Source organism: Giraffa tippelskirchi, chromosome 9 (genome assembly GCF_054371585.1).
Source record: "Giraffa tippelskirchi isolate mGirTip1 chromosome 9, T2T-mGirTip1v1.2.pri, whole genome shotgun sequence".
Taxonomy (NCBI): domain Eukaryota; kingdom Metazoa; phylum Chordata; class Mammalia; order Artiodactyla; family Giraffidae; genus Giraffa; species Giraffa tippelskirchi.
Genome location: NC_137283.1, coordinates 58,382,686 through 58,657,957, shown reverse-complemented (window position 1 = coordinate 58,657,957; position 275,272 = coordinate 58,382,686). Strand labels below are relative to the sequence as shown.

The 275,272-nt window shown below is 56.6% G+C and overlaps 10 protein-coding genes and 3 long non-coding RNA genes across 62 annotated transcripts; 6 read left to right on the top strand and 7 right to left on the bottom strand.

The window, feature by feature from the left end:
* Nucleotides 1–31,840: 31,840 nt before the first annotated feature.
* CFAP100 (cilia and flagella associated protein 100) lies at nucleotides 31,841–55,460 on the bottom strand. Of its 5 annotated transcripts, none has more exons than XM_081526669.1 (17): nucleotides 55,367–55,460; nucleotides 54,418–54,526; nucleotides 50,628–50,702; nucleotides 46,144–46,244; nucleotides 43,923–44,109; nucleotides 41,898–41,962; nucleotides 41,663–41,826; nucleotides 41,397–41,477; nucleotides 40,923–41,104; nucleotides 40,596–40,628; nucleotides 40,388–40,514; nucleotides 38,182–38,233; nucleotides 37,956–38,107; nucleotides 34,976–35,111; nucleotides 33,803–34,008; nucleotides 32,908–33,001; nucleotides 31,841–32,149 (listed from the first exon to the last, which is right to left on the bottom strand). In XM_081526669.1, the coding sequence occupies exons 2-17, from the start codon at nucleotides 54,503–54,505 to the stop codon at nucleotides 32,036–32,038; spliced, it is 1,857 nt and encodes a 618-aa protein (XP_081382795.1). In that variant the 5' UTR covers nucleotides 54,506–54,526; nucleotides 55,367–55,460; the 3' UTR covers nucleotides 31,841–32,035. The 5 variants fall into 5 exon arrangements, with proteins under 5 accessions (XP_081382795.1, XP_081382796.1, XP_081382798.1 ...); XM_081526670.1 differs by lacking the exon at nucleotides 55,367–55,460 and adding an exon at nucleotides 54,617–54,838; XM_081526672.1 differs by lacking the exon at nucleotides 55,367–55,460 and adding an exon at nucleotides 54,617–54,836 and having other exon boundaries at nucleotides 50,634–50,702.
* Nucleotides 54,602–61,046, top strand: LOC145520374 (uncharacterized). Of its 7 annotated transcripts, none has more exons than XM_081526679.1 (6): nucleotides 55,535–55,876; nucleotides 57,653–57,824; nucleotides 58,116–58,313; nucleotides 58,897–59,079; nucleotides 59,174–59,493; nucleotides 60,028–61,046. In XM_081526679.1, exons 4-6 carry the CDS (start codon nucleotides 58,948–58,950, stop codon nucleotides 60,062–60,064), a joined length of 489 nt encoding a protein of 162 aa, XP_081382805.1. In that variant the 5' UTR covers nucleotides 55,535–55,876; nucleotides 57,653–57,824; nucleotides 58,116–58,313; nucleotides 58,897–58,947; the 3' UTR covers nucleotides 60,065–61,046. The 7 variants fall into 7 exon arrangements, with proteins under 7 accessions (XP_081382800.1, XP_081382801.1, XP_081382805.1 ...); XM_081526681.1 differs by having other exon boundaries at nucleotides 55,550–55,892; XM_081526680.1 differs by lacking the exon at nucleotides 55,535–55,876 and having other exon boundaries at nucleotides 56,628–57,824.
* A 4,758-nt stretch (nucleotides 61,047–65,804) lies between these two features.
* On the bottom strand, nucleotides 65,805–83,122 carry KLF15 (KLF transcription factor 15). The gene is made up of 5 exons (XM_081530869.1): nucleotides 82,963–83,122; nucleotides 78,217–79,278; nucleotides 71,654–71,800; nucleotides 68,736–68,755; nucleotides 65,805–66,001 (listed from the first exon to the last, which is right to left on the bottom strand). Exons 2-5 carry the CDS (start codon nucleotides 79,263–79,265, stop codon nucleotides 65,805–65,807), a joined length of 1,413 nt encoding a protein of 470 aa, XP_081386995.1. The 5' UTR covers nucleotides 79,266–79,278; nucleotides 82,963–83,122.
* Nucleotides 83,123–97,468: 14,346 nt separating this feature from the next.
* Nucleotides 97,469–107,479, top strand: LOC145520372 (uncharacterized). Its single transcript, XR_014064437.1, has 3 exons — nucleotides 97,469–97,536; nucleotides 103,309–104,879; nucleotides 106,716–107,479. It is a non-coding gene; the product is annotated as an uncharacterized LOC145520372 (long non-coding RNA).
* Nucleotides 107,480–114,964: 7,485 nt separating this feature from the next.
* Nucleotides 114,965–139,454, top strand: ALDH1L1 (aldehyde dehydrogenase 1 family member L1). 3 transcript variants are annotated; one of them, XM_081526642.1, is made up of 24 exons: nucleotides 114,965–115,002; nucleotides 117,255–117,385; nucleotides 117,890–118,039; nucleotides 119,287–119,521; nucleotides 120,033–120,198; nucleotides 121,361–121,462; nucleotides 121,962–122,051; nucleotides 123,594–123,731; nucleotides 125,595–125,720; nucleotides 126,061–126,152; nucleotides 126,731–126,878; nucleotides 128,080–128,199; nucleotides 128,990–129,117; nucleotides 129,691–129,841; nucleotides 129,994–130,064; nucleotides 131,666–131,771; nucleotides 133,850–133,937; nucleotides 134,307–134,400; nucleotides 135,298–135,397; nucleotides 135,467–135,565; nucleotides 136,563–136,728; nucleotides 137,714–137,819; nucleotides 138,247–138,446; nucleotides 139,242–139,454. In XM_081526642.1, exons 3-24 carry the CDS (start codon nucleotides 117,913–117,915, stop codon nucleotides 139,295–139,297), a joined length of 2,709 nt encoding a protein of 902 aa, XP_081382768.1. In that variant the 5' UTR covers nucleotides 114,965–115,002; nucleotides 117,255–117,385; nucleotides 117,890–117,912; the 3' UTR covers nucleotides 139,298–139,454. The 3 variants fall into 3 exon arrangements, with proteins under 3 accessions (XP_081382768.1, XP_081382769.1, XP_081382770.1); XM_081526643.1 differs by lacking the exon at nucleotides 114,965–115,002 and having other exon boundaries at nucleotides 115,390–118,039; XM_081526644.1 differs by lacking the exons at nucleotides 114,965–115,002; nucleotides 117,255–117,385; nucleotides 120,033–120,198; nucleotides 121,361–121,462 and having other exon boundaries at nucleotides 117,913–118,039; nucleotides 119,287–119,510; nucleotides 121,986–122,051.
* LOC145520371 (uncharacterized) lies at nucleotides 137,092–142,933 on the bottom strand. The gene is made up of 2 exons (XR_014064436.1): nucleotides 142,401–142,933; nucleotides 137,092–140,441 (listed from the first exon to the last, which is right to left on the bottom strand). It is a non-coding gene; the product is annotated as an uncharacterized LOC145520371 (long non-coding RNA).
* Nucleotides 141,759–163,273, top strand: SLC41A3 (solute carrier family 41 member 3). Of its 22 annotated transcripts, none has more exons than XM_081526659.1 (12): nucleotides 141,878–142,049; nucleotides 142,965–143,120; nucleotides 146,959–147,211; nucleotides 155,815–155,922; nucleotides 156,680–156,751; nucleotides 157,486–157,630; nucleotides 158,057–158,203; nucleotides 158,416–158,560; nucleotides 158,963–159,042; nucleotides 160,186–160,320; nucleotides 161,424–161,572; nucleotides 162,138–163,273. In XM_081526659.1, exons 3-12 carry the CDS (start codon nucleotides 146,999–147,001, stop codon nucleotides 162,345–162,347), a joined length of 1,404 nt encoding a protein of 467 aa, XP_081382785.1. In that variant the 5' UTR covers nucleotides 141,878–142,049; nucleotides 142,965–143,120; nucleotides 146,959–146,998; the 3' UTR covers nucleotides 162,348–163,273. The 22 variants fall into 22 exon arrangements, 18 of the variants coding, with proteins under 18 accessions (XP_081382775.1, XP_081382783.1, XP_081382785.1 ...); XM_081526666.1 differs by having other exon boundaries at nucleotides 146,959–147,245; nucleotides 155,755–155,922; XM_081526651.1 differs by having other exon boundaries at nucleotides 142,965–143,259; nucleotides 158,493–158,560.
* Nucleotides 162,680–185,341, bottom strand: ZXDC (ZXD family zinc finger C). 4 transcript variants are annotated; one of them, XM_081526646.1, is made up of 11 exons: nucleotides 184,446–185,341; nucleotides 182,066–182,218; nucleotides 181,898–181,976; nucleotides 180,984–181,114; nucleotides 174,308–174,478; nucleotides 170,774–171,420; nucleotides 169,867–169,929; nucleotides 169,098–169,182; nucleotides 165,345–165,469; nucleotides 164,404–164,505; nucleotides 162,680–163,609 (listed from the first exon to the last, which is right to left on the bottom strand). In XM_081526646.1, exons 1-11 carry the CDS (start codon nucleotides 185,299–185,301, stop codon nucleotides 163,523–163,525), a joined length of 2,499 nt encoding a protein of 832 aa, XP_081382772.1. In that variant the 5' UTR covers nucleotides 185,302–185,341; the 3' UTR covers nucleotides 162,680–163,522. The 4 variants fall into 4 exon arrangements, with proteins under 4 accessions (XP_081382772.1, XP_081382774.1, XP_081382771.1 ...); XM_081526648.1 differs by lacking the exon at nucleotides 169,867–169,929; XM_081526645.1 differs by lacking the exon at nucleotides 162,680–163,609 and having other exon boundaries at nucleotides 164,230–164,505.
* Nucleotides 185,342–189,740: 4,399 nt separating this feature from the next.
* On the bottom strand, nucleotides 189,741–217,543 carry UROC1 (urocanate hydratase 1). Its single transcript, XM_081526641.1, has 20 exons — nucleotides 217,418–217,543; nucleotides 212,804–212,934; nucleotides 212,472–212,565; nucleotides 211,379–211,438; nucleotides 210,992–211,120; nucleotides 210,824–210,885; nucleotides 209,373–209,439; nucleotides 209,151–209,294; nucleotides 208,316–208,404; nucleotides 206,906–206,968; nucleotides 206,481–206,660; nucleotides 205,585–205,682; nucleotides 205,363–205,435; nucleotides 204,151–204,272; nucleotides 201,114–201,184; nucleotides 199,918–200,016; nucleotides 198,476–198,575; nucleotides 195,753–195,834; nucleotides 191,923–192,022; nucleotides 189,741–190,823 (listed from the first exon to the last, which is right to left on the bottom strand). Exons 1-20 carry the CDS (start codon nucleotides 217,541–217,543, stop codon nucleotides 190,686–190,688), a joined length of 2,028 nt encoding a protein of 675 aa, XP_081382767.1. The 3' UTR covers nucleotides 189,741–190,685.
* A 3,340-nt stretch (nucleotides 217,544–220,883) lies between these two features.
* On the top strand, nucleotides 220,884–227,954 carry CHST13 (carbohydrate sulfotransferase 13). Of its 2 annotated transcripts, none has more exons than XM_081526640.1 (3): nucleotides 220,884–221,051; nucleotides 225,807–225,889; nucleotides 226,514–227,954. In XM_081526640.1, exons 1-3 carry the CDS (start codon nucleotides 220,955–220,957, stop codon nucleotides 227,354–227,356), a joined length of 1,023 nt encoding a protein of 340 aa, XP_081382766.1. In that variant the 5' UTR covers nucleotides 220,884–220,954; the 3' UTR covers nucleotides 227,357–227,954. The 2 variants fall into 2 exon arrangements, with proteins under 2 accessions (XP_081382766.1, XP_081382765.1); XM_081526639.1 differs by having other exon boundaries at nucleotides 225,600–225,889; nucleotides 226,514–227,952.
* Nucleotides 227,955–228,621: 667 nt separating this feature from the next.
* C9H3orf22 (chromosome 9 C3orf22 homolog) lies at nucleotides 228,622–233,198 on the bottom strand. Of its 4 annotated transcripts, none has more exons than XM_081526635.1 (4): nucleotides 233,124–233,198; nucleotides 230,679–230,820; nucleotides 229,776–229,907; nucleotides 228,622–228,964 (listed from the first exon to the last, which is right to left on the bottom strand). In XM_081526635.1, exons 2-4 carry the CDS (start codon nucleotides 230,765–230,767, stop codon nucleotides 228,778–228,780), a joined length of 408 nt encoding a protein of 135 aa, XP_081382761.1. In that variant the 5' UTR covers nucleotides 230,768–230,820; nucleotides 233,124–233,198; the 3' UTR covers nucleotides 228,622–228,777. The 4 variants fall into 4 exon arrangements, with proteins under 4 accessions (XP_081382761.1, XP_081382764.1, XP_081382762.1 ...); XM_081526638.1 differs by having other exon boundaries at nucleotides 230,679–230,808; XM_081526636.1 differs by having other exon boundaries at nucleotides 233,128–233,198.
* Nucleotides 233,199–239,489: 6,291 nt separating this feature from the next.
* Nucleotides 239,490–274,956, bottom strand: TXNRD3 (thioredoxin reductase 3). 10 transcript variants are annotated; one of them, XR_014064426.1, is made up of 17 exons: nucleotides 272,322–274,956; nucleotides 264,180–264,240; nucleotides 263,032–263,141; nucleotides 260,500–260,604; nucleotides 260,216–260,288; nucleotides 259,186–259,305; nucleotides 256,845–256,987; nucleotides 256,561–256,676; nucleotides 255,727–255,952; nucleotides 254,955–255,047; nucleotides 249,429–249,505; nucleotides 248,784–248,940; nucleotides 247,408–247,515; nucleotides 246,609–246,931; nucleotides 243,935–244,030; nucleotides 240,089–240,223; nucleotides 239,490–239,933 (listed from the first exon to the last, which is right to left on the bottom strand). XR_014064426.1 is itself a non-coding variant. In XM_081526626.1 (16 exons), exons 1-16 carry the CDS (start codon nucleotides 272,895–272,897, stop codon nucleotides 239,871–239,873), a joined length of 2,259 nt encoding a protein of 752 aa, XP_081382752.1. In that variant the 5' UTR covers nucleotides 272,898–274,956; the 3' UTR covers nucleotides 239,490–239,870. The 10 variants fall into 10 exon arrangements, 8 of the variants coding, with proteins under 8 accessions (XP_081382752.1, XP_081382759.1, XP_081382756.1 ...); XR_014064427.1 differs by lacking the exon at nucleotides 240,089–240,223; XM_081526626.1 differs by lacking the exon at nucleotides 246,609–246,931.
* LOC145520362 (uncharacterized) lies at nucleotides 242,934–253,988 on the top strand. The gene is made up of 2 exons (XR_014064429.1): nucleotides 242,934–245,915; nucleotides 253,052–253,988. It is a non-coding gene; the product is annotated as an uncharacterized LOC145520362 (long non-coding RNA).
* Nucleotides 274,957–275,272: the final 316 nt, after the last annotated feature.

Genomic DNA, 275,272 nt, shown 5'->3' with positions numbered 1-275,272 from the left:
TTTAGGGTTAGGGTTAGGATTAGTTTGTGGTTAGGGTTAGGGGTTATGGTTAGCGTTAGGGTTAGCGTTAGGGTAAGGGATAGATTTAGGGTTGGTTTGGGGCTGGGGTTAGGTTTGGGGTTCGGGTTTGGGTTAGGGATGGGGTTAGGGTTAAGGTAGGGGTTAGTTTTAGGGTTAGGGTTAGGGTTAACGGTAGGGGTAGGGGTAGGGATAGGTGCAGTGTTACAGTTAGAGCTAGGGTTAAGGGTAGAGGTTTAGGGTTAGGGTTAGGGGTAGGTTTAGGGTTGGTGTTGGGATTGGGGTTGGGGTTAGGGTTAGTGTTTGGGTTAGGGTAAGGATTAGGGTTAGGGCTGCGTTTGGTGTTGGGGTTAGGGTTAGGGTTAAGTTTGGGTTTGGGGTTATGGTTACGGTAGGGGTTAGGGTTACGTTTAGGGTTTGAGTAAGTGTTGGGTTAAGGTTAGGGGTAGGGTTAGGGTTAGGGTTAGTGGTATGTTTAGGGATAGGGTTAGGGATAGGGTTAGGTTTAGGGTTAGGGTTGGGGTTAGTGTAGGGATTAGGTTTGGGTTAGGGATAGGGTTAGAGTTAAGGTTAGGTATAGCCTTTGGGATATGGTAAGGAATAGGGCTAGGGTTAGGGTTGGGTTAGGGTTGCGTTAGGGTTAGGGTTGGGGTTGGGGTTAGGGTTGGGATTGTGGTTGGAGTTGGGATTCGGGTTGGGGTTAAGTTTAGGGTAGGGATTAGTGTTAGGTTTAGGGTTAGGTTTGGGTAAGGGTTAGGGTTAGGGTTGGGGTTGGGGTTAGGGTTAGTGTAGGGGTTAGGTTTGAGGTTAGGGTTATGGGTAGGGATAGAAGTATGGTTAGGGTGAGGGGTAGGGTTAGGTGTAGTGTTAGATTCAGGTTTCGGGATAGGGGTAGGTTTAGAGATAGGGTTGGGTTTAGGGTTAGTGTTAGGGATAGTGTTAGGGTTACGGTTAGGGATAGGGTTAGAGTTAGGATTAGGGATAGCGTTTGGGCTATGGTAAGGAATAGGGCTAGGGTTAGGGTTGGGTTAGGGTTAGGATTAGTGTTGTGTCTGGGGTTGGGTTTTGGTTTAGGGTTAGCGTTAGTGTTAGGTTTAGGGGTTAAGGTTAGGGTTGGGGTGGGGGTATGGTTAGGGGTAGATTTAGGGATAGGGTTAGGGTTAGGGTTGGGTTAGGTTTAAGTTTAGGGTTAGGGTTAGAGTTGGGGTTGGAGTTGCAGTTAGGATTAAGGTTAGGGCTAGGTTTATGGGTTAGTTTATGGTTAGGGTTAGTTTTAGGTTTAGGGTTGGGGTTGGGTTTGGGGTTGTGGTTAGGATTACTGCTGGGGTTAGGTTTAGTGTTAAGGTTAGGGGTAGAGTTAGGTTTAGAGTTGGTTTGGGGGTTGGAGTTGGGGTTAGGGTTAGTGTTGGGAGTTAGGTTTAGGGTTAGATTTAGGGTTGGGTTAGGGTCAGGATTAGCGTTGGGGATGGTGTTGGGTTTAGGGTTAGTGTTGGGGTTACGGTTAGGGTTAGGGTTTAGGGTAGGGTTAAGTTTAGGGTTAGTTGTTATATTTAGGGTTAGGTTTAGGGTTAGGGTTTAGGGTTAGTGTTAGGGTTAGGTTTAGTGTTAGGGGTTATGGTTCAGGGTTAGGGTCAGGTTAGGGGTTAGGGTAGGGGTTAGGGTTAGGATTAGGGTTAGGGTGAGTGGTAGGGTTAGGGGTAGGGTTAGGGTTAGGGTTAGTGTTACTGTTAGGGTTAAGATTAGGGTTAGGGTTAAGGTAAGGCTTAAGGTATGGGTTAGGAGTTAGGTTTATGGTTAGATTTAGGGTTAGGGGTTAGGGTTAGGCTTAGGGTTAGGTTGCAGTTAGTGTTACTTTTAGGGTTAGGGTTGGGGTTGGGGTTAGTGTTGGGGTTGGGTTTGGACTTGGGGTTGTGGTTAGTGTTAAGGTTAGGGTGGGGGTTGGAGTTGGGGTTAGGGTGAGGGTTGGGGTTGGGGTTAGAGTTGAGTTTAGCATTAGGTGTTAGTGTTAGGGTTAAGGTTAGGGTTAGATTTAGGTTTAGGTTTGGGTTTGGAGTTGGGGTTGGTGTTAGGGTTAAGGTTAGTGTTAGGGTTAGGGGTAGTGTTAGGGATAGGATTAGGGTTAAGTTTAGGTTTCGGTTCTAGTTAGGGTTAGGGTTGGGGTTCGGTTTGGGTTTGGGGTTGGGGTTGAGGTTAGGTTTAGGGTTAGGGGTTAGGGTTAGTTTTAGGTTTAGGGCTGGGTTTGGGTTTGGGGTTGGGGTTAGGGTTAGTGTTGTTTTTAGGGTTAGGTTTAGGGTTATGTTTAGGGTAGGGTTTAGCGTAAGGATTAGGTTAGGGTTAGGGTGAGGGGAAGGATTAGGGGTAGGGTTAGGGTAGGGTTAGGTTTAGGGTTCGGGTTGGAGTTAAGGCTAGGGCTAGGGATAGGTTTAGGATTAGGCTAGGGTTAGGGTTAGATTTAGGGATAGGGTTAGGCTTGGGGTTGGGTTGGGGTTGGGGTTGGGATTAGAGTTAGCGTTGGGGTTTGTGTTAGGGTTAGGATTAGTGTTGTCTTAGGGTTAGGGTTAGGGTTGGGGTTGGGGTTAGGGTTAGGGTTGGGGTTACAATTAGGTTTAGGGTTAAGGTTAGGATTAGGATTAGGGGTTAGGTTTAGGATTAGGGTTATGACTAGGGTTGGGTTTAGGTGTTGGTGGTAGGGGTTAGGGTTAAGTTTAGGTTTTGGGATAGGGTTTGTGTTTGGGTTAGGACTAGGTTTAGGGTGAGTTTTAGGGTTAGGGTTAGGGTTAGAGTTAAAGTCAGGGCTATGGTTAGGGCTAGGGTTAGGGTTGGGTTAGTTTTGAGTTAGGGTTACGGTAATGGTTAGGGTTAGTGTTGGGGTTGGGGTTAGGTTAGATATGGGGTTAAAGTTAGGGTTAAGGTTAGGGTTAGATTTAGGATTAGGTTTAGGTTTAGAGTTAGGGTTAGGGCTAGGATTAGGTTTAGGGTTTGTTAGGGTTAGCAGAAGGGTTAGTTTTAAGTTAGGGTTACAGTTAGGGTTAGGGCTATGTTTAATGTTGGGGTTAGGGTTAGGGTTAGGGGTAGGTTTAGGGCTGGTGTTGGCTTTGGGGTTAGGGTTAGGATTCGGTTTAGGATTAGTTTTAGGGTTAGGGTTAGGGTTAGGTTTATTGTTAAGGTCAGGGCCATGGTTAGGGTTAGGGTAAGGTTTGGGGTTAGGGTTGAGTTAGAGTTAGGGTTAGGGTTGGGGTTGGGGTTAGGGTTAGTGTTAGGGTTAAGTTTAAGTTTAGGGTTAAGGTTAGGCTTGGTTTAGGGTTAGGGTCAAGGTTGGGTTACGGTTAGAGCTAGGGCTAGTGTTAAGGTTAGGGTTAGGGTTAGGGTTGGGTTTATGGTTGGGTTAGGTTAGGGTTAGGGTTAAGCTTGGGTTCGTGTTAGGGTTAGCGTTAAGGTTAGGGTTAGGTTATGTGTAGGGGTAGAGGTAGGATTATAGTTAGGGTTTGGGTTCGGGTTAGGTTGTAGGGGTAGGGTTTGGTTAGGTTTAGGATTAGGGTTAGGTTTAGGGATAGTGTTAGGGATAGGGTTAGGTTTCTGGTTGGGTTTAGGTTTAGGGTTAGGGTTAGGTTTAGGGTTAGGGGTGGGTTACTGTTAGGCCTAGGGCTGGAGTTAGGGTTAGGGTTAGGGTTAGGGTTGGGTTACTGTTAGGGCTAGGCCTAGGGGTAGGGTTAGGGCTAGGGTTAGTTTTAGGGTTAGGGTTGGGGTTAGGTGTAGTCTTAGGTTTAGGGTTAGGTTTAGGCTTAGGTTTAAGTTTTGGAGTAGCTGTCCAGATTGGGTTAGGGTTAGGGCTGCGGTTGGGGTTGGGTAGGATTAGGGGTAGGATTAGGGTTAGGGTTAGGGTTAGATTTAGGGTTGGGTTAGGGTTAGGGCTAGGGTTAATTTTAAGGTTAGGGTTAGGGTTAGGGTTGGTGTCAGGGTTAGGGTTAGGGTTAGGGTCGGGTTAGGGTTAGGTTTGGGGTTGGGGTTGAGGTTAGGGTTAGGGTTAGAGTTTGTGTAGAGGTAGAGGTAGGGTTAGGGTTAGGGTTGGGCTACAGTTAGGGCTAGGGCTAGGGTTAGGGTTAGGGGTAGGGGTAGGCACAGGGTTAGGGTTAGGAATAGGGTTATGGTTAGGATTCAGTGTAGGGGCAGGGGCAGTGTTAGGGATAGCGTTAGGGTTGGGGTTAGTGGTAGGGTTAAGTGTAGGTTTAGGGTTAGGGTTAGGTTTAGGGTTAGGGATAGGTTCAGGGTTAGGGTTAGTGTTGGGTTAGGGTTGGGGTTGGGGTTAGGGTTAGGGTCAGGGGTAGTATTAGGGTTACGGTTAGGCTTCAGTTTAGGGTTCCAGTTAAGGGTAGGGTTAGGGGTAGGATTAGGGGTAGGGATAGGGATAGACTTAGGGTCAGGGTTAGGTTTGGATTAAGGTTACAGTTGGGGTGGGGGATACAGTTGGGATTAGGCTTGGGGTTAGCGTTAGTGTAGGGGTAGGGTTAGGATTAGGGTTAGGGTTAAGGTTGTTTTAGGGTTAGGGTAAGGGGTAGGGTTAGGTTTAGGGATAGGGTTAGCGTTAGGTTTAGTGTTGTGTTACGGTTGTGGTTATGGTTGTGGTTAGGGATGGTGTTAGAGTTAGGGTAGGGGTTAGGTTAGGGTAGGGTAGTGTTGCATTAGGGTTCGGGTTAGAGTTAGGGTTGGAGTTGCCATTGGTGTTAGTGTTAGGGTTAGGTTTAGGGTTGGTTTAGGGTTAGGGTTAGTGTTAGTGTTAAGTTTAGGGTTAGGGTTAGGGTTATGTTTACGGTTGGGACTGGGGTTAGGGTTAGGGTTAGGGATAGGGTAAGGGATAGGGTTAGGGTTAGGGCTAGGTTTAGGTTTAGGATTCGGTTAAGGATGAGGGTTGGGGTTGGGTTAGGGGTTGGGTTTCGGTTTGGGGTTAGGGTTATTGATAAGGTTAGTGTTAGGTTTGAGTTAGGGTTAGGGTTAGGGTTCGGGTTATTGTTAGGGTTAGTGTTAGAGTTAGGTTTGGGGATAGGGTTGAGTTTGGGTTAGGGTTAGTCTTAGGGTTAGTGTTAGGGCTAGGGTTAGGGTTAAGGTTAGGGTTAGGGTTAGAGTTAGGGTTGAGTTAGGGTTAGGGTCAGTTTTAGGGTTAGGGTTAGGGTTAAGTGAGAGTTAGTTTTCGGTTATGGTTAAGGTTAAGGTTAGGTCTAGGGTTGGTTTCGTGTTAGGGTTAGGGTTAGGATTATGGTTAGGGTTGGGGTTGCTGTTGGGGTTAGAATTAGGGTTAGGGTTAGGGTTATGATTAGGTTTAGGGTTTGTGTAAGGGTTAGTTTTAGGTTTTTTAGGGTTAAGGTTAGGGTTGGGGTTAGGGGTTATGGTTAGGGTAAGTTTTAAGGTTTGGGGATTGGGTTAGGTTTAGGGTTGGGTTAGGGTTATGGTTGGGGTTGGGGTTAGGGTTAGGGTTAGGGTAGGGGTTAGTATTAGATTTAGAGTTAGGTTAGAGTTTGATTTAGGGATGGGTTAGGGTTAGGGTTAGGGATAGGGTTGGGTTGTGTTTAGGGTTGGGGTTGGGGTTGGGGTTATGCTTGGGGTTATGGTTAGGGTAGGTTTTAGGGTTAGTTTTAGGGTTAGGGTTAGGGTTGGGTATAGAGGTAGGCGTAGGGGTAGTCGTAGGGGTAGGGTTAGGGTTCCTGGTAGAGGTATGTTTACGTTTAGGGTTAGGGTTAGGGTTAGGGTATGGTTAGGGGTATGGTTAGGGTTAGGGTTTAGTGTTAGTTTTAGGGTTAGGGTTAGCGGCAGGGGTAGTCATAGGTTTAGGGTTAGGGGTAGTGTTAGGGGTAGGGGTAGAGTACGTGTTAGGGTTAGGGTTGGGGTTAGGTTTAGGATTAGGCTTGGGTTGGTGATTGGGTTTGGTTTGGGGTTGGGGTTGGCATTGGGGTTAGGGTTACAGTGAGGGTTAAGGGTAGGGTTAGGATTATGGTTAAGGCAAGGGTTAGGGATAGGGTTAGTGTTACGGTTAGGGTTGGGTTAGGGTTGGGGTTGGGGTTGGGGTTGGGGTTTTGGTTGGGCTCGGGGTTAGGGTTAGGGTTAGGTGTTAGGTTTAGGGTTAAGGTTAGTTTTAGGATTAGGGTTGGGGTTGGGTTGGGGTTGGTCTTAGGGTTAGTGTTGGATTTGGGGTTAGGTTTAGGGTTAGGTTTAGGGTTAGGTTTGTGTTAGGGTTTTGGTTATGGTTAGGGTTTAGGGTTAGGGTTAGGATTGGGGTTAGGGGTAGGGTTAGGGTTAGAGGTAGGGTTAAGGGCTAGGGTTAGGGATAGGGTTTAGGGTTAGGGTTGGGTTGGGGTTAGGGTTAAGGTTGGGGTTGGGGATGGGGTTAGCATTAGGGCTAGGTCTTATGGTTACGGTTAGGATTAGTTTTAAGTTTAGGGCTGGGGTTCGATTTGAGGTTGGGATTAGGGTAAGTATTGGGGTTAGGGTTGGGATAGCTTTAGGTGTATGGTTAAGGTTAGGGTTGGGGCTGAGGTTTGCGTTGGGGTTAGGGTTAGTGTTGGATTTAGGGTTACGTCTAAGGTTAGCTTTGGGTTGGTGATTGGGTTATGGTTAGGGTTTGGGTTGAGGTTGGGGTTGGGGTTTGGGTTAGTGTTGAGATTAGGGCTAGGGTTAGGGTTAGGGTTGGGTGTTAGTTTTAGGGTTAGGTTTATGGTTAGGGGTTAGGGGCTGGGTTTGGAATTAGGGTTAGTGTAGGGGTTAGGGTTAGGTTTAAGGTTAGGGTGAGGGGTAGGGTTAAGGGTATGCTTAGATTTAGTGTTAGAGTTTGGGTTGGATTTGGGGTTAGGGTTTGAGATTGGCTTGGGTTGGGGTTTGGGTTAGGATTAGGATTAGGGTTAGCTGTAGGCATTGTAGTAGGAGTAGGGGTAGGGGTAGGGTTGGGGTAGGGTTAGGGGTAGGCATTAGGGCTAGGGGCATGGTTAGGGTTAGGGTTAGGTTTGGGGTTAGGGGTAGAGGTTAGGGTTAGGGTGAAGGTTGGGTTGGGGTTGGGTTTGGATTTGGGTTTGGGGTTAGGGTTAGGGGTAGTTGTAGGGTTATGTGTAGGGTAGGTCTAGGGTTAGGGATAGGTTTAGGGTTAGGTTTGGGTTAGGGTTAGGGTTTGGGTTGCGTTTGGGGTTGGGGTTGGGGTTAGGGTTAGGGATAGGGTTAGTGTTAGGGGTTAGGGTTAGGCTTAGGGTTAGGGTCAGTTTTAGGTTTAGGGTTAAGTTTGGAGTTGTGGTTGGGCTGTGGGTTGGGTTAGGGTTAGTTTTATGATTAGGGTTAGGGTTGGGGTTGGGGTTAGCTTTAATATTGTGGTTAAGGTTAGGGTTAGGGTTAAGGTTGGGGTTGGGATTAGGGTTGGGGATTGTGTTGGGGTGGGGTTAAGTTTAGTGTTGGGGTTAGGGTTAGGGTTAGCAGTAGGTGTTGGGATAGGTGTAGGGGTAGGGTTAGAGGTAGGGTTAGGGGTAGGGTTAGGGTTCCGGGTAGGGGTAGTGTTAGGGTTAGTGTTGGGTTGGGGTTGGGTTAGGTTTGGGGTTGGGGTTGGTGTTGGGGTTCGGGTTAGGATTAGGTTTAAGGTTAGTGTTAGGGGTTAGGTTTAGAGTTAGGATAAGGGTTAGGGGTAATGGATTAGGGTTAGGATTACGGTAGGGGTTAAGCTTAGGTTTAGATTTAGGGTAAGGGTTAGGGGTTTGGCTTAGGGTTAGAGTTAGGGTTAGTTTTAGGATTAGGGTTGGGGTTGACGTTAAGTTTAGTGTTTGTTTAAGGGTTAGGCTTAGGGTTAGGTTTGGGGTTAGGGGATAGGGGTAGAAGTTAGGGTTAGGATGAGGGTTGGGTTGGGGTTGGGTTTGGATTTGGGTTTGGGGTTAGGGGTAGGGGTAATGGTAGGACTAGGGTTAAGGATAGGGTTAGGGTTAGGGATAGATTTGAGTTAGAGTTAGGGTTAGGGTTCGGGTTGGGTTTGGGGTTGGGATTGGGGTTAGGGTTAGGGGTAGGGTTAGTGTTAGGAGTTAGGGTTAGGCTTAGGGTTAGGGTTGGGTACGGGTTAGGGTTAGGGTTGGGGTTGGCATTGGCGTTAGGGTTAGTGTTGGGGTTAGGTTTAGGGTAAGGGTTAAGGTTGGGTTTGGGATTAGGGTTGGGGGTTGGGGTGGGGTTAAGTTTAGTGTTAGGGTTAGGGATAGAGTTAGCGGTAGGTTTTGGGGTAGGGGTAGGGTTAGAGGTAGGGGTAGGGTTAGGGTTAGGGTTAGGGTAGTGTTTGGGTTTTGGGGTAGCGTTAGTGTTAAGGTTAGTGTTATTTTTAGAATTATGTTTAGGGTTAGGGTTAGTTGTAAGGTTAGGGTAAGGATTAGGTTTAGAGTTAGGGTTAGGCTTCTGAGGAGCCCCACACTAGCTGCATGAGGGAGGACAGAAAACCAACTCTCTGGGGCTGCCTTTCCTGCCTCCAAGGAAGAGAGCCTCCCCAGCCGCTTTCAGGCTGAGAGTCACCTCGGGCTGGGAAGCCCTGGCTGGGAGGTCATTTTTAAGGGGCCATGGCCCCTGGGGAGCTGTGCCCAGGGAGGGCTCCCACACTGCTCGGGAACGTCAAGGCAACCTCCACACGGCTGTTCCATCACGTTTGCTCTGCAGGAGAGAGCTCGTGAGACTAGGCCTGTCCTGACTCGGGAATTGAGGCCCTGGGAGCAGCCCCATTGTTCTGGCGTCTGAAGAGCCCCACACTTGCTGCTCGAGGGAGGACTGAAAACCCACTCTCTGGGGCTACCTTTCCTCCCTCCAAGGAAGAGAGACTGCCAGGCCGCCTTCGGTCTGAAAGTCACATGGGGCTAGGAAGTGCTAGCTGGGAAGTCAGTTTTTAGGGGCCATGGCCACTGGGCCCACGTGCCAGGAAAGGCTCCCACAATGCCCGGGAATGTGAGGGCACCCTCCACATGGCTCTTCCATCACGTTTGCTCTGCAGGAGAGAGCTCGCGAGGCTAGGCCTGGCGTGACTCGGGAATTGAGGCCCTAGGAGCCGTTCCAGAGTTCTGGCGTCGGAAGAGCCGCACACCTGCTGCACGAGGGAGGAGTGAAAACCCTCTCTCTGGGCCTGCCTTTCCTCCCTCCAAGGAAGAGAGCCTGCCAGGCCACCATCAAGCTGAAAGTCACATGGGGCTGAGAAGTACTAGCTGGGAAGTCAGTTTTTAGGGGCCCTAGCCGCTCGGCCCCCACAACCGGGTAGGGCTCCCACACTGCCCGGGAAGGTCAAGGCACCCTCCTCTCGGCTGTTCTGTCACGTTTGCTCTGCAAGAGAGAGCTCGGAGACTAGGCCTGGCCTGACTCAGGAGTTGAGGCCCTGGGAGCAGCCCCGGAGTTCTGGCGTCTGAAGAGCCCCACACTTCCTGCGCGAGCGAGGACTGAACACCCACTCTCTGGGACTGGTTTCCTCCCTCCAAGGAAGAGAGCCTGCCAGGCCGCCTTCAGGCTGGAAGTCACATGAGGCTGGGAAGTGCTAGCTGGGAAGTCATATTTAGGGGCCATGGACCCGGGTGCCCCGTGCCCACAGAGGGCTCCAACACTGCCTGGGTACAGCAAGGCATGCTTCACACGGTTCTTCTGTCACGTTTACTCTGTAGGTGAGAGCTTGCGAGACTAGGCCTGGCCTGCATCCCTGGAATTGAGGCCCTGGGAGCAGCCCCGGATTTCTGGCCTCTGAAGAGCCCCACATGTGCTGCGCGAGGGAGAACTGAAAACCCACTCTCTGGGGCTGCCTTTCCTCCCTCCAAGAAGAGAGCCTGCCAGGCCGCCTTCTGGCTGATAGTCACATGGGGCTGGGAAGTGTTAGCGAGGAAGTCCCTTTTTCCGGGCCATGGATCCTCGGGCCCTGTACATAAGGAGGGCTTCCAAAGTGCCGGGAACGTCAATGCCCCCTCCACATGGCTGTTCCGTCACGTTTGCTCTGCAGCAGAGAGCTCGCGAGACTAGGCCGGGCCTGACTGGGGAATTGAGGCCCTGGGAGCCACCACGTTGTTCTGGTGTCTGAATTACCCCACACTTGCTGCGCGAGGGAGGACTGAAAATCCACTCTCTGGGACTGCCTTTCTTGCCTCCAAGGAAGAGAGCCTCCCTAGCCGCCTTCGAGCTGAGAGTCACACTGGGATGGGAAGCGCTGCCTGGGAGGTCATTTTTCAGGGGCCATGGATCCTGGGGCCCTTCACCCAGGGGGGGCTTCCAAAGTGCCAAGAATGTCAAGGCACCCTCCACACTGCTGCTCTGTCACGTTTGCTCTGCTGGAGACAGCTCGGGAGACGAGGCCGGGCCTGACTCAGGAATTGAGGCTCTGGGAACAGCCCCGTAGTTCTGGCCTATGAAGAGCCCCACACCTACTGCACGAGCCAGGACTGAAAACCCACTCTCTGGGGCTGCGTTTCCTCCCTCCAAGGAAGAGAGCCTGCCAGGCCGCCTTCGGTCTGAAAGTCACCTGGGGCTTGAAAGTGCTAGCTGGAAGTCATTTTTTAGGGGCCATGGCCGCGGGTCCCCGCGCAAAGGGAGTTCTCCCACACTGCTCGGGAATGTCTCGGCACCCTCCACACGGCTGTTCCATCACGTTTGCTCTGCAGGAGAGATCTCGCAAGACTAGGCTGGTCCTGACTTGGGAATTGAGGCCCTGGGAGCAGCCCCGTTGTTCTGGCATCTGAAGAGCCCCACACTTGCTGCACGAGGGAGGACTGAAAACCCATTTTCTGGGGCTGCCTTTCCTGCCTCCAAGGCAGAGAGGCTTCCTAGCCGGCTTCGAGCTGAGAGTCATCCTGGGCTGGGAAGTGCTGGCTGGGAGGTCACTTTTCAGGGGCCATGACCCCTGGGGCCCCACCCCCAGGGAGGGCTCCCACAATACCCAGGAACCTCAAGGAACCCTCCGCACGGCTGTTCCGTCACATTTGCTCTGCAGGAGAGAGCTCGCAAGACTACGCCTGTCTGTACCGTGCTCAGCTCCTGAAGGGAGAACACCCTGGGCGCCCGCCTGGATCCCCGGCTGAGGGGCTCCAACCGGCATTTTTCTCCCGGGAAGGCCTCGCCCGGGGCGTCCCTGCAACTGCCTGTGGAGGCATCCTGTGCCTGTTTGCTTCCTTCTGCCAGAGCTAGCTCTGCTCCCCTTAGCAGTGTTCAGCAGAGCGGGGGTAGGCCCGCCACCCCTCGCTGGGCGCCCCTGGGAGGTGCTGGCTGCCCTCGGCTTTGGGACCAAAGCATGGCACACGGCCCTGTCCGCCACACTCGCCTGGCCTCCTGCCCCATGGGCAGGACCGTGCTTCCCTAGGAAGATCTTTGGAAATATCTCAGAGTGCGGGCTGACACCTGGGCCTGACTCGGGAATTGAGGCCCTGGGAGCAGGCCCAGAGGACTGGCATGTGTGGAACCCCACACTTGCTGTGTGAGGGAAGAATGAAATCCTACTCTCTGGGGCTGCCTTTCCTGCCTCCAAGGAAGAGAGCGTCCCCAGCTGCTTCGGACTGTCACCCCTGGCTGGGAAGCGCTGGCTGGGAGGTCATTTTTCAGGGGCCTTGGCCCCTGAGGCCCTGCACCCAGGGAGGGCTCCCATACTGCCCGGGAACGTCAAGGTATCCTCCACAGGCTGTTTTTTCACGTTTGCTCTGCAGGATAGAGCTCGCGAGACTAAGCCTGTCTGTACCATGCTTGGCTCCTACAGGGAGAACATCCACTGCGCCCGCCTGGATCCGGGGCCCAGGGGCCTCAACCGGCATTTTTCTCCTGGGATTGCCTCACACGGAGCGGCCCAGCAACTGCCTGTGGAGGCAACCCGTAGCTGTTTGCTTCTTTCTACCGGAGGTAGATTTGCTCCCCTTAGCGGCATTGGGCAGAGCCCGGGTAGGCCCGCCACCCCTCGCCAGGGGCCCCTAGGAGGAGCCAGCTGCCTTTGGCCGGGGGACCCCAGCATGGCACACGGCCTGCTCTACTGCAATCGCCTGGCCTCCTGCACCATGGGCAGGACCACGCTGCCCTTGAAAGTTCTTTGCAAGGCCCCCAGGGTGCGGGCAGACACCCAGGTCTGACTCGGTTATTGAGGCCCTGGGATAAGGCCCGGAGGTCTGGCGTCTGAGGAGCCCCACACTTGCTGCACGAGGGAGGACTGAAAACCCACTCTCTGGGGCTGCCTTTCCTGCCTCCAAGGAAAAGAATCTCCCCAGCCACCCTCGAGCTGAGAGTGACCCCTGGCTGGCAAGCACTGGCTGGGAGGTCATTTTTCAGGGGCCATGGCCCCTGGTGCCCCGCACCCAGGGAGGGCTCCCACACTGCCCGGGAACATCAAGGCACCGTCCATGCAGCTGTTCCGTCACGTTTACTCTAAAGGAGAGAGCACGCGAGACTAGGCCTTTCTGCACCGTGCTCGGCTCCTACGGGGAGAACACCATGGGCGCCCTCCTGGATCCCAGGCCCAGGAGCTCCGATCGGCAATTTTCTCCCTGGACGGCCTCACGCGGGGTGGCCCAGCAACTGACTGTGGAGGCATCCTGTGGCTGTTTTCTTCCTTCTTCCATAGCCAGCTCTGTTCCCCTGAGCAGTGTTGGGCAGAGCAGGCATAGACTCGCCACCCCTCGACAGGGACCCCTGGGAAGTGCCGGCTGCCCTCGGCTTTGGGACAAAAGCATGGCACACAGCCCCCTCTGCCGCACTCACCTGGCCTCCTGCCTCATGGGCAGGACTGCGCTGCCCTTGGAAGTTCTTTGCAAGTCTCCCAGAGTGCGGGCGGACACCCAGGTCTGACTTGGGCACTGAGGTCTTGAGAGCAGGCCCAGAGGTCTGGCATCTGAGGAGCCCCACACTTGCTGCGCAAGGGAGGGCTGAAAACCCACTCTCTGGGGCTGCCTTTTCTGCCTCCAAGGAAGAGAATGTCCCCTGCCACCTTCGGGCTGAGAGTCACCCCAGGTTTGGAAGCGCTGGCTGTAGGTCATTCTTCAGGGACCATGGCTCCTGGGGCCCCGCGCCCAGGGAGGGCTCCAACACTGCCCGGGAATGTCGAGGCACCCTCCACACAGCTGTTCCTTCATGTTTGCCCTGCAGGATAGAGCTTGCAAGACTAGGCCTATCTGCACCGTGCTTGGCTCCTACGGGGAGACCACCCTGGGCACCTGCCTGGATCCGGGGCCTAGGGGCCCCAACTGGCATTTTCCTCCCGGGAATGCCTCACGCAGGGTGGCCCAGCAACTGCCTGTGGTGCCATCCCTTAGCTGTTTGCTTCCTTCTGCCAGAGTTAACTTTGCTCCCCTTAGCAGCGTTGGGCAGTGCCGGGGTAGGCCCTTCACCCCTCGCCAGGGGCTCCTGGTATGTGCTGGCTGCCCTCGGCCAGGTGAGCCCAGTATGGCACCCAGCCACCTCTGCCGCACTCGCCTGGCCTCCTGCCCCATGGGCAGGACCGCACTGCCCTAGGAAGATCTTTGAAAAGCTCCCACAGTACGGGCAGACACCCGGGCCTGACTCAGGAATTGAGGCCCTGGGAGCAGGCCCAGAGGTCTGGCGTGTGAGGAACCCCACACTTGCCGCGCAAGGGAGGACTGAAATCCTACTCTCTGGGGCTGCCTTTCCTACCCCCAAGGAAGAGAATGTCCCCTGCCACCTTCGGGCTGAGAGTCACCCCAGGTTTGGAAGCGCTGGCTGTAGGTCATTTTTCAGGGGCCATGGCCCCTGGGGCCCTGTGCCCAGGGAGGGCTCCAACACTGCCCGGGAATGTCAAGGCACCCTCAACACGGCTGTTCCTTCATGTTTGTTCTGCAGGAGAGAGCTAGTGAGACTAGGCCTATCTGCACCATACTCGGCTCCTATGGGGAGAACACCCTGGGTGCCCGCCTGGATCCGGGGCCTAGGGGCCCCAACCAGCATTTTTCTCCTGGGAAGGCCTCACGCGGGGTGGCCCGGCAACTGCCTGTGGAGGCATCCTGTGGCTGTTTGCTTCCTTCTGCCAGAGCTAGCTCTGCTCCCCTTAGCAGTGTTCGGCAGGGTGGAGGTAGGCCCGCCACCCCTCGCCGGGGGCCCCTGGGAGGTGCTGGCTGCCCTCGGCTTTGGGACCAAAGCATGGCACACGGCCTCATCCGCCGCACTCGCCTGGCCTCCTGCCTCATGGACAGGACTGTGCTGCCCTAGGAAGGTCTTTGGAAAGCTCCCAGAGTACGGGTTGACACCCGGGCCTGACTCGGGAATTGAGGCCCTGGGATCAGGCCCAGAGGTCTGGCGTCTCAGGAGCCCCACACTTGCTGCACGAGGGAGGAGTGAAAACTCACTCTCTCGGGCTGCCTTTCCTGCCTCCAAGGAAGAGAGCCTCCCCAGCCGCCTTCGAGCTGAGAGTCACCCCCGGCTGGGAAGCGCTGGCTGGGAGGTCATTTTTCAGGGGCCTTGGCCCCTGAGGCCCCGCACCCAGGGAGGGCTCCCACACTGCCCGGGAATGTCAAGGCACCCTCCACAGGCTGTTTTTTCACGTTTGCTCTGCAGGATAGAGCTCGTGAGACTAGGCCTGCCTGCACCATGCTCAGCTCCTGCAGGGAGAACACCCTAGGTGTCCACCTGGATCCTGGTCCTAGGGGCTCCAACTGGCATTTTTCTCCGGGGAATGCCTCAAGTGGGGCAGCCCAGCAACTGCCTGTGGAGGCATCCTGGGGCTGTTTGTTTCCTTCGGTTGGAGTCAGCTTTGCTCCCCTTAGCAGCGTTGAGCAGGGCCGGGGTAGGCCTGCCACCCCTCGCTGGGGGCCCCTGGGTGGTGCCGTCTGCCCTTGGCCAGGGGACCCCAGCATGGCACCTGGCCCCCTCCGCCACACTCGCCTGGCTTCCTGCCCCATGGGCAGCACAGCACTGCCCTAGGAATGTCTTTGCAAGGCTCCCAGAGTGCGGGCAGACACCTGGGTCTCACTTGGTCATTGAGGCCCTGGGAGCAGGCCCAGAGGTCTGGCGTCTGAGGAGCCCCACACTTGCTGCACGAGGGAGGACTGAAAACCCACTCTCTGGGGCTGCCTTTCCTACCTCCAAGGAAGAGAGCGTACACAACCACCTTCGGGCTGAAAGTCACCCCTGTCTGGGAAGCTCTGGCTGGGAGGTCATTTTTCAGGTGCCATGGCCCCTGGGGCCCTGCACCCAGGGAGGGCTCCCACAATGCCCGGGAACTTTAAGGCACCCTCCACACGGCTGTTCAGTCAAGTTTGCTCTGCAGGAGAGAGCCCGCAAGACGGCCTGTCTGCACTGTGCTCGACTCCTGTGGGGAGAACACCCTGGGCGCCCGCCTGGATCCCGGGCCTAGCGGCCCCGACCGGCATTTTTCTCCCGAAAGGCCTCACGCAGGGCATCCCAGCAACTGCTGTGAAAGCATCCCGTGGCTGTTTGCTTCCTTCTGCCGGAGCTAGCTTTGCTCCGTTAACCCTAACCCTAACCGTAATCCCTAACCCTAACCCTAACCCTAAGCCCTAACCCTAACCCTACCCTAACCCTAACCCTAAACCCTAACCCTAAACCCTATCCCTAGCCTTCACCCTAACCCTAACCCAAAACCCTAAACCCTAACCCTAAACCCTAAACCCTAACCCTATTCCTAAACACTAAACCCTAACCCTAAACCTAAACCCTAACTCTAACCCTAACCCTAACAACCCTAACCCTAATCCTAACATTATCCCCTAACCCTATCCCCTAACCCTAACCCTAACCATAACCATAACATTAATACTAATCCTAACCCTAACCCCAACCCTAACCCTAACCCCTATCCCTAACCCTAACCCCTAACCCTAACTCTAACCCTAATCCCTAACCCTATCCCTCACCCTAACCCTAACCCTAACGCTAACCCTAAACCCTCACCCTAAACCCTTACCCTAAACCCTAACCCTAACCCCAACCCTAACCCTTACCCTAACCCTAACCCCTAACCCCAACCCTAACCCTAACTTTAACCCTACCCCTACCCCTATCTCTGAAGGGACTCGTCTGGAAGGGCTGTTTGTGAGATGCTGTAGGGGGAAAGGAGTAAGACTCAGGCCCTGTCTTCTTTGCTCAGGCACTTCGCACTCATTCATTGCACAGCCCAGGAAGCCAGCTGGCCCTAAGGCTCCGCTTGCCCCCAGGATCCCAAGGTGGGCATGGGAAAGTGCTGCCACCTTGTGGCAATTTTCTGTAACTACAACATGACCACCGGCACCTCAGCTCAATCCACAAGGCCTGGGCTTCCCTTCCAGCCAGCTGCCCCCAGGGAATGGCAGCTGATGTTCAGGAAGCCACCTGCCAGAGAAAAATCGCCCTCACACCCTTAAAGGAGAAGGAATAAAGAAAAAAACAGAAAGCACAGACGCACCCAACCTCCCCCACCAAATAAGGCGCTCAGCATCCCTGATTACCACAGGAATGCCAATCGAAAGGACAATGGGAAGTCACATTGCAACACTCACAAATGCCAACATGGCAAGGCTATAGGCAATCAACGTGGCAGAGAGTCTGGAGGAAGAAGAACCGCCCTGGACTGTGGGTGGGAGCGCCCATTGACAGCAGCCGCTAAGACAGATGGCGGACTCTGAACTCCTGAAAGAAACACTCTCAAATCAGGCCTTATGTCATTCCCGCACCTTGGCCTGTATCCTGAGAGCTCCATCGATCAAAAGGCACATGCAACCCAACAGACCGCCAGCACTGCTTCCTTCAGCAGCCTAGATGCACAACCTGCAAAATCCCCAACGAGAGACTGAAGCTTAAAGAAAATGTTGTACACAGATCCGGTAGACGGTTTCTCCCTCATAGAAAAAAAGATACGGAAAGTAGCGAACCCTAACTCTGGGAGACACGGATGGATGGCCCATGAAGGATCAGAGGTCAAGAGTAGTCAGGCAGGCAGGGGAAGAACTGGGTATAAGAGGTCTAGTCTAGGCCAAGTGAGGACAGGCATGGAAGGCAACAAATTGACATCCCAGAAAGAGACGCTGAGAATTCAAAGTCAAAAAAGGAGTTTCGGAAAGAAAGAGCATGGCCTGGAACAAATTAGTGGGTAAGTACCCAAAGCGAAAGCAGATCTGTACCTATAATGAATCACCCATGTGGACTGTACCCTTTCCTCCTCCCTTCCATCCACACAGACATACAACTCTGTAGCTCTAAGAGATGATCCGTACCAGTTATCTGTTATCTTCCTGTTTTCCATTGGCAAAAAAAAGGGTACCTGAGGTAGAAAAGGCATGAAGACCTGATGCTCACCACTCTGCTCGACCTCCTAAGGCAGATAGTCCCCCCAACACCATAGAGAAAACCCATACATGACTTCATACCTAAATCAGGTGACTGTGCAGTGACAATCATCACAGCAGGTCAATTGGACTATGCTGTGGGTAGTATTGGTAAGACGTTAAAGAAAAGGGAAGGAAAGCAGTGTCTACTGTATAACGTTTGACCTCCCTAACTTGGGACACTACTGCATCCCTGGAGGCCGAGCAGGCTTGAGTCCCACTGCTGAACTGGGGTAGGGTCAAAACAGTCTGGCAGTGAACAATTTTTAAAGGTTTAGTGTGTGCTGTGTCAGGCTGAGACAAGATTACATTGTGGGATTGAGGCCACTAGAAATTTCAAGGCAAAATTAAGCCAGTCTTCACCTCTGCTGGTCCTGGGGATCTTAGCTCAAGCCTCCTTCCTGACAACTCTGCCTCCTGGCATATAAACATCCTCAATAGTGTACTGTGGATCCTAAAAAGATTAGTCTGGATTGGATGTTTGTGTGATGCTTTATGGGAAAATAGTAGTGAGACTCAAGGCCTTTTCTGTTTGTTCAGGTAGAATCCAGATGGATAGTTCAGGTAGAATCCAAAACACAGAAAACTAATTAAACTGATCACAACAACCACAGCCTTGTCTAACTCAAAGAAACTATGAGCCATGCCATGTAGGGCCACCCGAGACAGATGGGTCATGGTGGAGTGTTCTGACAAAATGTGGTCCACTGGAGAAGGGAATGGCAAGCCACTTCAGTATTCTTGCCTTGAGAATCCCATGAACAGTATGAAAAGGCAAAAATATATGACACTGACAGATAAACTCCCCAGGTCAGTAGGTGCCCAACATGCTACTGGAGAAAAGGAGAGAAATAGCTCCAGGAAGAATGAAGAGATGGGGCCAAAGTGAAAACAATGCTCAGTTGTGGATGTGACTGGTGATGGAAGTAAAGTCCCATGCTATAAAGAGCAATATTGCATAGGAACCTGGAATGTTAGGTCCATGAATCAAGGTAAATTAGAAGTGGTCAAACAGGGGATGGCAAGACTGAACATTAACATTTTAGGAATCAGTGAACTAAAATGGACTGGAATGGGTGAATTTAACTCAGATGACCATTGTATCTACTACTGTGGGCAAGAATCCCTTAGAAGAATGGAGTAGCCCTCATAGTCAATGGAAGTCGGAAATGCAGGACTTGGGTGCAGTCTCAAAAATGACAGAATGATTTCTGTTCGTTTCCAAGACAAACCATTCAATATCACAGTTCTAAGTCTAGGGCCTGACCAGTATTGCTGAAGAAGCTGAAATTGAATTATTCCATGAAGACCTACAAGATGTTCTAGAACTAACACTCAAAAAATATGTCCTTTTCATCATAGGGGACTGGAATGCAAAAGTAGGAAGTCAAGAGATACCTGGAGGAACAGGCAAAATTGGCCTTGGAGTACAAAATGAAACAGGGCAAAGGCTAACAGAGTTTTGCCAAGAGAACGCACTGGTCATAGCAAACACCTTCTTCCAACAACACAAGAGAAGACTCTACACATGGACATCACCAGATGGTCAATACTGAAATCAGATTGATTATATTCTTTGCAGCCAAAGATGGAGAAGCTCTATACAGTCAGCAAAAAACAAGACCGGGAGCTGACTGTGGCTCCGATCATGAACTCCTTATTGCCAAATTCAGACTTAAATGGAAGAAAGTAGGGAAAACCATTAGATCATTCAGGTATGACCTAAATCAAATCCTTTAATGATTCTACAGTGAAAGTGAGAAACAGATTCAAGGGATTAGATCTGATAGAGTGCCTGAATAACTATGGATGGAGGTTCGTGACACTGTACAGGAGACAGGGATCAAGACCTTCCCCAAGAAAAAGAAATGCAAAAAGGTAAAATGGTTGTCTGAGGAGGCCTTACAAATAGCTGTGAAAAGAAGAGAAGCGAAAGAAAAAGGAGAAAAGGAAAGATATACCCATTTGAATGCAGAGTTCCAAAGAAGAGCAAGCAGAGATAAGAAAGCCTTCTTCAGGGATCAATGCAAAGAAATAGAAGAAAACAATAGAACGGGAAAGACTAGAGATTTCTTCTAGAAAATTAGAGATACCAAGGGAACATGTCATGCAAAGATGGGCACAATAAAGGACAGAAATGGTATGGACCTCACTGAAGCAGAAGATATTAAGAGGTGGCAAGAATACACGGAAGAACTATACAAAAAAGATCTTCATGACCCAGATAACCACGATGGTGTGATCACTCACCTAGAGCCAGACATCCTGGAATGTGAAGTCAAGTGGGCCTTAGGAAGAATTGCTACAAAAAGCTAGTGGAGGTGATAGAATTCCAGCTGAGCTACTTCAAATCCTAAAAGATGACACTTTGAAAGTGTTGCACTCGATATGCCAGCAAATTTGGAAAACTCAGCAGTGGCCACAAGACTGGAAAAGGTCAATTTTCATTCCAATCCCAAATAAGGGCAATGCCAAAGAATGTTCAAACTACCACACAATTGCACTCATCTCACATGCTAGCAAAGTAATGCTCAAAATTCTCCAAGCCAGGCTTCAACAGTAGATGAACCATGAACTTCCAGGTGTTCAAGCTCGATTTAGAAAAGGCAGAGGAATCAGAGATGAAATTGCCAACATCCATTGGATCATAGAAAAAACAAGAGAATTCCAGAAAAACATCTTTATTGATTACGCCAAAGCCTTTGACTGTGCGGATCACAACAAAATGTGGAAAATTCTTCAAGAGATGGGAACCCCAGACCACCTGAACTGCCTCCTGAGAAATCTGTATGCAGGTCAAGAAGCAACAGTTAGAACCAGACATGGAACAATGGACTGGCTCCAAATGGGGAAAGGAGTACGTCAAGGCTGTACATTATCACCCTTCTTATTTAACTATATACAGAGTACATCATGTGAAATGCTGGGCTGGATGAAGCACAAGCTGGAATCAACACTGCTGAGAGAAATATCAATAACCTCAGATACACAGATGACACCACCCTTTTGGCAGACAGTGAAGAGGAACTAAAGAGCCTCTTGATGAAAGTGAAAGAGGAGAGTGAAAAAGCTGTCCTAAAACTCTACATTCAAAAAACAAAGATCATGGCATCTGGTCCCATCACTTCATGGCAAATAGATGGGGAAACAATGGAAAAATAACAGACTTTATTTTTCAGGGCTCCAAAATCACTGCAGATGGTGACTGCAGCCATGAAATTATAAGATGCTTGATCCTTGAGAGAAAACTTATGACCAATCTAGACAGCATATTAAAAAGCAGAGACAATATTTTGCTGACAAAGGTCCGTCTAGTCAAAGCTATGGTTTTTCCAGTAGTCACGTATGGATGTGAGAGTTGGACCATAAAGAAAACTGAACGCCAAAGAATTGATGCTTTTGAACTGTGGTGTTGGAGAAGACTCTTGAGAGTCCCTTGGAATGCAAGGAGACCAAACCAGTCAATCCTAAAGGACATCAGTCCTGAATATTCTTTAGAAGGACTGATACTGAAGCTGAAACTCCAATCCTTTGGTAACATGATGCGAAGAACTGACTCATTGGGAAAGACCCTGATGCTGGGAGAGATTGAAGGCAGGAGGAGAAGGGGATGACAGAGGATGAGATGGTTGGATGGCATCACCAACTCAATGGACATGAGTTTGAGCAAGCTCTGGGCATTGGTGATGGACAGGGAAGCCTGGCATTCTGCGGCCCATGGGGTCACAAAGAGTCAGACACGACTGAGCAACTGAAAAACAAGATGTGCTACACGTATATGGTAGACTATTTCTCACTCATGTAAAACTGCCACTGAATTTAGGGAATTATGACCCTGGTAGTCACAGGGATGGAGTTTGAAGAATCATACACTAAGGCAGAGGTAGAACATGGTGTATGAGGTATTGTCCAGGTAAACTAAAAAAAAGATGTACAACTCAACCAATTTCCAATTCTGAAAGAGACTCTGAGAATTCAAATCAAACAAATGGTTCCAGAAAAAAATTGAAGTGAAGGGATAGGATGCATTAGGAGGTCCATACCTAAATTGACAAGAAATCAATATATGTAACAAGTAATCCACAAGGAAAATCCTCTGCCTCCCTTCCTTCATTCCTTCCTTTGACATATGCACAGAAATCTTTGTCTCTAAGAGATAATTTGTAAAATTTATCTCCTATCTTCCTGTTTATATTCACAGAAAAGTGTATCTGATATAAATAACTCACAAGGACCTGATGCTCACCACTCTGCTCAACCTTCTAAGGCAAAAAATTGGGGGGGGAAAGTAGAGATTTCATAGATAACTTGCATTCCAGTCCCTATGATGAAAAGGACATCTTTTTTTTGTCTTAGTTCTGGGAGGTCTTGTAGGTCTTCATAGAATCAGTATTTCAGCTTCTTCAGCATTAGAGGTTGGGGCATCAACTTGGATTACTTTGATATTGAATGAATTGCCTTGGAAATGAATAGAGATCATTCTGTTGAGACTGCAGCCAAGTACTGCATTTCACACTCTTTTGTTGACTATCAAGGCTACTCCATTTCTTCTAAGGGATTCTTGTCCACGGTAGTGGATATAATGGTCATCTGAATTAAATTCACTCATTCCCATCCATCTTAGTTCACTTATTCCTCAAGTGTCAATGCTCACTCTTGCCATCTCCTTCTAGACCACATCTAATTTACCTGGATTCATAGACCTAACATTCCAGGTTCCTATGCAATATTGCTCTTTACAACATCGGACTTTACTTCCACCCCCAGACACACCCACAACTGTTTCCGTTTTGACTTAGCCTTTTCATTCCTTCCGGATTTATTTCTTTACTCTTCTCCAGTAGCACATGGGGCACCTACCAACTAGAGGAGTTCATTTTTCAGTGTCATATCTTTTTGTCTTTTCATACTGTGCAGCTGAATATTAAATGCCAGCTGAATTGCTAGGCAGTTAATATTCAGGAAGATCCAGGTTTTTGTAGTTGTTCAGTTGCTAATTCATGTCAGACTCTTTGTGACCCCATGGACTGCAACACGCTAGGCTTTCCTGTCCCTCACTATCTCTGGGAGTTTTCTCAAACTCATGTCTGTTGAGTGGGTAAAGCCATCCAATCATCTCATCCTCCGCTCCCCCCTTCTCCTCCCATCCTCCATCTTTTCTAGCATCAGGGTCTTTTCCAATGAGTCGACTCTTTGCATCAGGTGGCCAAAAGATTGGAGCTTCAGCTTCAGCCCTTCCACTTCCAATGAATATTCAGGGTTGATTCCACAAGAACTTTCTCTCCAACACATACAAATTATTAGTACACCTCAGCTAAAGAAAAAAAAAAAAACTCAACAAAAAAATCAGCCAAAGGTCTAAATGCATGTTTCTTAGATAAGTCATAGAGATGGTCATAAAGCACATGAAAACATGCTCAGCATCACTAGTTCTTTGAGAAAGGCAAATCAAATGTACAATGAGGCATCACCTCACATTGGTCAGAATGGCCACATCAAAGACCTACAACAATAAATTCTGCAGAGGGTGTGGAGAGAAAGAAACCCTCCTACACTGTTGGTGGGAATGTAAATTGGTACACCAATTAGGGAGAACTTTATGGCGGTTCTTTTAAAAACTAAACATGGAAGTACCCGGTGACCCAGAAATCCAATATCTAGAAGTAGATCCAGGAAAAAAAAGCAAAATTTTAACAGACAGCTGCACTCCACAGATCACGGCAGCGTCGGGTACAACAGTCAAGACAGGGGAGCAACTTCAGTGAGCAAGGACAGAGAGACAGACACAGAAAATGAGGCACATACACAGCCAAGACAGGAGAGCAATGTAAGTGAACAAGGACAGACAGACGGACACAGAGAGACAGCCGAGACAGGGGGGCAACTTAAGTGAACAAGGACAGACAGACGGATCCAGAAAATGAGGCATGTATACACAATGCAATATTGCTCAGACATAAAGAAAGATGAAATAATGTCATTTCCAGTTACAGGGAAGAAACTAGAGGTGATCAAACCAAGTGAAATCACTGAGGAAGGGAAAGACAGATAATAGAGAGTATCACTTCTGTGGAATCTAAAAATGGATACAAATGAACGTCATTACAAAAGGCAAAGAGATTCACAGACTCAGAAACTTATGGAAAGGTGGCAAAATGGAAAGGTGGCAGGGGGTGGAGTAATTAGCTGGTACAGATCAAGATTTACATGTCAAAACGGGTGCAATTGTTGTTCAGTTGCTCAGTTGTGTCCGACTCTTTGCAATCCCATGGACTGTAGCTGGCCAGGCTCCTCTGTCCATGGGAGTCTCTAGGCAAGCATACTGGAGTGGTTTGCCGTTTCCTTCTCCAGGGGATCTTTCCGACCCAGGGATTGAGCCCAGGTCTCCTGAAAATCTCCTGCATTGCAGGTGGATTTTTTTACCACTGAGCGAGCAGGGAAGCCATAAAACAGGTGCTGAAGGGCTCTAAATAGTCACAAGTTTGACAGGGCTTTAAATGACATCTGCCCTCAAAAAATGTCCCGGGGTATTTCATTAGAAAAGAATTCCAAACAGGGCTGAGATTCAAGAAGCCATTTTCAAGAGGTAAATTGTACTCACAAAGTATAAAATAATAAAAGCACATGGAAAGATACTCCACACCAATCATTATTAAATCAATGCCAATCAAAACTGCCATAAGGTATCACCTCACGCTGGTCAAATGGCCATCATCAAAATGATCTACAAAGAATAAAGATAAAATAAATAAATAAAATAAAAGATCTGCAAAGAATATGCAGAAAAATGAAATTCTCCTACAATCTTTTTGAGAATGTAAATGGTGAAGCCACTGTGGAAAACAGCATGGAGCTTCCAAGAAACACAAGACGTAGAGGTATCATATGATCCTGCAATTCCACTCATGGGCTTAGGTCCAGAGAAAGTGAAGGGAAATTAGCTCAGTCGTGTCTGACCCTTTGCAACCCCGTGGACTATAGAGTCCATGGAATTCACTAGGCCAGAACACTGGAGTGGGTAGCCTTTCCCTTCTCCGGGGGATCTTCCCAACCCAGGGATCAAACCTAACTATCCCTCATTGCAGGAGGACTCTTTACCAGCTGAGCCATAAGGGAAGCACAGGTCCACAGAAAATCATCATTCAAAATGACACATGCCCCTTGATTTTCGGGGCAGCACTATTTCAATAGACAAGACATGGAATCCACCAAAAGGTCCACTAACAGAATAGTGAAGACTAGGGGGTACATCTACACACTGGAATTCTACTCAACCATAAAATAGAATGAAATAAGGATGCTGTCAGCAGCATGGATGGACTAAGAAATCATCAGAGCAAGGGAGGGAACTCAGAGAGAAAGATAAATATAATGAGATATCACTTACAGGTGCAATCTATAAATTCATACCAATGACTTAATGTACAAAACAGCCTTCACAGCCTGAGAAAATCAAACTATGATTATCAAAAGAAAGTTAGAAAGAAGGGATGTTTAAGAGTTTAGGATTAACTATACACACTAATATCTAACAAATTAATAATCAAATAGGACTTGCTGAATAGAACAGGGAACTCTACTGAACAGACTGTAATCATCCATACGAGGAAAAAAATGGAAAAAGAATAGATACGCTTCTGTGTAAAATCAAATTAAGTTCCTGTACCGCTAAAACTAACAAAACAATGGAAATCAACTTGACTCCAAGAAAAAATAAAAATTAAATTACCTGAAATCCATCTAGGGAACCCCAGACAGTGGTGACCCTATGGATTAGATATGTGATATGCTGTGACATTAATATGACACCACCAAAGGTTTTCACTCAGCAGAACACAGAGCAGCAACCCATTCAAAGGTGCCTGATGTCATGTGAATGTCCCAAGATGAAGAGAAGAAAAAGGACCACAGGTTAATCAGGGCTACACCCTCAATTCAGATGTTGGGAATCTCCGAGGGGCAAAAGCGGGCACAGGGTCTCCAGGTACGGGATCTGGACCCACGTGGATGGCGTGAGACCCACACAATCCCCAGCCCCTGCATCTGGGGTCGCATGATTCTTGGTTAGGACACCAGGTCTCTGCTGGTTGGGCCCCTAGGGTGGAAACGAGTGGGTTCCTGGAACCTCCTGGGATGGTAGAAAGAAGCATAGGGTCTCCTCTCCCCACACTTGTCCCAGGGAAGTCCTCCTCTCCCGCCCTTCAGTTCTGTCCGATACTGTTTTTACAGCTGTCACGATAACGTTGAACACACTACCTTGGTTCCAGCAGGCTCGGTCCTTCGTTTTCCCACTGAGGTGTTGAGAAAACACACCAGGCGTGGGGCTAGGAGAGGAGGGGCAGGTCTGGTCTCTGCTGAAGTGCAGGGACGGCCGACCAGAAGGCGATCACAGGAGCAACCTCACCTGCTGCCCGTTGGGTTTTTGCCTCATCCCGGTACCCTGGACAGAGAAGGCAATGGCACCCCACTCCAGTACTCTTGCCTGGAAAATCCCATGGACGAGGGAGCCTGATAGGCTGCAGTCCATGGGGTCGCTGAGAGTTGGACACGCCTGAGCGACTTCACTTCCACTTCACTTTTCACTTTCATGCATTGGAGAAAATAATGGCAACCCACTCCAGTATTCTTGCCTGGAGAATCCCAAGGATGGAGGAGCCTGGTAGGCTGCCATCTATGGGGTCACACAGAGTCGGACACGACTAAAGCGACTTAGCAGCAGCAGTAGCAGTACCCTGGAATCAATTTACCAGGTGAACCTGCCTTCCTACTCAAACTGAATGCGCTGGAAAAATGGGACTAATTACCAGGTAGCCCACCTGAGGTGTCTCCATGAGCCCCAGGGCAGGTGAACCTGGCAGGAGGAAAGGCTAAGAGCCCTACTGCAGCCCTGACCCCTGGGAGGGCCATGGAACCGCACTCAGAGGAGGGCACGTTACCCAGAGAAGCCCACCTCAGCTCCAGACCCCAGGCCTCTGAGCACTGATATTCAGACAGAGGCACAGAGTTTTCCAGGACGAAGGACAGGCCCAGTCTGCACCCAGGTCTGATTTGCCCTCATCTCCTGACTCGCCTGTGCACTTGGTTTATTGCCACCAGATTAAAACTAGTTACATGAATAGTGGTTAGCTTTGTTCTCTTTGTTTGAAATTGTTTCTCTCTCCTAGGATGCTCTTATAAATGCCACTATCTGTATCACTTATTTTGTCTATAAGGTTGTCTCTTGCATTTTCCACTGTGTAACCATCTTCCATGTATACAGATATTTATATGTCTATGTATATAAATATCTATGCCTATATGTATCTATAATAGATATTTATGTCTATATGTGCATAGATATTCATATGTCTATGTATATAGATATTTATGTTTCTGTGTATCTAGGTATTTATATATCTATATATCTATGCATATAGACATTTATATATCTATGTACCTAGACATTTATATCACTATCAATCTGGACATTTATATATCTATGTACCTAAACATTTATAATTATGTACACTTATGTATACACAAATAGATGTTTTACCAGTGTAACAGGGCCTGGCGAAAAGGAAACACTCCTACAAAAAGAGTCAGACATGACTTGGCGACTGAACAACAACAACAAAATAGAAAATAAACTTGGTTCACCTGCCACCAACAACACATAGTATGTCAGTGTTACTACAATATAAAATAAAGGTTCATTTTAAAAAAGAATGCTCAGGGGGACTTCCCTGCAGTTCAGTGGTTAAGATTCTGTGCTTCCAATGCAGAGGGCGAAGTTTCCATCCTTGGGCAGGGAACTAAAGATCCCACAAGCCGCGTGGCATGGCCAATAAATAAATAAAATTATTAAAATAAATAAATAAGAATGTTCAGGAAGAACACACCAGCTTTTGGGTGTTTCTTCAGGTACAGTTCAGTTCAGTTCAGTCGCTCAGTCGTGTCTGACTCTTTGCAACCCCATGAATCGCAGCACACCAGGCCTCCCTGTCCATCAACAACTCCCGGAGTTTACCCAAACCCATGTCCATCGAGTCGGTGATGCCATCCAACCATCTCATCCTCTGTCGACCCCTTCTCCTCCTGCCCTCAATCCTTCCCAGCATTAGGGTCTTTTCCAATGAGTCAACTTTTTGCATGAGGTGGCCAAAGTATTGGAGTTTCAGCTTCAACATCAATCCTTTCGATGAATACCCAGGACTGATATCCTTTAGGATGGACTGGTTGGGTCTCCTTGCAGTCCAAGGGACTCTCAAGAGTCTTCTCCAACACCACAGTTCAAAGGCATCAATTCTTCGGCGCTCAGCTTTCTTCACCGTCCAACTCTCACATCCATACATGACCACTGGAAAAACCATAGCCTTGACTAGATGGACGCTTGTTGGCAGAGTAATGTCTCTGCTTTTAAATATGCTATCTAGGTTGGTCATAACCTTCCTTCCAAAGAGTAAGCATCTTTTAATTTCATGGCTGCAATCACCATCAGCAGTGATTCTGGAGCCCAAAAAAATAAAGTCTGACACTGTTTCCACTGTTTCCCCATCTATTTCCCATGAAGTGATGGGACCAGATGCCATGATCTTAGTTTTCTGAATGTCGAGATTTAAGGCAACTCTTTCACTCTCCTCTTTCACTTCCATCAAGAGGCTCTTTAGTTCTTCTTCACTTTCTGCCATAAGGGTGGTGTCATCTGCATGTCTGAGGTTATTGATATTTCTCCCGGCAATCTTGATTCCAGCTTGTGTTTCTTCCAGCCCAGCGTTTCTCATTATGTACTCTGCATATAAGTTAAATAAGCAGGGTGACAATATACAGCCTTGACGTGACCAGTTCTAACTGTTGCTTCCTGACCTGCATACAGGTTTCTCAAGAGACAGGTCAGATGGTCTGGTATTCCCATCTCTTTCAGAATTTTCCACAGTTGATACCCCTTGTCCAAGAAAAGGAGCAATGGCTGCACTTCTCTTCGTGAAGAGATATCCCACGTCCAAGGTAATAGAAACCCAAGTAAGATGGTAGGTGTTGTGAGAGGGCATCAGAGGGCAGACACACTGAAACTATAATCACAGAAAACTAGCTAATCTGTTCACACAGACCACAGCCTTGTCTATCTCAATGAAACTAAGCCATGCCGTGTGGGGCCACCCAAGACAGATGGGTCATGGCGGAGAGTTCTGACAGAATGTGGTCCACTGGAGAAGGGCATGGCAAACCACTTCAGTATTCTTGCCTTGAGAATCCCATGAACAGTATGAAAAGGCAAAAAGATAGGACACTGAAAGATGAACTCCCCAGGTCGGTAGGTGCCCAATATGCTACTGGAGATCAATGGAGAAATAACTCCAGAAAGAATGATGGGATGGAGCCAAAGCAAAAACAATACCCAGCTGTGGATGTGACTGGTGATAGAAGCAAAGTCCGATGCTGTAAAGAGCAATATTGCATAGGAACCTGGAATGTCAGGTCCATGAATCAAGGCAAATTGGAAGTGGTCAAACAGGGGATGGCAAGAGTGAACGTCGACATTCTAGGAATCAGCGAACGAAGATGGACTGAATGGGTGAACTTAACTCAGATGACCATTATATCTACTACTGTGGGCAGGACTCCCTCAGAAGAAATGGAGTAGCCATCATGATCAACAAAAGAGTCCGAAATGCAGTACTTGGATGCAATCTCAAAAATGACAGAATGATCTCTGTTTGTTTTCAAGGCAAACCATTCAATATCACGGTAATCCAAGTCTATGCCCCGACCAGTAACGCTGAAGAAGCTGAACTTAAACAGTTCTATGAAGACCTACAAGACCTTTTAGAACTAACACCCAAAAAAGATGTCCTTTTCATTATGGGGGACTGGAATGCAAAAGTAGGAAGTCAGGAAACACCTGGCATAACAGGCAAATTTGGCCTTGGAGTACAGAATGAAGCAGGGCAAAGGCTAATAGAGTTTTGCCAAGAGAACGCACTGGTCATAGCAAACACCCTCTTCCAACAACACAAGAGAAGACTCTACACATGGACATCACCAGATGGTCAACACCGAAATCAGATTGATTATATTCTTTGCAGCCAAAGATGGAGAAGCTCTATACAGTCAGCAAAAAACAAGACCGGGAGCTGACTGTGGCTCCGATCATGAACTGCTTATTGCCAAATTCAGACTTAAGTTGAAGAAAGTAGGGAAAACCACTAGACCATTCAGGTATGACCTAAATCAAATCCCTTATGATTATACAGTGGAAGTGACAAATAGATTTAAGGGATTAGATCTGATAGACAGAGTGCCTGATGAACTATGGACAGAGGTTCATGACACTGTACAGGAGACAGGAATCAAGACCATCCCCATGGAAAAGAAATGCAAAAAAGCAAAATGGCTGTCTGAGGAGGCCTTACAAATAGCTAGGAAAAGAAGAGAAGCAAAAAGCAAAGAAGAAAAGGAAAGATATTCCCATCTGAATGCAGAGTCCCGAAGAATAGCAAGGAGAGATAAGAAAGCCTTCCTCAGTGGTCAATGAAAAGAAATAGAGGAAAACAACAGAATGGGGAAGACTAGAGATCTCTTCAAGAAAATTAGAGATGCCAAGGGGACATTTCAGGCAAAGATGGGCTCAATAAAGGACAGAAATGGTATGGACCTAACAGAAGCAGAAGATATTAAGAAGAGGTGGCAAGAATACACAGAAGAACTACACAAAAAAGATCTTCACGACCCAGATATTCACGATGGTGTGATCACTCACCTAGAGCCAGACATCCTGGAATGTGAAGTCAAGTGGGCCTTAGAAAGCATCACTACGAACAAAGCTAGTGGAGGTGATGGAATTCCAGTTGAGCTATTTCAAATCCTCAAAGATGATGCTGTGAAAGTGCTGCACTCGATATGCCAGCAAATTTGGAAAACTCAGCAGTGGCTACAGGACTGGAAAAGGTCAGTTTTCATTTCAATCCCAAAGAAAGGCAATGCCAAAGAATGCTCAAACTACCACACAATTGCACTCATCTCACACGCTAGTAAAGAAATGGTCAAAATTCTCCAAGCCAGGCTTCAGCAATATGTGAACCGTGAACTTCCAGATGTTCAAGCTGGTTTTATAGAAGGCAGAGGAACCAGAGATCAAATTGCCAATATCCGCTGGATCATCGAAAAAGCAAGAGAGTTCCAGAAAAACATCTATTTCTGCTTTATTGACTATGCCAAAGACTTTAACTGTGTGGATCAGAATAAACTGTGGAAAATTCTTCAGGTACATTCCGTATTAAATTACAGTTCCGAGTTAAAACTCGAAAGCTTTCATTTCCAGGATAATCACAACTGGGCACGACAGAACCCTGCCACCTTGTGGCCATTCCCTGCAATAGCAACCTTAAGAGTTGTGCTTATGAGTACCTCTTTGTTGTTCAGTGCCCAAGTCGTGACCCACACTCTGTGACCCCATGGACTGCAGCACACCAGGCCTCACCATCCCTCACGATCTCCCGGAGTTTGCTCAAACTCATGTCCATTGAGTCGGTGATGCCATCCACACAATCTCGTCCTCTGTCGCTCCCTTCTCCTCTTCCCTTTACCACACCTCACCCCACGGTGGACACAGGGCTGACCCATCACATCACCCCATGGTTGAATGGGGGCTGACCCCACACCTCACCCCTGGTGGGGCTGACCTAACACCTCACACCACAGTGGACCAGGGGCTGACCCCACACTTCACCCCACAGTGGAGCTTGGGCTGACCCCACACCTCACCCCTGGTGGGGCTGACCTAACACCTCACACCACAGTGGACCAGAGGCTGACCCCACACCTCACCCCACAGTGGATTTGGGGCTGACAACACACCTCACCCCATGGTGGAGTTGGAGTGGCCCCAAACCTCAGCCCATGGTGGAGTTGGGCAGACCCCACGCTTCACGCTCTGGTGGATTTGGGCTGACCCCACACCTCACCCTGCATGTTGAGCTGACCTCACACCTCCACTCAGTTCCACCTAGATGATCCTCTATATCCCTCAGGTAGAAAAATGGATGAACATCACAATTAGTCTCAGAGAGCCTGAGTCTGAGCCTACATCTCACCTCAAGTGTAACACTGCTTGTTCCCACACTTGAGTTCCTTGGCGGCTAGGAGTCATCCTACAACCCATCAGTGTTGGGTGGAGCTGAAGAAGATCCCAGGGTGGATCTAGGCAGGATCACACACATCACCTCGGTTTACACTGGAGTTTTTACCTATCACCTCAGGTTAACATGCAGTTAATCTCCCATCTCACTTTGTGCAGACCTGTAATTGATCCCACCCCAGTCACCGCAGGATGTCTGTCTCAGCAGCTGACTGACAGGAAATCCAAATGGGCTCATCCCTTATCATTGTTGTTCAGTCACTAAGTCGTGTCTGACTCTCTGCGACCCCATGGACTGCAGCGCACCAGGCTTCCCTGTCCTTCACTATCTCAGAGTTTGCTCAAACTCATGTCCATTCAGTCGGTGATGCCATCCAACCATCTCTTCCTCATCCCTTATCATTTGTTGGTTTAAGTGACAAATGAGGGGAGACTGACGTTTTGTTACCGTGTCTGCCTCCCGAGACAGGCCTGGAGGTACCCGAGCTACACAGCTTTTATTTAAGGCGAGTCTGAAGGCACAGCATGGGGGGCGAGGGGCGAGGGCCGGGGGGCCAGTGTTGGCATGCAGGCTCCGCCTCTGCTCCCCACGCCTCCGACTCTGCTTCTGTTCAGCCAGCAGGAGCCCTGCGTGCTATGTGAAGAAAAACAGCTGCTCCTCCTTGTCCTTGTCCATCAGCTCGTGCTTGGACTGCTCCTTGGTCTTCTGGGCAGGTGGCCGGGACCGGCACACTAGCCTCCTGCCCCGCTGCAGGGAGAGGACGCCGTGAGCCTGCACCTTGGCCTCACTGCACCCGGGCTGAGGCCTGGATACCTGCCCTGAGTGTACAGGAGCTCAGGGCCCAGGACCAGCCCAGCCTCTCCGGTCACTGAGGTCATGTGTGGTCTGCGGGTGGCCCAGGGCCTCCGAGAGAGCCGGGCTAGGGGAATCTATCTGGCCTGCATGCCGGGGTGCTGGCCCTGGGTGAGTGGGGGTGGGGGAGGAAGGAGGCACCTGGAAACTCGGGAGACACCAGGCTGAGGGGACATCTCTCCCACTACGAGGATCAGGAGAGACCCCGCGGTCCTCGGGCCAGGGTCAGGATCAGGACTCTTTAGGGACCACAAGTCCAGCAGGCCGGTGGCTACTCTGGCCCGTATGCTGCAGGTGGGGGATGCAGTGGCTGGGGGACCCTCAGTGAGTGAGGGGTGATGGCCTTGGCCTGGGGTCTGGCTGGAATGTAGGTGGAACCCCGGGGGGGCACTGAGTTGTGGGCACCAGTGCTCCTGGAGAGGGTTGGGAGGGCTCCCGGAAGAAGCAGGTCCTCAGGGGCAGGTTGGCGGGTGGGGGCAGGCCTGAGAATGGGGACCCTGGCTCCACCCTGACGTTGCCCTGGTGACCCATCTCCCTCCAGGACCCCAGCAAGTGCGTCTGCAAAAGTGGGCGAGCCTGGAGGGGCTGCAGCCAGGAGCCCTCCCAGCCACGCCCCCTCGATGCCACCACGCCTCCTCGGTGGCCACGCTTACCTTCTTCTTGACCTCGGCCTGGGCCCGAGCCTGTGCGCGCAGCAGTCGCTCCTCCTGAAGCTGTTTCTGCAGCTTCGCCTTCTCTTCCCGGAGTCTGGGTGCAGGAAGGGCGAGGTTAATGACCAGAGGCCCGGCGAAGGCCACCAGCTCATCCCCACGCAGCCTCAGGCCTTGGCGCCGCTCTGCCCCACCTCCCTGCTGGGTCAGGGCCTGGCTCTGGCCCTGGTTGCTTGCGGGGGGCCTGGCTTGGGGCTCATCTCCCCCTGGAGGCCCAGGTTCCTGGCTTCCCCTCCGTGGTCACTGACGAATCTCCACCCTTGAAGGCCCAGGCCCCAGCCAGGTCAGTAGTCCCAAGTCCTCCTGTCTGTACTTGAGGCCACCAAACCTTTGTCCAGTGCCTGCCTGAGCAGGGTCTGGGGACCCAGAGGGAGAGCCCTTGTGTGTGGGAAAGACATGGTTGATCGCAGATGGCCGTGCCTCAGGACTCTGCTAGGACCAAATGACCCAGGTGACCAGGAACTGGCCTGCACCCCACCGGGCCCCTGGGGCACACCCTTTGCTGATTCCCCTTCAGCGGCTCTCAGGCTGGCTCTTTCCCTCCCCAAGCTTGGGCAGGACAGCTCTTTGCCCACTCAGTCCAGCCCAGAAAGTGCCTCTCGCTGTCCCTTCTCCTTGGCGGTGGGGTGCGGGAGGTGGGGGGTCGCCCGTCACTTTGCTCCCGGGGTCCCTAAGGCCGCCACATGCCTCTCCCAATGGAGGGACCTTCCCCACTGGGCTGAGCCTGCGGCCCCATTTGAACCCCAGACGCCCCTTCCCAACAGGGAGCCCCAGAGTGTGCCCCTGTCCTCAGGGCCAGCCCAGAGCTGGCAGAGGTGTGCAGGGCACCCCCACGCACCGGAGGCGCCTCTCCTTCTCCTTGGCCTTCTCGGCCTGCTCGATGCGGGCCGCGGGCACACGCTCCAGGTTCTCAAGCAGCTCGTCCAGCTGGTGCTCGATGGTGGCCAGCATCTGCACGGTGCCCAGGCTGGACTCCTGCTGGCCACCCACGCAATGCCGGTAGACGTCCAGTACCTTGCAGTTCAGACTCTCCAGCAGCTTGTCCTGTGAGGCGGGCAGGCCTCCCTCCAGCAGGGCCGTGCAGGCCCGGGCTACCCCCACGCCTTGGCTGGCTGACCTCCCGGGGCTCTGCTGAGCCGGCAGGGGGTGCTCGGGAAGTCAGGGGCTGGGGGCACAGAGCTGGACACACAGGCTTCCCTTGGGCAGAGGGCCATGCCCTGGGCCTCTGTGGTCAGGCAGATCCCAGGTCCCAGCGCCTACTGGGGCTCCTGCCTGGGCCCAGGGTACCCACTGAGGCCCCATGACCTACTCTGCCCCTGTGCTGACCTCAACTCCTCCCGGGACCACATTCTGTGACCTGCTTCCTGTAGTCCTGGGCTAGACAACCTCCCCTCTTTCAGCCTGTTCTGATGTTCAGAAGACACGACACCCCTGTCCCCTGGGGTGGCCAAGAGGGTGGGGGGAGGGGCAGGGGGCACAGGGCACAGCTGGCACCCAGTGGTCTGGGGGCATCCGGGTACTTGGCCCAGTGCCCAGCAGGCAGGAGGCCCTCAAGAGCAATCGAATGAACTAGGAAGCTGGGTGCAGGCCCCGGACCCCTGGGCATGCGACCAGGAGGGGTGACACACACACCCCTGGCCTCTGTGCTCTCAGAGTCCTCTCACCCTCCCGGCCTGGCTGGGGACGTGCCTGCCTGCCTCCTTGCAGGGTCACTTCCAGACACACTGAAGGAAGGAGGGACGGAGGAGGGGTGTTGGGGAGCTGCCCAACCATGGGGCGTGAACACATGCTGGCTGCGATATGGGGCCAAAGGCCTTGTCCAGCGGTGCCCGTGGGTCAAGCCCAGAGCCTGGTGAGTGGCAAGGACCACGGCAGCCCCAGAGAACCACATGCCTCTGGGCTGGCTCTCCCACGGTCTGGGCCCTGGCCCCTCTGGCAGGGATGACTCCACCTTCCACTGGGGCTATGGCCACGTCCCCACCGCTGCCATCCGCCCATCTGGGGGCCCTACCTCCTGATCACCCTTGAACTCGCCAAAATGGAAGACACGGGCTTTGAGCTCCAGCTCCGCGGCCATCTCCTCCTCCTTGGCGATGGACACCATCAGCGTGGTGACCCACTGCTTCAGCTGGTTCACCTCCCGGTCCCTGAGGGGCATCAGCACCTCTGAGCCTGCTGGCCCTGCCGCAGGCTGAGGGCTGAGAGCCCCAGGCTCAGAGGCCTGGGGAGACGCAGGGGAAACCTAACATATTTAACAATCCACACTAGAAAAAAAAAAAAGGAAAACCAAAACCTGCTTTATTGAGGTATATAATTCACCATAAAATTCTTTCAAAATATTCAATATTTTTCATGGCCATCATCATGATCTAATTTCAGACACTGTCATTAGCTGGAGACAAGCCCCCAGTCACTCTCATCACACCCCCCACTCTGTCTTTCCTGGACGTAAACACGGAGCCACATGACATCTGTCCCTTTGTGTCTGGCTATTTCACCCAGCACTGTGTTTTCAGGTCTGTCTGTCCTGTAATGTGTCCGGTCAGAGCCTCATTTCTTCTTATGACCACTGTAGTCCACCGTGTGGGAGACCAGGCTTTGCCACAGTCATTCATCAGTGGATATTAGGCAGTTTCTACCTTTAATCTCTTGGGAATAATGCTGCTGTGGATGTTCACAGGACAGGGTTTTGCGAGCTCAAGTTTTTAATCCTCTTAGGGGCTTCCCTTGTGGCTCAGCTGGTAAAGAATCTGCCTGCAATGCGGGATATATCTGGGCTCGATCCCTGGGTTGGGAAGATCCCCTGGAGAAGGGAAAGGCTACCCACTCCAATATTCTGGCCTGGAGAATTCCACGGACTGTACAGTCCGTGGGGTCACAAAGAGTCGGACACGACTGAGTGACTTTCACTAGGAATAGGATTGCAACAATCACCTTTCATATGAAATACATAAAATTTTTTTAAGTTTTTCACGTTCATGGCAGACATGCATTGTCTGCCGGGGTTTCTGGAGCTGGAAGCCTGGCTCTTATAGTTGGCATGGGTCTGGCCAGCGTGGGCTGCAGCATGCCAGTCCTGACCAGAGTGAGCAGGACACTTGTCACTCAGCCAGCTGTGTCTTTGGGGTCTAGAGGTGCCCCTTTCCCTATGGTGGTTCTGAGGCACCGCCCAATGGTGATTAGAGCTACTGGCATTTTCCTGTCTAGGCAGAGTGCCATGAAAGCTGCTGCTCTGCCCTCTGTCACATGCACGGGTACCAGGGTGCAGGCCTCCGCCCCCTGGCAGCCCTCCAAGCTGCAGCCCCATGCCTGTGGGGCTGAGGCCAGGAGCCTGAGTGCAAGGGGCGCAGAGCTGGTCCGGCCAGCCCTCCCAGGCTTTCAGAGGTAGGTGGCCAGGGTGGCCACCTGCAGCTCACACACACTCTCCCTCCAGGCCTGGGCCCTTATGGGCGGCAAGGTTACCCAGGATAAGAACAGAGGCCAGACCTCCCCTCAAACCTGAGCGTCCACTGCAGAGTCAGCGGTACATCTAGCTGTACATGAGTCCAGCCTGTTCCTTAGAGCTTCCTCTACATCCAGTGCCTGGACACAAGAGTAACCCTGAAGCCAAAACCCCTTTTACATGGACCAGATGTGTGGGGGGGGTAATTTTATTCTTCTATTTCTTTCCCAGGTATTTGGGATAAAAAGATGCCTTTTCCCCACTGTGTGTCTGCTCAGTCATATCCAACTCTTTGCGACCCCATGGACTGTAGCCTGCAAGGCTGCTCTGTCCATGAGATTCTCCAGGCAAAAATACTGGAGTGGGTAGCTGTTCCCTTCTCCAATGGGGTCTTCCCGTCTCAGGCATCGAACCCAAGTCTGTTGTATCTCCTGCACTGGCAGGAAACACAGTCTTTCCTGAGAGCTCATGTTTCGGCATTATTCTGGAGACTCTTGGCAGGAAATTATCCAAGGCAGGATGTCGATCAACAGGACACGAGCATGCAAGCGATTAAAGCCATGGGCTGGCTCCACCTCAGGGCCTTTGCACGTGCTTCCCTCTTCCCCCAAGATCTCCCCGTGGCGTCCCATCACTCGGGAAGTGTGTGGCTAAAAGGACACCTTCCCCTGGGAGCCTCCCCTACCCTCTCCCATCTGCCGCCGGCCTCCACTTCAACCTCCTCCTCATAGCACTCTTTACTTTACTCCTAGCATGTGTTACTACCCACAAGGCAAATCTGCGTGCCTCTAAGTCAGCTCCCCTGGGCTGCCAGCTCATGGGGCAGGGTTTCCCTTATGCATGAAGGGCCCAGACCCTGGCCTGATCCAGAATGGGTGCTTACTCAACGTTCAGGAGTAAAGAGGTGATCCCCTGCTCCCAGCTGGCCTCACCTCGAGCCGGACCCTGCCCAAATGGGCTCTGTGGGGCTTGGTGTCAACAATAAAACTGACAGCTCTTTCTGTTCCAGAAAACTTACTCTGAGCCAATGCTGGGCGGAAAACACTACATGACGAAGGCTGGAGAGTCAAGTAGCTTGGATCATATTACTATTATTAAATAACAAATAACAACGCTAATCATTATAATCATTAGTAAAATAAATGCATGCATGCTCAGTTGCGTCTGACTCTACGACCCCATGGGCTGTAGTCCATGGGATTCTCCAGGTAAGAATACTGGAGTGGGTTACCATTTCCTCCTCCAGGGGATCTTCCCAACCCAGAGATCGAACCCGCAGCTCCTGCATTGCAGGCAGATTCTTTACTTTGAGCCAGTAAAATAATCATTACAAAACCACCTTGGGGGGTGTCTGTGGAGCTGCCCCTTCTGGCTGCAGGCTGCTCCAGGGCAGGGAGAGGTCAGCCCCTCGTGGCTCCACCCGCCTGACCCACTCGGAACCCCAGCCCCATGCCCAAGAGGACACAGCCTCTCCCCAGAGCCAGCAGGGTCAGCACCATGGACAGGGTAGGATGGGCTGCCCAGCGACGAAGCCCTCCCTGAGACCTACATGCGGGTCTGGGTGTTCTTCAGGGTGAAGCTCAGCTCCTCCAGGGCCTCCTCCATCTCCTGGGTGTTCTGGACCAGGGACAGGTTCTGCTCCTCCAGCTTCGTGAAGATGTCGAGGAGCTGCTGCGGATCCGTGAAATATAGCTCCATCTCCTGCGAGCAGAGCCAGGTGAGGCCCCCGGAGAGCGGGCCCGGCCCCCACAGCCCTGCTGGGAGCAGGCACCCACCTCTCCATCATCGCTGTCGAGGTCGTCCTGCACAGGGAGGGCGGAGCTGGACCTGTGGGGACACGGGGTCCAGGCCTGGGGCACCTCCCCAATCAGCCCTCGTCCTGTCCTCTGTCCCCCAAGTGGCCGAGGCCGTGGCTCCAGCCTCCTCTCAGCCCCCAGCGGTCACACCGCACCTGGTCAGTCCCTCTCACTCTAGTTAGCATAAAGCGTAGCTCCCACCTTGAGGCCGCCAGCCCCAGCAGCTCCTTCCTGCGATTCAGAAGCCAACCCAATCTCAGACCCACGGCTTCCGCTGCAAGGCCCCTCCCTGGTCCCCGCTCTCTCCCTCACACCTGGGCCTTCCTTGCCCCGCTCCAGCCTTGGCATGTGTCATTGCTGGCCCCTCTCACAGTTGCTGTGACACTCACGCCACATGTCAGGGACCTTGCTGAACACGCACAGCCCAGCGGCCACAGGGAAGGCTGTGAGGGCTGCAAGCACTGCATGGGGCCCTGGCCGACCTCAGTCCTGCTTCCGTCACCCCTCCCAAACTGCACCCTGTGCGGACACGCAGGCTCTGCCACCCCCAGACCTGGTGAGGCCGGCTTGCAGCTGGGGGAGGCTGGGCCAAGACCTCAGAGATTCCAGCCCAGCCTTCCTGAAGTGCAGAGCTGCCATTACAGGGCCCTGCCAACAGCTAGCATGCTCTCCAGGCCTGTGCCTCACCCTGTATGCACACTGATTTTATTGTGTAGTCACTGAGTCCTGTTTGACTCTTTGCGAGTCCATGGACTACAGCCCACCAGGCTCCTCTGTCCATGGGATTTCTCAGGCAAGAATACTGGAGTGGGTTGCCATTTCCTCCTCCAAGGGATCTTCCCAAACCAGGAACTGAACCTGCATTGTCTGCATTGGCGGGCAGATTTACCGTCTGAGCCACCAGGGAAGCCCCATGCACACAGATGCCATTGAATCTGCACATGAGAAACGTGCCGTTCAGAAAGCCAGTCACCTGCCCAAGGTCACTCTTGGCCTGGAAGGTGCCCTTCTGAGACTCTTCCTTGCAAGAGGACACAGCATGGGTCCAGGTTGGACTTTAGCTGCGACTCGCCCTCCCGGTCAAGTGCCTTGTGCAGCCCGCAACCTGCCCAAATGTGCACAGTGACTGTGGTCACAGGGCCGGCAGGCGGAGGCCCCAGACCTCTGCTTCCAGGGACCATCCCTGCTGCCGGGAGCTCCAGGACCGAGGGCTCCTCACAAGAGGAGGCACACACATCCAACCCCAGAGCTGGACACCACAGCCTGGCCCGGAGGGGTTATGGGGACCAGAGCTAACCTCTGCACGTGCCTGGCATGTGCGCTTGGACCACAAAATCAGAGAAAAAGGTACCACAAGGCCCAAGTCTGATCATGTCGGTGCCCTGCTGAAACTTCCCAGCCTCTGCAGCCCCGGACCCCAGTGCGGGGACTCGAGGCAGAGCCAGGGTGCAGCCCTGCCTGGCAGCCAGGCACCCCTGTCCCTCTGCACCACGTGGGCAGCCCACCTGGAGAGGCTGGGGTGCACAGTGACTGCACTGGAGGAGCAGGGGGCCCCGGAGGTGGCGGTGGGGCAGGAGTAACCTGTGGTCAGTCGTCACAGCGTGTGGGAGGGAGGGCGGGGGTGTCAGGGAATCGCAGGAAGAGATTCAGCACAGGTCCCAGGGCGGCTCGGTGGTCCCTGAGGTGGGGTGTTGCAGGGGCTATGGGGTGAGTCACCCGGGCTGGATCTAGTCAGTTGGTTTGTCCCTTACCGTGTTTTTCATAAGACTTGAAAGTATACAATTAAAGTTTGGGAAATTTTATATGAAAATCCAGACTTCCTGCTTCCCTTTACAGGTACAGGGGCTCTGCCAGCCCCTGGCCAGCACTCCGGACTCTGAGGGTCCAGGCAGGCGGGTCTTCTCCCAAGCACCCCACCCCCAGCTGCCTTCTCCGTGCACCTTTGACTGTCCCAACAGCACCCACGTGGGCAACCCCAAGCCCAAGTTCACCAAATCACACAAACCTAAGTGTCTGCTTGGGAAACACCTTGGTTTTCAGGCTTACGTCTGACTCTAGACCCTCCAGGCTGGAGAGGGCCCTTCCTCAGCCCCTCCCCTGTTCCAGGCACCCTAAGCCGGTGCCACTGGGGGCCACTCCACAGCAGGCCAGTCTCCTCCATCACCCCCTCCCCATGCCCACTCACCTTTTGGACTCCACCCTGCTGGGCATGCTGGGCAGGGTGCCCTGCTGCTGGTTGACGGTGGTGGACAGTGCCTGGGGCAGCCGCATGGCTTGCAGGAGCTTGGCGGGCTTCTTGGGGCTCTGCCCCTCTGGGGGAAGCAGAGGGGGGCTGTCCACCTGCCCCTCCCCAGCCCAGAATGGGGCCCCTCCAGCCGGGGGCTGCCACATACCTCTGGAGCTCATCTTGTCCTTGGTCTCCAGTCCTGTGGGAAGCCAGGAGGGGCTCAGGATCCCAGGCACTTACCTGGGGTCTCCCCACAGCAACATGACTGCTCGGAGAGCTGGCTGACCTCCCAGAGTGTGTAGCCTGAGCGGTGGGGGTTGGGGGGGGCTCTGGGGGATGGAGAGGCCTGGGGGGTGGGGGGCTCTGGGGGTATGGTGGAGAGGCCTGGGGAGGGGCTCTGCAGGGATGGAGAGGCCTGGGGGGCACTCTGGGAGGTGGGGAGGCCTGGCCCATGGACACAGGGACCGCGGACACACCCGCCCCTCCCTGCTACCTTTGTCCCCCACCGAGGACAGCAGCAGGCTCTCCTTGAAGGCCTCCACCACCTCCTTGGCCTGTTTGAGAGCCAAGCGCTTCTTCTGCTGCTCCTCCAGCCACTCCTTCGGTGACAGCTTGTACAGGAAGTCCTTGTAGACCTTGTACTGCTGCAGCATGTCCTCAAATTTGGAGATTTCGCTGCACCCGGGGGGGGACAGGCGAGGTCAGCCTCCATCCCTGGGCCCCTCGGAGGGGAGGCAACCCGGACGCTGAGCGCGGGCAAGAAGGCCAGCCTGCGGGGCGGGCTGGCCCAGCTCAGTCCCCCAGGTCGCCGCTGCTCCCGGGGTAGAGGGGCCTCACAGTGAGCCCAGCCCAGTCCCAGCCTCGGTCACCCGCAGGGCCAGGGCTCCTGGACACAGTCAGGGTACAGAGCTGTGTGCCGTGTGGAGCTCCCTGGGCATGGCCGGGCCAGTGCGCCCCCCTGACGCACCTCTTGATGTTCATGATCTGGGTGGTCAGCTCACGAATCTCCAGGATCTTCTCCATCTTGGCTTTGGACTCTTTGTCAGCCCTGGGGGAGAGGGCAAAGGGGAGGGGGCTCAGGGGAGCGCCCACGCTGCCTTCGGTCAGGGCTGCAGGCGGGGGAGCTGCAGCGAGCGGCCTGAACTGAGGCCAGGGGTCCGTCTGCGGCCACTGCAGGCGGGCTGGGGGAGTGGTGGGCATGCAGGCCTGGGTTGGGCCTGGGCGGGGGCTCACGTTCTCAGCGCCTGCACAGAGCTACGGTCATTCTCCCGTAGGAACTCGTCAAACAGGGCCGCGTCCTTCTCCAGGAACTTCTCCGCCCGCTCCAGCTTGGCTTCCTCCTGGGCCGCCAGCCTCTCCAGCCGCTGGATCTCGCTCTGCTTCATGTCCAGGGCGTACTGAGGGTGGGAGCAGCGTCACGTGGGCCCTGCAGGGACAGGGCGCGGGACCCACAGGGCAGCCGGCCTACCTGGATGAGAAACATCTGCCGCTTCTGGTCCATATAGCTGTTGATGTTGTTGGGCTCCAGCTTTTCTGCAGCGAGAGGCACAAGGCATCTGGGGGTGGGCGGGCAGCGGGAGCAACCCCCCCAGGCGGTGGCCAGGGACCCGCAAGCCAGGCGGTGCGCCGCGCCCGCCCTGAGGCCCAGGTCACAACAGGGACCGCAACGGAGAGAGCTCTGCATCCAGGCTGTGTGGATACAGAGCAGTCTCCATGGCTGGAGTCTGGCCAGGTGGGAAGTCCTTCCTTGGGTTTGACTTGAGTCTCTCTTGCTTGTAGCACCCTTCTCCCTAGAATGAGGTTCTGGACACCCTACCCTGGAAGTTTCACCTGGCTGGACGTCATGATGAAAGGTCTGTTGGGCAGGACAGTAACAGGATGGAGTGGTAAGAGAGAAACAGGGCAGCAAGGTCTCTAGTTGGGGTGCCCTAAGCCTCCATCAGGGCTTCCCAGGTGGCACTAGTGGTAAAGAATCCACCTGCCAAGGCAGGAGATGCAAGAGACACAGGTTCGTTCCCTGGGTCGGGAAGATCCCCTGGAGAAGGAAGTGGCAACCCACTCCAGTATTCTTGCTGGGAAATCCCATGGACAAAGGACCCTGGCAGGCCACAGTCCACGGGGTCACAAAGAGTCGGACACGACTGAGCATCTGAGCACAGGCACAAGCCTCCAGCGGCTAAGTCCACCCTGGCAGGGTTCAGCCGGGTGGGAGGGAGCTGGGGTGGGCATCGGGGCCGCCTTCCGGAGCGCAAGCAGCAAGGCATCGCAGTTGGGGTCAAGGCCCACGGAGGCCTCTTTCCCGGCCTTTCTGAGAACACGGGGTGGGGCACCCCGCTGTGGATGCAACTGTGGGCTCTTGGCCTTGTCCCTCAAACCCGCTCCTTTCCAGAAGGTCATGACGCGGCCCAGGAGGCCTGTTTTAAGTCGAAATGCCCAGCCTGGCTGTCCTGAGCTCCTCAAGGAAGTCAGACCTGCTGGGTCCAGTCTTGCCCACTCGGACGCCCCCTGCTGCTCCCGGGTCTTAGCAATAATGGGCAGTGGAGGCCGAGACAAGACACATGCAGAGCTCCACACTCGACACATCAAAGATGTTCAGGGCTTCCTACCCACATAACAAGCCTCGGCGTCAGGGGCGGAGGCTGGGGTCTCTCCATGTTCACATTCAGGGCCCCTATAGCCCAAGGGGTCCAGGACTCTGACCTCAACCAGTTCTTTCAAGCTTACTGGTTTATACTTCACAGGTAGAACACTGATACATATGTTTAGTACTTCAGACTTCCTCGTTTTGTCCCTCAGTCATGTATGACTCTTTGCGATCCCATGGACTGTAGCGCAGCCACCAGGCTCGTCTGTCCATGGGATTCTCCAGGCAAGACTACTGGAGTGGGTTGCCATGCCTTCCTCCAGGGGATCTTTCCAACCCAGGAATCAAGCCCGGGTCTCCTGTGTTGCAGGCAGATTCTTTACCATCTGAGCCACCAGGGAAGCCCTTCGGATGTCTTACTGGGTGATGAAAATAACAACAGCTCACACACGGCTCCCTCTCACTACGTGCAGTGTGTGAAGACACTGAATCCCAGGACCCGTGAGGCTAGTGATCAGCAGAAGAGGCAGCAGCAGGACAAAGCTGACTTGCCCAGGACAGACAAGCCAAGTGAGATGCCTGTATTTGATACACGGTGCAAACAGCACTCATGGTGCAGGTCGGCATTCCGACTGCACGCAACACCAGGGTTTAAAGGCTGCCAGGTTGGCAGTCCATCTGGAACTGATCTTAGCATCCTGGGAGGCAGAGGTTGGGCATAAAGAAGACCTGTTGCCCCCCTCCACACACACACACACACACACACACACACACACACACTGCACCACGGCCCCGCATGGCTCAAGCCCACTAAAAGCGCTGCTCGTACAGGAAGGGCGAAGGCAGGCCTGGAGACCAGGGCTGGGGACCGTGGGCCTGGGGACCGCAGGGCGGGGGGACGGGATGCACCTCGGGTCATGGCGAGCTTCCAGGCCACCTGCTCATGGAAGCTGTGCAGCTGCTTGGCCCGCTTCTCCTGGTCCTCCATCTCCTCCTCCAGCTGCAGCTCGCGGCACAGACTAGTGTGCTTGGCGGACACTTTGGATGAGTAGGTCATCTTCTCGTGCACCTGCAGCTTCTTCTTCTGCTCCCGGTCCTGTGGGAGGCAGGCAAGAGGGCAGGGTCGGGTGGGGACGGACAGACTGGGCCTGTCCCCTCCCTGCTGCCTGTCCCGTCGGGGTTGCGGAGCATCAGGCAACACGCAAGGGTGGAGGTGCACATTTGGAGGGGTGTGGGGGCCCACACATGTGCTCTGTGCAGGGGGGAAGCACTCGGGGTAAGGGGCGCTTCCCTGCGGAGAACGGGGTGCAGGCAGGCAGGGCACCAGAGGAACTGAGGAACCCTGGTCAGATGCGATTCCAGTCCAAGGGTGCAGGGACACGCTCACTGCCTCGTCTGTCTGAAGGTCACACTTAAACCGAGTATCTTGGGCTGTGATTTCTAAATCTGACAAACCAAGGCTAAGAGAAGCTGGATCCTCAGAGTTTCCAAGTTTGATCAGGAAGCTCGATACTTACTGGGGGTGACCTGGGGCTGGGGGTCACTGGGGATCTGCAACACCCCACCCTTAACCTGGGGGGTCTCAGGACATGGTGGGGTGAGGGGCTTTCTTCCCGGTGGCCTAGTACCCACCCCTCCTGCTGCCCAGGCCCAGGGGATGTTGCTGGCTCAAGTCTGCATGTGGCTTCCCCTGGTCAAATCCGACATCCCGCTGGTCCTGCCAGTAACAACACCTGTTCCCCTCTAATGTGTGGTAGGCCCTAATTTGTGTGTCCTGGTACAATAAAACTGGGAAAGTGTCACCTGTGAGGATTCCAGTGGGAAAAGGTCTGCAGTTTGAAGGTGCTGGGAGGCTCCTCAGTGTGAGGAGGCTGGGGCTGTGCTGGGGGGCAGGGTGGGAAGGGGAGGCAGGGGGCCTTGAAGGAAGGCAGAGGGTCCCTGAAGCCCATCCAGGCTGGAAGAAGGAAGTTCAGGCTGTGTTGCTGCTGGATGAAGGGGAAGTGTGTGTGCGGGGGGGTGAGTGTGTGCATGCATGAGTGTGTGAGTGTGCCTGTGCATGAATGTTCGTGAGTGTACCCGTGTGTGTGTGTGTGTGTGTGTGTGTGTGCATGTGCGTGGGTGAGCATGTATGGGTGTGTGTGTGTCTGTGCGTGAATGTGCGTGAGTGTACACGTGTGTGTGTGTTCATGTGTGGGGGTGTGCGCACATGTCTGTGTGTTTAAGAGTGTGTGACAGTGCATGTGTGCGCATGTGTGTGCATGCGTGTGCGGGTGCCCTGCCTCGAGCAGCGCTCAGGTTGGCTCAGGGTCCGTGTCGCCTCTCCGTCCAGGCGGGAGGTGGGAGCATGACTGGCACCCGTGGAATCCTGATCAGGTCTGGGGTGGACCTGGAGGACCTACCCGTCCCCGAGTGTCCTTGGTCCTGGTTGGGGTGGCAGAGGGAGCCACTGCCTGAGGCATCTCAGAGGCTGAGCCCTGAGCTGGGGGGACACAGGCAGCCCCTGGGGGAGCCCAGGACACTGGCCACGCCTGTGCCTCTGACCAGGCGTCCCAGAAACACGGCGCACTGCGCGAGTCCCCTCAGCCTGGCAGGTGAGGTCTGCCCTGCTGCAGGGCAGTGGGGGGTGGACTAGCTGGGCACGTGGGGATGCGAGAGAGACCCTGCTGGCATGCAGACACGGCATGTGCTGGGGGACAGGGCTGATCCTGGGACTCCCTAGTGCTGCAGAGACGCATCCGTGTGTGCACACACAGTGTGTGCACATGTGTGCGTGTGTTTCTGGCCCCCGAGAAGTCCAGTGAGAGGGGACTGTGCAAGGTTAGAGCAGGCGGGGAGTCTCCTAGGGCCTGGGGGTCAGAGAGGGTGTCAGGAGGGGATAGCATCTATATCAGGTTCCGCAGAAGTTAAGGCACCCTGGCTAAGGCTCTGGGACAGACACTCCCTGGGGGCCCCCCTGACGAGAGCCCAGGAATGGTGGTGATGAAACTGACACGAGAGTAGGACGAGAGACCCGGGGCCAGGCGGAGTCAAGGCGCCTTCACAGGCAGTGTGAGCCATCGACTGTCCTAGAGCGAGAGTGCCGGGGGACCAGCGCTCTGGCCCCTGCGGGCAGGCTCCCCCAGATACTAACCAAGAGGGACTTGTTCCTCTCCTGTTCTCTGAGGAAGAAGAAGTCCACGTCCCCGGACATGTGGAAAGGATTCGCTGGCTGGTCAGGAACAGTCTTGGACGCTGGGGAGGGAGAGGCCTCGTTGGAGAACCAGGGGTGATCTGTGCCTCCGGGGTCCCGGCGTGGCCCCCACCCAGCGAGGGAGCGCCCACGAAAGCACGAGCAAACAGCAGACGCTCTCTTGGATCCAGCTGTGCCTGCAGTCCGCACCTGGACCTCCCAGCTCTATAAACTTACCTGCCCGGTTTAGCCTGTTTAGCTTCCGTCCCTGGCATCTGAGAGACCGTGTGAACACAGACCTTCCTGTGTCTCAAATATTGCTACATTCCTGGCCCTCTGTCCTCAGTTTAGTCCCAGGAACCCCGAGACCATAAGGAAGAGAAGTTCCACCTGCCCTTTGTAAGCGATGCAACCGACTGACCCTGGAGTGTGCGGCACCTGCCTGCAAGGGGCGGGGGAGGCCAGCAAAGTGGCTTCGTTCCTGCAGGCGCAGTGAGGGCAGAGTGCCTGGATGCTGGGGAGGTTGGGGCTGCCAAGGACCCCAGTCCTGTTGCCCCCCTTCCAGGCATAAGGGAGATGTTCCCACAGCCCAGCTCACCAGGTGTCAGAGAAAATGGAACCCAGAGGGCTCCAACCTAACGGCTTAAAAAATATGGTTACTTTCCTACTACCCTCGATTTAGAAGAAACAGGGTTCATCACTTAAAAAAAAACAATCGTAAAAAAGTAAAAAGAAATTTGTATGTGCTGTCGTGTCTGACTCTTTGCAACCCCATGGACTCTGTCCATGGGATTTCCCAGGCAAGCATAAGGGAGTGGATTGACAAGTTTCCTTCTCCAGGAGACCTTCTTGACCTAGGAATCGAATTCACATCTCTTGCATTAGCAGGCAGATTCTTTACCACTGAGCCACCAGGGAAGCCCAGGAATCATTAAAATAAGGAAACAGACAACCGAGCAGAGAAGTGAGCAGAAGGCAGGTGCTTCGTAGCACAGAATCATCAATGCCCCGTAAACACAGTTCGTCCCCCTCGCTGGTCACGGGAAACACGGGATGCTAACGCATGCCCAGTGGCCCAGGTAACCCAGAAAGGAAGGGCTGGTGCCCAGGGCTGGAGCAGCGTGAAGTGACCGGAGCCCTCACACCTGGTGGTGGGCTGTGAGCTGGTACAGTCACTCTGGTAGATGTTCAGTGACAACTTCTAAAGTTTAAATCCCAGCAGCAGTTCCAGTCCTCCCGGTACGCACGGGGGAAACAGCCTCAGAACAGCAGGTGGTGGATGAGGAGGAGGACGCAGAGTCCATCTTTCCCCACAAACGCATCAGCGATGCACATGCAAATGGAAGGGTTGTCACAGAGCACCTGCTGAACCAGCCAGGACCTCAGACACCTAAAAGGATCCCACATGACCAGGCAGGACAAAAGAAGGAAGGAAGAGGAGGGGGGACAGGACCTGTACTCTGCGGGGGCTGAAGGGAGGGGAGTTCCTGCCACCAGCGAAGCCCCGTCACCGGTGGGAAGATGAGCAAGGACAGAAGGGGAGCTTCAGGAGCTCCAAGGGTGCCCAGAAGCTGGCCAGTGGCAGGCAGGCTATGGTTTTTCCAGTGGTCATGTATGGATGTGAGAGTTGGACTATAAATGAATCTGAGTGCCGAAGAATGGATGCTTTTGAACTGTGGTGTTGGAGAAGACTCTTGAGAGTCCCTTGGACTGCAAGGAGATCCAACCAGTCCATCTTAAAGGAGATCAGTCCTGAATATTTATTGGAAGGACTGACAGTAAAGCTGAAACTCCAATACTTTGGCCACCTGATGCGAAGAACTGACTCATTTGAAAAGACCCTGATGCTGGGAAAGATTGAAGGTGGGAGGAGAAGGGGATGACAGAGGATGAGATGGTTGGATGGCATCACCGACTTGATGGACATGAGTTTGAGTAAACTCCAGGAGTTGGCGATGGACAGGGAGACTTGGCATGCTGCAGTCCATGGGGTCGCAAAGAGTCGGACACAACTGAGCAACTGAACTGAACTGATAGGGACAGCAGACCATTGTCCATCCTCAGGAGAAAGGAGGGAAATGTTCTAGATGGCAAACAGGGTGGAGGCTGTACACAGAGTTGTACACATTTATCAAAAAGCATCACACTGTAACCTGGAGGTTTGTCATTGCACTGCATAGGAATGGTACCTCAGTGAAGACAGACAGACAAGCCACGACACAGACCCCTGGCCCTTAATGTCATGCTCAGCTCAATGCAAGCATCATGGGTAGAAGAAACTGTCGGGTGAACAGCTGGGATCGGCAATGTAGGATCAGGCTGAATCCACTGCTCACAGGTGGCTCCCAGGGAGGCAGCTGAAAGCACAGAGGCCACCAGGAAGGGGTCTGTGCACACACAGGCAGACACCAGTTCTCTCAGGCACCCTGGTTAACGCTGAGCCAGAGGAAATGCAGGACCCACAGAAACAGTCTCAGTGACACCACCAGGGAGGGAATAGACGTGTTCACCACTGAGACATGCTATAGGATAAGTAACACCATTTCTCCACCAGGGAAGCACAGAGGACGAAAGGACGTGGAGGCCGCTCTGCTTGGTTAAACGAGACTGAAGGTGCTCAGATCTCAACTGACTTTGGATGAGAACAAATCTTCTGTGGGAAGACGTTCCTGAGACAACTGGGTAAATCTGATGATGGTCTGGTTAACTGCTTCTGGGCGTGTGAGAAAGATCCTGATATTTGAAAAACGCACACTGCAGGAATGAAATAACGCCTGGAGTTTATCCTAGCAAAATCTGTAGCAATGTGGATGCAACCAGAGATTATCACACTAAGTGAAGTCAGAAAGAAAAAAACAAATACCTTATGATATCACTTAGACGTGGCATCTCACATATGCCACAGGGACCTCCCTGGTGGTCCAGTGGCTAAGTCTCTGTGCTGCCAATGGAGGGGGCCCGGGTTTCATCCCTGGTCAGGGAACCAGATCCCACATGCCACAACTAAGGGTTCACATGCTGCCAACTAGAGACCCTGCATGCCACAATGAAGACAAAGATCTTGTGTGCCCAGCTAAAACCCAGTGCAGCCAAAAAAGGGCTTCCCAGGTGGCACGAGTGGTAAAGAACCCACCTGACAATGCACAAGATGTAAGAGACGCAGGTTCAACCCCAGGGTTGGGAAGATCCCCTGGAGGAAGAAATGGCAACCTACTCCAGTATTCTTGCCTGGAGAATCCCATAGACAGAGGAGCCTGGCGGGCTACAGTCTATGGGGTCGCAAAGAGTCAGACATGACTGAGTGAGTAACACTTTCCCTGTACAGCACAGATCGTCAATATCCTGGGATAAACCATAATGGAAAAGAATATAAAAAAGAATGTATAAATGTGTATAGCTGAGTCACTTTGCTATACAGCACAACAGTGTAAATCAACTACACTTCAAAAAAAACAACAAATTTCAAAACAGTAAAATATTCTGGCAAAGACAAAAAAAGAAAAAAGTGAAGAAGGGTAGGTGAAGCAAACATGGCTAAATCTTATCTGCTTCCTATCTGGTGATGAGCATACGAGTTCACTGACCTTCAGTCTCTACTTCTAGGCAGGTCTGGATTTTGTAAACTAAAAGAAAGAGGGAGTTGGGGTGGGCAGGGTGGACCAGGAAGCCCAGCCCCAGGGCAGGAGCTTGGCCAGGGAAGGACAGGCTCAGGGAACATGCTCAGAGCTGCACACCTCTGCTGGAGGACCAGACTGGCTTGTGGTGCCAGGTTGGGGGTGAGGACAGCCAAGGAACCAGGAGGGAGTCCAGGAAGCCAAGGCATGGAGGACACAGCAGGGCCCAGAGGATGAGGCATGTGCTGCCAGATGCATCCCCTTCTATCTCCTAACAGGTGGCAACCTTGTGACTCACTGAAAAGCTACATTTCTCAGCCTCCCTTGCAGATACTGATGGCCCAATAACAAATGGAGTGTGGCAAGAAACTGTTGGGTGGGGCTTCTGGGGAAGATCTTTTCCCAAGGATGGCTGAGTTAGCCCTTCCCTTTCCTCCTTCTCCTTGTCTGGAAGCAGATGTGATGGCTGGAGCTGCCGCAGCCATTTTATGACCAGGCAACAACTTTGTGGTTGAAAGACCCAAAAGTAAAGACAGTGGAGCAGAAAGACTTGGAACCTGGTCACCTGGAAGATTTTGTAGGACTGCTTTTGGTAGAGCTCCACAGAGCCCTGGTTTGCCTCCCACACTTCTCATTACTGGAGGAAAAGTAAATCCTACTTTGTTGCTTACGTCCCTGTTATTTCAGGGTTTCAGTAATCCAATTTCCAATGAAAACAGAACATTTTCTCTCTGTCCTTCCCACCAGAAGCTACATCTGAGGACATCTGGGGCCTGAGGGTGAGAGGTTTCCTCCCACTGATGGGACTTGCACTCCCAGGTCCAGAATTACCTTTGCCTTTTTTCGCATGCTTCTTCTTCTCTTCAGTGACTGAAGAACTATTGTCCATGGATTCTGGGCCATGCTCTGGGGAGACACAAAAGTGAGAGCCACAGCAAAAGACTCAGCAGCTTGTAACAGCTGTGCACATGGCATCATGCCAGGGAGACTTCGGAGGCTCCAGCCCTAGGGTCTCACCTGCCAGATGACCCTTAGCTCCCACAGCTGAGATGATTATACTGACTTTGCCAGAAAGTTTTGAGGGCTGAGCATAAAAAGAGCCACAAAAGTTCCAGCACACATGCCTGGACCCATGAAGTCATCTTGTGACTCTCCTTGGGCACACCACCCCCCCTTCTTTGCTCCTAAGGACAAAGCAGGATGGTTTTTCACAGAAGCCACAGGCTCTGAGCCTCTGACGCCCACCCAGCCAACCCTTCTGCTAGGAGCCTCCTCAGGCCTCCGGGGTCTGCAGTGGAAGACGCGGAGACCCCCTCCCTGCCGTTCCTGTCAGCTGATACCACGGCACCTCCTGAGGCAGGCAGGCAACAAAGGGAGAGAGCAGGTGGGGTGGCTGCTGCCACCCGCTGGCCACTTGGTCTGCAGAGATGACCCCACATCAGCATTGAATCCCCCCAACGCTCTACAACTCACCACACACACCCCTGAGGCCCTATAGGAGCCTGGAGCCCAGCAAAACTGGTGCCTCATGCGCCCCCAGGCCCGCGGCCAGGCCCTCCTCCTCCACTCAGCACCTGTCCTCCCAAGCTCCCACGGTCCCCCAGGCCCTGACCCCTGAGGCCCAGCCCGCTGTGTGGGCTCTGAATCCCTCTTCGACGTGGCTTTCTCGCCACTATGGCACTTGCCCACACGCCCTCCCTTCGTGTGGGTTCTTCCCAGCGTCTCCCCTATGTCCACCTGTCCAGGACTGTGGGAGCTCACCCCACCACGGGCCTCCCTGGATCACCTCTGGAGCGGTCCCCACAAGACTCAGGAGACCCTACTGCTTCTCGGTAGCCGAGAAAACCGAGACACAGGAGGTGGGTGACAGCGAAGCTGGACTCAGACATCACAGGCCCGACGCCCACCTGCCCCAAACCCCTGGGCACTCCTGCCCTCCAGAAACTCCCATGGCCCAGGTGCCACAAGAGAAAGGCGTGGGTCTGTGCTCCTCGATGGGGCTGCGATGGGGGTTGGGTTTTCTCCAAAAATAAATCAATAAATAAAATTTGCAAAAAAGATTTCCTTAAGACTCTGGCTCCAAAGCAAGAGAAGGGGTCCCGTTTCTAAATTCCTGCCGACAGACGTGGCAGGGAAGTGGCTCCAGCCTCTGTGTGGCCAGGGCACGGACTAGCCGTGTCTCGTGTCTCGATGGAGCTGTGGCCAAGTGCCCCCCACCCCCGCTCCAGGTGGGAGGAATGGTACCCCAGTCACACACTCGTAGACCTGGGCTGTCTCTGTCATCCCAGCAGAACCAAACGGTCCTCCCCAAGCCCACAGGGCCCTACACACTGGCCCACACTGGCCTTCTGTCTCTTTCTCCAACACCTCACCTCATCCCCTGCTCAAGGCCTAGAACACCCTCCCCTCTGAGAATGCAATATTTTCTGCCACATCAATAAAGCAGGAAGTCACAGTCTAAAGTGACTCCTGGCCTCCGGGGCACCCAGGAAGGAGAACAATACCTGCAATCTCGGGGCACCACCCCCAAAGGTAAAGGAAGGACACTGGCCCCAGGGAGCTGACAGGCACATGAAAGGAATGATTTCAGTGAGCCCAGACTCTTGCATCTTCCCACACTTGGAAGAGCGCTAAATTCATTAAATTAACAAAAATCTTTTGGTGTTCAGACTACCTGCCCTTTGTTGCAAAACTTCTATATAACCCACCTCCTCCCCTTCCCTCCTGTAGCAGTTCTCTCAATGTTTCTCCCAGGCTTGAAGTCCTACAAATTCACAGAGAATAAAACATAAGTCAACTTTTGTGTGTGCTCAGTCATGATTGCCTCTTTGTGTCCCCATGGACTGTAGCCTGCCAGGCTCCTTTGTCCATGAAACTCTCCAGGCAAGAATACTGGAGTGAGTTGCCATTTCCTACTCCAGGGGATCTTCTGAACTCAGGGATTGAACCCGTGACTCTTGAGTCTCCTGCATTAGCAGGCGGGTTCTTTACCACTAGCACTACCTAGGAAGCCCATATATCCCCAGGGAATGAAACATAACTCTGAACTTGTAGGTTGTGAATATTTTTTCAGTCAAAAAAATATGTTATGTTGCATTGTTATGTTGCATTGTTTTGTTTGAGCGCATTTATTTTGCTATCTGTAAACATTTCAAAGCTATCTTTTTTCTGGTAACCCCAGTTCAACCTTGCTTCGTTTTTCAGTTTACTCCAGGGTAGAGTGGATGAGAAAGAGGGAGAGGGGCCAAGCACATAGTGTAACAGGGGCAGCCGTGGACAGCAGCCACCAACAGAGACTGGCACCCGCACACGTGGAAGCACCTTTGCTGGAAGCACTAAAGGTTTACGGGAGCTCGAGGTTTGATAAGGAACAGTCTGCAGAGAATCTGGGTTCATGGGGAAGAAGGCCCAGGGAGCGTTTCTGTTGTGTGGCCCTTGGTGTGAGAAAAGGACAGGCTGTCTGTGCGTGCATTTGGGTGAATGTGTGCAAGGTGTGAGCACGGCGGGTGTCAGGCTTGGAGAACGTTTCTCCCAGGCTTGAAGTTCTACAAATTCACAGTGAATAAAACATAAGTCAACTTTTGTGTGTGCTCAGTCATGTCTGACTCTTTGTGTCCCCATGGACTGTAGCCTGCCAGGCTCCTTTGTCCATGAAACTCTCCAGGCAAGAATATTGGAGTGAGTTGCCATTTCCTACTCCAGGGGATCTTCCAAACTCAGGGATTGAACCCGTGTCTCTTGAGTCTCCTGCATTAGCAGGCGAGTTCTTTACCACTAGAACTACCTAGGAAGCCTCTCCGAGAACACAGTGGAGCCTCCAAGCAGGTGGAGTTTCACACAGGGGCTCTCAACACCCTTTGGAATCAGAAGCCCAGGACCAGTAAACCAAAGCAGTGGGCGTGTGGCCGGTTCTGCCCCTCAGCCTGGCGGCCACCCCCAGGCCACTCAGTGGGAGCCCCAGGGAGGAGGTGCGGGCCTCCAGCACGGGGGGCTGGCCAGCAGCTGAGGCTGCAGGAAAGCTGAGCGAGCCCCACCTCCGCTGCGGCACCCTCCTCCAGGCCTGTCTTGGGGTGAACTGTGTTCCTCCCTCAAATGAATGCTTTTGAAGATCTGAAGTCCTAACACCCAGCACCATAGCATGCGACCCTGTTTGAAAAGAGGGTGGCTGCAGATGTAACTCCGGTGGGGTCACGCTGGGCAAGTGTGTGCCGCCTTATTAAGAAGGGGAAATAAGAAAGCCAAGACCAAGATGATGCTTCTACCAGCCAACCACCACCAGAGGTCGCCAGCAAACCACCAGAAGCTGGAAGGGCACAAAGCACAGGGCCCCCCTCCCCGCCTCAGAATGGAAGCATCCCTGCCCCGGACTCGGGACTCTTGGTCCCGGCAGCTGTGAAACAATCAGCTCTGGGGGTTAAGCCCCAGGCTGGGGTGGGGCTTGGCTACAGCAGCCCTAGGGATTACAGCATGGAGTTTCTAGGGAACTTGGCAAAGCCTGTGATTTCTGGTCCGTGGCCTGGATTAGAATCGCTGTCGCCTTGATTCCACCTTGAACCCGCCGCCCCAGGCCCCCCAAGGCTGCCTCTGACGCTGCGCAAGCCCTCCCCAGCCCAGAACTTACTGTTGAAAGTTATGCTCTTGGAGACCATAGGAGGCAGGACCTCGGACATCGGCGCCGAGGAGGAGGCGTGCATTGAGAAACCTGACATCGGCTAGAGGGGACTCCCAACCTGAGGAGAGACAGCGTCTGAGCCGGGTGGGTCCAACCCGCAGCCCCGCCCCCCCGCCCTCCGCCCACGGCTGCTGAGAACTGCAGGCACCTGCCCAGGGATCACCACAAGGAGGACACCTGCAGCTCCGGCCCGCCGCGCCTCCCTCCCCTCCCCGGCGTGGTTCCAGCCGCCCCGGCTAGTCCTTCTGCTCACAGAGCCGCCCATCCGCGGTGAGCCCGGGCCTTGGCCCCTCCCACCCCCGTCCAGCACTCAGGCCCGCCCCTCCCGAGAAGCATCTTCCCACCACCCCAACCTCTTCCCTTTGACCAGTCTCCAGTAGCTGATATATCCCCTTAACAACGGTCGATTGCCTAGCTCCCCTAGAATGTAAGCTCCCTGAGGGCCAGGGGAGGCACTGGTTGGTGGTTCATCAAGCGTTCCGCCCCTACGCGGCGCTTTTTTTTTAGCTATTTGCGGAGCCAGTCTGCATTTTGCAGAAGAAAAACAAAGTAGCAAACTGCCCAAAGTCACACAGCCAGGAAGGGCCGAGGTTGGGACTCCGGCCCAAGATTCCTTGACTCCAAAGCTTGCACCCTTCCAGCCACAAGCCGGCTGCAGCCTCCGCAAAAGGAATCTGGGTACTCGGCTTGTAGCAGGGTCGGGCCTCCCCACACCCACGTCTGGCCCGTCCGGGCGTGTGGCGAGGGTGCATGGGCCTGGAGGGAAGAGGGGTAGCTAGACGGCTGGCTATGCCATGAGTAAGGAACCGGAAGCCTTGCGACAGGGGCTTGGAGGGGCGCGCGAGGTGTCCGCCCTGATCCCGCCCGCGGCTCCCGCCCAGGTCCCGCGCGCACCCACCCGCTCCGCACGCCAGCGCTCGCTCCAAAGCTTCCCAGCTGCTGCCCCCGGGCTCCGCGAGCCCAGGCCTTCGGTTTACGTCGCCATGGCAACCATTCTCCCGGCGGGCGGGGCTGTGACGTCACAAAGGTTCCGGCCTCCCAGCCGCGCCCGCGCTGCAGGGAGGCTGAGCTATACCTGCCCGGCCCAGCGTGCGCTGGCTTCCTTCCTGGTCTGCGCCCCTCTTGCTGTTTCCGTCATTCTCCTGATTAATTTTTTCACGTGCACCACCTGCCTGCCTCTTCCTGCCAAGTGAACCTTATGGTCTAGAGGGGCGGCTCTGACAACTGTGGTCCCGGGGCCGCAGCATCCCACGTGCTGGGAACTAGTTACAGAAGCAAACATTCTGCAGGACCCGGGCGGCGGACCCGGCGATTTGGGCACCGACAAGCCCGCCCGGCGAAGGTGACTTCGGTGCTGACTCGGGTGGAGATCCGCCGCTCCACAGGCTGCACGTGACGCATGATGAAGGCAGGGTGGCACACCTGTCAGTAAACAGGGAGGGGTCCGCGCTAGATCGCCGAAACTCACCCCCCCCTCCCCGCCAAGTCCCCTATCCTCCAAAACAGCAGGAGGCCCCTCATTGAGATTTGACCATGGCCACCAGTTCCGCCCACACATCTCATCTCAGGGATTTATAGATTGACAAGGGTGGCTCAGACCTAAAGAGTCCGCCTGCAATGCAGGTAGACCTGGGTCCGATCCCTGGGTTGGGGAGATCCGCTGGAGAAGGAAGTGGCTACCCACTCCAATATTCTTGCCTAGAGAATCCCATGCACAGGGGAGACTGGCAAGCTACAGTCCATGGGGTCGCAAAGAATCAGATCGACTGAATGACTAACACGCATAAGGCACGTAGGGACCCTGGGAGCCTCTGGACAGTCCGCAGGCCAGTGTTGCCGATCCAGTGAGTCCCAGCAACTCCCAGCTCTGCCCGAGGCAGGAGCAGTTCCTTGGTCTGTTCTGGGTCTGCCCAAAGTGGGGGGACTTACAGTCCCAATGATCCAGCTGCCGGCCTGAGTCTGCAGCCCCGCCTCCCTGGGGTCCACAGTCTACAGTTCAGGCTGTGTGAACCAGTGACTGAGTAGGAAAGCACACGGTTCTGAGAGGGTTCATCTCAAGCACCATGAGTTCTAACTAGACTTTAGGAGTCTGGAAAATATCCATCTCAAAAGGAGAAAAGCCAACCCCTTGTTAACAACATGTGAGCTGATTTCCTCCTGAAAGGAGGTGTGACAGTCAGAGTTCTTGAGAACAGACACAGAAATCAACAGTAGCCAATTACAAACAAAAAGGGCAGGGGAGCTCCCTGAGTCTGCAGGGGGTGGGAGCCAGCCACCCCCAGACAAGCCCAAAGCGGGCAGCAGATGTGACCCGATGGAGACACCAGGCCGTGAGGGGTCCTGATGTCTGTTTCTGACCTGCAGAACCTGGGTCACCTGCCTGCACTCTGTCTGAGGGTCCCCCCTCCACCCTGACTGCAAGAGAGGCAGGAAGGAAGTGGGGGCTCCTAAGAAGGGGTCCCCAGCCCGGTGGGGGGGGGTGTTGTCAGAGGCACAGGTGGTCCAGCAGGAGGACAGGAGCTGGTATGTTTCCGTGGCAGCAGGTCTCAGGTCACTCCTGCAAAACCGACTGTGCCTGGGCTTCTATTCACCTCTTTTTTGGAATGACCTTTATTCTGATGTCAAACTCCTACTGTTAGCAAACTCAGGTTCAGCTGCAGGTCGATCAAGAAATCAATACTGAGAGACAAGTGTTAGGTAACAGGAAAGATGGTTTTATTGAGGAACCTGGCAGTCTTGGGGAGAAGGTGGACTTATGTCCAAAAGACCCGACTCCACACTCCCTGGGTTTTGCTTGGAGATCACATAGGAGGGGGCAATGCCAGGGCAGAGGGTTGCGGGGGCCGTGATCAGCATATGGACATTCTTCCGACTGTGAGGTAACCAGGGGTCAGCATCCCCAACCTTCTGGTTCCATCCGGTCTGGGGTCTACATCTTGTGGGAAGCACATAGTTAAGTTCTCCCATTGGGCAGGGGTTTCGGTGTCTGCAAAACAGCTCAAGGGGTGGGGCTCAAAATATTATCTACAGTCCTTGAGGAAGATCTAAAGGTCCCTGACTTTGTGCTGTGCTTAGTTTAATGACTAATATCTTATTATTTTGTCTTACTTGACTGTTTTTCTTTCTCTCTGTGTTTTCTCATTTCTCTGATCACATTTACTCTTTGGCTAACGTTTCTCTACAGACAAGAGGCAGGTGGACGACATGAGTGGGGAGGTCTGTCCCAGGAAGGCCCCAGAAGGTCCTGCTTGGCTCCACTACATTTCTCAAGACTCAGCTTGGGACTGACCTCTTGGGAGACGTCCCTGGAACAGGGCATCCTGATGCTGTGTCCCGTCACGACCCACATCCTCCAGGTCCTTCCACCAACACTGCCTAGGCCTGGCTCCTCTGGAGGCCCGAGGGGTCTGGCGGGGGAGAGGCTGGAGGGTGGGGACATATTGGAGCCAGAGCATCTGTCCCCTCCCTCTGCTTTCAAGGGCTCCTCTGCTGTGGCCTCTTGGGCAGGCCTGCGTGGTTCCAGCCTGGCCAGGAGCCCTGAGTAATTTCCCATGGCCCCACCATTCATTCCCATTTCGGCATCTGGTTACTTCCCTCATGTGTGTAACAATTTTCTATATTCAACTTCCTTTCCTGGAAACTCCCAGGGGCTTCTGTTTTCCAGACAAGAGCCTGACCCCCACCCACTGCTCAGAGACAGGAGACCTTGGTGACCGAGGAGACAGGCTGTGGCATCAGGCTGGGCTGGGTCCATGTACTTGCTCTGACCCTCTCTGGCTGTGTGACCTCGAGCAGTTTACTTTAGTGCTCTGGGTCTCAGTTTCTCCACCTAAAAAGTGGGAACGGTAAGAATGACCTGGAGGGATGCTGTGTGATAGCACAGAACTCAGTCCCTAGCTCAGGATGCCGGTGTGCCTGTGTCACAGTGTGGCCAGAGGGGTGTCCTGCGTCACAGTGTGGCCAGAGGGGTGTCCTGAGTCACAGTGTGGCCGGAGGGGTGTCCTGGGTCACAGTGTGGCCGGAGGGGTGTCTTGAGTCACAGTGTGGCCAGAGGGGTGTCCTGGGTCACAGTGTGGCCGGAGGGGTGTCCTGGGTCATAGTGTGGCCAGAGGGGTGTCCTGACTGTAGAGGTCTGCAGGGCACCCCAGCGGGGTGGTCATGATCTCCACGAGGAAGCTGACAGTCAGACTGGAAGATGTTTGCCCACAACCACAGCCCATAAGAGGCAGAACTGGGACTCAAACCCGGGCAGTCTGACTGCACAGCCCAGCGCATGACCACCCCTGTGCCTCCTCCCTGCCACCACTGCCCCTGCCTGCGGAGACACGGTGCTCAGGCAGCTGGGGAGGGCCAGGTTAGGGGGTCCGCAGCTGGGGGTGGACACTGTGGGTTGCTCAGCCAGGCAGGGTCCCACCCTGTGCTTCTCAGCCTCAGGGGCCTAACGTCTGGGCACGTGCAAGTTTAGAACCCCTCCACCGGATGCCAGTCCTCTCCTGCAGAACAGACGTGGACCACGTGGGACACCTCCGTGGCTGCCCCAGGAGTCCGGAGGCTGACAGTGGCAGCGGGAAGGAGTGGCTGTGCAGCTGCAGAAACCCGGGGGCGCTCTTGGTAACTCCCAGTGGGGCTGGCCGGGCACCGCGGTGCTCAGATGCCCGCCTGCCTGGGCCACTTGCATCTGGATTTCCCTTTCTCCTTCCTTCAGGTTCAGAGGTTGCAGGACGTGGAGAAAGTCTGCCTTGCGGTGAGCCAGGGCCCTCGTGGGCCATACGGACCCTGTGCACGGCTTCCACCTCACCGGCCTGCCACACGCAGCCATCTGGCTCCAATCCTGCTGCGGTCTGCACTACTCCTGTGGGCCCGTCCAGGGACGCCAGCAGGCCCTGGAAGGGAGTATGAAGCATTCCACCTGCCCCGCAGGCCCCTCCCACCCCAGAGCCCTCACCTGCCCTGGCAGTGCTTGGGCCTGGCCTGCTCTTTCCCTTACTGTCATCGGATTGCTTGCCTGACCTCAGAGATGGACAGGTAATTTGATTGGCGCCTGGGGAGAAAACAGGGCGGCTTTTGGCATCCACATTTGGCTGCAGGAGAAAGTGTTCAGAGAGCTTATAGGGAAAGTGTTGGCGGCCAGAGTAGGAGTCTGGGCAGGGTTAGAGGATGCCTAGGGTCTAAACAGGGTCCTGGGAGGGCCCTAGGGGAGCAGGGGACGCTGTGGAGCGTAGGGAACGGGAGTGACCCTGGGAGGGTGCGGTGCAGTGTGCAGTGGTGAAGGCAGTGGTGGGGGGCGGGAAGGCCCAAGGGGTGGGGGGAGGGGAAAAGGTGGGAACTGCCCACCAGGTCAGGGAGGGTTGGCATGTCGTTCCCGCCGTGACGGGGGGCTGTCATCGCTCCCGGGATCAGATTTGCTCCTCCGGATCAGAGGACAGGCTAGGGCAGGCGGGCAGAGCGGCGGCTTCGCGCGGTCTGACCGGCCACCGGGGGGCGCCCGAAGGCGGTGTGCGCGCCACCCCGCGAACGCCCTCTGTCCAGCGGGACTCATCAGAGAACCTTTTGTCCCAGGCTCCGGCGGAGGTTTCCCGGTGACGCAGGCCAGTAAACAAGCTGCGCGGAGAGCCAACGTCAGGCGCAAACGGCGACCTTGTGTCCCGGCGAGCGCGCGTCCGGTCCAGCGTCCGGAACGCTGTCCTGCGCGCCCGCGGACGAGGCCGCGGCCACCTCCGGGCACTGAGTCCTGCTGGGGACCCCAGGGCCCCTCCTGGACTGCTACAGACCGCCGCAGGGAGATGGGGGGATGGGAAGTGTGCATCAAAGTCTGTGCAGCCCCTGTGCGCACAGGCGAACACCCTCCCCCTCCAACCTGCCCAATTTAAACCTGGTCGGGAAACCTGCAGCCCTGCCCCCAGCCCTGGCCCCACCGGGATCCTCATTTAATCAGAATCCTGTTTCAGGAGCACAGTTTAAACCCAATCCTCCCCAAATTCTAACCCAGGGTGTTTTTACCCTAACTCTGCTGGGCTAAACTGTTTAGTGAAAGGTGAGTGAAGTTGCTCAGTCGTGTCCGATTCTTTGCGGCCCCATAGACTCTAGCCTACCACACTCCCCCATCCATGAGATTTTCCAGGCAAGAGTACTGGAGTGGGTTGCCATTTCCTTCTCCAGAGGCTCTTCCTGACCCAGGGATCGAACCCAGGTCTCCCACATTGTAGGCTTTACCATCTGAGCCACCAACCTCCTTGCTAACTCAAACCCTCATCTTCTGACTCTAGTCAGAGCACTTCTGAAACCAACAGCAATCAAACCTAGGGCTTCCCTGGTGGCTCAGTGGTAAATAATCCATCTGCCAATGCAGGAGACACAGGTTCTATCTCTGGGTGAGGAAGATACCCTGGAGGAGGGCATGGCAACCCAGTGCAGTATTCTTCCCTAGAAAATCCCATGAACAGAGGAGCCTGGTGGGCTACAGTCCATAGGGTCCCAAAGAGTGGGACATGACTTAGCATTAAACCACCACACCACCATCCCTGGCCAGTTATGTGTGTGGCAAATATTTCCATTTTCTAAAGACTTTACAGACATGCCTTCCACGTTTTTGTCTTTAATTCTCCTGGAAACTATTCGTGTGTGTGTAGTATGTCAGAGGCTCAGTTTCACTCTTCCCCTGTTTGGCTAATGGATTACTGCCAAACACTAAGGTCTATAATTCCTCTATCTGAACTTTGATTATGGCCGCATATGAAGCATCTGTACATATCCTGTGCCCAGGCTCCATTTTATTCAGTCAGTCCCCTTGTCATCTGTTTCATTCTGGGTCATGATCACTCATCACTATGGTGGTTGTGAATATCGCTTCCTAGTGACGGACCCATAGGCTGCTGCATCAGCGCCTCGGAGTGGGTGTTTTCCTGCACAGATGCCCCTGGGACACCACGCCCTCCTGCTCCTACGTCGTCCGGATGATCTCTTGGCCTCCTGGTTAGTCATCACCTGAGGACTTGCCTTCCTTTCTTCTTCCCTGCAGGACAGTGTCTTCTGCACCCTTGCTCTCCTTCCTAGTTTTGGTGGAGTGTTCTTTTAGAGACTTTCTCTAAGACCGTCACGGGAATGAACTTTCAAGAGCTTGCACTTTCAATCATCTGATTGATAGGTTGGCAGGGTACAGAATTTTAGGTAGGAGTAATTTTTCTCCTGGGATGCTGAGGCATTTGCAGCCCCTTATGACAGAGAGTATTCTCCAGAAATACCCAGAGCAGCACGTCCAGTCCTGAATGCTCTTCCCGAATCCTGCTTCACTCCACCAGGGCACCCCTCGGACCTCGGCAGGTGTTCGGGACACCCTGACAAACAGCAGGCGTGGGAGTCAGGTGGAATGACTCTCCAGACTAGGTCACGACAGACGGAGGGCTTCCTTCTGGCTCTCTCTCCTGGACTCTCTGCCCTGGAACCAGCTTCCTCGTTCCGAGAAATCCCTGGCACGTGGGTGTCCTGGGTGGTAACCCCAGCTGAGGCCTCAGCCTGGAGGCAGCATCCGTCCCAGGCATGAGTGACCAAACTTTCAGATAATTTCAAGCCCCAGGCTGAAAATCACCAGCGGATTCCAAGTGGCGCAGAAGTAGACTACCCCCACCGCGCCTGCTCAAATGGAAGATTTGTGGGCAAAATAATTGCCGGGATTTGCTGTGTAGCCTGTGTGACAGAACGGCCTCCTCATGCCAGCTGCCAGTGAACCAGAGCTGAGGACACAGTGGTGAGCCCTGCATCTATGGAGAGAGGGGTCCGGTCAGTCACTTCACGTAAATGTTCAGTCAGTTCAGCCTCTCAGTCTTGTCCGACTCTTTGCAACCCCATCAACTGCAGCACGCCAGGCCTCCCTGTCCATCACCAACTCCCAGAGCTTGCTGAAACCCATGTCCATTGAGTCGGTGGTGCCATCCAACCCTCTCATCCTCTGTCGTCCCCTTCTCCTCCCGCCTTCAATCTTTCCTACCATAAGGGTCTTTTCAAATGAGTCAGCTCTTCGCATCAGGTGGCCAAAGGATTGGAGTTTGAGCTTCTTTAAAAAAATCATTTATATATTCATTTATTGCTGTGCTGGGTCTTCGTTGCTGCATACGGGCTTTCTCTAGCTTCAGAGAGCAGGGGCTACTCTCTAGTTGGGGTGCACGGGCTTCTCATTGCACTGGCCTCTCTTGTTGCAGAGCACAGGCTCGGTAGTGGTGCACGAGTCTAGTTGCCCCGCAGCATGCGGGATCTTCCTGAATCAGGTATCGAGCCCATGTCCCCTCCATTGGCAGGCAGATTCTTTACCGCTGAGCCACCAGGGAAGCCGTAAATAACTTTTAAAGTAATATGAAAGAAGATGAACCGTGAAATTCCATATGTTCAAGCTGGATTTAGAAAGGGCAGAGGAACCAGAGATCAAATTACCAACATCCGTTGGATCATCGAAAAAGTAAGAGAGTTCCAGAAAAACACCTACTTCTGCTTTATTGACTATACCAAAGCCTTTGACTGTGTGGACCACAACAAACTCTGGAAAATTCTTCAAGAAATGGGAATACCAGACCACCTGACCTGTCTCTTGAGAAATCTGTATGCAGGTGAGGAAGCAACAGTTAGAACTGGACATAGAAAAACAGACTGGTTCCAAATTGGGAAAGGAGTACGTCAAGGCTCTATACTTTCACCCTGCTTATTTAACTTATATGCAGAGTACATCATGAGAAACGCTGGACTGGATGAAGCACAAGCTGGAATCAAGATTGCTGGGAGAAATATCAATAACCTCAGATATGCAGATGACACCACCCTTATGGCAGAAAGTGAAGAAGAACTAAAGAGCCTCTTGATGAATGTGAAAGAGGAGAGTGAAAGAGTTGCCTTAAAACTCAACACTCAGAAAACTAAGATCATGGCATCCGGTCCCATCACTTCATGGCAAATAGATGGGGAAACAATGGAAACAGTGACAGACTTTATTTTTTTGTGCTCCAAAATCACTGCAGATGATGACTGCAGCCATGAAATTAAAAGATGCTTACTCCTTGGAAGAAAAGTTATGACCAACCTAGACAGCATATTTAAAAGCAGAGACATTACTTTGCCAACAAACGTCCATCTAGTCAAGGCTATGGTTTTTCCATTAGTCATGTATGGATGTGAGATTTGGACAGTGAAGAAAGCTGAGCGCCAAAGAATTGATGCTTTTGAACTGTGGTGTTGGAGAAGACTCTTGAGAGTCCCTTGGACTGCAAGGAGATCCAACCAGTCCATCCTAAAGGAGATCAGTCCTGTGTGTTCATTGGAAGGACTGATGTTGAAGCTGAAGCTCCAATACTTTGGCCACCGGATGTGAAGAGCCGACTCATTGAAAAAGACCCTGATGCTGGGAAAGACTGAAGGCAAAAGGAGAAGGGGGCCGCAGAGGATGAGATGATTAGACAGCATCACTGATTCAACAGAAATGAATTTGAGCAAACTCTGGGAGATAATGGAGGACAGGGGAGCCTGGTGTGCTGCAGTCCAAAGAGTCAAACACAGCTTAGCGGCTGAACAACCACCATCAGCAACTCTGTCTTTGGGTTTCCAGTCCAGCAGCAAGGACTCCTTGCAGACACTAACCCAACTTTAAAAATGCAAATACCCTTGACCTAATCCCTGCCCCTACCTGGCCAGCCTCTCTGCTCCCACGGGATACCTGCGGCAGGCGTGGCATCAAGGTCCTCCCCAGAGCCAGGGGTTGGCAGGGCTGAGGGGCCCCTGAGGGGGGCGGGCAGCCCCACCAGGCCTGGAGAGATTGTTAAGCCAGTGAGTGTGCTTGAGGGTCTCTTTTGTGTTTTAAAAGTGCACGTGCCTCTGTGCTCAGCACATTCTGGAGTTGGCCTCTGGGGGGAGCGTGCTGGCCAGGGACGCCAGCTCTCCACTGACCACCTTTCGCCCCGTGGGCTCACTCCCTATGCGTGGATTTCACAGAAGTGTCTGCTGTGCTGGAGACAGACTCGAGCAGCTGTCGGGCACAGACTGCTTGGGCATCCCTGCGTCACCCCACCCCATTCTCTTAGCGCCTGCTGCAGGCTCCCACAGGGTGGACACGCTGTGTTCTGCCTCGAACCTGGTAGGGCCCACTTGTGAGAATGTGATGGAAGCTGTGGTGCTGGACCACGGCGGGCCCAGGGCAGCTGCGGGTGGGGGGCTGAGGGCCCCGTACAACCTCCCACTGCCCACGCTGGAAGCAAGAGCTCCCCAGCCTGCTCTCTATGGTCCCCTGGCTGGCCACGCTCTGGACACACCAACCTCCTCTCAGTCTGTCTCACCTCAGGGCCTTTGCATGTGCTGGCTCTGGCCCAGGAAGCCCTTGCAGGACTCTGAGCTCAGCAGGCCCTCTCATCTTTGGGCCCCACAGGCGTGCGTGCCCTTCCGAGAAGGCTGACCACAGTCCAGCCTAACTAGGACACTAGTTATGGGACATTCCTGCCCCCCTGTCTTTTTGCCTCAGCCTCTGGCCCAAGTTCATCGTCAGGTGTCCGTGGAACTGCCAGGGTCATGGACGGGCACCCCAGCCGAGCATTTGTGATTTGTCTTCAGATCACCCCAGCATAACCCGCCACCATCCCAGACGACAGCCCTGGTGGTGGTGAACCTGGATGCCCTGGCCGGATGGACCAGCTCGGGAAGCAGTCCACTGTGGGGGGGGGGTCCTTCTCAGCCCCTCCACTGCTGTGGACCCACCACTGGGGCCCTGGACTGTCTGTGGCCCCCAAAGAGGAGGGGGTACCTCACACGGCCAGCTCTGCTCCATCCTGACCAGAGGCCTGCACCCTCGCAGCATGCAAGGATTCTGAGCATCACCCCGCCCACATGTGTGCTCACCCCTGCTAGGCTCAAGGCCTGTGCTCCCTGAAACCTGGTCTCTCCACCCACCCTGCCTGTCTCTCTGCCACAGTTTTGCATCTTGTTTTTTTTTTCTTTTTCCCAAAGGGCCACCACAAGGAAATTCAACCCTTTTCTGACCCCCATCCAACCCGCCAGTGAGTCCCGAGATCCCGCCACCCACATTCTCAAGGCCATTTTCACCCCCACTGCCACCACCGGGTCCACGCAGCCGCAAGCTCTGCCGCGTCTCAGTCCGCTCCTGTGTCTCCCTGGTGGTCAGTCAACATTCGTCACCCTTGGGGCCCCGGCCAGGTCCTGGAGGCCGACCTGCCGGGCTGCGCCCCGGGGCTTCAACCAGCAGGAGGCCCCAGCAGGACAGAGGGTGGGACAGAGGGCAGGGTGATTCCTGGCACGGCCCCCCCCCAGCCCCTGCCCTGTCCCGCCTGCCCCCCAGCCCAAGAGTCTTGTCATGAAGTCATGGTCACCGACTTCAGCCCCTTTGGGTGGGCTGTCTTCCTCGGCGACACCGGGGTCAGCACAGAGGCCCATGCTCTTTTGCACACGACAGTGGGACCCTCCTGAAAACTTGAATCTGGTCCAGTCCCTCCCTCGCTGAAGCGGCGGCCTACCACTGCGCTGAGAACACAAAAGCCTTTATCACCACCTAAAAGCGTGTGGGCGAAATCAGCGGTCAGGGAGTTGACTGACCGGGTTGGATATTTTTTTTTCCTTTCTTTTTCTCTCTTTTCAATGACACTGGAGCAGAGGGAACAGCTGAAAGGGAACAGAAAACAGACTCCCGGGTTAGGGCTTGTTTTGGTAACAGGCAAGCTGGTTGAGTCAAAAGGTGACATCTTACTGCAGTTGACTGCATACTGGGGACCCCCGCCTGCCCTCGACCCTTTCCAAAGCGCCCACATCCGCCTGGCTCAAGGCCTCAGACACGCAGGCCCATTCCTGCCTCAGAGCCTTTGCACCTGCTGTTTCTTTGGCTTGACTGCCCTTCCATCTGCTCCTCCCAAGGCTCCTCCTCACTCTAATGTCACCTCCTCAGAGGGGCCCTCCGCAATGGGCCCGCCTAAAGCAGGAGTGTTAAGCTCCGCTTGCGTTCCTGAAACGTTCTGTGTCGACTTGGCTGGCCTCAAAAGCTCTCGCTAGGATTCCCTTTCCAGAGCATTTCCAGGCAGAGCCACAGAAAGACCTGATCCTCCTGTGGTTTGGCAGCCCGGTGTGAGAACGGAACCACAAATGTAACAACTCACTTGCGGCCCTCGGTTCCCTAGCCCGCTGCAGACCTCGCTGGGGGTGTCGGACTGTCATTGCTTCATCTGGCCCTCAGCCCCACCGGAAGGCAGGAGGGTGTACGCCTGCTGGGCAGTGAGTAGGGTGGGACCCAGGGAGGAGCTTGTCTCCCCTGGGGCCAGCCACCAAGGGCGGGCGCTCAGCCCACAGCCCTCACATCACCCCGCCACCAGCTGCTCCCAACAATGGACCCAGGGGAGCCGAGCCCCTCAGTACCCACTGGTGGCAGATCCAGGAGGAGTCACCCCCAAGGGTCCCCTGAAACCTGAAGTTCCACTGGCAGGGACCCTGCCAACTTCCATTGACCGACGAGCAAGCTGAGGCTCTAGAGCGTGGACGCGCTAGGGAAGCCACGTCTCGAGGCGAGGAGCCCCTCAAAGTGATTGGGCCTTGGCCCCAAGCTGGAGCTGTGCCCAGCACACACGGAGACCTAGAGGGCATACTGAAGGAGCATGAAGCATGCCTGGAAACTCCAGTACCCGCTGCCAGGCAGGGCTGCCTGTGTAAGGGCTGATGTAAGTTGGTGCCTGGGAGACACTTCTGTCTCCTGTGTGCCCCCCGGCCTGGCCCCACCAGCTCACCCGGGCCTGGAGCTCGGCGGGCTCTGACTGCCCCATTGCACCTCCGGGGGGGGCGGGCACCACCACCAGGAGCCTTCAGAGCAGGTCAGGGGCATCGTGCCAGAGCGGGGGTCACGTGGCCCCGCCCCGCGCCCAGGAGGTGGTGCTTTGCATCCTAGGGTTCAGGACCCCCTCCCGCAGCTGGAACTAAACCACCTGTGTGTTCAGCCACTGACTCGGCCGAGGCTCCCCGTGAGGAGAGCGGAAGCTTCAGTCGCCTCCGCCCCACCCCTCCCTCCCACCTCTTTCTTGCACAGCTCGTGTTTGGAGATCAAATGTTTATGCTAATCCTCCTGTGTCACCTGCATCAGTCTCCTACTGCCGCTGTGAAAATTTCCAGGAACATGGTGCTTGAAACAACACCCATTCCTCCACTCCCAGTTCTGAGGTCAGACGGAGAATCAAGCTGTCCACACCAGCCTCCAGAGGCTCCAGGGCAGCACGTCTGCTTGCCTCTTCCCGCTTTCAGGGGCACCTTGCTCCTTGGCTTGTGGCCCCTTGTTCCCTCTCCTCAGTCAGCAGAGTGGGAGCTTCCAGCCTCTGACCTCTGCTGCCATCACCTCGCCTCCTGACCCACTTTAAGGCAGCAATGCCCAAGCTTTTTGGCACCAGGGACCTGTTTCGATGAAGACTATTCTTCCACGGACCAGGGTGGGAGGGAGGGTTTACAGATGCTTCAAGTGCCTTACATGTTGTGATCGCAATCATCCGTACCTGCATCCACATCACCGGCTCAGCTCCGCCTCCCATCATCCAGCCTTAGATTCTCAGAAGGAGCCACAACCTAGACCCCTCGGGTGCTCAGGTCACAGTAGGGTTTGAGCTCTTAGGAGAATCTGATGCTCTAGCTGATCTGACAGGAGGTGGAGCTCAGGTGGAAATCCCAGCGATGGCAAGCGGCCGTAAATACAGATGGAGCTCCGCTAACTTGCCCTCACCTTCTGTGTGGCCCCACTTCTAACAGGTACTGGTCTGTGGCCGGGGGGCGGGGGACCCTTGCTTTAAAGGACCCATGTGACTACCTCGAGCTCACCAGATAATCCCAGATAATCTCTCCTTTTTCCAGTAGTCATGTATGGATGTGAGAGTTGGACTATAAAGAAAGCTGAGCACTGAAGAATTGATGGTTTTGAACTGTGGTGTTGGAGAAGACTCTTGAGAGTACCTTGGACTGCAAGGAGATCCAACCAGTCCATCTTAAAGGAAATCAGTCCTGAGTATTCACTGGAAGGACTGATGCTTAAGCTGAAACTCAATACTTTGGCCATCGCCACCTGATGGGAAGAAATGACTCATTGGAAAAGACCCTGATGCTGGGAAAGATTGAAGTCAGGAGGAGAAGGGGACGACAGAGGATGAGATGGTTGGATGACATCACTGACTCAATGGACATGAGTTTGAGTAAACTCCGGGAGTTGGAGAAGGACACGGAGGCCTGGTGTGCTGCAGTCCATGGGGTCACAAAGAGTTGGACACGACTAAGTGACTGAACTGAACTGAATCTCGACTTGACTTGGTTACATCTGCAGAGTCCCCTTTGCCACAGAAGGAAGCATATGCTCAGGTTTTGGAGATTAGGATGCGGACATCCTTGGATGAGATGGTTGGATGGCATCAGTGACTCATGGACATGAGTTTGAGCATACTCTGGCAGATTGTAAAGGACAGGGAAGCCTGACGTGCTGCAGTCCATGGGGTCACAAACAGTCGGACACAACTGAGCCACTGAACAACAACAACAGTCCTTGGAGCAAATATTCTGCGGACGACTTTTTAACTTTAAATTGTATATTTAACCTCTATATCTTATCCCAATTTTAGCAATAGTGCTTGCTTACCACCCACGTCATTTGCTCAACAAATATTTGTTTTGGGAGCTGGGCTCACAGTGCTGAACAAAACAGGCAAAACCCTTCTTCCCGAGTTCATGTTCTAGTGTGGAAGAACAGCTAATACACTGAATGCGTGAGTAAATTATGTTCCCAGTGCAATTGATTTTTGGATGGTAATTTGGCAAAAGTTACCGGCCTGCTCTTTGACCCAGCGAACCCACCATTAAAAGTTGTATATGAAGCTATGTGCAAGGTCTGTTTTGTATCATTATGTATCACAGCAAACATGTGGGAACAATCTTAAAGCTAGTTGATGGTAATTCACCATTAAATTTAATTGGTAAGTAAACTGTGGGTATTCTAGGATCTGGGTTGACACAAAGCCTGTCCGAGTGGCCCACAGTCTCCGGACAAATAAGCACGTGCACTAACTGCTTTCTTACAGGCAGAGGCATCTCTGTGGCACAGGGGACCTAGGAGGCGCTGATGGTACTGCACACCTTCCAGTGTTCACCTAGCTGGGCCTGGACAGAGGTCAGCCGGGGGCTGAGGACCCAAGCGGGTGGCTGTTGGGGACGTACGTGGAAGGGTGAGCTGTGTCCGGGTCAGTACCCAGCCGTGTACACACGTGTGCTCACGGATCCTCCAGTATGACCGTCCCAACTGCCCGGGTCCGCTTCTCTATGGATGAAGACGATGCCTCGCTTCCCCAGGGCATGTTTGCCCCCAGGGAGTGTGTCCGGTCAGGGTCAAAGGGCACAGGTCACAAGGCCGGGTCATCTCCCCAGGACCGGGGCCGGGTAGGATGGGGTGTCCGTTTTGCACCTGTGCTGTGCTCTACTGGACAGGCAGACGGCTGCAGCAGGAGGTTCCCAGGTCAGTGGGGACGAGGGCCTTCACCGCAGAAGACACACAGTGCACACGCACATGCACACGCACACACGCCTCCCTCACGTCTCCCCTGCAGACCCGCCACCTGCCCCAGGTCCGAGGCTGTCACTGACAGCCCCCAGGGCACATGGACAGAGAAGCAGGCAGGTGCGCAGCCCGGCCCCTCCGCGCCAGCTCCCTCCCGGCCCGCTGGGGCACGGGGTCGAGGCCTCGACCGTAGAGCTCACACCAGGCACTGCCTCCACCCGGTCAAGACGCCTGATCTGTTCAGAATCGCAAGTGGGCATCACGTGCCATTTCCCAGGGGGAGTTGCACGCGGGGAATGGTTTGCCCCCTTCCCGGTGCATACAGTGGGTGCATAATCGATGCTCAGTGCACTGCACACAAGGTAGGAAGTGCTAAGCCAGGGTCTCAGACAGGAACTCAGCAGAGTAGTGGCCCTGCGGGCCAGGCCCGCCTGCAGTCTCTTCCCACAAGTGATGCTGGAATCAGGCGGCCATGGGTCTGTGGAGCAGAAAGCCCTCAGGACACGGAAGGAGCAGACACCCAGCCGTGGGAATGGAGGTGGGGGTGCGGGGACCCTGCACTGGCGGACAAGGGGCCGGACATCCACGGAGCCCCTGTGTCGCTCTGGGTGCAAACCAGGGTCCCCCACATGTGGCAAACCAGATTTGGCCCCCAGAATCACTCCATTTCCTGGCAGAGCCAAGGAAAGCAGCACACCAATGCCAGAGTTATCAAGTTCTTTTTTCTTTTTATTGGCAAATATATTTTTATGAAGGACCAAAGAAAATATACATAATTGTAACATATGTACACCAGCTTTATAGATTTTATTTCAAATTTACACAATGTTGATATGTTATTAAAAGATTTGATGTCAATGCACCTATGTACATTTTATTTACATACATTCATAGGATGTGAAATAAACCTCTCAAAACAAGCTAGTTCATTTGATATTAATTTCTAGACAAGATAAGGAATGCACTTCTAAATCAGGACTTGGGAGGTTCTACTTAGCTCTTCTACACCAGCCCTCTCCTCCCGAAGGTGACCAGAGGCACCGACTGGATTTGTCTGCAAACAGGACGAGGGACTGGGCCACGCGGAACCGACACCCTGGGGCAGACCTGTGTCTGTCCGTCTGTCCTGCACGTTTAACTCAAGCACATGCACTGCCGCCTTGCTGAGAGGGGTCTTTTCACCCAGCCCACAGCCACCCAGTGGCCAGGTCCCGCCCCTGCACCGCCCTGGGCGCCTTCTGGTGGTCAGGCTGGGGATGGAGCCACTCCCATGCCACAGTGCAGCCTGGACTTCTGGCCTACTTCCTTCTTCCCCGCATGCTCCCTCCGGGAACTGACATTTCAACACTGCGCACTTCTCCTTCCCCAGCAATCAGAGTGCTGGCCCCAGCCCAGGCGGGGAGCCCGGCAGGAGGGGGGCTGGGCCGCGGAAGGCTCGGGGCGCGCAGGCTGCCTCCGGCCAGCGCGGGCACCTCCGGGTCCCCGGGGAGGTGGCGGTGCTGAGTCTGCACCCCTGGGCTCCAGGTGGCCCAGATGGGCGTCACGTCCCTCTAACGGGGGCTGATAACTTATTGCTACAGAGTGCCGGGCGGAGGAGGCGGCCGCTTGGGGTTGGGGTCAGGGTCAGGTCAGGGCCTCGGCAGCCGGCTGCTGCGCGGGAAGCGGTGCACCTTGACGTGCTTGGACAGGTGGTCGCTGCGGGCGAACTTCTTCTCGCACACAGGGCACTGGTAGGGCTTCACGCCCGAGTGCGAGCGCCGGTGTCGCGACAGCTCGTCCGAGCGTGAGAACCTGTGGGACAGGGCGGTCAGCGGCCTCGCCCCCGCCGCCCGGCGGAGCTGAGCCCACCCTGCTGTGGCTTGAGGGCAGCTGGTGACCCCACAGGCCCCCCAACTGCGTCTGTGCCTCAAGCCCCTCAGACCAGAGTGTGGGGCTCCTGGGAGCATCCTCCACGCAGCCCCCCAGCCGGGGGCACAGGCTGGGGCTGAGGTCCCGCCCAGCCTGCAGGGGGAAGGCCTTTGTCACAGCGGAGGAGGGGTCCTCAGACTTGACCCCACAACTCCTGGACCCTTTCTGCCTTCCCAGCAGCTGAGAGGTCCCTAGATGACACCGCGCCCCGCAGGGCGCTCTGAGGCCTGCACGGCGGCCCAGCTGCCTCCCTATTGCAGCCCCAGTGGCTGCTGCAAAGGAGCAGCACAGGACCGAGCTGACCACAGGGCTCAGCTCTTGCCACGGCCGACCTCAGGGACTCCAGCCTCTCCCCACTCCAGAGCTCAGTCCTGGTAGCGAGACCCCACCTTTACACACATGCTGTTGTGCTTTGCACTCTGCTTGCACGAACTGCCCTGGGCCCCTCTCGCCAGAGGACATGTGCCCAAACTGTCCCCTCTGTCTGGGAGGCTCTTCCCACGCATCCCTTAGCCCTCAGCGCAAATGTCACCTCCTCAGGAAAGCCCTCCAGGATTGCATCCCACCCGTAGCTAGGGCCTAGAAGCACTAGGCACTTCTCCTTCCTGACCGCTGCCACTGCTGGAACTTTAGTTTCCAACTTTTTGATGAACATCAGTCTGAGCCACTAGACCGTCAGCTCCATGAGGAAAGGCATGTGCCCCGCGGCCAGCCCAGCACCTGCTGCCTGGGGTGCTTGGTCTGTGCGTCAGTGAGAGAGCAGACACAGCAGCACCTCGGGAGGACAGAGAGCTCTCAGAGAGGCAGCCTTCGCCAGCCCCAGGGCGTGCAAGCACCCACTGCACACTGCGCACCCACACATACATACCACACTAAAGCGTCTGCCTGCAATGCAGGAGACCTGGGTTCGATCCCTGGGTTGGGAAGATCCCCTGAAGGAGGGCATAGCAACCCACTCCAGTATTCCTGCCTGGAGAATCCCCATGGACAGAGGAGCCTGGCGGGCTACAGCCCACGGGTCACAGAGTCAGACATGACTGAGCACAGAGCACACACATGCACGTGTGCATACGCTCACCCACGTGAACATGCGCACACAGAAGCATCAGGCCCAACACCCCCCCACGCACGAGAGGAAGGGGGGTGGTGCCTACAGCAAACGTCTCCGCCCCGCCAAGGAGGGGGCTGGTGGCTTGGCCGGGCCTGACCCTCTGGGTGAAAGCCCGGGACCCATAGCTGCACTTGAAGTCTGAACGGGGGCCTCAGCACCCGATGGGGGCCTCAGCCCGGAGGCACGGAGGACAAGGACCGCCTTCCTCACTCCTCTGATGCCCAGAGCATGGCCAGGCTCCTGCGCTTGGAAGCTGGTGTTCATGTCATGGCCCGGGTGCCCGGGCACAGAGCACAGTGCCATCAGCACCTTTGGAAATAAGACCCTGGCCCGTCTGCCACGTGAGGAAACCAAGGCGCACGCAGAGATACGAGGCCCTGACCCAGGGTCAGCGGCCACAGAGCGGCCAAGGCCAGAGCAAAGATCCCGCCCTGGTGCCCATGGGCAGCCTGGCCTCCCCCAAAGTGGGCCAGGTGCCCCGTGCCCCTGCAGCTCAAGCGGGTGGAAGGAGAACCAAGGTTCCAGCCGTCAGGGGCCAGCCTGGGACCACCTACCCCAGCGGGAGTCAGGGCCCTCAGGGCAGTGGCAAGGAGGCTCCGCCACGGCCCCGAGCTCCCGCCTCCCCTCAGCACGATGCATGGGGTCGGCCTCAACCTCCCGCTCAGGGAGCCAAGACCAGCCCCACTGGGAGGACAGGCACAGTGGGGAGGCTGGATCGCTCAGCGTGAGCCGTGTAGCCCCAGGCAAATGCGGGCCCGTCCTGGGCTTCAGCCGTCTCTCTCTTCCAGTGGAGCCTCGGGGTTCTTGTCCACCTTCCGAGGCTCGTCTCAGAGGCCGCAGTGGGCACACAAGGGCAAGCAGCCCCTTGTCAGGGGACGCCTGGGAGGGGAGCAGAGCAGGGACAGCGGCCCCGAGAGCAGCCCCCACAGCACAGGGTCCTGCAACCTGAGCCCCCAGATGACCCCCCCCAGCCCACACCCCCACGCCACTTTCTCCCAAACTGCAGCCACACAGGACAGGGTGGGTAGCTACGACTCAGCCTCTGCGGGCAGTGGGCCCTTCTCCTCCTGCCGGGACCACCTGGCGAGTCACCAAGCTCTTGGAGGTGCTCCCCCCAGTACAGGGAAGGGCAGACTGGGTGCGGGGCCCACGGCCGCGAGCCGGGCCCTGGTGAGTGTCGACCACGATCCCCACGGCTGGGCTGCGGGGAAGCACAGGTCCAGGGGGCCCTCCGTCAACCAGAAAGCCGTCACTCCGAGCACCCAGGCTAAGGGCGGTGGTGGGAACGTGCCGCCAGGCTGTGCGTGGAACAGCGTGGGGCTGCGACTGCAGGGAGGGCTCGGGGGCCTCGCTGGAGCCCCCAGCCCCATCAGGGCCTCCTCGTCCACCGTGGAGACCTAGGCTCTGCCATGCAGGGAGCTGGCACTCCCCCAGGAGCAGAGGCAGGAGAGTGCTCTCCTCAGACGGGATAGGACGTCTCTCTGCAGAGAATGACGGAGACTGGTGTCCGAGAGGGAAGCAAGAAACTTCTAGGCAGAGGCCGACAGTGCCTCCTATACGCACAGCCTCAAGCAGGCCCATCTGGCCCCAGCCCTGTCCTGGCCTCCGGAGCCACGTGCCTACGCGGAAGAGCAGGGACTCCAGGGTCCACGATCAGACACCGAAGGAAGTGGCGGGGGCTCGCCCAGGCCAGGGACGACCCTAGGGGACAGCGCTCCTGGCCCTCAGTGTGCAGGAGACAGGACAGGCGCCGGAGGGAGAGAGGCAGCTGCTCTTCGCCAGGACCACCAGGAAGGAGGGTCCGGATGCAGCACGCCCACTGGGAAGACAGCCCACGCCCTTCTGGAGGGGTGGAGGGGCTGCTGCAGGGTGGGCCGGGCCTACGGCCTGCTGGGTGGGGTGGGGTGGGCAGGGAGCCTGGGCCCAGCCCCTGCCTCAGCCACATCCCAGCTGGGTGATGGTGAGAACTGCCTGCCGGCTCCGGCCACGTTTCCCTTCTCTAAAGTGGGGCGGCAGAAGGTGAGATGGTTGGATGGCATCACTGACGCGATGGACATGAATGTGAGCAAGCTCCGGGAGTTGGGGATGGACAGGGAGGCCTGGCGTGCTGCAGTCCATGGGATTGCAGAGTCGGACACGACTCAGCGACTGAACAACAACGAAAGTGGGACAACAGGCTGATGCCTGCTCACAGGCTCAGTATGACGCCTGCCCAGCACCCTGGAGCTGTGTCTCACTGTCTTACTCCTCAGCCCTTTCCTCCCGGCCCAGAGCTGATGCCTGGCGGCTGACGACCTCGGGGAAGAGACAGGACTCCCGGCACACGAGAGCACTGCCCAGCGAGAGATGGTGGCCAGCCCAGCCCTGGGGCTGCACGTGGCCGAGGTGTGCTGGCCTCACCACGGTGGGGTGTGCTCTGTCCCCGTGGCAATGACTGCATCTTTCTGGGCCTCGGTTTCCCCCAACGTAAAACGAGATGGTGCCAACCACAGGGGTGCTGGGAGGCCTCGAAGAGACCAGGATGTGGGAAGGACAGAGCCAGAGTCATGGCGAGACCAGCGACAGCCACCCCCGGAGGAGAGTGCTGGAGACACAGGCCACAGGGGGCCGTGCCAGCCCGCGCTGCCCGAGGGAGGCTGGCGGGCAGACTGCGTGAGCCTGCGCTACAGAATGAGGTGTCTGGATAGGAATCGAAGCATACCTGAGGGGTACGGAAGGCCTGAGGGGGCGGCAAGGTAATGAGTGCCTCGTGGAAGGAAGCATGCAAGCCAGGGTGGGGATTTGTAGAGAGGAGTCCAGCTCTAAGACCCTCAGGACAGTGCCTGGCACTCAGTAAGTGCCTGGTGAGCTGGCCACTGTCACCTTCTCCCCTGTCCTGTCCTGATGGAGCTGCCCCTAAGTCAGTCCACCTTCCCACCCACATGCTGGAAGGACTCCCCTCTGTCACTCAGCTGGCAGCTACAACCACGTGGAAGGGACAGTCAACTCACGGGCACATAACCAGAGTCCAGGATCCCTGAAGACTAACCAGCAAGATACGGCCCTCCCAAGGGGCAGGTGCCCTCAGCTCCCCGCCTCACAGGCCCTCTGCCTCGCATGACGCTGTGAAGGCCAGACCCAGACCCGCCTGGCCAATGGCAGACACGGCTCCCAAGGGCTCCCACCGTGCCTGCCCCACTCAGGGGTCCTGGGCAAGACCACGCAAGGGCTTGGGTGGTGCAGACCTGAATGCCTACCATGAATTTCACTCTGGGTTACATACCTCCCCCCACGGGGAACTCACTCCCTCCGGGGCCGCTGTGCCGGGGGCCGACAGCTGCCTGCCCCCCGACAGCCTGGGCTGAGGGTCCTATCTGCCCTCCAGGACAGCCCGGAACACAGGTCCTCTTCTTCCACAGGAACGGCCGAGTGGGCGGCCTTGACCATAACCACGCCCTTCCTCCCGGCCTCAGTTCTTGGGGGGGAGGTGGACAGTGCCCGGGACAGTGAGGCTGCCCACAGCCCCGCCCCCACCAAGAAGACAGCACCAGCCCAGGGGTCTCCGGATGCCACTCTGCAACGTGGGTGCTACCCAGTGGAAGCAGGGTGACCCCTTCCAGGTCGTCCTCACACTCTGACCTCGTCTGAGAGCGGCACACGACCCGGACGATCCCTGCACACACAGCCCTGGGGGACAGAGACTGCGGGCAAGCCTTCCACTCGACAGACGAGGAAACTGAGGCTTGGCCAGGGGACCACGGGAGGCCACCGGCTGGGGGCAGAGCAGAGCTGGGGTCCATCCCTGCCACCAGCCGCCCCACCCCCCGGGGTCAGGATGCCCCCTGCCACGGCCGGGCCCCCATGTGGCCCCGGGTCTGCCCACCGACTCTGGTTTCCCCGCCGGCCGGCAGGCCTGCCCTGAAGCACACCAGCCAACTCTGCCCGAGGCTGCAGGCAGTATGGGGCTAGAGCTGGACTCCCAGAGCCGTCAGGGCTGTGGGTGCCAAGGCAAAGCCCCTTCCCTGACCGGCTCAGCGCTCCACGACCCAGGACGCTGGGCGTAGGGCTCCCATCCGTCCAGCCTCGGCCCACCGCGACTCTGAGGCCAGCACCTCTGGCCCAGGGCCGGCTCTCCCCTGCTCTCAGGAGAGATGTCGTCAGGAAGCATCGCGTGTAGTGTGCACCCACACACACGCATGAGGCACAAACACGCAGCGCGCACGATCATGTGTGGTCACACATGCCCCTCGTGAGGTTCGGGTCTGCCCAAAGATGAGCGTGCCTCCCGCCTCCTCACATATGGAGGCCACACTAGCCAGGACCGAGTGTGCAAGGGGCACACGCACCTCCCAGGGCGGCCAGCTTCCTGCAGAGGGGCGTCCTGAGCACGTCACCCCGACCTGCACCAGAGCCTCAGCAAACAGTTCCCTCCCAAGAGGGTGGGCTTGCCCGCAGGGACCGGGGGCGCTCCACGGGGGTCCCACCTACTCTGCCCCCCCAGGGGCTGGGTAACCCTGGGCAAGCTGACCCCAGCTTTGAGAGCTGGGTCCCCCACCATGCACAGAGTTGAGAGCCTGGAAACAGTCTCCCGCTTCTGGCTCGGCAACCAAGCCTGGAGCCCCCATGGCCTCTCCAGCGTCCCCAGCACAGCACCAGGTCCCCCAGGACGGCTGTCAACCGGCTGGGCCTTCAGGCTTCAGAAGCAGCCGCTTCTGTCCCCTGGCCTCAGATCGCATCAGCAAAGAGCCGCGTGCCCTTGGCCGGTTACTGACTGGTTCCGAGCCTCCGTGTGCTCAGTGGTGAAGAAGGATGAGAGGTGGTACTTACCCTTGGGGCACCGTGGGGGCGCACGGCACAGGGATGTGCAACACGGGGGTGCGCAGCACAGGATGCTGCAGGGACGCGCAGCACGGGAACGCCGCGGGGACGCACGGTGCGCAGCAGCCATTTGCAGCTCTCAGTGGCCCCAGAACCACCAGGGGAGCCCTCTGCGTGGCCCAGCCCCTCCCCCACACAGCCACAGCCTCATCTGGTCACCGTGAGACTGGACCCCAGCACTCAGAGGCACACAGGGACCTCTGGGCCTGCCCACCCCCTCCCTGCCCTAAGCAGCCTTATCCAAGCGCAGAGGACAAGATCTTGGCCACGCACCACGGGAGCAGAGGCGCGTGGGCCCTGCGCAGTGCCTGGCCACCGCCGCCATACTGACCTCCAGCCACAGCCTGGCCAGGTGCAGGCGAAGGGCTTCTCACCCGTGTGCCGGCGCAGGTGGGCCTTCAGGTGGCTGCTCTTGGTGTACATCTTGCTGCAGCCAGGGAAAGTACACCTGTGCATTTTGATGAGTTCAGCCGCTGGGTTCTTGGGGAACTTCTGGCCCATGAGGAGGCCCGCGGAGCCAGGCCCCAGGGGTCCCGACCCAAGGGGCTTGGCAGCGATGGGCACGGGGGCAATGCGCACGAACTTGGAGGGCAAGCTGAGGCTGGACGAGGGCAGCACCTGGGGCACAAGCGTGAAGGTCTGGCCCTGGATACTGACAAGTAGCTGCGCCACCTTGACGGCCTCAGGGGGCTGCCCTGGGGAGGCGGGCTCGGCACCCGACTCCTGCTTCACGGGCACCGGCTGGATCTGCAACAGCAGCGGGACCGGGGGGTCGGGGGCAGGGCCCCCAGCCGGGCCCTGGCTGCCAGCCACACCAGCCCCTGGCGGTGGGGCGCAGCGCTCTCTGCCGCCAGCCCCAGGGTGGAGGTGGCCCCTGTGTGGCCCGGCAGAGAGCTGGCCACAGGCGTCCAAGTCCTTGCCACTGCCCTCTGGGGCCTGCTTCACTGCTGGCTCCATGTTCTCCTCCAGAAACTCTTCGATCTCCTCCAGGGTGGGCTGGAAGGGCCGAGGGACGTCATCGGGATCGCCCACGGGGAACTCAGGGAAGCTGAAATGCTCCCCCTTCATGGGGGCCGGTGTTTTCCGCCAGGTCCCCCAGGCCATGGGGCTGCCGTGAGCTGCAACGCCACCGCCCAGGGTGGCCTGGGACAGGAGGAAGTCCAGGATACTGTCCTGGCCCTCAGCCCCCCGGCCGCCACTGTAGCAGGAGCACAGGGTTTGCGAGTCGGGGCTGGCGCAGGAGCAGAGGCTGGAGGCATCGCTGTCGTCCTCGGAGAGGGGTGAGGGCAGCATGTGGTACGCCCGCCCGTCACCCAGAAAACCGACGGGGTGTTTCAGTGACGAGAAGGTCTCATCCACTGGGAGCAAGTGGTCCACCATGCTGGCCTGGTGGCTGCAGAGAAAACCAAGGAGGCCCCGTCAGGAGAGCAGCGCAGTCACCCCCTCCTCGGAGGCGCCTGGCCCCACGCCACGGCCAGCCACAGCCTCCTGACGCCCCAGGCCTGGATCCTGCCTCCATCCGTCCGATGGGGGAACACTGCAAGCGTGTTTTCTGAAATTGCACCACCTGTTTGCAAAAGTGCTCTCCAAGCCCATTGCACAACCCGGCTCTTGTGGCTTCACACAGATTTTTCAGAACAACTCTGAGAAGGAACACGCGTGTCTGAGTGTGAGTGCGTGTGAGGGAGAGGGTGGGCGTGTGAGGAGGCGTTCTGCACCCCGAATGGCCAGGTGGGAACCCCATCCAGCTAAGCAGAGTCGCCATCATCCATGGACAACTGACCTTGGTCCCGTTCCTGCAGAATTGCTAGCGGGAGTGGGGGGCGGGGGGAGGACGGCCACATGCCCTCTGACCCCCTGTTGCTGCAGCTTGGGTAGGGTTGCCAGATTGAGCAAATAAAAATAAAGGCCACCCGGTTCAACTTGAAACTGAGTTAAAAAAATGAACAACTTTTAACAGACGCATGTTCGAACACTGGATACAGCAGGCTTACACTAAAAAATTGTTTCATCGGAGACTCAAATATAAATGAGGAGTTTTCAACCAGACAAGTCTACTCTGAGGCATAAATTAAAGACCCCCTCAAGGGCTGTCTGACAACCTGAAAGAGGGCAGCCCACCTACCGCCCAGTCCTCGGGCGCCTCCCATCTCAGCTGCCTCTCCAGTGAATGAGGGACAGGCCCCTACCAAGCACCCTCCACTAGACTGGGCACCTTCAGGGGCTTCACCAGTGGTGGAAGGGCCCTGCCTTGTGACAACAACTCAGGGAGAACGCACCCCAGTCCCAGAGCCCAGCTACTCCCTCCTTTGACTCACAGCTGCCAGGTGGGTGATGAGACCCCCAGCCGGCACCCCGTGGAGCACTCACCCAGCTCACACCGCCTCCCTACCAGACCAGGGCCCCCGTGGTACAGGCTGGGCAGTCGGGCCTGGTTGTGTTCCCAGGCCCTGGTGAGGCTACTGGTGCCCAGGAAGGGCTCAGGGCATGTCAGTAGAGAGGACAGGGGCAGGCTGAAGGCCATGCAGGTCGGTGTCCAAGGAGAGTCAACAGTGGCTGTGACAGGGCCACCTCTGCAGACCTTTGTCCCCACCCAGTGACCACAGCAGGTGTTTACTGAGCTGAGGAGGGAGAACGATCTGCAGCTAAAGCAGACAGTCTTGGCCGCCGGGCATCAAGTCCGCTCCCACTACACTCATCTCTGTCTCTAGCACTCGGCCCGGGTCCGGCATTGCCCGACGGTCAGCACTGCCCAACGGTCAGCAGACCCAGCCAGCAGTCAGGATCTCCCAGGGCCAGGCCATCCTCAGCTGTGACATGGAGCCAGTCCTTGCTCCCCCAAACCCCAGTCTCCCCACTGTTCCGTGTGTGATGACCCAGCCAGGAAGCTTCACAGAGCCCCAGGAAAATAAGGCAAGGTGCAAGTCTGCATCCAGGGCAGTGTTTGCAGAAGAACGTTTGGCTTTTTAGCTAAGGATTTAAAGCTAGGAGTTTTAAAATATACACTATTCACTGAATCAGGTGCTGAGAAGGCATGAAAATGCCAAATAATGTGAAGAACAGAGCCCACACTCAGCCTGAGACCCCAACCTCCACCCCGTCGCCCACACTGAGCTCCTGTCTCTGCAGCTTGTCAGCTGTGTGACCTCGGGCAGGCGGTGCAACCTCTCTGTGCCATGCATTGGGTGGGGAGCCTGACAATTGTGCCTAGTTTCTGGGTTTTTGTAAGACCAACGAGCTTACACATGCTGAGCACTCACTACAGGGACAGACATGCAGCACCGGCCATCAGGGTGAGCCTCAAGGGTGAGGTTGTGGTCCTTCTCCCCTCTGCCGCCATCCTGAGGAACCCGGGGACTCCGGTCTTCCTAGAACCAGGCAGGAACCAGGCAGAAATGGCAGATCGGGCCCCGTCCCTGCCCTTGAAACTCTCCCCAGAAATGTGATCACTACCTGACTATTCCATGATATTAAGGAATTACAGTCAATATTTTTAAATGGGATGATGTATTGTGGTTGGCACATACTTTTCAAAGGAAGCCTTACATTTTAGAGACATAAACTAAGATATCCACAGATTAAATGATATAAAAGAAATAAGAAGGGAAAAGAAGTACAGTAGGATGGGGTAGGCGGGAACTTAAGAGATTCCCAAGGAATGGACCCAGTCTTCTCCCAGAAGGCTGATCTGCCCCAGACCACTGCTCCACCTGCCCCACTCACAGGCTGTGCACAAGCTCACCAGCATCACCGCCCCAGGCCAGGTCCCCAGCGCTTCCCTCTCCAGGGACCCCTCTTCCAGCCCTATAGGAGGGAGCCCCTGATTTAGATCCCTCAGCTCCGAAGTCACTCTCTGTGAGGCTTCCATCCCTGCCCACCACCCTCTGCTATAACACCGGGCATCACAGTCTTCCTAACAGTTGCTACTGCAGTTATGTATGTACGCACTTCGTTCTCGGTCTCCCCACCAGAATATAAGCCGTTTGGACTGTTTAACCCCAACTCTCAAACAGGACCCTGGCCAAACTTTGCCGATGGAGTGCAAAGGCCCGGGGGTGGGGCCCGCAGCAGACCACCTGGGCCCTCGGGCAGGGCTCCTCGGCGGGGAGGAAGCGGGCACTGAGAGCTCACGGGGCCTGCGGGGCGCCAGGACCGGCCCTGAAACACAGCAGCACGTGGCCCGGCCAGCGACGCAGGCCGCGAGGAGGGGGGGGACGCCCTGTCCCGGGCAGCGTCCCCGGCCGCGGCCGGACTCCGCCCCTCCCCGCCCGGCCGGCCGGGCCTGCTGTTTATCCTCCCGGGGACACGGCGGCCGCAGGAACAACATGTAATTGATAACAAGCGGAGCGCCAGCCAAGGGCCTTCCATTGGGTCAGCGTGCAGACCACGGCGGGGGGGCCGCCCTTCAAAATAAGAGTCCCGCGGCCGCGGCCTCGCACCTGTGGGGCGGCGGGGCTCCCCGCGGTCCGCCAGGTCCCTGGAGGCGTCGGAATGGCTTCAGGGCTTCAGGCACCCGGGGACCCGTCACCCCCGGGGCCTGGGCCGGCAAACAGCGGGGGTGGAGGGAGGCACCGAAGGGACCCGCAGAGGGGCGGGCGGGGCGCGGGCGGGGGCGCGAGCTCCTGCCTCGTGACTGCGCGTGCGGGGCGCGCTGAGGGCCGGGCGGGGGCCCCGCGACGCCCCGGCGCGCGTGGGGCCGCGCGTGGGAAGGGGCGGGGGGAGCCGGGAGCCGCCTCCCCCGGGCCGGCCACGGTGACCGGCAGTAACCCCTCCGCCCGCAGGCCCCGCCGCGCCCACCATATGGGCGGCCGGCCCGCGAGGCGCGCGCGGACACGCGGGGCCAGGCGCCGAGGCCGGCGCGGGGACGGGGCTGGTGGGCACAAGGGGATCGCCGTCCCTCCCGCCTGCTCGCCCCCGGTCCCGGCCCTGCGCCGGGGGCCCGACTCCGCTGACATCTCCCCCGACGCTCGCGCGAAGCCCGGACAGCCGTGCGGGCGCCCGGCCCGGCGCGCAGAGGGCCCCCCGCGCCCCCGCCGGGCCCGGTCCAGGCGCGCCCGTCCTCGCCGCGCGCTCCCACCTGAACTCGGCGCGGCCAGCCGGCGGCCAGGCCGGGCGGTCCCGGGCCCACGCGGGCTGCGCTGGGGGCGGCGGCCGCGCGTCCGGCACTCACTCGCCTCGCCCGGCCCGCGTAGTTGCGGCCGAGCCCCCGCCGCCGCCGCTTCTCGGCGCTCACTCCCGGGGCTCACGTGACGCGCCGGGCGCCGTGAAGGCTCGCAGGAGGCTCGGCCTCGGGCGTGCACCCCATTGGCCCGCGCCTCGCGTCACGCGCCCCGGCCCCGCCCCGGCCCCGCCCCTCCAGTCGCAGTGGACTGGCTGTGGCCGCTGCCGAGGTTCTAGCCAAGGTGAGAGCGAACGCGGGCCTGGCCTGGGGCTCCGAGGGGGGTCCACGCGGGCTGGGCGCCACCGGACAGCCCCGGCCCGACTCTCCCTATCCCGCTCCCATCTGCAGCCCCGGGCGGCCAACAGGCAAAGCCAGGACTTGTCCTGGACTTTGCTGGAGAGATGCTGGCGAGCGTCCGGTGAGCCGCCAGCCCCCTCGGGACAGCGCGTTTGCTCGAGTCTGCGGCAGCCCCACGGGGACAGGAGGCGCGGGACGTTGAGTAACCAGCCCTGGAGACACGTGCGCTGAGGGTGGCACCCTGCGCGCCCTTTACCCAAACCTGTCGTGTTCTTAGCCAACATTTTACGGATGAAAAGGACTCGGAGGCCGCGGTCCTCCCCGACACAGCTGGTAAGGAGGGAGGCGGGTGAGTAAGCCCGGTGGTCCATCCGCGCCGCCAAGATGGCATCTTCCAGACAACCTCGATGGTGGCCTGGGAGTGCCTTCTACAGAGCACGCATCCTTACCTCCTGGTGTGGAAGGCGGGCAGCATTTCTGTTTCTGTTCCTCTCCAGGACACTGCTGGAGCTGGAACTGATAGCTGGGACCTGTCTAGGCTCTTCAAGTGCTGTGGGTCTGGGCTCCTAAGACTGTGTGGGACACTGGACCCTGCATCCTGGGACCCTCCCCATGCATGCTGCAGAGCCAGGCATACAAATGTGGCTGCCACCAGGGGCTGAACTGGGGCTTGGCAGGAGGGTTTGGAGGAGACTGGCCTCGAGATCGAGGATGGTGATGGTGCTGTCTGCACCACCTGAACATTCATGCAGGCCCTGGCCAGCATCTGCAGAACAGACCCAGCTCACTCATTTTTATAGAAGAGACAGAGGTCTGCAGGGTTCAGGCTCACTGCCTGGTCTCTGTGTAGGTGAGAGGCGGGCACATCCCTGCCTGTCATCGGTCCTTTGCTCCTCACACACTCTCAGGCCAGTCTTCCCCATCTTGTCACTGACAATCACAATGAAAGTCCGAATAAGCTTGGAAACAAAGGTACCTCCATAGCTTCAGCACAGCAGGAAGCTTCTGCACAGGCTAGCAAGAAGCTGAGCAGAGACAGACAGGCACTGTATGGTTGTCACTTGCATGTGGAAAGCAAAAATGGAAACATAGTGAAGGACAGGGAAGCTTGGTGTGATGCAGTCCATGGGGTCACAAAGAGTCATACATGACTGAGCAACTGAACAACGGTAGAAAAAGAGATGAGGTTTACCAGAGGAAGGTGAGGGGTGGAATTACAGGGCGGTGATCGAAAGGTGCAAACTCCCAGGTGAGGATAAATAACTAGGGATGTTATGTTGCTGTTGGTCAGTTACTAGGTCATGTCTGCCTCTTTGTGATCCCATGAATTGCAGCACCCCAGGCTTCCCTGTCCTTCACTGTCTCCCGGAGTTTGCTCAAGCTCACGTACATTGAGTAGGTGCTGTAACGTACAGCATGATAAATATAATTAACGCTGCTGTGTGTTATCTATGGAAGTCATTAAGAGACTAGAACCTAAGAGTTCTTATCACAAAAACCTTTTTTTTTTCTCCTTTTGCTTTTGCTTTTATTGTATCCATATGAGATACATACTAAACTTATCGCAGTAATCACTTTACAACATGTGTAAGTCAAACCATTATGTTGTACACCTTATGCAATGACATGTGTCAATTATGTCTCAGTAAAACTGGAGAAAAATAAAGAAACTGGAGAACAGTCAAGATGCTGTCTTGCAGCCTGAATCAGATCATGTCGCTTCTTCGAACACTGAGCGGGTCCCACCTCCCACCCTGCAGAATTGGCCTCCATCCTGACCCCGACCTTCACTGCTCTCCTCTCACCCTTGCTGACATCACTGCAGCCACACTGGCCCCCTGTGGCTCCACAGACATTCCAGACAAGATCCCACCTCAGGGCCTTCGCATTTGCTGTTCCTGCTGCCTGTGTAAGCACGTCCCCGTGGCTCCATTGCCCTCTCCAGGGTTTTATTCAAATATTACCTTCCCTGGTGGTGGCTCAGAAAGTAAAGAATCTGCCTGCGATGCAGGAGACCCGGGTTTGATCCCCGGATCAGGAAGATCCGCTGGAGGAGGGCATGGCAACCCACTCCAGCGTTCTTGCCTGGAGAATCCCACAGACGGAGGAGCCTGGCGGACACAGTCCATGGGGTCACAGTCGGATACAAATGAGGGACTAACACTACCTTCTCAGGGAACCCTGCCTTTACCACCCAGTCTCAAATGTTCACACTCCCCTGATATGTCCTCTTCCCCTATCCTGTCAAACTTTTCTTCCTCGTGCTTCTTCCCTGCTAACATATTATATATTTTGCATTTTGTTTCATCTGCTTTTTGTCTCCTCCAAAGAATGTAAGTTCCACCTAAGCAGTGATCTCTGTCCCTTCAGTCCCTTCGTATCTCCAGCACCAAGCGCTCAGTAAGTGCTCCATTGTGGAATTAATGAGTTTCTGAAAGACTTAAATGTGGTTAGCTTGGGAGCAATTAAACAGTGCTGAGGAATCTCTGCCAGACAGGTTAAGGAGTTGGTCGCTGAGGAATTTAGGAGACCCATTTTCCCCAAAGAGACCCAGAACACCCCTGGCCAGTTTCCGCAGGGCTGCTCAGTAAAGGTGCCCCTACCTGGCTCATTCTCCCCTCCTGGTCAGACCTGCTCACCCTTCAGGTATCAGTAGCCCCTCAAGTCCCATCTCAGCCTTGCCTCCCACCGCAGGCTGGATCAGCCTCGCATGCCTGTGCTTCGTGGCCCAGGGCCTGGAATGAGAGGGCTCCAATGACGTATGTGTGGACTGAATGAGTGAGTGAGTGAGGACCCTGGCAGCCCAAGCTCTGTGAAGGCAGGAAGTGTACGAGTCTTGGTTTCACAACATCCCTGTGCCTGGAAGGGCCTTGATGAGAGTCTGACAGATGGGGGGCTGAGCTTTTGGGGGAGGCTGGGCCATTTCGTAGTCGCCCCAGGAAGCCCACAGTACCCAGCTTGGGTGGGGGGAGTGTGTCCAGCAGAACCTTCCATGATGGAGAATGTTGTCCACTAAGGTACCACTCGTGGCAGTGCTGCCATCGGACAGTCTGGGGGGACTGGAAAGAAGGACAGAGAGGCCGAGACCGGGTGAGGCCGGGGGGAGATGGCAGCGGCCCCGTGGAGCATGCTCTGTGACACAGGCCAGCTGCGACGAGACAGGAGCTGTGGGGGAGCCAGGGAGAGCTCCTGAAGATGGAAAACGGCATCATCTTCTCGGAAACTCAGGCGAGGCTGATCTGAGAGTGTTCTCGTACCTGAGAAGGACAGATGGAAAGTGTACGAGTCCACAGCTGAGCTCAGTGTCACCTGGGCAGGAGTCGGGTTCACATTCAGAAGCAGGAAGATGGAAACTGCCGCTCAGGCCCTCCTCGGGGAGGGGTGCTGGTGGGGTGACTAGTTAATGAGTCACTCCTGCCCAGCTAAAGTCCTCAGGGTCAGCATGTGCACTGCAGACCAGCCAAAGCCTCGCCTCCCATCCCCTCTCCCAGGTCACTGGCCATCACCTTTCTGAGCAAACCGCAAGGAAGCAAGTGTTGGGAACTGACGGCCACAGGGGGCTTCCCACTGGGGGGGCATCCTGCAAGAGCCCTGGGCTGATGCGAAGACCCCGAGGGTGACTCCCCCACCAGAGTCGGGCGGGATTCCTCCTTACTTCAAAACAGTGAGGGGAACACAGGGCTCAAGTGAAAACCAGACATGGACAGAGCATGCAAAGAGCATGGCCATGCCAAGGGAAGTGTCTAACCTCACCACTGATCCCAGAAACACCAAATACCCTTTCATCCAATTGATCAGGATATTTTAAAGTGATTCCACTGTTGGAAAGACGGGAAGCTGGTACCTTCCCAGGAAGCAACCTTGAATTCTGTACAGCACTCCTGAGTCAGTACGTGTCCTTTTAGAGCCTAAGCATAAAGAAATGATCAGATTCGTAGTCAGATCTATGAACAGACTTATTCTCAATATTACTGACACTTGAGAAAAATTGGGAGCCAACTAAAGTCCAACAAAAGGAAAAAATGATAATGGACCATCTGTGCAGAGGAATACCATTTGTCTATTTCAATCAGGATTTTAAAAGACTTGTTCACTGACTAAGTCGTGTCCAACTCTTTGCCACCCCACAGCACGCCAGGCTTCCTTGTCCTTCATTATCTCCTGGAGTTTGCTCAAACTCACGTCCAGTGAGTCAGTGATGCCATCCAGCCATCTCACCCTCTGTCGTCCCCTTCTCCTCCTGCCTTCAGTCCTTCCCAACATCAGGGTGCTTTCCCGTGAGTCAGCTCTTCGCATCAGGTGGCCAAAGTATTGAAGCTTCAGCTTCAGCATCACTCCTTCCAATGAATATCCAGGGCTGATTTCTTTTAAGATGGACTGGTTTGATCTCCTTGTCATCCAAGGACCAGTCAAGAGTCTTCTCCAGCCTTGGTGCTCAGTTGCTCAGTCGTGACTGACTCTTTGGGACCCCATGGACTGTAGCCCACCAGGGTCCTCTGCCCATAGTATTTTCCTGGCAAGAATACTGGAGTCCGTTGCCATGATTTAAAGACTTCTCCATTCTTTAAAAGACTATCTGATGAAAGTTAAAGTGAAAAAAAAAAAGCAGGATGCAAAAATCTATAAAGGTATTACTCTGGATATGATGATTTAAAGAAAAAACATTTGTAGAAAAAAAATAGATATCAAAGTATTTACAGTGACGGTTTTTAAAACTATTTACTTTGAAGTGATGAAATTATAGTTTCTTTTTTCAAGCATTATCTCTTTCACTTTTCCAGATTTTCTAGAATGAATTTATATTACTTCTATAACAAGAAAAAAAAAATATGGTTTTACTGTAGGGTGTTGGCCAAAAATTCCGCCAGTTTTTAAGTAAAAGTAGAAGACACATTGTTTTCATTTTCACCAAGGACTTTATTGAACAATATAGTCACCATTTTGTCCCACTGCCTTGCACCATTTTTCAGGCAGCTTCATAATTCCATCTTCCCAAAACCTTTTATCTTTTTGAGCAAAGAACTGTTGCAGGTGCCTCTTACAATCTTCCAGGGAATTGAAATCTTTTTCCGTTATGAGAATTTTGTAAAGATGGAAATAGATGGATATCTAAAGGTGCGATGGCTGGAGAGTACAGAGGATGAATCAGAACTCCCCAGCAGAGCTGTAACAGGTTTTGTCTGGTCGTCAAAGAAGCATGCACTCTTAGTTATCCTGAGGGAAGATTATGCATTTTCTGTTGGCCAATTCTGGAGGCTTTTCGTTAAGTGCTGCTTTCAGTTGGTCTAACTGGGATCAGTGCTTGTTGGAATGAATCGTCTGGCTTTCTGGAAGGACCTCATAACAGAGGACTCCCTTCCAATCCCACCACATACAAAACATCACCTTCTTGGATGAAGACCGGCCTTGGTGTGTTTGGTGGTGGTTCATCTCACTTGCCCCACGACCTCTTCTGCTCCACAATATTGTACAGTATCCACTTCTATCACCTATCACAATTTAAGAATGGAACATTTTCATTATGTTTTGAGTAGAGAATCACCTGCAGAAATACAGTCAAGAAGATTTTTGCTTATCTTGTGTGGGACCCAGACATCAGTGTGAGAATGGCATACAGCTGGTGCAGATGATTTTCAGTGCTTCATGTGGATATTTTGAGTATGGCACTAGTCTCCTGTGTGGTACAATGTTGATTGTTTTCTATTAATATCTTGATTGGATTGGTATCAGCTTTAGCTGGTCTACACAACATGGAGCATTGTCCAGCGAGAAGCCTCCAGCACGAACTTCGTAAACTGACACATTCCATCAGTCAGAGCACCACCCCCACACACTGCACAAACCAGTTTTTGCGTTTCAGTTCTTTTTTTACCTTTCATGAAATAACAAAGCATAGTATGACAAAAATGTTGCTTTTTTCGTCCATCTTTGATATTAAAATAGCTATACAAAAATGCACAAATTCTGATTTTTTTTTAATGCATGCTGGTATGACAGCTGTCACACTACAACCTATCAAAATTGCTTCGAATGAAATCAGAGACAACCAAGCCCTACTGGAGCCATCTTACAGGAAAAAACAAAGGACCATTTTGGCCAACCCAGTATGTCTGATTGTGCAATTTAGTGTGTTATTTTTGAAATAGCTTTTTAAAGTGGTATAAAAGTTACTGTTCTTACTGCCCAAAATATCAGAAAGTATAGACAAGTATAAAAAAAGAAAGGACATTCATAATCACACCATTGTTAACATTTCTTGCTATATTACAAAAACGGAAAATTAAACCGCTTTGGAGCCTTTTTTTTAAAATGTGACTAAAAGTGCATGAGTAAAATTCCCATCTGAGCCATTCAGGTGTACAGTTTGTGGTTCTAAGCGTGTTCACATTGTGGGGCAACCATCAGTACCATCTATTTTCAAATTTTTTCTTCTTTCCAAACTGAAACTCGGCCTGCATTGAACACTGGCTCCACCTCCCTGCCCCCAGCCCCTGGAAGCCACCATTATGTGAACCTGACTGCTTTAGGCACCTGGTGTGAGGGGAATCACACAGTATCTCTCATTTAGTGACTGGCTCACTTCACTAGGCATAATATCCTTAAGGTTCATCCATGTTGTCACATGTGTCAGAGTTTCCTTCCTTGTCACAGCTGTATAATATTTCACTGTGTGAAATGAAATGTTGTTCTATTTGTCCATCAGGGGACACTTGGGGGTGCTTCTGGAGCTTTTTAAAAACAGAGCAATAGATGTATGCTTCTTCCTATGCCAATAATGAAGAGTTGATGCTTTCAAATGGTGGTGCTATAGAGGACTTTTGAGAGTCGCTTGGACAGCAAGGAGATCCATCCAGTCCATCCTAAAGGAAATCAACCCTGACTGTTCATTGGAAGGACTGATGCTGAAGCTGAAGCTCTAGTACTTTGGCCACCTGACATGAAGAACTGACTCAGTGGAAAAGACCCTGATGCTGGGGAAGATTGAAGGCGGGAGGAGAAGGGGATGACAGAGGGATGAGATGGTTAGAGAGCATCACTAACTCGATGGACATGAGTTTAAGCAAATTTGGGTAAATAGTGGAGGACAGAGGAGCCTGACACCTTGCAGTCCATGGGGTCAGAAAAAGTCAGATCTGAACAACAACGACAGGTTAGTAGCTGTCATTTACAAGAATCGCCTACTCTTCAGTAGAAGTGGCTGCATCATAATTTATTTAGCAGATCCATTCCTGAAGGACATTTATGTGGTTTCCAGGTTTGCACCATCCTATCAGTTCGCTTCAGTCACCCAGTCGTGTCCGACTATTTGCAACCCCATGGACTGCAGCACGCCAGGCTTCCCTGTCCATCACCAACTCCCAGAGTTTACTCAAACTCATGTCCATCGAGTCAGTGATGCCATCCAACCATCTCATCCTCTGTCGTCCCCTTCTCCTCCCGCCTTCAATCTTTCCCAGCATCAGGGTCTTTTCAAATGAGTCAGTTCTTCACATCAGGTGGCCAAAGGATTGGAGTTTCAGCTTCAGCATCTGTCCTTCCAATGACTATTCAGGACTGATTTCCTTTAGGATGGACTGGTTGGATCTCCTTGCTGTCCAAGCAACTCTCAAAAGTCTTCTCCACACCACAGTTCAAAAGTATCAATTCTTTGATGCTCAGCTTTCTTTATAATCCAACTCTCACTATCCTATACAAAACTGCAGTAAATCTCCCCAGTGCACACGTCTTTGTCTCCTTATTCTACTACTTCTTACAAATAAACGTGGAAAGTGAGGTATCTGAGTCAAAGGGTGTCATTAGATTTGATATTCGTGGCCAATTCATTCTCCGGAGGCTGTGATTGGGTGGGATCCCTGCCATCAGCGAGTCCTGTATCTTTCTCAGCCCCAAGTTACTGTATCACTTTATAAAAAGTGATGCATTCTGGGGTCAGTTTTTGACAGGGATAGTTTTTTTTTTTTCAAAAGGTGCCATTGCTTTAGTCTGTGCCCCCTGCATTCCTGGAGAAGTTGAGTGTGTTTGGTGGTTTGATTGTTTTCCACTGGCAGTTGCGATTCTTTGTGCACTGCCCACTTCTGCCCTCCACTCTTGGGATCGCACCGAGCTGTTTCTTCCTGGCAGGTGTGGACTCTGGCATGTGCAGGTGTGTGGATCCCGTGGTCACAGGTGTGGCTGCACATGTGTGCAGGTGTGCGGATCCCGTGGTCACAGGTGTGGACGCACGTGTGTGCAGGTGTATGGATCCTGTGGTCACAGATGTGGCTGCATGTGCAGGTGTGTGGATCCTGTGGTCACAGGTGTGGCCGCGAGTGTGTGCACGTGTGTGGATCCCGTGGTCACAGGTGTGGACACACGTGTGTGCAGGTGTGTGGATCCTGTGTCACAGGTGTGGCTGCCATGGCCTGGAGATACTGTCACGGACCCTGCCTTTGGTGTCGTGCTCTTGGGTGCTGGACACAGGCTTTCCCAGGTCACCTCCTTGCACCGTCCCGGCCCAGTGTTTCCACTGGCATCTCTATTCTGATGGAGACACGTGAGGAGGAGCCCTGAGTGCCTGCTCCTCCCCCATGGGCCAAGCCCCTCTCGATCCACCTGTGGGAAGAGAACTCTCCTTCTCTGATGGGTGAGCCTGTCCCAGAGGGCGTTGGCTTCAGAAGAGGATTCAGGAGAGGCTACCGGGCGAGGGGTCAGACGGGGCCGTTTTGGGCAGTGCCACCATCCCAAGTAACGGACGAGCCGTCCTGGGACAGGGAGCCAGGATCGACAACCCCACCACTAGAGCCCCTCCCGTGGTCTGAACTGAGCGGTCAGCAGAGCCCGCCCGTGGTCGGCGCTGAGCGGTCACCAGCGTCAGACTGCGGAGCCGGCCCCCAGCAGGCCCGGGCACCAAGGCCTTGACTTCTCGGGTCAAGGACCTCCTGGCCCATCTCAGCGAGCTGACGGCCAGGATGGTGAGGAGGGCACATGGGGCCCAGGTGGGCGAGGGTGCTGGGGGGTGGCCCCGGGGTGGTTCCAGGCACCCTGGGAATATGCCCTGTCCATCAGCACATGCAGCCACGCATTGGACACACTGTCTGCCCAGGGGACAGCACAGTGACCCGTAGAGTGGTGGGCCACAGTCCAGTCTGAGACGTCACTTTCCTTTAGGGCTTCTTTGGTGGCTCAGATGTTAAAAAAAAAAAAAAAAAAAAATCTTCCTGCCATGCAGGAAACCCAGATTTGAGCTGGTTCAGGAAGATCCCATGAAGAAGGGAATGGCTACCCACTCCATTGCTCTATACATTGCTCTATACAGAAATTGCCGTAAAACACCATTTATAGTGGGGAAAAAATACTAAACCTAAAAGGTAAATCGAAGAGGCTAAAAACTGCAAAACAGTTTTAGAGAAATCAACGGAGACCCAGGTAAATAGAGAGATAGTCTCCATCATCGGTCGGAAGACTAGACATTGTTACACTTGTCCCCAGACTGATCCATAGAGTCAATGCGATCTCACTCAGCTTCCCAGCCGGCTTTTCACGGACACCGGCTGGTTCCAACACGCGTGTGGAAAGACCCCAGAGCTGGAACAGTGAAAACACCTTCGGGGGACAGCATTGGGGCCTGAAGCTGCCTGATTGCCAGCTTATTTCATATACTCAGTTGCTCTCCTTATATCTTCCTTGGTGTACTATCTGTTCAAATCGGCGTCCAGCTTGTAAAAATAAGACGTCCATTGTCTTTACTACTTTGAGTTTTGAGCAGAGTGGCAAGGCTGTGTCACGTGTCCAAACCCACTGTGGAAGCTCTGGGCCTGCCCGGTGGGCTCCCACCTGGTCAACAGCCAGGTCCCAGGCCTTGGTCGTTGACGCCCCATGAGGCAGATGGCCAGGGGAGATGTGACTGCCTGGGCTGCTGTTAGTCCTTTTACTGTTGGAATTTTAAAAACAATGACCTAACATGTATAGTGAAAACATGTATGTGTGTGTATCACACATGTGTGCATTGTGAGTGTTTCTGTATGTGCATGCATGCATGACTACCTGTGGGGGCTGTGTATGTATGTGTGTATTGCATGCCTCTATGAGTGCACATGTGTGTGTGGAAGGGAGGGCCCCCCACAAAGCGTCTGGCTGTAAGAGATGCAGCCAGGTGGCTCAGTGGTAAAGAATCCACCTGCCAATGCAGAAGACGTGGGTTTGATCCTTGGGTTGGAAAGATCCCCAGGAGAAGGGAACTGCAACCCACTCCAGTATTCTTGCCTGGGAAATGTGTAGCCTGGTGGGCTACAGTCCATGGGGTCACAGAGAGTCGGACACAACTGAGCGGCTCACACTTTCACTTTTCACTTTCACGAGAAGGTACAGCAGGGTAGGAACAGGGGGTGCAGCTCTGAGGGATTGCCTCATCAAGAATGAGGCAGGTCTCGCTCCTGGGAGGGACGTGCCAGAGGACGAAGACTGGGGGCCACGTGCCGTGGAGACCGGTCATGGTCAGGTGAAGGCTGAGAGCCGGGAGAAGCTGGGGGTACTTCGTCCTGGGAGACTTGCTCTCCCTCCAGCCAGGCTCTGACCAGGGAGTGTGGCTTAATCATTGATGCTGAGACGCCAGTTAATGTCCTTCTTATGGACAGAGTCCAGCCAACACACGTGGAGCAGCGGGAGGAGACGAGGTGAGCCCCAGAGCCACGCAGCACATCTGCCCCTCAGGAAGCCGTGGCCCTGGCGGCTGTGGTCCTTCCCCAGCCCGGGTCTCGGGGTGTGGGGGGGCTGGGTGACGGGCTGATGAGCAGGTGGGTTAACGTAGCCCCTGGTCCTGGCCCTCTAACGCTTCCAGGAGCCCCTGCTGTCCTGAGGGTGCCCCCTGCCCCCTGATCCTGTCCTTCCAGGAAGAAGCGCATTCCTGCAGCTCCGAGCAGCCTGCAGGGCTCCCTGCCATCCAGACACCCATCACCCCGAATGCAGCCTGCGCGCACACACATCAGGGTGGGGAGTAGCCGTGTGGGCCTTGAGCAATCGTTCCAACTCCAACACTGTCGAAACTCTGCTGTGTTTCACAAGCATGGCCCCTGTGATGTCTGCGGCTGGCGGGGGGGTAGGAGGGAACTGTGTCACGAAGTACTGAATCGTTGCTATCAACTCTCTGGATACTGAACTGAATGTATTTTAAAACAAGAGAAGGGAGGAGGGAGGAGGAATGTAGGCAGAGGCTACCGGAAACAAAAGGACCAAGTGACGAGCTGTGGGTCTGCGTAAAACACCAGATCTGAGTCTGGCTCCTTTCCTTACACTGGTCCCCAGGCTTTCTTGCTCACCGCTTGCCGCACACCCACTGCTTGCAGAGTTACCTTTGCACCAAGGCCCCCAGTCTGGTTTCACACCCGGCGAAGCCAAGTCCAGCCCGACAACCTATCAGCGGGACTTCGGGGGTGGCTTGCACTCCCCCCCGGCGGGGGCAGGGAAGAGATGTGGTTATTGGTCCCGGCCTCCCAGGACCGGAGAGCCCCGAACCCAGGGCAGGGACCGTGGGAGTCCTGGAGGTCCCCTGGGGGCGGTGGTGACCCTGCGTGGACCGGCACAGCGGGAACCCAGGAGCCCAGCATCAGCCCTCAGGGCCAAGGGTCCTTCCCAGGGACCCCTCCAAGGTCTCACAGTAGCCAAGACGCCCCATCCTCCCCCAGTCCCTCCACAAGGACCCCTCTTCCCTCCTGCAGCAGGTCAACCCCCCACCCCCATCCGAGTCCTGCTCAGCTCCGCCTGGGACCCCTCACCTCTCAGAGCCTCTGCCTGGAGGTCCGGGCCCCACCCACAGCCACCCTCCCAGAAAGTGGCCACTTCCCTCAAGGTCACAACGGGCCCTGTGTTGGAACCACGTGTTTTATCATGCACTTAACCTTGGTCTTCACATCAGCTGCCTACTTAAACATGCTTTTTTTTTTTTAAACATACTCATTTAAAAGAAAATTCCAGGGACTTCCCTGGAGGCCCAGGGGTTAAAACTCTGCTTTTCAACGCAGGTGTCATGGTTCCAGCCCTGGTGGAGGAACCAGCATCTCCCATGCCACAGGATTCAGTCAAAAACTTTTTCTAAAAGTAAAGAAAAAGAAATGCCATCGGTCTCCCATAAACAGAAAACCAGTGTTTTCCTAATAGACTCTAAGATAATAGAAAGCTATTAAAAAGCAGATGACCCCTCCAAGGACCACTTGCCATCAGGACGCTTCTTCCCAGCACCGGTCAAAACCACACATCATCTCTAAGCATCTGTGTGGAACGCTGTGAACCTTCAGCCTTTCGAGGATGAAGTAGCATGAGGGGTGAAACACGCTGAAGAGGGGAAAACGGAAGGGTGATGCCCCTGAGATGACTTCCTAAAGGACCACAGCAGACGGGCAGCCGCCCCTGCCTCGCCACCGGCAGCTTCTCCAGCCGCTGATTTGGGTTTCAGTCTGAGTTTTCAGTGGGTGATCTTTTTTAAAAAATAATTGCTATGTATTTCTTTATTGTTTTGTGGCTGCATCAGGTCCTGGCTGTGGCATGCAGGCTCTCTGGTTGTGGCGAGTGGGCTTAGTTGCCCTGTGGGACCAGGATCTATTAATGGTTCCCCAACGGGGGATCGAACCCACTTCCCCTGGATTGGCAGGCGGATGCTTAACCACTGGACCACCAGGGACGTCCCCCGTGGTCGACTGTTTGTTTACCTCATGTGTGTGTCTCTCATCACGGATGTTGACTCCGCTAGGGCAGGGGCTTTTCTGTCTGACGGTTTTCACGGCTGGAGATGGAAAATTGCTGCCTGGATGAATGTGGCAAGTTTTGTTTTTCTTCCTGTGTTGGCGAGAAGTTGGAAGAGCTCCTTGGTCCGTTTCTAAAGGGAAGATCTGTTTGTATTTATTGACACAATGAAGTTTTGAAATTTTTCTGGTCAAACCCGTTACCTTTTCCTTATTGTTTTAATCTCTGGTTTCATGTTTATTAAGTTCTCCATCACCCCCAAGATCACACAAATATTCACTGAAATATCCGTCTAGTGTGTTCTTGGTTTCATCTTACAGTTGAATCTTTAATCCATCTAGAAATACAGAACAGGAATTTAATTTTATTTCATTTCAAGGGGTTGGCCATTTACCCAAACTGTTTATTGAAAATGGCGCTGTCTTTCCCTGCTGATTTGAAAGGTCATCTTTCCATGCGTGAAATGATTATGTAACTTCAGGCTGACCTGTAGATTTTTACATGGCTTTCCATTCCATTCTTGCATCAGGAGTTCAAGGTTTAAATGATTTTCATTCTCATCTCTGACAATCCCACCCACTCACTTTCCTTTTCAAGTATTTCTGCTACAAAATGGACATTTGAAAAATAGCATGTCTTTCTACCCAGAGTCACGCCTTTCTCCCCATCGACTCGGTGATTTTTACTTCTCAGGTGAGAGCGGGAGTCTCCTGTCCTGTGTGTTTCCTTGTTTAGTTTCTTCCTGGGATTCCTAATTTTTCATTGAATTGTGAATGGGATCTTTTCTCCAACATATGTTGTTATAGTTATTTTGGGGAGCCGGGCAAGCCGCGGGATTGGTGTATTTATTTTGTAACTGGCCACCAGACTGAATTCTCTTTTCCACCGGCTCCCCTGGGAGGCAACAGCCGGGCAGTGAGGATGGCCCTGGCCCTCGGAGGGCCCTGGCTCAGCCGTCAGCACCCAGGGGCCCGTCTCCAAGCAAAACGTTTTGTCTGAGAGGGAGCTTCTTTTACGTCAGTTGGTATTTTGGTCAGGAATCACAAAGTGTACTTCGCGACAAGCTCAAAACTCAGCGCTCTCTAAAACCAGGCCTTTTCCAGCAAGACCAACAACAACGTGTTACTTTTCTCACACCTCGGACATGCAGGAAAATGTGTGCACAGGGAGCTGGCTGTGTGCCCGCCTGGGGAAGGTGCCAGGCGAGATGAATGCTCTGGGCAGGGGCTGTGCTGGGTCTTGTTTGCCGGACTCGGAAGAGCTGCTAAGAGTCCCTCCAAACCCCACGGGCGCCTGGGGCCTGGAGGGAGCTAGCCAGCTTCCCCCAGCACAGAGGGGCCTGGGAGAGGCCGAGCCCCGTGGGTTTCCGCGCTGGGTGTGCCAGCCGCCTTGTTGCGTCTCCAGCCTCACATGCCCGGCAGGCACCAGAAGCAGGCGCCGCTTTGCCCGTTTTGAGAAGAGGAGCCTCAGGTCCTCATGGTAGGTGTCTGCTCGGAGACTTTCAGAGACAGATCCTGGGTTGGAATCTGGTTTAAACGGGTGATTCTCAAACATCTTGGTCTCCGGATCCCCTTTTAAATGAATTAAGTAATTGGCTCCCTCAGTGGCTCAGGCTGTGAAGAATCTGCCTGTGATGCGGGAGACCCAGGTTCCATCCCTGGGTCAGGAAGGTCTCCTGGAAGGAAATGGCAGCCCACTCTCATATCCTTGCTTAGGAAATCCCATGGATGGAGGAGCCTAGCAGGCTACAGTCAGGGTCGCAAAGAGTCGGACATGACTGAGCAACTGAAACACACAATCTTCATGAGAAGGACAGGTTTTGAAGCGCAAGGAGACACGGCTCCATCGGCTGTCGGCGCTGAGCCCGCACGTCAGCCTGGAGATGCTGAGGAGATCTCAGCAGAGGACCAGAGAGGAGGACAGCCTCCTGGCACCACCACAAGTGCGCTTATCAGCCCGAAGACCCCCCAAAAGAGCCTCGGGGGCCGGAGCTCTCTGGACCAACTGCCAGGACCACCGCTAGCAGGACCAACCACAAGCAGTCTCTGAACCACTGAGGCAGGGGCCTCCGTGAGCGCTGATGGAGAGGCTGGGCTCCAGCCCCGGGAGGACAGGTCGAGTCCACCATGAGAAGGACCTGGGGAGGGGGGAGGAGAAGGGCTGGGGACCAGAGGAGCCCACGTGTTCGCTGAGTGCCCCCTGTCACTACCTCCGGCAATCCTGCCCCAGAGACAGCAGGACAGCCAGTGCTTCCTGGGGTCGAGGAGAGGAGAGACTGACCAGATAGTGATGCGCTGGAATGCCCGCCCGGGAGAGGCCCCACCCAGGGCCCTGGCTGATGCTCGGCTGACTGAGCGGGAACCGTACTCCCAAACCCCCGCTTCCAGCAGCTCCCCGTTAATCACAGAACCTCCATGCATCATCGTTCAGGTTAATCCAGGGGTCACAGAGCCCCAGCTGGATGGAGACCTGCAGTGGACAGGTGGAAGTGTCCCTGTTCTCTGACTTTGGGACAGGCCTCTGCTACCCACCGTCTGCCTGCTGCGTGACTCTAAGGTCCATCCAGTGCCCGCCAAAGAGTTCCCCGGCCGGAGCTGCCCTGCCACCCGCTCTCCCAGCCCCCAGCTCTCCAAGGCCATCCTCAGACACGCAGCAGAACCCGCACCCAGGCGGCCAGGGCCAGCAGGCCTGGGAACGGACTGCCTTCTCCACGTTGGCCCTGCTCCACCCTGGGACGAGGCCACAGCTATGCCCTCAGCCAGGGCTCATCCCACCCCCCACCTCCCTGTCCATCTGGAGCCGCGATGGACTCACGACTTCTCTCCTGTTCTCGCTGCCACAGTCTCCAGTAGGGCCGTGGCCGGCCAGGTGGACCCCTACCCATAGGCAGGACTCAGGCCCTGTTGTTGGGGAAGGCATGGCTCAGCTAGGGAGCAAGACCACCCCCCCAACCAAAGGCAAATGGGACAGCACACCGAGGTCCCACCCAGCTAAGGCAGATGTGAGTATCAGGCAATCAAAGCTCCCCTGAATGGGCCAGGGCTTTGCAAAGGCCCCTGCTGCTCTGATGATGCTGCCAGGCACCGAGAGCGAAGGGTACAAGCTCCTTCATCTCAGAGCCTCAGTCTTCCCATCTGTAGAATGGAAATAACAGCAAAATCCACGGTGGGCCTGCAGAGCACGATTCCCCGTGCTTAGGCCATGTGGGGCGGACACTAGGTCCGGGGCACCGCGGTGCTGGGTGCGACCGGTGAGCGCCCACGGGTTCTGGAAGAGGAGGGCTCACGTGCTCCTCTCCTCCAGCGCCGGCCCGCTCCCAGCCACGCAGAGCCTCCTTGTCCCTCCGTTTAATCAGTAACTCTGCGCCTGGCCCGCCCTCCCCCGCTCTCTGGACTGTTATGAATGGAATGTTCCGGCTCCAGCCCGAGCACGCAGGAATGCACCGACCTCCCCAGGGCGGGCGAGGCTCCGCTCCGCCCAGATTGAGAGCGCTGGGCGGGCCAGGGGCGCCGCTGCGAGTGGGGCTGAGCGCAGCTGCGGATGACGTTGGTGGGGAGGGGGCGCTGGCCTCCTGGATGGGCCCGCGCTCGCGCGAATGCACTGAGGGGAAGGGCAGACCCTTCAGGTGCGACGCACAGAGGTCTATACCATCCCCACCGTGCTCCCCATAAATACAGAGCGCGAGGGTGCTCACACACACACACACACACACAGCCATGCACTCAGGTGCAAGAGGCTTGCACACACGTGCACACACGCACTGCAGTGGAGGCCACACAGAGAACCGCCCCCCAAGCACACCTGGAGGGAGGCCTGGGGTGAGCAGCCTGTCTCCTGAGTGGACAGGCCAAAGGCAGCGGGCCCTGAAGTCCTGGACACAGAGTGCACACTCAGCACCCCCGGAGGGGCACCCCGGTTCCTCTCTGACCCCCCTAGCCCCTGCCCCCTGGCCTGGACTCAGGGGCCCCAGGCCTCCTGGGAAGAGCTGCATCGGGGGTGTTGGGGGCCAGGCTTCTTCCTCAGGGGCTGCAGTAACTGAGGTTGTTGTGTTTGTGTCGAACCTCGATAGGGGGGTTAAGGAGAGGCAGCCACTGCCTGAAATGGAGAAATGGAGTGTTGGGGACACGGGTCTGAGCCCACAGCTCCGATCCCCTGCCCAGCCTCTCACTGCCTGGACCAGCCCTCAGGTCCTGCGGCTCCAGCGCCTCCGTGAACACGGCTCCAGCTGGACACCGTGTTCTCCAACAGGACATGGGGTAAACAACCTCTGGGCCCCATGGGAACTGGACATCCTGCCAAACCCTCATTCACCTTCCGTCACCCATCCATTCATCCCCCCATTCATCCATCCATCCAGGAGTACTTGCTGAGTGCCTTGTCACACTGGGCACCCCACCCCCTTCACTCAGGACACCCCAGTCCCCACCCCCACCCTCTGCAATGGTCCAGCGCCCAGATAGGCTTTGTTTGGCCTTGCTGTGATTTTCAAACCTTTGATTTCCTAGAAAAACCCAGATTTCTGCCTTTTTGGAAAAATGGGTAAAGTGTGACCTCAAGCCTGCCCAGACACCGCCTTCTGACAGCCTGGGGGGTGTGGCCCGCCCTGTGCTAGCCCTCGGGCACGCACCTCCCACTGGCCTGAGTTCCCCCTGGGCTGCGTGACCCCTGGGCTCCTGTGTTTGTGGCAGGGGCCCCCAGCCAGGGCAGGGACCCCCCCGCAGTCAGGGCAGGGACAGCCCCTAGTCTCTGGAGGGACCAGACAGACTCCCCTAATTTGGAACTCTGGGCAGACGTGTTTTCACCGTGAGGCAGGCAGGGAGCCCACGTGCTTCGGGAGAGAAGCCAGTGGGAATCACGAGCCTCGGATTCTTCACAAATGACTGCAGCGTGAGACATCTCAGGCGCTGAGCTCGCGTGAAGCTGCGCGGAGCGCTGCCCTCTGCCGTCAGCGACACCCCCCAGGGCCTCCGCACAGCCAGACTTCGGGCAAGGGGTGTCCACCCCAGTGGCTCCAATCCCATGAAGACCCAGGTGCTGCCTGTCTGAGTCTCTGATGACACCTGCCCACGTTTCTGTATTTCAGGTCATCCTCCGGTTTCATCAGTGGACGTCTGGTTTCAGGCTGAGGTCCGGCGCCCGAGTGAGTGACCCAGGAACGTCCCCCAGTCCCAACCATCCCCCACCAGTTCAGGCCCAGCACCTTCACGTCTGCTCGTCTCTTTGTTCTGATGATGAGAAAAAGTGCTACCAGACGTCTGGACGCCTGCACAGCTGTCCTGCCTGCAGTCAGGGTGATGCAGCTGAGTGGGTTGACTGCGTCCCCCTCCGGCAATACGGTGCCTGAAGAAGTCTGCTGGTTTCCCTCACGTCCTGTGTCTGCGTCCTCATGCCTGGGCCACAGGCCCCGTGGAAAGTGGACCCGCGTCCCGGCCGCCTGCAGTTCCCTCCCTCCCCTGGCCCTAGGGCAGCCCTGCCCTTCTGCCCGTCCCACGATGCTGGTGGGTGGTGTGAGACCACAGTCATGCACGCGTGCATCTTGGCCTCCAGCTTTCCTGAGCCCACAGTCAGCGCCAGGATGAACACAGTGCTGACTCCCTCCCAACACACAGGGGATGGAGGAGGACCCAGAAACAGGGAGGGGTGTTCCTGAACTAACGGAGATTTTGAGTAAGTTCCGTCTGGTCAAAGCTTTGATCTTTCCATAGTCACGTGGATGTGAGAGTTGGACCATAAAGAAGGCTCAGCGCCAAAGAGCTGATGCTTTTGAGCTGCGGTGTTGGAGAAGACTCTTGAAAGTCCCTTGGACTGCAAGGAGATCCAACCAGTCCGTCCTAAAGGAAATCAGTTCTGCATATTCATTGGAAGGATGATGCTGAAGCTGAAACTCCAATCCTTTGGCCAGCTGATGCAAAGAACTGACTCATTGAAAAAGACCCTGATGCTGGGAAAGATTGAAGGCAGAGGAGAAGGGGATGACAGAGGATGAGAGGGTTAGATGGCATCACTGACTCAATGGACAATTTGAGCAAGCTCCAGGAGACAGTGGAGGACAGAGGAGCCTGGTGGGCTGCAACCCGTGGGGTCCCAGAGTCCTACACAACTTAGCGACTGAACAGCAACAATGGGAAGGGTAGAGTTTGCCTGATGAATCCCAGTGGAGACATGTTCTTCCTTATGGACTAAACTTCATCCTGAGCACATGGACTTCTTGTCAAGTTTTTTATAGAAAATCTCTAACTTTTCATTCCATCAAAACCTTGCATATTTTACCTCTTTTACAGCACTATACTCTCATGCTTCACTCCTAATTTAGGCCTGGGGAGCTCAGCCTGCTCCCTGCACAGGCCCTTCTCTGCTCTGAGACTCTGGGGTTGGAGGAGGGACTGGCCAGGCAGCAGTGGGGGAGGAGGCAGTGGCCACAGGCACCGTGTGGCCAAAGCGAGAGCTTTTCTTCTGGCAGGAGGGTCTCCTCGGACCCCTCCCTCGCAGCCCTGTCAAGCCAGGGAGGCAGTCGAGAAAGCCCTGGAAATGCTGGTTCGCGTGCTGGCCAGGCACTGAGCTGATGTAACCCGCCTCTGTTGTGCAACGGGATGACAGAGCCTCAAGGGAGGACAAGGCACACACGGTCCGTCTGTCGGTCTGTCGAACAAGACCAAGCCCTCAAACTCACTTGCAGGCGATGCTGGTCTGAGAGCCCAGGAGAGCGCGGCTGGGGAGGAGGTGGGGCACCCTCCTGAATGCTCTGCTCTGTCCATCGCTGTCCCTGGTGGAGCGAGTGCAGCCAGCTGGCACTGCCCACCTGGCAGCAGGTCTCCGTCCTGGGGGATCGGGGGCCCCCCCAGGGGCTCCCCCATGCTGGGTGGCACGCTGACCCATCGCAGAGGCACGTGCTGCCTGAGCCAGGCCGGCCACTTGCAGGTGTCTTCTGTGGAACCTTAGATCTCTCCGCCCAGACCCTGGAACGTGGCCCTGGGGGGACCGCCTCCCACCCCGGAGGTCTCCCAAAGAACCAGATTCCGGAGGGTCTGCTGCGCGCCACTGCCCCCTTCTGGCCAGTCCGCCCACAGGTCCGGCTCTGGTCTGGTCTGCAAGGGAGGGCGCAGGGGGTGTTAACAGCCTTCCCCGCGAAGGGATGAGGCCGGGATGGCTTGTAGGCCCCTCTGTTGGTATTTCTACGAGGGTCTTTCCAGGGGAGGCCCGTGCCCTGCACCCTCTTCCCTGTGCACTCTCTCTGCCTTTCTCCTTCACCAGGCACCGTTCCTGCAGTGTCCTGAGTCCCTGCAGTGTCCTGAGTCTCTGCAATGTCCTGCGTCCCTGCAGTGTCCGGCACTGTGAGACCTCCCAGGGCCTCGGTTTCTCTGTCTGTAACCTGGAGCTCCAGGAGTTGGTGATGGACAGGGAGGCCTGGCGTGCTGTAGTCCATGGGGTTGCAAAGAGTTGGACATGACTGAGCGCCTGAACTGAACTGAACCTGGAGCTCTTGGGCCAGGAAGTTTTGAGCTCTTCTAGACACTGAGATTCAGAGCAATTGAAGAAACTTCCCAGCCTCCAGGAAAAGGTACACTAATGGGGTCTCTTCCGTTTCTGGACGCTGGGAAGGACAAAGACAGAAAGGTTGATCCGTGCGGATGGGTGGTGAGGCAGAGCACGTGGGCCAGAGCCCCACGAAACCCACCCCTCAGCCAGCCCCGTCCCCCGGGGGGCAGAGCTTGCGTTCAGCGGCCTGGGCCCTGGATCCCCTGCTTTGTCTCAGCCTAGCCCCCCTCCTTCTCTCTGCTGAGCCTCCGTCCCCACATGCGGGTCATCAGTCACCACTGTCTCTCCATCCATGCTGGCCATTCGCCCGAGTCATAGAGCCGACCCCTCCCTGGAGCCGGAAAGTCCCACAGAGAAGCAAGGACTGCACTTCACAAAAAGCATCCATCTAAGGACAGTGGTTATAGCCATGGGGTCAGGGACAGGAGCCCATTGGTGACAGGCCACGTGCTGAACCACAGAGGTGGCCACGCCTCACCCCTGATGAATGTGGCCCTGAGATCAGGCAGCCCACGGCCTCTCTGAGCGGGGCGGGCTGGGAGCCTTGGCTTTAAACCTTCCAGGCAGTTACTCTACGCTAGACCGAGGCCAGCTGAGGGCTGGAGCTGCCCGGGACCGAGATGCTAAACACCAGGTCAAGTGCAGTTTGCATCCCAGGCTGCCTGTGGCTCTGGGAGGACCCTCGGGGTCACCAGCATTCCTCAGCCTCCCCAGACAGCTGCAGCCACTGTGAGGCATGCAGAGGCTCCGAAAGAGCTTGTGTGTGGTGAAAGCTGAGCGCCGAAGAATTGATGCTTTTGAACTGTGGTGTTGGAGAAGACTCTTGAGTCCCTTGGACTGCAAGAAGATCCAACCAGTCCATCCTAAAGGAAAGCAGCCCTGAATATTCACTGGAAGGACTGATGCTGAAGCTGCAACTCCGATACTTTGGCCACCTGATGGGAAGAACTGACTCATTAGAAAAGACCCTGATGCTGGGAAAGATTGAAGGCAGGAGGAGAAGGGGACGAAAAAGAATGAGATGGCTGGATGGCATCATCAACTTGATGGACATGAGTTTGAGTAAACTCTGGGAGTTGGTGATGGACAGGGAGGCCTGGCCTGCTGCAGTCTATGGGGTCGCAAAGAGTCGGACATGACTGAGCAACTGAACTGAACATGCACACTTTTATTTACTTTTATTCTCTTATAGTTTCTTTGTATCGTTGCTCAAAGAGACGTTTGTCCAGGTGTAAGCACTGCAGCAAAGGGTCCCAGGTGCCACCTCTGTCATGAGGAGTCCACAGGTGCTGTCTCAGCGGGAGACATGGTTCGGGAGGGGGTGATCTGCAGAGAGGAGGGCAGAGGCAGGGGGGCTGCAGGCCCCCTGCTCAGGAGCCCCACAGGGGAGTGGGTCCTGGACCCACGAGGTCTGCAGGCACACAGGGCGGGCCCAACGGGGACCCTGGCCTCAGGGGACAGCGCCCCCACCAGGGTTCCAGCGAGGCGGGGGAAGCCGCCCCGACACCCTGCCCTCCGCCATCCTGGAAACCAGCCCCAGCTGACTCAAGCCCCGGAAGCCTGGAGGATGTTTTTGCTGTCCTCCTCTTCTTTTTTTCCCCACTGTTCTGGGTCTCAGTTGCTATACTCAGGCTTTCTCTAGGTGTGGCAGTCAGGGGCTACTCTTTGCTGCGGTGCAGACTTCTCACCGCAGTAGCTGTCACTGTCACAGAGCTCAGGCTCTATGATGTTGAGGCTTCAATGGTCGCTCCCGGGGTCTAGAGGACAAGGTAAGTAGTTGTGGCATACAGGCTTAGCTGCTCTGTGGCATGTGGAATCTTCCCTGACCAAGGATCGAACCTGTGTCCCCTGCATTGGCGGGTGGATCCTTAACCACTGGACCCCCAGGGAAGCCCTGCTGTCTTCTTCTTGTCTCTATCCTGTGATCACCTTTACATTGCAACGTCATCTTTTTGACTGATATGTGAGTTTTTATACCTAAATGCTGTGTATTACTTTCCTGGGTGGGTGAGAACAACAGAAATGACCTGTCTCTGTTCTGAGACTAGAAATCTGAGGTCAGTGTGCTGGCAGGTCAACGTGCTGCTCCCTCCTCGTCTCTTTCTGCTACAGGCAGGTGGCTGGTGGCCTTTGGCCTTCCATGGCTTGAAGATGCGTCGCCCTGACCCTCCATCTACACACAAGCTTCTTCTCTGTGTGTCTGTCTCAGCACCCAATTTTCTTCTTTATAAGAACCCCAGGTGTGGGATTGGAGCCCGCCCTGTGACTTCACTTTAACTAGATTGCCCCTGTAAAGAGCCCATTTCCAAGCAAGGCCACATTGTGAGGTGCTGAGGGTTACGACTTCAGCTTGTGGGGTGGATACAACCCAGGCCATCGCACTCTGCAATGTTTGTGTTGGTTGTGAGTTTTTTCACCAGTGACTTTTTCCTCTTTTAATATTTGTGGTACTTTTTAGCATGAAAATTCACCTTTTCTATAGTTAAATCTATTTTTCCTTTCTGACTTCTGAGGCATGAAATGCTTTTCACTCTGTTTTTAGAATGATTACTATATTTTCTGTTGTTGTTAAGTCGTGTGCAACTCTGCACCCCCTGGACTGCAGCACACTGGGCTCCCCTTTCCTCCACTGTCTCCCAGAGTTTGTTCAAACTCATGTCCATTGAATCAGTGATGCTCTATAACCATCGCAACCTCTGCTGTCCTCTTCTCCTTCTGCCTTCAGTCTTTCCCAGCATCAGGGTATTTTTCAGTAAGCTGGCTCTTCTCTTCAGGTGGCCAAAGTATTGGAGCTTCAGCATCAGTCTTTCCAATGAGTATTCACAGTTGATTTCCTATAGGATTGATTGACTGGTTTGATTACTGTATATCTTATTGAAATTATTATTAATTTGTCATGCTTAAATGTGTAATCCTTCTAGAAATGAATGCGTGCGTGGTACAGAAGTAGCTCTTGAGTTAAGCATAATCGCACACTTCTTCACGAGCGATGTTAGTTCCTGCCGCCCTGAGAAAGAACGCAGCTCCTAACTGCCTCTTAATTAGCAAGGAGACGGCCCCTCCAGGGACCCAGTAAATCTCACTATTATCTCAAGTCTGGTCTTTTCCTGCTTCTCTTTCAGGCTTTGCAGCTGAGAAAGTGCCCACAGACCCCTTCCTCTGCAGGCAGCTCCCTTGGCAACGCAGTGGAAGCCTGAGAAATGAGCAGTCCAGAAAGCAGTGGATTAGATGGTCAGCCAAGGGCTGTTACTGTCCTCAGCCTCCATCTGGGAGAGGAGAAAGGAGGCTGCCCATTTTCACAAGTGTGCACAGACACACACCCATGTGCACACGCATGTTACAGTCATAGATGAAACACCAAATTTAAAAAGTTTAACTATGAAATCCATCTGCACACTCTTATTGTTTTGAAATGGACAATGGATAGAAGGACACTTCCATCTCCTTCTTTGCCCAAAGTTTTGCCTCTTTTCTTTGTCTTTTTGCATTATCTGAAATTTTGTGGGCAATGTTGATTGACAGCACAGGTCTTCAATACCATATTTGCCAAGAATCTACAAGTCCTTTCGTAGGTCTGTGGCACACTCTTGGGGAAGCAAACCCTGACCTGAGCTCGTGTCAGCTGTTCACACTCCTCAGGTGCACAGCTGGGTGAGCACACCTGCCTGCTGAGATTCCCATGTGCACCCCAGGTGGTGCACCCCAGCATGTATGCACACAAGGTGGCCTTGAAGAACCAGGAGAGCTGCTCCAAAGGATCTCTGCCAAGGTTCTCTGCACTCTCAGCTCATCACATGTTGGGGCTCTTCAGCTGGAGAGAGGAGCCTTGGCAGTCAGTGGCAAAAATTGGATTGGGTTTTGGAATAAAGCTACTTGTTACCAAGCACTAACTTTGAAACTGAGCTTTCGTCTCTCTCCAGATAATCCCATCCCTAGAGCTGTGTCTTGCAAAGGAGCTATTTCTGGCAGCATCTTTAGCTTTTTTATTGTCTTTACATTCTGGTGAGCAGCATGCTTCCTCCTGCATGCCTCCACCACTGGTTCACACTACAAATCCACCTGGTTCACACGAAATCTACCTGGTTCACACCAAATCCACCTGGTTCACACTACAAATCCACCTGGTTCCCACTACAAATCTACTTGGTTCACACTGCAAATCCACCTAAAATGTACGAGTTTTGCTTGCTTGCCGAATTCCAGAGTTGCTCATCTCCAGCTACCTCCTTGATCCCTTTGACCTAGCAGGTCTGACGCTGGAAACAAGTGCCCCTCCCCCCAGCAGTGTACCTGCTGACGTGGCTCTGCCTTACCATACAGGGATGTGAGTTCTGGAGCTGTGCCGCCACACTCACTTTTCCAGAAAATGAGGAGAGATAACTTACATCATTTGGAGACCTCAAGACCATTTTGGAGGTTTGGGGACACATTTTGAGGTCTTTCTAGAGCTTTTTAAAAAAATGTACTACACTTCATACACATTACCTTATTTGATATTCTTTTTAAAAAAATATTTTATTTCTTGGTTTTGCTATGTCTTCGTTGCTATGCACGGGCTTTCTGTAGTTGTGGCGAGTGGAGGCTACTCTCTTGTCATGAAGCACGGGCTTTTGAGGTCAGGCTCAGTAGTTGTGGCACACAGGCTTAGCTGCCCCATGGCACATGGGATCTTCCCAGACCAGACATCGAACCAAGGTCCCTGCACTGGCAGGCAGATTCTTATCTATTGTACCATCAGGGAAGTCCTTATTTGATATTCTTGATAGTTGTCCGACCTTGTAGTACCACCATGCTCACAGCACAGGTGAGAAAGCTGAAGCACCCGGAGGCCGAGTATTAGCAATGTCTCATTTTTGGCCAGCAGGGGGACTGGCCATTGTTTCTGTTCATGGGCCAGAGCTGGTCACGGGCTTCTGCTAAGGACAAAGAGGGCAAGGGTGACTGTGGTTGGCAGAATGCACAAATCTCTTGTGACAGGGTGATGAAGTGGACACGTACGTGGACAGTTATGTGATGGACACTGGTGTGAGGGCACCCAGATCCAGACACACAACCCCCATCCAAGTGCCTGCTCCAAGGGAACTGACCCAAATGTCCACTCCAATCCATGCTGTGTAGATCAGTTCTGCTTGGTCTTGTATTTTATTTAATGGACTCCACAGCTGTTCTCATATGAGGGAGAATTCAAGACTATGCCTGTGTGTGCGCGCTCAGTCGTGTCTGACTCTTTGCGACCCCCTGGACTGTATCTGCCGGGCTCCTCTGTCCACAGGATTCTCCGGGCAAGAATACTGGTGTGAGTTGCCATTGCCTTCTCCAGGGGATCTTCTGGACCCAGGAATCAAACCGGCGTCTCTTGAGTCTCCTGCATTGGCAGGCAGGTTCTTTACCACTAGCACCACCAGAGACTAACTATGCCTGTGAGGTCCACCCATGCTGTCACACGTGCAAAAGGGAGGAAGGGAGCGGAGTGCCTGCAGAGCTCATCAAGGCAGGAGGCGGTGCCTCACAGACCCAAGCGTCCCAGCCACCAAGGCCCCGGGGATGGACTCTTTCCAGGACCCACAAAGGCCTTTCCCCTGTGGCTTAGACTCCAGAGCTTCCAGGCAGGAAGGCGCACGTCCTGGGAGACAGCCCTTTTGAAATCGGGGCAAAATGACTTTGGCTGCAGGCCCAGAACCTCAGCCACATGGTGTGCAGGCAGACAGGATGGCGGGGAGCAGGGAGCAGGGGGCTGGGGGGTGCGGTGTGGGCTCCGATGTGTGTGAGGGGTCATCGCAGTGGCCAGAGGAGTGGGCAGCCCCCAGTCCCTCAGGCCCAGAGCAGGTGGCCCTTGGAGGAGCCCTGGGCTCTGGGGGCGGGCTGTGGCAGGTAGGGTTGAGGGGCGCCGGCTGGGCCCCTCCCCCAGCCGCCCCAGGTTTCCGGCCCCATTGTTTTTGCAGCAGGACAAGCAGGCTGTCCTTGGCCCCTCTGGGAGGGCGGCCGTGGAGGACCGGCCAGGGCATCAGGACTCTCCTGCATTCAGATGAGCCCAGGGCAGCTCGGCCAAGTCCCGCGTGAGTCTCAGCCCCAAGTGTGACTCCAGGCTGCGTTTTCGGGGCTGGGGGCGCCCCACAGGCGCGGAGCTGGGGGAGGAGCGCTGGCGTGGGGTGGGTGGTGCACGGCGGTGCCCCGGTGCACCGTGCGCCCTCTCCCCCTGTAATTAAGGTTTTGGAGGAGATTATAGGTTTACAAGGTTCAGAATCCAAAGGATAAACGTGTGCAATTCCGAAGCCTGCTCCTCTGCGACCCCTGCTGGCCCGTGGTCGGCTCTGCAGTTCGTCCTGACAGGTGCCCGCGGCCCACGCCCCACTGTCCTTCTGGTTCTCTGGGAGGGCCGTCCACCGGCCACGACCAGCATGCGGTCCACAGACCTTACAGCCGAGTAAGAGTGCCCCCCACTTGTCCCCATGTAACTGTAGGGCCCTTTCAGCATCCCAGGAGTCCGGTATGGAGGGGGCTGTGTGCACGTGTGCATGTTTTAGGGGGCGGGGCGGGGAGGTCTCTGCACCCGAGTCAGGTGAGCTTCTCGGCCGGACGTGGCAGGAGTGGGGTCACAGGCTCTGGCCCCTCCCGCAGTGTCTGTGAGAGGTCCAGGCCTCAGCACCCTGAGGTGGGCGGGAGGTGGGGGCGGAGAGTCTCTTGAGATGCAGAAACACCTCTGGCCCTGGGTGTATCCACTGTGTTTTGCAAAAACAAAAACTGCACCTCAGGGGCATGTCCTACAGCACAGGAGATCTAGTGGGGCTCTGTGCACACATGTCCTGCTGGAAGGGGAGGGGAGGGCAGCGCTGAGGTCCACCCTGGACTTTGGGAAGAAGGACCAGTCCTGGGGACTCCTGTGGCTCAAGGTCTGGGATGGTTAGGGTCAGAGTCAAGGAGGGCCAGAGGGGCTGTGGTGGGGAGGATTTTTAACTCTTCCTTTACCCATCTTCAGATTGTTTCACAGTTTGTGCTGAGCACATACTACTTTTGTGATTAACCTGTAGCCTTTTGTGACTTCTATACAGACCTTCTGCGGCCAGTTTGATGAGGTTTGACAATTGCACAACCTGTGTAGCCGCCACTCCAGAGAGCTTAGGATGTTTCTGTTATTCTAGGAAAGCCCCCCAGTGCCCTTCCAGCCAATGGCCCCCCACCCCAGGCAGCCGCTGTCTGACTGACCAGCAGAGCCTACAGTCTATGGGGTCGCAAAGAGTCAGATGCAATTAAGCGACTGAGAGCGAACTCACGTGTGGCTGACACCAACGGTCGGGACAGGAGGAGCCACGAGCACTGGCCCGGTCCGCAGTGACCTGGCCCTCCCCTGGACCACCTGGCCTGCAGGTGGTGTCTCCCTGTCTGCTGCTCCCTCTGGGGCCTCACCATTTCCTGTCTGCACTCTCAGCTCCCCTGGGGCCCTCGTACATATGGCTGCCCATTCGGCTTCCTCCACTGCGCCCGCTGGGCTCTCTCCTGACTGGCCTGGACCAGCTCACCTGCTGGGCTCCCCACCCCCCTCCTTCCCTTGCTGCTCTGGAGTCAGACCCGGAAAGACCACGTCCACCAGCCTCTTGGCCCTCACTTACAGTCACCCAACACGCAGAGTGCTGGAGGGAGATGGAGGATGTGAGGAGAGTGGCCAGATTCTCCAGGCAAGGATACTGGAGTGGGCAGCCATTCCCTTTTCCAGGGGATCTTCCAGACCCAGGGGAGGAATCCGGGTCTCCTGCATTACAGGCAGACTCTGTGCTGTCTGAGCCACCAAGGAAGCTCTTTGAAAAAAAAATTAATCCTGGTCAAATAACACAAAATGTACCATCTTAACCACTTTTAAGCGTCCAGGTCAGTGGCATTAAGCTCATTCACATTGTTGTGCAGTCACGACCATCATCCAACCCAATTAACGCTTCACTTTGTAAAACAGTCACTTTGTCCCCATTAAACACCAGCTCCCGCTCGGCTCCCCCAGCCCTGGCCCCCACCGTCCAACTTTCTGTCACTATAAATCTGTGTGCTCCTGGGGCCTCATGTAAGTGAAATCACGCCTTGCTTGTCCTTCCATAACCGACTTGTTGCACTGAGCATAGTGTCTTCAAGGTTCCTCCACGTCGTGGCATGTCGTGGCTCCCTTCCTTTTGAAACCTGAATAGTATTCCGGGAAATTGATTCTTTTTCAGATGTTCTTACTTTGCAAAATGAAAAATCAGCCACCCAATGTCAGTTGCCCAAATGCCTATGGAATGGCTCTTTCAGCCACCACTGGACCTCAGGGGGAAACACAGCTCCCCTTGTGTGCAGCTTCTCAGGGATCAGCCAGCCACCGCCGGGGAGTAACACCTCCTCAAGCTTCCTAGAGACCACCTCACCTCTGTGCCCCGCCCACACTTGCCCTGCCCACCCCCACCCCACGCCCCGCCCACCCCCACCCCACAGGCCCCCATTCATTCCACATACACACACACGCCCCGCCCACATACCTACACCCCCGCCCCACACCCCGCCCACACACACCCCGCCCACACATCCCACCCACTCCCCACAGGCCCCTATTCATCACACACACACACACACACACACACACACGCGCTCACACACACATACACACGCGCGCGCGCGCGCGCGCCCACACCCCCTACCTGCCCTCTTACTTCTCTATCAGGAGCCTTTCTGCACTTTCCCTGACTGAACTTCCCCCAGTCCTGCCAGGCCTTGTCCCCCCTGAGGGCACCAAGAGCCCCAGGCCCCTCTCCTGACCTCCCCCCTCATCACAGCAGCCCCCAGTTCTCGGTTTCTGTCCCCATCACTGGACTGACAGCACCTCCAGGAGGGACACTGTGCCCCACCCCCCAGGTCTCACTTGTTCCCTGTGAGCCCGGGGTGAACCTCGGGGTTCACTTGAGTCCCAGGCTGGCGGATACACCTGCTGGCCGGGCCCTGCCCCACACCCGGGATCTGACTCTCCAGAGGCGTCAAGAGGCCTCACACAAGGCTTTCACAGGAGAATGGCTGTGCACTCTGTGACCCACTCTCCAGAAACACCTGATTGCATTTCCAGGTCGCTGGGTGGATCCTGCTTCAACCCTGGAGCTGAATGAAGGCTCCCTCCGACGTCAACTCTCTGCTATGGTTGAAGGGCTGTGCCCCCCTCTCCCAGTTCATATGTTGACTCCTAACCCCAAAAGTGATGGTATAAGTGGGGAGGCCTTCAGGAGATGACCAGGTCATAGGGTGGAGCCCTCAGAGTGGGATCGGCGCCCTCATAAAAGGACCCCAGAGCCCCCACGCTGCCTCTGCCATGAGAGGACACAGAAAAGGGCCCTCACTGGACTGGGCTGGCACCCTGACCACAGACCTCCAGCCTCCAGGCCTCCGGCAATGAGTGGATGTTGTTATAAGACACTCAGCCTGTGGCATCGTGTCCCCAGCCTGAATAAGGCAACATGTAAAATCATACATTGCCCATCCCAAGGAAATATTGCAGGATGCCATCCTGAATTCTCGGTTCCCACTGGGGGCTGGCATCAGGTGCCCCTGTAACTCACAAGGTGGGTAGAATCGGGGGGGAAGGGGGGAAGGCAGTGGTGAGCTGCATTGTGCCCCTGAACAGGAGACCTTAGGACTTGGCCAGAGGGCGCGCCGGCCCGGAGCTGGAAGGGAAACTTGGGTCACGTGGCCGCGGTCCGAGGGCACACACCTGCCGAGTTAATGTTTCCTCCCAACACACACACAGCACTGGCTGCCGACTTCCTAGAGGACCGCTGAATCATCCTTACACAACAGAAAGAGCCTCCATCGGATCACCCGTCCACCCGACTTGAGCCAGACTCTCCCTCTAATCTGCCCCTAGACTGCCGCTCACCCGCAACAAGGGCTGAGCAAGCCCTCACTATACTATCCGCACCCCCGACCCCCCGACCCCCGGCCACTGCGGGCTGAGCATTGTCCATCTACACTCACCTCTCGTGGATGCAGGCCCTGCTCAGGGTTTGGGGGTACACAGCTGACTGAGACCCTGTCTCCACCTCAGGGGTCTTGCTGTTGTGAAAAGAGACAAGCCTGTGGAAAAGTGCATTATGGTGTGATCTGTGCTAACGTTAAAAAAAAAGCTAAGATCACGGCATCTTGTCCCATTACTTCATGGCAAACAGATGGGAAAAAAAGTGGAAGCGACGATAGATTTTATTTTCTTGAGCTCCAAAATCATTGCAGACAGTGACTACAGCCATGAAATTAAAAGTCGCTTGCTCCTTGGAAGCAATGACAAACAGACAGTGTTATAGAAGCAGAGACATTACTTTGCCAACAAAGGTCCGTCTAGTCAAAGCTATGGTTTTTCCAGTAGTCATGTATGGATGTGAGAGTTGGATCATAAAGAAGGCTGAAACTGAAAGCTGCTTAGTGTGTCTGACTCTTTGCAACCCCATGGACTGTAGCCCACTAGGCTCCTCTGTCCATGGGATCCTCCAGGCCAGAATACTGGAGTGGGTAGCAGTTCTCTTCTCCAGGGGATCTTCCCAGCGCAGAGACTGAACCCAGGTCTCCTGCATTGCAAATGGATTCTTTACTGTCTGAGCCACCAGGGAAGCCCCAAGAAGGCTGGGCGCCAAAGAACTGGTGCTTTCAAACTGTGGTGCTGGAGAAAACTCTTGAGAGTCCCCTGGACTGCAAGGAGATCAAACCAGTCCATCCTAAAGGAAATCAACCCTGAATATTCACTGGAAGGACTGATGCTGAAGCTGAAGCTCCAATACTTTGGTCACCTGATGCCAAGAGCTGAATCATTGGCAAAGACCCTGGTGCTGGGAAAGGTTGAAGGTGGGAGGAGAAGGGGGCAACAGAGGAACGAGATGGTTGGATGGTATCACCGACTCAATGGACATGAATTTAAACAAGCTCCAGGAGATAGTGGAGGACAAAGGAGCCTGGTGTGCTGCAGTTCATGCTGTCGCAAAGAGTCAGACAAGACTGAATGACTGAACAACTGTGCTATGAAAGTGGGAGGGGAGGGGGGCTGGGGCTGCAGGAGACCTTCCCTGAGGGTCCTCACGTTCAGCCATGTATTCCACAAATTTTATTGAGCACCTGTTAAACACAACGGTCTTCCCAGGTGGCTCAGTGGTAAAGAATCTGCCTGCCAATGCAGGAGACTCAGAATTCTTGCCCTTAAAATCCCACAGACAGAGGAGCCTGGTGGACTGCAGTCCGTGGGGTTGCCAAGAGCCAGACAGGACTTAGCCACTGAACAAGAACAGGAAACACCAGGCTGGGTGCTGAGGATTCCTCAGACTGTGCGGCGAGGGAGACGGTCAGTCAGATCATCTCTGAGCCTGTGATAAGCCTCTGGCTGAGAGGGTACAGAAGCACCCTGAAGCTCTCCGTGGTCACGTGGTGAGGGGGTCTGTCTTAGTGGCTGTGTGGTTGGGGAAAGCTTCCCTTAGGATGTGACCTTGAAGCAGGGGCCACCGGAGGTACAGTGGGTCTCCCCAGAAAGACATGACAGCACCCTGGGAAGTTCCAGGGCCAGTGAGTGAAGTTACCACCTCTGGGGGCCACTGTCCTTGGATCAAGTCAGCCCTGTGGAGACCCACCGCCCCGGGCCCTTTTCAGAGACCCTGACTCCTGGAAGAGTCCTCCCTACCCGCGGCGTGACTTCCCGCCAGCCCCGCGCCCCTCCCCTCTGGGGTTCTGGCCTTGGCTGGGGCTCAGGGACTGGCAGGGACCGGCCCCACCTCCCCGCCGCCCAGGCCAGGTCAGCGCCAGCGCCGTCCCCTGCCCGGACCTGGACTCAGAGGTCCCTCTGGACAGTCAGGCCTGCGCAACTCCGTGGTGAGTCCCCGGGACGGAGGCAGGGAGGCTGCCCCGGCTCGCGCTCTGGGGCTCCAGGCTCCGGGCCGCAGCGGGGACGCGAGGAGGGCGGATTCCGCTGGGTGCGGCGGAGGCTCCCGGCCTGGCTGGGGGTCCTCTGGCCGCAGGACCGCGATGAGGAGCCGGTCGGCCGGGGGATCGCGCGTGAGGGATGCGGGAGGGGAGAAGGCGCTTCCCCAAGCGGAACCTTGCGCGGTGGTCCTCATCAGTCCCGCTTCCAGAAGGTAAAGCAGAGGCTGGAGGGGGGAGGTGACCAGAGAGTCCTGCTGCCTCCTAAGTCCCTCACCCCATTCTCGGGACTGGGGATGGTCCTCCCTGATTGGCCAGAGCTGGGGGGCCGGGAGCGAGGACCTCTCGTGATTGGACAGCTCCAGCCCACCTGCCACGGTCCTTCCCTCTGGGAGGAGACTGGACCCCAGACCCTAGCCGGGGGATGGGGGGAGCCCCTTTCTTGGTCTGGGGGTCGCATTACTCAAGCTGCTAACAGCCTGCGCCCTCCCGGGGTCTGTCAAGACCCCTCACCTGCCACCTGCCTGGGGGAGGCAGGCACTCCTGCCAGGTACCCCAGTTCTCCTGCGCCCTCAATTTTCCAGAAATGGGGCAACTTTCTTAAGCCCTGAATCTTAGTTTCTTGGGCTAAAATTGAGAGGGGATCTAATAATAGCCCTCAGCGGCTGAGGCTAATTCTGAAAATCAGGGGCCTGTGCCCGCGGATCCTCTGCGAATCTCCCCTCCATGAACTTTCCCAATGGCGCTGGGAGACGCCCCTGTCCCTTTAGGAAACAAGGAAATCTTGAACCCAGGGCAGCTACGCGGTGGCCCATCCCCTGGCCCAGGATCGTGGGAAGGGCCACAGAAGGAGCGTGACCCCACAGGCTGAGGGGTCACGAGTGTGTGGACCACCAGATGCCCAGCTGGAATGACTGCAGGAGCGCAGGTGGCACTGGGCCAGCAAGGGGCAGCTGGGGACCGACGCCTGTGGCTGACTGCCCAGCTCAAAGGCCTTCCGACCACAGCTCGGAACAGGGGCCCTGAGCAGGGTCTGGCCACTGGGCAGGGGGCCTGGGGAGCCCGAGGGTCCCCCTGCTGCAGACTCAGCCCCACAGCATCCCTGAGTCCTGCAGGAGGAGGGAACCGAGGGTGCCAACTGGGGAGGAAGCCCCCAGGGGCTCTGGGTCTCCTCCCTCCTCCACTCGCCACCCCCAATCTGACCTTCCCTGAGCCAAAGCTCAAGGTGGGCTGTCCCCACCCAGGGGTCCTGCCCACCAGCTCCACAGTGGCTTTCCTGACCCTGCCTCCCTGCATCCAGAGGGACCTTCTTTGTCTTCTTAATTTTCCACAAGTAATATACACCCAATATTTAAAAAAATAACATTCTGGTAAGAAAAAGATAATTATGGCTATCAAAAGACTTCCAAACCCCCAAACCCTGCCTGGTGACTCTTAATATTTCTGTGTGAGTCCTTCTAGGCTTTACTCTGCCAAACACATGTATGCAAACACATGCACCACACACACCCCACATACACCATATACACACATACACTGCACACACACTACACACAAATACTTCCCACATACACACCGTTCTCACTCATTTGACAGCGTCTCATGCAGAGTTTTTAATCTTGATGATGTCCAGCTTATTTTTCTCTTTCTAAATCGTGCCTTTGGTATTGAATCTGAAAAGCACCACATACTGGGTGTTCTCCTCTGTTGCCCCTAGAAGTTTCATAAGTCTGCATTTTACATTCACATCTGTGGTGCATTTTCAGTTACTTTTTGTGAAGACTGTTGATGTGTGTCTTGGCTCATCTTTTGCGTGTGGGTGTCTAGCAGTTCCAGCAACATTTGTAGAGGAGACTGCCTTTGCTCCTCCATCAAACAACCGGAAGGTGAAGAGAAGGTGAGCAGGCACTTGGAGGAGGCAAAGATTTCTTAAACAGACTACAAAGCCCATTCAGCATAAAGGGAGACTTTGGTGCAGGATACTATGTTCAGTTTAAGAACTTGGGTTCATCCAAAGGCACCGTGGAGTGGACAGGCCCCAAACCCCCAGCCCCAGCCTGTGGCTGGAAGCCTTTGAGGAGCAGCTTCCTCATCAGCAAATGAGGAGACAGAAGCTGATGCGACTTGGTTAGTTGCAGAGATGCACTTGGATGACCCAGGAGGACACTGCACACAGCGCTAGGTGCTGGCTGGGGGCTCCGGGGGTCAGGGGTGTGGGTCCAGGGTCTGTGATCACACGCCACTCAGTCCTGTGGCCTCCCCTTCCGTCCCCCAGGTGGACCCCTCCCAGCAGTAGCTGGCCACTCAGGGTGCCCAGAGCCGGGCCCAGGGGGTGGAGTGGAGCAGGCGGTCTGCCCCCTTGGGCCAGCAAGCCCCGTGGGATGCTGTGTCCCTTGCCCAGGTCCTCCCGCCCAGCCCGCTGTCATGAAGATCGCAGTGATAGGACAGAGCCTGTTTGGCCAGGAGGTCTACTGCCGCCTGCGGGAGGAGGGCCACGAGGTGGTGGGCGTGTTCACTGTGCCCAATAAGGACGGGAAGGCTGACCCCCTTGGTGAGTGGGCCCCCGGTGGGCGGTGGTGGCAGCGGGGCCTGTGGGTCTTGTGTGAGCTTCCCTGGCCTTAAGTGACCACACATTGTCCACCCTGGGTCTTGCTCAGGGCCCACTGACCTCCAGGCTTTTCTGGAACAAAGCGGATCACAGGGAAGGGTGGTGGAGAAGGCCAGCCTGCACCCTGGACCCCACAGTCCGAACACCCCAGGCTCCCCTCTCCCCTCACTCAGACTCCAAAAGGGCTGCCAGGCAGGAATCACTGCGGTCAGGTTCTTGGACGTGAGTGTGCCCTGTGCCCCGTCTCCGGCGGGGGCACCTGTTGAGCAGACTTCTGAGGCCCCCGCCCCCCACCCCCAGCCCCAGAGTTTCTGTCCCCAGGATGGGATGGGACCTGGGAGTCTGCATCCCTGACAAGCCCCGGGGACGCACCCCTTCTCCAGGAGGAACATGGTGTGAGAATCACTGGTGAGCTGGGGTCTCAGCTCGAAGGCCAGGCCTTCAGGCCAGCCCCGGATCCTCCTCGGGCCTGAATGTTTCAGAATGCTGGGCCCGGCTCCGTAGGAAGAGGGGGGCTCCCACGATGGAGCGCTGCAGGCCAGGGCACCACCGCTCTGCACCTGCCCCAATGCAGCCTGTGACAGTGACCCCTGCCCGGGGCTGCTCCTCGACCTGGCCTCAGAGGGTCATGGTCTAGTCCACTCATGCTGACCCGCCTCCCTGCGCACAGGGCAGAGGCCGAGAGGTCACCTGGGCCACACGGCAGCCGTGTGTGATAGAACTGTCACACTTGTCATACCTGTCCCCAGACCTGTTGGGGAACACTGACAGAGCAGGCCGAGGACAGGGCCCAGGGCATCGTGACCGCAGGGGGCAGGGGGCCAGTGAGGCAGACGTGGTGGGGGCTGCATTCTCAAACCTGGAGACGCGGGGACCACGCATCAAAGCTGGGGGGCAGGGAGACCCACTCATGGGGCCTGTAGGTGAAGAGGTCAGGGGCCACATGGGAGTCTGGGAGACAGAAGCACTCAGAGATCCTGGCAGTTGGCAGGGTCAGTCCAGGCAAAGGCGTCCCTGAGACTGGCCCTGGCTGGGACCGTCCGATCTGTGCTGCCCAGTGGAGCCCAGTTGGGAGGCAGGGGTGCTGGGAGGGACAGGCCTGCAGAGGGGTGAAGGAGCCCCCCCTCGACAGGCAGGCAGGCAGGCAGGGCTCGGAGGCTAGGGGTGGACTCTCACCCACTGTCCCGCAGGCTTGAAGGCTGAGCAGGACGGCGTGCCAGTGTTCAAGTTCCCCCGCTGGCGGGCCAAGGGGCGGGCCCTGCCCGACGTGGTGGCGCAGTACCAGGCCCTGGGAGCCGAGCTGAACGTGCTGCCCTTCTGCAGCCAGTTCATCCCCATGGAGGTCATCAGCGCACCCCGGCACGGCTCCATCATCTACCATCCAAGCCTGCTGCCGCGCCACCGAGGAGCCTCTGCCATCAACTGGTGAGACAGGCCGGCCGCCCCGGGGTCTGCGGCTGCGCTCTAGGGCCCCTGGAGGGGTCAGCACTGCCAGACACCGTCCACCCTCCTCCCACTTGGAGACAGAGAGAGACGGATTAGAGATACCCGGAGCAGACAGCTCTAGATGAGAGGGCGAGAGTCTGCAGGGTGGAGCCATCAGAGGCCATCAGGGAGGCAGGCATCTGAGCCAGAAGAGAGGGTGGGCTTGTAGCTGGACCAGTTGGGACTCAGCCCCCTGACTTCCAGGCACATCTACTCGCTTCACTGGGCCTGTCTCCTCATCTGTAGAAGGGGCATGCGAGGCTATTACATGGCAGGAAGGATAAAGTTACATGGGCAGTAGGGCTTCTTCTGCACGATACCTGGCACATGGCTGCATCAGTAAACATCTTTTTCCCTCTTTCATCCTCCCCTGGGGAGGCAGGGAGGCCCCCCAGGCCCCCTTTTTCATGGTGCTTCCTTCTGGACTCAGGTGTCACTCTTTCGTCCCTAGGACCCTCATCCATGGGGACAAGAAAGGGGGGTTTACCATCTTCTGGGCAGACGACGGTCTGGACACCGGGGACCTTCTTCTCCAGAAGGAGTGTGAGGTCCTCGAGGACGACACCGTCAGCTCCCTGTACAACCGCTTTCTCTTCCCCGAAGGCGTCAAAGGCATGGTAAGGGCAGGGCCGCACACACTTACCCCAGGCCTCCCCAGCGCCAGCTACTGCCCTGAGCTGGCTAGGATTCTGCAAATGGGAGGGACTCTCATTTCAGGGTTTCACAGAGGCGGGGTTAGAACGTGTAATTGATGCTCTTGAACTGTGCTGGAGAAGACTCTTGAGAGTCCCCTGGACTGCAAGGAGATCCAACCAGTCCCTCCTAAAGGATATCAGTCCTGAATATTCATTGGAAGAACTGATGCTGAAACCAAAGCTCCAATCCTCTGGCCACCTGATGCAAAGAGCCAACGCATTGGAAAAGACCCTGATGCTGGGAAAGATTGAGGGCAAAAGGAGAAGGGGACGACAGAAGATGAGATGGTTGGATGGCATCACCGACTCAATGGACATGAATTGGAGGAAACTCTGGGAGTTGGTGATGGACAGGGAGGCCTGGTGTGCTGCCGTCTGTGGGGTCACAAAGAGTTGGACATGACTGAGTGACTGAACAACAAAATTATTCTATTAGACAGGACTCGCTTACAGCTGTCAGAACACCTCAACAAACCTTGGCCAAAAAGGCACATTTTGGGCTCCTTTCCGAGAGGAGACTCCAGACAGGGACATCTTCAAGCCTGACTGAGTCCAGAGGCTCAGGCCTGTCGTGCGGTTCTGCTTTTTCACCCTGATTCTGCTTTCCCGTTTGATTAGCTTCCTCCTCAGGTTGGGCGCCCTTGGTCGGGAGGAGAAGTTGTCCCTGGTGGCTCAAGATCCCTACCTCCCGATTCCAGGGAACAAGAAACCCTCTTTCCCCAAGAGTTCATGAATGGAAAGTCCGAGGAGACTCTGAGGAGCTGGAGGTGGAGGGCAGACCCGAGGGGCTGATGTCAGAGCTGTTGTGCAGCCCTAAGGGGCAGCATATCCAGCAAGGGAGGCTGGCGGGACAGGAGGCAGACGGGGTGTCTCTGCAGCACAGCAGGGGCCATCCCCCAGCCCTGGACCCCGCTTTCAGCCACGGATTCACCTGCTCCCAAAACAGATCCCGTGGTGCCTGTCCCGAGCTGGGCATGGTGCTGGGCGGGTCAATGCAGGGAGCAACTGGATTCCCACTCACCGTGAGCCGGGGGCGGAGGGGAGGGTCCTGATGCCTCAGATACCCCCTGCCCCTACCTCCCAGGTTCAGGCTGTGAAGTTGATCGCCGAGGGCAAAGCCCCCAGACTCCCTCAGCCCGAGGAGGGCGCCACCTACGAGGGGATTCAGAGGAAGGAGACAGCCAGGGTGAGCATCCAGGGACCGGGTGTCTGGACTCTCCCTGGTTCCTCTTTGGGAGACGGGCTGGCGGGAGGGCAGTCATCTCCCAGATGAGTCTCGGGAGGGCGTCGGGCTCCTGCGGACTGCCCCGGTCGGGGAGCCCAGGGGGCGCAGGGCTGGGTCTCTGATCGGTGCTCAGGGGGTGCTCTCCAGGGACCTGAGTGAGCCCTGTGTGGAGGCCCTGTGTGTCGGGCCCTGGTCCTCGTGACCACAGAGCATCATCTCCCCACAAACCATCCTCCATTTCACGTCCCGTGAGAGACCGAGGGTCCAGGCACACCCAGAGCTGGGGCCCCAGGGGGAGGCCAGCCCAGCTTTGGGATTCAGAGGAAGCTGGGCTCCTTGGCCCGTTCCCAGGCTCCACCCAAAGTCAGGAGGGTCCACGGGGAGGAGGGGAGGCAGGGGCGGGCCCCAGGTGGTCAGGGCGCAGGGAGGGACCACTGAGCACACACGTCCTGCCCCGCAGATCAACTGGGACCAGCCGGCAGAGGCCATTCATAACTGGATCCGCGGGAACGACAAGGTGCCGGGCGCTTGGACGGAGGCCTGCGGTCAGGTGTGTCCCCTGCGGCCGGGATGGGTGTGCTCCTGTGCCCCCTGCTGCTAAACTGTCGGAACATGTGAGCTACTTGGTCACCAGCCACTGGCAGACCCCAGCCCCAGCCCCCTGGGTCCTGGAGGGGGAGAGTTCTGCACGCACAAGGCCTCCAGGCCAGGCAGCAGCTCTGGGGTCAGACTCTCACCCCCCGGCGGTCAAAAGTTCTGAAACAGCAGAAGTAAAAGCAGTGAATCACCAACGTGGTACTTAGTACCTGTGTGCTGAGCACTCACAGAAAAGACGGTTCAGAGCCAGGAGCCTGCAGACCATGCGTGGTCTGCTGATGTGCAGCAGGTTCCATGGTGAGGAGGCAGTGACTAGCTGTCACAAGAGTTTTCTTAAATGACACGGATTTGGCTAAGGGTCACCTCATTTCAATTCTGAGGAACAGTTTAAACTTTGCTTATGATTTCCAGAGACACAAGCAAAGAGTGACTGAGGTCAAGTTGGTCTTGCTTGTCTTGCAAAAGAAGCTAAATTAAGCTCTGCTGTGACTGAGCTGTCTTGTCTGCTCTGGGCTTTCCAAGGCCGGTCTCCGTTTAGACAGCATATTAAAAAGCAGAGACGTTACTTTGCCAACAAAGGTCCATCTAGTCAAGGCTATGGTTTTTCTAGTAGTCATGTATGGATGTGAAAGTTGGACTATAAAGAAAGCTGAGCACCAAAGAATTGATGCTTTTGAACTGTGGTGTTGGAGAAGACTGTTGAGAGTCCCTTGGACTGCAAGGAGATCCAACCAGTCTATCCTAAAGGAAATCAGTTCTGAATGTTCATTGGAAGGACTGATGTTGAAGCTGAAACTCCAATATTTTGGCCACCTGATGTGAAGAGCTGACTCATTGGAGAAGACCCTGATGCTGGGAAAGATTGAGGGCAGGAGGAGAAGGGGACGACGGAGGATGAGATGGTTGGATGGCATCACTGACTCAATGGACATGAGTCTGAGTAAACTCCCAGAGTTGGTGATGGACAGGGAGGCCTGGCATGGTACAGTCCATGGGGTCACAGAGTCAGACACGACTGAACGACTGAACTGAACTGTCCGGCCCTCAGAGACCCCAGTCCAACCCTGACTCACCTTCACCCTGGGGGCGGGGGGGTGGCTTCAGCCAGGCCCTTTCGAGGACAACCCTGTCCTCCATGAAGCCCCTGACCATCCGAACCCCTGCTCGTGGGCGGGCTTCCCAGACTGTCCAGGGTCTCTGGCCTTGCCACCACCAGCCCCCTTTGCACCGCGTGGCGGCGTCCCCAGGCAGGTCCTCACTCTGGACTGGCTGAGCACACTTTCTGCAGGTGTCTGACCCTGGGGTTGGAGGTGTGAGGGGCCCCCTCTGGGGCCTCCTGCCTGCCCAGGTCTTGTCTGTGCTCCAGGCATTGACATCTGGGCTGTCCTGGCCCAGTGCCATCACACCCTGTCATCCTCCGCCCACTCAGCCCCGCCTGGTGGGCCGTGGTAGGACCCCCTCTCATCTCCACCTTCCGGTTTCCGGTCCCCGACAGAAGCTGACGTTTTTCAACTCGACGCTGAGCACTGCGGGCCTGGAGCCTGAGGGAGAAGACCTGCCCATCCCGGGCGCCCACCGGCCGGGGGTGGTCACCAAAGCAGGCCTCATCCTCTTCGGGAATGATGGCCGGATGGTAAGGGTGCTGCTGCGACCGCTGGTCCGTACTGTGGGCTCAGGCCCTGCAGGGAGACCCCAGGCCGTTCTGGAGAAAACAAGGAAAGGAGACCACAGAATCCAGGAGGGAAGACCCTCACCTGCTGGGTCGGTCACATTTCCATCCCAGGAAGGTCTGCCCTGGGCTCTTACTGACCAGGTGCCCTGCCCGAGCTGGGGGCTCTGGGGGACATCAGAGTCTGGGGGTCTTGACCAGGGAGCCCTGTAACCAGGCCTTGTCTCAGCCCAGCAGAGTCCAGGCGCACAGAGCATGCATGGTTTCCTTCTCTTTGAACAAAAGTCCCGCCGGGCACGTAAGCTACTCTGACCCACTTGAGCAACTGAAGCTCAGGGTAACACCCAGGATTCATGCAGCAAAATATTTACGTGTGCTTGAGAGCCATGCTCCGTTTAAAACAGTTCAGTTCTCCCCACGGCTGTATGAGATCCGTTTTAGCGTTTCACCATTTTACCAAGTAGAAAACTGAAGCAAAGAAATTCAGATCCCCTCTCTGTTGTTACTCGCGCACCTCCGCGGCAGAGCTGGGCTCTGGCCCTGCCCTCTGGCTCCAAGCCCACCACTCGGCCGTGACACTCACCGCACCAGGTGGTGGGCAGGTAGCCTGGGCCCTAAGGTACCAGGGGCAGCGAAGCAGGAGGGCAGGCAGGGGTCTTGGAGCACTGGGGGAGCCTCAGTGTACTCTGCGGATGCTGAACGCTTGGTGGCGGCCGTGCAAACAGGGCAGGGCAGGGAGCAGCTTGGCTTGGACCGGTGAGAGCTCGCTCCGGGTGCCCGTCCTGCTGGCCCGAGGCCGCCTGCAGGTTACAGCCCCTGGGTTACCCTTTGTGGGTGGTGCTGCAGTTGAACGAGGGCATCTGTCTCGGACCAGGTTCCCTCAGCAGATCCGGGCGGGAGCGTGTGTGTGCGGCTCATGGAGGGAGGCAGCTCGGGTGGAGGACGGTGGTCACAGAGAGGCAGGCCTCTCTGCTGACCGTGACCAAGCTTAGCTGCCAGCAGTGGTGGAGGACAGGGCCCAGGTGTAGATTCCGGTACAGCTGCAGCAGGAAGGCACCGGCCATGCGGGTTGGGCCGCATCCTCTCTGACGTCCCTGAGGGACCGCGAGGCCAAGAGGCAGCCATGGTAGCCCTGGGCTGAGGGTCTTTCAGGAACGTCCAGCCGGGCTTGGCTGGGCTGGGGCTCCAGAGCACGCGTGGAGGCAGCAGTCGAGGAGGGGGTAGTGAGCAGGGAGCCCGGCTCCAGTTTCGCGGGGGCTCTTCACAGAGCATCTCACTGGCAGACGCGTCCTCTGCCATGAGCACACACGCTGCCCCCCCAGAGGGAGCCTCTGACGGCTGGGGCCAGTCTCCACGCGGTGTCCACAAGCTGGGTGCTGGGTGCTGGGTGCTGGGTGACTAGCTGTTTTCTCCTCTGGCCTTCAAGGCAGTGCTGGGATGACTTCCGTCTAACATGCAGGCGTCGGTTTTATAGAATAATACAGCCATTGTTCTTGTGAGTTGCTCAGTCGTGTCCCAGTCTCTGTGACCCCCTGGATTGCAGCCTGCCATGCTCCTCTGTCCGTGGGATTCTCCAGGCAAGAGGACTGGAGTGGGCTACCATTTCCTTCTCCAAATACAGCCATCATGGTCTTTCAAGCCTGAGAGCGTGCTGGCGTAGAGGTCGGGGTGTGAGCCCCAGCAGGTCCCTCCAACAGCTGCCGGCACCCCCAGCCTGTCTGGTCTCCTCACGGCTTGCCCGGGTCCAAGCCTGCCTAGGGGAGAATGAGGGCGAGTGTGTGCCTGCCGTGGGGCAGCCCGGGGGCGCTGACGGCCCTCCCGTCGCAGCTGCTGGTGAAGAACATCCAGCTGGAGGACGGGAAGATGATCCCGGCTGCGAACTTCTTCGGGAGGGTGGAGAGCAGTGCCCTGGAGCTGACAGAGGAGGAGCTGGGCACCGCAGAGGCTGTGCGGGTGAGGAACCATCGGGGCTGCTGTCGGGGGGAGGGCGTGCGTACACTGGGTATGTGTTCTGCTGGGGGTGGGGCGTGAACACCCTGAGTCCGTGTGTCCTGGCCTCAGGCACGCCATGGTTCTGTCCTCCGGGTGTCCCCTGGCCGTCCTTCCTCTGCTGGGTCCCATCTCCCAGCGGTGTGAAGGTCTGCAGCCGGGCACTGGGAGGAAGGTGGTCACCCCAGGACCGTCCAGCCCAGGGTATAGCAGAGCCCAGAGGGGCCAGCCCCACCCGGGGCCGGAGTGCACCGGGGGCTGCCTTCTGGGCCTGGAAACTCATTCTCACCGCCCTGCCCTCCAGGCCGCCTGGAAGCGGATCCTCCCCAGCATGCCGGAGGTGGACGAGTCCACAGACTTCTTCAAGTCGGGGGCCGCATCTGTGGACGTCGTGAGGTGAGGCAGGGGTCGGGGGTGGAGCCCCTGGGGTCTCTGGGTCAGAAGTCACCCCCAAACTGAGGAGTAGGCACTGTGTGGGTCAGAGCTCCAGAAAGGATGTAAGTGTGCAGGCCTGGGCCCACCTGGCATGGGACAGCTGGTGGGTAAGCGTGTCCATCCCCAATGGGGTCACGGCCCCGGAGCGGCCACTTTGGGCCTGGACGTTCAATTGGCAGCTCACGGCTCTGCAAGCGGGAGGCCAGCAAGCAGAGAGGTGTGGACCACAGCCCCGACTGGTCTCGGCAGGCACAGGGCAGGGCGGGGGGCTCAGACCCCAACCTCACAGGAGGAAGAGCAAATCGTGTACAGCAGTTTTAAAGCAATCGCAAGCCCTCCAGAAGCAACTGATCACAAGTTAGTACTGATGGAGCTGGAACTTGAACCCAGAGCCTCTGAGTCCACAAACTGGGCTTTCAAGACTGATTCTAGACCAACACCCTTGCTCTGGGTGCTGAACAGAGCCACCAGCTCTGCTGAGAGGAGGGCAGGACCCTGGGACTTGTCCAGGTTCTCATTCTCCCCCTTCTGTCCTCCAGGCTGGTGGAGGAAGTCAAGGATCTGTGTGACGGCCTGGAACTGGAAAATGAAGATGTCTACATGGCAACCACGTTCGGGGACTTCATCCAGCTGTTAGTGAGAAGGCTTCGAGGGGACAACAAGGAGACTGAGTGCGCCATCGACTACGTGAGTCCCGGGAGCCGAGCAGGCGGGCCTGGGTGTGCGGGCTGTGTGAGTCTGGACACCCCAGAGGTGCCCACATCTGTGGGTCCACGGGGACACCCGGGGAAGCCTGGACATCTGGAAGGCCAGGACTCCAAGAGCCTGCCCTTTGGTGACTAAGCTCCCCTTGGTAACTCTGAGCAGCCTGAAGATGCCAGGCAGTGGGGCAGACTCTACAGTGGATGCTGTTGTCTAAGACTCAGGGCAGGAAACAGGGTGTCGAGGAGACATGTCCACAGTGTGTCTCTCCCATCCCCTTCTCCACTGGCGGTTTCCAGCTCCTGTCCTGCACCCCCTGGTGACCCTCACCCCTCATTCGGGTTCCACCACCTCCTCCCTTTGTCCTGATCCACCAATGGCAGCGGCTCCCTACTGGGCTCAGCCTCCGGCCTGACTCGCCATTTCTTAGCTCTTCCATCACCTGGGCGACCAGTCACTGCATTAAAGGCCTTTGGTCAACGCAGGAGACGGAGAGACAGAGGGAGAACGGGAGAGAGGAATTGAGAATGGTCTCCCAAGAAGGGCTTCCCTAGTGGCTCAGCTGGTATAGAATCTGCCTGCAATGCAGGAGACCTGGGTTCCATCCCTGGGTTGGGAAGATCCACTGGAGAAGGGAAAGGCTGCCCACTCCAGTATTCTGGCCTGGAGAATCCCATGGACTGTATAGTCCATGGGGTCACAAAGAGTCGGACACGACTGAGCAACTTTCGCACTTTAGCTTCCAAGAAGGAAAACAAATGACCCTGTACATTCAGCTCGTGTATGCGAAGTGTAAGGAAGTAACGCCAATCTATTTTGTAAAGAAACGGTGCAAAAACCACTGTATCTTGTTAGGCTACAGCTCCTATAGGAATGAGCTTTGTGATGGTTTGTCTGGCTGGGAGTTTGGCGCAAGGCTGATGAAGGAAGGACAGGTGACAGGGGTGGACACCAGGCTGGCCTTGGGTTGTGGACATTAGGGAAGAAGCCACCCAGCGACCCCGTGCATGTGCGATGCACTGGGGCTATGTCACATCCCGTGTTTGGGATCCGTGAGGAGATCCCAGGCCCTGCTTGTGTGTGAAGGATTGGCAGGGTGAGTAGTCCCCATGTCTCTGGGGGGAGGGGGGGTCCCTGCCTGTCAGGGATGCCCTTGTAGCTCCAGCCTGCGGTCCTTGCCCTCCAGGTGGAAAAAGCCGTGAACAAGCTGACCCTCCTAATGCCCCACCAGCTGTTCATCGGGGGTGCGTTTGTGGACGCGGAGGGCGGCAAGACCTATGAGACCATCAACCCGACAGACGGAAGTGTGAGTGCAGGCCCAGGGCCCTCGGCCCCCGCCACCCTCCGTGACCCCTCGGGGCCTTCTCCTGTCCACTGACACCCCCCACCCCTCCCCGTCTGGAGGCCCTCAGTATCCCAGGCTCTCATACTCCTTGGTTGTGGCCGTTGGGCATCAGAGCAGACGCGGTCACATTCTCACACACACACACACACACACACACACACACACACACACATTCTGAGACGGACACACTCCTACATATGCACACCTGAAGAGGACTGGGATGCAGAATGTGGGTCCTGAGGGGGTTTACAGAGAGTAACAGGCGGGCTGTGTGGACCCAGACAAGGACCCCCAGGCGAGCCTGTCAGGGGCTGACAGCACCTCCAAGCCACCGCTGGGGACCCCGGGCAGGAGGCCATGTGAACCCCTGGGCCGTGGGCTTGGAGACACTGGCCTCAGCCACCCCCCACCTCCACCCTGTCCGGGTGGAGGCCTGAGCTGCAGGGCAGGTGGGCACCCTCAGGGCACAGGGTCCAGGGACTCGGGCTGGCTTATTAAGAAAAAGACCTCCCAACCAGGACCCACTCAGTGTGCGGGTCTGCTTCTGCTCTTGGTCTGAAGACGCTGAGCCCCCCTGGCCTGCGGCTGCAGTCTGGGTCTGTCGCCCTGTTTGGGGTAGGGGGCAGCGAAAGCCCCGGGGGACGTGGAAACACAGCCCCTCCCGGCCACACACCCCCCTCCCGTGAGCCCAGCCTTCCCCCACGGGGCCCCCAGGGGGGCCTGGAGGGCTTCAGGGCTTGGCCCCCCGCAGGTCCTCTGCCAGGTGTCCCTGGCCCAGGTCAGCGACGTGGACAAGGCAGTGGCTGCTGCGAAGGATGCCTTTGAGAACGGCTTGTGGGGCAAGATCAGCGCGCGGGACCGGGGCCGCCTTCTGTACAGGTGCGAGCCCCACGCCCGCCATCCCCATTCCCGAAGCTCAAGGAAGCTTCTGGGAGGAAGGACTTGCGACTTCACAGCCGGGTGGCCCTGAGGGAGGAGTTTCCTATATCACGTCTCCCTCCCAGTGAGGCCCTGGGTGCCACCAGAAGCCCAGGGAGGACCTGGGTTGCTCCCGCTCATGGCCAGTCAGCCAGGCCGGACCTGGGAACTGCCTCCCTGGGGGTTCCTGGAGGGGCCAGCAAGCTGGGAGCATACGGGGGTGCTGGGGCCTGCTGGTGGCTGGGGCGGGACGGGTCGATCCCGTGAGCAAGGCTGAGAGTGGCTCTGGACGGGTGGTCTCCACCTGCCCCCCCAACCCTGCCCCCAAAGGTGAGGCCCTCACATGGGGGGGGTGTCCCACCTCCCAGGAGCCCACAGCAACCCGTCACGCCCCTCCAGCCAAGGGAATGCTGCCCCATCTCACAGATGAGGACACTGAGGCCAGAGCCTAAGTCAGGGGCAGACCCCTGAGAGAGCAGGCGGGCTGTGCTGGCCTGAGGCCAGCGCCCCTTCCTGGCCCCCTGCCCCCCCCAGGCTGGCAGAGCTCATGGAGCAGCACCAGGAGGAGCTGGCCACCATCGAGGCCCTGGACGCAGGCGCAGTCTACACGCTGGCCCTGAAGACGCACGTGGGCATGTCCATCCAGACCTTCCGCTACTTCGCTGGCTGGTGCGACAAGATCCAGGTGGGGCTCTGAGCACCTCAGCCATCCTGTCTGACACCAGCTGGGGCCTCGGGACAGACAGTCCCATCCCGCCCTGGGCCCGGGTGCAAGCAGCTGCCCGGGGTGGGGGGTGGCCAGAGTCCCCCCAGTGACACCACTGCTGCTTCATCCAGGGCTCCACGATCCCCATCAACCAGGCCAGACCCAACCGGAACCTGACCATGACTCGGAGGGAGCCCATCGGGTGCGTCATGGGCTGGGCACGACCCAGGAGTGCACATGGGAGCTCGGATGTCCCTCCCCGGGCACATATTTATCAGACAGCGATTCCTTTGCCTGGTGGCTCAGATGGTAAAATCGTCTGCTTGCCATGCTGGAGACCCGATTTCAATCCCCGGGTCGGGAAGATCCCCTGGAGAAGGAAATGGCAACCCACTCCAGTACTCTTGCTTGGAAAATTCCATGGATGGAGAAACCTCGTAGACTATAGTCCATGGGGTCCCAAAGAGTTGGACACGACTGAGTGACTTTACTTTCACTTTTCATTCCTTTGTCAACCCCGCCTGCCAGATACCTTGTTTCCAGATAAGGTCACCCCCTCAGACAGGGCTGCAGGCATGACCCAGCCCTGGTGACAGCAAGTCTCTGCAGGCTTTCAGCTTTGGAGCCTGCAGCCCAGTTCTCCTTCTCCCTGGGGCTCTCACCCTGCTCCCTCTCAAGCTCTGTCCCTCTGGATCTGCCGGGTGTATCTGGGTTGGGTACTAGCTTTCCTAACTCCTCAGCACACCCCATCACTCCCAGGAAGGTTTGTGGGCCCCAGGCTGGCCCCAATCCGCACGGCACTCCTGCTCTGCTGGCCAAGTGGCTCCTTACTGACCTGTCTGCCCTTGGTCTCTGAGCACCTTCCTCCCACTGCTGGGCTCAGCCAGGCTGTCGTTGTTTGGGGAAACATTCTCTGATGATGACGGAGAAGATGATGATGAAGGTGATGGTGAAGAAGATGGTGATGAAGATAATAGTGGAAATGATGGTGATGAAGACGATGGTGAAGACAATGGTGATGAAGATGGTGATAAATGATGAAAATGATGGTGATGAAGATGATGGTGAAGGCAGCAATGACAGTGAGGAAACAGCAGTCACCTGGTCTTCAAGGGGCTTCCATGGGGATGAGCTCATCTCACTGACCCGCAGAGAGGGGCTGCCATCTCCAGGTTCTACAGGGCCACGTGGTATCATCAGTATGTCTCCTAGGACGTGGGGGTCCCTCCATGGAGACACTGCCCAGCCAGAGGCTTCTCTGGGACAAGGGGCGGCACCGATGCTGGACACCACCTCTTAGCTCACAGCGCGCAGGCTTCCTCAGGCCCCCAGACGGACCACGTCCTTCTCGTTCCCATGACGAGGGTCCTGGCCTAATACCCAGGAGGATCCTCATCCACACCAACCCAAGTGACACTTGACCATCTCTCACATCCTCCTGCCTCCACACACGACCTCTGACCCTCTCTCATGGCTGCCTGTCCACCCCTGTGGTCCCAGACCGTCTCCCAGGCCCTGCCTGTCCCCACCCATGCCTGCCTGCTGTCACCCTCCTCCTGGTGCAGCCCCTTCCAGGCTGTGTCCCTAGAGGGTGTCCCAGCAGAAACCACAGCATGCTCTGCCATCGCCCCTGCTGGGAAGGGGCTGCCTCAGACTGGGCACACCGCCCAGTCCAGGCCTGGGCAGGCAGCTGCACACTGGCCCTGGGCAGGGCCTGGCCCTGGAGAAGAGGGAGGAGGCCGCGAGGTCCGGGCGAGGACCCCGGGAGAGCAGAGAGACAAAGCCCGGCCTTCCTGCCCACAGGGTCTGCGGCATCATCATCCCCTGGAACTACCCCCTGATGATGCTGTCCTGGAAGACGGCCGCCTGCCTGGCTGCAGGCAACACAGTGGTGATCAAGCCTGCCCAGGTGGGTGCGGGTGCGGCCCAGGGAGGGCGTGGGCGCTACCTGGCAGGGCGGAGGCGGGCCACAGGCCCCTTCGACCCCCACATGCCCCCCACCCCGCATAGGAGAAGGCTCTGCAGGTGAGAGTGACCTCCGTGGGCCAGCCCACAGGGCAGACCTGGTGTGTTTGGGTCTCGGGACCGAGTCAGGCTGGCCAGGCTGTGTGTGCAGCCGCTTGGTGAGCATCCGTGTCTTTTCTGGGGACACCAGCTCAGCCCGTCTGTGGCCCCGGGACCCAGGCTCTGGGCTCTGAGCCTGGGGCGTCTACCATTAAAGCTGGAGCTTCAAATCCCGAACATCCGCGGGAAGCTCCTGTGTGTCCACCACCTGGGCTTCTCAGAGAAGCCACATGACACGGGTCCCTCTCAGACAAGCCATGTGACAGGGGGTCCTTCTCAGAGAAGCCACGTGATGGGGGTCCTTCTCAGAGGAGCCACATGACAGGGGGTCCTTCTCAGAGAAGCCACGTGACAGGGGTCCCCCCTCAGAGAATCTACGTGATGGGTTTCTTCTCAGAGGAGCCACATGATGGGGGTCCCCCTCAGAGAAGCCACGTGACGGGGGTCCCCCTCAGAGAAGCCACGTGACGGGGGTCCCCCCCTCAGAGAAGCCACGTGATGGGGGTCCTTCTCAGATAAGCCACGTGACGGGGATCCTTCTCAGAGAAACCATGTGACGGGGCTCCTTCTCAGAGAAGCCACGTGACGGGGGTCCTTCTCAGAGAAGCCACGTGATGCGGGTCCTTCACAGAGAAGCCACATCACGGGGTCCCCCTCAGAGAAGCCACATGACGGGGGTCCTTCTCAGAGGAGCCACGTCACAGGGGTCCCCCTCAGAGAAGCCACGTGATGCGGGTCCTTCACAGAGAAGCCACATCACGGGGTCCCCCTCAGAGAAGCCACGTGACGGGGGTCCTTCTCAGAGGAGCCACATGACAGGGGTCCCCCTCAGAGAAGCCACATGACGGGGGTCTCCCCTCAGAGAATCTACATGATGGGTTTCTTCTCAGAGGAGCCACATGACGGGAGTCCCCATCAGAGAAGCCACGTGACGGGGGTCCCCCCTCAGAGAAGCCATGTGACAGGGGTCCTTCTCAGAGGAGCCACGTGATGCAGGTCCTTCTCAGAGGAGCCACATGACAGGGGGTCCCCCTCAGAGAAGCCACGTCGCAGGGTCCCTCTCAGAGAAGCCACATGACGGGGGTCCCCCTCAGCGAAGCCACGTGATGGAGGTCCTTGTGCTGGAGTGGCCTGAGCAACATGGCCTGTGGTGGGATCACCCTATGAGCCGTCATCCTTTGTCTGGACTTCAGAGAGATCAGTTAGGAGCTGCAGGCTGGATGCTGGGGCAGTTGGCCAGGGTGTCTCACTCCCTCAGCTCCTGTGGGTGGTTGGGCCTCAAGGGTATTAACATAATAGAAACCAGTGAAATGATACCGGCTCACCAGAGTCCCACACTCCTCAGGCATTTTAACACACAATGAATTCCCCCACTGACTTGCACACAGCCCCTGTGTGCCCCTCCGCCACAGCCCCTGAGGTGACCCTTAACTTCTCCCTCGAGGCTGGGGGGCTGCTGACAGGTCAAAGCAGTTGTCCCTGGAGCGTCCACTTGCCCAGCCCCTCAGGGTCTGAACACCCACACAAGCACTGCTCAGCCATAGGCCCAGCAGTGGGCGGGGCACAGATCCCCGAACCAGGATTCCCCCAGCCTGGGGGGCGAGGAGGCAGGTTGGCCGTGGCAGAATCACACAGGGTGGGTGGGGTGAGACTGGGCACTGAGGAGCTTTCAGAGGCCAGCAGGCACGGGCAGCGGCAGAGGAGGGCCGGTGGTTCTGAGGGCCAGGGAGAGGAGCGCCCTCGGCCTCTGAGCATGGGCCCTGGCACCCCGGGGCTTGGCACAAACAGGTGGAGATGGGGGAACATGCAGGGAGCCCAGGCCCGGCGTGGGGCTGCGGGGGCAAAGCCGCTGAAGTGAGCAGCCTGGTGCCCCGCTCCCGCTGCCCAGCCCTCTGGACCTGACCGCCTGTCCTGTGTCCTCAGGTCACCCCGCTCACAGCCTTGAAGTTTGCGGAGCTGACCCTGAAGGCGGGCATCCCCAAGGGCGTGGTCAACGTCCTGCCAGGATCTGGTATGGCCGGGGACGGGGCACGAGGCCTGCCGCGTGACACATCCCGACGTGCAGGCGGCAGTGGGGGGGCCTGCCTGGGGAAGCCCCAGGACTGGGGGACTCCTGGATGGGGTTGGGGAGCGTGACTGTTGGCTGCAGCCGCTGACTGCAAGGAGAGGCTGTTGACTGAAGTGGAGAAGACGGAGGGGGAGCGGGACTGGGGAAGCTTAGAGGTTGAGTCTCAGATACGCTGAATTTGAGAGGCTGGAAGACCTCCCAGTGGAGGTTCTGAGCCCCCGGGGAGGACGGGAGTGTCTGACCCTGAGTGGCTGGAGATGGGTGGCCAGGCTCCGTGGCCGCCCTGACCTCCCCCCGCCCACCCCTGCACAGGCTCACTGGTTGGCCAGAGACTGTCGGACCACCCAGATGTGCGGAAGATCGGGTTCACAGGGTCCACCGAGGTTGGCAAGCACATCATGAAAAGGTAGGTGGTGGAGAGGGCGGAGGGGCCAGGGGCCGCAGGCCAGTGGGGCTCCATGACCTCTTTCTGGGGTCAGCCTGAAGGGACAGAGGGCATGGAGGGGGTGGGGGGCCACGAGAGCAAAGCCTGCGCTGGGATGGTGGGGGGGAGCTGGGGTCGGGGAGGGGAGGAGGTGGGGGCCTGGTCTCACAGGGACCCTCCAGCCCAGACCCTCGCTGCTCTTCTGAGTGATCCTGCACTGGAGCTGCCCTCAGCCCCCATGTCCCGTTCCCATATCCTCCATCTCATGTCCCATGTCCCCCATCCCGTGTCCCGTGTCCCGTGTCCCATGTCCCCTGTCCCGTGTCCTGCGTCCCCCATCCCGTGTCCCATGTCCCGTGTCCCATGTTTCCCCATCCCATGTCCCATGTCCCGTGTCCCCCATCCCATGTCCCATGTCCCCATCCTGTGTCCTGTGTCCCATGTCCAGTGTCCCCCATCCCGTGTCCCATGTCCCGTGTCCCATGTTCCCCCATCCCATGTCCCGTGTCCCATGTCCCGTGTCCCGTGTCCCATGTCCCCATCCCGTGTCCTGTGTCCCATGTCCCGTGTCCCGTGTCCCATGTCCCCCATCCCATGTCCTGTGTCCCGTGTCCCCCATCCCGTGTCCCGTGTCCCATGTTCCCCCATTCCGTGTCCCATGTCCCGTGTCCCCCATCTCATGTCCTGTGTCCCGTGTCCCCCATCCCATGTCCTGTGTCCCGTGTCCCATGTCCCATGTCCCCATCCCGTGTCCTGTGTCCCATGTCCCGTGTCCCCCATCCCGTATCCCGTGTCCCATGTCCAGTGTCCCCCATCCCGTGTCCCATGTCCAGTGTCCCCTACTCCATTTCCCAGCCCATCTCTCCCTGTCCCTTTCAGCTGCGCCCTGAGCAACGTGAAGAAGGTCTCCCTGGAGCTGGGCGGGAAGTCGCCCCTCCTCATCTTCGCGGACTGTGACCTGGGCAAGGCCGTGCAGATGGTGAGCACTGTGGGGGGCGGGGGGCTGCCCCAGGGGTTGTAACCCAGTGCCGTTCTCCCCTCCGCACAGGGCATGAGCTCCGTCTTCTTCAACAAAGGCGAGAACTGCATCGCCGCTGGCCGGCTCTTCGTGGAGGACTCCATCCACGACCAGTTTGTGCGGAGAGTGGTAGGTCCCGTAGCCAGGCCTGGCACTGCCTGCTCGCCAGCTGCAGGGCGTTGGGGGCCAGGGAGGGCCGGGCAGTGGAGTCCAGTGCCAGCCACTTGGGTCCTGGACCCCTCGGGGCGGCCATTGCAAGTCTTCCCTGGGCTTTAGTATTTCAGCAAGCAGCAGCAGCCCCGTGGCTCCAACCCACATGCTGCCTCTCCCCGCCCCACTGGCCCCTGCACATCTGCCCTCCCCATCCCTGCACACCTGTCCCCCTCCCTGCACACCTGCCCCCATCCCTGCACACCTGCCCTCCCTCCCTGCACACCTGCCCCATCACTGCACACCTGCCCCACCCCTCCCTATATACCTACCCTCCCCCCTCCCTGCACACCTGCCCTCCACATACCTGCACTCATCCCTGCACACCTGCCCCCCTCCCTGCACACCTGCCCCTCCCACACCTGCCCTCATCCTTGCACACCTGGTCCCTCCCTGCACACCTGCCCCTCCCACACCTGCCCTCATCCCTGCACACCTGCCCCCCCGCAAACCTGCCCCCCTTCCTGCACACCTGCCCCACCTCTCCCTGCACACCTGCCCCACCTCTCCCTGTACACCTGCCCTCCCCCCTCCCTGCACACCTGCCCCTCCCACACCTGCCCTCATCCTTACACACCTGCCCCCCTGCACACCTGCCCCCCTCCCTGCACACCTGCCCCCCTCCCTGCACACCTGCCCCACCCACTCCCTGCACACCTGCCCTCCCTCTCCCTGCACACCTGCACCATCCCAGCTCCCACACCAAGCTCAAATGCCCTTGAACAGGGGGTACATTTGAGGCTTCAACCCAGAAGGCAGGTTTGGAACCAGAACATGGTTCCAGAGGCCAGCATCTGGTGTGTGGACTTTCTTCAGGGCCCAGTGGTTGGTCACCAAAGATGTGTATGCGGGAGGCAGGTCAGGCGGTGACTGCGGTCAGGAACCCGGGCAACACTGACCAGGAGGGCGTCTGCAGGTGGAGGAGGTGGGGAAGATGAAGATTGGCAATCCCCTGGACCGGGACACCAACCATGGGCCGCAGAATCACCTGGCCCACCTGCGGAAGCTGCTGGAATACTGCCAGCGCGGCGTGGAGGAGGGGGCCACACTGGTGTGCGGCGGGAAGCAGGTTCCTCGGCCAGGTCAGAGCCCTCTGGACTGGGCAGCAGATGGCATGGCCTCTGGGGCAGTGTCTGGGGGCCAGGCCCCTGCAGTCGGGCTCCCAGACTTCCACGGCCCCCAGGACCTCAGGGGTGGGGGAGCTTGGCTGTTGGGACACCTGCCAGACCAGGTGTAGGGCCTGCATACAGCCTCCTCCCAGCTGGAGGTCAGACCCCAGCATGCAGCTCTCCTTGGGGGCGCAGAGAGGGGTGTGAGCAGGGTGGGGTAGCAGGGTGCAGAGACTGGCCTGTGGAGCTCCAAGAGCTGGGGGGCACATTTCCTTTGCAGACAAGTGAATACAGGCCACACCCACACCCTATGAGTCAACAAATGTCCATACATGACACATTTTAAAAATTATAATTGCTGTTATAATTTATACATATATATAAACATGGACTATTAAATTAATAGGGGCTTCCCTGGTGGCTCATAGGGTAAAGATGGGTTCAATCCCTGGATCAGGAAGATTCCCTCGAGGAAGGGCATGGCAACCCACTGCAGAATTCTTGCCTGGAGAATCCCATGGACAGAGGAGCCTAGCAAGCTACAGTCTATGGGGCTGCAAAGAATCAGACGCAACTAAGCAACTAACAACACTATTAAATTCATCTTTTTGTTGTTGTTCTTCTAAACAGTAGAGAGAAAATTTCAAGTCTCTTGATTATACCTGAATTGGGCCAAATTCAATCTCAGTCCAGCGGGTCTCAGGGCCTATGACTCTGTGTCCAAAGGAGAAATAGTTAGAGAAAGCCTTTCTGATGCCAGAAACGTTTCCGTGGAGTGGTTAGGGCCTGTGGGGGTGGTAGTTGGGATGGGAGGAGGTGTGTCCAGCTGAGAGCACTCGCTCCTGGTGGTGGACGGAGCAGCTCCGTCGTCGAGGCGTGAAAGGCAGCAAGGCTCATGGCCTGCGTGCAGGGGCAGGGGAGACGCTGGCAGGTCTCGAATCCCTCGTCTCCCCCCCAGGCTTCTTCTTCGAGCCGACGGTCTTCACAGATGTGCAGGATCACATGTTCATAGCCCGGGAGGAGTCCTTTGGGCCCGTCATGATCATCTCTCGTTTTGCTGACGGGTAGGGGTCCCGCTCAGGCCTCTTCAGAGCCCATCCTGGTCACCGGGGTCTTCACGCGAGCTCGGACCGGTGGGGCTGTGGACGTAGTCGGACCCCCGCAGAGTCCTCTCGGCCCCAGAGGAGACCACGGCTGGGAGGGTGGCTGCAGGGCTTCAGGACCGCCGGGGGTGTCCTCTGTGTCTCTCTGGGAGGCTCCACAGCGTGCTGGCTTCCACCCTGAGTCCCAATGGCTGTGTCTTGAGGGGCTCGCACAGCAGTCATCATTTATTTCGCTCATGAATCTGCAGTTTGGTTGGCAGGACTGACTGTTCATGGCCCTGTGCTATGTCGGGCTCTGCCTGGGGCGGGGGTGCAGGCCCCTTGGTGCCCTCTGTCCAGGGCTGGCCCCTTGCCCTCCCCACAGAGGCCCTCCTGGTTTTCCCTGCAGCGACGTGGACACGGTGCTGACTCGGGCCAATGCCACGGAATTCGGCCTGGCCTCTGGCGTCTTCACCAGAGACATCAACAAGGCCCTGTATGTCAGCGACAAGCTGGAGGCTGGCACCGTGTTCGTCAACACGTACAATAAGACTGATGTGGCTGCTCCCTTCGGAGGGTTCAAGCAGTCAGGGTTCGGCAAAGACCTGGGTAAGCCAGCCATGCCTGCTTTCCTTTATTCATTCAACAAACACCCATTCGAGGCCGCTCAGCCCAGGGGTCAGGGTAGAGCTGACGAGATGGCCATTTACTTCTGTCTGGGAGCCGACAGGCCAGTGACCAAGGCAGGGAGTCAGATCCTGCTAGAAGCTGTCCAGACAGTGGTCTGAACAGGAGGCTGGACAGTGGCTTTAGCTGAGGGCTGGGTGGACTTCCCGGAGAACATGTTCCTGGGCTGAGATCCAACCGAGCGGCTGGAGGAGCTGCTATTGGAGCTGCAGAGAGAGGCTGAGCACTTGAGTGCGCCGGGGGGCAGCAAGGGGTAGATTGAGGGGGCCTGGGAGCCCTGATCAGGGCTCAGGCTTCATCCTCAGAGAGCGAGCCCGTGGGGACTGGGCGAACCCGAGAGGATGATGTGAGTGCCAAGGCAGAGAGGGTGGCACCGGGCCGGGCCTTCCCAGGGAAGCAGACCTCTGCCCGGTACCCCCCTTTTCCTGGCCGCTCCATGACTTGGGGTGGCTCCCACCCCCCATCCTGCCACTGTGGAAGCCGGCAGCTGGGGGCTGGATACTGTGGGGGATCGGCTGGCTCTGGTGCCCAGCTTGGGGAGGGGCAGGAACGTGCAGGAGAGCAGCAGGGCCCCTTGAAGCTGTGGGTAGATGGGGGTCTGGGAGGTGACACGGGGGCAGGGGTCCTGAGATGACCACAGCGCTGGGCACGCCAGAGCCGCCTGCCAGAGCAGCTGCTGGGACCGTGACGTTGTCCCTGGCGCGGGGTTTCTTGCAGGAGAGGCAGCCCTGAATGAGTACCTGCGGGTCAAGACGGTTACCTTCGAGTACTGAGGAGGGTCTCAGGACCGTCTCCGGCTGTGGGCTCGACCCCGAATGCAGTGGAAGCCTCTGGCCTGCACCCCTGTCCCCACCTGGGACCCCCACCTTGCCCAATCTGTGTGACCTCGGTCAGGAAGTGACCCCATGTGAATAAAGGTCCTGGACAGCATCTGTGTCCCCACCTGTCCGCGTGCCCGGGCCCCACAAGCCCTGGCTCTCGGGCTCTGTCACCTGCCTGGGGCCCGTTGTGAGGCCATGCCGTAGAGGGGACCCACCCTGTCCAAGGGGGCGTGACCTGCCTCTCCAGCCCTGACTGTCTCGTCTCTCTGGAGGATGGGGTTGTGGGAGAACTGAGAGTTGGAGCTTCTGGTCCTGGCTGGGTCTTTCTGGTGGCCAACCCACCAGAAGCCCCCAGAGTTGCTCCTGGTGTTCCTTTCACTTTGGGCATGACAGGGGCTTGGGGGCTGTGTGCCAGGACCTAGGGGTCAGAGGCCAGTGTGCAGTCTCTATTATCTCACTGGAAGGAGCACAGACTGAGTTATCTGCATTTGTTTGCCTTTATTCCTCCTTTCCTAACTCCCAGATTTTATCTGGGCTCATGGATGCCTGAAGGAGGAGGGAGTTCCCAGCCTCCCCTGCAGCCAGGCAGTTGTCACGGCGCCCCGTCTAGTGGACAGAGCTCCAGGGAACGTGGACCCTGCCCGTCCAGAGGCCCAGCTCTGAGGGGAGCTGGGGCTCAGGCCGTCCCCCCCAGGACGAGTGTGGACCCGCCGATGGGCCTTTTCCTTACAAGCCCCAGGAGCAGCAGGCTCGGGGTGGGGGCGGAGATGCCACTGAACGCCTGCCGTCACAGAGGGGACCCGCCGGCAGCCTGTCCCTTGGGGAGAGTGAACCTGCCCCCACTCTGTATAATGTTTAAATGCATTTATCCTCACCATGTTAACAAAACCGTTCCAGGCAGTTTAGAAAAATAATACTGTTAAAATACTCGTGAGTGAACCGGGGCAGAGAGTGTGCGGTGGGAAGGTGTGCAGGAGACACTCACAGGGAGACTTGACCTGCTTCTAAAACTGGAGAAGCGTCAGAGCGTCCCAGCTGCCGGAGGAGGAGGAGACCTGACCCACGGCGTCCGTGGGACAGAAACAGTCTCGCTTTCCTGGAGGAGAGAAAGAAATTCATCTTATGAGTCCTCCTGAAACATATTAGTCTTCCTAAAACTGCGGTGACCACCATCTTACATGATTTTACACAGGGTGGTGATGAAATCAAATCCACATTTTAAGGCAAGACGAGAAATATGTAAGCAAACATCAGCAGCATCAGAACTCTCTCATCTTGCTAAACCGAAACTCACAGAGTTTCAGTGATCACAGAGCTGAGCTGTCACTTCCCGCCAGAAGGAAAAAGGCCCACACTGCCCACCACAGATCTGTGTAGTCACTACACAGGACATGGTACAGCTCAGAACTTTCAGGAATTCATGTCATGGCCCAAATCTAGCACAGCCACGTTCCATCATACTTTGAGCGTTCACGCTTCCATGCTCAGAGGTTCTGCAGCCAATTCGAGTGTGTGTGGAGGGCATCCCCAGACCTCCCAGGGGCTCTCACACACCAGCTGGGTCAGCTCAAGCCAGTCCTGACTCCATCTCCCTGGACTTAGGGAGACTTGACCCCAAGAGACTCCCACTTCTGACACCAGCTGGGAATCCTCAGTGGAGCTCGGTCCTGACACTGTCTCCCTCAGGTTAAGCGTGGTCCTGCAAGGCTCTCCCCGCCCCCAGCCTCAGGTGGGCACATGTGGTCTTGACCCACCCACCGCCTGCAGAACAGAGTGACCCCCCGCCACTGCCCACCTCCCCATGACCCTCTCTGCAGGTCCAGTTACTTCGCCAGAGGAGCTCACAGAATTCAGGAACACTTTACTCGCTAGATCGTAGGTTTTTTCCTTATATTAATAAAAGGCTGTGACTCAGGGACAGGCTGGTGGAAGAGACACAGCGGCAGGTAGCGGGGGTCCCAAGCTCCCACAGCCTCCCCAGGCCCCTCCTCCTCTCGCAGTCTACCCCCGCAGAGTCTCTCTGGTCCCTTCCTTTGGGGCTTCCCTGGAGGATTCCTTCTCGGGCATGACTGACTCCATCACTGGTCCCACCCCCAACCCCTCCCCTCCCGTAAGGTCAGGGGCTGGGACCCCAGTTCTGAGCTCTGGTCACACAGTGGCTCCCCTGGCAGCCGGCGCCCCCTCCACTCTTGGGTAAGATTTCCCAGAGTCACCTCATCTGCAGGACAAAAAAAACCTTCATCTCGCTCACCAAAGGGAATTCCGAGGGTTTAAGGAGCTCTGTGCCTGGAATCCCAGACGAAGACCAAGTGTATGTCTTACTATAAATCACACAGTCACAGACACTGAAACTGATGATGTACCACAAGCCCACGTGGCATTCATCTTTTTAACACCCTGCCAACCTCCATACCAGGGTGTGGTCTTTGGGGTGGCACCAGGGAACAGGCTCTCACTGACCTCAGGTCTCCTCTTTTGCCAGCCTCTCCACAACGTGAAGTCAGCCAGACCTGTGAGACTATTTTTAGCGGTGGCTCTGTCACCTCGATCCTTCAGGTCCAGGCCCTTGAGGCGTCTTTCTGGTGGCTGCTCCCTCCGCGGCTCCCCAGGTTGGGTCCTGGGAGCTGGACCATCGCTCCTGACACCCCACCTCGAGGAGGAACCCGCAGTTCAGCCACACCTGAGTCCCTGTTACTGCTGGCAGGTAAGTCCTCCTGCTCGGGAATTGGCCAGTAGGGTGGAGAAAACCCCCTGCCTGCCTGCCCTGGGAAACCTTCTGGCAGGGGCAGGGGTCGGCCACCCCTGACCCCCCACCTCTGAGCCAGCACAACTGGACGCTTTGGATGGCAGGCTTGTTTCCTCGTGGGCAGAGGTGGGAAATGGGAGGGCCTTGACATGTCTTCAGGGTCATCAGAAAACAAATTTCACTCCTTAGAATTTTACTAATTCACATATACATGTGATATGAATTTAATACCAAAGCCAGATAACCCATGGAGCGGTCACCTCTCAGCTGGACCCTAGGTGACCAGAGGGTGGTCCTGCATTTGCTCACCTTCCGGTGTTCACAGAGCTGGCCGGGTGGAAAGAGCAGTCCGACCTGCCTCTGCCTCTCCAGGCGTGGCCTTGGGCGAGTGCAGTGACTCTTCCTAAGTTTCTTCATCACCTCGCAGGGGGCCCTGGGGGTCAGCAGTGACGTCCGGAAAGCACACACCATGCCATCTGCACCCCTGCAGCAGGCCCATGGGACTTTCGGGGATTCCCAGGAGGGCTCTCTGCCCTGGGGAGCCACCTGCCCACCCGACCTGAAGGTCCAGGGCACCGCAGTCCAGGAAACACCAGCCCTCACTTAGGGATGGGCAGGACGGGAGTTGTGCAGGGCCTGGGGTGGGGGTACTCCCAGACCCCCAGAGTCCCTGCAGGACAGGGCTAAGCTCCGGGGGCTCACGGCTGCCTCCCCTGCCTGCCCACCCTGCACTGTCCTACCGGGATTCCTGGGATCACCTCCCAGATACGCTCATAGCCAGGTCTTTTCTGGGGGTGGGAACCTGAGGATGAACCTAGAGAGTCCCCTGGGGAATTCACAGTGTGAGAGGCAAAAATATCCTCCTTAATATAGCACAAGGACGTGGCCAAGACGCCTCCAAGGAGCGAGGAAGAAGGCCGAGAGGACAAGTGCCTGACACGCCCTGGACAGGCCGAGCCCTAAGGAGGCGGGGCAGCCGTGCGATCTGGGCTTCCATCTGGGCTTCCGCTGAGCTGCACTGCAGGGCAGGTGGGCTTCCTGTGGGAAGAGGCCCCAAACTCCAATCCCTGCGGGGGTCGCTCTGGGGCCGGCCTGCACCCTTCCCCTCCCTGCAGAGGGTAGCCACGTTCTGGCTCCACCCTGAGCGGGCTCCCAGGAAACCCTGAAGGTGAGCGGTGCCTGAGACCCCCTCCTGGGCGGGGGGGCGTCTCTCATCCTTCCTCCCACCTTGGCCAGAACAGGCCAGCGGTCAAAAGACAGTTTTGAGTCCATCGGGGAAAACTGAACCGCTGGGTGTTGTCAACTTTGTTAATATGATGCTGGTTTTATGGGAATGTCTGAGAAAACCGGCCTTATCCACTAAAGACTTAAGTATGTAGACGTGATGCTGGGAAAGACTGAAGGCGGGAGGAGAAGGGGAGACAGAGGATGAGATGGTTGGATGGCATCACCGACTGGATGGACATGAGTTTGAGCAAGCTCCGGGAGTTGGTGATGCACAGGGAGACCTGGCATGCCGCAGTCCATGGGGTCGCAGAGTCGGACACGATTGAGCGACTGGACTGAACTGATGTACAGGTGTAACATGTCTGCTGGACGCTTTAAAATAACTGCAGGAGGGGAAAAAAAATGTGTGCGGGGGCGGGATTCAGAGATAAGAAAAGGCCCAGTGCAGCGCATGCCCAGGCCGCTCGAGCGCTTCCGGGACGAGCGGGCGGGGGCAGGAGGGCCCTTACGCCCCTCCCCCGGGCCGACCAGCTCCACGCGTCCGCCCCGGCCGAGAGCCCCTCCCCACCCCCGCGCTGGGCGGGTCTCGGCGCCAGAATCCCGAGGACCGGGCGCCACCGCCCGAGGAGGGGGCAGGAGCTCAGCGGCCCAGCCCTCCTCCAGCCCCCGCCCCGGGGCCCGGCCCTCCCCCAGCCCCCGCTCCGGGGCCCCGCCCCCCCAGCCCCCGCCCCCGCCCCCGCCCCCGCCCGAGTCCTGATCCGCGCGGCCTGCGGGGCGAGGGCGGCACCGGACCCTAGGGACCCTGGACTGGGGCGGGGGGCGGGGCTCCGGGTCCGGGGGCGGGGACTCGGGTTAAGGGGCGGGACTCCGGGTCGGGGGCGGGGACTCAGGTCCGGGGGCGGGACTCCGGTCCGGGGGCGGGGCTATGGGTCCTGGGCGGGCTTGGGTGGACTCGCTGTCCCGCCTTCTCGGTGGCCCCGGCCGCGCTGCTCCTCTCGCCGAGCCACTTCCCGCCGCCCCCCGAGGGCATCCGGTGAGTGCGGCGCTGCGCCCGCTGGGCCCGGGGCAGGGTGCACGGAGCGGGCAGCACGCGGGTCCAGGCCCGGGGCGGGTGGAGCAGCGCGCGCGGAAGAGGTAGGGCTGGGGACTGCAGGGTTGGTCCGCGGGGCCCGACCGGGGGAGGTCAGGGGAGCACCCCCGGCTCGGAGCGGGGGAGGGGCGCTGTCGTTCAGGCCGCTCTGGCACCCGCGGCCCTCCCCCGCCGCAGATCTGAAAGCGCCCGGGTGGGTCCGGCGCCGTCGTCCTTTAAGGGCCCCCAGGCGCTCCGCTGAGGCCGTAATAAAGAGCGCTGACCTGAAACCACAGAGCCTCCGGGGGCTTGTGCCGGGGTGTGGGCAGGCCACGTGTCCTGCGATGCAGGTCATCTTATTCCCTCACCTCTTCACCACCCTGCGGAGGCACAGAACTGTGACTCTTCCAAGGACACGCGTGTGTGGGGAGGAGGAGCTGGGCTCCCTGAAGCAGAGGCCAGCGGGGTGCAGAGTCCAATATCTCACGCCCAGTGAGTGGTCAGGAGTGGCCCTGCCCCCCTGCAGTGGACGAGCACCAGTGAGTGACCCGGTCCCAGACCTGATGTTAGTGCTGGGGGAGCCAAGGGCAGGGCACGGAGGTGTCGGCGCTGGTGGGGAGCCGGTGTTTCAGAGAGGGGCTCGGGGTTTGGGGAGGCTGGGGGTGTTCTGCTTCTTGACCTTAATTTGTAAGTGATTCATACATACTTTCTGCTGAGATATAAAATCACCAAAAATCCGCCCTTTGAAATGTCCAGTTCAGGAGGACAGAAAGCCCCTGTCCACACAGAGACTTGCCCAAGAATGTTCAGGGCCGCATTATCCCTAACAGCCGGAATGTCCATCACCCGACAAAGGGCTAAGCAATATGTGGTCCAGCCACACAATGGATGTTACTCAGCCTTAAAAAGGAATGGCATGCTGACTCGTTTATCAACATGGAACACCTTTGAAAATGCTATCCTCAGTGTCATCTTCCTGTAGTTTTGTTCTGCATTTTCCAAACAGCTAGTGCTGAGCATCTTTTAATGTGCTTGCTTATTGGCTTTTGTGTTATCTTCTTTGGGGAAATCAACTCCTATGCCAGAGTTAAGTTGGGTTTATTGTTGAGCTGTGCTCTTTTTGTATTCTGAAAACTAGACCTTAATCAGATATATGATTGGCAAATATCCTCTTCTCATTTTGCGAGTGGTCTTTTCGCTTTCTTGATCGAGTTCTTTGAAATATCAAACTTTGACATTTTGATGAAGCCCCATTCTCCCTAATTTTTAATTGGTTTCTTGTCCTTTAGATGTCACATCTAAGGAACCGGAGCCTAATCCAAGGTCCCTATGTTCTCACCTATGTTTTCTTCTGTTTCATGGTTTTAGCTCTTAGGTTAGGTCTCTGACCCATTCTGAGTTAGTTTTTGTGTATGATCTGAGATGAGGATCCAGATTCATTCCTATGCATGTGGTGTCTCAGCACCATTGAGGCTGTTGAAAAGACTATTGTTTCCACATTGATTTTCCTTGTTGAAAATCAGCTGACCGTAGGTGTGTGGCTTTATCCAGATTCTAGGTTGTGTTTCACTGATCTGTGTTTGTAGTCTTACCCCACTGTTATGTGGCCTTGTTCACTCTAGTTCATAGTTCAGTCTTGAACTCCTCAAGTGCACGTTCTCTAACTTTGAACACTTTCCTCCAAGGCTGTTCAGGGTTCTGGGTCCCTTGCCTTTCCACATGAAGTCTGGGATCATCATGTCATTTTCACCAAAATAGGCCAAATTTGGACATGGATTGCCCCGAATCTGTAGATCAGTTGAAAAATATTGCCCTCTTAGCAATATTAAGTCTTCTCACCTGTGAATATGGACTATCTTTCCATTTGCTGGGTTTGTAACATTTTCTTTCAACAGTGTTTTCCAGTTTCCAGGGTCAAAGTTTTACACTTCTTTTGTGAAATGTATTCTTGAGTACTTTATGCTTCTTGATGCTATTGCAGGTGCAACTGTTTTCTTAATTTTTGGATTGTTTGTTGCTAGTGTATAGAAATAAAACAACTTTTTTATATCGATTTTGTATCCTATGACCTTAATGTACTTGTTTATCAGTTGTAATAGTTGTGTGTGTATGTGTGTGTGTATACATATGTGTGCATGTATGTGTGCATGTGTATACATATTCCTCAGGATTTTCTATGTACAGCACATGCCATTTCTACATGGAGGCAGTTATACTACTTCCTTTTCAACCTGCATGCTTGATATTCACTACTGAAGTCATCTGATCTTGGAATTTTCTTTATGAGAGTATTTTCATTACTAATTCAGTCTTCTGTTATAGGTCTTCTCCATTAAAACTTTTTTTTGAGTTAGTCTATATGTTTCTAGGAATTTGTGCATTTCATCTAGGTTTTCTAATTTGTCGGCATACCTACAATTCTCTCATAATTATTTAAAAATTTTTAAGTTTGGAAGTAATGTTCTCTCCTAAATGCCTGAGTCTTCTTCTTTTCTTGGTCAGCTACAGGTTTGTCGATTTACTCACTTTCTCCAAAGACCCAACCATTGCGTTTGTCGCTTGTGTCCCCAGGTTAAGGCTGTCAGGGCCCAGCTGTGCGCCTGCGGCCGGGATGGAGACCCGACAGCGGCGGCTGGAGGAGCTGGGGCTGCCACAGGCCCTCAGCACAGGGGGCGTCCCCGGCAGCCCGAGGACGGCCCCCACGCCCCTGGGGCCCGAGCTCAGCAGGGAGACCGCCTGGTCCATCGGCATCCAGGTGACCCTGCCCTTCCTGTTTGCAGGCCTGGGGCTGTCTGCAGCAGGCATCCTTCTGCACTATTTCCAGGTAGGAGGGGACAAATGGGGGTGTTGGGGGTGGGGTGCTGTCCAGTGTCCGCCTGGAGAGGAGGCACGGCACACTGTCCAGTTTGCGGTCAGGGGGCGGGGCCTTCTGCTCTTGCACACCACTTCTCCATAATTTGGGCAGGAGTCTTTCAGTTACTGATGACAGAGACTAACTTTAACCCAGGGTACGCTTTAGAAGACAATCATTAGCTCATATAATCGGAATAGCTGAGAGGTTGGATTTCAGGCATGGTGTGATCCAGGTGCTTAAATGGTATCAGGGTGCCGGCTCTTTATCTCTCAGCTCTGCTTCATTTTCAGGCAAGATTCTATGCTTAGAGGGGAGGGTGGCCTTTGGCAGTCAATGCTTTGTACACGTGCTCTTGAAAAACAAGAGACTTGTTTGCCAATCCATTATCAGTCTCCCCAATTTTTTTTAAATTAATGTATTTAACTAGAGGATAATCACTTTACAGTGTTGTGACAGTTTTTGCCGTATATCAGTATGAATCAGCCATAGGTATACATGTGTCCAGGCTTCCCTGGTCGCTCAGCTGGTAAAGAATCCGCCTGCAATTCAGGAGACCTCGGTTCCATTCCTGGGTTGGGAAGATCCCCTGGAGAAGGGATAGACTACCCACTCCAGTATTCTTGGGCTTCCCTGGTGGCTCAGATGGTAAAGAATCTGCCTGCAATGAGGGAGACCTGGGTTTGATCCCTGGGTCGGGAAGATCCCCTGGAGGAGGCCCTGGCAACCCACTCCAGTATTCTTGTCTGGAGAATCCTATGGACAGGGGAGCTTGGTAGGCTACAGTCCATGGGGTCTCAAAGACTCAGACACAACTGAGCGACTAAGCACACACAGCACACACACGTGTCCCCTCCATCCTGAACCTCCCTCCCACCTCCCTCCCCACCCCATCCCTCAAGGTTGTCACAGAGCGCCGGCTTTGGGTGCCCTCCCTTCTGCAGCGACTCTCACTGGTTTTGTTTTATGTATAGTACTGTGTATGTTTCAATGCTCTTCTCTCAAATCATCCCACTCTCTCCTTTTCCCGCTGGAGTCTCCCAAAATTGACCCTGCCGTCAAGTGTCCACTCCTGTTCCGATTATCACTCCCTGAGGGCTGACGTCTCTTGTCGTCAGTCTTTGAGGGGAGGCAGGGCTCTCAGTTTATACCCTAACAGGCCACCGTAGAGTTAGGAACCAGATGACAAAGCAGCCAATGCACCATCCCTCTCTTGTTTTCTGACTGTCAGAACCCCATTTCTGCATCAGGGCAATCTCTCCCTAGGAGGGCGTGGTTCCTAAGGATCCCTGAAGCCTTTAGCAGCCAGGTCATTCCTGCTGGTTGGAAAGAGCTGAGAACAGAGACTGCCTGGGATGGACAGCCAGCCGGAGCAGGCTGGCCCCTGCCTCCTGCTTGCTGCAGGACCCCATGCCCAGGGAACCTGGGCCGGCCCCTCACTGATTTAGATCCAGTCGAGGTTTGAGTCCCAGTCTGCCACTTAGCCGTTAAGGCTAGTGCTTTAAACATTTTTAGTTCAGTTCAGTTCAGTCGCTCCGTCGTGTCTGACTCTTTGTGACCCCATGGACTGCAGCATGCCAGGCCTCCCTGTCCATCACCAACTCCTGGAGTCTACTCAAACTCATGTCCATCAAGTCAGTGATGCCATCCAACCATCTCATCTTCTTTCGTCCCCTTCTCCTCCTGCCCTCAATGTTTCCCAGCATCAGGGTCTTTTCAGATGAGTCAGTTCTTCGCATCAGGTGGCCAAAGGATTGGAGTTTCAGCTTCAGTATCAGTCTTTCCAATGAATATTCAGGACTGATTTCCTTTAGGATGGACTGGTTGGATCTCCTTGCAGTCCAAGGGACTCTCAAGAGTCTTCTCCAACACCACAGTTGAAAAACATTCATTCTTCAGCGCTCAGCTTTCTTTATAGTCCAACTCTCATATCCGTACATTTTTTAAACCAACACTTAAAAATCAGGAGACGCCGCATAAAAATTCAAACTCCTGTTTGCTCTTGAAACCTTGGCAACCCCTCTGACATTGGACCCATATCCCCTTGTGGCCACAGTGAGTGGTCACTGCCCTCTCCGTGGCCACAGTCCCCACTGTCCATCCTGCGTGCCCCCCACTTCCCTCCACTACCTGCCCTCCCCCACCACGGGGGTCTCAGTGGCCCTTCTGCGCCCTGTCCAGGTCCTCATGGCGGCCGGCTGCCCCCCAGGCTCCTCGTGGACTTCGTCAGGCCCCAGCAGGGCTGCTGTGATGCCAGAGTCCCTGCCCCGGTCTGACTCAGCCCCAGACCCTCCTTCCTCCCGTGACCTGGCGCCCTCCGGCCCCACATGCTTCTCTAACCGGTGGTGAGTCAGCACCAGGGGGCGTCCAGGCCCCAGAAGCGCCCCCCCAGGCCTCACCCCCAAAACCCCTCCTCTCCTCGCCCTGCCGCCAGCCTCCTCGCCTACTCTTTTGCCCTGTTGTCTCTCTCTATCCCAGAGATTTTCAAAAAGCCTATTTCATCACGTGTTCATGCCAATATAATATCACCAAGCAGGTAACACGCACAGGTGTACAGATCATGTATGTGTGTGTATTTGGACATGCATGGATGCATATCTGTATATTCACACACACAGATGTATGAATCCCCTGCACACAACCGGTTTATAAGTTGTACTTGGAGCTGCAGGTCTCAGACCATCCGGGCAGTAGTGCTCTGCTCATGTGTAAGAACTCACCCCAGAATCACAGCTCCACAGGGGACGACTTCGAGACCCCTGTTGTGTTTCTCTGAAACCGTTTCAGGCCCGGCCAGGCTGCTGCACGGCAAGGTCTCCCCAGGCTTTCTGTCTCTGTGCGTTTCTCTGCCACCTCGTGGGTAGAATCCAGGCCCTGGATCGCCTGTGAGCACCCCGCTCCCGCCACTGCGTCAGGGTGGTCTCAGCTGCAGCAGGTCCCAGGAAACCCGACCTTGCGTGGGCCAGCTCAGAAGGAAACTTGGTGTCTCCCAAAATGCGGTTTCCGGGGCAGGACGACTGCACGGGTGGACAGCGAGGTCACCACCAGCTGACGACGCAGCCGAGGACCAGCATCTTCCCATCGCTGGCTGGTGGTGACGCCAGCGATGGTGGCAGGCCCCCCGGGAGCTGTGGGCTGACGTTCAGAGGTGAAGGGCAAGGCCCCGAGAGTCTGTTGAGCTGGGCACTGGGCAGAACGTGGAAGCTGCACCCATGGCAGCATGGCACAGTTAGGGATTGCCCACTGCGGGGTCAGCGTCTCCCCAGTCCCGAGTGCTGGGTGTGGGCTCAAGGATGGGACGCCAGCTTCAGGGTTGTCATCGTCCACTGTGAGTCTGTCTGTTTTTGTCCAGGACTGAGAACAGGCCACACTGAGCTGTCAGATGAAGGGTGGTCACTCAGCCAGCTTCCATCCCAGGGCTCCGTCCCGGGGCCTTCACCATATCGGGAGCTGGTCGGTCAGCAGAGAGCAGCTGGGTCAGGGTCGAGGCGTCCTGGGGGTGGCCGACCCCGACCCTGGGCAGACGAGGTCTTTGTTTCTCAGCCACGCGCCCCAGGCCTGGGACGGACCTGCTTGTGAGGGCTGCGCTCAGGAGTGTGAGCTGCCCTGGGTAGGGGGTGCTGGGGGTGGCAGGCTTGCAGGAGCGTGTGCCTGGCTCCCCCGGGGGGTGACTGGCCCGCCTGATGCCACAGGCTGCTCAGGGTCCAGGCGGGGCCCCTGGGCTCTGGGGGAACCATGGGGTGGAGCTGGGCGGCGGCAGGAACAGCCTGTAGGGGCGGCCGGGCAGCCCTGGGCAGGGGTCCTGGGGGGGAGGCCTCGGACGAGGGGGCAGGTCGCCGCCGGCTGGGGGCTTCGGTCCCGCAAGTTCACAGGTAGATGGGCTCGGCCGGCCACGGCGGAAGCAGAAACGAAGACCACCTTCCTGTTAACTGAAACTGTAACCGCCTTGAGCGCTGGGCCCCCTCACAGGCTGGGGGCATTCAGGCCTCTAAGAGTGACCAGTTTGCTCAGGACCATCCCAGGCTCAAGGTGACTTTGAGGACGGGAGGCCGTGGGGAGGCTGTGCTCCCGGGAAAAGGTGGTCCCCACCGAGGACCCCGAGACGTTTGCCCTTGCTGGTGAGTCGGGGGCAGGGTGGTTCTGACACGACGGCTCTGGGCTTCCATTCCTGGGAGGTTCTGAACAGAGGGGGTGCTGAGACCCTCCTGGGGGTCTGGGGGGCCAGTCAGAGGCCCGAGGAGGGCAGAACCCTTCAAGGCCACCCAGATTCCTCCTGCCGCCCAGCGCCACCAGGAATCCAGCCGAGCTCCTGCTGGAATCACATCCCTGGTTTCCTGGGTTAGGACACATCTTGTTCCCAAGCCGCACGGGAAAGTAATCACTTTCCTCACACAACGGCTTCTTTCATTTGTCTTTAGCACACTGTGTTTTTGAAGGTTCGCAGAAGCCAACAGGCATAGTAGATGTGCAGAAAGTCATGAAATAAAGGTCACTTAGGCTCCCACCCCCCCTGAAGACACACCTACTTTTAGCATTTTGGTGAATAGCCTTCTGAACTGTTCACTGCTTATGTGTGTGTGTTTATTTCTCATTAATTTTTGAACAAGAATGAGAAACGTTGTAACGATTTATAATGTGCTCACTTGGGGGCCTCTTCCTGTATGTAGCACGCAACAGCTGTTTATTTCCTCATCTTCCTTCCTGATGAGAGTGGCTTAGAGGCCCACGGTGCACGATTACAGGTGGATTATGACAATGGACCGCAGTCAGAGCTAGAAAGAGATCACAGGAGGTGCTGGGGCCAGAAGGTGGTTACTAGTGGCTATAGGGGGGAGTGGGGTGGTCCAGCTGCCGGCCTGGGGACTAGGGCGGCCGGCGTCCAGACAGGGCCCTCCGAGAGGGGTGGCCTCACACTCAGCCGCTGCCACGCTGTCCTTAGAGACATGCTGTGCTCTCAGCCCCCTGCCCGTGTGGACTCGTGTGTGGACACGCTGACCCCCATCTCAGAGGCGTGCACAGGGGTCGGGGGGCGCCGGGCTTGGATCAGGGTTGGTCCCCCTGGGCCGCTTCCTGGGGGTGGCTGCGGGCCAAGCCCTCCCAGGGCCTTCAGAGGCCGTGCTTTCTTGGTGGGCGTCCCGGGGACATCTTGAGGGTCCGACAATAGACGGGCTGTGACCTGTGTGCATGTGAAGGGCGCAAGGGGTCGCCGGGGTGGCGGCGGACCGTTCACCCTGTGAGTCGTGGTGCAGGGCGTCCCCTTTTCGTTGCGGTCACGATTCCGCTCCCCTTTCTGTGGCGTCGGCCTGGCTGGCCCCAGGGACCTCTCTGGCCAACGTCAGACCTGCCATGGGCAGGTCCAGGCTGTGCGGCCTGTGGCCTTGATCCTGCTGAGCCTGCCTCCAGGCCTGGACGCTGCCCTGGCCCCTGTGGGAGGCACAGTGGACCCTCATTCTCCCCATGTCAGGACCCCTTTCTCCTCGGGGTCTGGACCCTGGAAGCCCCTTCCGGGTCTCCATCCCTCGAGAGAGCAGGGCCACCACGTTCCTTCTGCGAATGCCACCTTTGTCTGTGGCCAGGAGCCCTGAACACTGGGGTTGAGTGGCCGTGGCGTGCGGTCTCTGGACCTTGAGGGGAGACAGGCCTCAGGGGCTCGGAGCTGCCTGGGAAGCAGGTCCTTTGGACCGACGTGCCCCCAGGTCCCACACGCTCTCACCCAGGCTGGCCTCACGTGGCCTGGCTCCCTGGTGCAGCCCCGGCCAGCGTGGGCCGGGCAGCTGGCCGCCGTCAAGGTCGCTCCGGGGGGACAGGGAGTGTCCGTGTGGGAGGGCAGCCGGGGGAGGCAGCGGCGGACACGGCGGCCCCTGTAGGGGGAGAGCCCAACCCACAGGGGTGGACAGCAGGAGCAGCCCCGGGCTGAGTCAGCACCTTTGTTCCCTGCTCTTTAGCTCCGGGTTTGGCCGAGGGGTGGTGAGGACCACCCCCGAGGCTGGCAGCTCCACCCGCGTGGACCCCTTAGGAGACACAGCCTGGTGTGGGTGCCCCGGGCAGGGAGGCTGTCCCAGCCCTGCCATGGTGGTCACCCGGCTGGCCCTGGAGCTCCGCTTCCAGGGCGGGAGGCTGCGAGGCGTGCGCTGCGAGCTCACCCGCTGGCCCCGGGGGGCGCCCCCCGAGACCGCCACCAGCATCGTGGGCCAGGTCCTGCTGCCCGTGCTGCTCTCCGGCCTGGGCATGGTGGTGGCCGGCCTGCTGATGAACCGCGTGCAGGTGTGTACGGGGGGTATGGGGCGGTGGGGCCTGGCGGGGGGCGCCGGGCTCGGGGGCGGGCAGGCGTGTCCTCCTGGGGACACAGGCATCTGAGCTCCAGAGCTCCAGAACTCCTGACGCCCCTGCACGGTCAGCCTGCGTGGACTCGCAGCCTGGGAGCTGGAACCACTTGGATGCGGGGCCTGGGGGCCTCCAGTCCTGCCTCTGTCCCCCTCAAGGGGGTTGGGCGTCCCTGCCTCAGCCTCTCCGTCTGTGAGCTGGGCAGGGTCGTGGGGCTGGCCTTGTGGCCCGAGGGTGCCAGGGAGCCAGGGTGCTGAGCCCGACAGGGGTCCAAGTGGGCCAGGGGACGCGGAGCTGGGGGTCTCCATCGGGAGTGTCTGCTGGGAGGCCGGGGGGTCTGTGTGCTCCGGGTCAGCTCCAGGAGCCCCCCTTGGATTACAGAGGCAGGGAGTGTGTGTTGCAGAGACACTGGGCACATCCGTGAGGGTGGGTGGGGGGTCACCTCTCACCCAGGGGGGTCGTGTGAACAGCACTCCTCCCTAACCTGTGACGTCAGACGCAACTCAGGTTGACACCCAAGGGGACGTCGGGCGGCGTCCCACCTCCCCGGGCTGGAGGGGCATCCAGCGTCACCCCCGGGGGCCCCGGCTCTGAGCGAGGCTCTCAGGACATCTCCACTGCCCAGCCCAGTGCGTGGTGCCCACTGGATGGTGCCCTTGCTGAACTGCTGCCAGTTGGAGCCGGGTCCCCGCCTCCTGCTTTTCCCTGGGGCTGCCCCCAGGTCACCCTCCCAGGTCACCCTCCTGCAGACGCTGGGAGAGCCTGGGGGGACAGCAGGACGCCCCTGCTGACTCTCTGGGGTCCCGTCCGGGAGGAGGACCAGAGCAGACGCCATCGGGAGGGCCAGCAGCCCTGGAGATCACAGCCTCTCCTCCCCATTTGGCAGACGCAGTGTGTGAGGGCTCCCTCGCTCCGCACCTCTCTGCTCACCCCCACCCCCAGATGCAGCCTTGGGGCTCCCAGGGGGAAGCCCGCGTGGTTGGGGGGGTGCGCCTGGCTCAGCCCTGGAGTGTGCAGGCTGGACCTGCCTGGAGCCACGCACACCCAGCCTTGGTCCCGTGGACAGCCCTTGGGTGGCCGTGTGATGGGCCGGGGCAGGGGTCACCCACGCCATCTGGGGCCAGGAGCCCATTTGGGGGTCTGGGGACTGAGGCCCGTGAGGGGCTGGAGTGTCAGCTGGTATCATCCCAAGACTGTTTCCACCCAAGTGGGGAGTTGGCGTTTCTCTCCACGAAACGAGGTTAAGCCCTGGCCTCAGCCCCTGTGGGCCCCTCGCTGCTGGTCCTGTGGCTGCTCCCAGACCTCTCTGGGGCTTACTGCACACGTGGGTGCCGGGAGCCCCGAGGACACATGTTCTCGGATCAGGCTGAGCCGCCGAGAGCCGCATGCCGGGCGGGTGGACGAGGCCACTTGTCGGTTCCTCCAGCGTATCTGGTTGAACCCTGAGCAGACGGAGGCCTCCCCACTGTCCTGGCGTCTGTGTCCTGGCCGCTGGGCCCCTCTGCAGACAAAGGGCAGCGGGCAGGCGCCGAGGAAGGTGGGCAGGTCGGAGACTTGGCAGGCACTTTGCTGGGCCTCTGGGTGCTGTTTCCGGGGGTGTGAGCAGCAGCAGACACTCCAGGTGAGGGGCCCCTGTGTGTGGACAGAGGGGAGTGGGCCAGGGCATCCGGGATGCAGACGCTGACGGCGAGGCCTGTTGGTTCCGTCCTGGCTCTTTGTTCTAAACATACACCACGTGTTGAGTCACCGCGGACCAGCACGGGAGGGAGGCGATTGCATGCAGCATGCAGTTTGGTGAGCCGGCCGGGTCGAGAGCTCACGGCCCAGGTTCCCCGCCCGCCCACCTGTTCCTACGCGCGTCCGTGGGCCGTGAGCGTGTGCGCGCAGGACTGGAATCACAGCGAGGGGTCATCAGGGCTGAGTGACTAGTCCTGCCTGTTGTGGGCCCACATGACCCAGACGTGCGGCTCAGGCCGCAGGTGAGCTGGGGGCTGGAGGCGTGGAGCCCTGGGGGGCCCACAGGACGTCTATGGCCGGGGCAGGGGTCAGGCCAGAAGGCAGGCGTGAGCCAGCCGTGGAGCCCCATCCCATCTGGGTGCCCTGGAGTTGGGCAGCAGACCCCCGAGCCTCCAGGGTCCCCCTGGGAGTCTGCAGGCCAGGCAGCTCCGGGCTGGCCCCTCCCCTGGACCCAGGCGCCCGGGGCAGGGACATGCGGTCTGCGAGTTTGGACTGACGCAGGCCTGTCCCCACAGCACTGGCCCGTGTTCACGGAGATGAAGGACCTGCTGACCTTGGTGCCACCCCTGGTCGGCCTGAAGGGCAACCTGGAGATGACGCTGGCCTCAAGGCTGTCCACCGCGGTGAGCGACGCCCTGCCTCCCCAAGGGGCCGGGCTCTGAACACCCAGTGAAGTCGGGGGTGGTCATGTCGTGTCTCGGCAAGGTCACGCCCGCATCTGGGGTCGGGACAGAGGTGGGAAGCCGGGGGCTGACCTGCGACCCCGTGAGCCATGAGTCAGTGGAGGCTGGGCGATGGGGGTTTGGGGGCTCTCTCGCCAACTCTGGAACTCTGGCAAAGCCTCAGTTTATTTGAAAATAAAAGCCTGAAAGGTCTTTCCTGTGTTCCAATCTGAGAAAAAACGACAACAGTGAAGGTCAGTCCTTTCTCAACCTGGAGTGTTTACTGGAAAAGAACAGACAAGCAGTTAGGAGTCCACGTCCAGTAACTTAGTGAGCTCAGTACAGACGAGCCAAGAGATGCAGTTTCTTTGAAGCTCTTCTTAACTTGTCTTGAATTTGGCTGGCAAAGGCCATGATGTTGGTAGCGGCTACAGCTTCTCAAGGAGGGGAAGCCGCATCTCTGACCTGAATTTTTTTTATCCCAAGAGAAGAGGGGCTTGGGTACATTTCCTGAGCAGGACACTTGGCCCAGGTCGGGGCGAGTGGCTGCTGGTCTCCAGGGGCCCATGTCCCCACCTCACCACCCGAGTCGCCCTCTGAGAGCCGGCAGGACAGTCCACTCTGGCAGCAGTGAGGGGGCCCCCGCTGACCTGCCCAGGGAGGGGGCACCCCTTTGGCCGCGCCCAGGGAACTCACGTCGGCTTCTCTCCCCGCCCAGGCCAACACCGGGCAGATTGATGACCCCCGGGAGCAGTACAGGGTGGTTAGCAGTAACCTTGCCCTCGTCCAGGTGAGCTTCCCCTTCGCCCCTGAGCGCTCCATGCTCGTCACTGCAAACCCGTGCGTCCTCCTCATGGAAGGGTCGCGGTCTCATGGCCGGGGCGGGCCTGCGTGGCTCTGGACAGGACCCGTCTGTGTCCAGTTCCTCTGGCCGGGGCAGCCTGTGGCCACACGCGGAATCTGGACCAGGGCCCGAGGGCCCGTAGGCGAGGCTGCCACTTACCAGAGCTCTATGGCCAGGACCCAGCCTGGGTCCCCAGCTGGGTCTGGGTCACAGTCGCCTTGGTGACACTCACTGGTTCTGCTTTCCTGTTTCCTACCGTATCCTCCTTAACCAGCATCTCATCCGCTCCTGCTCCAGGCAGGCCCTGGGTGGGCACACGGTCCCAGTGCAGCGTGGATGCTATCTTGCCTCCTGTTTTTTTAAAAAGCTTAACATCAAAGCATCTGGATGTCACAGTTGTCCTTGCACACATACTCATTTTGGGGACACTTGAATGTAAAATGAGCCATCAGGTACCATCCTGGGATGCTGTCTGGAATTCTGTGTAGGAACCAGGGTGTGTCCTGGGGCCCCAGGGGATGGAGTGCTGCTGGAGGTCAGACCTGAGGGGAGCCAACCCAGGATAAACACGGGACGCTGGGGAAGGCCAGGGCGGTGGGCCAGGCATTGGGCTGAAGTGGGTGCTGGTCGCCGCTCCCGGGCGAGGGAAGAGCCTGCCTCAGCCTGTTCCCCACCCACAGGTGCAGGCCGCTGTGGTGGGGCTCCTGGCGGCTGTGGCGGCCCTACTGCTGGGCCTGGCCTCGGGCCAGGGGCTGGACGTGGTGGAGGCCCAGGTGCTGTGTGCCAGCAGCGTCCTCACCGCCTCCCTGGCGGCCTGCGCCCTGGGTGAGTGGCCCTCGGGGTCCTGCAGGGGCTGGGGTGCTGCTTGGTCTTCACGCCCACCATGACCTGGACCCGCCCATCTTGGGCCTGGGCAGGGTCTGGGGTCTGGGGCAGGGTAGCATGCAGGCGGCCCCTAGAAGGAGGGGCGAGGGGGCGCACAAGCTGGAGGCTCAAGACCCCTCCCTCGAGGCCACTACACCTCCCAGGACCTGCGTTCGGGTCTTCCCTGAGGCCCAGGGTCCCCAGGGGTTTGCAGCCCCAGAACCACCTCTCTGATGCTTCAGGGCTGTCAGTGTTGGGGCTGCTCCAGTGTCAAGCGCAGGAGCTACAAGGCAGAGTCCCAGCCTTGAGGGCCTGACCCTGTGGAGGGCTGGGTGGGCGCAGTGAGGTCCCGGGCATCCTCCACCCGCTCACCGCCCCCGCCCGCAGGGACGCTGATGGTCTGCATCGTGGTCGGCGCGCGGAAGCTGGGGGTCAACCCGGACAACATCGCCACGCCCATCGCGGCCAGCCTGGGCGACCTCATCACGCTCTCCCTGCTGGCTGTTGTCAGCAGCTTCTTCTACAGACACAGAGGTGCGCCAGAAGCCCTGGGCTGTTGCGGCTGAAGTCTCCGCGGGCTGAGTGGGTGGTGGGAGCAGGCACTCCCGAGGTGCCACAGTCAGGAGTCCGGGCAGAGTGCAGGCAGGAACCGCCCGGCTCCCGGGAGGTGGGGGCAGAGCCGTGAGCCCTGCCCGCGGGCCGTGGCGGGGCCCACCCCAGCTCCGCCACCCCCCCCCCCCCCGCAGCCAGCCAGTATCTGATGCCGCTGGTCTGCGTTGGCTTCGCGGCGCTCACCCCTGCCTGCGTCCTCATCGCCAAGCAGAACCCGCCCGTCGTGAGGATTCTCAAGCTCGGCTGGTTCCCTATCGTCCTGGCGATGCTCGTCAGCAGGTAAGCCCCAAGTCCGCGGCTCTGTGGGCGCTGCCCCTTGCACAGCTGCTGGTGGGCCCCTCCCAACCCCCTTCCTCTCTGACGTGCTTTCCGGGCTATTTCACCGGGAGGGGAGCGGAGGCTGTGGGCTCTCTGTGAGGTGGTGGTCGCAGGCCAGGCCCTGGCAGCATCTCTGGGGAGTCAGCACATCCAGGCCCGCTCAGGGGCCTGGGGAGGGCCCGGGATGTTCTTAGGGGTGACATCTTCGGTGGGTGCCCCAGACAGGCAGGACTTGGGACGCAGGTGGAAATGCACATGGGGGTCCAGAGGGCGCGGGAGAGGCTGGGTGGGGGGTGACGGGGTGGCCCGTGTGCCAAGGTTGGCGGGCGTCCGTGCCACTAACTGTCTGCTGTCTGCCTGCAGCCTCGGGGGGCTCATCTTGAACAAGACCCTCTCCCGGCCGCAGTTCAGAGGCATGGCCGTCTTTGCCCCCATCATGTGTGGTAGGTGCTGGGGCCGTCATGGGGGCTTCGGGGCCAGGGGCTGGGAGAACAGTGACCGTGGGAGTTCGGGTTGGCCCCAAACGCAGCCGGGAGGCCAGACTGCGGTCCTCAGTGGCTCCCCTGCAGTACGGCTGCCCTCAGGGCACCAGGAGCAGGGCTGAGCCCACACCTGCCGGCCATCACCTGGGACCCACCTACTGGCGTCAGGGCCCCACGCGGCTTCCCTCTTGGATTCACTGACGGCACTTTAAAACTCAAGACAGTTACGATTAAAAGCCCAGGTTGCTGTCATCTCCTTGAGCAGCAAGGCTGCAATGTACCAGCTTATGTTCTGGAGGCTCCGGGGTCCCCGCTCAGCATCTGCCTGCAAGCACCAGGCCTCACAGGGAGATGAGCTGGGCGGTGGGGAGTGGTGAAGGGTGCAGGTGGGCTCCCGGGAGAGTGGTGTGGGGCACGGCCAGTGCCACCAGGAATCCAGACAGTGGGCCACGCAGGCTCCATCTGCAGGCCCCTCTGCTCACGGCCAACCTCGGAGTCCTCCAGAGCAGCCCAGGCGGTCGGTCTCCACCCTGGGGGGGCCCAGGGAGGGGTCCTCCAGGGCTGGGGCAACAGAATATGGAAGGGACAGTGGCCAGGAGCCAACCCCTGACCTGCACCCGCAGGAGCCCTGTGGCCTCTGGCCCCGGCATGCTCAGCTCCTGGTGACGCCAGGAGCCCCTTGAGCCCAGCTAGGCCGCGTGTGCCCCGCCCTATCTCCTCTCCTTCTGGCCTTGACATTCCCTCAGACGTGCCTGTGGTCTGGATCCTTCCTGAGCGGCTCCCCGAGACCACCCCTCCCTCCCTCCCTCACCAGCCCTGCACCCTGCACCCGGGCATCAGCCTCTGAAACCTGAGGCTGCTGGTCATGCCTCCTTCACCGTCAGAGGCGCCCTGTCAAGCTGCCCCTGCTGCTCCCTGGACGCCTCCCTCACAGGTCCTGGCCCCCCAGTCTGGAGCCAGACAAGGCGTGTGGTCAAGTGCGAGGGAAAGAGAGGAAATCAAGTGCTGAATCGGCCAAGGAAGGCTTCCTGGAGGAGCTGAACTTAAAATAAGGGATAGGCTCTGAGACGGACGTCAAGGGCGGGAAACTGGGCTGTCTTGCAGGTGTTGGTGGCAACCTGGTGGCCATTCAGACCAGCCGGATCTCCACGTACCTGCACCTGTGGAGCACGCCCGGGGTCCTGCCCCTCTGGATGAAGCAGTGCTGGCCCAACCCCTGCTCCACGTTCTGCAGCTCAGGTGGGTCTGGGCCTTCCAGGGACCACATGCTCGTTTCTTTCCAGGATGGCATGGCTGGAGTCTGTGTCACTAGGCCTGACCCCCAGCACAGGCGAGGCCCCTGCACCCCAGGCGTGCCGTCCAGGCCCCGGGGTGGGCCGTCTGCCCCACCCTGTCTGACTCGCCATCCCTGTGCAGACAAGCTCTCGACTCCCCACTGTAGCCTGTGCGCCGTCTCAGAGCCGCGCACAGGGCAGGGGGATGGCATGCGGCTACTGGTCACACCTCTGCAGGGACCAGCGCTCCACAGGCCGGGGGTTGCCCCTGGGGGGGTCACCCCGTGACCTTGTCACTTCTAACTCCATCCCTGGGAGTCAGGTCACAACACAGGCTTTGGGGGGAAATGTCGTCTGTAGTTCTTAGTTCTCAGTGGGTTTTCCTGAGTTTTCATGCCACCTGCTGATAGTAACAAACTACTTTTCCCTTTGTAAGTTTTTTTTTTAAAAGACCCATTTTAACAATCAGGCTTTGTACGGTTTCTCACCATGAAGAGGTCTGGCGCACCCTCTCTGGGGTGTTTTACAGTTACATCCACACGACTGTGCCGCCCTCCCCACCTAGTTGATGAGACGCTGTATTATCTCAGAGCAGATGGAGCCTGGCTCTCACTGAGACCCCCTTCTGCCCAATAAGACCCTCGCATCACGGGCTGGCTTTACAGCCTGCGGTCTCGGCAGGAAAGCGCGTCTCTCGCAGCCTCGGAGCCACGAGCGCAGCCGCTAAGGACCATGCCAAGGGGTCCCCAGCCTTGGCCCCAACACGTCCGCACAGCAGCCTCCAGAAGCCACTGTGGGTCCTGCCTCCTCTGCCGGGGCTTCTGCATCCACTTCCCCCATCACAGCAGGTCGTGTTGCCTCCTAGTTGTCCGCATTGCTTGCTTCTGTGGCTCGGTCCTGGTTGTTCTCCTTGCTCCGACGCCGGCTCCCAGGAGTGCTGGCCGCACCCGTGGCGAGGACACGCAGCGGCTGTGACACGTGTGGCACGAAGTGCACGTGGCCGCCACGCTGCAGGCTCCCGCCCAGGCCTCTGCAGCTGCCACTCAGCCACGGCCCTGCCTCCTGCAGAAATCAACGCCATGTCGGCCCGTGTCCTGCTCATGCTTGTGGTCCCCGGCCACCTGGCCTTCTTCTCTATCGTCTCCCTGCTGGAGAGCCAGTCAGTCCCGAGCGACAGGACCTTCGTGCTCCTGTACCTGCTGGCGGGCCTGGTCCAGGTAAGGACGGCCACCGCGCCCCATCCTGGGAGGGGTCCCTGGACAAGCGGGACATAGTCCCCACCTCCCGGAGGTTCGGTCAGCTGGTTCAGCCCGGGGGCCATGTCCAGAGGCACTGCTCACGCCTCCCCAGCAGGGTGAGCGCAGCGGTGGAGGCCGGGTCCAGCAATGGGCAGGGCCGGCCAGGGGCTCCTACAGGCATGTGGGCTTCTGCCGTCAGGTCGCCTGCCGAGGCCCTGGGGGCGGCCCCGTGAGGCCGCATCGGCAAGGCTATGACCCTGAAGGGCAGCCTGGGAGCCCGGGAGGCCGTCCGCAGCGGCGCCCGGGCGGGACAGCCTAGACAAGCAGCTTCAGGACCTGAGATCTGACCGCACGCAGGGCTCCTCCACACAGGCTTCCGGTGAGCCGGAGAAGTAGAACTGGCGGGAGGCTCCGGGCGGAGATGCGCCTCTGCCGAGGGGAATCCGGGGCAACATGGGGCCCGGGGCAGCACACCCCCCTACACCTCCACCCGGAGGCCTGCGGCCCCTCCCGCGCGGCCATCACCCCGCCTCTCCCCCCGCAGGTGACGGTCCTGCTGCACCTGGCGGACGTGGCGGTCCGGCTGGCTTGGCGGCAGGCCCTGGACCCAGACGACCACTGCATCCCGTACCTCACGGGGCTGGGCGACCTGCTGGGCACTGGCCTGCTGGCGCTCTGCTTCCTCGCCCATGGGCTGCTGTGGACTGGGGTGCAGCCAGGTGGCCCCCTGGACCCGGCGTCTGGACCCTCCTAGGGGCCTGGGAGACCCCTCCCTCGCGCCCACAGGACCCGACCTGGCTCCTCCCGGCCGGACCCCGGGGCTGGGCCAGCCTCCGCCCAGCACACATGTGCCGGGGGGCGGGGCGCGGGGGGGCAGGACCCTCAGCCTGCAGGGCCGTCCTCCCCGCTCTTCTGGGGACGAGCCTGCTCCCCCTTTCTGCTCCCAGCGTCTCTTGTCATCAGCAGAAACCTTTGCTTAGATTTAAACCCCCAGAGGAGGGTAAAGGTGAGACTGGATCCCCGGCCCACCCCAAGGGGAGGGGGATCGGCCCCACACCACGGCGAGAAGACACAAGAGCTTCTGGCTCAGCTACAAAAACTTTTATTCACTCTTATGAGGAGCTGGGCCCAACACCAGCAGGGACCTCAGTGCCTGGGAAACGGAAGCCGGTCCCGAGCACCTCGGGGGACAAAGGTCCAGCCCTGGCCCGGAGGCTGCATGTCCAGGGCGCTCTGGACAAGCGGGGAGCTGAGGTGCTGGTGGGGCGGCCGAGATGCATCTACTGATGAGGACGCAGCCCCCCCGCCCCCGCAGGACACCGGGGGTAACAACAGAAAGCGGGGTCATTCCCACAGGCCCAGGCCCACACCTCAGGAGACAAACAGAAAGGGCAGACTGAGAACCACCAGCATCTGAACAACACCTGCAAAGGCACAGGGCCCACCTCCAGGGCCTGCATCCAGTCCCCCAACGGGCAGTAACTCCGAGCATAGTCACAACTCGTGTCCTCCCGCAGGGCGGGCTGTGCACTGAGAGCCAGCACGCGAACACGCGTGCACACCTGAGCGGCCACACGCCAGGGTCAGGGTCTGGCACGAGCCTCAGTGCTCAGACAGCTTTGCAAACCGCTGTCAGCTACTACGAGATACCAACACCCAAATAAAAACTAAGAAAGCTCACTCTGTGAGTTTGACTCAACACTCGGCCAGTGCGGGGGCTGCAGCAGGGCCTGGGGCCGCCGGCCCGCGTCCTCAGGGGCACCGCGCTCAGCTGAGCAGGGAGACCAGCACCTGCTCTCGCAGCCACGGCGGGAGGCCCAGCCCCAACCGTCCCTGACAGAGCGGAACAGAAACACTCAAAAGCGTACCCCGGAGTCTCTGAAGAACGGGCCTGGCCGCCCAGCGGCAACCCCGGCTCAGGGGGGTGGGTCACGGCCGAGCCCGCAGACCGGCCGCACCGCCCGAGCATGGTGCCTCCTCGGGCCCTGCGGCGCCTCCGACCGCAGGCAGCACCTCCTGCAAAGCAAGCACAGCAGTGAGCTCGGCCCCACCAGCCGCCCAGGCTGAAGCCACTCATCCTCTCCCCTTTCAAGTGTACGTGTCGCTTCAAGGAAGAGATTCTCCCACCAACAAAACTGAGGCGAGGGGCGCTCCATCCCCGCCCCGGTCTCCTCAGAGAGGGGACCCCCACCCCGGTCAGCCCCGTGTGGACGGGCTCTGGCCGCCACCCCAGCACTGGGTTCCAGGCCACCACGGACACCGACCACTGTCCATCCCCCGCTGCCCCAGGAAGGAGCCTGGGACGAGGGCCACCCAGTGGGCCGAGGGACAGCTGTGAGGCCTTCCGGATGCTACAACCAGCGGCCTCCAAGCCCCGTCCAACGTCCACCTCTAACGTCACAGCCCAAGTTGAATATAAGCAAACCAAAGTTACTGTCTGATTTTTACGTATGTGTTTCAAATCTGACAAAGCACTGAGGTCACCCTTATCCAAATCTGAATTATCCACTGCCACCCACACACAGCGTAACCAGCGACTCCAGCAAACCATTTAACGTGTCTGGGCCTATCTCCACACAGGCAGAAACCTGGCCAGCCCAACTCGCACAGTCCTGAATACATGAAATCCCACCAAGAAGTGTGAACCTGAGCTGCAGGCTCAGTCTTTACTTCTCAAACCCTCACCCTCTTCTCCAGGAAAACACCCTGGCCACTCAGCCAGGGGGCCCAGGGTGAGTCCACCTCAGGGACGAGCCTGGAAGCTGAAGCTTTGTGGGAGTCGACAAACCCAGAGAACAAGGGCACCGAACCTGGAGGATGTAGACAGGCAGGTCGACAGCAAGCAGGGGGTGGAAGGCCGGAGGCTGCGGGCTGAGCGCCAGGGGCAAGACCCCATCCCCTGAGGGTTCGTCCTGCAGAAGCAAGGGCACCACGTCACGGACCCTAGCCCCAGGAGGCCTGCCCCCCGGACGCAGCCACACTGGCCCAGCCTGTCTTCCGGGGAGGCCCGAGGTCCATGGCGTCCAGGTCTAGGGGTCGGCCGCCTGCCTTCCCTGCCCTCCCTGATCCCATGGCCCCACTCAGCCCCGAGGCCCACAGCCGCAGACACAGAAGCGCTCAGCGAAGACACACGGGGCGGCTGAGCCGCGCGTCACCGGTGTGGACACCTCTCTCCTCCCCAGCCCCTGCCAGCCCTAAGAAGGCAAGGCTGAAGGTGACCACGTCCCGCCAGACGCGGGAGCCCACATCTTGACCAGGGAAAGCATGGACGCCGCGCGTGACAGACGGGGGGTGGGGGGAGTGGGTGTCTGTGTGTCTGTCTATCTGTGTTTGTGTGTGTCTGTGTCTATGTGTCTGTGTCTCTGTGTGTGTCTGTGTCTCTGTGTCTGTCTGTGTGTGTGTCTATGTGTATCTCTGTGTCTGTGTGTCTGTGCGTGTGTCTCTGTCTCTGTGCATGTGTGTCTCTGTGTGTGTGTCTGTCTGTGTCTGTATGTCTGTGCTCATGTGTGTCTCTGTGTGTGTGTCTGTGTCTCTGTGCGTGTGTGTCTCTGTGTCTGTGTCTCTGTGTGTGTGTCTGTGTCTGTGTGTGTCTCTGTGTCTGTGCGTATGTGTTTCTATGTGTGTGTCTGTGCGTGTGTGTCTGTGTGTGTCCGTGTGTGTGTCTGTGTGTCTCTGTGTCTGTTTGTCTGTGTGTGTCTGTGTGTCTCTGTGCATGTCTGTCTCTGTGTGTCTGTGTGACGCCTGTTCTCACCTGCAGCAGCTGCACCTGGATGCACGGCAGGGCTCCAGGCATGGCGAGGCTGCCCCACAGCCAGGCTCCCGGGCCGGCACAGACGTCACCTTCCCCCGGGCTTGGTGCAGAGTCCCTGGTGGCTCCTGAAACACAGACACAGCCTCCTGCGTCCTCCACGCACACGGCACACGAGCCCCCCGCCCTCCAGGGTGGACCCCGCCTCACCCTGCATGCCCGCCAGCCAGGGGCACGCGCGGTCCCTAACACACGGAGCACAGTGCTCTCGGGAGGAGGACACAAGGAAGCTGCCTCCCCAACTCCCACCCCCCACCCCGGCACCTGCTAAGCGGCTCTTTCGGTCCAACTTCCTTCACAAAAACCATCACTGTCTTGGTTTTATAACAATACACTTAACATTGACCACAAAGAAGGCAAGCTCCTAACCTCAGAAAGGGCTTCTCTGACACAGGAACACAGCCCCAGCTGGCTCCACTGCCCACTCTCGCTGACCCTGGACAGCGAGGTGGGCAGACGGGCACCCACCACGGACATGGAAAGCAGGGGGCAGGCAGACACACTCGGGTGCGGGAGTGCCAGGGCGAGGTGCCCAGGCGACTGGTGGACACGGGCACGGAATGGCCTCACCAAGACGGCACGTTCATGCCTGCGGGGTCTCACTGCAGACGCCCCGACCCCGGCCCCCACACGGCCTCTGGGTCCACAGTCCGGCCTCCTCTGGAATTTCATGGGAGACCCTGTCATGCTCTCAAGTCTTCCATCACCCTAGCACACTTTCCTGCTACAAACATGTCCATAAATGGGAACTCCACTTATTTTTAAAGTTTATTTAAATACACTTTCTAGGAGTGAATGTTCTTCATCTGAAAAGCTGTTACCAGTACAGTTATTAGTAATGCAAACCCATCGAAAACAAGACATATTAAACTGCTAACCATGAAACATCAAAGGGGAAACCCCACTGACGCATCAAGGAGGGCACTACCGGCTGGCTCCCAGGCAGCTCGCATCTGTATGAGCTTGGAGACTGATATCGAAACAACTTTTTAACAAAATGCTCACATGCTTTAAATGTACCTTCATCCCAACTCTGCAGCTGCAGATTCAGCTCTTTTGCTTTGGACGAAGCCCATGTGGTACAGTCAGACATAAAACTGATGGAGGGCCTGACTACATTTTACATCTAAATGGACATACCTGCATGCCAACTCATGTTTCAAGGCATATGAGGGAAGCCCCTGTCATGAAACCACTATGGAATAAATGAAGGCAGGCCTCAAATAATGCATCTTTTGAAGTAACTTTTAAAACCAGACAAGATGTGGGGATGTCTCTGGTTGTTAAGAATCTGCCTTCCAATATAGGGGGTGGGAGTTCAATCCCTAGTTGGGGACTAAGATCCCACACACCATGGAGCAGCTAAACCCGTGTGCACCACAGCTGAGACCCCACGTGACCCAGCTAAGCCCGTGTGCACCACAGCTGAGACACCATGTGACCCAGCTAAGCCCGTGTGCACAGCTAAGACCCTGTATGACACAGCTAGGCCTGTGTACCACAACTAAGACCCAGTGTGACCCAGCTAAGCCCGTGTGCACAGCTAAGACCCCGTGTGACCCAGCTAAGTCCTTGTGCACCACAGCTAAGACCCTGTGTGGGCAGTTTTTTTTTTAAAGTAGGCAAGGTTCACACAATGTGTGTCTCACACTCATCACCAAGTCACAACATAAAGATGAGGTGAGTCTAGCCCCCTCTCTCCTTGACACTGATGACGTGGCACGAGCCATGATACCTCTGAGACCCCAGCTGGGATCCAAGCTCCGCCTTCACGCATGACTGTGGGCACACACGCTACTTAAATGGGGGAATTAAGGAAAAATCAGGCGTACATATCAGAAATAAACTCCCTTGGTTCTTCTAGATGTTGTGACTGAGTGTCTGTTTCACACTTAGTGATGGATGGCTCCACGGGGCTCAAAAACATGTCCAGTTTTAGTCAGCAACTAGCACATCACTGTGTGTTCACAATATCAAGCCCAGTCAGCTTTGCCCACTAGGTCAACACACACTTAACTGAAGGAAATCACACAAACCCTCCCTCCAGTGTGCCTCCAACCCACCTGAGAGGGCCTGCGCCCCCAGACACCAAAGTCACTGTTAGAGGAGCCACTGCTGCTGGCATAGAGGGCGCTCAGCTGGGCCCCCTTCTCCTCTCTCTCACCCGGGGGCCCCTCTCCTGTGCAGAGAACACCCGAGCCATCAGTGTACCATGGCCCGGCCCTTCCCCAGCCGTGTAGACATCCATGATCTTCGGAGAGATCCACATGGGGGAGGCGAGGTGACGTTGTCAGGCACCATGGCCAGGGACAAAGTACAGGGAAGCGTGTTTCCACGTGTCTGCAGTTCCACCAAAATCAAAGCTCTGGGGAAACACGGCTGCCCCGAGGGCTCTGGAAAAGGGACGCTGGGCCTGTACTTATGCTCCTCCTCCTGCTGGCTGTCTCGGGCCTCGACTGGGGGTGGGGGTGAGGGAAGGAGCCTTCACACTCAAAGAGAAGCGCCCACCACCTCATGTGAGAAGCCTGGACACTTGGCAGGCTCCAGACTTCTACTTCCCTTGACAGCCAACACAGTGCTTGAGTCACTGAGCAGGTAAACATAACCGACCACCCCTGGAGGGCACAGACAAGCCAGCAGGCTCCTTGTCCTGAAAATGGGGAGATTCGGGGACATTTCTGATCTTCCTGCATGAGCAGAAGTCTTCTAGCTGAAAATGAGTGAGGAGGGATGTCAGCGTCGTCTTCAACTCTGGTGAAGCAGCAGGCCCAGAGCCCAGGCCTTGGGGGTTGGACTGAGCCCCTAGGCCTGACTCGCCAGGGCACAGCCTCCGGTCGGGTGACTGGAAACATAAGATACAGGGACCTGCACGCTGACAGTCCCACCGACCCAGCGAACACACTGCCCCAGTCTGTAGCAAGTGTGCGCGCAGGCGCACACACATGGGAGAGACCAGGGCGAGGGAGGGGCCGCACGAATGTGAAAGACCCAAACACAAAGCCTCCCTGGGTGATTTGAACAAACAGATGTACAAACATTCATGGCACTTATGACTGAAAACTGGACACAAGCTAGATGCCAACTTGAAAGAAAGGCAAGCTGGTAACCTCTAACCAAGTGATGACCCTGCCTGGTATGTTTCTAAGTGTCCTGGCTTCTAAAAAGATAATGCAGAAGTATTAACAAAAACAACGAAGAAAGAAAACCGCTCTACAGGCACCGCCCTGGCAGCTCCGTCTCCACGGGCCCCACCACGTCTGTGCTCCCCACCCGCAGCCCCCACCACCCCGGGGTTCGGGGACCGGGGGCCCGGCCTCCTGCCCCGTGACAGTGAACACTGACCACAGCGCACGCGCCACGGGGCAGTGTTTACGTGAAGAAAGCTGACAGAAAAGAGCGTGTCATCATTATATAGAGAGACAGATGGACAACAGTATACCGCTGATCCCACACTCCTCTTGATGCTTTTGAAATGAGCTTTAGTTAAATATTTTATGTAGTGCTTTTTGAGGACCAGCATCAGCTTCACAACGCACCAAGCGCGGCCACCCTGGACAGGCGGGCGAGTTCGCAAACTAGCACGTACTGTGCGGCCCCCTCAGTGTGTTTTAAAAACTCCACAAAGCGGCTGACGCCTTAAAACCGGAAGCCCCCTGCCCGGGGCTCCCCGCGCCGGCCCACCACACGCAGCCTCACCAGCGCGGCTCCCAGCGCTTCTCCGCTTCTTCTCCTTGGCTCGCTGAACGGACTGGGAATCAGTTCTCGCTGAGCCTCCACCTTCCTGAATCCAAAAAGAAAAGCATCATCAGTCAGGGGACCCAAACAGCAGGGGGGCGACTGAGCGCAGGGTCTGCTTCACGGTCAGAGACCGAATGCCACGCTGGGCGACGGGGGCACCGAGTCAGAGCTGTGATGTGACTCTGTGATCCACACAGACAACGCATGTTCCTCCGGAGTCTAAAACGTATGAAACACCTCACACGGAAACCAGTCTGTCGTGAGCCGAAGACCCCTCTGCTGCCTGAAACACAGAGCCCAAGTCCTGGTGACCAGGACCCTGACCGCAGCCCCATGGCCTCAGGATGGGCCCTCCACATGCTCGGGGCCAGGGCTGCTTGGGGCCTCAGCCGGCAAGGCGGCCAGTGCCCCAGGGAGTGCGGGACCTTCCCCGAGGGGCCAGTCCGCGGGCGCGGGGCTGGGAGTACCGCGAGGGGCCCGGTTTGCAGGATCGAGGTTGGGAGCACTGTGAGGACACGCGGGCCCTTCCCCGAGGGGCCGGTTCGCGGGTGTGGGGCTGGGAGTGCCATGAGGGGCCGGTTCGCGGGTGCGGGGCTGGGAGCGCCGTGAGGGGCCCGGTCCACGGGTGCGGGGCTGGGAGTGCCGTGAGGGGCCCGGTCCACGGGTGTGAGGCTGGGAGCGCCGTGAGGACATGGCCGACCCTCATCCCCGGGGGGCTCGGGCATACCTGCGGGCCCCTCTCTGCGCGCCTTCTGGGCTCCCAGACGCCGGGCCGGCCCCAGTCACACAGCTAGCGAGAGAACGGACAGGGTCGGGGTCAGGCTCATGCGCCACTGGCCCTGGGCCTCGGCCACCGCTGCGTCCCTCACGGTGGACGCCGGCTGCATGGATTAGCTCTTCTTTAAATCGTGGCAAGGTAAGATTTAACTTTTTGAACATAAACATCACTATTGAATTTAACCTGCACCACAAAGAGAAACCTACTCGACTGCTCCCACCTGAGGCTGAGGAAAAAGACTGTCCCGAGACTCTGATTAAGTTACTTTAAGTTACACTGAACACATAACTGACATAAGTGCAGTTATAATACATTAACGTCAGGCCTCACAACTGGAGAAGCTGTCATAACCCTCCAGAGACAGAGCTCCCAGACCACTCTCTTTTTCTCATCAATTCTAACTGGTCATTTTCCCTGGTTTTCGCGTCCATGAATCTTTAGACACAGTTGATGCTGCAATTCCTCTGGGTCAGGAGTCCGTCTGAGGGCCTGCTATTACGTCACACGCTCAAACACCAGGACATTTCAACATTGTGAACGTCCCAGCTTTTCTCAGGAAAAGACACATTATCACCAAAATCACAGGACTCGAAAAGACCTTAGAAATCATGTCGAAGCCCCTCATTTCAGAAATAACTGAGAATCGAAGGCTCGGACAAGTTAAGTGATTTGCTCAAGGTCATCAACACTAGTCCGTTCCAGATTTGAGACGGGAATTCAGGTTTCCAGACTTGTAGCCGGGGCTCCGTGTTCTCGCAAGCCCCTAAGAAGCGTCTACAGTAGAGGGTTAATCCAGGACAGCGCACGGCGGGGCAGGAGCCGAGCTAGAAGCCGGTGACCCCAGGGCGCCTCGTACCAGGTAGAAGCCGCCGGTCCCCGCCGCGAGCCCGGCATCTCTCCGAGGACCGCGCTCCTCCGTGGGGCTGGAGTCTGCAGGCCGCGACGCCCCTTCACCTGGCTCCTGCTGCCAGCCGGGCTGGGCGCGGGGAGGCGAGTCTGGCTCCACCTTGATGGGCACCGGCGGCTCCGGAGCGCTGCTGGCTCCCCGGGGGCCGCTCGGGGTCAGAGCCTGGGGGTCCTGACCCAAGTTCTTCACGGGCACGGCCACCAGACAGCCCAGAGCTCCTGCGCCTATGGCTGGCATGTCGTCCACAGTGAGGCCGCCCTGCTGGAAACCCACGGATGCCGTCCCAAGGACGAGGGGGCTGTCCGGGCCAGGTGGGACGTCGCCATGGGCCACCAAGACCAGCGGGTCCATCGGCCCGAAGGAAGCCTGACTGGCAGGGAGGTCCCCTCCAAGAGAGGCACCCACAGAAGTCACATCGATGGTCAGGATCCCAGCGCCCAGCGCCTCGTCAGGGGCCCCGGGGGCGGCACTGCCGTCAGCCGGCGGGTCGGAGAAGAGGACTGCCAGGTCCACGTGGCTGAATTCGCCCTGCCCGGGGCTGCCGGGGTCACTGCTGGGCGTCAGTGTGCTCGGAGCCCCCAGTGGAGGGAGGAGGTCTGAAAAGGAAGGAACACTGGTGACTGTGGTGACCAGAGACGGGGAGGGCCATCTGCGCTTAAGCCGTGGACAGGACACTCCAAGGGGACATGGACGCTCCCCGCAGCCCCCGGAGGCGCCATGCTCCGCAGGAAGGTGCCGGGGGGATGCGTGGGTGCCCTGCGTGGGGGCTCAGAGCCTCGAGTCCCCGGGTCCTCTCCCGGTTGCGGACCTGACCCGGCCACTGATGCTCCCCAAGTAATAGAGAGAGAAGATCTCAACCCAAGTCCTTCAGGCTTCGCACCCTTAACCCGTGCGGCCCCGCAGCACCCGTGGAAATGGAGCCCCTCACAGAGCACGAACCACCGACCTCAGGCAGCGCTGACCCCAAGGCTTGGGACCGTTCTGGGGTCGGTGGCGTCAGGCCATCTCTCAGCTTGCTCTCCGCCTCTCCCGAGCTTGAGGGGAGAGGACGGGGAGGATGGTGGGGACCAGCTGGCCGGCCTTTGCAGAGACCACAGCAGGCCCCGCGCGCTGAGCCCAGGCCGCAGCCCCCTGGACGGAGCGGCTCCCAATGGGCTCGGGCAGCTGCCCTGTTTCCAGGCGCCCTCACCCCACGGCAGGCACAGGCCCGGCCCCCAAGCGGCCTCCCCTGACCACAGTGGCACCCACACCCAGCACTCGAGTAACTGCTCCTCAGTGAAGAACTCCAGCCGTGAGGTCACCCTCAGGGGAAGGGACAATGGAGACATTAAACGATGTCACCGAACGTTCACGCTGGAGTTTGGACGCAAGAACACCCACCATCCCAAATCCTGGTGCACGCTCGCCAGGCACCAAGCCACCAGGGAGATGGGAGCACGAGAATCTGGCGGGGGAGCCAGCGGGGCTGCGACACGACTCTCCTGCAGCAGCTGGCACCCCTCAACCCGGAGCGAACCCCAGGCTCACGCCACCCTGTGGATGCCGTGGCAGAGCAGCTACGAGGTTCCACTGGGGACCCAGGGGGGAAAGTGGCTGCAGACACCGTCCCAGAGCAGATGAAGGACAGCCACGCGAAGAGCCTCTGCCCGCACCTGTGCTGCTATGGAGCTTAGACGCTGGGCCCGCCCATAGGGGCCGCAACGATCAGCCAGCACCAGGGAACGTTCTGGAGAGACGGCAGGGACTCTCTGAAGATGGTAAACATGGAAACACGTCTCTTTCTCAAAACTTTCCAGTTTTCTAAACAACCTTGCTGATTCAGCTCCCTATGAAAAGATCAAGAATGATAATACAGTTTTTCAGTAGTCATGTATGGATGTGAGAGTTGGATCGTAAAGAAAGCTGAGTGCTGAGAAATTGATGCTTTTGAACTGTGCTGTTGGAGAAGACTCCTGACAGTCCCTTGGACTGCAAGGAGATCCAACCAGTCCATCCTAAAGGAGATCAGTCCTGGGTGTTCATTGGAAGGACTGATGCTGAAGCTGAAACTCCAATACTTTGGCCACCTGATGCGAAGAGGTGACTCGTCTGAAAAGACCCTGATGGTGGCAAAGACTGGAGGCAGGAGGAGAAGAGGACGACAGAGGATGAGATGGTTGGAAGGCATCACCGACTCAATGGACATGAGTTTGGGTGGGCTCTGGGAGTTGGTGTTGGACCAGGAGGCCTGGCGTGCTGCAGCTCATGGGGTCGCAAAGAGTCGAACACGACTAAGTGACTGAGCTGAACTGAACTGAACCCAGGCAAACATCAAGAAACACCAACTTGCTCATAAATTTCCTATTTAGCATTTTGTTAATTCCATAGAGTTTACTGGAGACCTGCCACGTGTGAGAGCCAGATATTCAAAACCCGTACAGAAACATTAACACCGATCACGTGAAGGCAACCAGCTCCCTCCATGCCAGCACTGCCCTGCCTCACCTCCATCCAATGGGGCCCCACCCAAGACCACCATGAGGGGACTCAACCCCTCCAGGGCCAGGCAGGGTTCCTCCAAGACACACACACTCCCCAGCACCTAAAGTCACGTCAAGCAGTGAATCCCTGTCCACCCACAACAGACTCCTTCACCTACCCAACATGACACCACATCACGTCACAGACCCGGGATGTCCACGCCCGACATGAGACCACGTCATGTCACAGATCCGGGAGGTCCACGCCCGACACGAGACCACATCACGTCACAGACCGGGACGTCCACGCACGACATGAGACCACATCACGTCACAGACCCGGGACGTCCACTCACGACACGAGACCACGTCACATCTCAGACGTGGACACTCCCAGTTCCCTTCCCGACACATGCCCTGCATTCCAGTTCCCCTCCCAGGATCACAGAGCGGGGCAGGGCTATGCCCGAGGCTGGAAGGCAGCACTGCTCAGGTGACTGCAGCCAGGACTTCACCCTCGAGGCGCTGCAGGAGCAGCACACCCCCCAGGCTCCAGGGAAAGGCCGCTATGCGGCCATCCAGCCCCTGCACGTCACACCTGGGGCCTGGGCTCATGGTCGGAGAGCCAGCTGCCAAGTCCCCAGCGCCCAGGGGGCAGGAGGCCAGGGCCGTGTGCAGAGTCACCGCTGGACTCATTGCAGTTCACGCTCTGCCCCTATGCTCGTCCAGAAACAGCTCTGTTCTGTCTGACTGTCCCTGGTAGGGGGTAGACAGGAGGAGCTGGAACGGACACGTGCGGTGGAGGGACAGCTTGGCACACGGGACGAGGTCAAGGAGAGCTTTAGGAGCCCTGAGTGCCCAGGCCAGGCGGGGGAAGCCTCTGAGGCTGGGCGGGCAAGAGGGTCAGGGCAGCACGGGCAGAAGCGGGGCCGCGGGCACGGCAGCCACAGGCCCTGGGCCGGGCGTCCAGGACAGAGTGACGCGGCTGCACCCGACACGCGCCCTCAGGCCGCGAGGGGCCCACCTGGGCGCCGGCGGTGCTGCCTGAGCACGTGGGCCTTCATGCTGTGCTTGGAGGCGAAGAGCCGGTCACAGCTGGACACCGGACACCTGCTTTTTGGAGCAGCCACGTCCTGCAGGTGCTTCTTGGAGTGGATGTAGAGACTGCTCCGTGCCGAGAACCTGGCACAGCACCCTGGGGAGAGAGGACAGCCACGTGAGGTACCAGGGTCCCCCTGCCCCAGCAGCACCCCAAGATGCCCTGACGGCCGCCCCCGCCCCCGATGCGACACATGACTGCTCCCCTAGCCCAGGGGCCACGTTGACATCTCCCGCCTTCTACCACCAAGGTCACATTGACCACCTCTGCTACGCTGCTACTGGAAGAAAACCCGTGACCCCGTGACATCCAGGCTGCAGATCGTCCCCACTGACCCCAGAAGCGCCCTCCTCCCGGGTCACCACTGAGAAGCCACTGCCAGGCGGGCCGGGCAGACAGCCGGGAACCAGGAGGCGGCGGCCCGGAGCTGGGCCTGCCTGGTTGGTTGCCCGTGCACCAGCCAGGGTCCGCACAGCACGGATGGTGCTTGGGCACAGGGACACCAGCAAATCTGCAGAGACCGTCGCCCAGCCTCCACGGCCCAGGCCCCATCGCCGGAGCTCAGCACGGCGGAGGGTGGCCAGCTGCCCTCACCGAGGTGAATGGGAGCCCACCGAGGTGGATGGGGCTGGACTGCCCAGCACTCTGGCCCGAGGGTGGCTCCCGCCTGAGGCGCAGGAACTGGTCTCAGGAGAGAGGCCCCGTTTGAGGTTGACAGAGGCAGGCCCGTCACAGCCACGAAGGCCTGAGGCCAAGGGTCTGCGGCGGGGCAGGAGGGCCAGAGGGGCCCGCACGAGCTGTCTGTCCATATATGAAGTGGGGATGGGACGGTGCTCCTGGGTCAGGAAGCACGGCTCGGGGCGGGAGGGGCTCCTGCAGGGAAAGAGGCTCCGGAACAAGGACACGGCCGCAGGAGCCAGGGTCGGCTGCCTCTGAGACGAGTTCTAAACTGATGTCATTTGCAAACAAAACTTCAAACCCGTTTCCTGAGGTCAGACTCAGGACAAGGCACTTGGGAAACACAACAGACAGAAGAGACCCCTCTGGCCTCAGCCCAGGGGTCCCGGGGTGAGCGTGTTGGGCTCCCACCCCTCCCGCTGGGACCCTCACAGAGGCCGGCCACACGGCAGCGGCGCTGAGCACACTTCCGGTCACACCGCTCTCCTGCGGACCGGCCTGACCACAGCAGGGACGTCCTCCCGGCTCCTGCCAGAAGGCAGCTTCCGGCTGTAGAAACTTGCAAATTCAACAGGGAACAACATGTCGGGTGGCCAAAGGGTTCATTTGACTTTCTCCCTAAGATGGCTATAGTAGCGCTTCAGTGTCTGTGACTCCATCCAAACAATTTTGTTAGATTGTATTGTGACAGCTGTCAAATCAGTGTGCATAAAAACAAAACAGGCACCAAGACTGCTGAATTTTTGTGTAGCCATTCTAATACTGAAGATGAAAGGGAAAAAGTAACAATTCTAGCATATCATACTTTGTTATTTCAAGAAAAATAAAAATGCAACTGAGACACAGAAAGAGATTTGCGCAGTGTATACAGAAGGTGCAGTGACTGATCAAACGTGGAAATTCCTTGCTGGACGATGCTCCATGGTTGGGAAGATCAGCTGAAGTTGAAAGCAACCAAACTCAAACACTGAGAAGAACCAGAGGTACCCCGCGTGGGGGCGGCAGACACTCCGACACCGCGCGGGGGACTGCAGACACTCAGACACCGCGTGGGGGAACAGCAGACACTCAGACACCGCGTGGGGGGCGGCAGTCAGAACACCCACACCGCACCATGAGGGTCACCTGTACTGGCCTGGTTATGTTCACTGCTTTGATGTCTGGGTTCCACACAAACAAACCCTCCTGACCATATTCTGCATGGGATTCTCTACTGAAACGTAATGAAGACTTACCACTTTTCAAACACACTGTGACAAGCAATGAAAAGTGCACACTGTACGAGAATGTGGAGTGGAAGAGACCGTGGGGCAAGTGACACGAGCTGCCAATCGCCACACCAAGGCCGGGCTTCATCCAAGAAGGCGATGTCGTGAATGTGGTGGGATTGGAAGGGCGTCCCCTGTTAATGAGCTCCTTCCAGAAAACCGGACAATTCATTCCAATGAGTACTGCTCCCAACAAGACCCACTGAAAGCAGCACTCAAGGAAAAAGCGTGTGGAGTCAGGCAACAGAAAGCACACACTCTTTCCTCGGAATAACCGAGACCGTGTGCTTCTGTGACGACCAGACAAACTGTCACAGCTCGGCGAGGAAGTTCTGATCCACCCTCCCTACTCACCAGACACCGCACCTTCAGAGGTCCGTTTACTTGATCTGCACAAAACTCTCTCAAGGGAAGAAATTTCAATTCCCTGGAAGACTGTAGAAGGTACCTGGAAGAGCTCTTTGCTAAAAAAGATAAAAAACGAGCAATCCAAATCCAACAACACATTAAAAGGGTCACACACTACGATCTGGTGGGGTTCTTCCCACTGATGCAAGGGTTTTCAGGATCCACAAATCAATCAGTGTGATACACCACACCAACAAGTGGAAGAATAAAAGCCATATGATTATCTCAGTGATGCAGAAAGAACTTCTGACAAATTCAACATCCATTTATTTAAACACTTCAGAAGGTGGGCACAGAAGGAACACACCTCAACGTAATAAAGGCCATATACAACAAGCCTTCACTTCACACAACAGACTAACATCACACTCAACGGTGACAAGCTGAGAGCGTCTCCTCTAAGATCAGGAACAAGACAAGGATGTTCACCCTTGCCACTTTTATTCAGCACAGTTTTGCAAGTCCTAGCTAGGGCCATCAGAAGAAAAAGAAGCAAAGGGAATTCAAAACTGGAAAAGAAGAATGTAAACTGTCACTGTTTGCAGATGACACGATACTATACACAGAAGATCCTCAAGATGCCACCAGAAAACTGCTGGAGCTCATCAGGGAATCTGGTGAAGCTGCAGGTTAGAAAATTAATGCACAGCAATCTGTTGCATTTCTATAGACTAATATCGAGAGATCAGAAAGGGAAATTCAAGAAACAATTCCATTTATCATCACTAGAAAAAATAAACTATGCAGGAATAAACCTACCTAAGGAGACAAAAGACACGTATTCCAAAAACTGTAAGATGCTGGTGAAAGCAAAGATACAAACAGATATACCATGTCCATGGAGCAGAAGAATCAATCCTGTCAAAATGAGAAAATACTACCCAAGGCAATCTACACATTCAGTGCAATCCCTATCAAATCACCAACAACATTTTCCACAGAATTACAACGACAAAAAAAATGTTTAATTTGTATGGAGACACAAACGACCCTGAATCATCAAAACAATCTTGAGAAAGAAAAACAGAGCTGGAGGACTCAAACTCCTTGACTTTGTTTGGATTACACTACAAAGCTATAGGCATCAAAATAGTATGGAACGGGCACAAAAATAGAAATTTGGATCAATGAACAGGATAGAAAGCCCAGAAATAAACCCACACACTTAACAGTCAATTAATCAGCAACAAAGGAGACAAGACTACACAATGTTGCAAAGACAATCTCTTCAACAAATTGTGCTGGGAAAGCTGGACAGCTACACGCTAAAAAAAAAAAAAAAAAGAAATTAGATCATTTTTTAATACCATACACAAAGATAAGCTCCAAATGGATTAAAGACCTAAATGTGAGACTAGACACTATACAACTCCTAGAGGAAAACAGAGAGCATTCTCTAAAATGAACTGCAGCATATCTTTTTCAATCTACCTCTCAGAATAATGGAAGTAAGAACAAAAATTTTTTAAAAAGGGACCTAATTAAACTCAAAAGCTCCTGCATGACAGAGGAAACCATAAAACAAAAAGACAACCCACAGAAATGGAGAAAATATTTGCTAATGATGCAACTGACATGGGATTAGTCTCCAAAATTTATAAACAGCTCTTGAGGCTTAGCATCATCAAAACAAACAACCCAGCCAGAAAATGGGCAGAAGACCTAAATGGACATTTCTCCAAGGACGACATATAGATGGCCAAGAGGCACATGAAAAGATGCTCAATATCACTAATTATCAGAGAAATGCAAATCAAAACTACAGTGAGGTACCACTTCACACCACTCAGAAAAGCCATCATCAAAAAATCCACAAACAGGGCTTCCCTGGTGGCTCAGTGGTGAAGAAGCTGCCTGTCAATGCAGGAGAGGCAACTTCAATCACAGGCCTGGGAAGATCCCACCCGTCTCAGAGTGACTGAGGCCAGGCACAGGTCACGACTGCTGAGCCTGTACTCCAGCGCCCGGGAGCTGCAACCACCGAAGGCCGCGCACCACAGCGAAAGAAGCCACCGCAGCCCGCAGCGATGAGCAGCCCCTGCTTGCCACAACTGGAGAACAGCCTGCGCAGCAACCAAGACCCTGCACAGTCACATATAAAGAATCCAATCCACGAACAGTAAATGCTGGAGAGGCCATGGAGGAATCGGAACCTCCTACACTGCTGGCGGGAATGTAAACTGGTATGGCCGCTGTGCAAAACACTGTGGAGGTTCCTTAAAGAACCAAAAATAGAGCTACCATAGGACCCTGCAACCCCACTCAGGAGCATATATCCAGAGAAAAACATGATCCAAAAGAATACATGCACCGCAGTGTTCACTGCAGCACTGTCTGCAAGAGCCAGGACGTGGAGGCAACCTGTCCGTCGACAGAGGAATGGATAAAGGAGATGTGGGACATGCCTATCACAGAATACTACGCAGCCACTAAACGCGATGAAGTGATGCCACCTGCAGCAGCGTGGAGGACCTAGAGATTCTCCTGCTGAGTGAAGGAAGAGAAGGAGAAATATCATGACAGCCCTCATATGTGGGGTCTGAAAAAGAAATGGTACAAACTCACAGACACTCACTCACTCACAGACAGAAACAGACTCTAAGGCTCAGAGAACGAGCTTACGGGTGCCGGGGGAGGATGGAGGGAGGGGGTGGAGCACCCCGTGCACACGCTGCGCGTTTCACACGGGTGAGCAACAAGGCCCCACTTTACAGCACACAGGGCTCCGCTCAGGGTCACGGGGCCGCCTGGGGGGGGGGGCTGGGGGAGAAGGGATGCGTGTGTGTGCAGCCGGTCCCTTTGTCGTCTACCTGAAACTTCCACAACACTGCTAAGGACTAATTAGGTGGACTCCAAGATAAAATGAAAAGTTATAAAGAAAAAAGAAAAGGGGGAACAAGGAAATGCTGGCCCATTGATGGGACTGCCCCGCGACAATGTAATTCTGATTCAGAAGAGTTGCTGACACAAGCGATTTTCCAATGACCCACCGCTCCTTGGATCCAGTGGAAGACGTGAGTGCATTTAAAACCTGAATGAAGACTCGATGAGAATGTCTTCTATTTGATTGGTGTTCGTACAAATGAGGCTACTGTAGAATGTGGAAAAATGGATTGCTCCAGTTTCTAAACAAAATGGAAAGAATCGTCCTAGCTTTGTTTGTTTTGACATTCTTGCTGCAAATGAACCAGAGAGTACAACTGGAGGGGAATACGAGGGCTTCCCCAAACGCTGTAAATGCCAGCAACGGTGTTCTTACTGGGCTATAAGACCTTGAAATAAAGGATGCTATCCAGTGGGGAGCAGTTATTGGAAGATGGAATTATGATGCCAGCTGAAAAATAGCAGAAGGTAGTTGAACAAAATGGTGAGTAAGAAGTGCTATAGAGTTCTCGGTGAATGTGAGAAACGTGTCTTTTATTTTTACTTAAAAGCTGAAGGAAACTTCTGGCCAGCCCAAAGGATCTCACTTTCACCCAGGTTTCCTTCGACGCACAGCAGCACGCGCGTGTGTTCATGTGTGTCAACGGCCACTTTTTCCTGAGTGTAACAGTCTGCTGAGACTTGCATCACCTCTTCACAAAGGCACTCACACAGAGTCCGCACGTTTCTACCAAGTTACCCCCGCCCCAGGGAAAGGCAGCAACAACCCTTCAGCGACGAACTTCCCTGCGGACCCCATCTCCCGCCCACCTTCCCAGGGGACCGCACACACGTGCAGCCAGAAGCCCCACCAGGCCCAGGTGGTCTTTAGCCCGCCACCGGCACTCCTGTCTCCAACCCCTTCCCCGGCTCCTGGGAGCCACGCTCCCACTCCAGCACAGTCTGGCTGACTACCGTCACGTCCCCAGCACCCCACACGTTAGCTGTGCACCTGTGGCCCGGCCCCCCCAAACTGGAGCCCTGCGGAGACACAGGTGTGTGCCTGGTTAGACCACCGGGGTACCTTTGCTACATTCCAGGAAACGCTCAGCCACAAGTGGGTCTGTAGTGTCTCCTTTGAGCGGAGCTTTCCCCATAGTATGACGCCAAATCCTCACAACCATCAAGCCAGCAGGGACTCAGCAGAGTCACACCCCTGGGCCCTGGGTCCAGCGGTCGGACTCTGGACCAGCTTTCTAGCACTCTGCTCCCAAGATGCACGCCCCCGGCTAAGACCAGCCGAGCCACCCCACGCCCCGGCCCACGCGGCATCTCAGACACTTCCACCTGCAGTGCTAGGCGGCCGAGGGACCACTCACACCTACCTTCCACGGGACAGGTGAAGGGCTTGGTGCCTAGGTGGGTGACACTGTGGCCCTTCAGGTGCTCGGCCCGGGTGAACGACTTGCCACAGCCCTCGACGGGGCAGGGGAACCGGCGGTCATCGTCATGCTTCCTGCAGGACAGACAGCAGCGAGGGTGACCCCGCACGTCACCACTGTGGCCACAGCTCTACAAGATGCACCCACCCACGAGCTCTCTGCATTACTGAGGAGAGCGACACATCTCAGAAAAGCTTGGGTTTGGTCTCTAGCCCTCACGGGCAGAAGTCCTTCTTCCTGATGGAGCCGACCACAGTCAGACTCAGAGCTTCCACACAGGAGGGAGCAGCCGCCTCCCCCGTTCAGCCACCTGCCTCCACACAGGCCGTCCTCACGGCCGGGGACCTCGCCTGACATGCACATGGTCTTTCTCTGCGTAGGTGCCCTCAGCCCCGGCTGTGCAAGGACAGACCACCACCCAGCTCTCTGGGTCCCCATGCAAAACAGGAGGACAAGCGCTTCAGCATCAGAGCTGCTGAGAGGCCGAACGAGGGACGAAGGCTGAGTGCCAAGGGTCACCTGCACGAGGCCCAGTCCCTGCAGGCGTCACCACAACCACGGAAGTGATGACGGCATGAGGAAGGCTTAGTCTATAACCTTCACTTTTCTAAAGATCAAGCTGCATGTTAAGCACACTAACTAAATTTAAAAACAAGTACACACAGAAAAAAATAACTTTAAGTGATCAGATTCTGCGTGCTTTTCTTCTTATAAACTTTCTGAATTTTCCAAGTTATCCACACTTGTTTTTTATAACTTAAAGAAATCCAGAGGTTATCCCATCCACAGGCTTCTGCTACACACCAACAGCTCACTCGTTTTCAAAACGAAGACTTCAACCCAAATGTGAAGGTTACCTCTTGTGTCTCAAGAGCTTCGACATGCTGGTGAAGGTCCAGCCACAACTGTCAGAGTCACAGATAAAAGGTCTTTCACCTTGGGAAAGAAAAGCCACGCCTCGTGATTACAAACAACGGGGAATTGCGCAGATGGCGGGTGGGGGCCAGGCGTCCCTGGCTCGTTACCTGTATGGCTTCTCAGGTGGATTTTCAGGCGACAGGCTTTGTCGTACTGTTTGCTGCACCCAGGAAAGGAGCAGGAAAAGAGTTCTTGTTCCCGGAAGTGGGCCCGGTTGTGAGAAAACAGAGCACTCACGGTGATGAACGTCTTCTCACAGCCTGAACAGAGAAACGCAGAGCCTGCTCACTGGCGGGACAGAAGTCAGATTACAGTGCTAACTCAGTCACCGCCGGCACCGGGGCAGCTGGGGAGGAGGACGACTCGGGGGCCTCCCGGGAGGCTGAAGTCGGGGTGGCTCGGGGCAGTTCACAGGCCACCTGCCCCATGCGACCGCTCGATCGTCCTCCGGTACAGCCATCAGCTCCCGGTTCAGCACGACACAGTCTCCAGGTGTGGTGGGAACTCAATGACCCATAAACCCAACAAGATGAACCAGATACTAAGAAACCAGATTCCGTCTGGTCAGGCTGAGCCTGAAAGGGCTGCCAGCCACTGCAGTAACACCTGAGGCTCTCCTACCTGCAGAGTCAGGCACACACCCCATCCCTGTGCTCCTCCTCCCGGAGGCAGACCGGCCCCTGCCACGAATCCTCCTCCCTCTGGCCTCTGGTCTCCTCAGGGTTTCCTGCTCTGTCACGAGTCACCAGGCTCATCTGCGCTTACATGTCCTTTTCCCACCTGCATCTTCAACCCGGGCTGACCCACGGGACTTCGAACATCACTAAGCTCCACTGGGGAGAGCCAGAAGCCACCAGCTCCTTTCCTGGTGGCTCAGTGGTAAAGAACCACCTGCAATGCAGGAGACCCGGGTTTGATCCCCGGATCAAGTTCTCCTGGAGGAGGAAATGGCAACCTACTCCAGTATTTCTGCCTGGGAAATCCTATGGACAGAGGAGCCTGGTGGAAGAAGCAGGCTGTCCATGGAGAAGCAGAGCTGGACGCGACGTAGCTACTAAACAACCAGCTCTCTTTCGACAGAAAAGGTGAGTGCTCACACCGGCCAGGACACACGACGCTGCAAGATGCCCGTGAGCAGTGGGTGCTTCGGCCCCTCCCAAGCCCTCCCGGGGCCGCCACGGGCGCAGAGCCCAGCGCCCCTCCTCTCTGCAGCGACACTGAGCGGGGAAACGCTCATCTCCCCAAACGCCCACACCCCTCCTGACGTACACATCTGTCTCTCCCCAGCAGCCCCAGCCAATCCTCCCTTTGGGCTGCGGTGTCGTTGTCCCCTTGGTCAGGCAGACACATCTAAACAAGCAAAGTTGGCGTCTGCCTCAGCAAGACGCACCCTCCCCCGACCGACAGAGAAGCTGCGGGACCCAGCGCCTCAATCCGCCCCAGCTGGAGCCACCTCAGCGACCCACGGCCTCCACCTGGGTCAGCCCTCAGGCCCCTGTGGTCTGAAACACTCCACTGGTCCCTCTCCTTCCGCCCACCTGGGACAGACACCCCACAGATCATTCACCTCAAAACCCCCAGGGTGACCCCGTGCCCAAAGCAGGTGGATCCCTGATCCCGCTAGCACTGTGCTCAGATGGACGCCCTCTGAGCTTTTCACTAGAGCGGTCTGTAAGCCACCCTCAGGTGCCCAGTGCGGGACAGAGAGATAATGTGCCCTCCAGCGAGCCTCTCCACGGAGATGGGGTGCACAGGACCGGCCAGGGAGCACGGGAAGATCAGAGAGAACTCCCTAACGTCTGACTTTTCTTCCGCCCTTCCAAAATCCCTCATTCCAGTCCACTTCTGTAACCTGGACACTACGCGGAGCGCACTCCCCGTCCACAACACATCAACCGACCGCCGGGCGCACACTCCAGCTTCTCTTTTAAGGAAGGCCCTCCAGAAGCCTGCCCCCTGCCCGCATTCCCTGCCTTGGTTCCGCAGCCTGACCCCAACCCCCCAGCCCCTCCTTCGCAAGCACACGCCCTCCGCAGCTGGAGCCGCCTATCCGGGTGGAGAGTCCACGGACACTCACCCACCGGACACACCTCGCCGGGAATCTCCATCTGAAGATGAAGACGAGTTTGAGAACTTCACACAACCATGAAGTCCAAACGAAACAAAGGTTTTAACGGCATAAAAGGCTGATGCGCCGCACCGGGCAATGATCCCCTGGGGCACCCTCATGTCTGGCCCGGGCTGCGCGGCGGCCCAGCGTTCCTGGGCTGGTCAGCGCGCCCGCAAGCTGGACTAAGCGTTTCCCAGTGACCACACCTGCCTCCGGCTCCGTAGGTGGGAAGACGCCTTGTAGTCTCGCTCATCGGACGCACCCGGGGGAGGGCTCCGAGATTCCCCGAGCTACTTCGCGGCCAAGCGGGGTCCGGGAGCCGCCGAGACCCCGGGGCGGGAGGAGAGGAGACACCGCGCCCCGCCCGCGCCGCTCACCGGGAAAGTCGCACTTGTAGGGCCTCTCGGGCTCGAAGTGGCTGCGCTGGTGCGAGCTGAGCTTGGCGTGCGTGGGGAAGCGCTCGGCGCACACCTCACACTTGAACAGGCTCTCCTGCTCGTGCGCCTTCATGTGCGCCCTGAGGTTGTACACGGTGGTGAACTTCTTGCCGCAGCCGCCCACCGGGCAGCCGAAGGGCCGCAGCTTGTCGTGCGACTGCAGGTGCCGCTTGAGCTTGTAGGACGTGGTGAAGGCCCAGCCGCAGCCGTCCAGCGGGCACTTGAAGGGCCGCCGGCCCTGGCCGCTGCCGTGAGTGAGCAGGTGCACCTGGAGCTGGTGCTTCTTGGCGAAGGCAAGCGCGCACTGCGGCTCGGGGCATCGGTAGCCGGGTCCGGCGGGCGCGCGGCGGGCCTCGACCGGGCTGCCGGCCTCTTGGCCGGGCGGCGGGCCCCGGGACGGCGCGGCCAGCGCGAGGACGCCGCGCTCCAGGCGCACCAGCAGGTCCTGGGGGCCGGCGGCCCCGGGGCCCCCGAGGGGCGCTGCGCCGGGGGCCTGAACAGGGCGGCCGGCCGGGCTCGATGCGGCGCGGGGCTCGGGCTCGGGCTCCCGCCGCCCCGGTGCCGCGGCCGCGCCGCGCGCCACGTCCAGCAGCACCACGAGCGAGTCGCCGCCGGCGGCGGCCGGCGGCCCGGCCTCCCCGCAGCGCGGGCCCCGCGCGCCGCCCTCGGGCTCCCTCAGCAGCAGCAGGCGGCGGCGCGCGGGGCCCGGGGCTCTGCGGGGCCGGCCGGAGCCACCGCCGAGTTGGGGCCCGAGCGCGTCCGGGGACGCGGTAGCAAGCAGCGCCGGCGCGTCCATCTTGGGCCGCGGCGCGTCCAGCCACCGCCTCGCCGGAAGCACCACCCCGCACGCACGCCCGCCGAGCGCGACGCCGTGCGCGACGCCGTGCGCGACGCAGGCTGGTCAGCGCCCAAGCGCGCGGCGGAGCGCCCCAGCGCGCATGCGCGGGAGGTGGGCGGTGCCCAGGGCCCGAGAGGGCGTGACGTCACACGGGACGGCGCCTGCTTGAGGGGGCGGAGCCGTCCGGCGGCCACTCGCTGAGGGCGGGCCTGCTGCCTGGCTTGTAGTCCCACCCGCGCGTCTAGGGTGATGACCCCGCGGCCGCCGCCACCCTTCCCCGAGCGGCTCCACCGGCCCTCGCTCCCCTCGCCGGACGTCCCGCCGTCCCCGGATCCTGCGGGGTCCACGCAGGGTCTGTGTCCACGGCGCCGTGGTGTTCTTCGTCCCTTTTCCTGTACAGCCCGTGAGGACGGACACCCTGGGGAGCCCTCCACAGCTGAGCCCCGAGGCCAGCACTGGAGACTCCGCCAACGTGTGATGCGTTGGTGACCACTTTATTATTAAAAGCACCTTAAGAATAAGGGACTTCGGGAGTTCCCGCGATTAGGACTCTGTTTCCACAGCTGGTCAGGGAACTTAGATCCCCCCAAACCCCAAGGTGCAGCACCTCCCAAAAAAGTACATCAACAATATTGAAAAGAATAGGAAACACACCTACATATGCTTTTAAACTGTAGTGTTGGAGAAGACTCTTGAGAGTCCCTTGGACTGCAAGAAGATCCAACCAGTCCATCCTAAAGGAAATCAGTCCTGAATATTCATTGGAAGGACTGATGCTGAAGCTGAAACTCCGATCCTTTGGCCGGCCACCTGATGCGAAGAGCTGAGTCATTGGAAAAAACCCTGATGCTGGGAAAGATTGAAGGCGGGAAGAGAAGGAGACAGCAGAGGATGAGATGGTTGGATGGCATCATTGACTTGATGGACATGAGTTTGAGTAAGCTCTGGGAGTTGGTGAAGGACAGGGAAGCCTGGCGTGCTGCAGTCCATGGGGTCTCAAAGAGTCGGACACGACTGAGCGACTGAACTGAACTGAACCTACATATATATATGTTTGTGCCAAAAATAAATTGCTCCAAGACCATTCAATAAAGGCAACAGTCTTTTCAATAAATAATGCTGGGATCACTGAATAGTCACACACAGCAGAGAGGGTTTGGGCCTCTGCCTGGTACCAGACACAAAAAGGAACTCAAAGTGGATCCCAGGTCTAACCAAAGAGCTGTAACTATAAAATGGCTAGAAGAAAGCATAACTATAGATCTCTGTGAACTTGGATGAGGGAATGGCTTCTCAGATGTGAAACCGAAAGCACAAAGAAGCAAACTGGGCTTCATGAAAATTAAAAAATTTGAGTCAAAGAACAGGAACAAAAAAGTGAAAAGATAACCCATAATATGGGAGGAAATTTGCAAATTGTGTATCTGGTGGGGATCTACTATTCAGAACATATTTTTTAAAACTCATAAGTCAATCACAAAGACAACCCAACTTAAAAATACACACAGGATCTTAATAAACATTTTTCCAAGTAAGAACTGGCCAATACGCCCATGAAAAGAAGCTCAATTTCATTAGTCATCAGGGAAATGCAACTCAACCACAATGAGATACCACTTTGCACCTACTAGGATAGTTACAATTTCTTAAACACAAACTAAGTGTTGGTGAGGGTGTGGAAAAATTGGAACCCTCATATATTTCTGGTGAGAATGTCACTGTGTAAAAAAGGTTGGCAGTTCCTCAAAAAGTTAAAGACAGAATTTCCTTGCGTGCTAACTCACTTAAGTAGTTAAGTAGCGACTCTTTGCAACCCTATGGACCGCAGCCCGTCAGGCTCCTCTGCCCATGAAATTCTCCAGGCAGGCAAGAATACTAGAGTGGTTGCCATGCTCTCCTCCAGGGGATTTTCCCGACCGTGGACTCAATCCCATGTCTCTTACTTCTCCCGCTTTGGCAGGCAGGTTCTTTATCACTAGCATCACCTGGTAAGAATTTCCTTATAACCCTGCAAGTCCACTCCCAGGCATATATCCAAGACAAATGAAAACCCATCCACACAAAAACTTGTATGCAAATGTTCACAGTAGCATACTGCTACAATTTTTAAAAATGTTAACAGGTAAGTGTTCATGAACAAAGGGGTAAACAAGATATGGCCTATCCATACAAAGGAATGTTATGTAGCCGTAAAAAGGGATGAAGTACTGATATACGCTACAACACAGATGAACGCTGAAAACATACCAAGGGAAAGAAGCCAGACCCCAGAAACCGCTATTGTGTGATTCCATTCATATGAAATGTCCAGCATAGGGGGACTTTTTCGCCAACTCAAGAAAATGTGATTATGGATTCAACAGATTATTCAATATTTAAAAAGAAGGAAATGCTGACACATAGGACAACGTGGATGAACACTGAGGATATTGTCCCAAGTGGAATACTGGCAGCCCCTCTCCCCTCCCTGGAGGTCTGGGTGGAAAACTGAAAGTTCACCCTTCCGGTCATGAAGTGGCCTGCCCACCAGTAAGAAATAGGCAGCTCCTGTCCAGGAATAAACAACAAACACACTTGGCCTTGCCCCTGCTGGACCATAGAGACTGGTGGTGTGTGTGTGAGCTAAGTCGTGTCCGACTCTTTGCAACCCCATGGACTGTAGCTGCCAGGCACCTCTGTCCATGGAATTCTCCAGGCAAGAATACTGGAGTGGGTTGATATTTCCTCCTCCAGGGGATCTTCCCAACCCAAGGATCGAACCCATGTCTCTTCTGTCTCCTGCACTGGCAGGCAGCTTCTTTACCACTCGCATGCCCTGGGAAGTCCCAGAGGCTGGTGGGGACTATGGCAAGTTGGATAAAACAAGCCCAGGCCCCAGGGGTCTCCAGGTGATGACTGCTGCAGGGGTGGTAAGCGCACGCTGTCACCTAAGCTCGACTTTGAAGTAACTCAGGATCTGGATTTTTTTTAAAAGTGGTATTTCCCAATTATTAAAAATTGGTGACAAAGTCAAATTTCAAAGGTGGGGGGGGCAAATAAAATGCAACCCCAAGTCAAGCCTGGCCCCAGACCCAGGATAGGGGTCCCCTCTGGAAAGCCCAGGGCAACAGCATGGAGCCCTCCTGCCCTGGCCTGGGCTGGCTGGCAGGGAAAGTCTGTCCCCGGGCAGTCCTAGGTGCCAGGGAGCAGAGGCCACCAGGGAGGGCCCTGAGGCTTCTGCAGCTCTCAAGGCAGCCAGGCCCACCCCCACCAGGGCTAGCTGGTTCCTATCTTAATCGTTTCAATGAACACATTTCTGAGTGAATGACGCTCCCCTGCTTTCTTACAGAAGGCTGGCAGAAGGTGGATGCAGGTTGTGGGGAGTGGAATCTAAGCTAGTGGTTTTTAGTGCTTTCCTAACTGCGGTAAGAGGCCGAACCCGGGTTCATAAACTTCTCTGGAAATAACCTGACTACCGAGGGCCTGCTGCACCAGTTCTCCCCGAGCACGGAGAGACGCATCCTGACCTTCGCTCTGAATGCTGCAGGTGTGCTGAAGGTCAGTGGCCGCAGCGGCTGGGGACTCAGTCACTGCAGAGCCGGTGAGGGTGGCACACTTTATTGGGCACCTCCACAGCTACCGAGTCTGTGGTCTGCTGCTCCGCCGCCCTCCTGGGCCCGGTGGTGGTGTCGGCTGTCCTTTCTCCCTGCTGGCAGCAGAGTCAAGCGGGGGGGGCATGCTCACTGGTGGGCTCGGTGGGAGCCCAGGGAGGGTCTGGAGCCCTCGAACGTGGCCACAAGCCTCCTGAGACCCTGCCCTGAGGCTGGCCGAGCCCTGGCCGTCCTGAAGGACTCAGGGTGCTGGGTGGAAAGGATGACAGGAGGTCCTGGTCTTCAAACTGAACACACATTTGTTTCCCCTGAGAAACAGGGAATGTTTGTGCAGATCCACACAACAGGGTGACCTTCAAGGAGGCTTGTATCAACAAGTATCACCTAATCTCTTGACTTCAAGTAACTCAAAATCTGGGTTTAAGTGAAATTTCCCAATTTCTAAAAATTGGTGACAAAGTCAAAAAACTTTAAAGAGGGAGGGCAAAGAAAACCTCAACCCCAGGAGTCTGGCCCCAGACTCCAGGATAGGGGACCTCTCTGTAAAGCCCATAGCAAGAGAGTGGAGCCCTCCTGCACATCTGGACCCCATGCTCGCCACGTGCAACAGAAGCCTGCAAGGATGGCTTGAGCAGGTGAGGACCAAGGAAAGGAGAAGGCACCCAGCACTGCCAGGAGCCCAGGCACCTCTGCCTTTCCACAAGCCTCCACGCACTCAGTGATCCCCTCGTGGTCACAGCAGAGCTGCTGTGCTTCCAGGCATCACACCTGAGATTCTGGCAGAAAGAAGGGGCAAAAGCAAAAATGTGACACAGCCGCATCAGTCCATCTTTATTACAGCTTTCCCAGCAGACCCATCCAGCAGACTTCCACAGTCTGCTGGGCTGGAACCAGGTCAGTGGTTATTCTTGATTACCAGGCAGGCTGGAAAATTAACTACTTCTGTGTATATTGCTACCCAGACAACACTGGGGTTTTGTTAGCTCAGGCAAAGGGAGAATGGCCAGTGGGGAGGAGACAGGCCATATTGAAGTGGTTGAGACTAGACACGAGGGGGTGGGTGTGTCAAGTTTTGGGGGGCTCCTTGGAGACCCATCCCCAAAGTCTCTCTCAGTTTAACCCTATCATGGGCCCAGCACAGGCTGAGCTAAGATGGAGAACAAAGAATAAGGAATATGGTCAGAGCCAGGCTGGTCTGTGCGCCAAGGTTGTGGGTCCCTGGTGTGGACAGTTAGGGGTTGGGGGACGATGGATGTTGGATGAGAACCTGGCCAAATGAACCCTGCGCCCGGGGGGAGGAGGAACTGCAGGCGGCTCCATGGGCTGGCTGGCGCCCCACTCAGCCAGTCTTCTGGGCACCAGCCCTTGGAGTCCCCTCCTCGGCAGGCCTGAGCCCCCAGCACTGAAAGAGACCCTCACTGCCCTCCAGGTCCCCAGTGGAGCCGCATGGTGAGAGCAGAGGGCCCTGCCTCGCTGGCTTGTCTGTAAAAGGGGGATGTAGTGATACTGCCTCCGGGATGGGGAGACGGAAGAGGGCAGGCTTGTGTGTGTTTGTGTGCATGCTTGTGTGTGCATGTCTGCATGCTTGTAAGTGCGTGCATGCTTATGTGCGTGCACGGGTCCATGCGCACCCGTGTGCAAAGCTCCGGACCCAGGGGAGCATGGCGAACAGCGGAGGGGTGGGGGCAAGGAATGTGAGGTGGGGGCGGGACCCGGGGGGGGGGCCAGGGCACCGCGGGACGCCCAGTCCCCTCATGGCCGCAGGGCCTGGAGCACACACTCGTCCGCCACGGTGTGCGGCAGCGTCACCACCACGCCGCTGTCCTCCTGCATCATCTGGCAGATGACCTCGTAGGCGGTCGGGCTCCCAGACCAGCAGCGGCGGGCCACCTTAGGGGCGGGAGGGGCGTGTCCTCAATGCCACGCCCCACCCAGCTCGCATGTCCCCCAAGCACACGACCTCGGCTCTGTTTCAGGTCCTCCCCAGCCGCTCCCTTCCTCCCATCTGGCCTGTGTTGTTAGGGGTCCCCGGACATGGCCCTGGTACCCCACCCGCCCCACCCATTCCCTCCGGCCCCCTGGCTTCCAGGAGGAAGCGCAGTCCCCGTGCTGGGGGCTCCCGGGAGTTGCCCTGCCGCTCTCCTAGGCCGCCGGGTCTAACCCTTGGACCCTTGCAGTAGGGTTCCCCAGTTCTGTACCCATTTCACTCACATCCCCTAAACCCGCCCCCATCACCTCGACCCCCATCCGTCATGCTTCCCCTTTCAAGCCCTGACAAGTGATCAGTCAGGGATGGGGACCCGTAACACACACACACACACACACGAGTGTCAGGACACAAGTACACGAGAATCAGGACACACACACGAGTATCAGGACACACACACACACACACGAGTGTCAGGACACACATACATGAGAATCAGGACACACACACGAGTGTCGGGACACACACACAAGTGTCGGGACACACACACGAGTGTCGGGACACACACACACACACGAGTGTCGGGACACACACACACACACGAGTGTCGGGACACACACACACACACGAGTGTCGGGACACACACACACACGAGTGTTAGGATACACACACACACGAGTGTCGGGAGACACACACATGAGTGTCAGCACACACACACACACGAGTGTCAGGACACACACACACACGAGTGTCAGGACACACAGACGAGTACCAGGACACACACACACACACGAGTGTTGGGACACACACACACACAAGTGTATGCAGGTGTGCTCTCAGATGCAGAAAGAGGCAGTGTAGGAAAGGGGCACACTGCCCAGGCCCCGTGGACACAGGCTGGACAGGAAACAGCCCGGGTGAAATGCGGGCTGTCTGCTGTGGAGGGACACCCTGGCAGTGGCTGGGGGGAGACACCACAGCGCCAGGAGGGCCGCAGACCGTTCCGGAGAAGGGTCTGCAGTCTGGGAGGCAGAGCCTTGGAGGGTACTGGCGCTCACTCACTCCGTTGGCGACGTCCCAGCTGAGCACCCTCCTGGCCTTCCGCTCGGCCTCCTCAGTCCCGTCCAGCACGAGGCCAAAGCCCCCGTTGATCACCTCGCCCCTGCAAGAAGCCAAAGGGTTTCGGGGTCACTCCTGGTGCAGACAGTCAGGGGGCAAAGGTGCTCAGCTCCAGGTGGCCTCTGCAAACCCAGCTGGAGGAGCCCTGGGCCCAGGAGGACAATCAGAGAGGGGGAGCCCTTTCATGTCGTGGAGCAGTCGCTGGCCAGAGAATGGTCCTGGGGAGAAGGTCACACGTAAGGTCAGTGCTGGCTGTACTAAGGAGACACTCGACACCATGAGATGAGCAGGAAAGCCTCAGCCACAAGGCCCTGGAGACCGCGAGCCACTCAGCGCAGAACAACAGGGTCGGAGCTTCTCGGCCACTAAGCCCACGGCCCCAGGTCTGATGTGTGATAGCGGCCGGGGCTGGGGAGATATGCAAACGGGAGCCCTCACTCGGGAACTGTGGCGGAGCCGTCAGCGTCTGCAGAGTCAAGCTCTGGGTATAGCTGCTTCTGCGGTGGGACCATCGAGCCGATGAGAGGAGCTGACGTTAAGTGTCCTGGGAGACCCCGTGCATGGCGTGGGCCCTGCAGGAGCCGCGGCTCCCATGACGGGTCTTCACTGTTAGCAGCCTGAGAAGCACGCAGCAGTCACAGCCGTGTGTCCCCGAGAAACCTCAGCGAGATTTGTGCAGACAGGTCACCTCAGAATCCAGGCTGCCACCCCCCAGGGGCCGCACAGTACCATCACCCACAGCTGGGCAGGGACGCGGACCCCCCCCCGCCCCGACTCCAGACCTGCCGTCGGGATCCACATCTTAACAGGCCCCTCAGGGATGCCCACACACAGCCAGCTTCAAGATGTGCTCTGGTGGGGAAACAGCGTCAGTATCGGGATAAAGTGAAGTCACTCAGTCGTGTCCCACTCTGTGACCCCGTGGACTGTAGCCTGCCAGGCTCCTCTGTCCATGGGATTCTCCAGGCAGGAATGCTGGAGTGGGTAGCCATGCCCTTCTCCAGGGGATCTTCCTGACCCAGGGATCGAACCCAGACAGTACATCTGTTCCTCAGAGACACGGGCCCGGAGGCTGGTCCCGCCTGCAGGGACCTGCACACCCACCCCGGAGGAACAGGGTCCACTGTCTCTATGGAGCAGAGCCTGACCTTCGAGTCTCCTGCTCTGCAGCCCATGGTCCCCATCTAAACGGCAGTTGCCGGCTGGGCCCGCGGGGCAGACGGCATGGGCCAGGCCCCAGCATGCGGTCAGAACAGGCGAGGCAGAGGGTGGGGACTGCAGGGGACATGGATCAGCTCAGAAACAGGGAGCTGACACACAGTGGAGAAACTTGGAGCAAACCCAGAAACGTCAGGGCAAACCGTGACTTGGAAGCAAGCGACGCAGCTGAAGCTGGAAGGAACACTGCTGGGGGGGTGGGTTTTCCCACTGTGTTTCCGGGAAGGTTTGCAGTGAACCTGAGGCACTTTCCCAAAGGAGCCCCCTAGGGCGTCATGACTAATGGCCTCGGTGCCAGCGCCTCAAGGGCCGTGCCGTCAGAGCCTGGGGGGCAGCCTGGTGGGGGGGCCCCCCACGATGAGCAGTCCCCTGAGGCCCTCATGTCCTGCCCCGTCCTGCCTTCTGCCGACCTGGCTCCGATTGCAGGAATCTGGGGACGACAGATCTGAATCCAGATCTGGCTCCACTGCTAGCTCCAGCCCCCGCCAGAGTCATCCCGTCATCTCCAGAACCCATTCAGCAAGTCGAGCCCTGAAAGGCCAGGCGCCCCAGCGACAGGGCCCAAACCCTCCCTTCCTGGTTTGCTCCGGCCACGCGCTCCGGTCACATTTTCCATTCATTTGGACCACCTGACTGGGCTACAGCTGGGAATTCCGGCCTCAGAGGGCCCAAGGCCAAGCTGGCCCACGGGGACGCTCCAGAGGCTGCAGCGCGCAGGACTGGGCTCTGGAAGACATGGTCAGGCTTGCTCGGGCCAAAACGGGCTGGGAGGTAACGTCAGAGGCGGCTGGTCTGGAGAGCTGTCCTGCTCTGCAGGGCCACAGCGCCCCCTGCTGCTGCAAGGGCCCAGGGGTCCAGAGAGCTGCCCAGGCGACACCCGCCCCCAACCCAGGGCACCCTGGTAGGTGCAGCCTGAACCGCCCTCTGCCTCAGTCTTCTCATCTGTGTGCTTCTTCCCCAAGATTAGGTGAGAGGAGATCCAAACGTTTGCCACATGTCCAACTGCCATAAACACCAGTTCAGTTCACTTCAGTCGCTCAGTCGTGTCCGACCCTTTGTGACCCCATGGACAGCAGCACATCAGGCTTCCCTGTCAATCACCAACTCCCAGAGCCCACCCAAACTCATGTCCATTGAGTCGGTGATGCCATCCAACCATCTCATCCTCTGTCATCCCCTTTTCCTCCTGCCTTCAATCTTTCCCAGCATCAGGGTCTTTTCAGATGAGTGAGTCAGTTCTTTGTATCGTGTGGCCAAAGTACTGGAGTTTCAGCTTCAGCATCTGTCCTTCCAATAAATATTCAGGACTGATCTCCTTTAGGATGGACACCAGTTGTTAATTTTTCTCAGCAGCAAATGGGACATCGTTACTTATAATGAGAAATAAACATTGGGTCTTCATCCATGGTTCCCAGCACAGAGCTCCTTAAACCCTTGTAATTTCCTGTGATGAGCGGGATGAGGATGTCTTTCATCCTGCTCATGAGGTGACTTTGGGAATTCACCCAAGGGGGCAGGGCTGGCTGCCAGAGGAGCCACCCTGTGACCCGCGCTTGGAACCTGGGGCCCAGCCCCTGACCATCGCAGAGGGGGAAGGGCTGGAGGTAGAACCAGCCACCCGTGGCCAGTGATGGAGTCAGTCACACTCGAGGAAGGAATCCTCCAGGGAAGCCCCAAAGGAGGGGCCCAGAGAGTGGCCGGCTGGGGAACCAGAACACGCGGCATGCGGCCGCGCCTGCCCCAGGCCCCGTGGTCAGGTGGTCCTTGGCGTGCTCACCCCGTGTCTCCTCTTCTGGCTACTGATTCACACCCTTTGATGTCTTCTGTAATTTTTTTTTCAGAAATCCCTGCCTTCCATGAGCTGCTCCAGCAAAGCAGGGGAACCAAGCAGGGGGCCATAGGAACCTGTGATCTCCAGCTGGGGGGCGGGGGGAGCACAGGTGACGCTGCAGACCTGCAACTGGAGTGAGGAAGTGGGGCGGGGGGTGGAGGGGGCCGGCCCTGAGGGACTGGGCCCCTGGGGATGTGGTATCATCTTCAGGCTGAAAGCATGGGGCCTGAGCTGAGGGGCAGGACACCCGGTGCTGGAAACACCCACGGGCTGAAATCGGGTGCAGAATTAGGGACGACCTCACGAGGGCACTCGTCTATAGCCCAGGAGGGAGCCTCCCAGAACCCCAGCTGGCCCGTGGCTTGGGCTAGAGACAGGCCTGGATGGGCAGCACAGAGCCAGGAGCCAGGGAGCCCAGATCCAGGTTCCCGCTGCCCAGCCCAGCCTGGCGAAGTCAAACGACGGGGCCAGGATGACTCTAAGGGTTCCCTGGAGAACATCTGTCAAAGCAGCATGAGAACCACATGGGAAAGGATGACTCACGGCATCCCATGAGAGGCAGGAGACTGCACAGGTGCGGGCTGGGCAAGGCCCCCACGTCCAGTTCACATGAGGAGCCCTCAGCAGAGGGAGCTCAGAGAGACAGGCGCGGGACCTTGCAGGGCCCTCCGAGACTTCTGTGGGAGCCCCCACCCGCGCCACTGGCCCTCGGGAACCTTCTTACCAGCCAACACCCCCGCCGTTGTGCAAAGCGACCCAGGTGGCTCCACGGAACGCGTCGCCCACAAAGTTCTGCACGGCCATGTCTGCAGAAAGAAGCGCGGTCAGCCCCAGGAAAGGCGGCCAGTCTGGGCCAGGGTCAGGGGGTCAGACGGGAACCAGAGAGGGCGACTGCAGGAACTGCAGACACGTGCGTTCTCAGAGCCCATGACACGGGAGCACCGAGTGAGTGCCCGACGCCCACCGCCACCCGCCCAGCATGGCACAGGCGTAGTGCCCCAGAGGCACCGAGGATGCAGGAGCTGTCACTAGATGACAAACAGCATCAGTCCCACCCTTCAGAGTAACGCGCCAATGGGCGGGGGACAAGCTGCACGCTTCGGACTGTTCCTGGGCATCACTGGGCGAGGCCCCAGGGCAGGTAACCAGACCGGACCCGCACCTGCACAGAGAGGGGACCGAGCCTCACTCCTGTCCAAGGACCTGCTGAAAGAGTCTGAGCCGCCCTGAGACCGACGCCCCTGGGCCAGGGACAAAGGGCTTGGCCCCTGGTGGGCTCTTCCTCAAAGCCCCCCCAGAGAAGAGGAGGGGGTCCTGGGAATGACTTCCGTCTAGCGTGGGACTGTGAGATGCACCAGAACAGCTCCAGAATCTGGAGCTAACCAACCCCCCCCCCACAACCCCAGCTGCCTTCTGAGACATCAGGGCCCTGCCCACACTTCGACCCAGGCCTCAAGAAACTGATTTCAGATGTCGGGCCTTCAGAACTTCAGCGAACACGCTCCTGCTGCTTCCAGCCTCTAAGTTTGTGGCCAACTGTTACACTGGTCGAAGAATACAAATGTAAACTACATTAACATCAGAGAACGTGAGAGCCAGCAGTATCATCAAGGATAAAAAGGGGCGTCTCTGGTGGTCCAGCGGTTACGACTCTGCCCTCCCAATGCAGGGGGCCCGGGTTTGATCTCTGGTTGGGAGACTAGGATCCCACGTGTCACATGAGGCGGCCAAAAAATGTTTTAAAAAATGAAAAAAAAAAACAAAACAGGGCCGTCACATGATGATCAAGAGGTCAATTTTCCAAGAAGAGACAATACACATAAACAAGGGCACACCTAACAAGATAGCTTTAAAACACACGTGGCACGGCAGATGAGGACTGCCGAGTGAACAGACAACGCAGAGAGTCGGAAACAGAGGCACCTCGCTCTCGGTCATCTAGGGGCCAGGTCAGCAAAAGGTCAGCAAGGATCCTGACCACAGGAAGAGCGTTACTAACCGACTACACCTAGGTGAAATGTTGACAACAAGCCCCCAGGACTTCTCCGGTGGTCGAGTGGCTAAAACGTCACCTTCCAACGCAGGGGGTGCAGGGGCCATGACTGTTGGGGAGCGAAGACTCCCACGTGCCTCATGGCCAAAAAACCAGAACATAAAACAGAAGCAGTGCTGTAGCCCATTCAATAAAGAGGGTCCACATCAAAAAAACCTCTTAAAATTTTTTTAAAAAAAGAAAAAAGAACCAGCCTGTAACAGCAGAATACACGTTCTTCCCAGTTGCATCAAAATGGACCACCTTCGAGGCTACAACACAGCCCTTAACAAGTTGAAAATAACAGGATGAATACAAAGCTCTCAGACTGTAATGGAATTAAATCAGAAGTCAGTAACAGAAAGATAATTGAAACATCTCCCCAAACTTGAAAATTTTAAAAGATACTTTACAATAATCCATGGTTCCAAGAGGATGTATCAAAGGAAATTTAAAAGTATTTTGAACTGAATGAACTGAATGAAAATAAAAATATATTTTGCAAAAAGTCGGTAAGAGGCAGCTAAGGCAGTGTTTAAGAGGGAAATTCATAACATTAAAACATTTTTATTAGAAAAGAAAACTTCATGAAACTGAAGAAATAAGAGCAAATTAAACCCAAATAATAAATAGAAAGGTCATAATAAAGATAAGCGTAGACATCAGTCAATTTGAAAGCAAAAAAGTAATAGAAAAAAATCTAACGAAAAACTTCTTTGAGAAGATCAATAAAATTGAAAAATGTCTAGCCAGGCTGATCAAGGAAAGAGAAAGAAGACAGAAAAGACTAACATCAGGAAAGACAGTGTGATCCCCACAGATATTAGAAAGATAATAAAGGAATATGATTATATAGTCCCATCAATTTCCCAACTTATATAAAATGGACCTGTTCCTCAAAGTGATGTGGATTGGTGTTCCAGAGTGTCCACTCCTTCCCTGGGGATCCCATCCATGATGGAAGGAGCCTCGGGTGCTGGGGACAAGAAAGACCCCAGGAGCAGGAGGCAGAAGCTCTGTGTGATGGTACCAGCCCCTCAGGGAACCCGGGCTGGGGGAGCTGACACAACTCCCACACAGGAACTCCCTGCATCCTTCACAACACAGAAGGACCTGCTGTTGGCCCCACGTCACAGACGAGGACCCTGAGGACCCTCTGAAGACCACCTGGCACGTGATGGGGTGCACCCAGGTCTCGGGCGTCCACCGGCCCAGTCCCCTGGGTCCCGCTCACATTTACAACCGTGTCCCGTGTCCCAGAGCCACCTCTGTCCTGAGCTGGTCATCTTGGGCCTTGCCCCCTCAGAAGCCAGCAAGTTTTTCCGCAGCACCGTGACAGACTGAATGAACCACTTGATTTTTACATAAAATCCAAATCCAACAGAAACACAGCTTAGCCGCGCGGTCCTCCTCACCTGCACAGAAGGCAGAACCGTCGTAAATGTTGGAGGTCTCCCGAAAGGGGCTGTCGGTGCCACTTACATCATGGTGGTCTCGGCTCAGGACCACCGGCGCCTGCGGGGTGGAAAGCCATGAAAGGTCAGCGGCGGTGTCCACTGCCTGGCCTGGGGCAGCGTTCAAGGGTCAGGCCACGCCAGACGCCCTTTGGACTACCCTGGGAAGCAGACCCTCTGCAGGAGGGCGCAGGGGGGTTCCAACGCCCCCCACGACCGCCCAGAGATGCGTTTTCTGTCCACTCGGAGCCTGCGTGCCCCGTGTGCTGGCTCTGAGTCGCCGCTACCCTGTCCACAGTCACCACGCCCACTTTACGGAGCCCCCATCTCAGGGCTGCAGGGACAGGCGAGGGCTTCGGCTCTAACCAGAGGTTGCAGGAGCTGCCCTGCGCTTCAACAGGCCGGGCCTGACCCCGATCTGCACGGGACCCCCAGCCCAGTGCGCTGGCACCGGGGACACTCACGATCCGCCTGCAGCACGGAGGCCAGTCCTGACCCTACGCGCGCTCCTCGCTCACTTTATCCACGGAGCGCCGCACGCTCAGAGTCCTTGGACTGATGGCCTTGCCCGCGCATCCACAGCGCCCCTCCACCTGCACCGGGCGGGACCCTGTCTGCTCTGCGCTCCGCCCGGAACCCAGAGTAGGAGCAAGGCTTGCACCGGCGGAGAGGAAGGGGGCGGGGATGAAGAGACGCCGTGTGCGCGTGCGCCGAGCGAGGTAGGCGGGGCCGACCGGAAGAAGGCGAGAGGAAGGAGGAGCGGAGACGGAGACGTGGGGCGAAGAGGTGCCGTGTGAGCATGCGCCGAGCGAGGTGAACAGGGCTGACTGGAAGGAGGCGAGAGGAAGGAGGGGCGGAGAGGGAGGGGGGGATAAAGATGCGCTCTGCGCGCATGCGCCGAGCGTGGTGGGCGGGGCTGACTAAAAGAAGGCGGGAGGAAGGAGGTGGAGAGAAAGAGGAGGCGAAGAGGCACTCTGCGCGCACGCGCCTAGCGAGGTGGGCGGAGCTGACCGGAAGAGGGCGGGAGGAAGCCGGTGGCGGGGGGGGGGAGGGAAATGAAGGCGCCATATGCACATGCGCTCGAGCGAGGTGGGCGGGGTGACAGGGAGGAGGGGGCGGAGAGGAAGGGGGGATGAAGAGGCGCTCTGCACCGCTCACAGCCGGAGCGCCATGTGCGCATGCGCTGAGCGAGGTAGGCGGGGCTGACCGCTAGGGAGACGGAGAAACGCGGATCGGGTTGCCGTGATGTGAAAGGGACAGTTCAACAAAGACAGCCTGAAACGCTCGAGGGGAAGCCACGTTTTGAGGTTACAAGGCTCAGAGTGGCTCCTGACTGCCCAGAGTCTCACGGCAGGGCCCACAGCTGAGCCCGGGCTTGAGGGCTGGTCTGGCGGGGCGCCCACCTTGAGCTCCCCACGGGCGATGGCTTGGTTGAAGGCCACGGCGATGGCCACACGGCCTTTCTGATCTGCGTACAGGATCCTGGCCTGGGAGCCCACCACCTGTGGCAAGAAGGGTGATGCTCAGGAAACACGCCCCCCAGCCGCTGGACGGCAGTCGCTGGAGTCCAGCCCCCATCCCCGGCCCGTGTGTCTAGTGCAGTCTAGGGGTGTCTAGTGCAGCTGTCCCTCCTGAACTGTCACCGCAGGGCTAACCCCAGTGGCTCCAGGCTGACTGGTTCTCTCCTGGGAAGTGACCTACTGTGCGTCTCCGTCAGGCCCCGCCCCCATCTCCACCTCCTGCCTCACCCTCCCCAGGCCCAACAGCTGTCCAACAGCGATCGCCGTGGACATCTGAGGCACTGTGTGGTTGGCATGAGGGGTTCCATGGAGAAACATGTGCAACCACTGGTACAGGTGGCGGCGGCAGTATGGGTGGACGGGGTTGGACTGGGAAGCCCAGGGGCAGGGGTCACTGCTCGGGGCAGGCATGGCTGAACCGCAGGACAAGGACCCACTGGTGCAGACGGGGCTGCGTACGGCCATCAGAACCAGATGCCCATCCCTTGTTTGGTCTGGACGCATCCAGCTGGCTGCCTCCCCAGGCCTGTGCACTGGCTGGTCCCTCTGCTTCCCAACTGTCACCCCTCGACCCAGCCCCACTTAGGCCTGAACTTGCAAGTCAGCTCCTCAGAGACACCCTTCTGCTACACCGCCCCCACCCCCCACCCCCAACTGCCCGGGTCATCTGATCTGTGGTCACACTCACAGGCACAGAAACCCATCTGCCCTGCCCTACCCTGGCCCCGCAGAGGTCCTGCTCCAAGCCCCGCACCACAGCCAGGGGCCATACCACCTCCAGTATCTCCACTGTGCAGACGGGAGGGGAGACCCAGAGAGGCCAAGCCACTCACCCCAGGTCACACAGCTGAAAAGTCAGGAGGCCTGGCTCCAGGGCCCCGCCGGGCAAGGAAGAACCTACTTGACCCAGGTCGCTGCCCCAGAGTCCAGGCCACCTTCTGAAAGGCCCTGGGCTTCTCTGTACAGTGGCCCCTGGGTGAGGAGGCCAGTGGGGACTCCCCCAAGCTGTCCAGGCGGTGAGCAGCATCTCACCTGGGGCAAGGTCCACACAGCCCCCCTGCCCCAGCTGGAGCCCTCACCAGCTGGTGCTTGGCAGCCTCCCGGATCCAGTGGATGTTGTCCACGTACTGGAGCTTCACGGCCGGGGTCACTGAAGGCAGGGGAGGGAGTGTCACAGGTACCAGAGCCCCTGCCCCATGGTGGGGGCGCACACTCCTGCTGGAAGTCCGCTGGGCTGAGGCACCCCTCTGCACCCACCACTGGACCCTGAGCAGGGTCGGGGTGCCCCCATCCCCAGCTCCCCGCTAGCCCATCCGACTTCCGGCAATGGCAATGCCAGTAATCGAGCGAGTCAGCACTCACCTGCAGCAAATATCTAAGGAGCATCTGCTGCGTGCCAGCCCCAGAGCTATGACTACTGCGGCCCAAGAAGGAAACAAGTGCAGTTGAGACTGGGGTGGGGGGTCAGGGGGACCAGAGGCCTCTCTGGAGAGACGACGCTCAAGGCAAGTCCTAAATGCTAAAGAGGAGCCAGCTACATGGAACTGAGGGAACAGCATTTTGCAGAGGGGGCAGCGAGTACAGAGGCTCTGAGGCTGACAGATGCTGGGCCTCTCGAGGTAGGACAGGCAGGTGGTTAAGAGTGGAAGGCTGGAGAGGGGGGTCCACCAAGGTGCTCATGGGAACAGACTGATAAATCTGCAGGAATTCTGTGAGCCTGTGGTTTACAGATGTCTATAAAGTTTCAGTCAAATAAACTGAAAACATTGTATTAAAAATGAAGGTAGTGTTCCCACATCACTTAGTGACGTCCCTGTCCCTTACTAGGAGCCCTTTTCTGGCTGGTGGACACCCTGCTCCCGCTCCACGTGGAGCCTCACTTGCTTGAAATCACCCTTGGAGGGTGGTTATGGTGGGAACACCAGCAGTTGCCTGGCAGGTTGAGGGTCTGCAGCTGCACCAACATCCAGAAGCTGGTGGAGTCTCCGCCCAGATCACAATGGTGTGATCACTCACCTAGAGCCAGACATCCTGGAATGCAAAGTCAAGTGGGCCTTAGGAAGCATCACTACGAACAAAACTAGTGGAGGTGATGGAATTCCAGTTGAGCTATTTCAAATCCTACAAGATGATACTGTGAAATTGCTGCACTCAATATGCCAGCAAATTTGGAAAACTCAGCAGTGGCCACAGGACTGGAAAAGGTCAGTTTTCACTCCAATCTCAAAGAAAGCCAATGCCAAAGAATGTTCAAACTATCACACAATTGCACTCATCTCACATGCTAGCAAAGTAATGATCAAAATTCTCCAAGCCAGGCTTCAATAGTATGTGAACCATGAACTTCCAGATGTTCAAGCTGGATTTAGAAAAGCCAGAGGAATCAGAGATCAAATTGCCAACATCCGTTGGATCATCAAAAAAGCACCAGAGTTCCAGAAAGAAAAACATCTACTTCTGCTTTATTGACTAGGTCAAAGCCTTTGACTGTGTGGATCACAACAAACTGTGGAACATTCTTCAAGAGATGGGAACACTAGACCACCTTACCTGCCTCCTGAGAAATCTGTACGTAGGTCAAGAAGCAACAGTAAGAACCGGACATGGAACAACAGACTGGTTCAAAATTGGGCAAGGAGTGCATCAAGGCTGTATATTGTCACCCTGCTTATTTAACTTATATGCAGAATACATCATGAGAAATGCCAGGCTGGATAAAGCACAAGCTGGAATCAAGAGTGCCAGGAGAAAAATCAGTAACCTCAGATATGCAGATGACACCACCCTTATGGCAGAAAGCGAAGAAGAATTAAAGAGCCTCTTGATGAAAGTGAAAGAGAAGAGTGAAAAAGTTGGCTTAAAACTCAACATTCAGAAAACTAAGATCCAGTTCTATCACTTCCTGGCAAATAGATGGGGAAACAATGGAAATAGTGAGAGGCTATTTTGGGGAGGCTCCAAAATCACTGCAGATGGTGATTGCAGCCAAAATATTAAAAGACGCTTGCTCCTTGGAAAAAAAGCTGTGACCAACCTAGACAGCATATTAAAAAGCAGAGACATTACTTTGCCAACAAAGGTCCGTCTAATCAAAGCTATGGTTTTTCCAGTAGTCATGTATGGATGTGAGAGTTGGACCATAAAGAAAGCTGAGTGCTGAAGAATTGATGCTTTTGAACTGTGGTGCTGGAGAAGACTCTTGAGAGTCCCTTGGACTGCAAGGAGATCCAAACAGTCCATCCTAAAGGAAATCAGTCCTGAGTATTCATTGGAAGGACTGATACTGAAGCTGAAACTCCGATCCTTTGGCCACCTGATGCGAAGAACTGACTCATTGGAAAAGACTCTGATGCTGGGAAAGATTGAAGGCGGGAGGAGAAGGGGAAGACAGAGGATGAGGTGGTTGGATGGCATCACCGACTCGATGGACATGAGTTTGAGCAAGCTCCGGGAGTTGGTGATGGACAGGGAGGCCTGGCATGCCGGAGCTCATGGGGTCACAAAGAGTTGGACAGGACTGAGCAACTGAACTGAACTGCCTCCGCTTCCTCCCAGCCAGTAGGGTGACTCCGCCCACAAGGTGGCTCCGCCCACAAGGTGGCTCCGTCCATCTGGCTCTCCTGGGTCCCTTGACCCTAAGGCCCTGCCACTCAGCCCACTCAACCCAAATGTGGGCGGCAGGGTGAAACTGGGCCCCGAGCATTTACAACAAGCTGCAAAGGCTGACCCACCACCCCCAGAGAAGGCTGCCTGGGCCCAGGGAGAAGCCGCAGAGCAACAGGGCAGGAGCTGTGACAGGCAGGGGGCTGGGGAGGTGCCATAAAGTAATTGCGTCCTCTTGCCCCGTCCACTACACAAGGAGGTCTGCGGCTGGGCCAGGGCCACCCACGGGGGTGGGGGGGGCAGAGCCACGCTGTGTCCACAGATGGCCTGGGGCAGCTCTGACTTGGAGATAGCAGAGTGGCCTGGACACATGGAGGGGGCAGCACAGGGCTGTCGACAGGCAACCCCCGAGAATGTCCCCTGTGCCCACGGTGCCAGGCAGGGGACCCTGCGTAAGGCTCCCAGCACTGCCAGGCAGGGGGCCCACCCGCACACCAGCATCTCCAGCCTCACCTCCGGCAGCAACAATCTCCTCCAGCACAGACGTGGCCAGCCAATCTGTGACTGCCAGGTCCTGGGGGTCCCCCGAGGTGCACACCCAGCGGAAAGGCCCAAAGCCCTGGGAGAATATGTCCCTGCAAAGGCAGACGGCTCGTCACCCGGGGGGCTTCCGGCCTGGCCACACCCCCAGGGCTGGGGTCGCCAAGGTCCAAGGTCAGGGAGGCTGCAGATGCTCCAAAACTAATGGGGTGAAAGCTGTGCACAAAGTGGGTGCATGCGCGGGGGTCTGTGTTGTGAGGCGGAGCGTCGGCGACCAGCAATGTTGCCGGAAGCCTCTCACCCAGCATGTGTAGCGGTCCCCGCCCCTGCCCGCCCCTCCATCACCACAGCCCCCCTCCCAGAGCTGCAGCTTCTCTGGCTGCAGGAGCAGGGAGCCCGGACACAGACAAGCAGAACTTCCCTAAACCGCGGTTAGGGACAACCCAAAAACCAGGCAGTGCACGTGGGAATGCACAGCCCTGTCTGCTGTGAGCTGACCTTTGAGGGGGCTCCAGGCAGAGGGGCGCCGGCCCTCCCCAGGTTTCGTGCCCACCCAGCCTCTGCTGGGCTATCTTCCTGTTGCCCCCTGGGGACTCCCCACCGGGCCTGTGGTCGTGGCCCCACTCTGGCCCTCTCCCCTCCCACAATGAACCTGAGAAGAGTGCTGGCCTTTCTCACCGCCCCCGCTACTGGGATCCCCTCTGCTGCAGACCAAGGGGCTTACCCCCACCCCCGGCTGCCCCGGCCTGGACTCCACCCTGTCCTCTCCCTGCAGCAGCTGCCCTGTCCCCACGAGTTCAGGCCCCTCGGTGACCAGGAAGGCACAAGGGCTGCAGCGATCAGGCCCTCGGCCACACCCTCGGGGCTGGGGCCCGCCTGGGGGATGCTCAGCTCCTTGGCCACAGCGTCCAGGACCTGGTTGGGGGTTAGCCCTGAGCACCCGGAGGTTGGGGTGTTCTCTGGAGGTGACCTCAGGCACGGCCCCCACCCCCTGTTCGCTCCCTGAGGCCCTGCACAGATTCTCACGTGTTTAGCTCCTCTCCCCCTGCCCGTTGGGGTGGAAACCCCATGACCCGGGCCGTGGCCACCTGAGACCAACCATAGGTCTCAGCAGGCGGCCTGAGCAGTGTGAGCAGACCTGCGGAACTGTGTGTCTAAGGACAGACGCCAGGACCCCCCACTCACCCCATGATGTGCTGCACGTAGGAGGGGTAGCGGAACTCTGTCTTGTTGGCGCCCAGCTTCTCCACGTCGGCCCCTGTGCGCACAGACGGGCCCAGAATCACCAGGAGAGACCGAGGCCCGGCGAGGCAGAGGCCTGGCAGGGCCTATCCTGCAGACCGCACCGACGGCCGGCCAGGCCTGCAGCGAGGCGAGTGTGCCCGGGCCCCCTCCTGCATCTCTCACCGGCTCTCTGGGCCTCCAGCAGGAAGGCGTTGCCATAGTCCCAAAAGAAGAAGTGCTCCCGGGCCAGCCTGTTGATGGCTGACACGTGCCTCCTCAGGCTGCAAGGAGCGGTCAGCAGTCAGAGCCAGTGCAAGCACCACTGCCCGCCGAAGTCTCCCCTCCCGACTCTGCCCACTGCAGACTCCTCCCCTCCTGACTCCTTCCCATGGGACTCCTCCCCTCCGGACTCCACCCCATCGGACTCCTCCCCATCTGGCCCCACCTCTCCTGACTCCTCCCCATGGGACTCCTCCCCTCCTGACTCCACTCCTCCTCCCTCCTCCCCTCCGGACTCCTCCCCTCCTGACTGCACCCCATCGGACTCCTCCCCTTCTGACTCCACTCCTCCTGACCCCACCCGACTCCTCCCCTGCTGACCCCATCCCTGCCTACTCCACCTCCAGCACCTCCCACTGGGAAGCCCCCCACTCCTGGGGTTCCTCAGAGCCTCTCCCCCTTCAGGGAAGACACTGCAGGCAGTCACTCAACGAGGGCCTGCAGATCCCAGCCAGCCAGGCGTGGGGCCCAGGCTCCATGCTGAACAAGCAATGACCTCTTCTGGAAGCGCCTCGGGCTGCCCTCTACCAGCATCTACTCAGCACCCAAGGTGCTGGAAGCTGCCCCCAGTGTTTTTCAAATGTCACCCCAGTCTGTCCCCAACATCTCCACAGAACAGCACACTCATGACCCTGTCTGACAGAGGAGGGGACAGAGGCCCAGAGAGGTTAAGGGTCTGGCACAAGGCCACACAGCTGGCCGAGGGAGAACCAGGCAGAGGCCGGAGCCACCCCGTCCAAAGCCCCAGCAGGCGCTGTGTGCCCCCACCCCTCGCCCGGGCAGCCCCGGGCCCACATCACCTCTCCTGGACCAGGCCTTTGAAGGCAGTGGGGTCAGAGGCCATGAGGCTCTGGGCCTCTGCGAAGCCCAGCTGCACAGGGTAGTAGCCACCGTTGAATGGGTTGTGACAGGACGTCTGGTCTGACCCCAGGTCCACCAGGAGTTCCCCCGTCGTGTCCAGTTCGTGGACCAGGCGCTCCCTGCAGGGAGACAGCCGATCAGGGCGGGTACTGCCAGCGCCCAAGCTCAGGGTCCATCCAGGAGGGCACATGGTGTTCCCAGCCCACAGGCCCCGTAGCCAGGCATGGGGCTCATCCTGAACCCCCTGGTGGGATGGGGATCAGTGCCAGGATCAGGGCTGCAATGGCCGGGAACGCCGGGCCAGCATCGGGACCGCGGCTGAGGGCTCACCAGGGGTCCTCAAGGCAGCCAGCTCCCCACTCACCAGAGGTCCACCACGTTGCCATGGTAACCGAGGCTGAGCACCTCCTTCCTCTTCCTCGCTTCCCTGCAAGGGGCAGGGACAGGACAGGCAGCCCCGTCACACCTGCCCAGGGCAACACCCCCCAACACCCCACACCCCGGCGCCCAGCTGGTGAGGACACAGAGGCCCGGGAGGCTCCCACAGCACCTACAAGGCCCCCAGGCGAGGGGCACCGTGGACTGCGGGCCCTCATTGAGGAATGGCTGACAAAGGTGCAACCCCGGCCTGCCGCGGGGCCTAAGATTCCATCCAGAGCATTAGAGCCCTTGCTTCTAGGGCTTTAACAGGGATCTTTGTAGAACTCGCTCAAGGCGATCCTCAAGTTGCAGATGGTTCGAAAGATGATTCTGACCCTGATTTGGAAAAACTACAGCATGTCTGGGGGAACAGGAGACCTGAATACACAAAAGTGGCTGTGGAAGCGTTTGTTACTCTGATTTGGACTTGTGTGTGTGTTTCTGTGTGTGACTGTGGGAGTTAAGTGCCCAACCTTTGTGTGAGTGACAAAAATTCAGAGATGACAGAAACATCACAGTGGTTGGACGTGTGTGAGCGTATGCGTGCCCACGAGCATGCAAGTGTGTGTGCGTGTGCACCTGTATTCCAGGTGCACGCACAGGGTCAGAGCCAGATCAGGTTAAGACCCTCCCTGCCACACGAGGAGTTTAGAATTTCTCCAGTAATTAATGCAGGGTTTTCAGCAGTTTTCAAAGATCTGTGTCAAAAGAGTCTCCAGTCTCAGTAATAGGAGTATTTCTTAAACTCTGTGTGTCTCTGGACAGTGTCACCTAAGTCCCCTTGCACCCCTGGGCAGGTCTCATCGCAGCAGGTGAAGCCCTCTGTGCCGAGGCGAACTCCCCACACAGGAGGCGCTCAGCTCTGCAGAGCAATCAGTTGAGAGAATGCTTCAAAGACAGCATCTGAGGAGCAGCCTCCTGGGGGCCCTGCCATCCCCACTGAGAAATCTCAGCAGACCACATGCAGCTGGGAAGGGTCCCGGGACCCCGCACCAGCCTTGGCCCCCATGGGGAGGGGCTGATGGGTTCCAGGACCCCTGCACCAGGCTTGGCCCTCCTGGGGAGGAGCCGCAGGTCCTGATGGGTCCTGTGGAGGTTCAGCAGCTTCAAGCATCACCTCCTGTGTTCCAGGCTCTGGGCTGGGCACTGAGGTACAGAAGGGAGAAATGCAAGATGCGGTCTTTGCCAAACCGTGGCTGAGCAGAGGGGTCACCCGCAGGATGACAGATGTCTGTGAGACCGCATATGTGGGCAGTGCGGATGCATCGGGCCACTCCACACTCCCAGGAGCCACAAGTGAGAAGCAGAAATCAAAGGTTCCCAGCCCACTCTCCCCCCGCGCCATGCGTCGCACCTGAGTCTTTCGATGCAGCGGTCCAAGCTGTCGGTCACTTCCATCAGCCAGCCTTGCCTGTGGCGTTTCATGAGGGCCGCGCCATCCACCTGGGACAGTGGGGCAGGGGTGAAGATCACCCCCTTCTCGACAGGGCGGGGTGGACCCTACAAGCTGCTGTCAGCTGCCTCCTGCTTTCCACGTCAACAAACCTGGATTTCACTCAGGGAGACGCTCTGCTCCCAGCTAATCCCAACTGCCCTCTCACACCTTCCCTCCACCCTTGTAGATGACAACGTCCACGTGAGCCTGTACTGACCAATGTGGTAAAACGAGTTTCTAAGGCATTATTTTTCTGCTAGTCAGCCATAGCTGGCATTCCCCTTCTGTCTACCTTGAATATAGATGAGGTGGCTGGAGCTGGGGAAGCCACTTTGTATCCAGGAGGGAAGCTCAAGAGACTCTAGACATGTTGGCCCTGACACCAAGCGGCTGAGCCAATGCCAGCCCTGCTGGTTACAAGAGAAAAATGAAGCACTGCTTGTGTAAGCGACCCTCGTTGGGTTTTCTGTCACCCAACAGCTCTGTACAGATGGGGGGGGGGTCTTTGCTCACTTATTCACAGGTTTACCATCTCCCTGCTGGACCCCAGGGCCCCAAGGCAAGGGAGGCCGGGTCCTGGGAGCGTGGTCAGCAGGCTCTGGGCCCGGCAGTGATGGGCACTTGGAAGGCAGGGGTGTCTGCCACCGAGGGGACCTGCGCTGGGATGGGAGGATTTGGGAGGGCAGAGGCAAGAGCAGGGAGGGAGAGGGCAGGGGGCTCTTGTGGGGGCGGGGGCCTGCTCCCGCGGGCTCACCTCTGCGATCACACCGATGCATCCCACGATGACAGCGGCTTTGGCCTGAGCCCCACTCATGCCGCCCAGCCCAGAGGTGACAAAGACCTTGCCCGCCAGGTCCTGGAGCCCCAGGTAGCGCCGCCCAGCGTTCAGCACGGTGAGCTGCGGGGGGAGGAGGATGGGTCACCACCCTCGCTCACTCACCCCCCCAGCCCCGCGGCCCTGTGGCCCGCTGCTCACCACCGTGCCATGAACGATGCCCTGGGGGCCGATGTAGCAGTAACTGCCCGCCGTCATCTGGCCGTACCTGCCCGCGGATGCAGCGGGGTGAGCGGGAGCTGGGAGTGGCGTCTCTCAGCCCCACTGCCCGGGGTCTAAGGCTCACGGTCGCCGCCAGGTGCACTGGCACGTTCTCCTTAAACAACCAAAGAAGGGACTTCCCCGCTGGTCCAGCAGTCGAGAGTCCACCTGCCCAGGCAGGGGTGTGGGTCTGATCCCAGGTCCGGAAGGATCCCATGTGCCTCAGGGCGGGTGGGCCCACGCGCCACAAGCCACTTCTGCAGCCGGAGCCCAAGTGCTCGAGAGCCCAGGCTCTGCAACCACCCAGGCCCGCATGCCCCGGAGCCACCACAACGAGCAACCCCTGCTCGTGGCAACTAGAGGAAGCCGGCGAGCAGCCACACACCCGCACAGCCAAGGATGAGTTCATTAATTCATCAAAACAGAAGCCTGTAGGGAAGGCCAGGCCCCCAGTTTCTGGCAGAGTCAGGGCACAGCGCTCAAGGGGTCGCTGTCATTTATGTAAAGGGCCGGCGGGGGTCTCCACACGTCAGCACCCGCGGTAAGCCCCATCACAGGCTGCAGGGAGCCCCTTTCCCTGCCAGTCAGCAGGTGGCTCGGCAGGCCACAGAGCAAGGCTCCCGGGAGCGAGCCCCTGGCCTGCTGAGCCCTCCGGCTAGATCATGGGAAGGAGGCGGCCGGGACCGAGGAGAACACCGGGGTGCCCGTCACCAACAGGCCCGGCACCCACGTGCTCCACGTGGCGGCCATTCAACATCGGCATCTTTGGCCGCGTGACGGGAGACGAGAGCGTCTGCGCTCCCCGATGACCGCGAGGACCCAGCCCACCAGCCCCCAGCAGCCTCCCTGGTCCCTGCTCTCCTCTGGATCGAGGGCAGATCCTGGATCTCAAACATCCAAACTCCGAGCCAATCCCAGAACTTGGGCCAAGCACAGGGCCTCTGGGAACCTCCGCTTCCCCTTCCGATAAATGGGGCATGGTTATCCTTGCCGTGCAACCTTGCATGAATAGGACAATTGTGCCGACATGATACACGCCCACCAGGGAGGCCAGTAAAGCCCGCCATGGGGCGTGCTCCCCCGGGACCCCATCCACTCAGGCAATGTCTTGTTCATTCTCACACAGCTCAGGGGCCAGAGCCATCGCTACGCCCCCTTTGCAGCCAGGACATAAGTCCTGGCAAAAAGTAGGATTCAAATTGCACGTGTGCTCGCTCACACATATATAAAAATTGCAGGGACATCCATGAAAATGAGCAGGAAACGTGTAAATATGGAATCGTGCTATAGAGCTTTGATGTTGAGGGCTTTTCAGAGCTAAAGTCACCGTGGCTGCACTGGTTTAACCATACGGGCTGGCCAAGGCTGCAGCATGAACCAACAGCACTTACATGGTAACCCCCATGGCAAAGAGCTTCTCGTACTCCGGCCTGGAGGAGTAGTTGGGAATGACCTGCAAGAGAGGGTTGGGTGGAGGGCTGGGGGCCGCGCCATGGCTTTCGGGGGCCACGGCTTGGCGGGCGGGGGCTGCTGGTCCTCCCCGCGGCCCCGGGACCCACCATCCCATTGGTGATGACCAGCCTTGGGGCCTCGGGGCTGCTGGGAAAGAGGCCGAGTGGGTGTCCGCTGTACATGACCAGTGTCTGCTCCTCAGTCATCTGGGCCAAGTAGGACATTGTCAGCCAGAACTGCAGGAGAATGAGGCACGAGGGTGGTGAAGGGGTCCCCACACTGGCCCCAAGCCCCCCCACGGGCCCCCCCACTCCCCTCCAGTGGCCCTACCACAGGACCTCTGACCTCTGGGATCTCGGGCATCGGGGAGGCAGAGCCCGAGCCCCAAGGCCAGCCTGCCAGCTGCTTCCAGGCCGGAGGCCCAGGCAGAGGTAGGTGGTGGACAGGCCTGTGGTGGGCCCGCCCCCGCCTCCCGCACAGTCCGGGGTCCATACCTGCGCCCAGTTGCTGAACACCTGCCCGTTTCCTCCGTAGGTCACGAGCTCCTGGGGAAACTGTGGACACGGGGCCGCCTGAGATGGGGGTGTGGGGAAGAAGGCCTCCAGCTTGGCGGGGCTCAGGGGTCATGGCCCCCCCACGTGGCCAACGGCCCTTGGAGGAGGAGTGGGGGGCCGGGGAGACACCCGGGGACAGCAGCCCCCGGGTGCTGGTCAGGCTCACGTCCTGGGACCCTCCTGCCCTCAAGTAAACTCTCAGGTCCCCCCGAAAGGCTGTCCTCGCTCAAATAGGGTGCTGCAGGATGGGCTGGCGCGCAAGGACGCCAGGACAGGCCCGTGTGGCCAGACCACGTGGGCAGCCCTCACGCCTTGAGCCACGGTCTGCGTGACAGCTCCAGCCATGACACCCACCGCTGGTTTCAAAGACTTGGTAGGGGAAAAAAAGCTATAAAATATCTCGATTTTATGCTGATTACATGTTGTGATGTTTTGGATATACTGCAACCAACTGCAGTATTCAGTCTGTTCCCTTCCAGTTTTCATGTGGCTACCCACTCCCGTGTTCTGGCCTGGAGAATTTCATGGACAGAGGAGCCTGGCAGGCTGCCATCCAGGGGGTCGCAGAGAGTCGGGCACGACTGAGAGACTAAGCACGCACGCATCAGATGTAAAGTGACACCTTCTGACGCCAAGGCTGGTGTCGTGGTGCCAATGCTGTGCGGTAGTGATGAAAGAGGTGGCACCCGGGAGATGGCGATAAGCCCTCCCAGCACTGGTTTTGCAACTTCCCTAGGGGCTGCCCTCATAGCTCAGTTGGTAAAGAATCCGCCTGCAATGCAGGAGACCTGGGTTCGATCCCTGGGTTGGGAAGATCCCCTGGAGAAGGGAAAGGCTACCCACTCCAGTGTTCTGGCCTGGAGAATCCCATGGACTGTATAGTCCATGGGGTCGCAAAGAATCGGACACCAATTAGCGACTTGCATGTATATCGACTCTGTCACTGCTTCCAAGTAGAAAGCTTGCAAGTGCTGGGTGTGTTTCGCATCTTGGTTTCCCGCTGTAGACCCCGCCCTTACTTCCAGGATGTTACCTGCGCCACAGCTGGGTCCAGGTTGTTCATGATCATAAGCATGATGGCTGCAGCTGCCCTCGTCCGGCAGGGGTACCGCTCCACCGGGTAGGCCCTGCAAAGGGTCTAGCTGCCAGGCTAGTCGAGGGGCGGGCGCCTGGAAGCTCAGGCCCCGCTGGTGTGGACGGCCAGCCCCCAGCATCAGCAGAAGGCGCCCCCCCTTGGAGCTCCCACCAGCAGGAGGTGCTCTGGGCCGGCCCCTCCTCACCACTGGACAGGCTCCAGCCTGGAGGAGGTGGACTTCACAGCAAGGTCTCTGTTCCCGGGGGACAAGCCGAGCCCGCGGCACTCACCTCATCTCCAGGTCGGGGCAGAAGCGGTACATGTAGATGTGGCCGTAGAGCCGCAGCTCCTGGGCGAACTCAGGGGCCAGCACCTCCTGGACGTCCAGGGGGAAGTACCGGAGGGCATTCTTCAGCGCCAGCTGGCAGGGCGTTGGTGGGGGGGGAGTGGTGAGGGCAGCAGGGTGTGCGGGCCCCAGGCCGAGCTCTGCCCTCCCGTATGTGCCTCTGTTCCACTCAAGAGACCCAGGGCCCAGCCCTGAGACTGCCCAGTTCGCCCTCCAGGACGGGCTATCCCGTCACTTCTTGCAGGAAACCTTCCCTGATTGTCCTCCGGCTCTCTGTCGGCAGCCTCTTAGTCCCTCCCTCTGCGTGCTCACCGGGCACCAGGCCACTTGAGCCCTGGCAGGGGCCAGAGAGGGACATGGCCTGTGGCCTGAGCTACAGTGGGAGGTGCTGCCTGCCTCCCTGGGGGCCCCCTCCCCGGGGCCCCACCCTGGGGCCCCCATGTTCTCCCCTCCTCGGGCTGAGCATCTCCATATGCTCCAGGGTGGGTTTGTTCCCTTGCTTCTCAGTCTCCCCTGGGCTCAAGGAGGGCGGGGGTCCCGCCAGAACCCCTCCTCCGAGCTCTCCCTTCCAGCACCCGGCAGGGGCCTGCAGGGGAGTGGGGTGACGCCCGGCTGCCATGGGTGGACACTGAGGCCATGTGTTCAACCAGCCGACGCTGCAGAACAAACTCCTTTAGGGGGTGTGATAAGGAGCTGGTGTGAACGTATTCATTCAACACACATCCACCGAGGGGGCAGGGAGCTCGAGCCTTGGACAAGACACTGAACAAGCGATGGCAGAGGCAGCCGGAGAGGAGCCTGTGGCCCGGCCTGGGCCCTGAGGCACCAGCTCATGTGCAGGGCAGAGGGCTGGCCCTGGAGACAGCCGGCCGGCCAGAGCCAGGTGACCCGGGGGCTGAGCACAGAGGCCCGGGGAGGGGAACAGCCTGCCCTGTGCGCCCCAAGTCCAGCACCGCACATCAAGGGTGCCCCTGGGGTCAAGGGGTGCGTGGGGTGGGCAGGGGAAGAAGGATGATTCTGGAAGGAGTCAAGGGCGAGAAGGGCAGTGAGGAAACCCCAGCTCAGGAGTGAGGGGAACTTGAAAGGTGTGCATGGCGGAGTCCCTGGGTGATTTCAACGTGGAATAAAAGCACATGGTTTCTGCTCTCTGGGGAAAAATGATCAGAAATGTGTGTGTCTCCCTCCCAAAAGGTGGCTGGGAATCTGCCCACATGGGCCTCCCAGGCTCACCCAGAGGGTCAGGCGCATCGGGTGGGCCTACCTGCAGGGTCTCTGAGTCTAGTTTCTGGCACTTTCCCGGGTGACACTGCTGGCCCAGTGCTCCAGGGAGGGAGCCACGATAGGAGGGCCCCAAGGAGGAACGTGCAAGCTACACACAGCGATGGGCAGGAGGGGCACAGGGTGGCACAGGGTGGCACGCGGCAGGAAGCTGCGGACTCGGGTTCAAGGGCAGGCGGGGCCCGGCGCGAGCTGGAGGTCAAGCCCTTCAAGGTCATGTCTGGCCCATGACACAGAGGCTGCATATGTGTTTTTTTTAAATCAGTGAACAGTTTATAATCAGAGCTTGCAAGCAAAAACAAACATTTACGGAAGAGTTTCAAAAGCAACACGTCACAGGCACACACAGTCACCCTCCTCGGTGGGGGCTTGATCTTACTACATGGGCCCGAACATATCCTACCGGACTCCGGCTTCTGTTACATTCTCTAACGATCTGATAGACTGGGCCTGTCTGAGCCCCCACACCCCTGGAGCCCAGCCCCATGGGGTCCTCACCAGAACCGGGCTGAACTGAGGCCAGACCCGCCAGGTCCAGACTGTGGGTCAGGCTCTTCCCAGTGGGAAGGTGCCTCTCCAGAGACTGTGCCTCGGGGCCCAGTCCTCTGCACCCCGGTCTTGTAGCCACAGGTCCCCGACCCACACACCCACCTCACTGAACTGCAGTCTCTGTGCCTCGGAGCCCAGACCCCTGCACCGCAGTCTATATCCACACATGTACCTCTCTGATCCCTGCACCTCAGTCTGTCCCCGTGGGTCCCCGACCCACACACGCACCTCTCTGAACAGCAGTCTCCTCTTTCGGAAGACAAGCAGAAGGCACTGCCTCACACGGCTGCCTCGGGGCCCGGCCAAGTGGACGTGGTCAGCACCTGGCACGCATGGACTGCACAGGGCCAGCGGCCGGAACGACCGTCTCCATGCTTATGGCTTCCATGCAGGGCGTCTGTCCGCCCCCAGCTCCATGTGGGCCTCGCTCTCTGTGGGCAGCAGGCCAAGCAGCAGGCCAGCCCCTGCCCAACGCAGTGCCCAGGGGTGGCATTCAGCGTCTGTATAACCAGGCCGGGCCTGGCTTCCCAGGTCCACACCCAGCTAGGGCCTACAGAGGGCTCGTCCACCCCAGTTTACTCTGCCCAGGTCCATCACTGCATGGTCACTCACGACCTCCAGAATGGCCTCCCGCTCAGATTCCCCAGTCTGGGAACCTTGCCCCTGGTGCCAAGACCACCTCCTCCAAGAAGCCTTCCTAGGTTTCTCCTGCCCGCTGAGCTCTTTCAGGGTGTTGGTTTGGCACACACTCCTGTTCGTTCATTCAACAGACGACTCTGGCATCACCAAAGACCCAGAAGTGAGCCCCACTGGGCCGCGCTCTCCAGAAGCTGCGGGCAGTGTGTCCACAGTGGTGGGAGGTCTTCAGACCTGGGGTGTGAGGTCCAGCACAGCCCCCTGAGGGTGAGGTGTAGTTTGGAGAGAGGTCACCAAGAGCAGCTGCATGTAGGGGGGGCGAGCGAGGATGCCGGGGATGATTCTAACGGATGTGAGAGGAATCTCCCTCCGCACCACAGCTGACCACACTCTGTAGGTTAACAGAAATCTACATACAGAAGCTACAATACTTTGGCCACCTAATGCAAAGAACTGAGTCATTGGAAAAGACCCTGATCTGGGAAAGATTGAGGGCAGGAGGAGAAGGGGACGACAGAGGATGAGACGGCTAGATGGCATCACCGACTCGATGGACACAAGTTTGAGCTCCAGGAGCTGGTGATGGACAGGGAAGCCTGGCGTGCTGCAGTCCATGGGGTTGCAAAGAGTCGGACACGACTGAGCGACTGAACAACAGCTACTACTCACAAAAGAACTAAGAGGGGAGCATGCTTTCTTTCATGCAAACCATGAGCTTCAACAACAACAACACACCAGTGAGGAACAGCCTCAAAAGAAAGCCGCCTGTGTGGTTCCCACTTAGAGACTCAAGAAGGGCACGCACAGTCTTGTGTGCACCAGGATGAGTCTGGAAGGAGACACAAAAATTATAGAAAAAATTATAGAAAAAAAAATTACCGAACGTGAGCTGCGTCTCTCATAACTACCTTTAAAAGCTGATGTTGGCATTCAAAGGGATATTTCAATAGAACAGAAAAGCAGCCCCAAGAAAGTGTGAAGGTGGTGGCCGAGGATGCCGTGCCAGGTTTGGGACGGTCCAGGAGACGCCTGGGGGTCCTCCCACAGGCGATCCCCCCAGGACTGGGAGTGTGGCTCCTCCAGGGCCCGCCTCTCCCCCAACCCCGCTGGCGGCCCTCAGTTCAGTCCCGCTGGGGCGCTGTTGGCCAGAGTCCCCCCAGACCCCAGCCACAGGCTGAGGGCTCGGGCCCACGAGGCACCCCCACTTCAGGCCCCGATCGTACACCCCGGTCATCACCTATGCTCGTGAGCGACCAGTGAGAACTGGGGGTCCCAGCCCCTCGGGTTTGGTAATCGATTAGCACAGCTCCTAGAACTCAGGACACTATCTCCTTGGTTTTTGTATTGAAAGGACGTGATGAAGGCTTAGCCTGATGAGCAGGAACCGGGGTAGTGGGGGAGCTCCCAGGTGCACCCACCACCCCAGCACCTCCTCCCTTCCACAGACCCGGCCGGTCCGACCCTGGGGAGCAGCCTTGCAGTCCTTTGCAAGGCACAGTCCGTTGTAACGACTCACTACCTCGTTCCCTGGCCTCCATCCCTCTCGGGAGGATGGGGGTGGGGCTGAAAGCCCCAACGTGTAATCAGGGCTTGGACCGGTGACCAGTCCCCACCAGGAGCCCCCACCGCCCAGGGAACTGAAGCTGATTTAGGAGCTTGGGGCCAAAGACCGGGTCAAAGAGCAAATGCCAGCGGGAAGGAGGAGGTGCAGGGGTCCACCTGCCCCTTCCTCCCCATCCCCAGGCCCCGCCCCCCACCCTCGTGCCCCAGGTCCAGGCCATTGGGTGCTCCTAGGAGGAGCGGGCGGCAGGCCCCTGGGCCCTGGTGGCCCAAGATCGAGGTGATGGTGCCCACCTGTGACCTCAAGCCTCAGGGACCCTCGGTCAGTAGGGGCCAGAGGCCGACGCCCCAGGGCAGCTGGGAGGAGGGAGGCGAGTGTAACGGAAGCTGGCACTGGGGTGCCCGGCCCACTGCCACCCTCACTGGGAGCCCCTGAGGCCAGGGGTGGTGGGTGGCAGGAGGTGGGCAAAGCCCTCCCGGACCTCCCAGAGGGCGAGCAGCCCTGTGGGGGGTGGGAGGGCACCCAGTCTCTCACCTGCTCCTCAGTGGGGCTGAGGCCGGGGGTCCTGACCGGGGCGTGGGGCACCCCGGCCCACCGGCCCCGGTTCTCCGGGAGGGGTCGCAGGGGCAGGCCGGAGCACAGCGTCTGGAGGCTGCACATGGCTGGCAGAGGCTGGGGCGGAGACCCGCTGTGTGTGGAGGCCGTGGAGAGACCTGGCGTCCCGTCCAGCTGGGCGGGGCCCTCGGGCCACTGGCCCACCCCCTCCAGCCCCTCTCTGGGCCCCAGGCCAGGGCGAGGGTTGGGGTCAAGGCAGCGCTGACCGGGGGCGGGGTCCTGGGCGAGGCAGGCTTCGAGCTGGGGACGCCGGGGGAGGGTCTGCGTGTCCCCTTCACGGGGTGCTGGCCTGCGGGGAGTGTTTTCTGGGACACAGCATGGGGAGAGAGGGGCTCTGTGTTGGAGTCCGCTCCATGGTCTCGGGGGCGGTCTCATCATCAGGGGGCGATGTGTGCCAACGATGGAGGACCCGTGACACTGACCAGGGTACCGAGTGTGGCTGCCCCTGTATCCCACCTTCCCGCCCGGTGGGTGACATGTTGGCTGGAGCTCACCCAGAGGCAGTAACACCCCCATGGAGGTGCAGGCTTCCCCGGCTCTCAGGAGACCCCGTCGTCACCTTTGGGGGATGGGGTGCCCATTAGCTCCCTCCAGCTCCGGATGGGGCCCAGGGCCACTCACAGAGCCGGGAACAGGCGCCCTAGAGCCCCACCGGCCCCAGGTAGGGGGCGGGCAACAGCCCTGGGCGTGGACCCAGCTCAGCTGCCGGCCAGCCCCGCAGCCTTGGGTGCCGCCCCAATGCACACACGAGCGTTTGACCACCCCGCGCCTGGTGCATACGCAGGACGGCTGACGCCTGCCGGTGTTTGCGCCCAGGGACACCGGCGTCAGCCGGACACCCTGCCCCCTCGGCTGGCCTGCGGGGTCCAATGTCCATCATGTGGGTGTGCAGACCGAGCTCTGCGGGGTGCGGGGCCTGCCCACGGCCACTCAGCTAGTCCTGGTGGAGCCGCCAAGGCTCTGTGTCAATCCAGGAGAACTCTGGAGCTTTCACACTGTGCTCCCCCAACAAACCAAGTAAACAGAATGCGAAAGTGACAAGGCGCAAAGAAAGGCCGCAGGCCCTCAGCGTGTGCCTCCCGGGCCTCAGCCCCGGCCCTGACCCTGGACGTGGCCCGTCCACTTCAGCATCGGCTGTCCACGTTGGTTTCTCCACCAGGCCCACGCCTGTCTGGGCCAGCCTCTCTTCCTCGCCCCTGGCGACCGGCACCAAGGGCGCAGCCCTGCCCACCTGGCCCTGTCACCCAGGCCACACTGGGCCCCCGTCTCCGCCAGGCAAGACCTTGCGCCCAGGGCCATCAGCCCCTCCCCTGCGTCCCTTTCTCCCCGCCTCCACTCTCCTGCCCAGGGGCTTTCTCTGTTCACCCTGACCGCTGATCCGTCCACTTTCAACATGGGGCCTGCACCCCGAGACCACCCCACTCCTGTCCATGCACAGCTTCCCCCCGGGCCCCACCCCCTCCCTGCCCGCCGTGGTCCACCGGGAGCTCCACCGCCGTGGTCCACCGGGAGCTCCAGCATGGGCACGACGGGCTGGGAGCGGGGACGCCCTGTCTACCTTTCTGGCTTCTCCCTTCAGGGCCTCCTCGACGGCTATCTACTGCTGGATTCATCTCTGCACCTGGCACCTCCCTATGCGCCTCTGTTGTCTTCACAGCCCGCTGACCAGCTGCGATGATCGTGCCCGTTCGCTCCGTCTCCCATGCCCACCCCAGCCCTGAGCATGTGGGCCCTCCCACCCCAAGACCCAAGGCAGCCCTGGGGGCCTCCTGGACGTTCCTGGACTGGGACTGGCTGAGATGTCGTTCTCAACCGTGGCCACCAGGTGGCAGCACAGGGACCAGGACTCCTGCCTAAGGGTGTCTGCGGCTGGGACTGCAGAGAACCCAGGTTCTCAAGCGGGTGGTAGGGGAGGTTTGGAACCAGCTGGGCGAGTGGATGACCCGGAATCTGCGTCCCAGGCCCAGAGCAGCAGCAGCCCTGCCTTCAGGTTATTCTGGGGTAAGCTGGACGTTCCCCAAGGCCCTCTGTCCCGGCCGTCTGGAAAGTCACAATACAGAGCTCCTGGGTTCGTCCGTGTGCTGTTTCCTGCCCTCTGCTCTTTGAGACCTAGGACAGAATTTGGAGCCGTATCTTTAAGACAGCAGGACCGTTATTTACTTAATATTGTCCTTTAAATAGACTTGCTCATAACGGGAAGAAATTTTTATGTCACCACCTTAACAGAAGCCAGAGCCACCTGCCAGAAACTATCAGTAATAATACATTAATCACCAGTGTCAAGTACTTAGCTGGCACTGGGTGGGTGCCAGACGCCATGCCAAACGTCTCCTGGGTCTCATTCGGTTCCCACTACACGGTGAAGTGTGTCCTAGTGCAATCCCACTGCACGGGGCAACTGGGCACAGAGAGGTTAGACGGCTTTCCTGACCTCACACAGCAGGTAAGTAGAAGCCGGCAGGGCTGGAAGCAGTTTAGACGCACCCCTTTCCCACACACTCACGCTGCTCAGGGTTGGCTCACACACACACACCCAGATCTGCACACGCAGCACCAGCTGCCCCCTGGGTGCCCTTCTAGCCCCATTACTGGGCAGCAGGACCCTGGGGTCTGGCGTGTCTCCCAGCCCCCTGAGGCGCTGCGCGAGTGCATTTTCAAGGTGGGATTCACTCTCACCAGCCTGCACTCAGGAGTCCTCATCGAGCTGAGTGCTCCCTTGGGGTCTGCAGCAGTTGTGGGGAGGAGGCAAGGAACAGGAGTCCTGATGTCCAGAGGCTGGAACGGAGACCCCCGTCTCAGCCCCGCCCCTGGTCTGGCTGCCACCTGCAAGCGTTGGGGTGCAGGCAGGACCTGGAGACCCGCATGGAGAACAAGGCTAAAGGGTGGGCTCCGGGGAGGGAGAGGCACCCTTGGCCTGATTCTGGGGCTGGGGGAGTCCGCGGGGGTCTCGTACAGGCGGCTTCAAGCAGCAAAAGAGCAAAGTGGGCACCGGGTGCCCCGACCCACTGTGATGATGCTGCTCGGCATCGGCGGAGGACGGCGCCCCAGGCGAGCGGGCGGAAGCGGGCGAAACCGCGACGGCGACAGGGCTCCTCCGCCCGGTCTCCACCCTTCGAGCCCTGGGCCACTGCTCGCTGCCCCGCTGGACGGCGTGGGGGCCGGGAAGACTGGACAAGCACCCCCCACCCCCGTCCCGGCCTGCCTCCAGACAGCAAAGCCCTTGCACCCCCGCGCCTCGGGGGTGGAGTGGTGTACGCGCCGCCCGGAGGGTCCCGGGTCCGGATCCAAGCGCAGCCCTGGGGCGCGGATCCTGGGCGGCCCTGTGTTTCGGGTTTCGGGTTCGGTCTGAGCACGAGCCCGTGGGCGGGTCCAGGGGCGGGACGGAGGTCGCGCCCCGGGTCCCAGTCCAGCGCGGGCCCCGTGGGCCCGGCCGAGCGCAGCGCGCTCCCGGCAAGCATGGCTAGGCGCTGCTGGCGGCGGCGCGCGCTGGCGGCCGCGTGTCTGGGCGCCGCGCTCCTGCTCCTGGGCGCCGCGCCCCGCGCCCTGCGCCCGGGTGAGTGCCTGCCGGGGGGTCCCCGACCGGGTGGGGGCACTTGCTGTCTCCTCCCAGGCTAGGGCACGGGGCAGGCGGGGGTGGGGGGCGCTCAGAAAGACAACGCCGCGCCCGCGTCCTGGGTCCCCGCAAGGGCTCGCGATGCGGTCTCCCAAGGCCGGGAGGGGGATGGTCCGGGCCTCCCAGCCTCTGCCCAGGGACCACGTGAGTGGATGGCCGAGGAGGGCATTAGGCCACCAGAGTCTTTTGCCTCCTCTGCCTCGACCCCCTTCGCTCCTGGAAGCCCACCCCTCCCCAGCGTCCGCAGCCGCAGGTGTGTGGCAGCCTGACGCCCAGGTCCGGGTGGGTCCCTCCGCGCACCGCGCTTTGCACCAGGAAGGACTCGGTCCGGAACACCCTCCTCAGGGTCGGGTGTGGGAAACAGGCAGCCCGTCGTGCCAGCCGCGCCGAGTGCCTGCTCCGGCATGTGCTGGGTCTTGACTCACTCCAGAGGCCGAGGGGGGGCCGTGGGCCGTTGACCTGCCGGCTGCACAGGCCTCCGAGGGCTGGAGGTGCCCAGGCAGAGGCCTGTCCTGACCTTGCCTTTTCCGGGTGTGAGTGTGTGTGTGACAGTGTGTGTGCATGATTGCGTGTGTGCACGTGTGTGTGCGCGCATATGAGGAGCGGTGGAGGCCAGGAAGGAAGGAAGGTTGAGGTCCACTCATAAGTGGCCTTGAGTGGCAGGCTAGGAATTGGGGTACTCTCCGCATGGCCAGGAAGGGCCATCAGTCTGTAATACTCCCAACTCACTGGAAAAGACCCTAATGCTGGGAAAGATTGAAGGTGGGAGGAGAAGGGAACAATAGAGGATGAGACGGTTGGACAGCATCATCAACTCAATGGACAGAAGTTTGAGCAAACTCTGGGAGATGGTGAAGGACAGGGAAACCTGGCGTGCTGCAGTCCATGGGGTCGCAAAGGGTCAGACACGACTGAGCGACTGAACAGCAACCTAGATGCCAGGCGAGGTCCAGGGGTTATAGGAAAACAAGACAGTCCCCTCCTCACTGAGCCGACTTCCCCTGGGGCAGCCAGACACCCACCACACAAATCAAACAGTCTCAGCAGCAACGAGTGCCAGGAAGAAATTAACAGCAGTCCGGTCACTGGAGAGGCCCTCTTTCTGACGGGATGTTTGAGAGAAGATCCGAACAAGAAGTCTTGACCTGAAAGAGGAGAGGTGTCTGGAGAAGCAGCTCAGGCAGAGGGCACCCTCGGTGTTCACAAAGCGGCAGGTCGGCAGTGAGGCTGGGGCTGAGCGAGGGAGCAGAGAGGCCCGGGCGAGGCTCTGGAGGGAACTGGGACTCGCCATTGGCCAGCGGGAGGCCTCGGTGTGGGTTCTGCCAGCAGACGGTGCCCGAGGCGAGAGTGAAGCCTGTGACTGTCCCAGGCAGAGCGATCCACCCAATCAGGGCTCCGTGCCGGGGGCCGCAGAGCTCAGGGTGGAGAGGTCACAACTCTTCCAAAAGGAAAAAGCAGGATCAATTTTCCCTTCTGAAGGGCTTGATCCTTGGAGGGCCTGCAGGTCAGCGGGGGGACTGACTGGGCCAGGCCTCGCTGCTCCGGCCACTCTGCTCTTGCGACACTGGCCTGGCTAGCACTTATTAACCAGAAAACTGTGTAGTAACCTCTGCTCCCTGGGCGGGGGTCACCCAGCACCGCGTCCCCCCAGGGGCAGCCCCAAGGAGCCCAGTGCGGCTGCGCCAGGCCTGTCCTGAGTGGGGGCTTGTTTTTGGTTTCCCCGTGCGGCATGGTGCCCCCCGGCCCGTGGTGCTGTGAGGGTGGGCAGGGTGGTGTGCGGGCACAGTGGGCTTCAGGAGACCTTGGCAGTTAAGGACACACACACACCGGGGCTTGGCGTCAAGCCTGCTCCTGGCCCCTTACTTGCTGTGAGGCCTCAGCATGTTTCTTCGCCTCTTTGAGCCTCAGTTTTCCCATCTGTCAAATGGGATAACAGTAGTTCCAACCCCTGGGGGCATGGCAGAGCAGAGCAGGGGCACTGTGCACTTCTGCCTGGTTCCCCCGTCTCCCGGCCACTCCTGTGCTGCCCAGGACATGCCAGCCCACGTGCAGTGGGCCCTGGGAGGCTAGAGCTGGCCCACTGGGGACCCCCAGATTACAGGCAGCTCCCTTCCTCGACCTGCCGCCCCTTCACACCCAGCTGGTTTGCTCTGAGCCACTCCAGACTGCTTTCCCGAGTCTGTTTCGCCTTCTCCCAGCCCCCCGTCCCTGCCCGCGGGGTAGCTCTCTCTGTCTCTGGCAGCACTCAGTCCCTCCCTCCTCCCCCCCTTCTCTCTCTCCCTCTCTCTCTAACCTCCTGCTATTTTTGTTTCCTTTGTCAAAGCAGAACCCACTTGTGGTTTTGCCCAAGTGGCTGCCCTGGGCTGGCCCGGCCCCTCCCTGGCCCTCTGCTGGGAGGCCTGGGACCTGGAGGCTCGGGGAGGAACTAGGGGGCTGAGGACACAGGCAGGGGACTGGGGCGATGGGGGCGGAGGCTGCAGGAAGCCCTGTGGGGCCCTTTGGGGACAGCCCTACCCTCAGAGCCCCAGCCTCCAGCTGTGGGGGGGTGGGGGGGCTGGACCCGGGACCTTTCACCCTCCTCCTCGCTGGCCTGCCCGCCCTGCCGGACCAGGGTTCTGCGCTGACAGGGTGGAGCGGGGCGGGGGTGGCCCAGCCCCGTAATCACTGCCCCTGGCTATTCCGGGACCTCTCCCCTTCCACCCACTGGCTCCTGGGGGCTGGTGTGGGACCCGCTTTCCCTCGGGCTGCGGTCTGGCTGGGAAAGGAGAGGCTCCACCCAAGGGCTGGTGTTTCCAATAGGCTGGGAGCTTCTGAGTCGTGGGCCTGGGGTAGAGGTGGCCTGGCTTGTTGCTCCGCCTGCCCCACCCCGGGGGGCACCAGCCTTTCCTCAACCCCCTTCAGGGTCTCCATCCCCACCGGAAAGAGGTGAGGCAGAGCCCTCCTCCCAGGGCTCATGTGGGGCCTGCCGGCAGCTGGAGGAGAGCGGCTCGCCTTGGGGGTCACTGATGACCGTGAGGACACAGGCAGGCGCTGTGGGCCTCACCCTCCAAAAGCCTTGGTCACAGCAGAGCCCGGCCCTTGTTCTGGGGAGACTGGAGTGGGCAGGGGCTCTTGGGCTGCCAGAGGTGTGGTGGGGAGCCAGGTGCACATGGAGGGTTCTGCAGGCCCAGCAAGGCCAGTCTGCCTGTCGCTGACTTGTTTTCCTTCAACCAAGTCCGCCAGGCAGAGCTGCAGCTCCGTGGTGCTCTCGGGGGCTCCCAGGCCGGCAGCCGCCTGGACTGTCAGCATGCAGACCATAGGCCCCACCCGGGGGGCCAGGCCACCTGCATCTCAGCAGGCCCTGTGCACGCTCAAGTTTGAGAACCGCTGCTTGTGGTCAGTTTGCCAACGTATCAGTTCACCAAACTGTTCAAGTTTGCCTGTTTGCCAAAGATTTGTCTTAAGGAAAACTCTTGAATCCTGGCAGCATTTTAAGACTCCTCATTTTGTTGAAAGCCAAGGGTCATCAAAAACTTCATTTTTCTCATGGATTTATTATTTTCTAACACGATTCTGAATTATTAAAGATATTCTTGTGAATATTCCATATTCTTATGAATTCAATACATTCTTGACAGCCATTGAATACATTTAAATTTGCAAACCTCAGTCATGTAAAATGTTCTTAGCTATATTATTTTTAGGAAAGTCAAACTTAGTCGCTCAGTCATGTCAGACTCTTTGTGACCCCATGGATGTAGCCCTCCAAGCTCCTCTGTCCATGGGATTCTCCCAGCAAGAATACTGGAGTGGGTTGCCATTCCTTGTCCAGGGGATCTTCCCAATCCAACGATCAAACCTGGATCTCCTCAATTGTAGATTCTTTACCACCTGAGCCACCGGGGAAGCCTTATTTCTATAAGGTCCAGTACTAACATCACGTCTTTCATTTCCATTTTTTTTGTAATTTGAATCTTCATTCTTTTTTTCTTGGTCAGTCTAACCAAAGACTTGCCAACTTCGGTGATATTTTTAAAGGCATTAAAACTTATTAGATTTTATTGGTTAAGTATAATCCTATCTAAGACAAATATGAGACTGTGGTGGTTTGGGGAAGACTGAGGAATATAGCGATGAGACAGAGAGCGTCCCTACACTTGGACGCTGTCAGTGAAATCTGAATGTACTGGAAGGCGGGACACACCCCAGCAGGAGAGGGACAAGCCCCTGCGGGGGTCCCCAGAGGCCACCTGACCTGGTCACCTGCCCTGCCACCAGAGAGCCGGCAGCTTGGTGGTGCGGCCCCTGCTGCTGCTTGCCCCCCGTGGCCAGAAGAGGCTGGCCTGGACTCCCCACTGGGCCCTCACCCTCAGGCTGCACGGATGTGGTTGGCAGAGGCAGGGTGGAGATGGAGGCAGGTGGAGGCGGGTGGGGCTGGGTGGTCAGGGCCTTCCCAGAGGGCGGTGGTTTCACTTTTCCCCTTGTTTGCTCCCACCCGGCCCCCTGCAGCTCTGGAGGGCAGGACACCAGGAAGGAGTGACACCAAGCTCCCTGCCCTGGTGGACAGGGACCTTGTCAGTGATGCCCGAGGCAGGCGGGACACGGGGGTACTGAGTCCCAGGGGTGGATGCAGTGTGCCCAGACGAGTCGTCCAAGCCCCTAGGGCCACGGCCAGTCTGTCTGGTGCCGCGGCGAATGCTTCTCCCTTGCCCCCAGCGTTTGAGAGCAGCACCGTGAGTACCAGCTGGTTTGGCGGGAAGAGGAGGAGCCCCTTGCAGACGCTCTACGACCTGGACCAGGTAGGTGGGCCTCCCTCCCTCCCTGCTTCCAGCCACAGTGGCCGGAGCTTGTGTGGACCTGGGGCTGTGGCCACCTCGGGCTCTGGCCAGGGAGTGAAGGCCGGGCTGTGACAGGGCAAACGCTGGGGGCAGAGGGAGAGACCTGGGGGTGTCCAGCCGCCCATCTGCCCGCCCGGCCCTCCAGGTGTGGACTATGCCAGGCTCTGTGAGGCACCGTTCCGCATGGGGGACATAATGAGCAGCGGGCTGTGCGCCACCCACAGCAGGAGGGACGCAAAGGGAAGCCCCCCTCCACCCCCGAGCCTGGGGGGCCACACGCTGTTCCCAGTGTGTGCCAACTGAGCACACAGGCCCAGCTCACACACGCCCCTGAAGGTGTCCTCAGCACTACTGAGCACCTGCCAGGTACAGGCCCTGCTCCATCAGGGGCAGGAGGGTCACCTGGATCTCTGCCCTTGTGTTGCTGATGGGAGGGGTCCGGTGTAGGTGGAGATCCCCGAGGGGGCGGGGCGGCGAGTGCTCTGCACGCGATCAGTCACATCCTCCCCCGCCCCTCGGCCAGGGGTAGGCTCACTGCCCCTCACCCGGGCTCCCGCGCCGCCTTCTTTGGTCCTGTCCCCGCAGGGCCCGCGCTCCGCCCTGGCCGAGGTGCACCGGCAGCGGCGAGACCTGCTGCGCCGCGCCTGCAGCCGCCACACCCGGAGGCAGCGCCTGCTGAGGCCCGAGGACCTGAGGCACGTCCTGGTGGACGACGCGCACGGCCTCCTCTATTGCTACGTGCCCAAGGTGGCCTGCACCAACTGGAAGCGCGTGCTGCTGGCGCTGAGCGGCCGCGGCCCCGGCGACCCGCGCGCCATCCCCGCGCCCGAGGCGCACGCGCCCGGCCGCCTGCCCTCGCTGGCCGACTTCAGCCCGGCCGAGGTCAACCGGCGTCTGCGCACCTACCTGGCCTTCCTCTTCGTACGCGAGCCCTTCGAGCGCCTGGCCTCGGCCTACCGCAACAAGCTGCAGCGGCCCTGGGGCGCCGCCTTCCAGCGCCGCTTCGGCACCAACATCGTGCGGCGCCTGCGGCCGCGCCCGAGCCCAGACGCGCTGGCCCGCGGCCACGACGTGCGCTTCGCCGAGTTCCTGGCCTACCTGCTGGACCCGCGCACGCGCCGCGACGGGCCCCTGAACGAGCACTGGGAGCGCGCCCACGCGCTCTGTCACCCGTGCCGCCTGCGCTACGACGTGGTGGGCAAGTTCGAGACGCTGGCAGAGGACGCGGCCTTCGTTCTGGGACTGGCGGGCGCGCCCGGCCTGCGCTTCCCCGAGCCGCCGCCGGGGGCTCGGGCCGCCGCGCGCGACCGGGCCGAGCGCCTCTTCCGCGACATCAGCCCCTTCTACCAGCGGCGCCTCTTCGGTCTCTACAAGATGGACTTTCTGCTCTTCAACTACTCCGTCCCCTCCTACCTGCGGCTGCGCTAGCCCGCGGCCCGGGGTGCACTCCGAGACGGCCCTGCGCTCGCCCCCCTGGGTTGACCGCGTCCTGGCGCAGCCCGCCTCACCTCTGGGGGCTGGACCCCTGGGTGCCTGACGACGGCCTCGTTGAAGCTCGCCGGCCGGCGGGTGCGTCCCCAGGACCCCGGAGGATGGAATAATAGGCTTTTAGGCTGCGAGTGCCTGTGTTTTGTCGTCTGTCCTGAACCTAACCAAGGCGCAAGATCAGAATGCTGGCTCCTCGCTGGCCCCCTGACCCCCAGGGCCCTCCCCACCTCACCTGCCCTGGTCACTGCGGCCACGGCCAAGGAGAGAAGCACCCCCTGACCAGACCTAGGGACCGGCCGGCCTTGTCTCCAGCTAGGCTGGCTGCAACCTGCCACCTGGGAACCCTGAGGACCCCGGCACTCGGTGCGCCCTACGGGCGCCCTGTTCTGGCCCCTTCTTGGTCTCAGTCCAGCCAGATGCTCGGTGGTCCACCATATGCAGAGACCCTTAGGCAATATAGAAGCGGACTAGACAGGGCTGTGGTGAGCCGGGGAGCTCAGGTGTTTGAAATAAATGCATTTTGTTACTTTGTGAAATATGGGTTTGTACCTCCTTTTGCCATTTGTTCTGGGGTCTGAGGTGGTCTGGTCTTGAGCCTGGGTCACCTTCCCAGCAGGGCACAGGTGTCAGAGGCTGTGTGGGGGCGGGGTTGGAGCGTGGACACATGGGGGGGTGCCACATTGTGGCTCGAGGCAGGGGGCAGTGATACTGGGGAACACCTATCCTTCAACTCTGCCTGGGCCAAGCACTAAAGCCACACCAGCTCAGCCAAGCCCTGTGCCTGGGGCTGCCGCTGCCCTGGGGTGCGTGCTTTTCTACCCAAGTTGTGACAGGCGTATACACATGCAGCAAGCACACAGTTGTGCACCCCTACGTGCACACACACACACACACATCACTTCCTAATACACACACGTGGCACCAGCATTGTAGACTGCTGTGCTTTAAGAACTGCCTGAGCACCCTTCCTAGACTGTCCCAGTTGGGGTGGAAAGACTGCCTCTTCCTGCTTCTTCTCCGGGGTGCAGCTGTGGCAAAAAGGTGCCCACTAACAATACGTAGGTGGTTTCCCTTCACGAGCTCGCCCCTGAAGCACTATTCCAGTGTACCCAGAACTATTCCAGAGTATCGTCACCTAGGTATCTCAGACACCTGAGCATATTTGGGGGTGAATGCGAGGAAATGACACTCACACTCTGTAGGGCTGACCATCACCGCACTTTATGGATGAGAATGTGGGACCGGCATGCAGACGACCATCCAGGGGCTGTGAACCTGCAGCGTGTACTCGTGGGCGACCTCTCAGGGGCTCCTCGCCTCCCCATAGGTCACCTCAGCCCAGAGGGAGCTCCCAGTGGCCACTATTCCAAGCGCCTGGGGGCTGAGTGGCCCAGAGACAGGCAGTGCAAAGCGAGGCTCCGGGGGGCGGGCGAGGGGGCCACGGGCCTGGGGAAGCGGTGGGTCAGCAGTGCCAGCTCCCAGAGGTTGCTTGGTGGTGACGGCGGCGGCTGGAGGCAGGACGGAGGTGGGAAATCCGGGGCCCCCAGCCTGGAGAAGCCACACAGAGCCCCACGCTGACCCCGGGGAGCCGGCCTGGCCCCAGGCCAGAGGAGCCGGCCGGGGCCACAGCCACGGCTCTGCTCCCGGGACACATCCTCCCCCATCCGCCTCCTGCCCGGACGTCCAGCAGCGGACACCTCCCGTCCTCTGGCCAGCCCAGACACAGGCCCACCAGCCTGGGGGCAAGCCACAGCGGGTGCCACCTCCCCCCGAGACCACCCTCCCCCCCTCCATCTCCCCCATCTCAGGGGCTGCATTACCCGTCAGATAAACTCAGCCTTTAGTACCGGGGTGATCTGCCCACTGCCAGGGCTCAGGGTGCAAGGCAGGGCGATCCTGGGGGCAGGCCTCAGCCCCCGCCCCCTGCCCATGGCACAGGACCTGGCCACACGGCCTGAAGGCTCTCAGAGGACCTGACATGACAGACCCTTCCACGGGAGAAGCTGCGGCCCAGCCCGTCAGCCCAGAGGAGCAGAGGTTCAGAGGCCCGGGAGTACAGTGGAGAAGACACAGCCCTGGCCCGGAGGCCCCATGCCCACTCACGTCGGTGTGAGTGATGGGCAGGCTGGGGCCCTTCCTGTCTAACCACAGAGTGACAGTCTGGGTCAGGGCGACTGTGCGTCTGCGTTTGTGTGCGGGCGCCGGGTGTGTCGCTGCATGTGCGGGGCGTTTGGGAGTGACTGTGGGTCTCCCTGGGGCTCGACGTCCTCGGCCCGGACGTGCTGTGTCTGCTTGGGGACCGGGGTGGGGACCGGGCCTGGTCCCCGGGCGGCGCAGCGGCCCTGGGGTTGAGACTCACCCTCGAACGGGGATGGACCTTGTGGGCAGCAGCGTCTTCTGCAGGGGCAGCTGCTCCCTCAGCAAGCTGCTCATCTTCGTGAACTCCCAGAGCTGCAGGGGCTCCGAGCTGGTCTCCGTCAGCCAGGAGAACCTGCGGGCAGTGGCGGCCTTGGGGGCTCTGGCCCAGTCGTACGAAGGGGCTCTGGACATTCGAGAACCGTGCTGGGAGGCAGGTTTTGCTGGGACACTTTACGGATGGGCAGACTGAGGCGCAGAGAGGCCAAGTGACTTGCCCTGAGATCACATAGCTCGGAAGCAGTGGAGCTGAGATCTGGGCGGGCGGCTGACTTGCAGCCCTGTGGGCCGGCCCCCTGCCCCAGACCCCTCTTGCTTCACTAAGGGCCACGCGGCCACGTGTGTGCCACACTGGGCCGCGGTGACAGACCGAGGTGTGAGCTGAGAGCAGGTGCCCCTGCGTGGGCAGCCGTGAGGAGGCCGTGGCCCCCAAGGCTGGGCTTGGGCTGCCTGCAGCCCTCCCTGACCCTCACCCTCTCCCTCCTAGGCCCCTCAACACAGAGAAGCAGGCAGCCCGGCGGAGGCCCCACGCCGCTCAGCCTGAGGTCTCTGCTGGCTCCCCGCTGCCCACCGTTCTGTGGACTCCTGCCCCGCCCCCTACACCTGGACCCCATCACACCCCCCGCTGGAGCAGGTGTGGTGAACTGGCGACAGGACCCAGGGGTCCTGGGCCCCTCAGCTCAGGGGGAAGGGGTGGTGTGGAGCCTGCCATCAGGGAGCATGGAGCAGCTCAGGGTCCCCTATGGACAGAGACCCCCACCCACTCCCGCATGTTTCCCAGAGGGTGCTCCTGGGGTGGGGGCCTGCAGAAGGGGGGACCTGCCTGGCTTGGGCTCGGGGTCTATACCTGTATGGAAACTTCCTGGCAAACTTCTCCTGCGTCCTGGCCTTACTCTTCTTTCCCTGGCGGGACTTCTTGGGGGCCTTCAGGTCCATCACAGAAGGAGGCTATGCTGGGGTGTGCCCTTCAGCCGGAGCTGAAAGAGAGGCTGGAGGAGCCAGTCAGGACTCGAACAGCAAGGCTTCCCCGACAGCGCACGGAGACAGGGCGCCTGGGAAGGCTGTGAGTCCCCCAGTGCTCAGCACGCTGCTCCACAAGGCCTGCTCTGGTGTGTCAGTGTATATGCGTATGTGTAAACGTGTGTGCGTGCAAGTGTGTGTGTGCGCGCATGCGGCTCTACACCATGTACAGCTGTGAGTCGCCCCCACAATCTGTGTGTGCATATGTGTGTGTGTGTACACGTGTGTGTGTGTACATGTGTGTGTGCAGCTCTACACCATGCACGGCTCTGAGTCGCCCCCACAATCTGTGTGTGTGTGTACACATGTGTGTGTGTACACATGTGTGCACGCAGCTCTACACCAAGCGCAGCTCTGAGTCGCCCCCACAGTCAAAGGGGCCCTCAGCTGACCGGCCCTGCAGGTCCTAGGTGCTGCCCCCCACCAGCAGCCGCATCCACCCCCACTGCAGCCCGGCCGGGGCCACCTCGGGTCTCTCTGGGCCATGTGGGGCCATGGCCGCACAGGGTTGCACAGGCAGAAAGGTGCGGCTGGCACCCTCAGGAGACGGGCTGCCTTGTGCCGTCTCCGGGCCAGGTCTGCAGGGGCTCCTGCCCAGGGCTGGGCTGGACTGACTGTCTCCCTCTGGGCCCCAGGAGCCCCCAGGCTGGGTCATTATGAATAAAGCTGCCGTGGATGTTCATGCACAGGTTTCTGCACAAAGATGCGTCCCTGTTTTTCTGTTGCACACGCTGAGAGGGCAGTCGCCGGGCTGAAGGAAGCCCGTTGTTTTAGTTTTAAAGAGATCTGCCCCACAGCTTTCGAGTGGCTGGGCCACTTTCCCTGCCCCACAGTCATGAGTAGTTCTCTTTCAAAGGATAAGACAAGCATAAGGACCACCCAAGTCGGGGCCGAGGAGGACTGGGCTTAAGGCCTGACCGCAGGGGCTCGTGAGCCCCTCGTCCCAGTGGCTATGCTCATGCGGCCATGTCACCGTCCAGGTGACCTTCGCAGGCTGAAGCCAGCCACCTGCCAGCCCCCTCCTGGCATAGGGGGACCCTGGTTCCAGGCGGGGGGCCATGCAGACACTGGTGGGACCGATAGCACCAGGTGACAGGTTGCCCGGGAGCTGGCGCACTTGAAGCGGCCCCCACTGGAGACTCGGATGGGGCGGCTGGGACAGCTGCGAGGCCTGCTCCCCACCGCACCGCCCCTGGAGGGCCTGGAGGGGCTGGAGGGATGAGTCCTGGAGGCCTCTTTCCCGCCTTCTCACCCCCAGCCCCGCAGAGCCAAGGGAGCAGCTCCCAAACACATCGTCTCGCAGCAGTGGGGGCCTGTCACCCCCACCCCTGCTGTGGAAGCCGCTGAGCCACAGACCCCGAGGGCGAAGGCCGCTCAGGCTCCCAGCACCGGGTCTGACCACACACGCGCACACACACGCGGGCACACAGCTCCCGGGGGGCCCTCTGGCCTGCATCACCGCCTGTCCACCCCTCGGGGGGACGCTGCCCCCTGCTTCTCTGAGTCTGAGTTGCAGCAGCTGTGTTCCTGTGACCACACTTTGCTGTTGGATCTCCTGAAGTCTGGAGAGAAGCCTCGGAGAAACAAGCGCTTCTTTACCGGGCGGGGGCTGGGCCCCCAGGAGCCTTGGTCCCCTAGGGGCAGGGGAGCCCCCTCTCTGCACCAGGGCAGGCCTCGGGCAAGGGGCCTGGGCTGGTATGAGGGCAGCAGAGACTCGCCCAGGACCCTATGCTATCGGGTAAGGCCTTCAACCCCTCCCCTGGGAGCCAGGCCGGGATGTGGGCAGGGGGACCCAGGTCCAGGATGGGGTGGACCCACAGGGTGTCTGAGGCTCTGAGGGGAACTGCCCTGCCTGCAGCTCCGCCTCCCACCCCACAGCGTGTGGGGGAAGAGGTGGCGTCCAGGCCACATGGCTCCCACAGTCCTGGAGCAGCTGGGTGACAGAGGGCACCCTAGAGTGACCACAGAGGACATGGCCCTGCTGCGGGAACCCAGGGCCTAGAGGAGGCAGGGAGGGGTCCCCACACCTGCCTGGGTCACCTGCAGACCCTCTCAGTTATGGGCCTGGGCCTGTGTACTGCGGGGAGTCTGCTTCCACAGGCAGGGAGGCCCCGGCGGGTCCAGGCTGCCGCCCCCATCCCAGCGGAGACGCTGTCGGGTGTGGGTCAGAGTGCCCAGCAGTGACCCGGCCCAGGAGGACGCTGATGTGAGGGCTGGTCCCCCTGCAGCCAGGAAGGTGTGGGTGAGTGGACCCCCAGGCCTAGGTACTCACTGACCACTCTGTGTGATGAATCTGGGGGAGGTGAACGCTGTCCATGCTCCTGGCTGTCATGCACCACCAGGCTCTGGGCCCAGGACGTGGGGGCCAGGCCCACAGCCTTACCCAGCATCAGAGCCCCCGAGGTCACAATTGGTGACTCTGCAGCCCCTGAGCCCCGTGGCTCAGCACCCGGCATGAGGCCCTCCTGGCCGGGGAGGGGCTGTGGGAGTGGCTGCGTGGGGCTGGGCTGGTGGGCACCTCGGCTCCGAGGACCCTGCACGGGGTCCGAGCACCCACAGCCACACGTGTGGGAGCAGAGCACACACAAGGCCTGGAAGCGGTGAACAACCCACCTGGGCGGAAAGAAAGCTCCTTCTTCGGGACTTCCCTGGTGGTTCAGTGGTTAAGGCTCCACTCTCCCAGTGCAGGGGGCACAGGTTCCATCCCTAGTTGGGAGCTAAGAGGCCAGGTGCCAAGCGATGCAGACAAACAAACAGTAAAGAGAAGCTCCTTCTCCGGCTGACCTTGACCTGAGCCCTGGCTGCAGCCCAAGAGGGGCCGGGCTGAGGTGACGCAGGGGAGGGCGGGCGTTAGGGTGAGGCTCCGGGGTCTGTTGCCCTGCGGTGTCCCCACCGGGCTGGGAATCGACCAGTCTGCTGACAGACGAGCAGTGGGGAGCGTACCAGGCCGGGACCCCAGCTCAGCACGAGGACCGGGGGTGGGAGGGGAGCGGACGGTGTAGATGGCAGGGCCTGCCTCCACCCTCACGTCCACGGCCTTGACCCGGAGGGTCTCGGGAGCAGCCCCGACATGGGGCTCCAGTCCAGGGGCTTACTGGGGGCACGATGCAGGATGAGGCCCAAGGGGAACCTCATGGGGACCCCTCTTCCCGGTCCTCCTCCCCTCAGCCGTCTCTGCCCTGAGGTAGGGACCCCCTCCCCTCAGCAGTTCCTGCCCTGAGGTGGGGACCCCCTCCCCTCAGCAGTTCCTGCCCTGAGGTGGGGACCCCCTCCCCTCAGCAGTTCCTGCCCTGAGGTGGGGACCCCCTTCCCTCAGCCATCCCTGCCCAGAGGTGGGGACCCCCTCCTCCTCCCCTCAGCAGTTCCTGCCCTGAGGTGGGGACCCCCTCCCCTCAGCCGTCCCTGTCCTGAGGCGGGGACCCCCTCCACTCAGCCGTCCCTGCCCTGAGGTGGGGATCCTGTTCCCTTCAGCCGTCCTTGCCCTGAGGTGGGAACCCCCTCCTCCTCCCCTTAGCAGTTCCTGCCCTGAGGTGGGGACCCGCTCCCCTCAGCCGTCCCTGCCCTGAGATGGGGATCCTGTTCCCTTCAGCTGTCCCTGCCCTGAGGTGGGGACCCCCTCTTCCTCCCCTCAACTGTCCCTGCCCTGAGGCGGGGACCTCATTCCCCTCAGCCGTCCCTGCCCTGAGGCGGGGATCCCCTCCTCCTCCCCTCAGCCATCCCTGCCCTGAGGCGGGGACCCCCCCCTCAGCCATCCCTGCCCTGAGGCGGGGACCCCTCCTCCTCCCCTCAGCCATCCCTGCCCTGAGGCAGGGACCCCATTCCCCTCAGCCATCCCTGCCCTGAGGCGGGGACCCCCTCCTCCTCCCCTCAGCCGTCCCTGCCCTGAGGCGGGGACCCCATTCCCCTCAGCCATCCCTGCCCTGAGGCGGGGACCCCCTCCTCCTCTCCTCAGCCATCCCTGCCCTGAGGCGGGGACCCCCTCCTCCTCCCCTCAGCCCTCCCTGCCCTGAGGCAGGGACCCCTTCCCCTCAGGCCTCCCTGCCCTGAGGCGGAGGCAGCCCCTCCAGGTGGGGCTGGGGGCCATCCCATCGCTGGGTTAGCAGTGAAGAGTCAGCCCCTGCAGCGGTGGGCTGGGGGCAGCAGCCTGCTGGGGTCCAGAGGTTCGCGCAGGGCCAAGCCCGTTGTCCCCGAAGATGGAAACGAAGCGAGGGGCAGAGTGAGCAAGACGGGGAAGGAGGCCGGCAGACGGTGGAGCCCAGTCACCCCCAGGAGGCCCGCGGCTGTGCAGGGCCCTGAGCGTCCGGACGTCCCAAGGAGCGCGGGCAGGAGAGCGTCCACCAGGGAGAGCGCCACCTGCCTGGGGACAAGCCCCCTGAGGTCGTCCCGGGGTCGCGGCTGGAAGGGGCGCCAGGTGAGACCCCCCAACCCTGCCAGGGCCCAGTGCTCACAACCCTCCTGGAGAGCCACGTGTGCACCCCGTGGCCGGCGCGGGAGGGACTCCCAAGGGCCCTGTCACACTGGTGAGGTCACAGTGCCCAGGGGCCTGGGGCTCCCGCCCAGGTGACGGCAGACCTGCCAGCAGGTGGGGCTCCATGATCCTGGTTTCTTCTGCCCCATCGCCTCCACTGCAGCCTGACGGTCTAACACCAGCACTGAGAGGAGGCCTCCGCCGGCGAGAGCGTGGGCCGGGTGAGGCCAGGGCGGGCTGGGGGTGCCGCAGGCTGCTCTGGGTGGTCAGTGGGGACAGCAGTGACAAGATGTGCTTGGAAACACCTGGCATCTGTGTGGAGAAGGAGGCGAGCAGGCCGGGAGCCCCGGGGGTGGACCCGGCGGCCGGCAGAGCTCATTCAAGGAGAGACGTGGTCCCGGGAGGGAGGCGGTGGATAACGGGGCGGATGGGGTTAAGGGGCGGGTGCAAGGGACATTCAGGCGAAAGTCACAAGCTGTGCGCACCGAGGCCAGAGGGGCGCGCAGGCCACCACGGGGGACCAGATGCGGCCTTGCAGGGAGACCACGAGTCCAGTCTCGGTCAGCCTCTCTGCCCTTCTGCGGGGCCCCCCACCCCGACTTGAGCAGGTAAACATCTGGGTCTGAGGTCCAGTGCGTGACACCTGGCCTTAGACGGGGGTGCGGGCGCCACTGGGACATCAACAGTAACTGAAGACACGCGTCTGGAGCAGAGCACGCACAGCAGAGAGGGTCAGAGGGCCTCGGGCCTCAGGTTAGGAGGCTCCGACGGCTCGCGATCAACTGAACATTTACTCTAAAATGCCCACGACCAGACAGGCCCACAGACAGAGAAGGCACAGAGAGTGGGGTCACCGAGCCCAGTCTCGTGGCGTCTGTGAACAGGGACACAAGTCTACCTCTTCCTTTCCAATGCAGACGCCTTTTGTTTCTTGTTCTTGCCTGATTACTCTCTCTGAACTCCAGGGCGAGTTGAATGAACGGTAGGCAAAGCAGGCATCTTTATCTTGTCCTGATCTTAGAGAAAAAATCCTTTCCGTCTTGTCTCTCAATACTGAGGACGGTGTGATCTGTGGGTTTTTCACCTGGGGCTTTATTGTGTTGGATTTTGCCAGATGCTTTTTCCGTACCAACCCAGATGGTTACATAGTTTCCGCCCGTCATTCTATTAATGCGGTATGTTGCATTGATTGAGTTCCTTATTGTGAAACACCCTCGCACCCTGGGAATATTCACTTCGCATATAATCCTTTAGAGATTTGCTGGATCTAGTTGGGTACTACTATCTTGTCGAGGACCTTTGCACCTGTAATCATCGGGGTACTGGTCTGCGGTTTGCTGGTTGGGTCTCCATCCGGCTTTGGTAGCAGGTGATACGTAGAATGACTTAGGAAGTGGTCTCTCTTCAGCGTTTTGGAAGATTTTGAGAGGAATTGCTGTTAATACTTACTTCTTTAATGTTTCACAGAACTACACCATCTGGTCTTGGGCTTTTTTAAAAAAAGCTGTTGGTTTGTTTCTTTAGGTCAACTTTATTAAGGCATAACTGACACACAATTAAATGCAGTTTAAAAATTGTGATAAAATACACAAAAAAGAAACCATCTTGACCATTTTAAAGTGTATAGTTCAGTGCCAAACCAATCAATCCTAAAGGAAATAAACCCTGAGTATTCACTGGAAGGACTAATGCTGAAGCTGAAGCTCCAATACTTTGGCCACCTAATGTGAAGGGCCGACTCATTGGAAAAGACCCTGATGCTAGCAAAGATTAAAGGTGGGAGGAGAAGGGGATGACAGAGGATGAGATGGTTGGATGGCATCACCAAGTCAATGGTCATGAATGTGAGGAAACTTTGGGAGACAGTGAAGGACAGGGAAGCCTAGCGTGCTGCAGTCCACGGGGTCACAGAGAGTCAGACCTGACTTAGCAACTGAACAACAACCCTGATGGTCGTAGGGTGGTAGCTCACTGAGCTTTGATCTCCGTTCCTCTGGTGACGTGCTGGCCATTTGTGCATCTTCTGTGGATAAATGTCTGCTAAAGTCCTTTGCCCATTTTCAACCTGGGGGTTTGCTTCTATGTTATTGGGTTTTGGAAGTTTCTCAATATTTTCCAGATATTACATTCTGGAGTATTATCAGATATGTGTCCTGAAAAATCTCTCCTCTCATTCCGGGGTTTGTCTTTTTACTCTGTACACAGTGTCCTGGCGTCCTTGACCACACAAAGTTTTAAACACCCCTGAGGTCCAATCTGTCCATTTTTCCTTGTTTCCTGTGCCTTTTGTCACATCAAGAGTCACTGCCAAATCCAGTGTCATGAAGCGTTTGCCCTGGGTTTTCTTGTAAGCTCTGTGGCTTTTGCTTTTACGTCTAGGTCTCTGACCCGCTTTCAGCTGACGTTTGTAATGATGTTAGCAGAGACCTGACGTTACCCTTCGGTGTGGTTTCCCAGCGCCAGGGGTAGAAAGAAGACTCTTTCCTATGAAAGGGTCTAAGCGCTGTTTCCACCATCCCCCCGACCTGACGTGTGAGCCCTGACTTCCCTGTTCTCTGCATGGCCCCCTCTGTGCCGGGACCACGCTGTTCTCACAGCTGAGGATCTGCAGTAAACCTTAAAACAGGAAGTGTGTGATTTGTAACTCTGTGCTTTTTCAAGGTTGTTCTGAATGTTCAGAATCCCCTTCGGGTTCCACGGGAATTTCAGGATGGGTTCTTCCATTTCTGCAAAAGTCATTGCTGGGTTTTTTACAGAACCTGAATATGTAGATTGCTTCAGGCACAACTGACATGTTAACAGTATTAAGTTTCCTAATCCATAAACACAGGCTGTCTTTCCACTTACTTGTCTTCTTTTCCTCAACAGTTTGTAGTTTTCACTGTACAACTGCTCCATCTCCTTGGTTAATTTAGTTCCTATGAATTTTCTTCTTCTGGGGGCTATTGTAAGTGGAATCATTTTCTTCATTTTGAGATGGATCACGGTTGGTGTACAGACTTTCACCGGACTTCCTGGTGTTGATTTCGCATCCTGCGACCTGCTGAGCTCATTCACCAGGTCCGACGGCTCTGTGTCTGTGCGTGAGGCATCTTCAGTATTTGCTACATCTACAACCCCATCATCTGTGAATGGAGATGATTATACTTCTATTTTTTTGCCTAATTGCTCTGCATAGAACTTTTAATAAGGACTCTGGTGAACAGAAGTGGCAAAAGGGTGCAGCCTTGTCTTGTTAGATGATCACTGTGGGGTTTTCACAAATGGCTTTTGTTACACAGAGGTAGTTTTCTTCTATTCCTAGTTTGTTGAGTACTTTTTAATCAGGACAGTGTGTTGAATTTAGTCAAATGCTCTTTCAGCATCAACTGATATCATCATGTGATTCTTCTTCCTTCTGTCGATGAGGTATACTACGCCGATTGGATTCTGCATGTTGAACCATTCTTGCATTCCAGACATAAATCTCAGCTGGTTACACTGTGTAATCCTAGGAGAAAATCTACTTACAGGAGAAGAGATGGTGACTAGATGCCAATGCCGAGACAACACAGACAGCAGTATTACCTGGCCAAGATGTTAAAACGGCCGTTATGAAAAGTGTTCCAACAAGTAAGAGAAAACACTCCACCTGTGTTACACCCTGTTGGACTGCCGCCAGCCCACACGCAGGAACCAACCGCATCTCCTGCGGGTCCCCGTGCTGCCTCCACGGCAATCGCTCCCCTGCCTCGCCTGCTCACGTCTCCTCAGTAACTGGACCCCGAGACCGGTAAGCCGGGTGCCCAGGCCCTCTGCAGCCCCCTCTGCCGCCTCTGGGGAGGGCAGCAAGCACCCCGTCCACAGACGGTGACCCCGACCTGCTTACTGGCCTAAAGTTTCTTTTAAAAAGAAGTTCTGACCACAGGACCAGTGGGCCAGTGGGTGGCAGCGAGCCCAGGACCGCATCACCATCTGAACCCCGGACTTGGGGCTGGGAGGTCTGCTCGGTGGGGGAAACAGGCTCCTCCCTGGGGAAGGCTGCCCGCCTCCAGCCCTTTTAGATGCCAACAGGTGTGCACACCCCAAGGGAAGCCCCTGACATCACCTGGTCATTTGCTGAACCAGGCTGTGAGTAAACAGACTGAACAGAACCATTTTAAATAGCTTTAAATTAGATTTCACATAATATAGTACTGAGAACGTTTTAATATTACTCTGAAGATCAACATGCTGAACACGCCCAGTTGAGTCAGTTTCATAACAGAGACTGCTTCCGTGGAAGCAACAGGGAGGGGGTCAAACCACAGCAAGCATGAGTGCTGACTCGGATGAGTCAGTCGTGAAAGGCCTCGTGGAGGAGCTGGCGGGCAGAGGTCAGTCTTGGCTCACCTGGCGGCTCTGAGCGAAGACGTCAAGGAGGCAGCGAGTCTGCCCTCCCGTCAGCCCAGCCGGGCGGTGGGCCCCCCGCGCCGTCCCGCCTCCTGTCCCCCGGCAGCACGTGGGCTTCCTGAGCCACATGCGCTGTCTCACCGACGTGGGGCAGACGGGACGGGGCGGCAGGGCCTAGCCTCAGCAGCCCTTCTGCGTGATGTCCAGTCCTGATGCCTTGGTGATCTTCAAGGTGGTGAACACCTGCCCAGGGGAGGAAAGACAGCGATTCACATGCAGCTGTGCGGACGCCCGCTTTAGGAGGACTCGTCCTGAACATGACGCTGACATCGCCCTCGAGAGCACACAGCTGAAGGACAGCGGGCCCCTCCCCATCCCCGGAGCCCCGGCGGGCGCACCTCTCCGCACGTGGGGTGGATCCCAATGGTGTCATCCAGCAGCTGCTTTGTGAGCCCACACTTCATGGCAGCGGCAAACCCCTGGGTGATCTCCCCGGCGTTTGGTCCAAGAACGTGAAATCCTATCACCCGATCCTTCCGAAAGGAAGCCAGTAGGTTAACGCCCTGACTAGGAGCCTTGTCATCCAAAGTTCACAGTTGAAATTTACAGCGTCTCCCACAGAAAAGGGCCTCTAACGCAGCCCTGAGCCCAGAGCACCACCAGGAGCCCTGAGAATCTGCGGGGAGAGCCCTGGGCGCACGCCCCAAGGTACCATGAGCCCCGACCCACCAGGACGAGTGTGCACCCACTGCCCGGAGGGGTTCCCAGCACAGTGGGCGCTTCCGGTTACCCCGAGAGTGCGCTGAATGACAGCTGGACGAGTCGGGCTGACGGCCACACTGGGGTGCATATCCGCCGAGCAGGGGCCCCACTCCCGGCCCGGGGCAAAGGCGACGCCGAGGAGTGGGGCCCTCTCCCCGCGCCCCCCCGTGCACACACACCGCGGGCAGTCGGTTCATCCCGAGCACCCCCGGGTCTCCAGCACTCAGGTCTCCCCCGTCCTCAGCTCTCATCTCTCTCCCCTCATCTAGAGCTTCAGGGTCACAGTGCACCCGGGGAAGGCCTGTGCCCCCACGCTCCCGGCCCCCACAGCGGGCCTGCGAAAGAACACCCCACAGTGACTGGCACTTCCCGGGGGCCGTGGTCAATGCCCGAGGTCTCCAGGCCCCATGGGAGGGACCCTCAGAGGTGTGCATGAGGTCACATCGTTGGCAACTTCTCATCCGACCTCCCCAGAAAGAATCTCATACTCTGAGGAGGGAGGCGCCCCGTCCTGACACAGCCTCACACACTCTTCATCGGCCTCGAGGGGCCCTGCTGTCCTCACAGAGGGGCGAGGGGCTCACAGGCTTCCGTCGTGCTCCACGGGGGGCCCTGCACCTGCTGCTGTGAGCGCCTCTGTTAGAATTGGAGTAATTCTAGCCAGGCTTTCACTGTGTGGAGGCATCTCCTAACTGCCTGTGACGTGGCCCGTCTACAGGCAGACCCTGCTGTGTTGCACACACGTATTCCTTGCAGACTGAAGGTCTGTGTCACCCTGTGTTCAGCATTCTCCCGGCCACGTCTTTCCAGCAGCAATCGCTCACTTGGTGGTTCTGTGCCACACTCTGGTAACTCTCACACCGTTTCAAACTTCTTCCTTATTATTGCACCCGTGATCAGGGATTGCGATGTTGCTCCTGTAACGGTTCTGGGTACCGCGAACCAGGTCCGTGTGACACAGGGACCTTCACCCACGGCTCCACCGACTGGCTCCTGCCCCCAGCCCGTCTCCCCCTCCTCGGCCTCCCTCTTCCCTGGGACAGGAACACACTGAAATTAGGCCGATAATCTCCCAACGATGGCCTCTGAACATTCAAATGGAAGGAAGAGTCACACGCCTCTCCTTGACATCAGAAGCTGGAAATGGGGAGGGCGGGTGGAGAGCAAGGACAGGCCGAGAGCTGGGCCTCCTGAGCTGGACAGTCAGCCAGGCTGAGAACGCAGAGGGACAGCTCTCCAAGGAACTGAGAGTGCTGCTCCAGCGAGCACAGGGGAGGTGGGAGAGAAGCAGCCTGCCTGCTGATGTGGGTAGAGACAGCTCCGGTGTTTGGGTAGAAGGCCAAACCAGCAGCCACGTCCCCTTGATCAAAGCCTCGTCCAGAGAAAGGCCATAATCCCCTCTGGTTCTCTGAAGGCCCAGAGAGGGAAGAACACTGCAGGGCGGTGAGAACTGGCGGAGCGGGCTCGCAGGGACTCAGGAAGGAACCGTCTCATAGAGACAGCACCACGGGGCCGGGGCGGCAGCAAACGCCACCGCAGAAGCTGCAGATCTTTACCCAGAAGACCTAACCTACTCAGAAGCTCTGACACTTAGTGGCTTTCAACGTGGATGGAAAGATGCATCTAGGGCGTTCATGGGCTTCCCAGGTGGCGCTAGTGGTAAAGAACCTGCCTTCCAATGCAGGAGACGTGCGAGACCTGTGTTCCATCCCTGGGTGGAGAAGATCCCCTGGAGGAGGGCATGGCAACCCCCTCCAGTATTCTTGCCTGGAGAGTGCCATGGACAGAGAAGCCTGGCAGGCTGCAGTCTCTGGGGTCACAAAGAGTCAGACACGACTGAAGCGACCGGGCATGCGCGCAGTCCTTTCACAGTGAGAGAGAAGTCAGGGTCTGGCTTCACAGCCTCAAAGGACAGGCTGCTCCTGTGTTGGGCACTGACACAGTGGAACCCAGCACTGACCCACCATCCCCCAAACCCCAGGGCCTCGAGAATTGTGCTGAATCGACTGTGCTTTGTGCTCAACAAAGCCTGGATGACATCTGCTTACAACATGGTTTACAGAATATTTGAAGCCTACCGTTGAGACCAACTGCTCAGAAGAAAAGATTCCTTTCCAAATAGGAATGCCCTTTCCAAATGACATGCCTCTGACCACCCCCGATCTCTGATGGAGACGTACAATGTGATGGATGTTGCTTTCGCATCAGCTAACACAACAGCCCTCTGCTGTCCAGCAGTCAAGAAGCAATCTTGACTTCCAAGTCTTATTATTGGACAAATCCATTCTGCTAGGCTGTAGCTGCCACAGACAGTGAGTCCTCTGGCAGATCCGGGCAGAGTGGACCGAAGGCCTTCTGGAGAGGAGTCCCGTCCCAGATGTTGTAAGAACATCGGTTTCATGGGACGAGGTCAGAACAGAAACCTGAGAGGCGTCTGGAAGAAACTGACTCTAGCCCCGTGGATGACAGCGAGGGGCCCAAGACTTCCTGGAGGAAGGAAGGGAGACGTGGTGGAAGCAGCAGGAGAACTGGGGTCAGAAGTGGGTCCTGAAGACGTGGCTGAGCTGCCACCACCTGAGGATGAACCAAACACAGGAGGAGCTGCTCCCACGGACAAGCACAGACAGCGGTTCCTGAGATGGAGCGACTCCTGCAAGAGGCCATGACCACAGCCATGATGACAACCAGGACTTGGGACACGACTCACGCTTGGTGGATAAAGGAGCGGCAGGTCAGGGAGGATGGACTCCAACTCTAAAGGCAGTGGCGCTGTGGGTAAAACGCTATCAAACAGCACTGCCTGCTCCAGGGAAACCACTCATGAAAGAAGAGTCCTTCTGAGTGGCCAACGTCACGGTCATCTTGTTTTGAGAAATGGCTGCAGCCACCCCAGCCTTCAGCCACCTCCGCCCTGATCAGTCAGCAGCCCCAGCACTGAGGCCAGGCCCTCCACCAGCAAGAGGGTTACAATCCGCTGAGGGTGCAGCTGATGGTTAGAATGTTTAAGCATAAAGTATTTTTAAATTAAGGTTGTACGTTGATTTTTTTTAGACAGAATGCGACTTCACTGTAGTCTGGTGTAAACGTGACCTCACAAGCACAGGGAAACCAAACAATTCTGAGGCTCACACGACCATGACATTTGATTTATTGCTAGGTCTGGAACCAAACCCGCAATGTCTTCAAGGCACGCCCGTGTCTCCAGATGCAGACGGACGTGCCTACACTGTGTAGTTGACGGCCCAGATTACGGCAGATCCTGAAGCTCCACACCACCAGTCAGAGCGCCCCGGAGAGACACGATCCCGCAGAGAAAGGGAGGCACATGTCCATTCCCCTCAAACACAGCGTCTGCGCGGCAGGCTGAAGGATTTCCGCCTAGCCCCGAGAGCTATCTTTAAGGAGATTATTAAAACCCAGATACGAGACTAAAAGCGACATTTTATAATCAAAGCATGCCCGCTTCCAACCACATGACGTACGTTGTCCAGTTTATTGCAGATTATCTTCGCGTAACAAGTGTTGTTGTCTCTGCAGGCCACTGTCCACTCAAGAGGCCAGAACAAAGTGTGGTAGACCTGCAAGAGAGAGGCAGAGGTCAGTGTCCATGGAGACACTCCTGCCAGGCTCCCTGATCACACAGAGACGGCTCTCAGAAACTTAAATGCGCATGATCCCAGCTTCCGAGTCTGACAGAAATAAACTCTTCTGCACATTTTAATACAAACTTTTTAACCTCTGTGGCTACTAACAACATGAGATAAATGCTTCTTCACCCCGAGGTATTATTCCTAAAATACACCCAGAATGTTAAGAAAAGAGATGGCACCAATTCTTGAGATTATAAACAGGATTTCTGAAACAGAAAGCTCCCAGCTTCGAAGCACCCTGAGTCCTGCACGGGCCCCTCTCCCTGTATCTCCTCCACTCCTTTCCTCACGTGCATTGCTCTTGTTCAGTCGCTTAGTTGTGTCTGACTCTCTGCGACCCCATGGACTGCAGCACGCCAGGCTCCCTTCTTTCACTCTCTCCTAGAGTTTGCTCAAACTCATATTCATTGAGTTGGTGATGACATCCAACCATCTCATCCTCTGTCGTCCCCTTCTCTTGCCCTCAATCTTTCCCAGCATTGGGTCTTTTCCAATGAGTTGGCTCTTCATATCAATGTGTTAGCTATGCTTTTCCTTCCAGTATTTGGAAGATTTTGTTTCATTTAAGTATTTGATCCTCCTGGTTCAAAGTGGGCGTGAAGTGTGGACCCAACTTCACATTTTTCCTGAATGTTGTCCGCTTACTCCAACACTCTTAGTGAATGTCTTTTGCCACAGATTTAAAATACTGCCTGTATCACGTGTTCATTCTCCTAAGCACCTGAATCAATCTGGGCTTCAGATTCTGTTCTGCTGGTCTTCCGTCACCTGTGTGCCACTCAGCACAGTGTTAGTGCCTGTACCCTCAGGATGAACTGTCCTCTCCGACAGGGCTGGTCCCCTCCTCCGCCCCGTGCTCTCCTTGTCCAGGCCCTCCCTTTGGAGTTCCCTAGGGGTCCAGTCGTTATCACTCAGCACTTCCTTTGCTTGGGGGCCTGAGTTCAATCTCTGGTTGGGGAACTAAGATCTAACAAGCTGAGTGACACAGCCTGCCCCCTGAAATAATTTCCCTATTACTGCCTTTTTAAAGAGTTTTAATTGTTAAATCAACTTATGCACTAGAAGTGCAAATTTAAAAGCTCCGGTATGCAACCCGCCACCTCTGCCGGCCGGTGCCCTTTTCAGTCAGACACAAGTGCCTTCCCCCCTGCTTGTCACCAGCCTGCACGCTTTTCAACAGCACACTTTCACTGCTGTCGCCTGCTCCTGGGCAGGCTCTCCTTCCTGACCTGCCCTCCTGTTCAGCAGGCTTCACTCTCTCTTCCCTGGCCCCTGCCCTCCCACCTGCCCTCCCAATCACACTGAAATTTGTTAGCTAGATCAGTGCCCGTGTTTCCTCACTAGGAGGAAGCTCTTCAAGGAGAAATGGGCCACCCCGTGCGGGGGGATGAGGCTGGACCCTGACCTCACACGTGTGTGTACTGAAAGTTCTCAGAATGGATCAGAGGCCCACACTTCAGACCTGAAAACCGTAACACTCTAGGAAGAAAACACAGGCATCAATCTTCACGACTGTGGGTTAGACAATGATTTGTCAGAAGTGACATCAAAAGTACATGTCACAACAGAAAAAAAATAAAAGACACACCGGACTTCACCAAAATGAAAGATCTTTGTGTTTCAAAGGACACCGTCAGGAGCGTGAAGACAGATCCCACGGAAATGGTGAAAACTTTCATAAATCACCCCATGGCCTCTCACTAAGCTTGTGATGTGTTTCCCTGATGACAGTGAGACCGAGAATCTTTTCACGTGTCTGCTGCCACTTGCGCATGTTCTTTGGAAAAATAGCCTTTGCTCTTTTAAAAGCCGGGTTATTTGGTTTTTATTGTTGTAAGAGTTCTTTGATATTCTACATACAAGTTCCTTATCAGAGATCAAAGTCCAGAGGACTTTATGGCATGAATTTTGTGAATGAATTACATTTTCTTATCCCATCTTACTGTGTCTACCCTCACCTTTTCACCATAATTTCCTCACTTGAAAAGATACTATATGTGGATTTATGTGAGGTTTCCTCAAATCTCTTTATATTAGGAATATCAAAACTACTAACAGGTCAAATTTTCAGTCCTGCAAAATGCAAAAGTTAAAGTCTAGACTAGGTGTGCTGATGTGCAGGGGGCCTTAGGACAGACCCGAGAGTGGCCCCACAAATGGGGGCTCTTCCTATAGACACACCCCTTCATCTGGGGTGCAGCCTCCTACGTGCCTCCTCTCACGTGCCTGCCGTCTTTGGAACTAAGTGTTAAATCCATGATGGCTACCGTCACTTGTCAGAGACCCGAGTAAAAGTTCACCACTCACACAGGTGGTTCATTATTCCCAGGAGTTAATTATAAACACTGATCAAATTATGCCCTCTGAAATGGAAACTTCTCACTGAAAACACCACCTGAACAACAGCCCTTGAAAACACGTGGTAGTTCTAACCCTCTGACCCCCTTCGTCCCCCAACCCTCCCATGTGGGGAGAAGGGGAGGAGAAGGCCACCCGGACTACCCACCACATCACAGCGTGAGGAGGCAGCGTGGGGCGGCGTGACTGGACGGGAGCAGAGAGCAGCTCTGGGGGCATCTGAAGAGCCCGCAGCCCTGGAACTGCTCCTCCCGAGCCTGCGACCGGGTTGGGGGCTCCTGGAGCCACTTCCTGAGCCTGGCCCCGCCGCGCCACGTGGGGAAGGTGGACAGAGCCAGCTCGGGCCAGCAAACGTCCCCACAATGTGTGACTGAGACAAACACTGGGTCAGTCAGCTCCTCCAAAGACCAGAACTAGCAGCAAACTTGCAGTGGGGAGAGGCCATGTCTTGTCTGCCACGTGCATTTGTTTCTGCAGGAACAGAAGCATGACCTGGGTGTGCGTGCACACACACATGTACAAATGCACGTACACACATGCACACACATGCACATACATACATGCACGTCCACACACATACATGCAGACACACACGTCAACCCCCGCAGAAGGAGGAGCTGCCGTGGCCCCCCGGCCCCTGGTACCCCCCACTCCCCGCAGCTCCCGGGAGACTGCGTGCTCCCTCAGAGGCCTCCCGCGCAGACGCTGCCCGTGCACTCAAAGCCCTGTGCGCATAGTCTGCGTCCTTCTTCCCAGCTGTGTGACGACCACACTCTGCCAGAAACAGGGCTTACATTATTTAATTTCCAACTTTCTTAAAGCAGGAATACAATTTCCTACAATGCAGCCATTACAGGAACTTGCAGAACTACAGAATAAGAAGTGGCCAAGAGGAGGACCCATGGATTAGAGGCAAGGTCTAAGAAGGCACCAACCCCACATCTTACATTCAGATTCTCCGCCTGGTACACCGCGCTGGCCTTCTCCTCTGAGTACCCACAGCAGCCATACTCCAAGGGTGTGAACACCACGGTGGGGACATTGACGTAGTCACACTGCAAGATAGACAGCTCATGTCTCCTGTTCTTTACAGTGAAAATCTATACAATGTATATTTATAAACGGAAGACAAACAAGCATAGCCCAGGGCAGGGGACCATCACCCACCACAGTTCAGGAACTGAGTCACTAAGCAGACGGGGGAGCCCCGACTCCGACTGCTTCAGTGAGACCGGGACCCCTCAGCCACGCACATGACCGCACCCCTGCAAGGATGAGCAGGAAGCCCTTCCGCCACATCGGGCAGGGCGATGGGACGGCCTGCCAAGGGGAGACGGCCACGTGCTGAGCCTGTCTCATCCAGAGCCGCATGGGCCTGCCCCCAGTGCTGGAGCAGCAACCCCTCCCCCCCAGGACATGTTCCCTGACCCCTCCAGTCAGAAGACAAGACGGCCCCACCTGGGTGCCCCCACATCACCCAGGACAACACCCTGAACGTAAGATGCTCATAAAGTATTCATTCAAAACCATCAGCAAACGGTAGGGAACTGCACACGACACAGGGGCGCCTTCCCAGCAAAACGAGCACACGCACTCAGTCCAGTCGCTCAGGCGTGTCCGACTCTGCGACCCCATGGACCGCAGCACGCCAGGCCTCCCTGTCCATCACCAACTCCCGGAGCTTGCTCAAACTCATGTCCGTCAAGTCAGTGATGCCATCCAACCATCTCATCCTCTGTCGTCCCCTTCTCCTCCTGCCCTCAATCTTGCCCAGCACCAGGATCTTTTCCAATGAGTCAGCTTTTCGCATCAGATGGCCAAAGTATTGGAGTTTCAGCTTCAACATCAGTCCTTCCAGTGAACACCCAGGACGGATCTCCTCTAGGATGGACTGACTGGATCTCCTTGCAGTCCAAGGGACTCTCAAGACTCTTCTCCAACACCACAGCTCAAAAGCATCAATTCTTCGGCGCTCAGCTTTCTTTATAGTCCAACTCGCACATCCATACATGGTATCATCTGCATATCTGAGGTTATTGATATTTCTCCCAGCAATCTTGATTTCAGCTTGTGCTTCCTCCAGCCCAGCGTTTCTCATGATGTACTCTGCATATAAGTTAAATAAGCAGGGTGACAATATACAACCTTGACGCACTTCCTTTTCCTATTTGGAACCAGTCTGTTGTTTCATGTCCAGTTCTAACTGTTGCTTCCTGACCTGCATACAGGTTTCTCAAGAGGCAGGCCAGGCACGCGCACTGATTTTCCTCTAATCATGATTTTTACTTAGACATTGTCCCAAAGACAGCAGTGAGAGACTTACCTTCTCTGATCGGCCCCCGAAAAGCCTTCGAGCCAGCAGCTTGCCCGCCTGCACGGCGACCGGGGTGAGCTGCGGCTTGCCCTCCAGGACGTCCCCGACGGCGTAGACGTAGGGCACGCTGGTCTGCTCCTCGTCGTTTACTGGGATCTTGCCCGTCCTATTGCATTCGGGGAAGAAAAAACATATTACAACTGACTCTGCACTGCTGGACGCAGACTCCCTTCTAGAAAAGAAGGAGGCAGAGAGGAAGACCCCGCCAGGCGCTCACGCGCCTTTGTCTCCAAGTGTCCCTGCCTGTTTTCTCAGCGCTGAGGACAGCGCCAGGCCTCCCCCAGAGTCGAATATACCGCTTTGGAATTTTCCTCCTCGCCTGATCAAGGACACACAAATTCATTGTAAACCACAGAAAGTGGATGCATACATTTCCACAATTATTTTTTACAAGTAAGTGCTTAATGCATGAGATGTTTAAAGAAAACATCAAGAGTTATCAACTGATTCATGAAATAACTGATAATACAGAGCTGACACATTACTTACTACAAAATAAATTCAGAGCATCTCAGTATCTCAGTAATTAAGTCAGAATTTCCCAGGGGCAATCGAGCTTTGAGCAGGGCTGGGCGCTAACACCAGGGTACTTACATCTCACTGATGTTCACACCAATCTTCTCCAATCCTAACTTCTTCGTACAGGAGTCACGACCAATTGCTAACAAAACCTGCATTTAGAGAGACGGCAGAAACACAGATCATCAACACCAGTAACAAAAACAAGAACATCACGATGAATCCTTCAGATGCTGACAGAACAACAGAATGTCATCAACAGCCTATGCCAATCAATTTGACAATTTAGATGAAGCAGATTCCTGCAAAGATAGAATTTACCAAACTTACACCCACATGACTCTGAGTAACCCTACATCACAGGCTGCCCCACGCCCCCTCCCCTAATTCATGTTGAGGCACTGACACCCAGGACCTCAGAATGCGACTATGTTTGGAGATGGGCCTCTACAGAGTTGATCAAGGTACAACAAGGCTGTTGTTGTTCAGTCGATAAGTTGTGTCTGACTCTTTGTGACCCCATGGACTTGTAGTCCACCAGACTCCTCTGTCTATGCAGTTCTCCAGGCAAGAATACTGGAATGGGTAGCCACGCCCTTCTCCAGGGGATTGAACCCTTGTCTCTTGCATTGGCAGGCGGACTTCTTACCACTGAGCTACCAGGGAAGAGTGGTCCTAGTTCAGAACATAACAAAGTACCCCAGATGAGGTTCCTCTAAGTTCTGGAGGTCAGACTCCTGAGACCAAGAGTCTGCAGGTCAGTCTCCTCTCTCCTTGAGGAGAGAGGTCAGAGGCCTCTCTCCTTGGTGCGTAGATGGTCACTTTCTCCCTGTGTCCCCATGTGGTAAACCCCTAGATGCTATGGCAGCTCAAGCAGATTAAGGGCTTCATACTCACAGAGACTGAATCCACGGTGTATAAACTTCTCCATGAGTTAACTCTAGAGCCACATGACCTCATTAGTAAAGTGTATGTGACACTTAAGAAAAGCACCAATGATACACAAAGCCTCCAGGACAAGAAAGAGGAACAACATCCCCAGGCCTGTTTGTAAGGTGTAAATATCTGACACAAGGTCAGACAAGGGCAGTAAAAGAAAAGAAAATTTGAGAGGACACCCCTGGAGGCTCAGCGGTTAAGAATCCGCCTGCCAATGCGGGGGACATAGGTTTGATTCCTGGTCCAGGAAAAGCCCATGTGCCGAGGGACAACTAAACCCCTGGGCCACAGCTACTGAGTCTGGTTGCTCCAGAGCCCACGTGCAGCAACAAGAGAGGCCCCTGCAGTGAGAAGCCCACACACGGCAAGGAAGAGCAGCCCCCACTCGCTGGCACTAGAGAAAGCCCGCACACAGCAACGGAGACCCAGCGCGGCAAAACATAAATAATTCAAAAACAAAATCAGAAGCCAGCAATCCCCATGAGCGCAGATGCAAAACATTTAACGGATGCCAGCAAATAAAATAGAGCAACATAAATGAAGGATAATTGATCATGACCAAGTATTTTGGGCCTGTCCCAAAATACAAATCTGGTTTAACATACAAAAACCAATCAATGGAATTCATCATTTGAACAGAATAAAAGAGTAAAAAACTTACTCATCCCAATAGAAGCTGGGACAGCATTTGACAAAACTAAGCACCCTTGAGGATTTCAATAAAAGCCTTGGTGCTCTCGGACTAGAAGCACATGTCCCCAGCCTGACAAAAGAATCTGCAGGACCCCGAGGGTGTACACGCTCGCAGTGGAGAAAGGGCACCTCACTCACCCCGACATGGGAGACCCTCACAGTCTCTGTTTAACACCACGTGGATGCCTTAGCCAGGGTAACGAGGCAAGAAAAAGAAATAAAATGCACACAGACTGGAAAGAAGAAACAAAACTACTGTTTTATGCAGAACAAATCCTAAGAAGGTCAATACAGAAAAATCATTTGTACTTCTATGTACTACCAACTAACTGCTGAATATTTAAAAATTTAAAATATCATTTGCAGAAGTTTAAAAATATGAAATACTTAGAGAAACATTTAACAGAAACACGAAAGACCTCCAGAGAAAAATGATAAAATGTTGCTGAGAGAAACTAAAGAACTTGCAAACATAATAAACGGAAAAAGTATAGAGGTTTGTGTACAGGAAAAATCAATGCTGTTAATTTAAGATGTCAGTTTTACCAAATTCATCTACATAAGCAATACAATCTCAGTCAAAACCTCAGCAGGCTTTTTTTTCGAAATTGGAAAGCTGATTTTAAATTTATGTGGAGGAAGCAACTTAAGTGTCCACGGACAGATGAATGGATAACGAAGATGTGGTGAACATATACAATGGAATACTACTCAGCCATAAAAAAGACATCATGCCACTGTAGCAACATGGATGGACGCAGAGATTATCATACGAAGTGAAGTAAGTCAGACAAAGACAAATATCGCTTGGTATCACTTATATGTAGAATCTTAAAGAAATGATACAAATGAACTTATTCACAAAACAGAAGCAGACTAACAGACACAGAAAACAGACTTAAGGTTACCAAAGGGGAAAGGGGAGGAAGGGATAAATTAGAAGTTTGGAATTAATAGATACACAAGACTATATATAAAGTAGATAATTAACAAGGACCTACTGTATAGCACAGGAAACTATTAAATATCTTCTAATAACCTATAATTGAAAAAGAATCTGGAGAAGAACAGGTGTATAAGAACCAGCCACCAACACACACCACACAGATGGGCCCCGAGGGGCATGGACGGCACGGCTCCAGATCATGACTAAACAGGAAAAGCTGGTAGAAAAAGAGTAGCCTTAAACAGCCTGTTGATTGTTAAAGAAAATTGAACATATCTTCACTGAACATTCTAGGCCCACTCTATCAAACATGCAAGGCTGTATACTGTCACCCTGCTTATGTAACTTATATGCAGAGTACATCATCCGAAACGCTGGGCTAGATGAAGCACAAGCTGGAATCAAGATTGCCGGGAGAAATATCAATAACCTCAGACATGCAGATGACACCACCTTTATGGCAGAAAGTGAAGAACTAAAGAGCCTCTTGATGAAAGTGAAAGAGGAGAGTGAAAAAGTTGGCTTAAAGCTCAACATTCAGAAAACTAAGATCATGGCATCTGGTCCCATCACTTCATGGCAAATAGATGGGGAAACAGTGGAAACAGTGTCAGACTTTATTTTTCTGAGCTCCAAAATCACTGCAGATGGTGACTGCAGCCATGAAATTAAAAGATGCTTGCTCCTTGGAAGAAAAGCTATGACAAATCTAGACAGAATATTAAAAAGCAGAGACATCACGTTGCCAACAAAGGTCTGTATAGTCAAAGCTATGGTAGTCATGTACAGATGTGAAAGCTGGGCCATCAAGAAGGCTGAGCACCGAGGAATTGATGCTTTTGAACTGTGGTGTTGGAGAAGACTCTTGAGAGTCCCTTGGACTGCAAGGAGATCCAACCAGTCCATCCTAAAGGAAATCAACCTTGAATACTCATTGGAAGGATGGATGCTGAAACTGAAGCTCCAATACTTTGGTCACCTGATGCTAAGAGCCAAGTCACTGGAAAAGACCCTGATGCTGGGAAAGATTGAAGGCAGGAGGAGAAGGGGACAACAGAGGATGAGATGGTTGGATGGCATCACTGATTCAATGGACGTGAATTTGAGCAAGCTCCGGGAGTTGGTGATGGACAGGGAAGCCTGGCAAGCTGCAGTCCCTGGAGTCCCAAAGAGTCAGACACAATTTAGCAACTGAACAAAAACAACAATTCTAGTAGTACATAAATGCTTCTAGAGAATAGAAAAAGAAGTAACAGACTTCTTTCATGAGCTAGAATAACTTTGATATCAAAATCTGGGAATTTCAATATGTGAAAGGAAAATTATAAGCCAATATAATTCATGAATACAGGTACAAAAATTTTAAATAGCCAAATTTAAAAATATATAAAAAGAACGATTCATTATCCAGTTGGATTTACACCAGTAATATAAAGTTGATTGTAAACAATGTAATGCAATACACTAACAGATTAAAGAAAAAAAAATCATTAACAGCCACAAAAGGAACATTCTTACAGCTGAACACCTACTTATGACTTTTAACAAACAAACAAACAAAAAACCAAAATAACAACAACAAAAACAACTTAGCAAACAAGAAACAGAAAACGATTTCTTTACCGTGATTAAGAATATCTACCAAAACCCTATGGAAAACCTTGCTCTTTAACCATGAAACACTGAAAACCTCCCTCCCGACCCTGAGAACGAGGCTGGAGTGCCTAGGTCTGCGTTTCTGTCGACACTGCATGGGGGGCTGCGGCTGGTGCCCTCATGCAGGAAAAACGAGGAAAGGGAAGCAATCAACAGAAGGAACCAAGTCCTTGCTGTGAATGCGTAGAGACAAAGAAGATGCTGAACCATTTAGGGATAGATGATCAAATAGGGGCTCAGCAAGATTACTGAACATTGAATCGAATCACACAACTGAGCAGCCTTTCTATATATCAGCAACAGACTGTGAAGGACAGTGATACTTTTTCAAAAACACCATTTGTTTTCTTGTAACTACACAAAAATATGTAAATACCTAGGAATAAATCTAACAGAGGATGTTCTTGATGTCTATAGAGAAATGTACTAACTTTGCTGGGGGCTATTACAGACGGCCTAGGTCAAAGGGCAGACATACCAAGTTCATGAACTGGAAGCCTGGATACTGCAGAATCGAGTGCTTCCAACTGGTTACACACCCATCACAACCCTGATCAAAATCCCAACGGGGCTGGTTTTTATGTTGGTTTTCCTTACACCTATCTTTGGCTTTGGTCATCCTCGCAACATCATTCACTTCTAGTTGAAAAAAATCATGTTGTTAGAGTATATGAAACATAAATGAATAGTTTGATCCAGTTTAGCGATAAACTACAGTTTACATGAGAAATGTTGGTATCTGACTATCATGAGTTTAAGTTATAACGGCTGCCACCCAAGGGTCCACGGACTACTCACACTGTTCAGAGATTTCACATCGCTTGTTTTTGTTGCTTTTGACTATAAAATATAATCAATGCTCATTGCAAAAATAGTCAAATGCAGAAATGTACGAGACATCTAACTCCCCAGAAGTGAGCATTAAAAGCAGGCATGCAGACCTGCTTCCAGGCTTCCCATGTGGCTCAGCTGGTAAAGAATCTGCCTGCAGTTCAGGAGACCTGGGTTTGGTCCCTGGGTTGGGAAGATCCCCTGGAGAAGGGAACGGCTACCCACTCCAGTATTCTGCCCCGGAGAATTCCATAGTCCATGGGGTTGCAATGAGTTGGATGCAACTGAGCGACTTCCACTCACACCTGCTTCCAGATTTCGTTCCCTGCACAGTTACAGACACCCGCATATTTCAGCATCGTATTCTTCGTGTGCCACCAAAACCCATCAAATATCAATAGCCCAACACATTCCACATGTACTAGACTCTCACAGAGAGTCAAAAAAGTCAATCCTGGTATCATCTCCCCACGTGTTTCATCTGCGCCAATTCACGAGCGTGTTCGTCCACCCCTGCTCGCCCAGCAGATGCTCACCGTGTTGTAAATGCCCTCCATTGTCTCCTTTCCTTCTGTGGATTTAGCCACTACCTTCAGCCTCCCAGGCAGGCCCTTCTCCAGCTGCTGGACCTGGCGAGGAGGGACAGTGCGCGGATTCTTTCCGCAGGTGACAGAGAACTGGGGTGGTGGGTGGGGAGCGCAGGGCGTGTATGTGTGCAGGCGGGTGTGTTCTGTCTGCATGGAGCAGAAACAGGAAGGAGGACCGGCCCGTGGCAGGTGGAGGGAGAGACAAGGCCCTGGGTGAGCGGGAAGAGCGGAAGGGGAGCCGCTGGGGGTGCTCTCCGGTGCGGACTGCACCGATCGTGTGCACCAGGGGACCACCTCCCGAGGTCAGAGACAGGCCAGGAAGGTAGCGGGAGGACACCAGGCGGGAAATCAGGAGCTTTATTTTGTCTTGTTGAATTTAAAATGTTGAGAGGAATTCAAGACGACATGCCCAGCAGGTGGCTGTATAAATGGGTGTGGAGTTGAGGCAGATGTTAGTAGAGCCATCAGTACTGAGATGAGACTTGTGGGCAGAGGCAGGGAGGGGCAGGGAGGGGCGGAGAGGAGGGACCTCTCCCTCCTGGAGATGGTGGTCCAGTCGTTAGGACTCGACACACCCACTGCAGGGGGCACAGGTTCCATCCCTGGTCGAGGAACTGAGATCCCGCACGCCTCAGGATTTTTTAAAAAATCAAACAGAAGAGACGCTCATGGAGCTGGGTGGGCAGGGCGATGGCCAAGGCGGCCCAGAGCCGGGACTCACCTCCACGGGCACGAACTTGCGCAGGAAGCGCACGCCGAGCTGCTGCATGGAGGCGCCCACCTTCTCAGCCATCTCCTGGTCGAAGCCCCGCAGGAGCACGGAGCGCACCATGACCGTGACCTCCAGGCCCAGGCCGGCCAGGAAGCCCGCGCACTCCAGCGCCACGTAGGATGCACCCACCACCAGGGTCGCGCCTGGGCAGTAGGGCAGCGAGAACAGGTCGTCGCTGCAGAGAGAAGGGTCTCCATGTGGGACGGCGCCACGGGGCCAGAGCAAACGGGCGCTGGGGGAGGTGGCCCTCAGGGATTGCAGGTGTGTCCACCTCAGAGGAGGACGTCCAGCCAGGTGACTGGAAATCAAATAGTGGACCACATGCAAAGCCTGTGTCGGGTGTTCACCTGAACAGCCAAACAGAGACAAACGTATTTCTTAAAGGGCATCTGGTTGAGAAAGTGTGCAAGTCGTTATCCCACTTTATACATCAAGGTCACAGGTCCTCTTGACAACTGTCCACCGGGAATTCCTGTTAAATCCCAGCATCAGGACAGTGAGTTCTCCTGGTCACCCGGCCCATCACTATCACACAGACATGAAACCCTGAAGCTAACAGCATTCACTGCTTCGCTCCAGGCTCCAGCAAGTGTGGACCAAAGCCCAGATTCACTCTCCTGCCTGGAAGCCTGGAGGCCTAGAGACACACTGTGTGCATCTGTGCTCTTAGCTCTGCCTCGAGTGCCCTTTCACTTGTCCTCAACGCATGAAATGAGACAAGGAGTGAATACTCTGGAGACAAATGTAACGCAACTTAGGGGCAGACAGCCTAGTTAACCCCACCTGGTGATACAGTACTCTTTGTCTCCCTGGATTCCCAAGTATCGCGGCCTCTCTCCTGTCGCAATGACGAACTTTGCAGCAGTATAAAACGCCTCCTGTCCTTTTTCATTGGTTGCCTTGGAAAAAGCAAAGCAAACTTCACATTTCATCTAGTACCAGAGTGATCGGACATCAGGACGCTCACACACTGGTTGCAGCCCTCAACACGGACCATGGAGCCCGGGTTCACGCGGGAGCAGGCGGAAGTAAGGGGGGCAACCAATGGGGCCAAAGGCCCGACCGACCTTGACTTTGTGGTGCTCGACAAACTCCCCGTAGGAATTGACGTAGGTCACTGCCTTCTCCCGCAGAGCCAGCCGGTAGCCCCAGTTCAGCGAGCCGATGTGGCTCTGGATGGACTCAGTCATGGCAGCCCAGCTGTGCTTCACTGGGGAGAGAGCGGGGGGCGGGCGGGTGTGAGGGGCTGCACTGCCACGGTGAAGTCACACACACCACACGCGTCTCTCGCTTTAAGGATCCAGAAGTGAACAGAAGATAATTAGCAAGAAGTCTTTTGGTGCCAATTACAGGCACCATGGCTTCCCTGGTGGCTCAGACAGTAAAGCATCCACCTGCAATGCAGGAGACCCGGGTTTGATCCCTGGGTCGGGAAGATCCCCTGGAGAAGGAAATGGCAACCCACTCCAGTATTCTTGCCTGGGAAATCCCATAGACGGAGGAGCCTGGCGGGCTGCAGTCCATGGGGTTGCAAAGAGTTGGACACGACTGAGCAACTAATACACATAGCTTCTTTCATATTACAAAGATGTAGAAAGCAGAGCTCTGAACATGATGAAAATCCATAGTGTGGGGTGGGAAACAGCCCTCCCATGGCCGGCCCCCAGGGTCTCCAGGTGGGACACGGGTCCCCCGCAGGCAGGGCTGTGACAGTGAACACCAGAGCTAAGACAAGAGCTCACCCACTGCCTGCTGAAGCCAGGGTGAGGCTGGTGGAATCAAGGCTCCTCCTTACTCCTGGGCCTGCCAGGTGGGGCCTATTTCCTGGATTCCCCCTATCTGCTGATGATCCCCAGGGAAACACTGGTCCAGGGTCCCGTCAAGCTGGGTGAGACCCCCAACCACAAACCCGGCCGACTAGGGGTTCACTCTCGGTCCCATTTGGACCCTGACCCTCCAGCGCTCTCAGGGGCCCACCCACCAGACTGAGGGACCCCAGAGCACAGGGGGGACAGCGGTCACTGTGTATGGGGACTTGGGCGATGTCAGCGATTATGGTCCAGATGACACGTCACACTTCCCACAACCTCAGCAACAGGACAATAGGTCTAAGACCGTGTGGTCCAGACGGTCAGTCTGGAGACCATGTTCCCCGACCCCACGCCCGTGATCCCGGGGTTACGACTACCACTGACTAGCTCTCTGCTGGGCTCACGTCCTCTGTCGGCCCCTCTCCCCAGACAGGCCAGGCTCCCGGACCCCAGAGAACCATGCATCTAATGGCCCTGGGGACCTTTGCTTCTGGTTTGTGTAAAAGACATTCTCAGAAGTTCCACAACATGCCTGCCTGCCAGCACCCCTAGAAGCAGGGTGAGATACACGGCTCCTGGGGACCCCCCCCAGACCCATAGGGTCAGGAGCAGGACCATGGAGGCTGGGCACTTTAGAAGGTCCCCGGGGCTCTGACATGGCAGGTCCATGGAAGGACCTGCTCTACTGTGTCACCCATCCGCTCGGTCGTGTGACAAGCAGCAACAGCATCTTAAATTCAGATGGAAAAGTCGCTCCCCTGATTTCCTTAAAGGTGGTACAGCTACCCTCACACATTTACTTTTCAATACGAACTTGAGAATAATCTGTCCAGTTACAAAAAGAAAAAAAAAATTCTGACATTTTCCTTGGATTTTAAATAAACTTTACGAAATAACTCTGAGATAATGTCTTCACAATATGTGAACATTCCCTCCAAAATCAGAGCATAGTTTTGTTATGCTTTCATACTTCCTTGTATGTTTTGCACACCCCTAGTGGAGTGTCTTCCAAGTCCTTGTATCATTTTTGCTGTGAGTTCCATTATCCATTATTTGCTGTGATTTCCATTATTCCATTTGCTGCGAGTTATTACTGCTGGTACAGAAGTTCTGCACACTCCTCTTCTCAACAGCTTTCCGACCTCATCCGCTCTCACGTCCCCATTCACTATTCTGTGTGTTCCAGGCCTGCCACACTCCTCATCTTCTCACACGTGCTCAGAGGCCCCAGGACCACCTCCAGGCCAACGTGAACATCACTTCACCCTGCTCCATCCAGTCTGCCCGTGGCATTCCACCCAAGTCAGCGCTCTCCTTAGACTCGAGTTCTCACTCCTGCCCTGAAAGCTCCCACAGTCTGCTATGAGTCTGGGATGGCCGGGGCTGCAACAACCCTTCCCCCAGCCCTAAGGCCCCTGACAGCAGATCTGCACTGACCGTCTTGGAATCCCGGATCTGGCTGGCACATGTGAGCTCCTAACGAGTGTTGATTAAACTAACGTAAAAGTCAGCTACAGAAACAGAAAGAGCAAGCATTTCTAAGAAACCCATCCTTCCTTCTTTCCTCGCAGTGTGGGCTGTCTCACGCATCACCCACCTTGCTGACTGTACTCCCAGCCGAACTTCCTGGAGTCGCTCAGCGCCTGCCCCAGCAGCGCAGCCTGGTGCATCAGCTTCTTCGGGATGCAGCCGACGTTCACACACGTGCCACCAAGACCTGAGTGAGGAGCCACAGCTGTGATGCTGTGTGTGCATGTGTGTGTGTTCACGTGGCTTGTACACGTGCAGAGGTGGTGCTATTAAAACGTGGAAATGACAGACTTGGCAGCTGTGGGATCACCATCACACACCACAACACAAAATGATTTGTTATGGTGACCGAGGGTCCCTGTAGGGGGCCCGGGGATGAGCAAATTCCAATGTGCATTTCAACGGTTTCCTGGGGACAGAGTCCAAGACTTCCACCTGAGTCCAGCCCACGAGGCAGTCAGAGCTGGCTCAGGCTAACTGGGCAATGCTGCACTGAGCCCAGGCAGGGCCAGCCTCTAGCCTTTCCCTGGGCAACCCTGACTCCTCTGGGCTGGCACCACCCGCCGCCAGCTGCCTGGACTCTCACCAACACAGGGTGAGACAGACGCTCACAGCAGTGCCCTCTGAGAGTGCGTCCCCCTGGCACCCAGGGGGGAGGGCTGTGCCCAAGAGGGGGAGGGGGCAGGAGGAGGACAAGTGTGTACCAAACGGACTTGGGGTGACCACACGCTAACCCTCTTGCATCGGTTATAAAATTGATGCAGAAACACAGGAAAGCGTCACGGCCAACTTGGGCAAGCGTGACGGGGTACACCCCGCTCCGGGACCACAACCGTGTGAAACACCCCCCGGGTGGGCGCAAAGTCATCCTGGCACACGTGGTGGAACACTCGGGGTATGGAATTTCCCTTGGCAAAATCCTCCTTAATCAGTTTTGTATTATCTTTCTGCCATCTCCTCTTGTTAACACAGGACTGGGGACAGTTTCCTCAGCCCGAGGCAGGCGGGTTACCCTCTGGGGCTGTGGTGAGGACCGAGGGAGACCGACGAGGACCAAAGAGGACAAGCCCCCCAAGGAGAGCGGGAGAGCCGCTCACCCCAGGACGTGCCGCGGGGGGACGGGACCACGAAGTCCAGCACCATGACCTTCCTCCCCAGGACGGCGGCTTCCTGCGAACAAAGACACACGGAGACCTCGTCATTTTCCCGACCTTCCCCTGAAGGATGAGACCACGTCTGTGACCACACACAGTCTCTCCTCTTTGTTAACCCAGCCATGCCACAACAGCAGCACAGACTGGAAGGGCCTAAGTATCGACGGCAGAAGGGAGGCTTACGGCGAGCGCCGGGAGGACCAGCTACGGGGGTTGCTTCTTCTCACCTGAGCGCACGAGAGGCCCCCGGGGCCCCCACCAATGACGATGAGGTCGTAGTCATACGCCGGATCCTGCTGGAGGAGCTGCTGTAATAAACCACTCTGATGTGCCTGGGGGGAATCAAAGGACAGGACCGTGCTGACTCAGCACACATGGCTTCTGTAAAAACCTCAGGGACAGCTAACCTACGGTAGGTAAGTTGGACCGTGAATTTATCTGGAGGGCGTTCGGTTGGGCCCAACTAGTCAGACCGGTGCCACAGCAGATATATGCGCTGGGCTGGTTATCACCCAACAGAGAGGCACGTGCCAGATGGTGGGGAGGTCGGGCCTCATACCACGTCAGACAAGCTCGCTCCGCAAGCAGCTCTCTTGGCCCTTTCTGCTGGCTCCTCTCTGTTCTCAGACCTTAACCATAAACATGAGCTCACTGGGTGACACTTAACCTGGCCCCCGACTCCTGCTCTACTGGAGGGACACACGCCCTGCTAAGCGGTGGGCTCCCTTCCTGGGAGTAGAAAAGCATGAAGAACCGAGGTGGTAAAGAGTGAGTGACTCTCAAACGCACTCTCCCCTCAGCAAGGGTACAGGTGGACCGAGAGGGCACGACGGAGCGCCGAGTGGGACTGGAGGCGTCAGCGGGTCTGCACACGATGGAAGACGACGGAGAGACTGACCTCCTCCCTCAGCAATTAACTGAGGTTATTCCCTCTTTCCCTTTTAAAAACGTTCATGGCCAAGCAGAATCCTGCAAGCTGGTTCTGGGACATGGGTCCCCTTCTTCCCAGATGCCAGCTTTTCTGATTGAAGCGACTTTCCTTTCGATCAGCACTCGGCTCCAAGGATGGCTGGTGAGGGGCGAGCAGACAAGCCTGACTTACGACCAGGAGCGGCATCCTCCGCCCGTGTCCGCCTGCGCTAGTCTCCTCTGAAAACAGTGCTCACGGTATCATCGGCGGGACATGCACTGGCGGTTTTTTCCTGATTTTTCGTAAGTTGACCTACATCTTGCAACTTCCTGTACAACAGGAGCCTTCTGCTTCGTCTGTTGGGAAAGGTCAGGGCTGACCCGGAGGCACAGTCTCTTGTCCACGTGGCCCTCCCTGTGACTAGAAGCAGTGTGGCCCTAGCCGGCAGCCCCTACGCTCGGGTGCTCTTAGGGGGGTCCACCTCGCACAGAGCTGCCACCCAGGGCAGGGCCTTCAGTCTCTGAGGAGACCCTGCGTCTCTGCAGCCCAGAGCACCCCCCACACTCCGTGATGCACTCTCCCAGCGGACACTGCCAAGCCCAGCGCCTCTGAAGGTGTTGGAGGCTATAGCAATGGCATCTGCTTCCAGGACGGATGAAGCAGGTGGTTACTGGAAACTGATGCTGATCCCAGATTAACGTGCGATGTAGACAACCTTTTCTCCCCACAAAAGTATAATTCTTTCTTTTTAAATGTATGAAGCTTTTTAGAAATCATTTTATTTCTTCTTGGCTGTTGCTGTGCAGGCTTCCTCCAGTTGCAGTGATCAGGGGCAGCTCTCCAGTTGCAGTGCTCGGCATCTTACTGTGGTGGCTTCTCTTGTTGGGGAGCAGGGGCCGTAGGTGCTGGGGCCCAGTAGTTGCGGCTCACGGGCTTGGTTGCTCCGCGGCGTGTGGGATCTTCCTGGACCAGGGATCGAACCTGTGTCCCCTGCATTGGCAGGCAGGTTCTTATCCAAGGTACCACCAGTGAAGTCCCCAAAATGTAATTCTTAATTGAATCTAAACATAAGTATTCAATCCAACACCACTGATGATTACCACTTGTATACATATATAAAGGATCTAAGAGCAGAGTTTTAATAAAAGCAAACAGCTAGTTAAAATAAGATCCTTATTATTACACATCAATTTTTATCTATCTCTACGTAACCAAGTGATTCCTGTTCATTTCTGCATTCTAGGAACCAAACAGAGCTTCTCAAAGCTTGCAGGGCCAGCAGCCTTGGCGGGAGAGCTGTGCTCCTTGGGCTGGACTGCCAGTGCTGACCTCATTTCCCTCAACCTCGAGGCGGGAGGAGGCCTTGTTTGTCCCCATTTGGAGGGAGAGAGTAGGGCAGCCCACCCTTCTGTCCTCCAACCTCCCTAGAAACCTTCTCCTTATCAGTGTTCAAAGTTTTAATTGGTGGAAAAGCTAATTTCTCTTAAAGTAATCATGATTATCTGATAATCATCCTATAGTGCTTAGTCGCTCAGTCATGTCTGACTCTTTGGGACCCCATGGACTGTAGCCCACCAGGCTCCTCTGTCCATGAGATTTCCCAAGACAGAATACTGGAGTGCGTTGCCATTTCCTCCTCCAGGGGATCTTCCCAACCCAGGGATCGAACTCGGGTCTTCCACATTGCAGCAGATTCTTTACCGTGTGAGCCACCAGGGAAGCTTTCAATTTTACAAGCTCCAAAAGACACAAATGAACAGATTTGTAAAAACCATTTCCACCTCTTTTAAATATTTTCTTAAAACAAAATTTGGACAGACAGCCTTCAGAAACACATGGTACTATTTACCTGGAAAGTGTGGTCACAACCGCCCACGTGCACTTTATTCACAAAGATACTGGGCACAGTCCTCTGGTTGGTGATCTCTGATAGAACCTCCTGGACACTGGCCCCCTCATCTGAGGAATAAAAGATCAAAGACATAAGATCCTGCAAAGGTTCCGAGGCTCTGCGAACAAAGACACACGGAGACCTCGTCATTTTCCCGACCTTCCCCTGAAGGATGAGACCACGTCTGTGACCACACACAGTCTCTCCTCTTTGTTAACCCAGCCATGCCACAACAGCAGCACAGACTGGAAGGGCCTAAGTATCGACGAGCCGAGGCTCGAGCCGAGGCTCTCAGGCTCAGCACCTGGAGTGCTGCAACACTCAGATGCCCACGTGTGCGTCCTCAGCTTCATGAAGTAATGACTCAGGGGTTCAAAGGAAGCCTTACAGGATAAAGAGCAGACTCCTGACTCCTTTTAAAATGAACACTTTCAAATTAGAATCTGATCTATAATCCACTGGCCAGGCAGAGACAGATAAGAATCATCTTTAAAGAACAACATAACATATGCTCTAACAGTGGTAACACAGAAAATATATCCAACAATTACATTTGAAAAAATCTTTATGCTCATAGTCCAAAATATACTCTCCACTCCTAAAAACTGAACTGGGCCCTCAGTCCTTCAGGCTCCCCATGTGGTAAACTCTTTAGCAAAGTCTCAAAGATTCAAAAGCATTTCACTTATTAAAGGGACCTGGCTAAAGAGAGGGGTGAAGTCTCGTGAAGGCAGAGATTGGGCTTTTTGTTCTCCACTCACACCCGTGGAAAGTGCATGGGATTCAGAAGCAGAAAAGCAGGAACACTGGTGCGCTGGCCCTCCTGGGGCTGCACTCAGGAGACGGGCAGACACGCTTGAGGACCACCAGTGCTACCTTCCACGGCTGCCTTCCACTCCCCTCTCAGATGCAGCCAATGTACACAAAAAATCCATGCAAAGTATTTCCACATACAGGTTCATCTTCTGCAGGGGTGGAGGCAGATGAAATCAGCTCATCAAACCCAAAGAGAGGGGAGCAAACTGAACCAAACGAGGCAATACAAGGAAAGAAGTCAATCTTGTGGACGCTGATTACAAACAACAGGTACGAAACATTCTACTTACCAACTTGATCAAGTTCGAAGATGTTACAGTCAACTCCCAGAGAAGAAAAGAGTTCTTTAACCTGCAACGAGAATGCACCTGCGTTCTCCTCTCGCAGAGACCATACACAGCTATGAAGTGTGGGCAAAGCAGCAGGGACGTTCAAACACGCCCTTCAGGAATGCGAGTCCCAGTCCATGTTTTCTCCTGTTCTTGGAGCACCTTCCCAGAATGACCTCAGCCAGCCTCTTCCCTTCTTTTACCATCTGCTGTCTCACTTCCAAATTTGTACCTTTCGCTCAAACCTCTTTTTTGGAACTCAAGACAAGCAGCATTTCTCCAGCTGGGTGACCACGAACACCTCACATTGCCGCCGACGAGGGTCAATCAGAGCCCACCGTCAGTAGGACTCTGGCCCTTCAGCGACCTCGGCCCTCGAGGGGAAGCCGAGGGGCTCCGGCTCCAGGACAGAGGCGCAAGGGTCTTGGCCGGTCTACCCCTGGCAGATGTCCATAGCTGGCGAGAGCTGATTAAAAAGGGCCACTGAAGTCTCTGGAAGTTGAGGGCACACAGCAAATGAGGCAACGCGTATTCAAGAGAATCTACTAGACATCAGTAAGAGTGGGGAGCCTCAGGGACCCGTCTTCTGCCCCCGAGAGTGATGGAAGCGCCACTGCAGGTGGCCACGGCCAAGGAGACAAGGCGCCCTGTTCTCCAGGATCCCAGCCACCCCAAGGCCAGGCTGTTGCCATTTCTATCACTCAGGTCCAAGTGGCAGAGGCTGTATTACTGGTGAGTGTGGCCAGCAGCAAGGGAAAGCTCCCCTCCTGCACCACCTCATGCATGGATCAGAGTTTCTGTCCCAGGCGAAAACAGCAGGGCCCTGATCACGCTGCCCAGCCCACTGGCAGGGCAGGGCTCCGGGCTGGGAGAGGCAAGCCAAGGAGACCAGAGGCTACCGCCCCAACAGAGCCGCTCATAAAGCAGGCTGTCCCAAGGGAAGCGGGTCCACACCCCAGCTCTGGAGCGAGGTCTCAGAGGCCGCTCGGGGCAAGGGGGAAACCACACGATTAGACAGCACCGAGCTCTACCCTAAGAAACTGACCCTCTGACATGGACTGTGGGGCAGTTCTCGCCTACAGGTACAGCTGAGACAGTGGAGGTGGTGGTGACCGAGCCAGAGGATGCTGGTGGCTCCCTCCCGGCAGCAGGCTAAACTGTGAGCCGCCGGTCAGCAGAGAGCCAGGAGGAGACGTCGGAGAGCGGCCCTGCCAGGGTAAGAACAAACTGCAAATCCGCTCAGTAATTACCGCTGCAGAGGGGCCCCGGCCGACAGCCGCCTGGCGTGAAAAGCCAACTCACTGGAAAGATGCGGGCAGGAGGAGAAGGGGCAGCAGAGGACGAGATGGTTAGACGGCATCACCAACTCAAAGGGCAAGAGTTTGAGCAGGCTCCAGGAGATGATGAAGGACAGGGAAGCCGAGATGCTGCTGTCCATGGGGTCACAGAGTCAGAGCGACTGAACAACAACAACACAGAAGAATTTACACCCCAGGGCACTGACAAGAAAGCAGAGCATCTGACCTGCCATCAGAGGAGAGCAACACCCGGGCATGATGCTGAGAGAGTCAGACAGCGTAACACAGACGGCCAGAGAACCCGTCACCCCAGCACAGACCCAAGGCCACACCTCTGAGGAGTGGAAACAGACTTTCCGAAAATAATCCTTAAGAGACAAACAAGCAAAAACCAGGCACAGAGAAGGATAGCTGCAGTGTCTAGAGTGGCTATAATGCATTACCGGAAACGCCCTGGTTTCAACAAAAAGTGACCAGACACACAAAGAAACAGGACAGTGGATCCACACACAGGAAGAAAGCAGGCAAGAGAAGCTGCCTCTGAGAGGCCTCAGACGGTGTGATGAACAGGCAAACACACCTGTGCAAATACGTTCAAGGAGCTTGAGAAAACTATGCTTCAGGAAATTCACGGAGAAGCGTGATGGCAACGTCTCACCCGGTGGAAACATCAGCAAAGAGACAGGAATTATAGACAGGAACCAACTGGGTGGTAAGCATTTATTGGGAAAGTGCAATACCGACAGTCAAAATTCCACTATGGTGTCTCGACAGTAGACTCGAGCTGGCAGGACTTGCAGAGCTGAGGACATCATTGGAGAGTGTGCAGCCTCATGCCATGGAGGGAAAAGATAAAGGACAGAAGCTTAGGGGGAAATGGGCTAGCAGGAAGCACAACACATGCGTGGTGTGAACACCAGTAAGAGACAGAGGAAATAAAGTGTAAGAATAATATTTGAAGAGATGCCCCCCAATATCCCTGACTTGATGAAAAATAGTAATCCATATATCCAAGAAGCAAAATAATGGAGAAGACTCTTGAGAGTCCCTTGGACTGCAAGGAGATCCAACCAGTCCATCCTAAAGGAAATCAGTCCTGAATATTCTTTGGAAGGACTGATGTTGAAGCTGAAACTCCAATACTTTGGCCACCTCATGCAAAGAACTGACTCATTGGAAAAGACCCTGATGCTGGGAAAGATTGAAGGCAGGAGGAGAAGGGGACGACAGAGGATGAGATGGTTGGATGGCATCAGTGATTCAATGGATATGAGTTTGAGCAAACTCCAGGAGATAATGAGGGACAGGGAGGCCCGGTGTGCTACATTCTGTGGGGTCACAAACAGTTGGACACGACTGAACAACTGAACTGAACTGAACTGAACCAGTGAATTTAGCAAAGTTGTAATACACAGAAATCACTTGCATTTCTATGTACTAACAATGAAAAATCAGAAACAGAAAAATAAGGAATCAATCCCATTCACCACTGCAACCAAAAGACTTAAATATGTAGGAATAAAGTTACCTAAGCAGACAAAAGAACTGTACATAGAAAATTATAAGACACTAATGAAAGAAATCAAAAGTGACATAAACAGATGGAAGGATAGTCCATGTTCCTGGGGAAGAAGAATCAATATTGTGAAAAACAACTATAGTACCAAATGCAATCTACAGATTCAATGTGATCCCTATCAAATTACCAATGGCATTTTTCACAGAACTAGAACAAAAAATTTCACAATTCATATGGAAACACAAAAGACTGCAAATAGCCAAAGCAGTTTTGAGAAAGAAGAATGGAGCTGGAGGAATCAACCTTCCTGACTTCAGATAATACTACAAAGGTACAGTCATCAAGACAGTATGGTACTGGCACAAAAACAGAGATATAGACCAATGGAACAAGATAGAAAGCCCAGAAATAAACCCATGCACCTATGGGTACCTTATTTTTGACAAAGGAGGCAAGAATATATATACAATGGGGCAAAGACAGCCTCTTCAATAAATGGTGCTGGGAAAACTGGACAGCTACATGTAAAAGAATGCAATTAGAATACTTCCTAACACCATACACAAAGATAAACTCAAACTGGATTAAAGACCTAAATGTAAGACCAGAAAGTATAAAACTCTTAGAGGAAAACATAGGCAGAACACTTGATGACATAAATCAAAGCAAGATCCTCTATGACCGACCTCCTAGAGTAACGGAAATAAAAACAAAAGTAAACAAGTGGGACCTGATTAAACTTAAAATCTTTATCACAGCAAAGGAAACTATAAGCAAGGTGAAAAGACAACCCTCAGAAATGGGAGGAAATAATAGCAAATGTAACAACTGACATAGGATTAATTTCCAAAATATACAAGCAGCTCATACACTCAATACCAGAAAAACAAACAACCCAATCAAAAAGTGGGAAAAAGACCTAAACAGACCTTTCTGCAAAGAAGACATACAGATGGCTAACAAACACATGAAAAGATGCTCAACATCGCTCATTATTAGAGAAATGCAGATCAAAACCATGATGAGATATCACCTCACACCAGTCAAAATGGCCGTCATCAAAAAGTCTACAAACAATAAATGCTGGAGAGGGCGTGGAAAAAAGGGAACGCTCTTGCACTGTTGGTGGGAATGCAAACCACTGTGGAAGATGATATGGAGATTCCTTAAAAAACTAGGAATAAAACCACCATATGACTCAGCAATCCCACTCCTAGGCATACACCCTGAGGAAACCAAAATTGAAAAAGACACATGTATCCCATTGTTCATTGCAGCACTATTTACAATATCTAGAACATGGAAGCAACCTAGGTGTCCATAGACAGATGAATGGATAAAGAAATTGTGGTACATATACACAATGGAATATTACTCAGTCATAAAAGGAAAGCATTTGAGTCAGCTCTAATGAGATGGATGAACCTAGAACCTATTATGCAGAGTGAAGTAAGTCAGGAAGGGAAAGACAAATATCATATTCTAATACATATATACGAAATCCAAAAAAATGGTACTGAAGAATTTATTTACAGGGCAGCAGTGGAGAAACAGACATAGAGAACAGACTTATGGACATGGGGAGAGGGGAGGAGAGGGTGAGATGTATGGAAAGAGTAACATGGAAACTTATATCACCATATGTAAAATAGACAGCCAATGGGAATTTGCTGTATGGCTCAGGAAACTCAAACAGGGGCTCTATATCAACCTGGAGGGGTGGGATGGAGAGGGAGATGGGAGGGAGGTTCAAAAGGGAGGGGACGTATGTATACATATGGCTAATTCAGGTTGAGGTTTGACAGAAAACAACAAAAGTCTGTAAAGCAATTATCCTTCAATAAAAAAATTAATTAATTAAAAAAAAAAAGGAAAGGAATCCTAACCCATGCTACAGCATAGATGAACTCTGAGGACATTAGATTGAAATAAGCCAGTCAGAAAATGACAAATACTGTATGATTCCATTTATGTGAAGTCCTAGAGGAGCCAGATTCATAGGGCAGAAAGCAGATGGTGGTTGCCAGCGGCTGGGGATGGGGATGGAGAGTTACTGCTTAATGAGGTCAGAGTGTCAGTTGGGGAAGATGAAAAAAGCTGTGTGGGTGGATGGTGGTGATGATGGCGGCACAAAACAGGAACAGTCTTAATGCCATCGAACCTAAAATGGTTAAAACAGTAAACGATATCATGCATATTTTATTACAGGAAAAAAAAAAGCTAACCAATGCAGATACATATTTTTAATCCACAAATGTGTGAATTGAGGATTGGGGAAAACGTGGCTTAAAATTAATTTGGGGAAGGGATTAAAAAAAAAATCAGGGCCCGTTTTTCACCCTTTAGCTTGGGTCATAAGGGTGACTGACTCACAGGAGCTTCCTGCCTGGTCAGCCGCCCCCACGTTCAGCGAACTCCTCCCAGGTCAGCCCCTGTCCCTCCTCTCCTCCAGCCTGACGTCATCAGGTCCACACTCAGCGGCACACATTTAGACCTCCGTACCACTGAGAAGCTGAAGGCCAGCCCGTTTCCACATCCCTCTCCTGATTCCCTTCCTACACTCTGCATTCAGCCCACTATTTTCATGTTATCATCTCCTGCCTTTGCTCACACGAATTCCTCAACCATGGATGCTCTACCTTGCCTACATCCAACTTATCTCTCCAGGACCAGCTTAAACATCACATCCTTAATTCCTTTGATCCACCCGGAAGCAGCTGTTTTACTTCTCATTCCCACAGCACCTGCCTCGCACACACGTGTCTTTCAGTACGTGAGAACAGGCTGATTACAGCTCCTTTAGGCCATGAGTTCTTGAATGGCAAGGCCACAGGTAGGGATGTGAAATATGGTGTCCAGTTTGGGTGACTTATGGTCAAATTACTGCACAGCCCATTTAGTGAAGTGTCATGTGTAAAGACAGATGATACAAACACATGAAAAGCTTGGCCAGGAGAGAAAAGCGCTCAGGGAAAATACTGGAATATCTGCCATCCAGCTAGAAGCCAGATTCCTAATTCTGTGCACTGGAGTGACAGGCACCTCCAAAATGTTTCAGACGGACAGATTTGAGCTCCATGAAAAAAGTTCTGATTAAAGGCGCAAGGAGGAGGGGACGACAGAGGATGAGATGGTTGGATGGTATCACCGACTCAATCGACATGAGTTTGAGCAAACTCCAGGAGTTGGTGATGGACAGGAAGGCCCGGCGTGCTATAGTCCATGGGGTCACGAAGAGTCGGACACAACAGAGAGACAGAACTGAACTGAAAAAAGTTCTAGTAATCAAAGCTGTCCAATTATGTAATAGGACTCAAAGTAGTGGCCATGTTGTTAGAAGCAGTGATGCACACAGAACAGAAAATCATCTGTCTTACGATGTTCTATGTCAGCAAAGGTTTGACCAGAATGATGCAAAGCCGTTTATTCATTCAACCCATTTACCTGCCTCACACTGTTCTAGGCCCCAGCAACACAGCAGTGGTCAGGCACAGTTCTGATGGCTTGGCTCTTTTATAAGCTTCAAAGGACAACTTAAATGAGCAGAGAAAGAAGACAAGAGGTAGGAAGTAAACCAACACATATGTGAGAATCTGACAGGTGATTGGTGAGCATTCAAACCACAGTGGAAAGAAAGGACTCTCCAAAAAAGGAAGAGGGACAACTGATAAGTTATAAAGGAAAAAAGGAGCTGGATCCCCACACAGCCTCGGCTTCAAGTTCAGGTGGAACAGAGAAGAGGGGTGTGAAAAGCACACCCGAAAACTTCCTGCAGCTCATACAGGAGAATATCTTTGTGACCTCAGAGTAGAAAGACTTCTTAAATAAGGCACAAAAGGCACAAACCAGAAAAGAAAAAGACTGAGAGATTCACTGTGTTAAACTTCCAAACTTCAGGTAACCAAAACATCACATAAAGAGAGTAAAAAGAAAAACCCAATCTGGGAGATTTTCCAATACATAGAAATGAAGGACTAGAATCTGCAATATATAAAGAATACCTACAAAATTGGTATAAAAAAATAACCTAATAGAGAAATAAGCAAAATGCCTGAATGTTTCCCAGAAGAGGAAACTCAAATGAGCCATAAACACAGATAAAGACGTTAAGTTCATCAAGAAAATGCAAAACTAAAGCTACAATGAAATACCATCTCATAAACACCAGAATGGCAATAATTAAATGTATCAACTGTTGGCAAGGATGTAGGGCAGTGGGAACTGGTAATACACCAGTGAGAGGGCAAGTGGTATGACCGTGTGGAAAAACATTTCGGTATCACCTAAGGAAAAAATTGTGCCTCCTCTGTGGCTTAGCAATTCAGCTTCAAGACATCTACTCTCCAGCAAGTCTTGTATGTGTGCACTCAGAGATGTGGCAAGAACAGACATGGCCATATTGTATTTGAGAGCAAAATACTAGAAACATCGGACCTGATAACACTGTGCTTATGAGTCACCCTCAGGAACAGTACAGCAATGAAAATTAACAAACCACACTTACAGATACTAACATGCAGCAATCTCTAAAATATAACTGTTGGGAAAAACATGCAGAATATAAAAATCCATGACTCTACTTACACAAAGTACCAATACAAACCAAAAGGAGCAAGGTATTGTTTAGGGATACATACGTTTGGCAGCAAAACTGTTAAGGAAAAGCAAGCGATTCTGGCCAGTGGTTGCCCTGGGAGGTGTAGGGAGGATGAACCAGAAGGGTCCTTCTGCAGTGTGGTCTCCTAGAAAACTACAAGGTGCACGTGTGACACGCACACTTGTCTGAAAAACGTGCCAATCACTGTACACCTGACAGTAAGACTGAAAACCCTAATTTCATATCTCTAACCCAACAACTTAGGCTTCTGCCTCCTTCATGTGTTGCTTCAACTCTCAAACGGGGAAGCAGAGTTCAGACGCCAAGCCCCGTCCTACAGACGGGTTTGTCCTCCAGAGCATCACTGCTCCGACTCTCAGCTCCCGCGCGTGCCCCATGTGCAGTCCGGCCTAAACCGCCGCCCGGTCGGCCCAGGGCACGCGGTGGGGTCCGCAGCAGCCCCGCCGCCCGCGGCCGTAGTCCCCCCAGGACGGGACCCGGGGTACTTGTCCTCTCAGGTGCCCCTGCCCACGTCCAGCAGGCTCTCAGCCGGGGCAGGACCGCGGCTCGCCCGCGGGCCCGTCGGAGGCCGCAGGCGGGACCACGCAGCCCAGCTGAGGGCGGATCGGACGAGCCCGGACCGAGGCCGGGGCGGGGCGCCGCGGGGGCCCGGGGCCCTGCCCGCCTACCCGCGTGCTGTGCGGACAGTAGGTCTTGCTGAAGATGACCACGCGGTGGCCCTCAATGAGGCCCAGAAGGCGGCGCCGCAGCTCCTCGCGGGCCGCGGGGAACAAGCGGCCGGTCGCGGGAGCCGGCGGGCGGGCCCGGCGCCCCGGTGGCGATCGCGGCTCGGCCACGCCGCGGACATTGCCCAGTCGGCGGCTGCGGGGCGAGCCCCTCCCTGGCGTGGAAAACGTCTCTGCCCGCGAGGGCGGCGGCGGCGGCGGCGGCTGCGGCGGCTGCGCCAGGACGGCGGTGTCGCTCCCGCACGGGAAGGACCTGCCCAGAAACCAGACACCGAGTTGGCTGCGCCGAGTGGGAGTGAACACCGGACCGCTCGCCCCGCCCTCGGCTCCGCCCCGCCCCGGCGCTCGCCCCACCCACGCCGTTCGCTCCGCCCCGCCCCCTCCGCTCCGCCCCGGCTCCGCCCCGCCCCGGCTCCCGCTCCACCCATGCCGTTCGCTCCGCCCCCTTCCCCGCCCCGCCCCCACGCCGCTGGCCCCGCCCCGGCCCCGCCCACCCTCGGCGCATGCGAAGTAAGCCATGATACACTGCTGTGCTGGACTCGCCCGGCCCTCATCAAGTGGCGGTTGTCAGGCTTCTAGGTCTTGTTAAACCGATATGGTGCGCACACCGCGGGATCGCCGGGTCTCCGTGTGGTCCCCCAGGGGTGCCCCCCGTGAAGAGCTTACTTCCACTCTTGCTTCCATTCCACCAGCCCCCTCAGGCCTCCTTTAGATACATGGTCTTCAGTGAGGTTGGATGTCTCAAACTTTTGGAAGGAGTGAATAAATAAAAACCATCTTTACAAAAGATGGCTATTTTTTTAAAGCTTATATCCCACAAAGTAAATAAAAATACTACTAGCGAAACCTAGACAGCGTATTAAAAAGCAGAGGCATCACCTTGCCAACAAAGGCCCATAGTCAAAGCTATGGGGTTTCCAGTAGTCATGTATGGATGTGAGAGTTGGACCATAAAGAAGGTCGAGCACTAAAGATCTGATGTGTTCCAACTGAGGTGCTGGAGTAAACTCTTGAGAGTCCCTTGGACTGCCAGATCAATCAAACCAGTCAGTCCTAAAGGATATCAACTCTGAATATTCACTGGAAGGACTGATGGTGAAGCTGAAACTCCAATCCTTTGGCCACCTGATGGGAAGAACTGACTCATTGGAAAAGACCCTGATGCTGAGAAAGATTGAAGGCGGGAGCAGAAGGGGACGACAGAGGATGAGATGGTTGGATGGCATCACCAACTCAATGGGCATGAGTTTGAGTAAACTCTCAGAGTTGGTGAAGGACAGGGAATCCTGGAGTGCTGCAGTCCATGGGGTCGCAAAGAGTCGGACATGACTGAGAGACTGAACTGAACTGAAGTCATCTGTGCCAGAATGGGAATCCTATATGCATCATTTGGGTGGATGGGTGGAGGGATTCAGGGCTAACTTGCTCACCACGACTTACAGCCCCCTGCGGATGTAGGGTGAATGTATTAAACCCCAATAGAGACATTCAACCACAAGACCAGCAGGCATGCCTGGCCCCTCTCAGGGATCATCTCCTGACACCTGGTTCACCGTGCTTCAGCCACTGCCTTCTCCTTGTGCCTCAGCTGTGTCAGACACATTCCTGCCTTAGGGTCTGTGCATTTTCTGTTTACTCAGCCTAGATGTTCCACCTCATCCAGCAAATCTAACTGTTTCTAGGGGATGGTATGAGAGGGAGGTGCCTGAGGTCATCTCTCAGGCAGGCCAAGGTCAGTGCAGGTCTCCTGCTGACCCTTCACTCACAGCCCCTTGCAGTTTCCTTCTAAGTGTCTCCCACCTTACTGTGGAATTGGCTTTATGTTGACAAACATGATGGTAAGAAGGAGAAAGGGCTGCCCACAGCTTCAGCTTAGGTTTATTGTTCTCAGTACCCTTGTGCCAAGTTAGTTATCTCCTTGGCCCCAAGGACACCTCTAGCTTTCAGTTCAGTCGCTCATTCATGTCCGACTCTTTGTGACCCCATGGGCTGCAGCATGCCAGGCTTCCCTAACCTTAGTTTTCAAAATTTGAGACTTCCACAGTCCATGGGATTTTCCAGGCAAGAATACTGGAGTGGGTTGCCATTTCTTTCCCCAATACAGGAGATGCGGGTTCAATCCCTGGGTCGGGAAGATCCCCTGGAGAAGAAACAGTTCAGTATTGTTGCCTGGAAAATCCCATGGACAGAGGCGCCTGGTGGGCTACAGTCCATGGGGTCGCCAAAGAGTCCGACATGACTTAGCAACTAAACAACAAAAAATACACATAAAGTGCTTAGGACAGCACCTGGTACATGGTCAGTACACAACCGGTACCGTGTGTGATATCTCATTATTCACTCCTCCCAACAGCCCCAGAAAGGAGAGGGTATCCTCTGCAACAGGTGAGACAACTAAGGACGGAGATAGGAACAGGATCTTCCCAGGTCACATGGATGTGGAGAGGCTGGTGGGACAGGCTCCGTTCCTGGTCATCTCCTGCTGGAATCAGCACTGCAGTTCCCTTCTATTCCCTTTATTATGTAAGCCAGCTGAAGTTGTGGTTTCTGTTATTTGCAATAAAAAGCATCTTAACAACTAAAACTATTTCAGAAATATGATGTCAGGTGCAGAAAAATTCATGACTCACAATTTCTTAATGGAGTATGTATATATTTTTTATCATAAAATACCCTTCTTTGTCCTTGTTAACTCTTCAGTCTTAATTCTATTCATCCAAAGATTACTGTGGCCAAATCTACTTTCTTTTGTCAGTATCTGTATACATACCGTTTTCTATCCTTTATTTTCAACATATGTCTGTCCTTTTTTTCCCCCATATTTGTCTCCTTGGGCAGGAAATAGCCTGATTAATTATCTCTTATCCCTTGTGAGTTCTTAATTAATTGAAGTC

Bases quoted from the DNA above. Each gene is read 5' to 3' on its own strand.
- KLF15 (XM_081530869.1), bottom strand. From the start codon at position 79,265: ATGGTGGACCACTTGCTCCCAGTGGATGAGACCTTCTCGTCACTGAAA. The intron at 71,801-78,216 runs GTCAGTATGGCG...CCTGTCCCACAG, and splicing joins TGGCCAGGCTGTGGCTGGAG to GTTCTCACGCTCGGACGAGC. The intron at 66,002-68,735 runs GTGTCCAACTCT...ACACGCTTTTAG, and splicing joins TTCAGTTCAGTCACTTAGTC to GTGGTGATAAAGGCTTTTGT.
- CFAP100 (XM_081526669.1), bottom strand. From the start codon at position 54,505: ATGTCAGGTTTCTCAATGCACGCCTCCTCCTCGGCGCCGATGTCCGAG. The intron at 40,629-40,922 runs GTAGCAGGGAGG...GGCTTCCCACAG, and splicing joins GTCCTCGGTGGGGGACAAAG to GACTGGAGACCAAGGACAAG. The intron at 34,009-34,975 runs GTAGGGCCCCCA...CCCGCCTCACAG, and splicing joins AGTTCAAGGGTGATCAGGAG to GACAAGCTGCTGGAGAGTCT.
- LOC145520374 (XM_081526674.1), top strand. From the start codon at position 58,948: ATGCCAGTCCTCTCCTGCAGAACAGACGTGGACCACGTGGGACACCTC. The intron at 59,080-59,173 runs GTAACTCCCAGT...TCCTTCCTTCAG, and splicing joins GAAACCCGGGGGCGCTCTTG to GTTCAGAGGTTGCAGGACGT. The intron at 59,494-60,027 runs GTAATTTGATTG...CTTTTGTCCCAG, and splicing joins CTGACCTCAGAGATGGACAG to GCTCCGGCGGAGGTTTCCCG.
- ZXDC (XM_081526645.1), bottom strand. From the start codon at position 185,301: ATGGACGCGCCGGCGCTGCTTGCTACCGCGTCCCCGGACGCGCTCGGG. The intron at 181,977-182,065 runs GTAACGAGCCAG...TTCTTTCCCAAG, and splicing joins CCACCTGAGAAGCCATACAG to GTGAAAGACCTTTTATCTGT. The intron at 165,470-169,097 runs GTGAGGCTGCGT...TCTGTGTTTCAG, and splicing joins AAGCGCTGGGAGCCGCGCTG to GAGCCACCAGGGACTCTGCA.
- CHST13 (XM_081526639.1), top strand. From the start codon at position 220,955: ATGGCTAGGCGCTGCTGGCGGCGGCGCGCGCTGGCGGCCGCGTGTCTG. The intron at 221,052-225,599 runs GTGAGTGCCTGC...GGCCCCCTGCAG, and splicing joins GCCCCGCGCCCTGCGCCCGG to CTCTGGAGGGCAGGACACCA. The intron at 225,890-226,513 runs GTAGGTGGGCCT...CTGTCCCCGCAG, and splicing joins CGCTCTACGACCTGGACCAG to GGCCCGCGCTCCGCCCTGGC.
- TXNRD3 (XM_081526626.1), bottom strand. From the start codon at position 272,897: ATGGCTTACTTCGCATGCGCCGAGGGTGGGCGGGGCCGGGGCGGGGCC. The intron at 248,941-249,428 runs GTAAGTACCCTG...CGAATGCAATAG, and splicing joins GGTGTGAACATCAGTGAGAT to GACGGGCAAGATCCCAGTAA. The intron at 244,031-247,407 runs GTAAGATGTGGG...TCTCTCTTGCAG, and splicing joins ACCAGGCGGAGAATCTGAAT to GTCTACCACACTTTGTTCTG.
- UROC1 (XM_081526641.1), bottom strand. From the start codon at position 217,543: ATGTGCAGCCTCCAGACGCTGTGCTCCGGCCTGCCCCTGCGACCCCTC. The intron at 210,886-210,991 runs GTGGGTCCCGGG...CCTCTCTTGCAG, and splicing joins TGGTCATCACCAATGGGATG to GTCATTCCCAACTACTCCTC. The intron at 209,295-209,372 runs GTGAGCAGCGGG...CTCCCCCCGCAG, and splicing joins GCATCGTTCATGGCACGGTG to CTCACCGTGCTGAACGCTGG.
- SLC41A3 (XM_081526649.1), top strand. From the start codon at position 146,999: ATGGAGACCCGACAGCGGCGGCTGGAGGAGCTGGGGCTGCCACAGGCC. The intron at 147,212-155,814 runs GTAGGAGGGGAC...CTGTCCCCACAG, and splicing joins TCCTTCTGCACTATTTCCAG to CACTGGCCCGTGTTCACGGA. The intron at 159,043-160,185 runs GTAGGTGCTGGG...GCTGTCTTGCAG, and splicing joins CTTTGCCCCCATCATGTGTG to GTGTTGGTGGCAACCTGGTG.
- ALDH1L1 (XM_081526642.1), top strand. From the start codon at position 117,913: ATGAAGATCGCAGTGATAGGACAGAGCCTGTTTGGCCAGGAGGTCTAC. The intron at 119,522-120,032 runs GTGAGACAGGCC...TTTCGTCCCTAG, and splicing joins GGAGCCTCTGCCATCAACTG to GACCCTCATCCATGGGGACA. The intron at 125,721-126,060 runs GTGAGGAACCAT...CCTGCCCTCCAG, and splicing joins GCACCGCAGAGGCTGTGCGG to GCCGCCTGGAAGCGGATCCT.
- C9H3orf22 (XM_081526635.1), bottom strand. From the start codon at position 230,767: ATGGACCTGAAGGCCCCCAAGAAGTCCCGCCAGGGAAAGAAGAGTAAG. The intron at 229,908-230,678 runs GTATAGACCCCG...CACTGCCCGCAG, and splicing joins GCCAGGAAGTTTCCATACAG to GTTCTCCTGGCTGACGGAGA. The intron at 228,965-229,775 runs GTGAGTCTCAAC...TGGCTTCTCCAG, and splicing joins AGGTCCATCCCCGTTCGAGG to GCTGGGGGCCCCGGATTTCC.